Raw genomic sequence first — 222,086 nt, forward strand, 5'->3', positions numbered from 1 at the left:
TTTTAATTCTCACCCTAGGACACCTTTCCATTTTTTGTTCCGATAGAGTGGGAGGGAGAGAGAGAGAAAAAAACATCAATGTGAAAGGGACACATCGAGTGGCTGCCACCCGCACAACCCAACCAGGGCCTGGGACAAACTGCAACCGAGGTACATGCCCTTAGCGGGAACCGAGCCCGGATCTCTCTGGACCGTGGGCCGACGCTCTAACCGCTGAGCCAAACCGGCCAGGGCTCTTCTCGACTAGTTTTTACCCTGGCTGCTGCCAGCATCAGGTTATCAGCTGAACTGGCTAAAAAAAACGAGCACCATCCCTTCCACATCTCCATCCCACCAGGACCCTAGGAACATTGCAGGTTTCCTAAGGTTCCATAACACTGGGTTATCACAGGAAGAGAATTCGATTGGTCCAGGCCACCCCACCCCCACCCCCTTTCCTCTGAGCACAGCTCTCAAGCCAGGTCACAAGTGAGGCCACCCTCCTGCCCAAGTCTGGTCCAGTCTGTGGCTGAGGTGCTGGATCAGCTTTGCTCACAAAGGGGTCTGGCAGATGTAATAGGCTCCTCTCTAGCAGCCCATGATCGGCTGAGCCCTGTGCTGTAAGCTGAAGAAACAGGGCCATTTGGCCTCAGCTCTTGTCCTCACAAAGGCCTCGGTTTACTGGCAGCTGTGGCCTGACACAATCTGATGGAGGCTTCCATATGGAATGCGCAAAAAGACCACGGGGTTGCAAGGAAAGCATATGCTGGCTTTGGTGTCTCATAGTTCATCCTGACACCCCTCCAACTTGTAGCTTCCTAGGGCCAACTCTGTGACAGGTAGGCTGCCTGAGGGTCTCTGGGAATGCCTGCTTGTTTCTCAGATGACCCTGGTCGCTGGTAAAACACCCCAGGTTGGCGGCTGTCACGGGAGGATGGGAAGCTGAGCGGTGCTCCCACACGAGGCAGGTAGGATGGAGCTGAGAGCCTAGAGAAAGCTTGGGGAGCGTGTTCCAGGGGAGCCTCTGCGGGCCCTGGGCGCTGTCTGCCAGCTCACTGGCCCGACTTCTTTATTTTATTTTTTTCCCTTTATTGATTTTAGAGAGAGAGGAAGGAAGAGAGAGAGAGAGAAACATCGATGAGAGAGAACCCCGATTGGCTGCCTCCTGCATGCCCCCACTGGAGATTAGGTCCACAACTTGGGCATGTGCCCTGAATCGAACTGGCTACCTCTTGGTGCCTGGGTCGAAGCTCAGCCACTGAACCGCACCAGCTGGGCACTGGCCTGACTTCTAACAGGAAGGTTCCAGTGTGCTTTCTTCTTCCCAACCCTGGTTAATGACAGCCCAGGATGCCTGCCGGGTGTCACTAACAGGCACCTAAATGTTCCCATTACTGGTTTATCTCATAGAAGAGGAGGAGGAAGCTCAGGGAGACAAGAAGTGCCGGAACGTAGGTTTAATGGCATAAAATTTTTTTCCGTAGAAAATGACTTTGAAAATAGCATGGAATCAGCTTAACTGTAGTGACCCCTCCCTGTCAGGCAGAGAGGGCTGGGGGTGGGGGGGCGGGGGTGGGGTGGGGTTAGCCGGGAGGGCAGCCTGGGAGAGACTGGGCAGATAGCTGCTCCGGTATCACCCTCTGCCCGAGGAGACCAGTGGGCTGCAGGGGGTCCTCCCCACTGCCTCACCTGTTCCAGACACAGCACCCATGCCCACAGTGCAGGCTGGCAGAGGCCAGGGTCGGGCAGGAGGGAAAGCACCTGAGCGGCTTTGTGGTCCACTTGCCCCCAGCCCAGCCAGGCTCAGGAGGAGCGCCCATGCACATCTGCGGCTTGTGCACGTAGACAGTCAGCCACACTCCGTTTCCAGGCTCCCTGACTATAGGCAGAGTTATCTGTTGTCATTTATAAGACTGAATCGGGGGGAAATAAGGGTGGCCAGCTACGTTGCATTGCAGTATCCAGGACAGGCATTAATGACCGGATTCCCCCGACACTCAGAACACTCAGACCTCACCTTCTTGGAGACAGGAGGGAGGCTGGTATAATTGGGTTAGTTAATACTTCATTTAGTCCACATTTGTTGCGGCCTGAAGGTGAGGGAGAGCAAGGTTACAAAGCTCAGTAAGACCTAGCGCCCCCTGGAGTTGTTTATAAACACTGACTATATGACTGGTTCTCAATCCTAAATTCAAGGATTTACAGGACAGTTAAGTGTAGTTAGCAGTTTTATGTCTTCCTTCAGAACTTTAAATGACAACCTTAATTCATTTTATTAGCGAGATAAAGGCAGCCCTTTTCCAATGACAATTTGCCATTGAAAGACATCTCTCGGCAATATGACTTTGGTTTTTAAAGCCAGTCTCTTGAAGCAGGGCCTTGTTACATGTGTGAGCTGTAGCAGGGGAGGCAGAGATGCTGTGTGGCACCAGGGAGCAAGCCTGCCCCTGCTTGAGGACCAGAAGGGTATCTGGAAGAGCCTCTTAGAAAACTTATAGGAGCACCCTATGGGAGTGAGTGGGGAAGGAACTGAGGATAATGAGAGTTGAGGATAATGAGAGCCTGGAGCTGGGAAAAACCCGAGAGAGCAGGATTTTGATATAGCCATTTGGTGCTGGCATGTTGATGAGGCCCCAAACCATTGAACATATTAGCTTTCTAAAAATTACCGCATCATGTTGGAAGCTTGAAATTGGCCACGATGGAGTATATTGACCCCATAGAAACTGGCAAATCCTACCAATCAGGCAGATATGCTGAAGTGTCCCAGGCTGTGCCTGTGACATTCCTGGTGGTCACTCCTTTCCCTGAACCACTCTTCCCTAAATCTTTACAGAACTGGCTCTTGTCCGTCCTTCCAGTCAGTCATGTCATCCGCTCAGAGAGGCCTTCCCGGACCTCCCCCCACCTCAAGTGGGTGTTAGTCACAGTTAGCACATCTCTTCACAGTCATCACCACCATCTGCAACACTTGTTTTCTGGGTGATTGTCTGCTCCCCCCACTAAAATGCAAGCCCCCAGAGAGCAGGAAGTCCCCTAACTGGTGCCTGCTTTATGCCCTGGCTAGAACAGAGCCTGGCACATAGCAGAGATCTGTACTGGGTTAAGAAGTGAGTAGGTTTGGCCCTGGCCGGTTTGGCTCAGCGGTTAGAGCGTCGGCCCTCGGACCAGAGAGACCCGGGTTTGGTTCCTGCTAAGGACACGTACCTCGGTTGCAGTCATCCCCGACCCTGGTTGGGTCGTGCGGGTGGCAACCACTCGATGTGTCCCTTTCACGTCGATGTTTCTCTCTCTCTCTCTCCTTCCCACTCTATCTGAACAAAATATGGAAAAATGTCCTCGGGTGAGGATAAAAAAAAAAAAGAAGTGAGTGGGTTTGGAGTGGAGGCTGAATGTGGGTTGCAGTGGAAAGGCTGGTGCCAAGTACTGGCCTCCCTTGGCTTGGCCAGACTTGGAGTGAGAGAAGGAGGAGGAGGAGGAAATTCCCTGTTGGTTTGGAAGCTGCTGCAGTGGATAGGAATGGGCCAAACCCATCAGAGCCTTGTCTTGGGGATGGGGTAGCCAGATTGAGCAAATAAAAATAAGGGATACCTAATTAAATTTGAATTTCATATAAGTAATGTTTTAGTGTAAGTATGTTCCAGGCAATATTTGAGACATACTAAAAAATTATTCGTTGTTTATCTGAAATAAAATTGAATTGGATGTCCTATATTTTATCTGGCAATCCTACTTGGAGACTCAGCAGTCTGAGTATAACTGTGGTTTAGTTAATAGTATTGTACCAATGTTATTTTCCTGGTTATGATCATTGCACATAGTTATGTGAGTTATTAATCTTAGGGGAAGTTGGGTGAAGGGTAGACAGGAATTTTCTGTACTCTGGTCTCATTAACACTCTCTCCCCTCCCAGCCAAGAGCTGTTGTCAGCAATCTCTGGGCTGTGGAAGGATGGTAGGGGACCCCCAATTCTCTTTTCTTCCCCGTGTATCCAGAGAGACACTGAGCAGCTTGCACGACCACTGAGTGGCTTTCACCTGAGGCCCATCTGGAGCAAGCCATGGGCTGGCCCTGGACCTGTGTGACTGAACATTGCAATTATTTGGGTGCTTTTCCAAGTAACATTGCCCAAGCCCAGTTGCAGACCAGTTAAATCAGAACCTGTGCATGGTCTCATTATCCTGCCCTATGATTATACCTTCTAAATATCACTAAAATCTGTTCATTATCCCCACATCCATCATCACATGTTGGACTGCAGTATAGTCCAAACCAATCTTCCCCATGTAAATTCTACTGCCTTCTAATCTGTTCATGCTACTACCAGGAGGGCATTTTTGAAACAAATCTAAGTGAGTTACTTCCCTTGCTTGAAATCCTTCAATGCCATCCCTTTTTTTCTTAGGAAAAAAGATCAAAATAATAACTTTCCAGTGGAGAAACCTGACAGATACCAGTGAAATCAAATGATCAAGGTTAATCCCCGTAATAAGGCATATAACATCTACGAAACTCTTGCCAGAATTTTATAACCTCCATCTAATCCTGAAGAAAACATCAGAGAAGCTAAAATGGAGAGACATTCTACATAATAAATGACCAGCACTCTTTAAAAGTCTGAATGAAGGTCATGAAGAATAAAACTGAGAAATGGTTGCAGATTGGAGAAGACTAGGAGATATAACAAACTAATGCAATGTGGACCCTGGATTGAATCCTGGAACAGAAAAAGGATATTAGGGAGATAATGAGTGAAATTCAATTAAGTACTATGGTTTAGCTAATATAGTATTGTACCAATGTTATTTTCCTGGTTATGATCATTGCACTTATGTGAGTTATTAATCTCAGGGCCAGTTGGATGAAGGGTAGACAGGAATTCTCTACTATTTTTTGCAACTTTTCTATAGGTTTAAAATTATTTAAAATTAAAAAGTTAAAAAGAAAATCCTAGACATCACCTGGGAAGCCTGATATTGTCCAGGCCCTGCCTGCCTCTTCCACAGTCCCTGACCACTCTCCCTGTCAGTCAACCCCTTCATGGCTCTGGCCTCCTGGAGGAAACCCTTTCTCCACCTAAAGTGCTTCCCGGACCCCACCCCCTGCTCAGCCCTCAAAGTTCAACCAAACCCCACTTTCCAGTTTCTTCCTTCGGTCTGGGTCAAGCCTTGTCATTACAGGTTCTCATATGCTCGGAAGTTTATAATCAGCACAGTAAGGCCATTGTTCTTATCCTCAGACTCACCTGGGGTTGTTAAAAACTGCTGCCTTTGATGGGAGTGGAAATAACCTATGTATACCCACTTTGTAAAACTGTGTAGCAGTATCTATTAAAGATATGTAGTAGATGAACATGTACATCCCCTAGAATTCCCTAGGGGGGTTCTACTCCTAAGTATTAGAATGTAAACAGATGTTTAAGAATATTTATATTCTTATAGGACTTCTCATAATAATCAAACACCTGGACATAACCTGAGTGCCCATTATCAGTAGAATGAATAAATAAATTTTGAGCTCTGGTTGGGTAGCTCAGTTGGTTAGAATGTTGTCTTGATGCACAAAGGTGGTGGGTTCGATTCCCGGTCAGGGCACATGCCCAGGTTGTGGGCCCAATCCCCAGTGGGGGGCATGCAGGAGGCAGCCAGTTGATGTTCTCTCATTGATGTTTCTATCTCTCCCTCTCCCTTCCTCTCTCTCCAAAATCAATAAAGAAAAAAAAATATATATATGAATGATAATAGAAATTGTTGATGTTTAAAATAATAAATAAATTATTCATGGGGATGTAGCATACAGTATGATGACTACAGTTAACAATGCTGTATTGCATATTAGAAAGTAGCTAGGAGAGTAGATTTTGAAAGTTCTCATCACAAGAAAAAAAAAATGTAACCATGTGTGGTGATTAATGCTAACTAGGCTTATTGTGGTGATAATTTTGCAACATATACAAATATTGCAAACATCTGTTGTACACCTGAAATTAATATAATGTTATGTCAATTGTATCTCATTAAAAATTTTTTCTGCCCAGCCCGGTGTGGCTCACTGGATGAGTGTCGACCCAAACACCAGGAGGTCCTGGTTCGATTCTGTCAGGGCACATCCCCAGGTTGCAGGCTCGATCCCCAGCAGGGGGCGTGCAGTAGGCAGCCAATCAATGTTTCCCTCATTATCGATATTTCTCTCTCTCTCTTTCCCTCCCCTTTCTCTCCCTAAAAAAAAATCAATAAAAACATTAAAAAAAAAAATTCTGGCTCTTGCCAAGTGGCTCAGTTGGTGGGAGCATCATCCCATACACCAAAAGGTTGTGGTTTTGCCCTGGCCGGTTTGGCTCAGCGGTTAGAGCGTCGGCCTGCGGTCCGGAGAGACCCGGGTTCGGTTCCCGCCAAGGGCACGCACCTTGGTTGCAGTTTGTCCCCAGCCCTGGTTGGGTCGTGTGGGTGGCAACCACTCGATGTGTCACTTTCACGTCGATGTTTCTCTCTCTCTCTCTCTCCCTCACTCTATCTGAACAAAATATCGAAAAATGTCCTCGGGTGAGGATGAAAAAAAAGAAAAAAGAAAAAGGTTGTGGTTTTGCTTCCCAGTCAGGGTACATACCTAGGTTGTGGGTTTGATTGGTCGGGACAGGTAGGGAAGGCAACTGATCGATATTTCTTTCTCACATTGATGTTTCTCTCTCCTCCTTATTCTCTAAAATCAATAAAAACATATCCTCGGGCAAGGATTAAAAAAATAAAAATTCTACCCACACAGCCCCTCCCCAAACCCCATACTTTGTCATCCCCTGGCCCACAATCTGGGACTGCTATTGAGGAAGAGTCTTTTCTCACTTCTATGCAAGAGATAGCATTCCGCCCGGGTGGGGACATGGCCGACACCCAACCGCAGCCCCTACATGCCCTTCTCTGTGTCCCCAGGGGCTTCTGGGAAACGGAGGTCTTTTCCTTAATTCAGTGATTTTGGGTTCATTCATGTATTAGGTACCTCGTATGCATCAGATTAGGTCCTGGCCCTCAGGCTGCACAAAGTCTGCGTGGGTGAGGAGATGGGAACAGATCAAATGCAGAAACAAACTATAATGACATGCAACATTTACCCTGGGCGCATTTACTGACTAGGAGATGAAATAAGTCAGGGAAAAGGAAGTACCACATGATTTCACTTACATGTGCAATCGAAAAAAGCAAAATAAATGAACCAACAAAACAGAAGCAAACTCACAAATACAGAGAAGAAACAGCTGAGCACCAGATGGGAAGGTGGGGGAGGTCTGTGCGAAAGGTGAAGGGATTAAGCAGTACAGATCGGTAGTTACAAAACAGTCGGGGGATGTAAAGTGCAGCACAGGGAATACAGTCAATAACAGTGTAATAACTATGGTGCCAGGTGGGTACTAGACTAATAGTGGATCACTTCGTAAGATATATAAATATGTAACCGCTACGCTGTATACCCGAAACTAATGTAATATTGAATGTCAAGTGTAATTGGAAAGAAAGATGAAATTAAATATGCTGGGGAGAGAGACAGCTTCTGCGTGGTGAGGAGGAGTGGGGGGAGGAAGAGGGAGAAGAGTTCCTGAGTGGGAAAGGGTAGCCTGGAACTAAGGGTCACACTGCACACGGCTCTTGGGAAATGGGGGTGAGATGGGCAAAGGATGAGCCCAGAGCAGGTGATGGACCAGACTGTGAAGGGTAGGCAGGAAATTTGGGCCACATCTTATAGGCCACAGGGGACCATTACAGCAGGTTTTGTGATCTGAGGTGGCGGCGAGGGCTCTGGGAACACCTTGACGTTGTGTATAAAATTGTATGTGCAGCCCTGGCTGGGTGGCTCAGTTGGTTGGAGCGTCATCCCCTATACCAAAAAAGCTCTCGAGTTGATTCCCAGTCAGGGCACATACCTAGGTTGTGGGTTCGATGCCTGGTCAGGGTGCATACAGGAGGCAACCAGTGGGTATTTTCCTCTCACATCGGTATTTCTCTCTCTCTTCCTCTTTCTAAAAATCACTAAAAACATAGCCTCGGGTGAAGATTAAAAAAATTGTATGTGCATTTTTCTGGGGAAGGTCCTCAGCTACCATCACATTCTCACAGGGGTTGTGTCCTAAAGCAGCTGAAGTTCATTGTTAGCTGGGCTGATTACAGTAATGTTGCTTTCCCCCAGCGGCCTGGGTTCCAGCCAGGCCCGATGCCTCTCCGCAGCACAGTGCTGCCTGAGCTACCTGTTCTCCACCTGCCTGCTATCACGCCCCCCTCAGGGCTTCAGGGACGTCCCAGCAGCCCTCACCACCTGGGCCACCTCTGAATTAGTCATCGTAGTTTGGCTCCCATGTTTGAGTCTTTGGGTTTTCTCTCCATAGCGGGCCACACGTATCGCTAGTCGGTTCTACCCACTCCTAATCTGCTAGTCTTGTTCTACCCCTTTCTTCTCCTGAACAACTTTGAAATGTCACTGATGAGTGATGAGCGATGTCCCAGGTGCTAAATCTGAAGTCACCTTAGGGTACTGTTTCTTTCTCCAGCACCTCCTCCTCCTCCTCTTCTGCTGAAAAGCAGCTCTCTCTTGACCTCCCTGACATTGCACCTGCGTGTCTGGAATCTCCTCCTGCTTCGAAGATCACTGCCTTTCTGCCTCCCTTTCTGGCCTTTTGTGTTTTTCCGTACCTTAAATGTTGTGATTTTAAAGCATAAGTAAAACATGCACATGGGGGAAAAAAGTCAAACAGAGCAAAAGAATATATAGTGAAAGTTACTTCTTCTCCTTCCTCTGATTTTCAATTCCCCAAAATTTCTCCCCCAGGGCGCCTGTTATTACCTCCCTTTGAAATCCTTCTAGAACTGTGAGTCCCATACAGTAACCACTATTTATATGTGACTGTTGAACACTAAAATGTGTTTAGTTTGAATTGAAATATATTGTAAGTGTAAGATATATAAACCAGATTTCAAAGACTTAGGACCAAAAAAAAAAAAAAGAATATAAATTATCTAATTGTTAATATATATAATTATAACTCAAGCTAAAAAAAATAATTTTAAAATATTGATTAAGCCTGGCCGGTATGGCTCAGTGGTTGAGCGTTGACCCATGCACCAAGAGATCGCCAGTTTGATTCCCGGTCAGGACACATGCCCAGGCTGTGGGCCCAATCCCCAGTGGGGGGCATGCAAGAGGCGGCCAATAGATGTTCTCTCTCATCAATGTTTCTGTCTCTCCCTCCCCCTTCCTCTCTCTCTAGAATCAATAAAGAAAAAAAGATTGATTAAATGTTTTAAAAGGATACTTACTATTTTGGGTTAAGTAAAATATATTAAAATTAATTTTATCTTTTTATTTTATTTTTTCTATTGGTTTTAGAGAGAGAGGAAGGGAAAGGGAGAGAGAGATAGAAACATCGATGAGAGAGAACATCGATTGGCTGTCTCCTGCATGCCCCCCACTGGGGACTGGGCCCACAACCTGGGCATGTGCCCTGAACAGGACTCAAACTGGTGACCTCTTGGTGCATGGGTCGATGCACAACCACTGAGCCACACCGGCCAGGCCATCTTTTTTTTTAATTACATGGCTTACATTTGTGGCTAACATTATAATTTATTGGACAGCACTATTTTAAAGCCAGACTTTGTTTATAAGCATATGTATACATGTATTCCTTTAAGAACACAACACACAAATAGCATAGAAAGCAGATTTCTGTAAATTTCTTTTTGTGCTCAACCACCTTTCTCAGAAATTGCATCATATTAGCTTATCTAAGCCTGCCTCCGTCTTTGGAATGTCTGCAGAGCATTTATGTAGCCAGCCCTCTAGTGATGAGCATTTAAGTTGTTTCTAATCTTTTAATTACCGGAATATAGTGAGTCAGTGAGTATCTCTGAACCTACACCTTTGGGCATGTGGGCAAGGATATCTGCAGCATGCCTTCCTAAAAGTGGATTCACTAGGAGTGGGTGTTACTGGAGCACTGCCGATGGCTGATCTCTTTGTGGCCTGCAGTTCCCAGGCCAGGAAATTGTGGATTATTGGTTGAACAGAAATCTCAGATGTGGAGAAGATCTGCGCTGAAAAAGCCTCACAGTTCACTATTTATTTGTTTAATTTACATTTTCTGAACTCCCACGGGTCTATAGTAAGTTCACAGGTGAGCAGATGGGGTCTCTGCCCTTGAGGAACTCACAGTAGAATAAGGAGACAGGCGTGCAAAGAAACGATTCAAGTGAGATGCTACAGTGAGGGTGCGTGTGAAACGCAGTAGAAGCATTTCACAGGTGATGAAACTGAAGTCCACAAGCCGAAGACTTTACTGAGGTCGCTGGTGTAGGTCTCAGTCCCCCTTTAGAACATAAGCTTTTGAGAGTCAGGGTCTAGCTTATGTTTTACATCTGTTGTGAGCTTGAGCTGCCCCCTTCTGTGGTCAATGTATAGTGGTCGTTGTGACCCAACAGTCACTGAAATATACATTTTCATACCTGATATGATTGAAATATCCTAACAACCCTTGAGGTAGGTTGTTGCCACCTAACTTCAGCGTTCCCCACACCCCCACCCCAAGCACTGAGCCCACGTGGGCTCCACTTATCTGGCCCCTAGTCATCAGTACTGCTTGGTGAGGTGTGACCGGGAAGCCAGGTGGTGTGCCCTGGGCAGACAGCATACTGGGTAGTTAAGGGTTCATCCTCTGGAGCTGGAGTCCAGGCTCAGATGCAAAGTTACCACCATTGCCTGTGTGGCCTTCATGAATGTATGACTCTCCCGACCTCAGAGAGCTTGAGTAGTGAAAAGGTAAAGTGCATACAGTGCTTATTCGGTTACCTGGCCCACAGTAAGTGTCGAGAGATGGAGGCTATGTTTGTGGGCTGGACACATTATCACTATTATTATTTTTATCCTCACCCAAGGATTTTTCCCATTTTTAGATAGAGTGGAAGGGAGGGAAGGAAGGAGGGGAGGAGAGAGAGAGCAAGAGAGCGAGAGAGCGAGAGAGAGAGAGGGAGAGAGAGAGAGAGGGAGAGAGAGGGAGAGAAGAGAGAGAAACATCAATTCGAGAGAGACACATCGATTGGTTACGTCCTGCACGACCCCCACTGAGGCAGGGGATTGAACCTGCAAACCAAGTATATATATGCCTTGACTGGAATTGAACCCATGACCCTTTGGTCTGCAGGCCGATGCTCTAACCACTGAGGCCAGGGCGGGACACATTATTTTATATAGAAATCATGGAATCAGGCCCTGGAGCCTGTGAGCACCTCTTTTGTTACATTGTCTTTATTTTCTAAGCTCTTGTCTACCAAACACATTTTAGTCAGACGGTATAGTCTTACCACAGATTTGGAAAAGTTTTAAAGAATAGCTCATGGTATCAATGGATGAATGGATAAACAAATTATGGTATATCCATAAAATGAAATATTATTCAGCCATAAAAAGAAATAAGTACTGACACATGCAAACATCACAGAGCTGGTACCAGAGCCCAAACCCAGATCCTGTTCACAGAACAGATCTTGCAAACATTATGCTAAGTGAAAGAAGCCAGACACAAAAGGTCATGTATTGTATGATCCCAGTTATGTCATAGTAGGTAAGTCCAGAGAGTCGGAGTCAGGTTGGTGGATGCCAAGGACTGGGGGCAGGGGGAATAGATATGGGGTTTCTTTTTGGGGGTGATGACAATGTTTTGGAATTAGACAGAGATGGTGCTTTCACAACATTGTAAATGTACTAAATGCCACTGAATTGTTCACTTTAAAATGCTTAATTTTGCTATGAGAATTTCCCCTCAATAAAGTAAATAGCCTTTGAACTGCCCCCCGCCCCCCATTCTCCCTTTGATGACCCTTAGGGGCTTCAATTAAGACCCCTGTTAAAAACCACCAATCCTTTCACATTATAAAGGGGAAGCCAAGCCCTGACTGGGTGGCTCAGTTGGTTGGAGCATTGTCGCGTACACCAAAATGTTGCAGGTTTCATTTCTGGTCGGGGCACATATTTAGGTTTCGAGTTCTATCCTGGCTCAGGGCACGTGTGAGAGGCAAATGATCGATATTTCTCTCTCACATAGATGTTTCTCTCTTTCTCCCTTCCTCTCTCTCTAAAAATCAGTAAAGAGGAAGCCAAGGCTCTGGGAGGTGGGGGGAGGGTTGGGAGTGAGGACCACATAGCTAGTACCAGCTGGAAAAGAGCCCGAGCCCAGAACAGATCTTTATTGAGAACGGCCCCTGTTCTAAGGAGGAGGATCCAGCCAGCTGTGAATATGACCCAGGAGCCCCTTCTCATGGGGCCACCCTCCAACCACTGAGCCAAACCCGCCAGGGCTGCTCCTGTGTTTTTATTTCACTTTCTGACTCACCCTTGCTGGGTCGATGCGATCTGAGTATATAGAAGGTTAATTTGGAGACTGAAGACCCAGTAATGAATTTTAAAGCTCCTCAACTTCCCAGCTAGTTGGGTGATTTGCCTTACCTCTTGGAGCCTTAGTTTTCTATAAAACGTGGGTTAATACAACAAAGAATGAGCCTAGTAGCTGGCATATGGTGGCACTTAATGATCCAAGTCTAAAACCCCGAAGTTACCTTTCATTTCAAGTCTGTGGTTGAGAAGATTCCCACTTCGTCCCACCTGAGCAGGAAGCTCTCCGTGGGAAACTCTGACTCCAGCAGCTTCCCTCCCAGATTGCTTAGCAACACGCAGTCACCTGCACGGGCACGGGGGCACTGACCCATCACTTGGGCAGGGCCAGCATGGTGGGGCAGGCATGGCACTGAGGCATGCTTCCTGCATCGCTGGTCCGCCGCCAGCCCCAGCCCTGTGCATGTCCCCTCCTGGTGGTCTTATTTCTCAAGATTCTTGCTCCTGCCCTGGCCGGTTTGGCTCAGCGGTTAGAGTGTCGGCCTGCGGTCCAGAGAGACCTGGGTTTGGTTCCTGCTAGAGCATGTACCTCAGTTGCAGTTTGTCCCCGGCCCTGGTTGGCTGTGCGAGTGGCAGCCACTTGATGTGTCCCTTTCACGTCACTGTTTCTCTCTCTCTTTCTCTTCCTCTCTCTCCCTCCCACTCTGTCTGAACAAAAAATGAAAAAGTGTCCTTGAGTGAGGATAAAAAAAAAAAGATTCTTGCTCCTTCTTTGAGGTCTGTTCCGGACCCACCTAAATGGGCTGTGGGGTCCTGTGGCTCTGTCTTCCTCACCTTTCACCAGCTACTCAGATGAGGGCCAGTAACTGTTCTGCCTTCATTACCAGGTGGCTGGACAGGTGCTGAGCAGGTTTGCTGGGCTTTTCAATACAGGGAACACATATTTCTTAAACTACACTGAGGCTAAAACATGTGGTCCTCTCTCCATGACCCTTACCCCTGCCCAATGTTATTCAGGGAAGGGAAGAGGAAAGAAGCAATGGAGGTAGTCATATATATATATGTGCGAGTGGCAGAGTCATATATATATATGACTCTGGTGACATGGTCAAGGCATGTGGACAGTGGAGCCACAAAACCTGGGTTCAAATTCCAACTTTCCACCTACTAGCTGTGTGACCAAAGGAGGGCTATTTGACCTCTCTAGACCTTAGTTTCTTTATCTCTAAAATAGGGGTATTAATAGAACCAGCCTCCTAGGGATGTTGCAAGGGTTCACTGATTAATATTTGTGAAGTGCTTAGAACAAGGCTTGGTACAGAGTAAGTACTCAATATCTTTTTACTATTAGTCCAAGAAGGGAAGGAACAGCATTTCAGGCAGAAGGAACAGCATATGCAAAGACCCTGCAAGTATGAAAGGCTGAAGGCAGACAGACCTGGTCGGGTGCAGAGAACATGGGGAGTATGTTGTGAGATGGAGCTGGAGGCAGGTCAAGCTTGTAAGCAGGGGAAGGAGCTTGGTTATCTAAGAGGAATGGGTATCATTTGAAGGCTTTAACCTGTGACCAGATTAGCTTTTGGAAAAGTTTACTTTAGTTGAAGGGAGGCAGGCGGGACACTTTGTAGGAGATTTTTTGCCCCCCCATTAAAATCATCTTTGAAAAAACACTGAACAGATTTATAATAGAATATTTCTTTACAATAATAATTATTATTACTTTCCTCAGTCTTTAAAAGAATGTGGTGATAAACTCATAACATAAAAGTTATAATTTTATCCATTTACAAATTTTTTTTATCCTCGCCCAAGGACATTTTTGCATTTTTATCTTCAGATAGAGCAGGAGAAAGAGAGGCGGAAAGAGAGAGAAAGAGAGAGAGAAACATTGACGTGAGAGAGACACATCGACTGGCTGCCGCTCACTGGACCCCAGCCGGGGCCAGGGACAAACTGCAACTGAGGTACATGTCCTTATCGGGAACCGGACCCGGGACTCTCCTGTCCGTGGGCTGATGCTCTAACTGCTGAGCCAAATTGGCCAGGGCACAGTTTTATCCATTTTTTAGGGTACAGATCAGTGGTATTAAATATATTCACAATGTTGGGTAGCTGATCTCCAGTGCTTTTTCATCTCGCAGAACTGAGTCTGTCCCATTAAGCACTAACTCCCTACTTCCCCTTCTCCACAGCCTCTGAAAACCAGCACTCTCTGTTTCTGTGAACTTGATGCTCTAGCTACCTCCCAGAAGTGGAATCATACAGCATTTGCCTTTTGGTGACTGGCTTATTTCACTTAGATGATGTCCTGAAGGTTCATCCGTGTCATAGCATATATCAAGACAGCTAGGAGGCCTTTGCAGGAGCCTCAGTAGAGCAGAGGGGGGCTTGGACTAGGTCTTGGCAACAGAGAAGGGGAGAAGTGGATGGAATCAGGGAGATTTGGGGGAGGTAGAGTCCCAGGGTTTGGTGAGGGGTGGGACGGCGCAAGGTTGAGTGAGGCAGAGCTCCTGCCTCTGGTCTTGGCCTTCAGAAGTGACCGTGGACAAACCAGTGGCACTCAGACTTGTGGACTCCTTTGGGGGAGGGGGGAGGGGAGTGACTCAGGGGCTGAGTTGGGAGCAGAGGAAACTAAGAAAAAACCTCTTCTCTGTCCTCAACCCAGAGTCTCATGGAGACCAGAGAGGACACAGGAGCAGGCAGCCACTCTGGCTTCTTTGTTTTCTTGTTTATGTTTTCCTGCAGAGCAAAGACCTGGATCCCCCAGAATGGTGGGTCTTTATGGCATCCCAGATGAAAGGCAGGAGGAGGCATCTAAGAGTTCTGTGGTCTTTCCTTTTTCAGATACCCCCAGGCTGGACACTGCAGGGGTCCACCCTTCTGTCTCTCATTTGTTTCATCCTCCTTGGAGCTGTAAAGGACCCCCTCCCTAGATACCCCTTCCTGCTTCTGTCTCTCAGAAGAAGTGAGTGATTCTCCCCTCTGAGAGAGATATCACAGTGGAAAGAATTTTGACCCCTACCCTCTCCAGCTGTGGCAAGTGGCTTCTGTCCCAGTGAGTATGTGTTGAATGTCTACAGAAAGCCCCTCCCTCAGAGGAGCAAAGGGTTGCTGATGTGGCTGTGATATATTTAAAAAAATTTTTTTTCTTTATTCATTTTTAGAGAGAGAGGAAGGGAGAGGGAGAGAGAGGTTGAACATCAATGAGAGGGAACATCAACCAGCGACCTCTGGGTGCATGGGTCGGCGCTCAACCACTGAGCCACACCGGCTGGCTGTGATATTAATTTGAATGGGTATGGTGGTGGCTCATGAAAGAGGGTGGGTAGTTCCACAACATTTTGGTGCCTAGGGGTGTGGTGGGGGGAGCATTGTTCAGGATAGAGAAGGTGAGGTTTTCTCAAACTGTGTCTTGGAAGATTTCTATCATTTTGGAGGAAAGGTCAGGGAGTGGAGGCAGATAAGGGAATTCCAGGCAGGGGAGCACATGAAGCAGACACAGCCTCCAGCTCGCTACCAGGGACTGCTGAGAGCCCAGCGGGGTCCCCGTGCTCCAGGACTTTGGCTCTAATCTCCCTGTCTGGCTGTGGAAGGGGTGATGGTGGTCAACAGGAGATAATTAGAAACATTTTTCATATGGCACTTACTAGACACCCAGTGCTGTTGTAGGAGCCATCCAAGTATCAATTGGTGTAATGTCACAGCAACCCTATGCAGTAGTCGCCGTCACGATACCAAACGGGAAGATGGCATAGAATTTGAGCCAGGTCGTCTGGCTCCGGACTCTGCTTTCAACCACAGTGCGAGGCTGCGGCTCCCGGCCGGCTCCGAGCGGAAGTGTTAGGACGGGGCTGGAGAGGATTAAGGAGGGAAATGGCCAGGAGTTGGCCTCAGATGGGGTGTGGGCCCAGGGTGAAGACGGAGCCATGGCAGGCGCTTGGGAGCATGGCACCACTCACTCACTGAGCCATGGAACCAGGAGGAAGGAAGGCCTTTCGGGCTTCCGTCTCGCTGTCTGGAAAGGGGGCTGAGGAACCTGCCTCAATAGAGAGGGCTGGTGTTAGGTGTTCGGTGTATTCAAGTTGCTCTGTCAAGGAAGCCTGCCCCTGCCACCTCCCCACTGGTCCTGCCCACTGTCACTCACATGCCCGCTGTCCCCTCTGTCCCCTTTCTGGCTGCATCTCGGGACACCCTGCCCCTCTGCAGATTCCTTTCCTTGTTTCCTCGTGAAGCCAGAGGTGGTGTTGAAGCCCTCTGGGTTCTTGAGAGACAGAGAGAGACAGAGACAGAGACAGAGACAGAGACAGAGAAAGAGACAGAGACAGAGAAGCAGCCCAAGGGATGCAGGTTGGGAGAATCTGGCCATGCAGATGGGCCGCACGAGGCCATTTGATTTTTGTTTAGAGCACCTGTGGCCTCTGTCACAGGCAGGGTGTGAAAGCACCCATGGTGGGGGCTGCTGTGAGTCTGGGGCAGGCAAAGCCATCCCTCTCCAGCCCCGCCCCTGCCAGGCCACCAAAATAGAAGGGTAGAGGAGCAGCCCTGGGAGAGGCTGGCGGGGAAGCCTTTGAAGCAGGAAACAGCCGGGAGGGAGCGAGGGAAGCAAGTTTGTTAATATTCACCCCGCCGCAGCCCGCAGCGGTTGCCCTGGGTTTTCTGTTTCCATGGCAGAGACATCACCAGCCTAGCTCAGGAGCTCCAGGGCCTGCGAAGCAGAACCTGCCCTTGGCTCATAACTCGCTGGGTGTCTTTGGGCAACTCATCTCCCTCTCTGGGCCTCAGTTGTCTCATCTGTAGCCTGAGTGACTGACTAGATCATCTCCCAGGTTCCTTCCTGCTGTAACATTTAGGGTTCACATCCTTGACAACTTGGTCACTGGCCCCCGCCTCTGCACACCCCTGTCCTTCCTTGGGGTGGGGTCCAGGCCTGGCTAAGCCCAGGAAATGTGCTGGGACGGTCTTTCCCCCAGGGGAGGACCTTGCCTCTCCTTCCACCTGGCCAGTGGAGGAGAATCGCTTGGGGTGGGGTTGCAGAGTGGGGAAGTGGGAGCAGGTGCAATTCAAGGGCAGCTGGTAGGGGCAGACCCTGGAGTCCTGGGGCAGGGCCCCTGCTGTGCCGGTTGCCTGACATTCCTGTGCAGCAATTTCGGTTTCTATTTTAAACAGTTTGGGCTGGTCGCTTCCCTGCCTTCCTGCTGGGTGTTTATAGTGAGGAGGATAATCGGTAATATTTGCACACATGTGCTGGCACTGCAGCTCATCAAGGGCACCTTTACCCAGAGGATCCTCCTGCGCTCAGCCTCTCTCTGCCAACCAGCGGAGCCATCCTGAGGGGGATAACTACAAGCCCCTGTGCCTCCCAGGAGCGCCAGGCGGCGAGGCACAGGCGGAGCTGGGAAGCAGGAAGCCTTAAGTGCCCCAGGTGTGCCCAGAGAGAGGCCTTGGCATGACAGAGCAGGGCCAACTTGTGTTGCAGGGACTGAACAGGATGGACCCTTCGCAGGGGCTGCAGGAAAGATGCCCCTAGGAGCTTGTTTCTGGTTCCACTTTCTCCTGCGGAGCCTGGATTTGCAGCTGGGGGCGGGGGATGGGGAAGGTAAAAGGAGGAGGGAGCAGGACCAGGGTTGAACAGAGGAAATCACTGCTTCTTCCTCTTCTGGAGGGTTGGGAAGGAGGTGGGAATTGTCCTGGCTGTGAGGCAGCCTGCCCACCTGGGTAGGGTGGATGGGAGTGTGCACTGACCACTGTCCCTTCCGGACCCAGCCAGGCTGGTGATGTGGCGATGGCAGAGTGGGCAGACCAGGGGAGACTCTTCAGCCACTACATCTTCTTTACCCCTTGAACGGGCACACGCTGCATGTGTGGGCTGTCGCCGTGTGTGCGCACATGTGTGTACATGCCTGTGCCTGAATGCATGTGTGTGCATGTGCATAGGCATACGCACACACATGCACACATATGCTAATATATGTGTACATGCATGCATGTGTCTTGGTTTGGGTTCCCCCAGAAGCTGACCCAGAGACAAAGATTCAGTTGCAGGTAGTTTACTGGAGATGGTCCCAGGAAGCACAACAGGCGAGTGAGGAGGAAGACAGGAGAGGAAGGCAGCCTCTCAAGCAAATTGCTGCTGCAAGCAACTGAAGCTCCGGCTGGGGGGGGGGGCAGTGTACACCACGACTCTTTCTCCCACACAGAGGGAGAGAATCTGGGGCCCAGATGTGAGCCCGTCCTCTCGGGAACGTGGCTGGGGGCCAGGAGCAGCCGACAGACGTGGGGAAGGCTGGGGCACAAGCAAAAGTGGAGGCAGCACCAGGTGTTACAGAAATGTTTATTACAAGGATAAATATACACAATAATGGGACATTAAAACTGCTGATCCCGGGCTTGTGGGACTTCAAGGGATGCAGGGAATGGAGGGCTGGGCGACACCTGGGGTGAGGGAGGACGGTGGGACAAGGTGGGTCAGTGGTGGATCTACAGCCCCAGGTTCTGGATGGGGCCCGGGGAACGACTAGGTCCCCAAATCATGCACAATGAGGTCTTAGCTTGAGCCCTGACAGGCTTGCCTTCCCATGTGCCGCTTTGCTGCCTGCCTGTATGTCTCTAAAATTCTAGATGTTCCCTAGTGGCTGGGGTGTTGAGAGCAACTCTGGGCAGAGGTATCCACAAAGGATCCCCAAGGCCGACCAGGGGCCCACCACTAACCCCCAGCATTCAGAGGTGGGAAAACATCACTAGTTTTTAAGAGAGAGACTCAACCTTCTTCTCTGAGTTGGTGAAGCCCCTAGAAATCATTGCAGTTCGGTTCCAGCCCAATGCTCTAGGCATAATTCAAACAGCTTGGAACTCCTCTAGGGAGCCTCCTGTCACGCCCACCCATGAATACTAAGGATTATGGGAAAGCAAATCCCTTAGATAAATTCTCCCATCCTTCTAGACCTTGCCAAAGGGACACCTCCTCCAGGAAGCCTTCCTGAGCTGTGCTGGCTGCTCAGTAGTCATGCCAGCCCTGCGTCCCTCCCTCAGCTACACTCACTATACTCAGCCAGGGTCTCTCCTCGCTGCTTTCCCATAGGATGTAGAGCCCCGCGCTCAGTGGCTGAGGGGCTGCTGACAGCAGTCTCTCTCCATTTACCGTGGATGGTGCCCTCTCAGGGCTGCCCCCCGGAGCCCAGGAAAGGATGATGAGAGCGGGACCAGGGCAGAGTGTGGAGCCCCATGTAGTCCGGCAATATTCCAGGACCTCTGCCATCACATCTGCCTTTTGTTCCTGCACAGAGAAGCTCAGGAACCTGGCCTTGGGGCAGAGTTTACATGCCTGAGCCCCCTCCTTCTAGAATCTATAGTCTCACAAGCTCTCAGGAGAGATAAGCACCATCCAGAGCCAGAAAGAGCAAGGGGCCCCTGTGTCTCCATGAATTTCCCTCCTGGCTGGCTGGGGTTTGGGCATCATGAGGCCAGATGGTGCGATGGGGAAGCTCAGGCTGTCCCCAGGGTGGAGACTCTTATGAGCTGAAAGGACTGGGTCAGGTCCCCTGCCCCCCAGGCATCCCTTTCCCTCCCTGTGACCCCCTGCTCTTTCCCTGTGGAGAGCTGGCAGAGTTGGGTGGTGGGTGCCTGAGGGCACAGACACTCTAGAAAGTGGGCAGAATGGGCTGAGCTCCAAGCTGGCATCAAGCCAGAGGTGGGCCCCTCCTGGTTGGTGTGGTGGGCAGCCCACCCTCTCCCCGCTTCCCAACACAGCCCAGGCTGGAGGGAGGTGCCCCGGCCCTGCTCTGGGGCGAGGGGCAGTGGGCGGGACGAAATGACGGTTGAGCCCTGCAGCCTGGGAGGCCGCCCCCAACAGCGCCCTCACGGCTTGTCTTCGGGGGCAGGGCTTTCCAGACAGTCTGCAGCTCCAAGCCCCGCAGCCCCTCAGGTGGAGCAGGGGAGTCAGGATGCTGGACCCTGCCGGCCACTAGCCATGGCCATTGCGGGACATGTAAGCTGCCAGAGCCACCACCACGGCCACATAGAGCCCGGCCCCCACGGCAATGGAGAGCGTGGCCAGGAAGAGGGCCCTGCGGGAGGTGGCGCTGGCCAGGCGGAAGTCCCCCTTGGAGATGGCCTTGCTGGTCTAGGGAGAGAGATGTGCTGGTGAAAGGGGGCACCCCCAGGCCCAGCAAACAGCCCCGGCCCGCCAGGCCCCTGAGCCCTCCTGTACATGCCTCTGCCAAGCCCCCCAAGGGAGGAGGGTGGCTGGAGCAAGGCCTGGGCCCCCCCGAGTCTTACCCCCTGGGAGAAGTAGAAGGCAGCGATGCCGAGCGGCCAGAAGCAGCAGAGCATGGAGAAGATAGTGAGGCCCAGGTGGTCCCTGGGGGGCAGCGTGAGGAAGTTGTCTTCACTGTCGCTCTCTGTGGAGGTTGCATCACTCTGCAAAACAGGAGTGGGGTTCGTGACCCAGGATCACCCAGTGGCAGTGATGTGGGGCGACGGGCAGTCTCCTCTGTCGGTGGGAGTGTGGGTTGGGCTTGGCGTTCTCTACCAAAAACCTCAGCAAGGACCCAGTGACTCCATCTTTTGGAATTTATCACAAGGAAAGAACATAAGTATATATGTACCGGCACGTTCAGCACTAGTTAGTGAGTGTGAAAGATCAGAAACAATCACAATGCCCACTGATCAGGAGAATAACCACCACGGAACCTTTTACAGTCACCTTGTAAGGAGATTAAATTATGTGGAGCAATACTGAAATATGTTGCTTAGAGAGAAAAATCAGGTTATAAAACGAGGCACAGCAAGATCTCTCTTGGGGATTGGGATGAGATAAAAACACGAATAAAAACAGACTAGAAGATTGCCCACTAAGATAATAATGTTATCTTCCAGTGGTTTTCTGTATTAACTGTATATTACTTACATAATTAAGATAACAAGAACAATAAATGCTATTTAAAAATTAAACAGTTCAGCCAGGCTAGTGTGTCTCAGTGTGGGCGGCAGCCTCGTCAGCAGGGCCTTTCTTGGTACCGTACAGATTTCTGGGCCCCAGGCCAGGCCAACTTAATCTCAACACCTGGCGGTGGGCCTGGGAATCTGGGTTTTAAACACATGTACTCACCTCCTCCTCCTCCTGGTCATCTTCCTGTCCCTGCAGCTCCTCTTGAACCTCATAGGACACAGTCTGGATGGTGACACCCTCTTCGGCTTGGCCAGGTTCTGTGGGCCAGTCTGTGGGCCCTGCCTGGGGCTCCCTGCTCTCTGTGAAGCTGGTCTCACAGCTGCCTGCTCTGGGCTCCTTGACCTTGTCCCTCCCCAAGAGGCAGCTAGGCCTGTACCAGGCCTCCACAGCCAGCTGCAGGGACCCTGGGTCCAGGAGCTGGTGGGCGCCCGCAGGGCCAGAACCTCCCAGGAGGAAGGAGTAGAGCTTCTCCTGGCAAGACCAGCTGGGTGAGGCCTCGGGGTAGGGGTAGGGGCAGGGGCCGTGGAGGTGGGCAGGGCTCCGAGGCAGCAGAGGGTTCTGTAGTTCACTCAGACTCTCCATGGTTCCGGGGGCAGCTCCAGGAAAGGGAATCTGGGCCAGCTGAGCAGTCGTCAGAGAGCCTGCTGGGAGCGCAAGACAGACAGACCCTGAGGCTGGATGCAGGACTGGAAGTGGTTAAGAGCACAGGCTGACTCGCCTCAGACCCTGCCTTTGCCACTGGCCAGCTGTGGGACCTTGAGTTGGCTCCTTAACTTTTCAGAAACGTCTCCATCTCTTGGTCTGTGAATTGGGGATAACAGTTGTACCTACCACATAGAATTGGATTGTTCAGTTATCCAGTCAACGCATATTTACCGAGCGCCAGCCCCGTGCCAGGGACTGCACATAGACTCTGGGGTGTGACGGTGTGGGGGGCGGGGGGAGAGTACACACTTTTTCTTCTCGGAGCTTACAGCCTGGTGGAGAAGACAGCTGCCCAAAGAAGTATAGCCGCAGGTGAAAGAACAGACGATGGACTCACACAGAGGCTCAGGGAAGGCTTTGAAGCTGGGATCTGAAGGAAGAGGACAAGTTGACAAGGGCAGGGGAGGGGAACACATTTCATGCAGAGGCCAGAGAAAGGATGGCAGGTCTGAGAGCCTGGGAGAAGGCTGGTGTGGTTCAGGGTACAGAAGGAGGTAGGAATGGGGATGGAGCCAGACCATGCAGCCCTGTTGGAATCTAAGAGGAATTCACAGGTCTTGGCAGGTGTGATAGGATGAGGTTGGATCCTGACGCCTTTCCATATCTATGTGTGGGGAGGGGCTTGGAGAGGGGTAGGCTGGCTGTGACATCCATCATCTAGGAGGCTTTGCCATGGCGTCAGATCAGCTAAAGACAACTGGGACTCAATGGAGAGATAAAGAAAAAAGGATGAGCCCTGGCCGGTTTGGCTCAGCAATTAGAGCGTCGGCCTGCGGTCCAGAGAGACCCGGGTTCGGTTCCCGCTAAGGGCACGTACCTCGGTTGCAGTTTGTCCCCGGCCCTGGTTGGGTCATGTGGGTGGCAACCACTCAATGTGTCCCTTTCACGTCAAAGTTTCTCTCTCTCTCCCTCCCTCCCACTCTATCTGCACAAAATACTGAAAAATGGCCCTGGCCGGTTTGGCTCAGCGGTTAGAGCGTCGGCCTGCGGTCCCGAGAGATCCGGGTTCGGTTCCCGTTAAGGGCACGTACCTCGGTTGCAGTTTGTCCCCGGCCCTGGTTGGTCGTGCGGGTGGCAGCCACTCGATGTGTCCCTTCACATCGATGTTTCTCTCTCTCTCTCTTCCTCTCTCTCCCTCCTGCTCTGTCTGAACAAAAAATGGAAAAATATCCTCGGGTGAGGATAAAAAAAAAAAAAAAAATACTGAAAAATGTCCTCAGGTGAGGATATAAAAAAAAAAAAGAAAAGAAAAAAGGATGGATGAACTCTGGTCGATGTGGCTCAGTTGGTTGGGTCATCCTCCTGTACACCAAAAGGTGTCGGGTTTGATTTCCAGTCAGGCACATATTCAGGTGTGGGTTCGATCCCCGGTTGGGGCATGTGTAGGAGGCAACTGATCGATGTTTCTTTCTCACATTGATATTTCTCTCTCACTCTCTCTCTCCCTCCCTTCCTCTCTCTAAGATCAATTTAAAAATGCTTATAAAGAGAGAGAGAGAAGGATGACCTTAGGAGATATTGATAGGACTTGGTGGCAGGTGGGTACTGGGTTGAGGGAGGATTTGTTCTAGGGTTGGATGGGACCAGTTGTCACCTCTTCCTGGGGGAGGATGCTTCTCCCAGGTATGTTCTCAGGCAGATGCACCTTATGCTAACCTCCCCTCTAAGGCAAATTTTTACTTTGGGAAGTTCCTGTGGGATCTAAGGCAGGGCCTCCTGAGTGTTGAAATCTGGACTTGCACATCTTACCTGCAAGTGTAGACACACTCAAAGGCTGGAGTGTAGACACTCTCAGGGCCGCCTCTTCCTCCTTCAGCCAGCCCTGAGCACCTTCTGTGTACCTGGGAAGGGTGCACAATAGGTGCTCAGGGCTGGCTGGAGGAGGGAAAGGCAACCCTTTAGCGTGTCGACACCAGGCCCGCATAGCACTCTGGGATGCGTCAGGTAGAAGTAGAGCGTGGAGAGAGGACGGGCAGGCCAGGTGGCCCAGGGACCTGGCTCTCTGCCTCTCAAGCACATCAGAAAGCTGGAGGGTGACAGATTCACATGGTCATGTCTTGCCCTGGATTTATTTTATTTTACTAAAAATTTTTTTTTCTTTATTGACTTTAGAGAGATAAGGGAGAGGGAAAGAGAGATAGAAACATCAATAAGCGAGAACATCAATTGGCCACCTCCTGCATGCCTCCCATTGGGTGTTTGACCCACATCCTGGGCATGTGCCCTGACTGGGAATCAAACCGACGACCTCTTGGTACATGGGACGATGGTCAGCCACTGAGCCATACGGGCTGGGCAATAATTTTTTTTTAGCCCTGGTCAGTTTGGCTCAGTGGTTGGAGCATCGGCCTGTGGACCAGAGTCCGGGCTCGGTTTCTGCTAGGCCCTAGCGGCGAGGGGCACGTGCCAAAAAAAAAAAAAAGAAAAGAAAATGTTTTGTTTTTTTTAATCCTCACCCGAGGACACCTTTCCATTTTTTGTTCAGATAGAGTGGGAGGGAGAGAGAGAGAGAGAGAAACATAGACATGAGAGGGACACATCGAATGGTTGCCACCTGCACGACCCAACCAGGGCTGGGGACAAACTGCAACCGAGGTACGTGCCCTTAGCGGGAACCGAACCCAGGTCTCTCTGGACCGCAGGCCAATGCTCTAACCGCTGAGCAAAACCAACCAGGGCTGGGCAATAAAAATATATTTTTAAAAAACTTAAAAAGCCCTGGCCTTGCCAACCACGCTCTTTTGGTCAAAGTACACCCGGCTAAGCTTCTGGAACCCAGGTCATACAACCTTTCTTGGATTGTGCCATTAGGCAAAGCTTCTCAGTACTTCATTGTACAAAGATGTATGATCTCGGGTTTTCTACAATAAGGACAAACTGAAAGCTACCTGAACGTCCAAGAATAGGGACAAGCTAAATAAATTATGGCTCAACAATACCAGGTGGTACAAGGCCTTGGAACAGGTTTACGAAGAGGAGCGACATGAGAAATGCTCACTGCAGATTCAGTGAGAAGGCAGTATGTGCACGTAATCTTAGCTCCAGCAAAATGTCAATGGCGATGATCTCTAGGGGTGAGAGCACAGGTGTTTTTCCACTTTCTTTTTTACACCATGGTTTTTCAGTTTTCCACATTCATTTTTTATGATGAGCATGTACTACTTTTAAACCAGAACAAAGTAAGTGCATAGATTTCTTCTGAACCAAATTATCTAAAATCAGTTTACAATTTCCCCAGGCTGGAGGGTTCCTTCTGGGTTTAGATGCTGAGCACAGCATCAAAACCTACCTGGCATACACAGAAAGGTGTATGTGCATGCGTGCACGCACACACAGACACACACAGACACACACCCCTCCAATTCCATAAAGCAACCAAGCTAGCAGCTGCAACACCTGCTCCTAGTGGCAGTCAAGGGTCATAGTTTTCTAACAGGTCATGTTCTCCCCATAACCTGCTGGGGCCACACAGGAGTTCATTGAGCTAATCCCAGGGACCCAGCACTGACCTCTGGCAAGAAGTGGGTGGTAAGTCCCCAGCAGGAGCCTTCTCTGCCCTTGTCCTGGCCTGATCTCGTGGTCGGTGGCTGAGGGCTGCTTCTCCCTGTTCTCTGGAGTGAGACCAATTGCAAAGCAGACCAATTTTCATCTCCACCTCTGCTTCCTGGTATCCCCCGGGCTGTGTGTGCCTACCTTGCGTGCAGTGTTGTATGCCTGCCTACTTGCTGGTGAGCATGTGCACTCTGCTCCAGAAGACAGACATGAGATGTCTGGGCTTCTGAAGCTAAAAAGATTGCTCCAAATTGTGCATTTGGGGCTAGGTGTCTGGGCCCCACAAGAGGAGAGGGAGAGAAGGTGAACCTGAGAGGCCACAGCCCCTGGCTTGTTTTCTTTTGAGCTGAGAATTGAGCTGGGCCCTAAGGTTATCTAGTCGCTGATTTGGGGATAGAGAGCATACTGCCAGCTCTCAGACCAGGGACAGGGAGCCATCCAGGAGTCCACTAGAATCCAATTACAGCCTCCCACTGGAGTCCGATTGCACCTGAGCCCAATCACAACACAGTGGAACATCAGCTTATCTATAAAATGTATGGACGGGGTAGAAGGTGTTGATTTTTAACAGCTCGGCTCAATATGACTCTTGGATTCTATTGGGAGAAGAAGAATAATAACTTAACACTTATTGAGCTTTTTGCCGCGTGCCAGACACTGAACTGTTCTTCATGCTCATTTTAACTCTATAATTCTAGTGGGAGAATACAAATAGGATGGGGGCTTCCTCTTCTAGCTGTGGCGGACAAACTCGTGTTACACCAAACTTGCAATAATAGCTAGAAATGCTAGGGGCAAATATGAGGGCATTGGATAGTCACCAAGGGAACAAAAACTTGAGGGGTCAAGGTGCCGGGATCCCAGAGGAAAGAGAAACACGGAGCGGGGAGCCTGGCCCTGGGTACCACTTTCCCCTTCTCCTCAGAGTCAGAGACCAGGGAGGAAAACTGGACTTCAGGGCCAGTGAAGGGGGGGGGGACCCAGAAAATAGCCTCGGTTTTCAACCTCTTTAGCACTACCCCTCTTTCTGGTGGGAGCAAACCAGAAACGAGACAGAAAGCAGGCTTTGAATCAGCTCCGACCCCAGTTGGATTGAGGTGATCTGCTCACAGCCTGGCTGCTGGCTGGAAGAGTTCTCAGGGCACGGTTCTCACTTCAGTGTGCATCAGCATCACCTGAGGACTGCTTTTTTGGTTTTCCTTATTGACTTTTAGAGAGAAAGGGAGAGGGAGAGAGAGATAGAAACATTGATGAGAGAGAACATGGATCAGCCGCCTCCTGCATGCCCGCCACTGGGGATCAGGACCACAACCTGGGCATGTGCCCTGACTGGAATTGAACCGGTGACCTCTTGGTGCATGGGTTGATGCTCAACCACTGAGCCACACCGGCTGGGCACCTGGGAACTTCTTAAACCCAGACTACTGGCTTCCATCCTCAGCGTGTGATTGCAGGGAACCTGGGCATGCACATCTGTAACAAGTTCTCGGCGATGCTGATGCTGCAGGTCCAGGGACCACGAGTTAAGAACCACTGCTCTGATACTCGCTGAAGAATAGTAAAAAAATGCATAACCAGTAATCTAATAGAAGGGGAACATGAAATAATACAAATACCTAAATATTCAAATGAGACAAGAAAAGATAGAAAAAAGACTATAGAAGAGGTGAGACAAATAGTAAGATGTTAGACTTATGCCCAACTATATCAACAATTACACTGGATGTGAATGAAATAAAATTGTCCATAAAAAGACAAAAATAGTCACTTAGTGTGTGATCCCATTTATATAAAATTTGAGAGAGGCAAAACTGTAGTGACAGAAAGCAGATCAGTGGTTGCTAAGAGCCAGGTGTTGGGGGAGGGGACTAAGGGGCTTGCGGACTTTTTGAATGTAGGGACTGTTCTATACTTGATTGATTGTGGTAGTGGTTACATGGCTGTATTTCACAGAACTCACTGAATTGAATACTTAAAATTAATGATTAAAAAAAATCCTCACCTGAGGATATTTTTTTTATTTATCTTTAGATAGAGTGGGAGGGAGAGAGAGAGAGAGAAACATTGATGTGAGAGAGACATATTGATTGGTTGCCTCCCGCACAACCTGGATTAGGGCCGGGGACCAAACCGCAACAGAGGTACATGCTCTTGACTGGAATTGAACCTGTAAGTCTTTGGTCTGTGGGCCGATGCTTGAACCACTGAGCCAAACCGGCCAGGGCTAAAATTAATGATTTTTATTATTGTATGTCAAAACTGATTTTTGCCTTTTATTTTATGTATTCATTTTACTAGTAATATTTTTAAAAATTCTCACCCAAAGTTTTGTTTTTATCAATTTTTCAGAGAGAGGAAGGGAGGTAGAGAGAAAGAGAGAAATATCGAGATCAGTTGCCTCCCATATGTGCCCCAACCGGGGATTGAATCCACAACCTAGGTGTGTGCCCTGACTGGGAATCGAACCCACAAACTTTTGGTGTATGGGATGACGCTCCAACCAACTGAGCTACACAGTCAGGGCATATTCTAGTTCTTTAAATGTAATTCTTCAATTACAGTTGACACACAAAGCTATGTTAGTTTCAGGGTGTAACATAGTAAATAGATATTTATATACCTTATGAAATGATCACCAGATAAGTCTAGTACCCTGGTGGCACCATACATAGTTACAATATAGTTGACTTCACATCCCTGTGACTATTTCTTTTTTTTCTTTATTGATTTTTTTAAAGAGAGAGAAAAGGAGAGGGAGATAAAAACATCAACTGGCCGCCTACTGCACTCTCCCAACTGGGGATTTGGCCCACAACCTGAGCATGTGCCCTGACTGGGAATTGAATTGGCGACCTCTTGGTACATGTGTCGACACTCAACCACTGAGCCACCCCAGTCAGGCCCTGTTACTATTCCAAAACTAGTTTTTTAAGTAGACAAAGACTAGATTATTTTTTTCTCAATCCTCACCTGAGGACATGCTTAGAGAGAGAGAGAGAAAGAAACATCAGTTGGTTGCCTTCTTTATTCTTTTTTGTTGTTGTTGTTAATCCTCACCCGAGGATATTTTTCCATTGATTTTTAGATAGATAGAGTGGAAGGAAGGGAGGGAGAGAGAGAGAGAGAGCAACATCAACATGAGAGAGACACATTGATTGGTTGTCTTCCTCACAACCCTGACCGGGGCTGGGGATTGAACCTGCAACCCAGGTAGATGCCCTTGACCAGAAATCGAACCTGTGATCCTTCAGTCCACGGGCCAATGCTCTAACTACTGAGGACCAGGACAACAGTTGCCTTCTGTACGTGCCCTGACTGGGTATCAAACCTGTAACCCAGGTATGTGTCCTGACCAGGAAGCAAACCAGCAACCTTTGGGTGCACAGGACAATGCTCAACCTACTATGCCACTCTGGCCTGGCTGGATTTTCAAAATAACAAAATCCAACTACATGCTGCTTATAGCAATGTACCTTAAGTTTAAAAATACAAAAAAGTTCAAAGTAAAAGAGTGAAATAATAATAACACCTCACACTTATCAAGTTCTTACGTTCCAGGCCCAATTCTAAATGCTATGTATTATCTCATTTAATTCTTACAGTAGCCCTAAGAAGTCTGTGCCATCATTATCTCCATTTTACAGAATAAGACTTGGGGACATAAGAAAGTTAAAAGTTGTCTGGCTGGTGTGGTTCAGTGGTTGAGCATCGACCCATGCACCAAGAGGTTGCCAGTTCGATTCCTGGTCAGGACACATGACCAGACTGTGGGCCAAATCCCCAGTGTGGGGCATGCAGGAGGCAGCCAATCGATGTTCTCTATCATCAGTGTTTCTATCTCTCTCTCCCTCTCCCTTCCTCTCTCTCTAAAAATCAATAAAGAAAAAAAAGTGCGCACATGCACACGGCTGGTGAGTGGTGAGCTGGCCGTGCCCCTGCCTGCAGATAGGACTGCAGAGTCACTGTGCTCTGGCGCCGCTAGATGTCAGCTGCCATTTACTGAGTGTTTGCTTTGTTCTGACACCAGGCCAATTGTTTCAAATGCAGCATCTCATTTAATCCATTCTCCTTCACATGTGCGGGAACTGCAGCTCAGAGAGACTTAATAGATCTTCTGAGATCACACAGCTGGAGCATGGCAGAGTCCCGTTCCACCCAGGTCTGTCTGACCGGAGCTCATGCTGGCCTGAACAGCATCGAGTTCTCCAGGTTAGCTGCAGGGTGGGGCCTGGAGCTGCTTTTTTGCACACTATACCTGGTGGGCACTGAAGTGTTTGGGAAGAGGCATCATGAACACTGTTTTAAAAAAAAAGGCCAGCCTTGGCCGATTTGGCTCAGCTGTTAGAGCGTCGGCTCGTGGACCAGAGAGTCCCGGATTCCTTTTTCACTAAGGGCACGTACATCCATTGCAGTTTGTCCCCGGCCCCAGTTGGGGTCATGTGGTCGCAACCACTTGATGTGTCTCTCTCACATCGATGTTTCTCTCTCTTTTTCCCCCCTCTCTCCCTCCTGCTCTATCACAAAAGAAAAAGAAAAAAAAGGCCAAAGGGACAGTGTGATGTAACTAGGAGTTGGGTCATAACCTAGGGATGGGGCCAGCCCTTATCAGAACCCTGTAAAATTGTAACTAGCTACTATTTACTGCATGAAGCTGGCTATTATTATTTCCCATTTTTCAGATGAAGAAACGGACACTCAGAAAAGTGAAGTAACTTGCCCAGGATTAAACAGTGACACACTGGATTTGATTTTAATTGAGCCCAAAGCCTAGGCTCTCACTACTGTGCCTTCCAGAGCCCACCTGTGTGTAGAAGGTCATGATAAATGGTGTGGGTGAGAGAGGGTGAGGATTTGGTCTTGACTGGGTTAAAACCAGAAGCCTCAGAGAAGGGAATGGGACAAAGGAGCTTTAATAAAAGATTAAGAGATTTGGGATGATTTAGCAGCCCAGAGATGGCTGATTAGATAACCTTAAGGTCTGGAGTCACATAAATACAGAGCCATTGTGAAAAGCTGAACTACTCACCTGCTATCTCTCACCTCAGCAAGAGAGACTGCCTGTAAACTGAAAGATAAAAGCAAGAACTTCCTAATAAGGCAGAAGATGAAATACAAATGATTAAAATCCAGGGAAAAGGTGAAACTGTTAACAATAGGCGCCAGACTACCCTCTAGTCAGATACTATGTAAACTGTTGTACAAACTGTGAAGTGTGATTATGGTGCTGTAGATGGCTTGGGGCTGGATTTGATGATTTCTGGCCTAGAAGCAAGAGAACCACCAGATCAGCTTGGGGTAGTGGCTGTAACTCCCTGCATCTGGCAGTAAACAGAGAAAGTTGGGGGCAAAGATGCGGAGAGGGGAGGGGACGGCAGAGTCACAATTGAGGGAAAATAGGAAACAGCTTCTTTTGCTTCTGTTTGTCTCAGGAAGCTAACACAATTAATTATTCTTTCATTCTCCTCTGTCTTCAACAGCTCCTAACCCCCGATCTTTCCTAACAAGCACTTAAACATATTGTTTCCTTTCTTGCTTTGAAAATAAATCAACTGTGATGGTTGTAAAACCTGGCTGTAAATACTTTGACATTTCTCTCACCGAGAGGTGGGGGTCTATGTCCCTCCTCCCTAATCTGAGTGGGTTGTGACTGCTTCAACCACGGAGCACAGCAAAAGTGATGCTGTGGGCTCTGGCCGGTTTGGCTCAGCAGTAGAGTGTCGGTCTGAGGACCCATGAGTCACGGGTTCGATTCCGGCCAAGGGCACGCGCCTCGGTTGCGGTTCTTCCCCGGCCCTGATTGGGGTCATGCTAGAGGCAAACAGTCGATGTTTTTCTCTCTCTCCCTCCCACTCTGTCTGCAGATAAATGGAAAAATATCCTCAGGTGAGGATTAAAAAAAAAAAAGCGAGCCCTGGCCGGTTTAGCTCAGTGGTTAGAGTGCCGGCCTGCGGTCCAGAGAGACCTGGGATCGGTTCCCACTAAGGGCATGTACCTCGGTTGCAATTTGTCCCCGGCCCTGGTTGGGTCATGCGGGTGGCAGCCACTTAAAAACAAAAACAAAAAAAAAACGATGCTGTGGGACTTGAGGCCAGGTGACACAAAGCCACGCGTCTTTCACCTTGCTTGCAGGCACACCCACTCTTGGAACCTGAGCTGCCTGTACATAGTTGGACTAGTCTGAGGCCACCATGCCGGAGGCCATGAGTGTAGATCCTCCTTCCTGTCAGTGGAGCCTGCTGAGCCCAGCCTTCTAGGCATCGTGGAGAAGCCAGCCATGTGTGTGAGTGAAGCCATCTTAGACTTTCCAAACCAGCCCACTGTCCGCTGAACACCACTGGGTGACCTCTGCACGTGCCACGTGGATTAATCACACAGCTCAATTCTGCATGGATTTCTGATCCCCCAAATCCTGAGGTGTAATAAAATATCTTTTGTTTTAGTCACTAAGTTCTGGGGCAGTCAGGCAGCAACAGATAACTGGAACATCCTTCCCCAGTGCCAGTTCCCTCCTTGGGCTCCTGTCCCCTCTCCTTCACTTCAAGCGTGTTTCTCAGAAATGTTGTTTCTACTCACATCAAAACACTTCTGCTCTGGGCTCAAAAGTCACTTCCTCGGGGAGGGCATCCCTACCTCCTTAGTCTAGATTTCGTCCCCCTGGTTGTCTGCTCTTCCTCTCGGAGAGTTTATCTCAGTCTCTACTTGTATGTGTGTGATCTATTGATTAGTGTCTTTCTCCCTTACCAGACTGTGAGCTTCAAGAGGCTGGGGACTGCATCTCTCTTTCTTATCCCTGCAGTGCCTTGCCTGGCATATAGCAGGCACTCATTAAACAGCTGAGCTCATGAGAGAATGCGTGAGCTAGGTGTGCTGAGCTTCCTGCATAAGAAAATAGTTTCTGTGATCTGGGATGGATGGAACACATCTAGCCAGGGCACATTTAGTTCTATGCAACAAACTTTTCTTGAGCAGTTATTAGGAGTGCAAAAATAAACAAGCAATGTGCCTGCTTTGAGGAGGGGTGGGGAATACAGACTAGCAAATACAAAATTTCAATACAAGGTAGTAAGTTGTGTTAGCAGCACACACAGTGATATGGTGCACTGATAAGAGACTCCTATCCTAGGACGGGAGTGGGGTGATGGTGGGAACTATGAAGAGGGTTTCAGAGCAGGTGACAGCTGAAATGAGTCTTGAAGAAAGAAGGTGAGTCATCTAAGTGAGACAATGAGGGGAGAGCATTTCTAGCAGAGGAAACAACACAAAAACATGGGCTACTGGTATGGAGGAGAGGCCAGGGTGGTTTGATTGATGGAATGTGGCAGGAGGGGGATTGTCTTCTACTCCATACAGAGACTTTTATTTTCCTCCCTGTGGACAGTGGGGAGCCAATGATAGTTGTAGCAAGGAAGTGATATGGTGATACCTGTGTTTTAGAGCACTCTGGCTGGCAGCAGTGGGTAGAAAAGATTTGAGGTGAATAAGAAGAGAGGCTAGGAGTCCTGTAAAGAGACTATTGTAAAAATGGAGGCAGGAGAGGATAAGGACCTGAAACTGATCTATGGCAAATGGATGGAGATGAAGAGTCATATTTGAGTAGTTAAGAGGCCAAATAAATAGAACTTTGTGGTTGACAAGAAGTTAGGGAGGAGAAGGAGCCAGGAATGACTCCCAGTTTTCTGGTTTTGTCAGCCAAGTAGAAGGTGATGCCAGAAGCTGAGACAGAAGATCCAAGGAGAGGCTGCTGGTTTAAGAAGGCAGCCTGAGCCCTGGCTGGTTTGGTTCAGCTGTGACAGCACTGACCCAAGGACCGAAGTGCCTCGGGTTTGATTCTTGGTCAAGGGCACATATCTGGGTTGCAGGTTTGATCACAGGCCCCTGTTGGGGTCATGCGGGAGGCAACCAATTGATGTCTCTCTCTCCCCCTTCCACTTGCTCTAAAAATCAATAATAATAATAATAATAATAATAATAAAACCTTGGGTGAGGATTAACAAAAAAATAAATAAAATAAAAAGAAGGCAGCCTGAGACAAATGATCCCCTCTTCTACTTCTTAAGTTTTTATTAAAATGCCAAGGCAGCCCTGGCCAGTTTGGCTCAGCCGTTGAACGTCGACCTGTGGACCAGAGAGTCCCGGGTTCGGTTCCCGCTAGGGCCATGTACCACAAAAAAAATTAAAAAAAAAAAAAAATGCCAGGGCATATATTTTTTTTAAAGAACAAAATCATAATAAAATTGGAAAAGAGAAAAGAATGCTATAAGTGGACCAAAAACATTGAGGAATTTCTGGGAGATATAGAGCAGATGAAATTCCTTGGTGAAGAAGTCTGCAAACCCAAAACCCCAGAGATAAGAACAATTCCCATTCCAGGGAGAAGCCTGTTAGAAAAATAAATGTACCCAACTTCCAAGGAAATCCACACCAGCTGCCCATGCTAGTCAACACCTTCCTTTATTCATAAGTCTGAATGGACAACAAGGAAAATGAATACATGAAAATAAAGTAAAAGGATTAAATAAACAGAACAATCGACCAAATAAGATAAAGATCATCTAAGTTATAGAAAAGATATTTAACTTTAAAAAAATTCATATTGTCACAGAGATATAAGAGAATGTTGCATTCATAAACAAGAACAGGCTGCTATAAAAAAAGAGCTATCAAAGAACATGAAAGTATTTGGGAAATTGAAAATAATTGTCTAAATTTTCAAAAATTTAATGGTGGGACTTGGTAATAGAATGGACACAAAGACATACTTTTGTTTTTAAATCTCACTTGAGGATATGTTTCTATTGATTTTTAGCAAGAGAGAAAGGGGAAAAGGGGGGGGGGAGAGAGAGAGAGACAGTTGGTTGCTTCCCATTACACACCCAAACCAGGAATAGAACATACAAGCTTTTTGGTGCACGGGACAATGCTCCAACCAACTGAGACACCTGGCCAGGGCAAGACTAACTTTTTAATGTAAAAGAAAAAGTTAATACATTTTCCCAAAATAGAGAGCAAAAAGATAAAGCATATGAAATAGAGCTAAGAGATACAGAGAAGAGTCCCAGAGGTCCAACATCCATCTAACAGAAGTTTCAGAAAGACTGAAGGAAAAATAGTAATTAAAAGAACAGAAGCAGAAAGTGTTTCTTGAGCTGAAAGAAAAAAGAATAATTTGATTGAAAAGGCCCACCAAGTACCAAGCTGGAAAAATGAAACACACACACACACACACACACACACACACTCACACTCACACTCACATGCACTCACACAAGCAAAAAAGGATGAGAGGATGGGAAGGCAAAGTGGGTGAATTTGGTCTTGAAGTGTCTTTGGGATCCTAGGGTAGAAACTCCATGTAGCAATTGAATGTATGAAGTTGAAGCCCTGGGTAGTGGTCAGGGCTGGAGAGATATTTGAGAATTACTGAAGGACCTATGGATAGGGAGGAGAAGAGAAGATCAAGGAGGGGAGAGAAGAGGGCTGAGGAGGGGACCCAGGAAACAGAAAAAACAGCTGGAACACTTCTCAGCTCCTATGGAAGTCTTCTAAGGTGCTGTCTTCCAGGGAAAAAAGTCTACCCTGTTTTCTATCCACTGCCGCCCTGGGCTCCCTTGGGCTGGACTGGCCTCTCCCTCAGAGCATAATCCACCTGCCTGGGGGAATGGATTGTGGCTGACAAGGGTGAAAATTGCTGGGAGGATTGAGGTGGTAGCATCACTACTCAAATTAGTCCATTTTCAGGCAGGAATCAAATCTTTATTCTCACTGAAACAACCTGTCTCTCCACTGAAGCAGCTCATTCCCAACCACTTACAGGCAAACAGAGCATCTGATGGCAGAAGATAGCCCACATAATGGGGAGGTAGAGCATCGGGCCTTTACTCCCTGCTTGGCTTGCTTGGGGTGGGGGTGGGGGTGGGAGCAGCTGCAGGGAGAAGGAAGAAGAGAGAATAGGGGAGGAGGCAAGAGAAGAGAGAACCTGGATACGAAGAACAGGGATGAGATCAGTTTTTATTGTCCCTTAGCTTGTAGCAAAAGGGACCTTGCTCCAGATAGGATGCCTACCAAGCCTCTGAGAAGGGAAGGACATTGGAAAATGCCAAATGTTTAAGGAACTGAAATGTTTCTTCTTCCTAAAGTGAAGGCTGCTTCTTTTTCTTTCTCCCTGGGGTGGTGAATTGGCCTTTGAACCCGAAGGTCATTAATAATGTGCAGATATCTCCAGATATTCTCTTATTCTCTTTCTCTGTCATTTTCTGTGTGCCACCATGGGGAAGGGATTGGCATGTTTATTTCAATGTTACAATCTCTCTATTAAACACACACACACAAATACACATGTACACATGTAATTTCTTAATGACATTCATCTCTTCCCCTTCCTCAGACCTCTCTCACCCCCAACCCCAGATAACCAACATTACCCAATAATGTGCCTGGGTTGACTCCCTTCTTCCTTTTGAAACCTTGCAGAGGGGGTCAGAGTAGAAGCCTCAGCAGGGAAGGGGCAGGAGGGGAACACAAGAAGTAGCCAGTGGGTAGTTTTCCCCTGCTGGGAGAGAAGCCAGATGTGTCTGCCTGGTGCCCAGAGATGCCCTAAACCCTGACAGCTCTGGGGGTGGGGTGTCCACCCAGATAGCTGTAGAAGGAGGGGTGGTGCATGGATCTAGCCCTGGCAGCAGGCTGTCACCTTCCACAGACCAGTCTTGCAGAAAATAAAGCCCCTCTCTGTGGTTGCTGCCGCCTCTGCTGCTGTCACTTTGTTATAAAGGTTAGTGACTGTCCATTAACTCTGAGGAGCTGATTCTTGCCAGTGCTGCACCAACAGCTGGGAGCCAGAAAGTGCTGACATGGGGGGAGGGGCGGTGGTGGGTAAGTAGGGGAGGTCACTGGCATGGCTTACTCAGCTCTACCCAAGTGCCAATTAGCTAAGGTTTTTCTGCACATCAGCCAGACCTGCCACAGTTGAGAAAAATTATTGTCAGAGAAGCTCATTTTGTTTTTATATTAAAAATGCTCTCCCTAGGGATGGATCTTTCCTGACTGTCCCCTCCTTCCGTCTTCTTAGGAGGGGGATCCCAGTCAGGCAGAATCCCTGGGAGGAGATGGCCAAGGACAGGGTCCCTGGCCTTTGGCTACTCACAAAGGATGTTGGGGGGAGTGCTTTCTTGGCCTCTTGGCTTAGAGGCAGAGGCCCTCCCAGCTCAGCAACTCTGTACACACTTATGGCTTTCCTAGGAAAATAAGGAAGAATAGGGGATCTTAAGAAAACACTGACACTATAAATGTCTTTTCCTAGTTCTTATTTCTGCATTCATAAAATCCAGTTCTTCATTGAAAGGACATTAACTTATTCTTCAAATAAGGTTTATGAAGCTGGTATCCTGTGTTCAAGAAGAATTTAGGGATTTGTGGGCTCAGAACAGCCCTCAGATTTCCCCACAGAACATCAGAACTCATAATCTTAAAACTCATTTAGTTCAACCCTCTTTTACAGATAAGAAAACTAAAGCTTACAGAGGGGAAGTGACTGCCTAAGACAGTTATTGGCAGATCTGGGACCAGAACACAGGGCTCCTGACTTCCAGTCAAATATTTTTGTTCTGAGATATTTTAACACTTCATTCTCTTATTTTACACACAATTACTGAGTCCTTCCTATCTTCCAGGTGTTATGGGGGAGAGGAGGTGTTGAGGGAGGCAAAGAGATTAAAACAACACAATCCTTGCTTTCAAGGAGTTGTTTCCCTAGATCTGTGATTTTGGGGAAAAATAAAAATAAAAACTGTGAGTCAGACTCTCACCCTATGTCATCTTCAATAGGTGATGGAAGAGAAGGGGAGAGAACCCTTTTAGCTTCTCAAGACTTATAAGTTGGGTTTCACTGACTGAAACCTCAAGGAGGACAAGGAAAGAGGGAGCCATAGCCAGGTTGGGAGAAAAGAGGGAAAGGGTCACAGTGAACATCCAAGTCTGGCTTGTGGATGGGAACAGTGATAACAGCTCACCGAATATGGTAATGTACCATATGGCAATGGATAGTCGACAAGGCTTCAATCAGGCACATTGTTTCATTGGGTCTCGAGGCAGTTCTCTGAGGTGAGCAGAGAAGGTACCTTATCCCCACTTTAGGGATGAGGACACTGAGATTCAGAGAGCTCAGGTAACTGGCCTAAAGTCAGTGAATGCCAGTACCTAGTTAGGAACTCCTAGTCTAGTGCTCTTCCTACCACTGGGAGTGGGGAAGTTGTGCTGAGAAGAGAAGATGGGGATAAAGCAGTGGTCAGCTACAGTGATAGGCCAGTCTTCCTCTACGCAGTTTTATTTTGATTGCTACATGCTAGCACTCAGAGAACTCTGCTCTGAAGAACTGGAAGCACTTTGCAGGCCTGAATGAGCTCATTTGGCTCACTCTTGCCAAAAGAGGAAGGACTCCAAATAGAGGTTCTGTCTAGGGTCACCAGCATTCAGACACATAATAGAAAACAGGACTCTGATTCGCCCACTCTTTGCCCTCATGTACCAAGCAGTGTGATGCAAAACCAGCCTCCTTCCATGAGAGTCAAGAGGGTCTCTTTCCTTCTTTGGAGAAATGGGTTAATAGGTCCTGAGGGGCCTGGCCCGTCCCTTGGACCAAGGGTCATTCCACGGCAAAGAAATCTTGAGGCAGTCACCCTGAGGAGCAGACTTGGGGGAGGAGAGGGAAGCTACTGAAGCTGGCTCAGATTTCCCTAGTGTTGCAGAGCCCTGGTGAGGACTGGGGTACCACGAATCAGGAGACTCTCATAAGCGTTTCTTGTGGGCAGGGTGTCTCATAGCTGCCTGAGGTTGGGGTCAAGGCCTGGTGGTGTGGGGTCAGGGTGCCCAGGCGTCTGTCTGGGCCCCCAGTACCTCAGGCCCCTCTCACCATATAGGGTGAGGGGTAGGGAAGGACTTGGCGCAATCTCTGGCGAAGCCCGCATCCCTGAGAAGGGCCCCATAGCCCTCCCCAGCTCAATCCCGGCTGAGCTTCTGGCTCTGCGCTTCCGATGCGCCCCCAGACGGCCCCTTACCTGTCCTGCCGAGGACGGTCCCGCCTCCTTCGCGGGGCTCGGAGGCCCGGCATGGGCCGGTGAGCGACGGCGCCCCCGCCTCGTGGCTGCGGTGGAACTCCCGGGAGGGCACCTCTGCTCCCGGCCCCGGGTCACTGCCTCCGCCGCCGCTTCAGCACCACGGACAGCTCCCGCCCTCAGCCTGCCGCCGCCGCCCGCCCCGCCCGGCGTGGTCCCGGGAGCCCGGCATCCTGGCCCGGCTCCGCCGCGGCCGTGTAGCCCTCAGCCCGGCCCGAGGCGGCTCCGCGCCGACTTGGGAGAGCAGCCAGGAGGGTCCCTCCTTCCCCGCCTCCCGCCGCTGCCGCCGCCTCCCTCTCGCCTCCGTGCTTCGTGCTCCCTTCCACGCTCCTGAATCAGCCCACCAGGCGCTCCGGACCCAGCTCCGGGGCGGGGCGGGGCGGAGCGGGAAGCCGGGGGAGCCCAGAGGAGGCGGCGGAGCGAGGGGCGCGAGGCTGGACTGGGCTTCTCTGGTTTCTGGAACCGAGTCCCTTCTCCCAGCCCTTCTCTCCAACCTGCCTCCGTGCTCCCCCAGAAGCGATGCGTGGTCTTCTGGCTTCTTGAAGCATTTTTGGAGCTCCTAGGTGCCCCAGCCCTGAGTTTTAATATTAATATGCCCTGAAGAGAAAAAACAAGCAAACAAAAACCATTTATTGAGCGCCTACTATTTATCAGACACTACGCAGGTTTTAATGTTTTAAACCAATATAATCTCGTTTAATTTTTAAACAACTCTATGAAGCAATATATATACACACACACACCCCATTTCACTCATGAAGACCCTGGGCTCATAGAGATTAAACCTCTTCGTGTGGTGAGAGCAGTGCTGTGCTGGGAAATCAATGGACTTTAAAGACTATGGACCTAAGTTTTGATCCTGGTGTCCCACTTATTAACTGTATAATCCTGAGCAAATTATTTAACTTCAAAGCCTCAGGTTTCTTATTAACAAAATGGGGGAGCTGTAACACCTCATAAGAGTCATATGAGGACAAAGCAAGATGACATATGTGACACATTGGCTCCAAATAGTCCCTCAGTGGGTGAGCATTCCCCTCAGTTCTCCCAGAGAGAGATCTGAGGCCTGAGCCAGTGCTTCCAGCGCTGTCTCCCCCACTGCGATGCTCTTTATCACCCCCCTCACTTCAGTTTTCTTTTTGTAGCATGGGGACACCCTCATCTTGACTGTTATGAGTGGATGAGGCTATTTTCAAGCTCCCCACAACATCTTGAGTCTCACTACAGTACCAGGAGGTTGGGAGGGGAGAGTATTCTTATTTGCTGAAGGTAAATAGGGGCCCACAAAGTAAACCTTAGAGCAGCGTGACGCTGGTGCCAGGGCTGGAAGGAGACACTGAGGATGGGGCTGGCAGGGCAAGCCCTCCTTCCTCCCATCCAAGGATGCCATTGCAGCTGAATGGTGGGCTCCCAGACCTGCCACTCTCACATGGCATGGGGCATCTGGAACAATTCCATTTAGCTCCCAACAGCCACAATCTGAGCTAGAAACCCTACCCATCCCCTCCTTTCTTGTCATGGAGCTTGGGTTTCCTCCTCTTCTGGGCTGGGCAGATAGCTCCCTAAGCCTTGTGGTCTGTCTCAGGGCTGGTACTGGTGTTTAACCTGTTGGGTGTTAAATATATTCTTGTTCTTATTGTCCCTGCCCCATTAGAGGGGAGGCCCTGAGGTTAGAAAGTCTCTTGGACCACTCATCTGAGGCCCATTTCAGCATCTGTACAAACACCCCCCCACCCACACACACGACACTGTCTCCTTGAGTTTACGTGCCCTCTTGCACCTTTGGTTCCCTCTGGCCTTGCTCTCACAGGGGCTCATGGTCCCCTACTTGGCCTTGGCCTCCTTCTGCTTCTTTCCTCCCTGTCTTGGCTTTGCTCCATGTCTGGGCTGCATACCGAATTACTAATCAAAAGGATAATAAAAAAGCCAGTGAAGCAAAGCAGCACATAAATTCCAAATACTAATGTTGATAATTATATGCTGTTGCCTGGAGGGAAAACTTGAATAAAGGCCATTGATATCGTGTCAAGGGCCCTGGCCTGGGTACCAAAAGCCTTGAGTTCTAGTCTGGTCTTGGTCATTAATTGGCTGTGTGAATTTAGGCAATCCCCAATCTCCCTGGGCCTTTACTTCTTTAGGACTCTAAGCCTTATCAGCAGCTTTGAAGAAACTGCAGGACAATCAGCACTGTGTGAAATGTGTGTCAGAGAATGGTGGGCTAACACACAATAAGAGTTTCATTTGAGAAAATTACTTCTTGTCTGGCCGGTGTGGCTCAGTGGTTGAGCGTCGATCCATGCACCAAGAGGTGGCTGGTTCAATTCCCGGTCAGGCCACATACTCAGGTCGTGGCCAAATCCCCAGTGGGGGGCATGCAGGAGGCAGCCAAACAATGTTTCTATCTCTCTCTTCCTTTCCCTTCCTCTCTCTCTAAAATCAATAAAGGAAAAAAAATTTTTAAATTTATTTTTTATTTATTTTATTTTATTACTATTATTTTTTTATCCTCACCCGAGGACATTTTTTGATATTTTTTTCAGATAGAGTGTGAGGGAGAGAGGAGAGAAATATCGATGTGAAAGGGACACATCGAGTGGTCACCACTCACACGACCCAACCAGGGCCAGGGACAAACTGCAACCGAGGTACGTGCCCTTAGCGGGAACCGAACCCCGGTCTCTCCAGACCATAGGCCAACGCTCTAACCGCTGAGCCAAACTGGGCAAAAACAAGTTTTAATTATTTTGTATCCCTCACAGTGTATAAGGAATGGCTCAGAAACTGAAGAATCTATAACTATACAAAGTTTTCACTCCATTTTCCTTTTCCTTCCTGTCTCCATCAAGTATTGCCAGCTTTGTAAGGAAGGTGAGACCCCCATTAGACTCTAGAGAATACAAAATATAAGCCATAGTCCGGGGTTTTCAGGAGCTGCCATGAAGGGTGGTGGGGTAGAAAGACATGTTAACCCGCAACCCCAGCACATTGAGATAAGTGCCATTATAGGGTAAGTAAAATTGCACAGAGAAGGAAACAATAAACTCTGCCTGGGAAGTCCATGCAGGCTTCCTGGAGGAGGTGATATTTAAACAGATTTTTCTAAAGGATGAGGTATTCACCAGGAAGACCAGGAGAGGAGGAAATTCTGGGTAGAAAGTCCAGAGTGAAGAGACGAGGCTAGAAGACTGATGAGAAAGCTACAGTAGTGTCCAGAAAAGAGATGGTAAGAACGAGATTGAGTCAGAGGGGTGGAGAACAGGGCTTGACACACTTTTAGGGGAGAATAGAGAGGAGAGATTGGTTGTGGGGAAGGGGCAAGGCATCAAGAGTAATGGTGGGGCCCCCTGCTTCTGGAAAGCTGGTGCTACCTACAAGAGGGCATAGGAAGGGGAACAGATTCTGTATACCCTGTAATGCTGCTGAATGCCTTCGACCCCTCAATTGCTAGGTTTTTACACTGTCTGTTTCAATCTTACCCTACCTTTCGTTCCTCGAAATTTTTCTTAGGCCCAAAAAACCTGTCATCTTATTTTGAATATCTTACTGAGAAATGGAAAGGTCCACACTTGGGCCAGGAGAGTTCAGTGGGGGCACAGCAGCCCTGGGAGGCTCCCTGGAGGAGATAGCAGGTGTCCTAGCTGGGACCAGAGCAAGGTCCATAGAAAAGGGACAGAGTAGGCACTGGGTGAAAACCTTGGAGAAGATGCCTTTATGTCCCATTCTGTTCCCACCTCGCTGATATTCCCCAAGCAGAATCCAACACTACAGACTCTGTTTTTGTTGGAGGCTGTTCCAGTTGCTAATTTTTTTCTACCTAGGACCCTCCCTTCATAAGCTCTATAATGCACAGACTTTTAGCTCTTTCTACAAGGGGTTGATTTGCTTACAGTATTCCCAAGAGTGGGGAGATGTGCTTCACACCTGCATCATTAGGTCACACATTGGAAGAGATGTTCCCCATAACAGGGAAGGTAAGCCCCACTCCCAACCCAGTGAGCTCAGTACCTCCAAGTCAAGCTCATGGTCAAGACCACATGGATTTCTGGTTATAAGCAGGTAGTGGGAACCGATTCTCGACTCTGGAATCGAGAGAGAACCCTGAACATCCTCACTGCTTCTTAGTCAGGTCCTTTGGTTAGAGGCAGACCCTTCCTCACCCAGCAATAGGATCTGTAGTCTGCCTCTTCTTTAGGGGGCTTTGCAAGTACATTTCCACACTGATTCATGCCAGAGAAAGAAGATGAGAAGTGTTCTTAGCACCAGTCCTCTCCAACTCCTTGCTCTCCCACCACACACAGGCCCACTTAAGCCTGGGAAAGAGAATGGGGGAGTTAATGCAGTTCTAAGGGGAAGAACCAGAGCATAAAGTGGAGGAACACAGCAACCCCAGACTGCACAGCTCAGGACTCCATTGACATCAACTTGGCATCCACAGGCTGCCTCAGGGGCATGTGAGCACTTGCTCAATCGCAGAGGAAACTGAACTGTTGGCACTTCCCCACTTTTCCCGGAGCAAGGATGTGGATGTTTGTGTGGGGGTGGGAATTATCAGCAATGGCAAGAAGACTCACCAGGTCCTTCACCTGATGTAATAATGAAGGTGAAAATAAAGGGAAGAATAAGAAAGCTTTATATCTGCCTTACATTCTACGGTTTTGAAGTATCTGCTCGGCTATTATTTCATTTGATTCTTATAAATATGTGTCATTCCCAGGTTACAGGTGAGGAAAATGTGTCCCAGAGAAGTTAAGTAACGTCCAATTTGGAAAAATAATCAGAGATCAATATCCAGTAGAAGGAATGAGAAATGAAATTGATGCACTGTCTTCCCTCTTTCCTATCCATGAAGCTATAGCCAGCCAGGTGGGGGTTGCAGCCAGACTGCTATGATACAGGACCTGCGACTCTCTCTCCCTCTCTCTCTCTCTCTCTCTCTCTCTCTCTCTCTCTCTCTCTCTGTGTGCGTGTGTGTGTGTGTGTGTGTGTGTGTGTGTGTGTGTGCTTGACCCAGGGGTGACTTTCTGAGGAAAGACTTTTCTCCCTCTGTGTATAGGAAAACACTTCCCACTGATAACTACTGATCAAGCACTTTATGTATTTAGGGAACAGAGTAGGTTCTGCAGGTACACAGAGTTAAAAGATATGGCCCTGGTCATCAGAGACAGAATTTTTTTTAGCTGTGAAATAAGGCCAAATACACACACATACAAAAGCTGACATGTCTGAGTTCTCTAACAGTATCCTGCCTTCACATGTGTTGTTCCCACATGTCCCTAAAATCTCAGCTCACGTGTTTCCTCCTTAGTCTGGGCTGGATTCCCCACCTCTAGCTTCCTGTAATATCCTGTATTCTCTACCACAGGAATTAACACACTGTCCTTTTAAATCGTACTTGTCTCTCTCTCTCTCTCTCTCACTTGACTCTGAGCTTCAGGGAGAAGGACAGGGCTGTACTGTTCATCCTTGGTACCTAGCTTATGTCTGGCATAAGTAGACACTTAATAGACATCTGTTGAATAAAGAAAAGCAACCATTCTTCTTCTACTGCCTCCAGCATATAATCTCTAAGGTCCCTGGAAGCTCTCACGTACTGTGACTTGATGCTTACCAGTTGAGGCATTGTTTACATTGGGGCTGGATAGGACTTCCCTTACTAGTGAAGGAAACCACCTCACTGCTGCCTCTCTTTCTCCCCTCAGGGACATAATGATAATCTCAGCAGAAACAACAGTGGCAACCTGTGGTTTACTTCACCTCTTTTACTAAAAAATATACTTTTAATTGATTTTTAGAGGGAGAGAGGAAGGGAGAGAGAGATAGAAATATCGATGTGAAAGAGAAACATCAATTGGCTGCCTCTTGCATGCTCCTGACTGGGGATCAAGCCCGCAACCTGGGCATGTGCCCTGCCCAGGAATCAAACTGGGTCCCCTCAGTCCATGGGAGGATGCTCAATCCACTAAGCTACACCAGCTGGGCTATTTCACCTCCTTTTTTATTAGAGTGACCACGGCTGGCAAGAATTCACTCCTAACAAGATCTCTGCCTAGTTACCTGGTTGCTGGTGAGGGGATCAAAGTTTTGCTATCCCAAAATGTGCCTATTGGGATATTGAGTTTAAACTGGTTATTGAAAAACAAATGACTCAGAAAGAAACTTTGACCCTCCCCCTTTCTGCCTAAAGCAATTCAGATTTTTTTAAAAACCTGCTTGATAAAGGGAACCTTAACATAATCACCTTAGAACATATGAATTGGCATATATGTGATGGACAGGAAGAAACATTGTTTCTGGATGTCTCAACAAGAATTTTTTTGCCATATGTTAGCTCTTTCTACTACCTGTGAATTGCCTACTTTCCCTTTAGAATCCTAGACCCCACCTCCTCCACTTCTCTTTTGTTTACAATAAAATATAAGCCTCAACTGCCCAATGTGTTTCCAATCTCACATTTTATGACATCCCTGACATAAACTTTGAACATTTTCTCCTGTTAATCTGGCTCTGTTAATTTGGTTATTCGCCTAGCTAGAAGAATTTTTATTTTTATTTTTACTTCAGGGGAGAGCATGAACGTAGTCCCCCACTACCACAAATGATGCAGTCGAGTTTCCCGCATTAGGGGAAATAACAGATGTCAGCACATCTGGAGCGCAGTGGATAAGCCTTGCCTTGGGAAAACCCCTGCAAGGTAAGTATACCAGCTAGGAGAATTTAGAAGATGGGAGAAAAGTTATTTGTTTTTTATATTCCTTGCATTGGGCAGGCGAGACTGAGAAAATTTAGTGGCTAGGCAAAACAGAACACTCGGGAAAGGAAACCATACAGAAGTATTTGCTGATTAGAAAGGCAAGGAAACTTGATGAAAACAAACATTCAAAGTACCTGCCAGGCTTTAAATAATGTCAGAGGAGAAGAGCCTGGAGGAAAAAGATAAGAAACACATTCATTTCTTCTGCCCAGACCACGTCAAATATCCTCCCACCCCACCCTACCCCCATACCTTGTGTTTTACTATTAGAAAACAATGGTGACATTTCTCAGGCAAGCTGCATTGTGTCAATCCTACGTGTTGGAAAACAGAGTCCCAAAATTAGAAAATTTGTTTGGCAGCTCCTATGGAGTGTGTCGCTGTCCGTAGTGCTGAATTCCCAGTACTACCTAGAGGCCTCTGAATCTTAGCCAGGTTCATCTGCCCCCACAGAGGACCCAGCCAATGACTGATAGGAAGAAGTTGGGCTGTGGACAAGGAAGACTTGAAAGCCTGTCTGGAAAGACAGGTTTACAATACATCATCTGAAACCCCTGGAACCAGATGTTTTTCAGAATTCAGAATTTTTCAGATTTTAGTAAAGTAATATGGTGCATCTACCATATATTACGTAAAATCCTTAGTGAGGTCCCAGACAGCACCACATAGTCAAGCAATCAATATTTCCTCAGAAAAAATGTATGACTAGTCATCCCAAGTGAGCTCAATAAAGACATTGCATAGCTTCATGACATTTCAGGGTCTTTCTTCAATGAGTTCATTTGCCTTAAACATACAAAAAAGCTTTTGGGCCCTGGCTGGTTTGGCTCAGTGGTTAGAGTGTCCACCTGAGGGTCAAAGAGTTGTGGGCTCAATTCTGGTCAAGTGCACGTATCTTGGTTGTGGTTCTGTCCCCGGCCCTGGTCCGGGTCATGCGGGAGGTAACCAATCAATGTGTCTCTCTCACATTGATGTTTCTCTCTCTCTCTCTGTCTCTGTCTCTCTCTCTCTCCCTCCCCCCACTCTATCTGAAGAGAAATTGAAAAATATCCTCAGGGGAGGATAAAAAAAAAAAGCTTTTGGTCTCAGAGTGCTTTGGATTTCAGAATTTTGATTGAGGGATCACTGTCCCACAGTGGTTCCAGCCCTTGGGTTCCAACTTGGGTCAAAGTGACCTGCAAATATTCCTATGGTTGAATGAACTTTCTATGCTTATAAATTTCCTGACTGGGGGTGCATGATAATGGCTACTACCCCTAATGATTGCCCACTACCTGCCAGTTTCTGTACTAAGTGTTTGGCATGCATTTTTCTCTCTTATTCTTACCACTATCCTGGGAAGCAGGATTGTTCCCATTTCACAGATGAGGAAACTGAGGTTCCTAAAAATTAACTAACCTATCTGAAATCATAAGCTGATAAATGGTGGAACCTGGGATATGAACCCTGATCAGATTCCAGTGCTTGAATTGCTTTACTACTCTTAACTTTGCCTTCATTTTTAAGGGAGTTGGTTTGAGTGTGAGTAAGGGGTTTAAAATTCTGCTAGTTTAGTTTGTGGTGTTTAGTGAACTATACTGTGAAATGACATATCTTTACATTACAGTATATGTTTCAAGTTTTTAAAAATGATGCAAGTGCCCTGGGCGGTTTGGCTCAGTGGTTGGAACATTGGCCTGTGGACCAGAGAGTCCCAGGTTCTGTTCCCGTTAGGGGCACGTACCAAAAAAAAAAAAAAAAAAGATGCAAGTGATATTTGTTCATAAAGTGGAGGAATGAAGAGTGAAAGGCTGCTTCCTGTTTTGTTTTGTTTTTAATTATTGTTTATGTTTTTTAGGCTCCTTCCTGTTTATGGCCTCCCCAGGCTCACTCCTGACAGATTAGTGGCTTATTGTGTATCCTTCCAGAAGTACATATGTACTTTTTAGTATGTATAGATCATATATAGTTTACTCTGGATTTTTTTTTGCGTTAATAATATATCTTGTCATACATTTGAACATACAGAATACTTCATTTTTGTTTTTATTAAACTAGTTTTTAAATAAAATGATAAATGTACTAGGCAAACAGTGGTGGAAGGAATACATTTCCAAATACTAGACTATAAGACATGAATGTATGACTGGTTGTTTTCTAAAAATATATATATTTTAAAGGATTTTTTTAGAGAGAGAGAGAAACATGAATGTGAGAGAGATACATCTATCAGCTGCCTCCTGCACCCCCCTCCGCCCACTGAGGATCAAGTCTGAAATCCAGGCATGTGCCCTGAATGGGAATTGAACCAGGACCTCTCAGTCCATGGGACAATGCTCAATCCACTGAGCCACACAGGACCAGCTGTTCGTTTTTTTAAAGAACTTAGTATAGTGGTTAAGAGCCTAGACCTAAAGCATTTTAGATTCAAATCCCACTCTGTTCCTCATAAACTCTGTAAATTAGGATAAATTAATCTCTTTAAGCCTCAGTTTCTTTATCTGTAAAGTGGACTTAATTGTGGTACCTCCCGCAGGGAGTTGTATAATGCAGTCTATGGGTTTAACAGTTTAGTACAGTGCCTGGGGCAGAACAAATTATGTAGTTCAGCAGTACTCCTACTACTTGAGTAGATGTATGGGGTACCCCCAAATTTGCTTGTAGGATAGCCCTAATTGATAGCACTGAGTTCTTTTATCCTGGAAAGTGATAATAGGTGGATGCAGGGATCTTTTGCTCTCTGCTCCCCTCCCTCCATCACAACTGACTACCATAAAAAAAAGGTTGAGAGGCCACTGCTCTTGGCAGATTGAACCTTGGACCTTGGACACAAAGCTCTCCCCTGGGAAAGAAGGCAGGGTGAATATAGTAAATTCATGAAGTAAAGCATTGAGTATGAAATTGATGGGGAACTCGAGAAGTTAAAAAAGTTTTAGCTTTAGATATACAGTTAATAGGTTTGGTTATGAATGCATGTAGCCACTGCTCCAGGGACTGAAATGTAAGACTGGACCTGCCCTGACTTCAGGAGACCTGCAGGCAATTTGACCTTGGTGCCCTTAGGAGGACTACAAATGAGCAAGATGAGCCATTGTGCTCCAGGGAAAGACCTCCCCCACCCCAAGGATGCAAATAATCACCAGACATCAGCTTTTATCTTTTATCTGATTAACTTTCTCCCCTGAATTCCAAACCTCTTACCTACTTTCTCTTGAATTCTAAACCCTTTACCTACAATTCTCTTCTCCTTATAAAAAGGGCCAGCTTGAGATAAGAGGTGTAGGACAGTCTTTTTAGGGTATATAACCTGCCCTCTTCTCAAATCACCGGCCCTCTGAATAAAGCACCCATAAAGATTCAATCCCTGCCTCTACTTATTGGTTCTGGTAGTGACAGGTGGCAGGGACGCCGACTTTTCTAGTTTCAGAATTAGAATTTCTAACCCTGAATTCTGACACCATTTTGCTGTATAACTTTAGACAGATCACTTCTCACCAAAGAATTTCTAAATCACGTACAGCTCTAGGATTCTAGATTCTGTTCTGATTTCCAGGATTCTGCTTTTGATTTCCAGGACTAAGCAGATGTGGCTGCAGTGAACTCTTATCCTTAGGAGACTGCTGGTTAATCTGGTTTGGGTGTTTGGTCCACTTGGAAAGCAAAGTTCTGCTTAAGCATTGCAGGTTCTAGAATCAGAAAAGCAGGTCCAAATTTTGACACAGTCACTGCTTAATTGGGCACAGTACTTAACCTCTCTAAACCTCATTTTTTTTCATTATGTAACATGGGTTAACAATAGTGCCTATCTTAAAAATAGTACATACCTTTTTTGATCCTTCATTCTACAAATGTTTGTTGCGTGATCACTATGAGCCAGGCACTGGATACAATTATGAGAAATGCCAGATGTGACTTACAGTCTGTGTGGAGCACAATGACTGAATAATCATACTAACTAATATAAAATTGCAACCGTGACAAGTGCGGCTAAGAATGGCAACATGGTGTTTTAAGAACCTGTAACAGAGGGATCTGATGTGATAAGAATTTTGGATAAGGTTTTCTTGGGAAGGTGATGCTTGAATTGAGCACTAAAGAAGGAGGATAGCTAACCAGATAAGAGGGGGAGACAGGATGTGCAAAAGTCCTAGGGTGGCAGATAAGGAAAAAGGCCAGTGATGCTGGAGGGAAGAGAATTAAAGGGAACCAAGGACCAAGTGAGGGTGGAGAGAGATAAGCAGGGTCTAACATTGTTTTTATTTTTAATCCTAAAATCAATGGGAGAACATTGAGGTTTTAAGCAGGGGCCACTATTATCAGATTTGCTTTTATTTATTTATTTTTAAAAAGCTTTTATTGATTTTTAGAGACAGAGGGGAAGGCGGAGGAGAGAGAGAAACACGGATGAGAAAGCAAAACATTGGTTTGTTGTCTTCTGCATGCCCCCTACTGGAGGTCAAGCCTCAACCCGGGCATGTGCCCTGTCTGGGAATTGAATTGCCAACTTTTGGTGCATGGGACGATGCCCAACCAACTGAGCCATACAGGCCAGGGCTCAGATTTGCTTTTATTTTATTTTTATTTAGTTTTAATCCTCACCCAAGATTTTTTTCTCCTATTAATTTCAGATAGAGTAGGAAAAAGGAGGAGGAGGAGAAGGGGGGGGGAGAGAGAGAGACAGAGGGAGAGAGAGAAACACTGATGTGAGAGAGACATATTAATTTGTTGCCTCCCACACTGTTCTGCAGGCCAAAGCTCCAACCGCTGAGCCAAATTTGCCAGGGCTCTAATAATTTTTTTAAAGAAAGTCAAGAGTTCTACTGGCTTCAGAAACCCCTGACACCAGGGCCAGGGACCAAACTACAACTGCAGCATTAGTCTTTGACTGGAATCAAACCCGTGACTCTTTGGTCCGCAGGCCAAAGCTCTAACAACTGAGAAAACTGGCCAGGGCTCAGATTAGCTTTCAGAAGAGACCTCTAGCTAAGAATAGATTTTGGGAAGGTGGTAAATAAGTTTAGGGATACCAGCCACTGTGGTCCAGGTGAAATAAAATGGTAGTTTATGATGGGGTGGGAATAGTGGGACTTAAAGAGAAGTGAACAGATCAGAGAGCTATGTAGGAATAAAATTGACAGAATTTGGTAATGGATTATATATATGTAGGGCAAGGTGGGGGTAGTGAGGGAGAGGAATTTGTTAGAAATGATGCCCAAATTTCTGATTTGAGCAATTGGATGGCTGATGGTGCATTCTCTAAGAGAAGGACTCCCAGAGAACCAGCAGGTGTGGGGTAAAGAATTTGAAGGACTTTGGATTTGTTGGCTGATGGTGCCCCTAAGACATTCAAGTTCAGTTGTCCAGCAAGCAGCTGGATATGTGAGTCTGAACTGGAAATACAGATTTGGGGGAAATTAACAGAGACAGCAATCGATGCTGTGTGTAAGAATGAGATGGCCCAGGGGCGGGGTTGGGGTGGGGTGGGGGGTGGGAAGAGATAAACCACAGAACTTATATGCATGTATGCATAACCAATGGACATGGACAACAAAGCCGGGGATGGGGGGCGATGGGGAGGGGGTGTCAATGGGGTAAAAAAGAAGAAACATCTGTAACAAAAAAAAAAATTAAAAATTAAAAAAAAAAGAATGAGACAGCGGCCCAGGAATCAAGAATATTGTAAAGAGGAGATGGCCTGGGTCTCAACCTTAAGAAAAGCCAACATTTATTTTTTAATTTTAATTTTTAAAATGTTTTTATTGATTTTCGAGAGAGAGGAAGGGAAAGGGAGAGAAAGAAACATCACTGAAAGGGAAACATTGATTGGCTACCTCTTGCACGCCCCCTACTGGGGATCTAGCCTGCAACTCAGGCGTGTGCTCTGATTGGGAATCAAACCAGCAACCTCTTGGTGCATGGAATGATGCTCAACCAACTGAGACACACTGGCTGGGCAAGAAAACCCAACATTTAATTGCTGGGTAAGAAAAATAAACTTGAAAAGGCGACAAGGGGGAGGGACGGGTAGATGAAACCAAGCCTAGAAATAGTGGGTTACAGAAGTGAAGGAAAGAATGATTCATGAAAAGAGTGCTCAACCATGTGCAAAGATGATGGAAGGTAAAATAAAACCTGAAAGATGTTCATTGCATCTAATAGCACAGAAATCACTGGTGACCGTAGCCAGAGCTGTAGTTACAGAGTGATGGGGTGGAAGCCAGGGTTGAGGGGAGAGTAGGAAGTGAAGAAATTATCATAGAGGATATAGAAGTGTCTCACAACTGTGAAGGGGAGGAGAGAGATTGGGCAGTAGCCTGAGATTCTTGAAAAGTGCAAGTCATATAGTGGGTATAAAATGTTTAGGACAGTCCTTCACCCAGATTGAACTGGGACTGAAGGTATTTGCCTTAGAGAAAAAGACAAGACTTCTTTGAATGACCCAGGTACCTGCCTTTAGTGCTTCTATATGACATTAGTGAAACATACATTCTAGAACTACAAATGAACTCAGCACTCTTGAAAGGGAGACCTGGAGAGCAGCTGGGAAGGGAACAGATTAAAACTACTTTATTCAGGAATCACGTGGTCCCCAGGTCAGGCAGAGCAAGCAGACTCAATAACTGTGGTTAGGGGTGGGAGTGGGGAGCTGATTTCGCCATGAAGGTCCAAACCGCCAGAGCATCTCTCCTCCTTCAGTGTAATTCAGTCATAGCTATGACGCTTTCATCAACTACTTTAACCCACTGAGTTCTCTACTCCTGTAGCACTTAGGACCTTACATAATTTATCAATTGTTTATATGAGAATCCAATAAAGCCAACAGATAAAATGATATTTATTGAAAAGAATTTATTTTATAAGTTCAATTTTTTTGTTATTTGTTATGAGTACATGAAAAAAAATTGAGCCTGTTCTAATAATTTCTTTTCTTTTCTTTTTTTTTTTTTTTTTTTGCATTTATCTTCAGATAGAGCGTGAGGGAGAGAGGGGGGAAGAGAGAGAGAGAAACATCGATGTGAGAAAGACACATCAACTGGTCACCACCCACACGACCCCAACCGGGGCCAGGGACAAACTGCAACCGAGGTACATGACCTTAGCGGCAACCCAAGCCCGGACTCTCTGTTCTGCAGGCCAAAGCTCCAACCACTGAGTCAAATTTGCCAGGGTTCTAATAATTTTTTTAAAGAAAGTCAAGAGTTCTACTGGCTTCAGAAACCTACTTGTTTCTTTATTTTGTTTGGACTGTAAAAGATACCACAAATCCTAATTTATTCAGATTAGTAGTTGCAGATAATAGTTTTACCTTGCAACACCAGGATGCTCTTTAGTTAATTAAAGATGGCAAAAGGACATTTATTCTAAGGGGCATAAAAATGAGCTAGTCGAGAAAACAAGCTAGCCTTCAGTGTGTTAATATGTGTGTGAAAACATATATATATATTTTTTTGTTGTTGTTTTGTTTTGTTTTATAAATACTGTATTAACTGCTTCATTATATTTTTTTACTTATTCCTCAAAACAACCCCATGAGGTTATTATTATTGTTCCCTTTCGTTGTTCAAGAAAATTGAGGCTCAGATAGATTAGACAGACTTCTATTTCTAAAAACATGAAGTTTTAAATACACTAAACTACCCTTCTACCAAAATTGTGGATAAAATAATTTTAATGCACCTGGCTGGTGTGGCTCAGTAATTGAGCATTGACTCATGCACTGGGAAGTCACTGGTTCGATTCCCGGCCAGGGCACATGCCCAGGTTGTGGGCCCAATCCCCAGTGGGGAGCATGCAGGAGGTGGCCAATTGATGTTCTCTCTCATCGATGTTTCTATCTTTCTCTCCCTCTCTCTTCTTCTCTCTCTAAAATCAATAAAGAAAAAACAAATTAAAAAATATTTTCAATGCATCATGATTTGACAAGAAAGTAAGGAATATACCGAGTGAAAGAAGGAATTCAAATAACTGGACAGATTCTGAAGCGGCTATCACTCTGCTGATGTCTCTCAACCTTGGTACATTTAAGCTTGAGATTATACGGACTTCCTGGGCTCAGGAGACAGGTCCTAAGTGTTCCAAGGTTTTTGCAAAGTTTGAAGAAAGGGTAAAAAACTAATTCAGTTTAGATTTCAATCATTTAAGCATGTAGAATTTCCTTTTTTTAAATTATTATTATTATTTTTATCCTCACCGAGGACATTTCTGCATTTATCTTCAGATAGAGCGGGAGGGACAGAGGAAGGATGAGAGAGAGAGAAACATCGATGCAAGAGAGACACATCGAGTGGTTGCCACCCACGTGATCCCAACCGGGGCCGGGGACAAACTGCAACGGAGGTACATGCCCTTAGCGGGAACCAAACCCGGGCTCTCTGGACCGCAGAGCGACGCTCTAACTGCTGAGCCAAACCGGCCAGGGCTAGGATTTCCTTAAGATAATCACCAAAATGTATCTTCCAAGCTATTACCAGAAACAAATGGAGTGAAAAATAAATTCAATGAATGCAACCATAGTAAAAAAAAAAAAGAGAAAAAACACAGAAAAGATGAGGCAAATAAAATGTATAAAATACAACATAGAAAGTAATCCAAATATTATCGATTGCAATGACAATAAATATACATGGACTAAATCCTACAGCAAAAGATTCTCAAACTAGATTCAAAAACAAACCCCAGCTATATGCTATTTAAAGGAGACACATCAAAAACATAAAAATACTGCCCTGGCCAGTTTGGCTCAGCGGTTAGAGCGTCGGCCTGCGGTCCGGAGAGACCCGGGTTCGGTTCCCGCTAAGGGCACGTACTTCGGTTGCAGTTTGTCCCCGGCCCTGGTTGGTCGTGCGGGTGGCAGCCACTCGATGTGTCCCTTCACATCGATGTTTCTCACTCTCTCTCCCTTCCTCTCTCTCCCTCCCACTCTATCTGTACAAAAAATGGAAAGGTATCCTCGGGTGAGGATAAAAAAAAACCCAAAAAACAAACAAACAAACAAAAAAACCATAAAAATACAAAAAAACACGTGAAAAATAATATAGTAGGCAACTGCTAACTAAAAAAATCCTGTTGCAGTTATATTAATAACAGTACAAATAAAATTTAATGCAAAAAAAAATAACATAGAATAACAGTGTCACTGCATAATCATTAAAACTTTGACTCACTAGTCAAACAATAACAGCAAAAATTCCAAACTTATGTGTTCCCAATAACAAAACCTCAAAAGGAAACTGAGGAAAACAAAATTAAATAATTTGCCAAAGGTTCTATAGTTAGTTATAAGGGACACAGTCAGGATTCGGATCCAGGTCTTTAGACGCCAGTTCCAGGGCTGTCTCGGAGTCTGATGGCTATACCCTATCTGCCCTGCGCTCTTCACCAGACTGAGCAACAGGAAGAGCAGAAACCCCAGATTTAGGGGCCTGGCTTCTTGTCCTGGTTCTGCTGCTAACTAGCTGTGTGACTCTGGACAATCGCATCCTCTCTCTGGACCTTGGTTTCTTACATATAAAGTGAGGGAAGTAGAGTAGGTAATTTAAAAGATATTTTTCAATTCTATGATTTTCTTGATTCCATAGTCTTTTCCCAGTTAAGTTATATATTCTGTTTGCTTCCATCTTATAAGAAATGTCACTGGAACTTGGTGGTGGTGGTGGTGGTGATGGGGTGTCACACAATTTCCTGCCAAGTTGGAGCTGAAACCCACAGCCCCGCAACCTGGTACATTGTGGTGTTCATCAGTCAGAGCTGGGTGAGTGCGATTAGTTTTCCCAGGGAGGCACTGAGAGTCCCGGCCACAGGATTCCAGGAACCAGGGCCATGCCCCTGCACGAGCCACCAAGAGGGACTCAGTCCATAGACTCTGGACAGTCCAGAACTATTCACAGTGAAGCCTCCCCAGGCATTTCACGCTGTTGAAAATGGCACTTAGAGAGATGCTATCAGGAGGCATATTTAATGGGTTTTGGAAATTGGCTAATTTTGTTGCAACTGTCTGGATGTTGTCCAATGCATGCTAAGCATCTAGGGCCAGCGTGGGCTTGTGAGTAGGGCCAGGGTGTCCAAGCCTTCAGAGAGACGTGGCACAGGGTGGGCAGGGCAGAGTTGCTGCGTGTTTCTAGTTGCCAGAAAGACTCCAGCTAACCTCAGGCCACCAAGCTGGGTGTTGGGTCAATGCCCTCTCCTGCTCCACAAGGAGTCACCCCTGCCCCTGCTTGCACTGCTCCCCCTTTCACATTGGTCCTCCCTCACTTCTCTCCCTGGGCCCCCCTTCCCACTCCTGCCCATAGCCCCTGCTTACCACCCCCACCCCAGCCAGCCCTGAGCAGAGTTCTTCTTGCAGTCACTCTTCTCCCATGCCTTGGATCAATAAGCCATCAATATCCTACACTGGAAAGGAACACATAGCTCCTTGCACGCCTGATTCACCAAGAACTCTCACAGCCCCTCCCTATGCCCCTGGCACGACTCTCCATCCCCTGGGCCCTGCTCTTTGTCTTCCAGAGATGTTGCCATCCATCAGCTCTCTGCCTCACTGGTCACAGTTACTTTCTATAGCTGCCTTCAGCTTGGTTGTTTGCTTGTCCTTTCCCCTCTTCCTATTCCCATTCCTCTACTTGTTGCTGGATTTGGGTTTTCTGTAGGTTGCTGATCAGGACTGTCTTGCAGAATGGGGCAGAAAAGAAGCCCAAAGCAAAGCTCAGTTTGCCTCACCAGGTGGGATTCTCTCCCCACTCCAACATTTAGGATTTTGGAGGAAAGAGGGCTACAGTTACCTTCAGAGGCACGTTATGTAACCTAAAGGGCCCAAGAGCTCATCTTGAGAGGAGTTTGACTTTTCTGGTTGTCCAAGAGCTGCCTTTAGTACCAGATAAGACTCATGATGATCTCGCCATCTCAAGTTTATAGTTACACAGAATCATCCAAGAAAAGTGTTCATATAGATTCTGCAAAACTATTCTTTTTCTTCTTTACTGGATTAATAATTTTGATTTTTGGAATTGCTGTGGCAGCTTTCTCCCTGGGTCATAAAATGTTCCCCCTTGCAATGACAATGATTGCTAGGGCCACTTTTTAAAATCCTTGTTAGTGTGGTAAGTGTTGATGCAGCTGAGAGTCGGAGGCATTCACCACTGGAAGAATAATGGAGCAACATCTTGAAAGATGGAAGAATAATGGAGGCATAGAATTGAGCACATTGCAATTTAAGTTTTAGCAATGGAAAAACCAACCTTCAGCACCTGCCTATAATCTTATCTGAAACCTGGATATCTCTAAGCTCCTGGATGTTTTTATTCATTTTTATTTCTTTCTTTGTTTTAGAGAGGAAGGGAGAGGAAGAGAAAGAGAAATATCAATCACACCCCCCTAACTGGGACTCTCCCAGTGCATGAGACAGACACCCAACCAACTGAGCCACACCGGCCAGGACCTTTGGACCTTTTAAAAGTCTCTTGAGCATTTTACTTTTAAAATAAATGCTCATTAAATATATTGTATATATAAATATATTATATACATATATTATTAAATATATATATATATATATATATATAAAGGGCCCAAGATTAGGAATCAGAAACTTTGGTTTGGAAACGGATTCTGAGAGAACTCTGGGCAGATTCATTAACCTCTCTAAGCTCCAGTTCTCTCACGTAGAAAATGGAGCTGTGATGGCTGAGTGAGAAAAGAATAGCTACCATTTATGGAGTACATTCTTTTTTCTTATTGTTGACACTGTTGCAGATGTCCCCATTTTCCCCCATGGAGTATGTTCTGTACGTCGGGCTCCACGCTGGGCACTTTCGAATATTGATTGCATTCAAGCATGTTTCTGAAAGTGCTTTGTAAATTAGAAAGTGCCGAGCGAATGCCGGTTATTACAGAGAAGCCCAGAGAGCGACTGTGGCACCCACGTGGCTCTCCTTTGTGTCCGTAATCAAATGGGTGCTTTTGAACAGTTCTGCTAATAAAAATTTTACACATACATTATCTTATTGATCTTCACATGACTGCTCTGAAGTGGGTAAGCAAATGTGATTAGCTCCATTCCGTGGATCAGGAGATCAAACCCAGCAAACAGTCTGGGGAGCTCTGTCTGCTCTCCTCTGCATCCTCCCGCCCTCCCTACCCCCCACCCCTCTGCAGTGGGCTGGGGAGTACACCTATTTCATCTTCTTGATAGTAGACGGCAGGGTGGGGGTGGGCAGTGAGTGTGTGAGTGTGCGTGTGCCACGGGCAACATCTTGAAAGACGGAACGAAATGCCAGAACATATTTGGGACAGTCAGGTGGGGCTCTGAGAGCAGCAGGGCGCCCCCAACAGGCCGGGGTAGCACAAGCAGCACTGTCTCCGAGGGAAGGGGACATGGTGGGAAAAGTTCCCAGGCCAGGGTGTTGGCAAACTCGCTGCTGGTTGGAAGCCAGCAAGAAATGGAGCCACCTAAGAGAAGACATGGTATGTCATGGGGGAGCTTCTGAGTGTGGGGCTCTGAGCCCAAGAGTCTAACAAGGACTTGTTTTTGCTCTCTGCTATCCTTTGGTTAAACAGACCACCCCCGACCATACCGGGCAGCCCACATCTGCAGGCCACAGGGCAGACTGTGGCCCCGGAGCCTGTCTGTGAACCTGAAGCCCCTTCCAGGCAGCCAGTGTAATGCCAGGCCTCAGCTAGCTCTTTCCCTCCAGCCCCAGAGGCCACTGCTAGTCCCTACACAGGCTGTGTCAGGGCACCAGCCTGCCCACTCGGACGGGGCTCCCTCAGAAGTCTGAGGACTAATCAGGACTTCCGGTCACGATGGCAGTGTAGGTAAATGTGGCATCGCGTCCTCCCACAACCACATCAAAGTTACAACTAAACTACAGAACAACCATGATTCAGAACTGCCTGAAATCAAGCTGAATGGAAGTCCTACAACTACGGAATTAAAGCAGCAGCCACATCGAGACTGGTAGGAGGGGCGGAGGCGGACAGGCTGGTCCCACACCCACGTGTGGTGGATGAAAATCAGGTGGACACCTGGGCTCGGAAGGTCCTCCCTGAGGACTGAGGATGTCCCCGTCCCACACCAGGCACCCTGCTCAGGGTTCCAGTGCCAGGAAGAGAATCCCCATAACTTCTGGATGGAAAAACCAGCGGGAACTGAGGCTCAGGGAAGCTGAAGCGGCTGGAGCCCCAGGCAGCTCCTTAAAGGGCCCGCGCACTGACTTATTGGACTCTCTCCCTCTAAACTGGGAGGGGAGGGAGCTCGATGGGCAGCAGAGACATACAGGGAAGAACTGAGCTGTTTGGCACTGGAGTGAGGGCTGGAAAGGTGGCTTTCTCCAGGACAAACGTGCTGTCAGAGGCCCTTTGTTCCTTTGGTGAGCCCTTCCCTGGGGTGGCAGACAGTCACCATATCTGGGACTCCAGCAACCTGGCTCACACTGGTAGCCCCGCCCTGGTGACTCCCTGAGGCCCGCCCCACCCAACTTTCAGGCCCACCCAAGCTGTTGCTACTTGCTTAACCATAGGATTGGCCTGTCTTGGATCCTGCTTCAGGTTTTCCTAAATTCTTTCAAACAAGCAGCATCTGGTCTCAGCTAGCCCCATACCGCTTGTTAAGTAATACACAGAAACAAACACAGGGAGGCAGCCAAAATGAGGAGACAAACAGGTCCCAAATGAAAGAACAGAACAAAACCCCAAGAAAAGAACTAAGCGAAATGGAGATAAGCAACCTAACAGATGCTGAGTTCAAAATACTGCTTATTAGGATGCTCAATGAACTCAGTGAGAACCTCAGTGAACTTAGTGAGGGCCTCAATAGCATAACAAAGGGCCAGTCAGAAATGATGGATGCACAGTCAGAACTGAAGGAGGCATTAACTGAAATAAGGAATAATTTACACAGATTCAATAGTAGAGTACATAAACCCAAGAAGCAAACCATCGATTTGGAATATAAGGAAACAAAAGACACCCAATCAGAACAGCAAGAAGAAAAAAGAATCCAAAAAAAATGAGGATAGTGTAAGGAGCCTCTGGGACAACTTCAAGCTTGCCAACATTCGCATCTTGGGGGTGCCAGAAGGAGAAGAGCAAGAACAAGAAATCGAAAACCTGTTTGAAACAATAATGGCAGAAAACTTTCCTAACTTGGTGAAGAAAACAGACATACAAGTCCAGGAATCACAGAGAGTCCCAAACAGGATGAACCCCAAGAGGTCCACCAAGACACATCATCATCAAAATGGAAAAGGTTCAAGACAAAGAGAATCTTAAAAGCAGCAAGAGAAAAGCAGTTAGTTACCTACAAGGGAGTTCCCATAAGGCTGTCAGCTGATTTCTCAAAAGAAACTTTGCAGGTCAGAAAGGAGTGACAAGAAATACTCAGAGTGATGAAAAGCAAGAACCTACAACCAAGATTACTCTGTCCTGCAAGGCTGTCATTTAGAATCGATGGCCATATAAAGAGTTTCCCAGACAAGAAGAAGTTAAAGGAGTTCATCACCACCAAACCATTATTATATGAAATGATGAAGGGTCTTTTTGAATAAAATATATGAACAAACAAAATGGCAATGAATACATAGCTATTGACAATGGAATCTACAAGCAAAATGAACAGGCAGAACAGAAACATTCTCATAGATACAGAGAACATTTTGTTGGTTGCCAGATGGGAGGGGGGTTGGGGGAATGGGTGAAAAAGGTGAAGGGATTAAGAAGTACAAATTCATTGCTAGACTGACAAACCTCAAAGGGAAAGGGGTTGGGGGATGGGAAGAAACAAACCAAAGAACTTATATCCATAACCAATGGACACAGACAATAGTGTGGGAAAAGGCAGCAGGGTGGTGGGAATGGGGAGGAGGGGGTCAGTGGGGAAAAACTGAGGACCATCTGTAATACAGTCAACAATAAAGATTAAAAAAAAACAAACTAATCAGGGTTGTTGCTGACTCCTTCAGAGAGACTCCATTTCTTCCAGCAGCAATAACTCACTGCCCTGGTGGATTCCCTTAAAAATCGTAGCCAGCTAGCCCTGGCCAGTTTGGCTCAGCGGTTAGAGCGTCGGCCTGCGGTCCGGAGAGACCCGGGTTCGGTTCTCGCTAAGGGCGCGTACCTCGGTTGCAGTTTGTCCCCGGCCCTGGTCGGTCGTGCGGGTGGCAGCCACTCGATGTGTCCCTTTCACGTCGATGTTTCTCTCTCTCTGTTCCTCTCTCTCCCTCCCACTCTACCTGAACAAAAAATGAAAAAGTGTCCTCTGGTGAGGAAAAAAAAATCGTGGCCAGCTAAAGCCACCAGGATGTAGTCCCTTCTGTCAGCTAGGCTCTTTCTTACTCTCATTCCCACATCACTCTGAGCTTCCTCTTTTCACCTCTCATGGCCCCCTACCTCCAAACTGTCCCCTGAGCTCTCCTTCCTCCTTGCCTCCATGGTCTAATGCACTGTGACTTGGTTTCCCTTTGGGCCATCTCAGCTGGAAGCTGCTCTTCACTCTCAGCCTCTGGCTCAACAAACCATTAAGCCCTACCCTCTCTCATGGCCAGCCGGCGGCAGTGGGTTCCTGCTGCCTGCTTCGCACTCCTCTCTTCCTTGGTACTGTCATGGGTCTGCCTCATTCATGGAAGACATTGCTCTCCCTCTTCTGGGGACCCGTTTACTAACTGCAAGCCTAAATGTCATCATCATCTGGAATGACACCGTATCTACATGGGCCTCTCCCTCAACAGCTTGGTCTCTTGCAGCCCTCACCCCACAGCCACCCCCTGTACCTACTTATCTTGGAACTGCCCCACCTCTGGAATGTTAAATCAAGACATCCTGTGGCCACAGTCCCACGTCCTTTGTGTTCTCCACAGCCTTTCTTTTTCTTTCCTTTAAAGATATTTTTTTATTGCCCGGCCGGTGTGGCTCAGTGGTTGAGCGTCGACCCATGCACCAAGAGGTTGCCTGTTTGATTCCCGGTCGGGGCACATGCCCAGGTTGTGGGCCAGATCCCCAGTGCATGCAGGAGGCGGCCAATTGATGTTCTCTCTCATCGGTGTTTCTCTCTCTCTCTCTCTCTCCCACTTTCATTGCCCTCTTGTCTTTTCATGACACCCTACTGGCAAAGACCCAGCCCAAAGTTAATCCAGACTTGATCCCTTCTTCCTTGTTCTCTGGCCACAGTGGGAGAAGCGGGGGGTCCAGATGTCCTCCTAAGAACTTGGGCTAATTTCTTTAAGTGTTTTGGACCCTTTACTTTTCCACCTCCTTGAAACCTCATTCGGTTGATTTTCCATACACGTCTCCCGTATCGTGCATGTCTTCCTCTCTGCCGGCTCCTCCTCAGCACTCAAACATACTTCAGATTCACGCCTTAAAAACCAAAGCAAATTAAAATTCCTCTCCCTTACCCTCACATTCTATCTCTATCTGTATTCCTTATCTATTCTTGTATAACCAATTTACCCCAACATTTTGAAACTTAAAACAGCCAACACAAACAATAAACATTATTTCACATAGCTTCTGAGCACCAGGGGTCTGGGATTGGCTGAGAGGTGGCTCACCTCTCTCACGGGAGGCAGTCGAGATGGGCAGCAATTATCTGCAGGTTTGACGAGGCTGGAGGACCTGCTCTGACTGTGGCTCACGCACAGCGTTGTTTGTAGGTGGCCTCCGCTCCTTGTCATGTCAGCCTCATGACGCGGCAGCTAGCTTCTCCCAGAGTGAGTGATCTGAGAGAAAGTGGCTAAAATGGAAGCTGCAGTGTTTTTTTCCCTAGAATCTTGGGAACGACATTCCATCACTTCTGCTGCATTCAATTGGTCCCACAGACCAACCCTGATACAATGTGGGAGGGGTCGGCAAGGGTGAGAATACCTGGAGGTGAGGGTCACCGGGGGCCATCTTGGAAGCTGGCTACCATACCTCACATCACAGCCAGACTTATTTGAAGAGCTGTGTACACTGGGTGTCTCTACATTTTGCTGCCACCTCTTCACTTAGGCTGTCCTCACCAAGTCCCCAGGGACTTCCTTATTTTGAAATCCAATGGCTACTTCTCAGTCCTTGTCTTAGGTGACCTCTCTGCAGCATTTCACCTCCATGAGCCCTCCTCCCTCTTTCTCCAGCACTTTCTTTTTTGGCTCCTGTGATACTGTTACCAGAAAGGGGACCAGGCCCTGGTGGGTCTGCCTAGGGCTGGCCAGCAGTGTGTGGGCTCGTGACTTCGTGAAGAAAAGATTTCACAAGTCCAGCTGAGTTTTTTAAATTGATTTCAGAGACAGAAAGGGAGACGGAGGGAGAGAGAGAAACAACGATGATGAAGGAACTATTGATAGGCTGCCTCCTGTATGCCCCCTACTGGGGATTGCGCCAGAAACCCAGGGTTGTGCATGTGCCCTGACTGGGAATTGAACCAGGGACCTCCTAGTGCACAGGCTGATGCCCAACCCCTGAGCCACACTGGCTGCGCAAGTCTAGAGGAGTTTTAGAGGATGTTTATCAAAGCTGGGGACAGTGAAACAAGGGCCTAGGATAACAGGAGAGGGACCAGGTGGGGAAGTGGGCCTAGGCTGGGCTGCTTCGGCTCACTAAAAAATCAGAGAAAAGGGGCCTTGGGGACAGTGTCAGGGGGTTTGCCCAGGACGAGTTGCCACTGCCCATTGCTCCCTGGTTGTGAGCCTCATGGGGGTCCCTTAGAGTTTAGGAGATGCAGTTTTGTGGGGAACAAGAGGAGGCGGGGGAAGGAAAAGGGTGGTTGTGCTCTTGCACTGGGATCTTCATTTTGGGGGTTTTACAGGCTGGGAGTTTAGGGGAGGTCTTAGGGGAGGATCTCAATAGAATATTCATCAGTTTTAAGCTGATGTGCCAAAATGAGATTTATTCCCTTAACTTCATCTGTCCTTGGATGTGTCCGGCAAATGGCACTAATTGGATTTCTGCTATTTATCTCCCTCAGTAGGGCCATTTAAGCTATTTATCCTCTGGTTCGGGAGGAAAAGTATAAACCATTTACTCTTAAGTATCCTTGGTTTAGCCCTGGCTGGTATGGCTCAGTTGGTTGGAGTGTCGTCCCAGTCAGAGGTTCAATTCCCAGTCAGGGCACATGCCCAGGTTTCAGGCTTGATTCTCAGTTGGGGCATGTGTGGGAGGCGACTGATCGATGTCTCTCTGGCTCACTCTCTCCCTCTCCTTTCTTCTCTCTCTAAAATTAATAAAAACATATTCTTGGTTGAGGATTTTAAAAAAAGTGTCCTTGGTTTAGGGAAGACAGGATTTATTAGATGGCTCAAATTGCTGTTTATCTGTCTCAGTTTCCCTATTTCACTTGCCAAGGAATTTTCCTAGCTTCTCACTGTCCTGCCTCAGTACCGCGGGCTCCTGGGTTCTTGTTTTTGTTATTTATTTATTTATTTACCTTTTGGTCCTTCTCAATTGTATTCCCAACCTTCTTTTCACCCATCTATCCTTTCCTTATGGTTGCTGCAACTCAGGGTATGCTTTGGCCTCTGCTAACCCTATCACCTGACATTCTTTGCACCCCCCCCCCCGACTCTACCTGCAACCCCACAGAATGTCCCATGGCTCCTGCCTTCTTCCTACTCCTCAGGGCTACTCTTTGTAGAGTCTTGGATTCCTCAACTAAAGGACTAGGGGAGAGGAAGTAAAGATAAAGCTATAAATTAATGGGTGTAGTAACTGAGATTCATCAGCCTCAGGTGAAGAAGCCTTAGGGGTGGTTTGATTATTGTTTTCAAGTCTACAGAGGCCCTTCTTTGAGAATTATGACCACTGCCCTGTCTCCTCCAAAGACCAAATAGGAAAAGGTTGTTTTAGTAATGACAGATTCGGGTTAGAGACAGAAAAGCATTAAGTGCCAGGAATTCGCTTGAGCAATGTAGAATCTGATCAGCCGATGTTTAAAAGTAGGTTAGTATTTTGCACATCTGAGATGATTCCTGGGTAGACTGAGCTAAGGTTGGGCAGGAGGATTGGATCCACTCCTTCCGTGGTGGCATGAAGGGCAAGTCCAAGCTGGAACTGAGCTTAGAAGCCAATCTCTCGTTCATTTCCAGCAGTGGAGTGTGATTGTGGTAACCTCTGGGCTGCAGGATGGGTTCATTCTGGCCCAGGGTCCAGGCGCTCCCGTGATTGCTGTCTGGTTTGCATGAGGCCTAAAAGGGGCCAGAGGCTGGAGTTACATGTAGAGAGAAGTGCAGTGAGGACTGACTTGTTTTGGTAATTAGAAAAGCAGTCCCGGACTTCCGGTCAAGATGGCGGGTAGGTAAACGCAGTATCGCGTTCTCCCACAACCACATCCAAGTTACAACAAAACTACAGAACAACCATCATCCAAAACTGCCTGAAATCAAGCTGAATGGAAGTCCTACAACTACGGAATTTAAAAAAAAAAAGCAGCTACATCCAGACCGGTAGGAGGGGCGGCGGCGTGAGGGGGGGGCGGCAGCGGCGAGGTGGCGCGACGGGCTGGTCCCACACCCAAGTGTGGCGGATAAAAATCAGGAGGCTCCCGCGGCTGGGAAGGTCCTTCCTGAGGACTGAGGGGTCCCCGTCCCACACCAGGTGCCCCGCTCAGGTTTCCAGTGCCAGGAAGAGAAGTCCCCATAACTTCTCGCTGGAAAAACCAGCAGGAACTGAGGCTCAGGGAAGCTGACCTGGCTGGAGCCACAGGCAGCTCCCTAAAGGGCCCACGCACGGACTGGTCGGACTCTCTCCCTCTAAGCTCGGAGGGGAGGCAGCTCGAGGGGCACCAGAGAAATACAGGGAAGAACTGAGCTGTTTGGCACTGGAGCGAGGGCTGGAGAGGGGGCTTTCTCGGGGACAAACGTGCTGTAAGAGGCCTTTGTTCCTTTGGTGAGCCCTTCCCTGGGGCGGCAGACAGTCGCCATATCTGGGACTCCAGCAACCTGGCTCACACTGGTAGCCCCGCCCTGCTGACTCCCTGAGGCCCCGCCCCGCCCCGCCCCACACAACTTTCAAGCCCACCCAAGCTGTTGCTACTTGCTTAACCATAGGATTGGCCTGTCTTGGATCCTGCTTCAGGTTTTTCCTAAATTCTTTCAAACGAGCAGCATCGGATCTCAGCGAGCCCCATACCTCTCATTAAGTAATACACAGAAACAAACACAGGGAGGCAGCCAAAATGAGGATACAAAGAAACAGGTCCCAAATGAAAGAACAGAACAAAACCCCAAGAAAAGAACTAAGCGAAATGGAGATAAGCAACCTAACAGATGCTGAGTTAAAAATACTGCTTATAAGGATGCTCAATGAACTCAGTGAGGGCCTCAAGAGCATAAAAAAGTACCAGTCAGAAATGATCGCTGCACAGTTAGAAACGAAGGAGGCTTTAACTGAAATAAAGAATAATTTACATAGCTTCAATAATAGAGTACGTAAATCCAAGGAGCAAACCATCGATTTGGAATATAAGGAAGCAAAAAACACCCAACCAGAACAGCAAAAAGAAAAAAGAATCCAAAAAAATGAGGATAGTGTAAGGAGCCTCTGGGACAACTTCAAGCGTGCCAACATTCGCATCTTGGGGGTGCCGGAAGGAGAAGAGAGAGAACAAGAAATCGAAAACCTGTTTGAAACAATAATGGCAGAAAACTTTCCTAACTTGGTGAAGGAAACAGACATACAAGTCCAGGAAGCACAGAGAGTCCCAAACAAGATGAACCCCAAGAGGCCCACACCAAGACACATCATCATCAAAATGCAAAAGGTTCAAGACAAAGAGAGAATCCTAAAAGCAGCAAGAGAAAGGCAGCTAGTTACCTACAAGGGAGTTCCCATAAGGCTGTCAGCTGATTTCTCAAAAGAAACTTTGCAGGCCAGAAGGGAGTGGCAAGAAATATTCAGAGTGATGAAAACCAAGAACCTACAACCAAAATTACTCTATCCTGCAAAGCTGTCATTTAGAATCGATGGACATATAAAAACTTTCCCAGACAAGAAAAAGTTAAAGGAGTTCATCACTACCAAACCGTTATTATATGAAATGATGAAGGGTCTTTTTAAAGAAAAAGATAAAATGTATGAACAAACAAAATAGCAATGAATACATATCTATCAACAATGGAATCTACAAACAAAATGAACAGGAAGAACAGGAACATTCTCATAGATACAGAGAACATTTTGTTGGTTGCCAGTTGGGAAAGGGGTTGGGGGAATGGATGAAAAAGGTGAAGGGATTAAGAAGCACAAATTCATTGCTAGACTGACAAACCTCAAAGGGAAAGGGGTTGGGGGGGTGGGAAGAAATAAACCAAAGAACTTATATGCATAACCAATGGACACGGACAATAGTTTGGGAAAAGGTGGGAGGGGGGCGGGAATGGGGAGGAGGGGGTCAATGGGGGAAAAATGTGGAACATCTGTAATACATTTTACATCCAACAATAAAGATGTGAAAAAAAAAGAAAAGCAGTCCCCTGGCTGGTTTGGCTCAGCGGTTAGAGTATTGGCCCGCAGACCAGAGAGTCCTGGGTTTGGTTCCCACTAAGGGCATGTACCTCGATTGCAGTTTGTCCCCGGCCCCGGTTGGGGTCATGTGGGTGGCAAACACATCGATGTTTCTCTCTCTCTCTCCCTTCCTCTCTCTCTCCCACTCTACCTGAAGATAAATGCAAAAGTGTCCTCGGGTGAGGATTAAAAAAGAAAAAAAAGCCCTGGCCGGTTTGGCTCAGCGGTTAGAGCGTCGGCCTGCGGTGCAGAGAGACCCGGGTTCGGTTCCCGCTAAGGGCACGTGCCTCGGTTGCAGTTTGTCCCCGGCCCTGGTTGGTCGTGCGGGTGGCAACCACTCGATGTGTCCCTTCACATCGATGTTTCTCTCTCTCTCTCTCTCTTCCTCTCTCTCCCTCCCGCTCTGTCTGAACAAAAAATGCAAAAATGTCCTCGGGTGAGGATTAAAAAAAGTAAAATAAAATAAAAAAAGAAAAAAAGCACAGCCCTGGCAGGTTTGGCTCAGCAGTTAGAGCATCGGCCTGTAGACCAATGAGTCATGGGTTTGATTCTGGTCAAGGGCACATACCTCGGTTGTAGTTCGTCCCTGGCCCTGGTCTAATCATGCAGGAGGCAACCAGTTGATGTGGCTCTATCACATCAATGTTTCTCTCTGTCTCTCTCTCTCCTTCCCTCCCACTGTATCTAATGATAAATAGAAAAATATCCTCTGGTTAGGAATTAAAAAAAAAAAAAAAGAAGCACAATTAGTGAGAATAACCTTGGCTAAGGAGCTGATTGGTGCATCACCTCCTGCAGGAAGCCCTCTCTGATACCTTCAGGCTGGTTTAGGGCTTTTCCTCTGAGCTCCCAAACACTCTGTGCTACCTTGGTCCTTAAATTAACTCTTTGGCACTGAGATGGTTTGAGGGTTTGCCTCTCTTCTCATCAAACTATTAATTCCTTGATGGCAAGAACCTTTGTTGATAGCTGTGTCTGGGACGTGGTATAGGGCAGACCATGGGAAGCACTGGGTAAATCAGTCTTGACTAATTGATCTAGGGGACAGGGCCTTGGGGGACTTTGTACTACATGGTCCCCAGAGAAGACCTCAGCATAGCCCAGGGGAAAGCCCTGACTTTTTGGAACCACATTCTGATAGGATGACTGATCCAAGGAATGCTGGGTTCTGGTCCCTGCTCACCCACTTATTAGCAGTATGACTTGGTTTGCACATGACAACCCCTTCCTCATGCCTCAGTTTCCTCATCTATCAAATGGGGGTGATGCCCCCGCAGAGTCACAGAGCTGCATTGAAAATCAAATGAGATAATGGTTGTGCAGGTGGTGAAAACATCTAGAAAAAGATCTTTAAGACTTAAACAGAGGTAAGAGTTATTAATAGCCTCATTATTATTCTTACCCAGAACGCCCATGGAAAAGCAGCATGTGGCAGCCCCAGCCCCCGAACCCCACCCATCCATACTATTTCTGTCCCTGGAAAGCAGGTTCTTGGGGTGGTAGTCCCCGCTTTGCCACTGCGGGGAAGGAGGTGAATGTCAGGTAGAGCTGCCACCCTCTCCAGCCTACCCCTCCTGATGGTGCTCACCAAGATGGTGGCACACCAGCCATCCAGAGGGTTGCAGGCAGCATCTTGTCTCTGTGACTGCACTTGATGCCATGGTGGTATTGGAGAGGTGCTCAGGTGCCCCCACCCCGCCCCCAATTGGGCCCAGGCACAAGGGGAAGCAGCTTCCATTCCTCGCCTGCACTTCTGAGGAAGAGTGAACAGCTCACGGAGGCTCATCTCTCTCTTCCTGCTTTTCTTCCCATGGCACCTCCACTGCCTGCAGCCCACCCTGCCTGGGGAGTGGGGAGCTGTGGCCAGAAGTGGGAATGAATCCAGGTGTTTCTCCCCCATACCACTCACGTCCCTGCCATGCGGGTGTGATGCATGTGCGCATCAGCTGGCCCGGGACTGGGGAGCAGCAAAGAAGCAGGGGGCCCGAGAATAGAGAGGAAAAAACCCAGATGGGTGGGGTCTGATGGTGACCTTATCCTCCATAAAGTTCTGAAAGCAACATCCAGGTTCTGCCAGCCAGCAGAATCCTCCAGACTGTAAGCCCAGCAGAGTGCCTGGCCTCCCCCTCTCTGGGCCCCATCTTTCTGTTTAGGGGCCCTGACACTAACCTGTGAACATCAGCATGAGGGCAGAACAGGTCTGTAGAAGTAAGGTCTTCACTGGCTGTGGGAATAACCAAAGCCTCAGGGTCAGCGAAAGAGTGGGGACAGAGGAGAGACAGTCAGGAGAAGACATCTGCTGCCCAGGGAAGGCTGGCGCCCGAAGTGAGGTGTCAGCCTGAGGCCCAGCAGCCTTGTCCAGGGCTCTGTCCATGGGAGGAGGACCAGCAGCGGTTATTACCACTCTCATGGGAATGGGCCATTATCAGAGAAATGCAGCCTGGCTGCTCTGAGGTCTCCTAACTAAACCCAGCTCCCCCCACCCCACCCCCACCCCAACTCGGCCAGTCAGGTCTGCTCACTGCTGACTTAAAACGCTGCCCTCAATTCTATCTTTAGCTCTGGCTGCTGGAAGCCTGAGTGACAGGCAGGGTGGGGGCTTGTGCCGGGGTGGGGAAACTGTGCAGCTACCAGGCTTGCTGAGAAGGTGGCATGATTGCAAGGAGCAGGGCCCGTGTCGTATTCTCCGCTGCAGCTGTGGCCAGTGCAGTGGCAGCTCCACTGATTCTGGTTGAATGGATGGGTGGATGGAGCACAGGCCCCCAGAAAGGATGCTGAGAGCAAGGCCAAGTGGTCCACAGACCAAGTCACGGACCCTGACGGAACTCTGCATCATCCTGGGCAAGCGGCTTCCTTCCTGGCCTCGCTTTCTTCATTTGTGAAAGGGAACTAGATAAGTAGTTTTCAGCAACCGCCATGGACCACTATCCCCACCACCACCTCTCATTTCCCACCCCATCTCCATAAACAAGGTGCTGCTGCTGGGCTTGATTTGGACAGAAGGGAAATGATAGACCAACAGGGCTTTCCTACCCCTTCCTCTGGGGTTAAGTCATTTTTATCAACTCTGGATAGTGAGCTTCCTGGAATTCTTTTTTTTTTATCCTCACCCAAGGACATTTTTTTCATTTTTTGTTCGGATAGAGTGGGAGAGCAAGGAAGAGAGAGAGAGAGAGAGACATTGATGCAAAAGGGACACATCGAGTGGTTGCCACCACACGACCCAACCAGGGCCGGGGACAAACTGCAACCGAGGTACATGCCCTTAGTGGGAACCGAACCCGGGTCTCTCTGGACCGCAGGCCGACGCTCTAACTGCTGAGCCAAACCGGCCAAGGCTCTTCTTGGAATTCTTTAGACAAAGGGCAGGCTTAGTTCCCTAAGTACTTCCAGAACTGAGAAACCAGAATGAAAATGCCTCTTGCAGCAGGTGGTAAGACTAACCCCTCAACTGCCTCTCATCAGGACAGATATGAAAATCTCTAATCTAAGCAATAAAACAGCAGCAAGCTTCTATGCAGCAAATTCTCTTTTCTAATAAGAGAAAGTGAAATGCCCAAGAAGGGATAAGGTGTGTGTGTGTGTGTGGGGGCAGATTGGCGGGGGACGGGGGGGCCTTGCAGAGCAGTAGGAGGGTGGATTGGAAGGGGCTACCTGAGGATGATCCAACCCACAGCTGGACCTAGACGGGAAATGAGCTGACATGGAGCTGGCACTAGAGGCAGTGATTGCTCAGAGGAAAGTGCCAGGGAAGGGAATGAGTCACCTTCCTCCCCTGTCTGTCCTGAGGTGAGAGGGTACAGCAGGCTTTTTTTTTTTAAGAGAGAGAAACATCGATGTGAAAAGGACACATTGAGTGGCTGCCACCCACACGACCCAACCAGGGCCGGGGACAAACCGCAACCGAGGTACGTGCCCTTAGTGGGAACCGAACCCGGGTCTCTCTGGACTGCAGGCCGATGCTCTAACCGCTGAGCCAAACCAGCCAGGGCAACAGCATGCTTTTGTCTGAGGGTCCAAGGGGGATCCAGCAGCCTAGTGTCCCGGGACCTGGATGGCTGGGGGTGCTGACCTAGTGGAGTCCAGGGAACAAGGTTTTTAGCAAGGCAGGAAGACCCCTGTGGAAGGGAAGCCTGGCCCATGGAACTTTTCATTCTTCCACTTGGCCTGCTCTACAAAAGAATGGGCTGAAACTGGGACCGCAGGCAAGTTACTTTAATCCTGCAGCCTCACTTTTCCGCCTTTGTTATGTGGAGATAACCTTTGACCTACATCAAGGAGATGTTCTGATCAAATCAGATTACGGATGTGAAAGTTTTTCTTTTTAAACGTTAAAACTGCCTTATAGTTATCATTCATTCCTTGTTTGTTACAGGTATTATTCATTCCTTTATTTATTTTTATTATTTTTTACAGGTATTATTCAGTGGCCAGATGGCTGGGGTTTAGCTGGCAGGTCCCTGTTTCCTCTAGGCACTTCCTCCTGCTCTCGGAAACTTGCTTCTCTCTCTCCTTTGAAGATTCTCCCCTTCGTTCTCAAAGGCATCCTCTCCCCACCCCCTTTCTTTCCCCAGCCTTTACCCTAGTGTGCCTTCTGGCACTGAGCTTCCAATAGGGCAGAGTTTCTGCGTGGACCCCCTGTTCCAACCTCCCAGCTCCAGCTCATCTCACTGGGTGGGAGTCATTCTCGCCCAGCTTGGACACCAGCTGTGTGTTCAGGTGCATCCCCCATTAAACCTGACTTCCTCACCGAGGACTTGCCTAGGCCCATTCTCTTCTCACTGACCCGACACGCCAGGCACCAGTCTGACATGGCCCCTCGCAGACAATCAGCTTTCTACATCCTCCTGCCTCCAAACCAGCCCCTCATCCACCACCCGAATTTCCTCCCTCTTTCTGCTAAGTCAACCAAATACACTTTGAATAACCGGTCAAACATCTCCTCCCCCCAGGAAAACTTCCCCAAATAACCTCATGAAATCTTGACCTCCCTTCACTCGAACACTTTCTAGAATAGGACTGGCACCTCCATACTGTGTGACACTGAGGTGTGTGTCTTGGTAAGTTCTGCAAGGGTCCTCCTTCCCAGAGGCACCACACCCACTGGTTCCCCATGCTGCCATTGGCACAGGCTGCTGCCCACATAGCAGACTCATTCCATAGGAAGGTGACCAGGTCAGGTTTGGTGTCGGGAAGATGGCAGGACAGGGTCAGGTGCAGAGGCCACAGTGACCTTTATCACAGCAAGACTTCCCAGAGACTTTTCACTAGGCCGGGGCCCAGGGCGCCCTCCTCTAATGCCCCCTGCAGCACTCACCAGCTGCCGGCTGTGGCAGGGATCGCCGTCCCCAGCATGGCAGGCTGGTTGGTGTCGGCTGCCGGCACATTGCTAAGGGGTGAAGACTCAGGGGCTACCTATGTGCACACCTTGGGCTCCGCACATAGTCCTGGCCTGTTTTGTGGTCCCAAATTCAGAGATGGCAGCAACAGTGCTTTTGTTGCTGCTAGGTCTGGCAATTTGACCCACAGTAACCTTTAGGTGCTTTCCAACCCTGCACTTAACTGTTTGTATTGTTGAGGTTGGAAAATGAAAAGCCCTCTCTGCCAGCAATTAATTCACTAAAATAAACAAGAAGTCTGCTTTTCCTGACAAAGATGGTCCCTGAATGCCAATCTTAGGGCTGCCAGATTGCCATTTCAAGTGGGTACACCCACTGCGGTTACAATTTGCACGTGATTTATCACGGGGGTTAGGAGAAAAGGAGACAACGCAGTCAAGAGGGATTGAATAAGTGTTGCCTAGTTCTTGCCTAATCTCTAACTTCTTTCGCAACAAATCCCATGCCCTTGACTCTCTCTATCCCCACCCCCACCCCCGCCCTGTTTTATAACCGTAGATGATTCTTGTTTTCCCATTCTGTTCTATTTGGCTTATTTCCAGCCCGTTCCTGACATGAGTGCAGCCTGGCCCGCGGCTTCCAGACCACATCCCTGCCAGCTGCTGCCTCCCATGCATCGGTCATCAGGACCTTCGGCTTGCTACATTTTGCCAGTGGGCCTGATCCCTTCATCAGAGAGCTGCTTGGGTGGTGATTGATTCAATATGCTCTTGAAAGAGTATCCAGCCCTGGCCGGTTTGGCTCAGCAGTTAGAGCGTCGGCCTGCGGTCCAGAGAGACCCGGGTTCGGTTCCCGCTAAGGGCACGTACCTCGGTTGCAGTTTTTCCCCGGCCCTGGTTGGGTTGTGCGGGTGGCAGCCACTTGACGTGTCCCTTTCACGTCAATATTTCTCTCTCTTTCTCTCTTTCCCTCCCACTCTGTCTGAATAAAAAATGAAAAAAAAAAAGAAAGAGTATCCAGACTGCACAGATATAGCGTCAGTCCTTCACCCTCCCGGGAACTCGGGCGAAGAGGGACTCGGGTGCATTGGAAAGGTAGGGGGCAGGCTTGGATCTGAGATACAGAGTTGCTGAGAAGCTGGAAAGAATTTGCTCAGGTAGGCAGAGTGGGGGGTCTGGGGGTGGAGGCTCTGAGTGGTACCAGCCAGGGACCATTAAAGATTACATTGGGGGAGTTAAAAGCAGCGATTAAGTCTAAGAACATTGTCTCCTTCATCTCAGCCCCTGTGGAGAATCAATCCCAGTAATCACCATTTCTATTCCCACTGCTGCTCTCCAGCCTTCCTCATACCTACCGTTCCAACTTCCTGCTGCCTACCTCTGAGAACTTTGCTCTCCGGCTTTGCAATTTGGATGGTTAGCTCTGCCAAGGTTCTATCTACTCTGACCCCAGGGATTCCCTGGCTGGACAGTGGGCATCATTTGTTGTGCATGGTTTCAAAGTGCCTCGTTTCAAAAACAGACCCAGCCCTGACATCAAGGAGTTCATAGTTTCTCCTGGAGTCTAGGTAAACAAGATAACGATGGAAACATGCAGAGGAACTAGGGAATACTTTCCTATGGGCAATGACAGGAAATTAGATTCTCTTTGTTCTTTCTGCTTTCCTCTTAATCTTGCTGCCTCCCTCTGGTCCCCCCACAATCCTCCCTGGAATAGTTTGGACACAATACCCATGAAGCTTCTTTATTTAGGGTCTCTCCAGAGAGACACAAAGTGGCCCTAACTCTCTCTGGAGGAGGGGATAGAGCAATCTTGATAGTTAAAATCCAATTAACAGTTTACAGACCAGTCTAAGAGTTTGCTATGGAGTTGGTTCTGTGTTTGGTCTTCATAGGAGTAGTGAGTGAGTGGTATAAAAATAAACAAAGAAAATCTTGCCTCTAAAAAAGCATGTTCTCCATTCATTTCTAGTAATATCTGATTTACAAAACTTCATACCGAATCCTTTGGAATATAGTACTTTAGGATATTTATGCTTCTCAGACTCTTTCATGGCACTACTGCTAAAATCATTAGTGTCGTTAGAGGTCTCATGAGTTTTTTAATCATATGAAATGTATACTCTACTTAGTACTGGTTTTACTATAAAGTGATGTTCCTTTCTTCCAATCTCACGTTCCTCAAAGTCTAGTTATAACTGACACAGTAAGAAAATGGGACAGTTACCCTGTTTTTGGTACCCCCACACATTATCTTGTACCCATACCCAAGGGACACAGTACTTTTTTTTTTTTTTAATCCTCACTCAAGGACATTTTTCTATTTTTTGTTCAGATAGAGTGGGGAGGGAGGGAGAGAGAGAGAGAGAGAGAGAGAGAGAGAGAGACAGAGAGACAGAGAGACATCGATGTGAAAGGGACACATTGAGTGGTTGCCCCCCGCACGACCCAACCAGGGCTGAGGACAAACTGCAACCGGGACACAGTACTTTTGAGGAACAATCAGGGTAACAGATACTCAGTACTTATTTATCAATTCCCCCTTCTTCCCAGGACAACTCCTAGGTCTGACCCTGCCAGGCAGCTCTTGTCTCTCAATTTTCCCTGCCTTGGTCCTCCACTCCTTCCTGTCCGATGGCCTGGGAACTGGCGCCAGGCAAACTGTTCAGCCATTACCTCGCTTACCCAACCTAGACTCCCACCCTGTTTCAGGAACTGTTTGCCCCGAACTCATAGATCAACTCCTGTCCCATTCTCCTGTCCTAGTCCAGGAACTGTTTGCTCCGGGACAATAGACTCACATTCCAGGGGCCCCCATGCGTAGCCCCTCAGGACCTAACCCCAACAACAAGTTCCCGCTGCCATAGGCGCAGATATAAAAATCACAAACCCCAGCATCGGGCGCGGCTTCTCGGACTCGACCCCCGGAGTCTGTGAACCCGCCCGGAGTGTACCCAATAAAGCCTGATTTCTGCTTATTTGGCTGTTCGGCTCCTCGGCTTCTTCCCACCTCCCACTGGCGGCGCTTGGCTACCTTACACTTCCAGCCAGGAGCCTCTTAGTCCTGGAACTTCTGGCCCGGACTACCTTCTTTTTGTGCCTCTATTAGAGGAGGCTTTATTCAGTTCTGGTCCTTGCTTTTATGTTTAGTATTGTTTTTAGCTTTGGAGAGGTAACTATGAAGGCCCGAGGCAAATAGTGCCCAAAAAAGTAATTAATCATTCCATTAGTTCATTCATTCAAAAATATTTATTGGACACCCCCTCCTTAGACTAAGAGTGGTTAGACACTAGGAATATAGTGATGAGCAAAATAGAAATGTGTTTTATCCCCAGGGTGGGTACAAGCTCTAGGGAGAGACAGACCTTAATCAAGTAATCCCATCAGCATGCAATTCTGAATCGTGCCGCCAAGGGAGAGAATAGGAGGCTATGAGAATCTAGAGCAAAGCACTGGATCTGATCTGGGCGGGGTGGTCAGGGATGGCTTCCTTGAGGAAGAGACATTTCTGCAGGAATGTGGAGGCCGAGTAGGCATGAACTGAATGAGGGGGAGCATTTCGAGCAGAGGAAACAGTATGTTGTAAGAGTCCTGTGACTCGGGGCAGGAGGCACAACCAACTTGAGGAACTAAAAGGAGACCAATGTGGCTGAAGCACAGAAAGAGAAAAAAAGTGGGTCAGATGGGCTGGGTAGGTGGGGGCCAGAATTCTAAAATACACTAGATCATTTTAGCTGGGTATGCATATGTGTGTGTGTGTGTGTAGGTATTGGATGCATAGTTAGGACATAATCAAATATGCTTACTCACTTTCATAGAAAATTAAATAGGAGGAACTTTAAGTAAAACAAATTAACCAAGATCAGCAGTTCAGAAGGAGGTAAACTCACTACGATAAATAATTCCCCCCAAATCTCAGAAGACAAAGGTCAGGGACATGTTTGTGGAATGAAAGTGTCAAAAGGCCAAAAGCAATGGATGAGCAGAGATCCAGGAGTGTCAGACATCTCCATTCCCGGCCATGCTGCTAGCAGAAGCCCCTGCCCTGGTCTGCCTCTTCCGTGACAAATCGCCCACAGTGTTCTGCCTTCGGGCCATGGTATTCTGTACATGTGACTGTCACGGCATCGTCCCTCCATATTGCGGTGATGGTTTGCTGCTTGCCTCTCCTACTAGACTCTGAGTTCCTTGAAGGCAGGGACATTGCCTCACTCATTTTTTCATCCCCAGGGTCCAGCATAGTGCCTGGCACCTAATAGGGGCTCAGTCAGTGTTGCCTGAAGGAATGCACACAGTCCTGCCTGCACAAATTCAACCAGACTGCATGCATGGCAGTCAGGATGATAGAAGTGAGCAGTTGCCTAAGCCTTTTATACCCTCAGGACTAACCCAACATTTCAGGAGAGCCTGCTGCATTAGGCTTCTGTCTTGTGGCCAAATCTTAAACTTGTTCTTACAGGGATCAAACCTAGGACCTTGCTTTTCTTTTCTTTTTTATTCATCCTTACCCGGGGATATTTTCCACTGAATTTTATTTTTTATTTTTTATTTTTTTTGTTATTTTTATTTTTTAAATCCTCACCCGAGGACATTTTTCCATTTTTTGCACAGATAGAGTGGGAAGGAGAGAGAGGAAGAGAGAGAGAGGGAAACATCGATGTGAAAGGGACACATCGAGTGGCCGCCACCCGCACGACCAACCAGGGCCGGGGACAAACTGCAACCGAGGTACATGCCCTTAGCGGGAACTGAACCCGGGCCTCTCCGGACCGCAGGCAGATGCTCTAACCGCTGAGCCAAACCGGCCAGGGCTCCACTGAATTTTAGATAGAGTGGGAGACAGGGGGGAGGGAGGGAGGGAGAGAGAGAAACACTGATGTGAGAGAGACACACTGAATGGTTGCCTCCCATGTGACCCAGATCAGGGCTGGGGATCAAACCTGCAAACTAGATATGTGCCCTTGACCAGGAATTGAACTTAAGACCATTCGGTCTGTAGGCCTTCTCTCTAACTGCTGAGCCAAACCAGTCAGGGCATGACCTTACTTTTCTTGTGGGTTTTTCTGTGGGTGTGTTAAGTTCATCAAGTCACTAGGAACTAAGCAGAACAATCCAAAGGATGAATTGTCTGTCAGTCTTCTGCACTAGCCTACGATATTAATATTCTGATTGTGAGTAGCCTTTGTTTCTCCAAGCTGCAGGAGCACACCCATCATTTCCTTTGTTCATATAACACTTCTATGAGGTATTTAACTGAAAGAGGTTAAATGATTCAGTCAGGCCTAGAGGATTTTCTCCTACATTCATTCTAATGCCTTTATTCTCTACCCAGCATTTTCCCTGTTACCCACATTGTAAGAAGATGGTTCTCAGTGGCCACAGTCTGGAAGATGCTCTGGATAGTTCCTTGGGCTTTATTCCTGCTGAGAAAGATCTGGTGGGAAGCCGGAAGGTGGGGGGTCCTGCCATGGGCTGCAGAGATTCAGCATATCAGGGAGTTGGGTAAACCAAATTTGCTTTCTCTCACACTCTCAGAGGGAACCTGATACAATATGCAGCTACAGAGTCATGACCCAGCCAGGAGCAGCCGGGAGCAGTCCCGAGCAGTCTGGAGGTGGGAGGCGGAAGGCTTATTGAACTGAACTGGAGACAGACAGCAGCCAGGAGGGAGGGGGAGCCATTGCCTCCTGAGCCCAGGGCCAGGGAGCCTGCAGGCTGGAGACAAGCTAGTGTTGTCAATGAGTCCTAGACACAGATGACAGCTGGCTTCTACACGTTCTGAGCTCAAGTCCTGCTCTAGAGCTACCCACCCAGGATAGAGTACTCTGTGCCCTTCTTCAGAAGAATGAATCAAAATCAACTGTTAGCTTCCCACCCCTTTGGAGACAAAGGTTTCCTATAGGGTTAAGTGGTCAGATTCAAAACCTCAAGAATCATGACATTTTTCCATATTAAAAGAATTCACTAAACAATTGCTGAGTGCTGAGTTCTGGGCATTTACTTAAAGATGAAAGGGCAGTCTCTATTCTCAATATGTTTACAGTCTAGAAGGAAGGTGAGCTGGCACACAAAATTGTACGCAAAAACAAATGTGGTTAAGTGTCATAAAGAGAGGATTAGATCTCCCTTAATGAAGGCACACCTCAGGGGGGCCATCAGGGTGGCTATCAGTCTTGAATGGCACCTGGAATTAAATCTGGAAGACAAATCCATGGCAAATGCCTGTGATTCTGGGCCATTGAGCAGTTTCCATGGCTGCGACCTTCTTTTCTTATCTAGGAGGATAAAATAAGCAGGTACTTATTAGAGTCAGGCACTACACTGAGCACTTTGCATACACTATCTCAGGTCACCATTAAACCGCCCTGAGGTGGGTATTCTTATCCTATTTTACAGCTGAGAAAATTGAGGCCTTAAGAAGTTAAATAAAGAGAGTAGATCTTAAAAGGACTTACACGAAAAAACCAAAAGATGTTAAATAACTTACCCAAAGTTAATCAGCTAGGAACAGTTGGAGGTGGGATACAAAGCCAGCTTATATTGAAAAATTACAATGTTACAGAAATCTATAAACAACTACTATGCTCCAACAGTGAAAACCACCCCACAGATCCTGGGTGGCATCTCTCTCTGGTGCCAGGCTCCGATACGGTCAAGTTCCCTGGGAGGGGCAAAGACCAACAACTGCAGGCAGGAGAAGGCAAGATTAGGAGAGAAAGTCAAGACCATAGACTTCAGAATTCTGGAGAATCAGGTGTAAGTCCCTGGGCCAAACACATCTGAGATGGTGTCTAAGTGAATGTCTTGGCCTTTGTCTCAGTCCTAAGTCCCTCTGGACTCCAGGGGTTTTCCTTATTCTGACAGGTATGATTAGTCTGTGTCTGTTGCCTGTGGTGTCCAAACTTCCCTTCCGTGTCTTGTGAACTAAAAAGGGACTATTAGCAAACCCGACAGACCTGACAATTCCAGTCACCAGAAAAACCACGTGGGATGGTCTGATCATAAACTCCTAATGGGAAACACCATGGCAGGTAGTCATATCCCAGGCCTATATCTTCCTTAGCGAAGGTCAGGTTTTACCTTCACTGAGCTCTGTCCACTGTTCTTATGCATCTAAGATAACATACCTTTGAAATGTCTGAGTCATTTTCTTTTCTAAACCCCTCAAAGCATAAGCATGAGACCACAGAACCCCTCATTGTTATCTTGTTCCCCACATACCATCTCCGTGTGCTATAAATGTTAAATGTTGACTATCCTGTACCCACCAATGTAAAAGAAGCATGTGTTTTTCCATTTCTACAGATTTCCAATTCTACAGATTTCCCTGCTTTGCTTTCTCCTGCTTTCTTAACCTACCACCAATGGATTTCATGTAACCTTCCTTATTTTCTCCATTGACTCTAATGTATAAAATAAATATACAAAATAAGCTGTAAATATACAAAGTAAGCTGTAATGTATACAATAAGCCATAAAACTGCCATTTTTGGAGCATTTTCTCCACCCTTTGACATCTTGCTTCTGGGCGTCTTCAAAATTTGGCTTAAAAAACTCAAAACTTTCTATAGGCTGAACTTTTTTTTTTTTTTAATGTTTTTACCTTTATTAATTTTAGAGAGAGAGGAAGGGAGAGGGGGAGAGAGAGAAACATCGATGAGAGAGAACATCGATTGGCCGCCTCCTGCATGCCCCCCATTGGGGATTTGGCCACAACCTGGGCATGTGCCCTGATTGGGAATCGAATCAGTGACCTCTTGGTGTATGGGTCGACGCTCAACCACTGAGCCACACCAGCCAGGCTAGACTGGACATTCTTTTCTTGACAATCTCAATGAGTCATCAGCTGTTAGTTCTGACTGATACTTCAGATATATCTAGCCCGATCCCTTCAATGTGTGCATTACACATTAACAGCAGTTAATAGAATAGCCACTAGATTGTTTTCTCTTTGTTTTAGTAGGTCACCTTACCACTAAATACTGATGGAAGTTATTTCCCTTGATTGCAAAAACCAGAAAAGAATCTTAAAACTGTTGTGCATTTCAATATTTACTCTACCTGCAGTACCCCTTTTTGTGTGTGGTAGAGGCATGTGGGTGGGTAGCGGATTTGAGAGCAAAGTAATGTATTTCTCTAATGCTGAAAACAGAAACTACTGTTGCCTGCCTGCCCTTCTGCTTCTTTGTCTAGAACCCCAAGCATCTCTGCCATGTTCAAGGCCAGGAGCCATCCGTTTTGTCTGCCAGGCTCCTTATCAGCCTGACCCCCTGGCAGTCAGAGCTAAGCTGATTCTTTCACCTGCTGGCTGCTCATCTGAGACACACGAAATGTGGAAAACAATCTGCTGTGCAGAGAGGAGCCAAGACTTCTCCTCTCTGAGCCCAAGCAGATGAGGAGTAGCAGCAACATGCTAGGTCTGCCCCAGGATCTCAAGCCCCAGCTCTCCATTTGAGACAGCAAACATCTGTGCTCTGTGACTACCATAGGGCAATGAGCAGAGAATAGATGGAGGAGGCCGGCAGAAAGTGGAAGAAGTTACTGCTCTTCTGCTGCAGTCCTAAGGAGCTACCGGGGCTCACCACATTGCTCACTCTCTTCCAGGACCCTGGAGCCAACTGTGCGGCCTCTCTCCTGGGCTCCACCCTCTACCCTTCCTTCCACTTTTTAGGAAAACCAAACCCCTGGTTTCAAGAGCATGGTAGGTTCCCACAGCACTGGGCCTTTTAACTGTTTCCATGGCAACCAACACCCAGACCATTTAGTTGCTAGTCAACTGACAGCTGTAAATGAATAGAATTCAGTTTAGAATTTGAGGGATAGGCCAGGGGATTTTCTTCATAGAAAAAGACACAACCACCCAAACACTCAACTCGTCTAAAGATTCTTTTAGGCAGCATCTGTGGAGATTTCAAACTCAGATCACACAACACTGTCCATCCCATTCCCAACACACACACACACACACACCCCTAGAGTATACCAGGACTTTAAATCTCCCAAACCCTATTTTCTGTCCTGTGCCCTTCCCAAAGGGTCCTTGGGAAAACACTTAGGGAGACCATCACCGTGGTGATGTTTCTCACACATAACCCTCTTCCCCTGTACCATAACCATCCTCCTATCAACCCAGTCATTTCAGTAATCAGTGCTTTTGAGATTATCTGATGTGAATGGCTCTTTCCAGATCATCTCCTCTTAGCCCGAACCTCACCTGTGTCAAGCCACCCTTCCTACATCTGTGGGTGTTCTCAGAGAACAGACTGTCTTATCAACCTTTGCAAAGCATCATTAAGATGAATTTGTTTCTTTTAAGAAGTCAACTAAGATTCCCAAACCGAAAATGATTAGAAATTACTCCATGCTTTCTGCTTTTTATTAGCCTGATTTGACTAAATGCCAGGCCTCCCACCCAGCACTCTGCCAAACTGGGGATACTAGGTGCTGTGTTCCTTTACTCTGTAAGCAGGGCTGCCTCTCATATTTTGTTTTGTGTTTGTTAAATGACTGGAATCTGGAATTCATGCAAGAGGGATGTGTCTAAGCCTCTGCTGCTTGCTCAGTGGACTAGAGAAGTATGAGACTGTCGTTGGAAAGAACAGGACTTTTTTACACAGCCTAAGCTTCAGTGCTTCTCAATGTTTTAATGATTCAGGGGGCACCTGTGAACCATTTGTGCTGAAGACGACCTTTCAGACTAATCCCCCCACAGAAGCCCTAACTAGCTCACTGCTGCAGGATCCACATGGCCTCACATTGGCCGGTAAACAGTTATAAGCTGTCTTATTACCCTTCTGCTCCGACTGAAAGGTACAAGCTAGCAGCACTGCTCCTCTTGTCGTTTCCCATATGAAGGTAGGAGCGCAGTGCAGGGCGGGCAGCTGTGAGCCTCAGAGGAGCTCAACCACAGGAGCAGTCATCTGGGAATAGGGAGAGAGCAGACACACGAGGACGAGCTTTTCCAGGCACCTTGAGAGGTTCTGTGCAGAGGATAGCCTCATTTTTCCGAGGCGACATGCCACACATCAGGTTGAATTTGGTTTTCCTGATGTTTCTAGATGAAAAACAATGGCTGTCTCCTAGAATAACTGCTAACATTTACTGAGTCTGTGCTATGTGCCAGGGGTCACTGTAAATGTTTTACATGCATCATCTCATTTAACCCTCATAGCCCTACAGTTATTACCCCTATTTAACAGAGACTGAAGCATCAAGCGGTTAAGGGATTTGAAGTTAACACTGGTAGTTCTATTAATTGGTGAAGCCAGGATCCATCCAACTACTGGCAGTCTGAAGTCAGAAACCACAGAATCCCTTTGGAATTCTTACAAGTGTGATATACCCAGGGTCCGTCATGAGGAGACAAAGTGGCTGTCCCTCCAGACACAATATGATGGGAGACACAAAAGATCTTAGCTAAAGAGTACAGTGGTTGAATGGCTCTGGGAATTAATGAGTAAATCTTGGCAGTTGATAACTTTATTTCCAATCTATGGCTGTCCCCTGGTGGTTTTCCTGGGAAACTCACAAGCCAAAGAAATCCAAAGCTCTAGTGAAGTTAGAATGAAAAGAACTGGACCAAATGACTTATTTGCTGTGTAAACACCCTTACCGAAACCAGACAAGCCTTTCAAGGTTCACATCACCCAATTTGCTTGTGAATAATGCTGGAATCCCTGAGACAGCTAAAAGTTAATAGTGCATTGATTAAAACAAGCAGCAAAATATATGCCCCATGATTATACTTATACTTCAAAATCAGAAAATTCCAAGATTTAATTAATTTGGCCATTACTTGCAAATTCACATTTCATTTTTAAGTTTCTAGTCTTTCCTATGGCAGAAGGTTCCCAAAAGACTATTAAGCTTTATGCCAACTTGTAACCTTACTCCCCTGCCCCCCACCTCAATTCAGTTCCCACCTCAACAACATCCCTTTCTGATGTTATTTTTCAAATAGGTGATATTTGCTTCAGGCACACTTGGTGGTAAAAGATTATGCAAAATAAAAAGCAAAACAAGGTCATTTCCTATAAAACAGATAGGCAAGGTCTAACTGGGCAAGAAGGGGAGAAATGGCAGTTTCTGAGAGTCGTGTCTTTACTGCGCTCTGGTGGGACTGGGAATCCGCCTTCCACGGGTCTGGGGGAAATACTCTGAACAAGCAGGTAGCCTAAGCACAAATGCAGAAGACCACCAAATTTTTATTTATTCAAAGGGACATTTTCAGGTATACAAAGAAGTCACAAATTAAAGTTAAAAAACAAAAATACAACCAAACATCTGCTCATCAAGTGCTGCATTTAATGAAAACCACTTAAGACAGAGAAGGAGAAATGAGATAACCACGGAGAACTAGCCACCCAGGGTTGAACTTCTGCCACAGACACCTCCCCGGCACTGAAACGCTGGATACCACTGGAGAGCAAGTCATTGCTGTTGAGGCAGTGGAGCTGGAGGTGCTGTCAAGAGTCAGCAGGCTTGCTGGCCAGATGCAGTGAACTCAACGAGGCACTTGGAGATGTAATATCCCAGCTAGAGGAATGAGGTTTGGAATCTGTCCCCACTACAAGGGTCAATAACCCTCCGGCAAGTTATCCAATATCCCTAAGCAGCCTGGCTGGACCCTCCTTATCCAACAGCAAAAAACACTGAAGACAAATCAATTTCTACAGTCCTTCTCTCTCCTTTCCTTCAACCCTTTACAAAAGATATCACAAGGGAAGCAGTTCTGAGCCCTCCAGAAACAGGGTCTTAGATACAGTTGGAGGTTGAAAAGCATGAAACAGCAGTCTAGAAATTCCTTTCATCTTATGGCACTGGTTTAGTTTAGACTTGACTTCTCCTCCCCTCCCTCCACTTGTGCTCTCTCATCCCCTGACGGACACACTGGCATCAAATAGCACTATTCAATCTGTACTGGGAGTTCCCAGCAGAAGAGACCTTGGTCGTTGTCATCCCGAAGTTCCCACTTCACCACCAGCTGTATCTGGAGAAAGGGAAAAAGAATTGGGAGAAATGAAACTAGGATCTGTCCTCAATCCAGAATTGGTTCAACTATGAACCCTTAAAGTACATTGTTAACAAACTGCCTCATTCTTCATGCTTTTCTTCTTAAATCATGCCACCAGAAAGGCTACCTGGGATGTGGACACAGCCTATGTCTTTAACTTAGAATACTAACCTAGTTAACTTACCAAATATGATTCCTAAAGCATTTTTTCCCATAAATAAAGGCTTATATGAAAAATAATTTTACACTTAGACAATTTCTCTTGTACTTGGCAATGTAATCCAGCTTTTCCCAACTGTAACCATGAAGAGTAGAGATTGTTAGGTATAAGGAAACTTACTTGTTAATTGGAAATGAAAATATCAAAGCACAAAGGATGTCCAAAGAAGTTCACCATCATACGAATAATTTCAGGAACAATCCTTGTAGCATATAGTTTCAGTTAACTTCCTTAAACCATTATTTAAATTGATTTGAGACAGAGAGGAAGTGGAGTGGAAGAGGATGAGGGAGAGTGGGGGGAGGGGGAGAGAGAGAGAGAGAGAGAGAGAGAGAGAGAGAGAGAGAGAGAACGAAACATCAATCAGTTGCCTCCCACATGCACTCTGACTGGGGATCAATGCCTCCACCTTTTCGTGTATGGGAACACTCCAACCGAGCCACACCAGTCCGGGCTTAAACTATTTTTTAAATTATATACCTCATTAGAGATTTATGCCTTGACTTGTTAAACTCCTACTTTGAACTCTCCCTTCCAATTCTTAATAAATCACTGACACTTTGCCAGTCCTTTCTTACGTGGACATTAGCTTGTTATCACCTCTCTTTTGTACTCACCTGTTTCTTTACAACACAACATCTGAATGACAGTGATACTCAGGTTCTCTAACCTTGTTTTGTAAGTTTTTCAAGACAAGTACACATTAACTACTGTTTAATTAACATGGTGCTTAAATTAACATGGTTTAAGCTGTTTTTCAAATGAAATCAATTCACTTAATAACTACCATATATAAAGTGCCTATAATGTATCAGGTCCTAACTAGACACTGTGTAAGAACTGAGGCTCTGAAATGCCCGTGATTAAATTAATCTACAAATCTGTCCCTGATCTTTAGGGTCTCTGACATCCCTTAAACACAGACTGCCTACATTAGAGACTTTTTAGAATGTTCTTTAATTACTTGCCATTTCTAGAAAATAAATGTCCAGATTGTTCCTGGGTTCTATTTGATTGGAAAAAAGTAATCCCTTTACTTCCTCCATTCTTATTAAGATTCATATATATATATATATATATATATATATATATATATATATATATATGTTATCCTCTCCTGAGGACATTTTTCCATTTTTTGTTCAGACAGAGTGGGAGGGAGAGGAAGAGAGAGAGACAGAGAAACATCGATGTGAAAGGGACACATCGAGTGGCTGCCTCCCGCATGACCCAACCAGGGCCGGGGACAAACTGCAACCGAGGTACATGCCCTTAGCGGAAACCGAACCCGGGCCTCTCTGGACTGCAGGCCGACGCTCTAACTGCTGAGCCAAACTGGCCAGGGCAAGATTCATATTTTTAATACAGGCCCATTCCAGCAGGCTCTATGTTATAAATGTTTGATAGAAAATAAAGTAGGTATAGCAAGGTGAGTCAGAGGTAAAGGTAGGGGTTGGAAGGGGGTGGAGGGGAGAAGGAAGAGTGAATAAAGCTACCTCTCTGCTATAGCGCTAACAAGCTCCTACTCTCCTGTTAATGGATTAACTGAGAGCCAGGATTTTCTGATGATAATGCTATGACAACTTGAAATCTTGAATTATTTGATATCTTTTAACACTGTACAGGTTTTTTTTATTTTTATTTTTATCCTCACCTGAGGACATTTTTCCATTTTTTGTTCAGGTAGAGTGAGAGGGAGAGAGGGAGAGAGAGAGAGAAACATCGATGTGAAAGGGACACATGGAGTGGTTGCCACCCGCACAACCAACCAGGGCTGGGGACAAACTGCAACTGAGGTATGTGCCCTTAGCGGGAACCGAACCCGGGTCTCTCTGGACCATAGGCCGACGCTCTAACCGCTGAGCCAAACCGGCCAGGGCTTAACACTGTACAGGTTTTGAAGTCCTAAGACCCAGCTCTAAGTCTAGGCTGTAATCTTTCTTAGCAGAGTGGACTCTGTTCATATTGTATAATATTGGAGGCTCAAATTTCTTCATCTGTAAGAAAGGGCTAATACCACCTCTACAAAGGTGGTCATGAGAATTCAGTGAAATACTGTATATAAAAATGGCTAATCATTAGGCTATAGAGTCTATAGTCTAGACAAAGAACAAAGGGACACTGAAAAATACCTCTGGTACCTCATGATTCCTAACACTGTAACAATCTCCTTCCCTCAATGGAAAGCAAATAAGGACTCCTACTCTAATCTTTTCTTCCTTCCCTCCTCCTCAGATATCTAGTCAAAATATCTCCAGTGTCCTCAACAACAGTGTCACTTACCGAGGGGTAGGACTTCTGTACTGGTAGTTTAGCCACGTAGTTGTAGGTCTTGTCTTTTTCTATGGGGCACTTGACTCCACTCTTGCAGCCATCAGGCTCAGGGATGGCAAAGGCAACCGGGACGCCCATCACGATGCCATGCACCACGGCTTTGCTCCCTTTCGAGTCAGAAACTAAGAGGGAAAAAAAGAGAATCAGAGAGTGAAGGAAACCATCTATTTCCAAACTCTAAGTAAAAAAAGTCAGATATATTCTCAAGCAATAGCATTGTTATGATAGCACATCGTAAAGCATCCGGACCTCTTACTTCCTAGGGTCCTCTCCTCTTTGTAGTTATGCTCTGCACCTCTGTGAATGCTGCAAAGCATTCACTCCAAAACTTGAAAAATTACTGAATTATGTAAAAATAGCTAAATAAATGACTAAATAAATAAATAAAGGGAATCAGTAGGGGCTGTTTTCTTTGCTCTTAACCCCACCTTACTCTTCACTGCCTTTCATAGTTTCTCTGGAAAATCAGAGCTACTTGGATAAATAACCCCATTCAAAAAGTAAGTGATTTTTGGCAGTTAGCAGCTTCTGTCAAAATGTATTGTGTAAAGTGTTGGCGAGGGTGTGGAGAAAAGGGGACTCTAGTGCACTGCTGGTGGGAATGCAGACTGGTGCAGCCACTATGGAAAACAATATGGTGCTACCTCAAAAAATTAAAAATTGAACTTCCATTTGACCCAGTGATCCCACTTCTAGGAATATACCCTAAGAAGCCTGAAACACCAATCAGAAAGAATATATGTACCCCCATGTTTATAGCAGCACTATTTACAATAGCTAAGATCTGGAAACAGCCCAAGTGTCCATCAGTAGACGAATGGATAAAAAAGCTGTGGTACATATACACAATGGAGTACTATGCGGCTGTTAAGAAAGAAAGATCTCTTATCCTTTGAGACTACATGGAGGGACCTGGAAAGTATCATCCTAACTGAAACGAGCCAAACAGAGAAAGATAAGTTTCATATGATCTCACTTATTTGTGGAATATAATGAACATAACAGTCTGAGGAATGGGGTAGTCCCAGAGACATGGGAGTGGGGTACAGACTGACAATCCCCAGAAGAGGGGGTGGTGGGGGAGAGATAAACCACAGAACTTATATGCACGTGTGCATGAACAGTGGACATGGACAACAAACTGGGGACAGGGCAGGGAGGGAGGGGGAGAGAAAATCAGTGGGGGAAAAAGGAGAAACATCTGTAACAGAAATTAATTAATAAAAAAAAAATGTTTTGTGTATCTTAAAGAGTTTTAGGAGAATGGTCTCTGAATTCTCAAGTACTCCTGCACAAAGGATTCCATTAGCAGTTAAGAATAAAATAGAAGGCATTGTGTAAAGAAGGAGTAAGGAATCTACACAGACATACCATGGACTGTAACAGTAGAGAAAGGGGTAACCCTTTAGGAAACTGGGCAAGGTTAGAAAGAGGTGCATTTCTTGCTAAGCTCTATCCTCCATATAACAAGATGGGCAAGAGGAATAAATATAATAAAATTAGGGCAACGAGTTATGAGCTGTTAGGTTATTCTGCAGATCTGAAGTACTGGTTCTGCTTCTTTTCTTTGTGTGTACGTGCCTGCACACGCGCACCCATGTCTGCACTGTTCCCAGAGGTACTGCAGTAAAGGGTCAATGCAGGGAGTGGATGGAGCAAGCTCCTATTCTATCTCCCTGCTCCAAAAAATTTATTTAATGTATTGTCCTCGGGTAGAGGACATTTCAGATAGTAAACGGATAAGAACGGATACTACACTTGATCTTAGCCAAAAAAACGAGAAGAGATGGGCTCTGTTTCTTTCTGTCTGGCTTGGTGATTAGTTTTTGTTGTTGTTGATCCTCACCTGAGGATATTTTTCCATTGATTTTTAGACATAGTGGAAGGGAGGGAGGGGAGAGAAATATTGATGTGAGAGAGACACATCGACTGGTTGCCTTTTGCATTACCCCTAACCTGCAACCCAGGTATGTGCCCTTGATCGAGAATCGAACCCGTGACCCTTCCATCCGATGGCTGATGCTCTAACCGTTGAACCAAACCAGCCAGGGCGCTGATTACTTTTTTTATTTTTTAATCCTCACCCGAGGACATTTTTATATTTTTTGTACAGATAGAGTGGGAGGGAGAAAGAGGAAAAGAGAGAGAGAGAAACATCGACGTGTAAGGGACACATCGAGTGGCTGCCACCCACACGACCAACCAGGGCCAGGGACAAACTGCAACCGAGGTACGCGCCCTGAGTGGGAACTGAACCCGGGTCTCTCCGGACCGCAGGCCGACGCTCCAACCAGAGCCAAACCGGCCAGGGCTGATTACTTTTTTTTGACTGGACTAATAGAGAGCCCGGCATAGAAAACAACTCTAGTACTTAGACCTGTCTTTAGGCTTAAGAATAGGAGATGATAGAAACTTTGAGATTTCTTTTTTGGGTAGGGGTGGGGGGATGCAATGAAAAAAGAAACTTTATTCAGTGCAAAACAGTTCAACTGTAATACAGCAAGGCTGCAAAGCAGCCCTGGGGTCAGGCCTCTCTCCAGCTAGGCAGCTCTGCTCTGCTCCTCCATAGTCTGCTCTGCTCTGCTTTTTTAGCTCAGCCCGGGAGCTGCATTCTCCAGTCTTCGGTGGACAGGGAAAATGTGCCCTGAGATTTCTTATTAGACTGTCTAGTCTAGTCCATTGGATAGAAAATGAGAGAAGGATTCAAGGTAGATGCCCTTTCTAGAAATAAAGATTTGCATTTGTCTAGATTCCTGGGAATCTGAAGATGATAAATGTGGTAACAGAAAGCAACAGGTTCCAATAATATTTCTTCAAGTTGAAGAAAGTTCTCAGATTTCTTGATTGCTTCTGAGGTCCTCAGTGAGTTCCCTAAACCTTACAAGGCTGAGTATTAATTGCTCTTGTATTTTGAGGCAGAACACAGACTTAATAGCTAGAAATGTATATTGCTTAAAATAACATTTTGGAGGAGTTCCAAAGTCTACAGATTTGGGGTCTGTACTAATATTCTGCAGTCTGTACCTAAACAGAGCTAACATTCTCATAATAACCTACTGCGATATCGTCAAAAATAGGACATAGAGAGGCCAAGCTATCTTCTCTCACCTGCAAACACATGGAAATCTCTCTCTTTGCCTAAAGATAGTACAGACTCTAGGAAATAGGCATATGAGAACCCTGTAAGGAAAGGGTGTCTAAGGGTATAGTGAATCCCAACTTTACTCAGGTAGAAAGGGAGGTCATAGAATTTTTGACGGTAATTCCCCTCTCCCACATCCTGATACTCGTGCCAATACTTGAGACTGATGTTATGCCTCTTGAAGGTAAGAGCCACTTTTACTCACTGCTGGTGAAGGTGACATTGACACTGTAACACTGTCCTTTCTGCAGATGGCAGGGCTGAACAATGCATGGGGTCACTTTCACACTCTTTAAAGCTCCAAATGAAGTACCTGCAAAAGAAGAAAAATGAGTTGAAATAGGAGAAAAAATAAATAAAACCTCCTAGTTTGATCCTACCTAATGGGAAGATGCTGTTTTCCCAATTAGTGTAAGCTCTTTCTCCTCTACCATCACTGATCTCCAAGAAACTGTTGATATTTGATGGGTAAAGGGGAATTAAGGAAATTATTAAGTATACATAGCCACTTCCCTACTATATAACCTGGGAGGGTTATACCAGTGAAAAATCATCCCCCCATTCCATCCCCGCACAGGATTTTATTTTTTATCCTCACGGGAGGACATTTTCCCATTTTTTTGTTCTGATAGAGTGGAAGGGAAAGAGAGAAAGAGAGAGAGAAACATCGACATGAAAGGGACACATCGGGTGGCTGCCATCTGCACGACCCAACCAGGGCCGGGGACAAACTGCAACTGAGGTACGCGCCCTTAGCGGGAACTGAACCCGGGTCTCTTGGGACTACAGGCCGACGCTCTGACCACTGAGCCAAACTGGCCAGGGCCCCGCACATGATTTGAAAGCATGTACGTATACAAGTGATGGCTCAAGTCACAGAACTACTGTTTCCTTTTGGAATCTTGAGACTAGCTACTTTCAAACTGCCCTCCCCCACCATCTTTCAATTCTGTACTGGTCTCCAAATTAGTGGTCTCCAAGCTTTGTATACCCCCACCAATGAGAACAACTTTAAGCACTCATCTGCAATATACAGATGGGTACACTCCACTTTGGAAATGTGTTCTTCAAAATAAGTATCTTTGAAGCAAGGTGTGTGTCCTTTATTTTAAAAGAATTTTTTTCAGTCTTAAAAAGGAAAAAATGCTGCTTGTTCACAATAAATGTTTGATCAGAAAAGGTTAAGTACAAATCTTTAAAAATCCTGTTATATGACCCAGGCCCCTGACACTGGACAGCTGAATGGGAGAGACTTCAAGAGAACTGCTGGTCAACACTGCCTGCAACGGGGTAAGCATAAGCTCTGCAATTCAGCCGTCACTGTTGAGAGGAAGACTCTGGGACCTGAAGCCTGGGTCTGAAATCTTACTAATCTCTGTAGTGGCTCCATTACTTACTGTGTAACCTCAAGGCAAGATGCTTAACTTCTTTGGGGATAATAATAGTGACTACCTCATAGAGTAGGTGAGCTAACACAAATGTAACTCTTGAGATAAGTGTTTGGAACATAGTAATGCTATACTGTAGCTCCCTTTAGCCATGGTTTCTTTTTCTGCGATTTCAGTTACTCACAATCCACTGTGGTCTAAAAAGAGTAAATGGAGAATTCCAGAAATAAACAATTCTTAAGTTTTAAATTACGAAATGTGTGTTGAAATCTCACACCATCCCACTCCATCCTGCCCAGGCCACGATTCATCCCTCTGTCCAGCAAGGCGCTTAGCAGCTGACTGTCCTGGTATTACAGTGCTTGTGTTCAAGTCACCCTTACATTACTTAATAATGGCTCCAAAGAACAAGAGTAGCGATGCCGGCAATTCAGAAATGCCAAAGAGAAGCCGTAATGTGCATCATGTGAAAAGGTATGTATGTACAGTATATACAGGGTGGGGCAAATGGAGGTTCACAGTTGTGAATACACAAAAGTTTATTCATGTGTTATTATTTATTAATTATTGTATTATTTTCCATATGAACATCTGTAAACCTATGTTTGCCCCACCCTGTATAGGATTCGGTACTATCCAGTTTCAGGAATCCATTGGGGGTCTTAAAACGCATTCCCCATGGATAAAGGGAGGCTACTGTATAAAGGTTTACTATTATTGTCATCATATCAGAATTCAGTCTATAAATTTAATCTAGAATAGTTGCTCCTGGGTGGGTGAGCATGTTCCCTTAAAAAAATTTTTTTTTTTTTGCCTTGGCCAGTTTGGGCCAGTGGTTAGAGTGTTGACCTGCAGACCAAAGAGTTCTGGGTTTGATTCTGGCCAAGGGCACATACTGCGGTTGCGGTTTGTCTCCGGCTCCAGTTGGATCCTGTGGGTGGCAACCAGTCAATGTGTCTCTCTCACATTGATGTTTCTCTCTCCCATTCTGCCTGAAGATAAATGTAAAAATATCCTCGGGTGAGGATTTAAAACATAAATAAATAAATAAATTTTTTCCTTTATTGATTTTACAGAGAGAGGAAATGAGAGGGAAAGAGAGACAGAAACATCAATGAGAGAACACTGACTGGCCGCCTCCTGCATGCCCCCCACTGGGGATCGGGACCATAACCTGGGCACGTGTCCTGACCAGGAATTGAACCGGCGACCTCCCAGTACATGGGTGGACACTCAACCACTGAGCCACACCCGCCGGACTAGCATGTTCCCTTTTGACACACAAGGTGGACCTCTCATCTCAAATATACTTTGTGGGTAGAAATTATGGATCCAGCTGACAGAATGGACTCTGTCTCAAAGTAGAACACATGAAGACAGAAAGCAAACTGATGGTTGAGAGCACATTATCTGCTTAGTGGTTACCAGGTTAGTGTCACCTGTAGGATAAAAAGCTCAGGTGGATGCCCTCTGCTTTCTCAGCCTGTATCTGCTCTTGGGTGGAAGTTTCATCCTACTGACCAACACTGCTGCAGCTAGGTCTGTAAATACCTTGCACTCCCTTATCCCCAGCTTGCTTCTCCAACATGGCAAAGTTCTCAAACTCAACATTCAACAATTCTCTTCTCTAAGCACTGTGCTATTCTGTCATATCTTCCATGGACGGGGGAACAAAACAAAACAAAAAACTCCAAAACTTTAATGAACATCGTATTGAAAATCAGTGCTTATACTAAGCCTTATACTAAGGCTTTCCACATCTAGCTTCTGCCATCTTCTTTCAAGACTGGGCCACATGATCTAGAAGGACCTGAGTAAAGGGTCCTTGTAGCTCCTTCACCCAGTTCTTAAGCTGACAAGAGGCTCTTGGACTTCCAATGTCAATAGAACAAACTCCTCAACACTAACCTGCGAAAATTGCAAAACTAGCTTGCTTGGCCCTATTTCTCATTGAGGAAATGCCACTCCAGGAAAAGGGGGGCGTACAGCGGAACTCAAAAAACTTTTGATGTGGGCACTGAATTTTTTACATTGCATTTCCCAATTCAAAAGTAATTGAAAATCTGTAACTAAAACCCTCCTTCCCTTAAGAAGATCTTGCCATAGGTGTACACCTACTTTTTTTCTTTTTTAAGAGATTAGTTTCAAGTTGAAGATTTTTAAAATTTTATTTAATTAATCAATTAATTAATTAATTTTTATCCTCACCCGAGGACACCTTTTGATATTTTGTTCAGATAGAGTGGGAGGGAGGGAGAGAGAGAGAGAGAAACATCGACGTGAAAGGGACACATCGAGTGGTCGCCACCCACAGGACCCAACCAGGGCCGGGGACAAACTGCAACTGAGGTACGTGCCCTTAGCGGAAACCGAACCTGGGTCTCTCCAGACCACAGGCCCACGCTCTAACCGCTGAGCCAAACCGGCCAGGGTGTATACCTACTTTTTTCAAATGAGTAGAACAGTGTTTGGATTTAGTTTTCTTAGTGGTTTTTTTTTTTTTTTTTAGTGTTACCACTGAAACCCAAAGTGGCTCAAAAACACACACTAGTTTCCTACTGCTTACAAGTTGTGAGAACCTCAGCAAGGTACTCTATGTGCCTGTTTCCTCATCTGTAAAACAGATTATGAGAGTTTAATGAGTTAATACAGTGTCATCATCCAAATGTTGGCCACTGCCCTGGCCGGTTTGGCTCAGCGGTTAGAGCGTCGGTCTGTGGTCCCAAAAGACCTGGGTTCGGTTCCCGCTAAGGGCATGTACTTGGGTTGCAGTTTGTCCCCGGCTCTGCTTGGGTCGTGCGGGTAGCAGCCACTCGATGTGTCCCTTTCACATCGATGTTTCTCTCTCTCTCTCCCTCCCACTCTATCTGAATAAAAAATGGAAAAATGTCCTCGGATGAGGATAAAAAATAAAAAAAAAATTAAAAAAACAAATGTTGGCCACTAAAATTAATGGAGGGAAAGGCAATAACCTGAGGTGATAATAGCTTCTTTCATTTAGTGGAACAGCATCTATTAAGTATTAATAGGCAAGCAGTGTTTATTCCTTTTTTTTTTTATCCTCACCCGAGGACATTTTTTCCATTTTTTGTTCAGGTAGAGTGGGAGGGAGAGAGAGGAACAGAGAGAGAGAAACATCGATGTGAAAGGAACACATCGAGTGGCTGCCACCCACACAACTGACCAGGGCGGGGGACAAACTGCAACCGAGGTACGCGCCCTTAGCGGGAACAGAACCCGTCTCTCAGGACCGCAGGCCGACGCTCTAACCGCTGAGCCAAACCGGCCAGGGCAAGTCTTTATTCCTTAATCAAGCTGTCGTCTAGCCCCCAATTTGGCTTTTGCTTCAACATGAATTTTGATGACATAGTAGAAAGAGTATTTTCTCATTTACTTTTTCAACAAATATTTATTGAGCAGTTACTATTACTTGGGAACTGGATATAAAGGAGCAAACTTACGCTAGCTCCCATTCTGCTGTGTGATTTTGGGTAAGTTACCTAACACCTCTGGAATTCAATGACTGACTATATATATGATCTCCAAGTTTCCTTCCAGCACACAGCTTTTATAAAGTCAGTTGCATGCCTCCTTTATTTATCATTATACCTCTTCATCTCAGAAAAGTTCGGCTGGTACAACTCATTCTATAGACTTGACTGAACGAACTCACGATTTCTACACCCATCCCCTTGTATTTCCCAACAGATTCCAACCACAGCGGCAAGAAGAGTTACGTGTCACAAGCTGCGACCAGAGACACAAGTTTTATAGACAGAAGGAATCACAAAATTCCATAGACCAAAGGAAACGCTAACGGAATCATGAAAAGGAGAACTGGCTTTTGATTTGTCAGCAAAAAGTAAGTGGAAAAGAAAAGCAGAGTGGGTAGGGAGAGGTCATCCAGGACACAAAGGAAAAGGAAATCTAAAAGTTCTGCGCCCCACACCCCCACACCCCCGCCGCCTTGCCTGCGGACCCTCGGCTGTCTGCCCTACAAAATTTAGGAAACTCCAGCAAAAGGTCCATCCATCTCCAGGAATGTCCAGGAACCACAAACACGCGCTCCAGGGGCAGAGACAAAGTTGTGAGTAGTCGAGTTTCCTCGAGGTCGGCCTCTTCTCCCCTACCCGAACCCACTCCACGAGGGGTCCAAGGCTGAGCTTGGCCGCCTACGGGACCCGCCCAACCCAGGTGGAGTCTCAGCGCGAGGTTCTGGCGGAGGCTGCTGCCGGGAGTGCGGGGACCGCAGGCTGGTCCTGGACTCACCGCAGTCCTTGAAATGCACCTCCTGTGCGAGGGCGGAGGCGCTGAGCGCCAGGAGCATGAGCGCGGCGGGTAACATTGCTGCTAAGGAACTTCCAGGCGCGAGGAAGGAAGAAGCGGCCGCCGTAGTCACAAGATAAAACTGCCGGGGCGGACTCGGGGAGGAGCTCGGTCAGGAGACCGGGAACTAGCAAATAAGGCCGTGGCCCACCCGCGTCCTGCCCCCGGCTCCAGGCAGCCAAGCTCGGGTCGGTCTCCGCCCACCCTGACCGCTGCTCGGCCCCGCGGGATAGGATACATCTCCGCCCCGCCTCTCTCTCCAGTTCTAGGCTTTGTTGGTGTGTTCTCGCTTCCACAGGGGAGCATTCCTAGCCAATAAAATCCCCCCGCCTCTCGCGCCACCCAATAGGCGTACTCGGAGGCGGGACCTCTGTGGGTCCCGCCTCTCGAGGCCCAAGCGGAGAAGGGGATTGGGGCGACGGGAGGGGTGGGTTTGTGGAGGAAGATGGCGGCCACCCGGAGCTTATTCCTAACGGCAGCGGCGGTGAGAGCGGTCACCCCCTGGTGGGGGAGCAGGTACCAAGCTTAGAAGGGCACTTGGGAAGTGTGTAAGGTTTGGCGCCTTCCAGGACTAAACGGAAACCAAGGTCCACGGGGAAGTGAGAGTGTGGCATGAGGCTGTCCAGTTGGAGGTCGTCAGGTTGGGCATAAGGCGGTGCAAGTGGGAGTCGTTAGGTCTGGCGTGAGACTGTCCAGGTAAGGGTCGCCAGGTGCCCTTCTGTTCGCGGCTCAGCGTCCTGCCTTGCGCGTGGCAGGTTTCTTGCGGCTTCTGCTCGACCTCAGTTGCATCGGGAAGCGTCGTCCTCTAGCCCCGAGGCTTGCGAAGGGCAGGTTCACCTCACCGACAGCTGCGTCCAGGTAAGAGGGGCGGCGGTGGACGGACTAGGGCCCTCCCCTTGGCCCACCCTTCTACCTCCCCTTGCCCGCCGTTCCTGATCCCCTCTTCCTGCGTTTCAGAGGCTTCTGGAAATCACCCAGGGGTCAGAATTCCTCAGGCTGGAGGTGGAGGGAGGCGGATGCTCCGGATTCCAATACAGATTTTCACTGGATACAGTTATCAACCCGGACGACAGGCAAGGAGGAAGGGGCGGATCTTCAGGGAATGTGCGGGAGGGATGAAAGTGTGTCCAGTTTAAGGTGCACTTTTATTCCAAATTGAAAAGATTTGCTAAATAAGGATGCCTAACATCACTCTTCTCACACAGTGGGGATACAGTGAAGATTTGTTGTCTTGATTCAAAATAACTAAGTTATAGGAGGAAGATTGGCCTTCCTGGGTCTATAGGGTAGATGATAGAGTTAGGATGGATTAGATTCCAAGCCTAAATCTCTAAATATTTCCCAGTATTCATTCCATGAATCCTTTTTTGCCTCAAAACCAGCACCCTTTGGAGGTAATAAGGAATGCTTCCTCTGTTCCAGAAAACTGAGGATGTGCACCTCTCACATCAGGGCTCAGAGGGTGTCATGTTTTTGGTGTTTATGATATTCGTTAATGCTTTTCTCGTGTTTTTTTTTTTTTTTCAGGATATTTGAACAGGGTGGGGCAAGAGTGGTGGTTGACTCTGATAGCTTGGCCTTCGTGAAAGGGGCCCAGGTGGACTTCAGCCAAGAACTGATCCGAAGCTCATTTCAAGTGTTGAACAATCCTCAAGCAGAGAAAGGCTGCTCCTGTGGGTCATCCTTCTCTGTCAAACTTTGATTGGATGATAGGTGTCCCAGAGATTACTATCGTTGGTACCAGTCTGAGGAACATGGGATGAGTAGAATTTTAGTGGTTTCTTTCCAGTCATGACCCTCCCTCAGTTTCATTTCCCACAATCCAGGAGTGTTGTGTTTTTTGCCACTGTTATTTTCAGAATGTGAAGGTTTTACTCTTGACTTAATTTTTTCTGTACCATTCTAAGGCCAAGGCTCTGGATCCTGTTACCTAAGGTTTAATAACTGATTGAAACCCAGTGTAATCTGTAAAGCCTCCAAGGTTCCAAAATTTGAGTTACTTCTCTGGCCTTCAGAGCTGCATATACATATATGTATAGCTATATATAAAAGCTTCATTTTAAAAGCAAATTCTTATTTACTTGTGTTTTGTATTAGAGTCACAGAGTAGATTGCTTGAATACTTGTTACTAGGCCAGAGAGGATGAGAAAGGCAAATGAAATGTTCTCATCTTCATCTCACCCTTCCTGAATGTGCTAGTTGACTTATCCTTATTTTCTATGCAGCTCATGCTCCACTTCTCATTTGTTAGGGCAGATACATTTTCTTCTCACACTCAGGATTTAGATTTACAAAACCAAAAGCCCATCACTCAGAAGACAGACCTGACTCCCATGGATACCTTAATCACTTGAAAAATAGCCTTCAGCCAGCTGCTGTGGCTCAGTGGATTGAGCGTCATCCCATGAACTGAGAGGTCCTGGTTTGATTCCCGGTCAGGGCACATGCCCAGGTTGCTGGCTTGATCCCCAGTAGGGGGTGTGTAGGAGGTGGCCAATCGATGTTTCTCTCTCACATTGATGTTTCTGTCTCTTTCCCTTTCTCTCTCTCTCTCTAAAAAAATCAATGAAAACATATTTAAAAAAATAAAAAGAAAGAGAAGAAAAATAGCTTCCATATTCCCACAGACATTTCAAGTTTCTGTGATCATTTAGTGACAATCTTTTAAGGATATTTTACCTTATGGTGTAAAATGTCATAGCAGGAGCTGGTCCCTTTGTTGGAATAGATATTAGATACTTAGGGATTTTCTTTTAGGTTGGATTACCAGATAAAATGCAGGAAGCCCAGTTAAATTCGAATTTCAGATGAACAATAAATAATTTTTAGTATAAGTGTGTCCCAAATAGTGCATGAGACATACTTATACTAAAAATTATTTGTTGTTTATCTGAAATTCAAATTTAACTCTGCATCCTGTATATTTATGTTAAACCTGACAGCTTCACTTTAGGATCACTGAAGAAAAAGCATTTTAAGCCACAAATTCCAATGAATTTCAAAGTACTTGTTTGGGCCCTGGGTAGAAGCCTCAGTTGGTTGGAGCGTCGTCCCATACACCAAAATGTTGCAGGTTCAGTTCCTGGTCAGGGCACATACCTGGGTTTCGGATTCGATCCCTGGTTGAGGCACATATGGGAGGCAACTGATCCGTTTCTCACATCAGTGTTTATCTTTCCCCCACTTCCTCTCTCAAAGTCAATAAAACATATCCTCCGGTGAGGATTAAAAAAAAATTTAAAGTATTTGTTTGGGTATGGAATTTAAATGGGCCACAGAGCTAGAAATTGCGGTGTGTGTGTAACTGCTGGGGGAGCCAGAACTGCATGGACAGACAACTAAAAAAAGACAGAAATACCACCAATATGATGAATGATTTATAAGTGCTAATAGTGGGGAAACCACACCCAGGTCGATTCTGGGAGAATTATTGGTTACACCCTTGTTCCAGCAAAAACTTGCATTTGTGGACTGGATTGGAACATTTCTGGCCTGGATTAGAGTTAAGGTCATTCAATAAGAGAATACCATTAAAAAAATGGAAATACAGAGTTCAGAGAGAAGTATCTGAGATAGAAATTTAGATGCTTACTTTTTTTTTTAATCCTCACCTAAGGTTATTTTTCTATTTAGATAGAGTGGGAGGGAAAAAGAGAGAAACATTGATGTGAGAGAGATACACTATTGGTTGCCTCTTGCAAGATCCCAACCAGGCCCAAGGATGAACCACAACCAAGGTACATGCCCTTGACTGGAATCGAACCCAAGACTCAATGGTCCACTGGCCGATTCTCTAACTGCTGAGCCAAACTGGCCAGGGCTAGATACTTACATTTTTTTTTTTTAAACCATTTACCCTTAAAAAAAATTTTTTTTTAAATTGATTTTAGAGAGAGAAGAAAGGAAGAGAGAGAGAAACATCAATGAGAGAGAACATCAACTGGCTGCCCCTTGCATGCCCCCCACTGGGGATTTGGCCCACAACCCTGGACACATGCCCTGACCAGGTCTTGAGCTGGTGACCTCTTGGTAGATGAGTTGACTGACACTCAACGACTGAGCCACACCAGTGGAGCTAGATGCTTACATTTTTTTCTCTCATTTTTAAAAATTGTCACCTGAGGATATTTTTACATGTATCTTCAGACAGAGTGAGAGAGAGAGAAAGAGAGAAACATCAATGTGAGAGAGACACATCAACTCATTGCCTCCCACATGACCCCAACCAGGGCCGGGGATAAACCGCAACCGAGGTATGTGCCCTTGTCTAGAATCGAACTTGGGATTCTGGTCTGCTGGCTGACGCTCTAACTACTGAGCCAAACTGGCCAGGGCTAGATGCTTACATTTTTAACATGGGAAAATCTAGGACTTAGAGAAAACAAACCTATCATGTGTAGACAATGTATACAAAGAGGAAAGAAGGGGACACTGAGAAACCTGAGTACATTTCTTAGCAGATTTTCATGGGATGAGGCAGAAACCAGTATGTCATGGAAGCGTCCCTGTGTAACTTTACTAAGACATTGAAAATTGCTGCCAGTACCTGGGCCTTAATAAGATTTTCAGCTTAGTCTAAGTCCTTTTATCCTCCTTAAAAAGAGATTTTGCTACATTTTAAGTGTTAAAAATATTCTGGAAGAATATTTGTGGGTTATTTATTGATTTGGTGGTTTTAAAACTCATAGTGAGCATAAGCATAAATAGTTTTAGTAGCTAAATAAACCACTGAATTGTAGTGGTCTATTAGGCAGGAACAGAGTCCCTTAGAATGCCTATATTGTAGGTACCTACTGTTAATCGAAAAAATGGAATTTTGTGCTTAGAAAGGATGGATTTAGGAGAAACCACCTTATTTCACACAAAGCTTTATGGGGGAACCTGAAGTAACAAGAAGTCTCCCTTGGAGGTGGTACAGAATTTTAAGAACACAGGGGAAATGGTAGCAGGAAGGTGATAATGGGCAGTTCAGAATAAACAGTAAGTAATGTAAAATAGGGTTAGGATCTTTTGCAGGCACTTTCTGACCAGATGCCTTCTTCCCAGCAGGCCACAGAAGTCAGCAGATAGTTTCCCAAATTTTGCATTTAGGAAAACTTAATACTCTCAATATCAGATGGAAGTTTTTTTTTTTTTTTTGGCCTCCCTTTACTTTCAAGGGGAGGTTATCAAGGCCCTGTTGCAGAATTGATTTAATTTAACTGTATATGCAAGCTAGTGAGTGCCTGGGGTAGCATGCCCTACCTTTGCTTTAGCAAAACGTAATAGTGTAGGGACCAAAGGCAGGGGAGCCCTGGATGTGCTTTATGTTGTGAATAGCTTTATGTTATTGGCTCCAAAGAGGGGCTTCTTGATCAACATCCAGAACTTACCTTGTGGTATGACACTTTAGTTATGTGTTTGATAGTGACTAGTGGTATGAATACGAGGTGTCCCACATACCCTTCCTTTCTTTCATGATTAGGAGGGAATAGGTTCGGAAGTAAGAGATTAGAAAGGACTACTAAGTGTCCAAGAAGAGACTCTTTTTTTTTTTTTTTCCTTCTTCTCAGAATGAGTTCAATTCTTTTGGCCTTTTGTTATAAAGCATTCTAGTGGAGGGTTGACATTTGGCAGGAACATCCTTTTTAGAGAGACGAACAGCACTGCTGGTCACGATGTAGCTCCTCTCCTTAAATTCTGGCTCCAAGCTGATATCACACAGCTTGCAGTGGGCAGGGCCTAACACCGTCCACTGCAACATTATGGTTTTGTGTGTTTGTCTCAAGCAGGAAACTTTTCCAGGTATCTAGGATTGGCATTTATGATTGCTTTTTAAAATCCCTGTCTACCATTTCTACACAGAAATGCCACAGGACTGCTTAAGGGAACTTTGCTTTAAGAAGATTTGAGCCCTGGCCGGTTTGGCTCAGCAGTTAAGAGTGTTGGCCTATGGACCAGAGAGTCCTGGGTTCGGTTCCTGCTAGGGGCATGTACCAAAAAAAGTTTTGAAGTAATTATAATCTGGCTTTAATTGTAAAATATAGTCAGGTAAATATATAAAGAGAAGGAACATTTAAATAGTCTATGGCCAGCAGCTGTATTTAAAAATATTTTATTTTTTGGAATAAGTAATACATATGGTACAAAATTCCAAGAGACACAAAAGAGGATACAATGAAAAGTGTCCCAGTCCTGCACCCATCCACCCTGTCATCCTCCCCACAAATTACCACTGTTTCTAAGAATTTAGTCCACAGGTATATAAACCCATAGACATAATATGAAATAATATTTGCACAAGAATATTTATTATAGCATTGTTTTTAATGGCAAAAGAAGGAAACAATGGAAATGTCCATCAGTAGGGGACTGATTAAATAAATTATGATTTATTCATTCAATGGAATAGTATACATTTATAAAATAGAATGAGACCATTCTTATGTGCAAGTATGTATTAACTAAAAAAAGTAAGTGTAGAACAGTATGCACAGTATGCTGTTTGTGTTTTTAGTACATGGAAATGTGTATATGCATGAAATATCTCTGGAAGGGCAAGCAGGAAGGCAAAGTTTGGAGGAGAGGCAACAGGAACAGCATTTAAGAAAGCACAGAAGACCGGCTGGTGTGGCTCAGTGGCTGAGCGTCAACCCATGCACCAAGAGGTCGCCGGTTCAATTCTGGTCAGGGCACGTGCCCAGGTTGTGGGCCCCACCCCCAGTTGGGGGCATGCAGGAGGTGGCCACTCGGTGTTCTCTCTCATCAATGTTTCTATCTCTCCCTCTCCTTTCCTCTCTCTCTCAAAAAAATCAACAAAGGAAAAAAAACCAAAGAAAGCGCAGTGCCAGCAGGGTATACTGAGGAATGGTAAGACGTTCTCTGAAGTGTGGGACGTAAGACAGAGTTAGCAGATATCTAATTCTTTCCCCTTAGACAAATAGCAGCATGTGTTACACTTTGTTACACAACCCTCCTTTTCCTCTTAATCTATTTTGGATATCTTATTAAGGCAGTTAGAGCCACCTTTTTCTGTTTAGGGCTCCATAGCAATTAATGGTTTCTAATCTTTTGCTATTACAAATAATGCTATAATAAATAACCTCTTACATATGTCATTTCACATTTGATGAGAATATAGCTGAAGATTAAATTCCTAGAAGCGGAGTTACCGATTCAAAGAGTAAGTGCTTTGATAATTTTGAGAGACATTTCCATATCCTCTTTAGATGTTGTATCAATTTATACTTCTGTCAGCTATGCATGTGAGTGCCTCTTTCCCCAGGTGCCTGCCAAGTGACAGTGTCTCAGTGTGCTTTTCTTAACTTGCTTTTCTTTTATTATGAATGAAGGTCAGAATATTTCCATTTCTAAGTTGGGAATAAAAATAGTAAATAGGATTGTTGGATGATTAAATGAAATTTGTGTATAGCACTCAACATTGCCTAGCACATAGCAAGCATTCAATAAGTTATGATGTGATGGCTGACAATCAGAGCAGCAGGTAGGACAGGACAGATTAAATTAAGAAAATAGTATTCATTTCCATGTCTCCAGGCACAGGGAGCCTTGCTCATTTACATTGCTGTTCATCAGAGGAATACAAAGTCTTTCCTTGTCTCAGAAGAGTCAAGAACCTTTTCCCATTGCAACCCAGTTGTAGGTTATTGGCAAAGCTGGTGAGGGGTAGGCACAGCCTCCTTCCTCTCTAACACTTAGACTTAGCCAACATTGTAAAGAAATTTGGTTTAGTGTGAAACAAAAACAGAAGAGCCCAGGTGTCCGTCTATTTATTCTACTGTGGTTCTAAATTCCCAGCTAGCCAAGGTTGGAGTGGGTCTCTACTTTAAACTCAGGAATGTCAACCAGCCATTTTATGCAGGGGAAGAGGGCGGAGGCTTCTGAGGAGAGGAAAAAACAGGACATCTGGCTTCCCTCAAAACAAGATTACACTGTATTTCACACGCTAGAAAATAGACCTCTTTATTTTCAGCACATCAAACTGGTGTCCACAAAAGGAGAGCCCAGGAGAAATGCGTTCCCTGGAAGAAGCGGTGTGTATTTAGTACAGGGCTCCCGAGACGGGCACCATGTCGTGGCAGCCCTTGTGCACAGGAGCGCCGCTGGGCACACTTTGAATATTTATTTACTCAAAGCTACTGAATATTTTCTTTAAACTTGTGTAAAGCCCTGGCTCCCCACCCCTTTTCGTTTTCTCAATTCCCCATATTTTTAATATTGTCTTCTTGCTTAGTCTCCTTGCTCCCCTTCATTTGTGTCTCTTACACTCAGCAAGCTAGGATCAGTCTTGCTTCTCTGACATGAGGGGACCTTCTGTCCCTCCCCGGGGCCACAGAAGTGGCTACAGGATGATGTGGCAAAATCTGGTCCAGACCAGACTGGCTAAGTGGCAGTGATGGTTCTTGGGAGGAGGCACTGGAGTCACTCCCCAAACTTCCTTCAATCCTTTTTTGCTCCATAGATTCTCAAGTACCATCCCAGATCAAATGTAGCCTCTGACCCAGTTTTGGAATCAGGATGATATGTGGATCGCAGCTGGGAAAGGGTGTCTGCAGCGTGAGGCCGAAGGACCTTGCATGTTTGCACAACTTGAGGGGGAGAATGAGGGCCATCCTTTAAGCATCTCGCAGCAAGGCCAGGACAGATGGCGGACTGGGCCTCATGGCCAGTGGCTGAAGCATCAAAGCATTTGGTGGTGTTTGAGCCAAGCAAGGGCATGGTGGCACGGAGGTAATGACAAGCTCACAGCCAGAGCCTAAGCCGGGAGAGATGAAAAGCAGGTAAGGCTGGCTGGGAGTGGGGCTGCAGGGCCTCCTGCCCGATGTCTTCATGGTGTCTTCCCAGCGAGGAAAGCGCCCTCGAGGTCCCCGCCTGAAGCTCATTTCCAGGTAGCTGTCCATACTGACCCCTCGCTGCTACTCTTTGGCAGTGCAGCGGGGGGGCCCTGCCTCGGCCACATAACCTGGGGAGCAGTGGCAGCGGAAGGAGCCCTCCGTGTTCTCGCAGTGACCATGGGCACAGAGCGCAGCAGGCCCGTTCAAGTCTTCACATTCATTCACATCTAAGAGGAAGGAAAGCAGGAGAGAGCTGGCGGGAGCCCAAGGGCCTCTGGCCTGTTGCTTCTGGCCCTCTCTGGTCACTAAGCCCTGGCTCTGTCCTGCAGTGGGGTCCCAGGAATGGCAGCCAGAGGCTGAAGTCACTTCCCCAACCTAAGCAACTCCAGGACACAAAACAGGTGGTAGGTAGTGAGCCCAAACTGTGCCCATACCCTGTTCCTGCCTTTCTTCCGTCTAGGCACCCCCAAGGAAAGGGCTTTCTAAACACAGCATTCGCCCTTCTGGGGTGCTTTCTCTCCACCTGCCCTGGGCCGGGGCGGCTCGCTAGGGGCCGCAGTGGATTCTCCAGCGATTCTAAGTTTAGTTGTGTGTCCCTAAAGCGAACAAGGGGCCAGTTTGACTTTCCGGCACGGAGCCATGAGGGCCAGTCTGCATCCCGGGCGTTGACGCTCTGATTCCACTTACCCACACAGGCCATGTGGGCCATGTCCAGCTGGAAGCCCTCGAAGCAGTCGCAGGTGTAGCCCTCGCGCACGCGCACACAGCGGCCGTTCTCACAGCCGTTCAGGATGCCGCACTCCTCTGCCTGGAGCCCCTCGAAGCCAGCCTGGGGTTCTGGTGGCACGTCAGGGAGAAGGAAGCTGAGGCCTGGACCCAACCCCCACCCTCACCCTCCACTACAAAGGGTTGCCCCTGCCGAATCCCTGGGGTGGGGGTCACAAAACTCTCATGAAAGATGCTAAAACAAAAGGCAATAATAAGAGTCATTTTAGGTGGGGTAGACATTTAAATGAGGCCTCCAAGAAGGTAGGGATTCACAGCTTTCACAACACCAGGGTTCCTGGGCAGTGGTCTATATAGTTCTGGTCTTGTTGTGGTTGGTGGGAGGGTATTTTGTTAAAAACTTTACTTTTGTTTTTCCTGCTGGGAGGGGACGGCAACAAAAGTGGATTACCCTCACTCAACAGGAAGCAAAACTACCAGGTGTGCCTAACCCTCTCCTCTCTCTGAGCAGCTTCCCACCCCTGGAAAGACCCCGCCCGAATCTCAGCGCAGTCGTGAGCAGCTGGGTCAAGTGGCGGTGTCTGTGGCCGGTACACTGCAGAGGTGCCAGGCCTGACCTCATTGGAATCCCAATCCTGAGGGCTGGGGTCACTGCCACTTACAAACCAAGTCGCCACAGCAGGCCTTTACAGTGATTAGAAATCCTGAATTAATACTTCAGGCCACAGGTTTGAACTTGTGGGGAGGTGGCACCCGGGGGGAGAGGGAGGGAAAGGGACTGCATGGAGTGCACCTGCTTTCTCCGCCCGCCCCGCCCCCTCAACCTCCTCCCACAGGAGCTTTGGAGGGCGGGATGGCAGTGGTGTCCTGTCCCCGTGTCCCCTGTGCTAGTTTACCCAAGGGAGCTGTAAGCGTCCGACTTGTGATTTGGAGTTGTCCCTGAGTGACCCGAGACGGGCTTGGTGCACCTTTCCCTTCCCTGTCCTCACCCTGCTGGCAGCGATTCGCAGGGGAGGGGATGGAAGTGAAACAACTTTGCTGCCCACCTCTTCCCAGTGTTTGCAGCAACACAGACCTGGCTGGCTGGCCACATAGTGGGGCTGGAGTTCTGAGGGCTGCAGGGGAGACTCAAGGCCTGGTGTGTGGTCCCCTGGGTGGCTGGCTGTGTTGGGGAAGGGCGGCTCAGGAGTGGCGTCCTCAGGGCCCAGGTAGTTGTAGAAGGGGGCCCCATCTGGGCCATAAAGGCTGTAATGCAGGTCCTCGGGCCCGGGGCCGTACTCATAGCCTGGTCGGAAGTGGACCCCGGCCTCTCGCTCTGCTTCAATCCGGGCCACGTTGCACAGCTGGGCATAGACCTCTGTCGGGGGAGGGAGAGAGGAAGCTGGACCCAGCTCCTGGTAGCGACAGTCTGGTGTGCTAGCCCTGGCTCCCTGCCCCGGGGTGGGAGCATGCCAGGACTGGTGCCCTCCGAGAGTTCCTGGCCGCGCTCTTCTCCCCACCTCACCCCACCGCCTGCCCTACTTTATCACCAAACAACAGGCACTGAAGACAGGGCCTCTACTCTGGTTCCCCTACTCCTTTCTAAATCCCTCCTTCCAAGGTAAGGGCCCAGCCGGGCTCTGCAGGTATCTCCCCTCCCTCTGTACAGGCACAGGCCCCCCCTCACCAGAGCTCCTGGGGGGGCACAGAGCACACTGCTGGCTCCAGGCCTCGCCATCCTGGCAGCAGCATTCCGTGTAGGTGGTACGACGCCCGTGTAGGGGTTGGCTGCACACATAATTGGTGACCGTTTTCCAGCAGATGTCCATGTGGATGTCGTGGTCAGGCAGGTCCTCTGGCAGCAGACACAGAGGCATGTGAGTGCCCAGCCCAGGTCCACGCCCTCGCTGCCCCCCGCCAGGCCCACTGACCCATGCTGCTGGTGCTGTTCAGGCAGCGCTGCTGGCTGAAGTCCAGGGTGAGGGGTGGGCTGCAGAAGCAGTGGAAAGAGCCCTCCGTGTTCACACACTCGCCATTCTCACAGGCCTTGTCCTGGCACTCGTCGTGATCTGTGGTGGCAGGAAGACAGGGACGTGTGGGGCAGTGCCAAGGCAGCTTGCCCACCAACCACCTTCATGAAAAGGGGTTTCTTGTAACTGGTAATGAAGAGGTAGCACCCTTCTTCCCCCTCCCCTCCCCAGGGATACTTTCCCACAGGTCCCCACATCAACCCCTGACATCCCCACAGCTCCCCTCACCTCAGCCCTGCCTGCCACAGCTGGCAGCTCCCTGACAGGGGGACTCCCAGAAAGAAAGGGGCCATCGGCAGGGCTGGGCGAGCATTCAGCTGGGGGCCCGGGGCGGGGGAGTGTGTCCTCACCCTCACACTTCCTGCGGGCGGCGTCGTAGTGGTAGCCAGGATTGCACAGGCAGATGTAGCCAGGAACCGTGTTGAGGCACCGGCCGTTCTGGCAGAGGCCAGGCCCGAACATCACACATTCATCAGCATCTGTGGAGGGCAGAGCCGAGGTGAGGGGGGCCAGCAGCAGCGCGAAGCAGAACCTGAGGCTCGGGGCTCCAAAGCCACACTTGCTGGGTTTGAATCCTGGCCCTGCTACTTGCTGGCTGGGTGACTTCGGGCGACTTGCTTAAGTTCTTGCCTCAGTTTCCTACCTAAAACAGTGTAGATAGGACTGACTAACCTTTTACACTTGTTATGAGGCTTAAAAGATTAATGCATGTAAGGTGCTTAAAATAGTGCTTGGCACATAGCAAGCACGGAAAGAAACCTACTTCATTTTCTGTTGTTTCCTTCTCCAGCTCTAGGATTAGGCACTCACACCTGAACTACCCATTGGAGTAGGGGTTCCCCAAAGGTGCTGGCTTTGTGAGTGGGCCCGGGGGCAAGCCGCTGCCTCGCCCGCACAGCACTGCCGCTCTCCCTGCGCCTGGGGCTGCGTTAGTCCTCGAGTCCAGTTTGCCCCTGCGGGGTCAGCCCCGGGAAGCTGGGGTTGTATGGACATTCCCGGAGGAGCTCCGGTCAGGACTTCCAGCCTACACTCTGCAGGTCATCGCCCTAGGACAGGAATGATGACACTGACCTGGGACCCTGGGCCTGCACGCCGTGCGGAGCTTCCTTGGGATCTCCTGGAGGACCAGGCTGGGCTAACTCAGGTGAGTGGAGTTTGAGGAGCAGGATGTATAGGGAGGTTACCTGTGTACGTGGTCTGTCCAAACATCCAGGCTCCTTCCACAGGGATGTAGCCTTTACCACTAGGGCAGATCTCGCTGAATTCCACTGTAGGAGGCATCCAAACTCAGAGAGAGGCGGGCTCTGCCCCCCTTCTCTGTTACCCTGCAGAGCTGACCCAGAGAGGATTTAGGACCGTTGGGAGCCTTACCTGAGTCCTCGGTTGGGCAGAGGTCACAGGTGTCTCCCCAGCTGGCGCCCTGGGTGCAGCAGCACTCAGCCTGCGTGGTATTCCGGCCCAGCAGGCTGGAGCAGGGTGGCTGGCCCTCGTGCCCAGAGTAGCATGCCATGCGGACAGGGCCTGAGAGGCGGTCCCCTGGCGGGGCCTTGGAGATGCTCTGACCTATGGGTGATAGATGCCCCTTATGACTGTCTGCTCATAGCCCTCTGGGACGCCCTAGCCTTTACAAATTTAACATTCACATACCCCTTTACAGTGTACAAAATGCTTTTACCCATGTTATCTCACTTGATGCTCTCAACCAGTCTATGCAGTGGGCATTCTTACCATCAGCTCCTTTTTACAGACAAGCAGCTGAGACTCGGGGAAGCTAGGTGACTCGCCATAAACCCCAGCTATTAAATGGCATAGCAGGGGGTTGACCCCAGTTCCTAGAGTGTCAAAGCCCTTGCTCTCTCCAGTATACCACTCTGCTTTCCACCACTACAGTGGGGTGCCCTCAGTCATAGGGCAGCCCTCTGCCCATTCCTCTGCTTCACACTGTACCCCATTCCCTCCCATCCTTTTCCCCAATCAGAGAAGGCCAGCTGAGTCCCAGTCCTAGTCCAGCCTGGGGTGAGAGGCAGAAGCAGCGCTGGGGTGGGTGGAGAGAGGAGAGCCCAGCTTAGCTCTGCTTCCAGTCCTCCCTCACCCAGAGCTTTTCCTGGGGTTGGACTGAGGGTCCCTCTAAGGTTCAACCTGAGATCCCTAGGGCCTGGAGCAGACACCCCCTCTTGTCTTGACATTTGCTGCACTCTCAGACTCCTTGCCCCTCCGCACTCCATTCCGAAGCTGCGCCCCTGCCCATACCGCCCCAGTCTGGGCCCAGCGCCCCCTCAGGAGCTGGAGAGAGGTGGTGCTCCCAGCGGGGTGGCGTATGGAGCGTGCTCACCTCCAGCCATCCGCGGGCGGCAGTGCCCCTCCTGCGCATCGTACTCCTCCAGGTCGCTGGCACAGAGGCACAGGAAGGAGCCCTCCACATTCTCACAGAGTGCCGCCCCACACACTGCCAGCATGAGCTCACACTCGTTCACGTCTATCAGGTATGAGGACAGGCTCATGGGCGGAGAAGAGGCAGCCATGCCCTCTGCCCCTGCCTCCAGCCTTGGGTCATCCCCTCAAAGGAAAGAGGCTGGGTCTTGGGGGAAGAGCAGAAGTGGGTAGGAGCTAGCAGGAAGGAGGAACAAATGAATAGAGGGCATGGGAAGAGAGAGAGAAGAAGGGTGGCAGACAAGGGTCACTGAATGGACAAAAGAAGGTTCCTCCCTCTGCACATTCTCTGAAGAACGTGCCTCTCGAGACCCTGAGGTCTCTGGAGAAGGGTGGCGCCTGCATGTGCCTGCTCCCCCTGCTGGTAGAATGTGGCCACACTTCCCTGATCAACCCGGCCAAGGTGCCAGCTCTAGGGTATAGCTGGCATCTCCCTTCCTTGCCCACTCTATGAGGACCCATTATGGAGCCGTGTGACCATGAACATTTTGGGAGGAGGGCCCTAGGGCCTCTATCCAGCACAGCCAAGATCTGGGGAAATGGAATAAGGGGCCCATGAGCCTCCCCTTCCGGGGCCCAGAGCCCAGCTAGCCCGCAGGCTTCTCACCAACGCAGTCCCAGCCGGAGGACGAGGTCTGGAAGCCTTGGTCACAGAGGCAGCGGAAGGAGCCCTCCGTGTTGTCGCAGAAGCCATGGTTCCCACACACGGTGTCGTTGGCACACTCGTCTATGTCTGTGGGACATTGGAGATTAGAGGGTGGGTGTGCTCTCACTCTATTCGCTGGGAATACTTATTTACTTGGTCTGTTAACACCAAGATCTGTGAAAAGTAACTTCTAAACACAGGACAGGAAAACTCTAACATTCCTCTTCAGTTTTTGTGCAAGCCTGCTATATGGAAAATATGCAAACTTTCAAACAGCTGCCAAAAGAATGTCCTCAGGACAAAGTAGTTTCTAGCTGGATACATGAGAAATAGGTGTCTCAGCCCTCCCGCCTCTGACAGCCCCCTACTCACCAATGCAGTCTCCAGTGGGGGCCATGTGGAAGCCAGGCTGGCAGCCCAGGACACAGCGGTAGGAGCCAGGGCTATTCTCACACCTCCAGGCCCCACACACTGGGTTTCTGTAGTCCTCACACTCGTCGATATCTGTCCCCAGAGCCGTGAGAGGAGACAGAAGTGTCCAGGTCACTGCTCTGGCCCCACCTCTCCAGCATTACAAGGTCATGCCCCGCAACCTCTGGGGTCCTTGATCTGTTCCAAATTACTGTGATCATGAAGTTCAGGGTCATTTCCCCTGACCCAGCAGGGACGAACATCTAAAAGAGAGCTCGATGCTATTTAGGAAAGTGCCCAGTGAGCTCTTAGCCTCCTTTCCCCCTCCCCCTGCTCCCTATAGCAGAGCACTTTATACTTCTCTGTATATAAAACCTTCACCAAAGTGTATTACAGAGAGTTGTCTTCATATCTGTCCCCCTTGTTCAATTTCAAGATTGCTCGTAACTGTCTATTTGTCCTAGCGAAAGGCATTGAACCTAGCAGGTGTTTAATGAATGTCTATTGAACCAGTTTGGCTTTAAAAACTAGATCGTGTGCTCTGCTAGCACAAGGATATGCTTGTTTTCATTGTGTCATCCTTGCACAGGCCCTGAGTCAGCAGAGGCTCAATAGATGCATTATCCACTGGGCGATTAATGTGTGGAAAGGGCTCTGCTTCCCGGAAGCTGCAGTTCCTGGTCCCAGGGAGCTGAGGACCTGGCAGGGGTGGAGGTGGGCAGACGTGGGCAGGGCCCTGTTCGTTCCCCCTTGAAATCCTTACCCACACACTCCCCGCTCTCGGGGGCGGGCTGGAAGCCAGTCTCGCACACACAGTCGAAGGAGCCCTCGGTGTTGACACAGTGCCCTCCCAGACACTGGTCTGTGACTGCACACTCGTCCACATCTAAAACAGGGACACGTGTCAGCAGACCCAGCCAGGGGTCCCTAGGGCCCTGGGCGGCTTCCTGTTGGCCCTAAGTAGCCCATAGGAGGGCCAGGGTGCGGCTCATGGTAGGAAAGGGCTAAAGATCAGAGAAGAATTCAGAGCTGGAAGGCAGAGGCCAGGCTGGGGGAGGAGCCCTGGAACTGAGCTGTCAAGGGGAGAAGGTGACACTCAAAGAGTTTGGAGGGCGCGTGCCTGCTGTTGACATCGTAAGAGCCCTGGTGAAAGCCCCTCCCTGACACTTGGCCCCCTCTCCTTCCAGTCAGCTTCCCATCCTCCCATCCCTGCGTGGGGCCAGGAGCATTCTGCCTCAGTACTCTAGCTATAGCCTCTGGCGCCCCCTGCTGCTGACAAGTGGTCAAGTTGGCTTCTCACCCTGGCAGCTGGTGCCTCCCTCTGCGCTAACAAAGCCGGGTGCACAGAGACAGAAGAAGGACCCATAGCTGTTGAGGCACTCGCCACGGGGTGCGCAGTACTCCTCTCCCACGCACTCGTCTACATCTGCAGGGAGAAGACAGGCAGTGGTATCTCCTGGGGATGTTCCCACCTCCCCAGGCGCTCCCTGCCCCAGCCCCTGTGGGGTGACCTGAGCCGCTCACCCTCGCAGGCAGTGCCGTTGGCCAGCTGGAAGCCCAGAGAACAGAGGCACCGGTAGGAGCCAGCTGTGTTCGTGCACTCGCCTCCCAGGCAGTTGCTCTGGAGGTCTTCACACTCGTCCACATCTGCAGGGTCACACGGGAGGAAGGAAGCCGGGAGCAGCACCTCCCAAGGACAGGAACCAGTGAGGAGGTTTCCAGAGGGCCTGTCACCTGCCTGAGGAGTCTGGCCCCGCTGAGGAATCATCCCCTTATAAAGCAGCACAGCTTGGAGAAGCTGGTAAGGGAGCCTTCGGGGAGCAGATGACTGAAGCTCCCTCCACTTCTGCCCCCACCCAGCAGGCTCCCCTGCCTCTTGGTTGGGCCTCTCCAGCTGCCCAGACAATGCCCACCGTGGGGACACTTGGCCGCTCTCAGCAGCCCTGGCCTAGGATGGCCAAACCCCACTGCCCTGATGGCCGAGACGGCTTAGATTTTACCGAGAAGCAACAAGGAAACCAATGAGAGCTAAACCAAGGAAACAGATACCCAGAACCTGAGAAGATAACAGAAACTAGATTCTTCAAGTTGGCCTACTGATTTCCCGGTACAGGCCAGCGCTTTCCAAAATATGGTTCCAACACCCACCCTTATGAGGAATCCTTGAGAGCTTGTTAGAAAACAGATCCCAAGCCCCACCCCCAGGTTAATTTAGCACATCTGGGCCGAGGCCCAGGGAGCCACATGCCCCCAGCGGTGCTGCTGCACACTGAAGCTTGTGATCCAGGGGCTCGTGGCCCAGACCCAGACCTGCAGGGACCCACAGCTAGCCTGCCATCCGAGGTGGAGGGAGGGTCCCTGGTCTGGGAACCGCTGCTGTGTCCTGGCTACTCCTTTCTCTAAGGGTGATGGGTTGGTCTCCCTCATCTGCCGCAGGGGCTCTTACCTTCACAGGTGTGGCCCTGGGGGCTGGGCCGGTAGCCCTGGTCACAGTCCCTGCAGGAGAAGGAGCCGGCAGTGTTGGTGCAGACTCCTGAGGGGCAGGCTCCCGGAAAGGTGCACTCATCTAGGTCTGGGGCAGACAGCGGCGGTCACCGGGGGGCTGGGGAGGGCTCCCTCGACCTGGTCAGACAGGAACCTCCCACACCTTGGCCTCACGCTCTGAGCTTGTAGGACTCTCCAGGCTCTGGGGAAGGGCAGCCCTGGCTGTGGACCTCTAGGGCAACCCCAGCACCCTCTCCCCAGAATGCTCCGGGGCAACTCTACTGTAAGCCTCCCTCTTGTCTCTGGCTCCTCTTTCCTCCTGTCCTCACCTCTAAATTTGGGACTTATGATAAAAGAAGCTCTCAAAGGGGCCAAGTCCATGTGTACGGTCCTCTAGCCTAGCCTGGAGACCCTCAGCATTAGCCCAAAGCTAGGGGACAAATGGAATATTCTTTGGGAGGTAAGAGGGCCTATATTATATTCTTGGTCTCTCTCTGCCAGCCCCCTCCCCAGGGTTACCTTCACAGGCAGTGCCGTCTTCATTCACCCAGTACCCACTCTCGCAGGCTGAGCAGGCAAAGGAGCCCTCGGTGTTGAGGCAGAGGCCAGTGGGGCACGAGGCCCGGCTGGCACACTCGTTGACATCTGAAACAGGCCATTGAGTTCTGTGTGGGACTCTGCAGGACAGACATGCCAGGACAGCAGAGACTGACGGGGGGCGGGGGGGAGGATGGGCCTAGGCAGCCGTGTTGGGCAGCATGCGGGATGCGGGACCAGGGTGGATTAGGGGTGTGTGTGCGGAGAAAAGGACCTGCAGACGGTTTGCTGTGGAGGAAGCTGCTTCCGCATCTCTGTACCTTGGCAGCTCTTCTCATCTGAGGTGACCTCGTAGCCCTGCTCACAAGAACATCTAAAGGAGCCCTCCAGGTTGTTGCACCTTCCATGGGCACAGACGCCGGGGGTCAGACACTCATTCACATCTGTGGGAGAGAAGTCCAGGAGAGCGAGCTGGCCTCCTCCCCACACAGCCCCCGTTGTCAAGCTTAGAGCATCTCCATTATGAGACCAAGGAATCGCCGGCCATTCGGAGGACCCACAGGCCACCCTGGGAAGGCCATGAGGTCATTCCTGCTCCCAGCCCCACTCACTCAGGCAGGACAGAAAGCCCTTCCCCAGGGAGCTCACTCCATCTCTACCTAGTAACTCCGAGAACCCTGTATAGGTCCCTTATCCCTGGGGCCTGGAGTGAAGTGTCTAAGGCCCTTGACTCACCTTACAGTGGTCCTGAACCTCTCTGGCTTCCCACCTGCCAACCAACCTGATGTGAGCTCATGTTCACAGCCTCACAACCAGCTTCAGTAGGTGAGTGGGCATGCAAAGAAAAGGCCAAGCTATGCTTGGGTGGCTGAAGGGCAGTGTCAAGGGCCTGGGAAGTGTCTGCCCCTCCAGAGCCTCAAAGCATCTATTCACAACTCAGTCCCTCCTGGCATTCGGAACCCCAGGCCCTTCTTCCTGCGGGGGCTGTGGGGAAAGAACATTCCTCCTACAGCTGACGTGCAGCCCCTCCGGAGGGAGAGGAGCACCCACTGCTCAGTTAGACCTTGCTGTTAAGATGCTGCTGTAGGGATGCAGAGGGGCGGAAGACCCCTCCCCCATGAAACCACAGCAGGGCCTGGCTGCTGGCTCATAACACGAGACTCAGCCTCTTCCTAAGACACCTGGCCCGTCCCTCTACCCAGGATCCAGCCACAGAGGCTTCTGGGACCTTGGGCTACAGTTCCTGCTCGGGATATGACCAAGGAGCCAAAGGAGCCCCCGCCCCAGCTGATTCAGAGAGCAGAGCATCGGTAACGGAAGCACACTCATCTCATGCCCAATGCCGTCTGGGAACCCAGCTGGCTCATGAGGGACAATGGCCTCCAAACCACTTCCCTCTGCCCGCCTCTTTCTCTCCCTGTGTGTGGGCTCAGCCAGAGGTCCCAAGGCCCATCGGTCCTCCCAGGACCTTGGCAAGCAGCCCTCACCTACGCAGCTCCCGCTCTGGCCCCTGTAGCCCTCCTCGCAGGCCAGGCAAGTGTAGGAGCCGGGGGAGTTGACACATCTCCCATCAGGGCAGGTGCCAGGGTGACGGCATTCGTCGATATCTGCAAAACAACAGCCCCTCCCTTGGTCACCCCTGGGCTTCACAGCACACGGGTAGGTCTGTGAGCAGGCAGTCCTTACCCTGCCCTTGACTGGGGAGAGGGAGGAATGTCAGTTTGGCACAGATGGACGGAAAGTAGGAAAAAGTGAGTGGTGTCCTCTGTTCCCAAGCCCACCTCCCACCCACTGTCCTGGACCGAGAGAGAGGGAAGGGAGATTCCCTGGGCGGGTGCGAGGCGCTGTGGTTACTACTGGCGGTGGGAGGGTGAGAGCCCTGCCTCTTGAGCCGGACTGTTGGAAATGGCCTTCCTGTTTCCTTTGGTGAACTCTCGTTTTTCACATGTGGTGGCAATTACTGGGATCGTATGTGCCTGGCACAGTAGGCCCCAGAAGAGATCACCAGCGAGGTGATGAAGGCAAAATAGGCTTCCTGTACCAGAAAATGAGCACTGAACAGGACACCCCGTCTTGGATGTGACCAAGACCAGCCCCGAGGCTGATGCAGAGCTAAGGATGGATACTGGCAGGGTTTCTCTGCTGGAGAGAAGGCTTTTCTTCCACCCAAGGACCATGTAGGGCTCCCAGCACCCACCCTGGTGAGATCCAGGGAAGTCAGCCAGAAAGGATGAGCTTGAGCACCAACCAGACAAGCAGGGGCAGGGGACTCAGGAGGGAGAAGAGCCACAGTCCTGGGAGAGTGACAACAAGGGAGGATGGAGATCTTGCTCCCAGGAATTGCACACAGGGTTCTTCCCAATGTGACCTGGCATCTTGGGAAGCACATATCCACGGCTCCAGGGGAGCTGGCTGAGTTAGGAAGCTCGCAGCCCAGGGAGAGAACTCTGGGTAGGAGAACACTACACTCCTCCAGCCCAGAGTCAAGGCTCCCGGCCATGACACACAGGTTAACTGAGCTCCAGAGGAAACACAGGGTTAATTCTTCATTAATGGGTCACTGTCATTGTCTTGGAGGAAGTCTACCTGCTTATGAAGATTCAGAGGCTCTACCGCTCAGCCCCATGGAGGGAATGCAGGAGGCAAGGCTAAGGGTCAGAACACAGGCTTTCTGCCAAGGGACTAAAGCCAGAAGATGTTGTTATAGAACAGGACGTGGGCTCTGCAGTGGAGGGTGAAAATGAGTCTGCCCCAAGGTTGTTTGGCCCGCAGGAGACAGGACACGCCAAAGCCTTCTGTTCTAAGGACCTGGAGCCCTCTCAAGACCAAAATTTCACCCTGAGGGTCCAGGAGAAGAGGAAGACATTCAAAGGGCAGGTGGTTAGTCAGGTGGGTGTCTGCAAGGAGATACTTGGAGCTCCTGGGTAATCTTGGGGACACTGAGATAAGGCTCATCTCTGGAAAGAGAGCAGATAAGAGCCCCTAGTTGGGTGTGGTGACACCAAGCTAAACTATTTTAAAGGTTTCTGTAAAGACAGAGATGGAGAGAACGAGACGGAGGAAATGAAGGATCTAAGACCACCACTTCGGCCACCCAGAGACAGCAGCCAGCACCATGGCCTGCTGGCCTCGGCCATGGTACTGGAAGGAGGCTGGGCAAAGCCATTGGGAACGATGCCTGCTTCAGGAAGGCAAGACTTCGGGGATGAAGAGAAGGACGACAAGGAGGCAAGGATCTTTCTCTAAGACCACACTGAGAAAAAAGGAAGTCTTTGGACCTCGCCTGCAGGGATCAGGCAGTGTGGGAAGGAGAATAGATTTGCCAGGAGCAAAATCCGCTGAGGTCTGTCCTGTCCCAAATTATCTGGGCACATCTGCGGAGGTGGTGCACGGAGTGTCTTATGCTGGGCATTAGAAGACTCGTGGTTCTAATGCTGTTCTCTAGATAACCCAGCTCTTTCTGGCCATGCTGGGCTTGTGCCTGCCTCCTGGTCCCTTACGGCTGGATGGGGCCAGGGGACTAGGTGTGTGTGATTTATGGACCAAAGCATTTAATTGTGTGCAGCAATGCAGAATGCTCTACCTTTCTTCCATGGAGACTGGCCACATTCCTTAGCCTGGTTCTAGAGCTAGGACACATGGGGCAGGACACCCAGCTGACCCATGGTGGACATGTGGCATTGGTCAGATATAAAGTTTGCTGTGTTCTGGGAGCATTTGAGAGCTTGCTCCCAGCACATGTCATCAGTTTGGCTCAAATAAACTCATAACAACTAAAAATAAAAGTTTGCTGTGTTTGAGTCACTAAGATTGGGCTGTTTGTTAGTGCAATGTAACCTAGTCTATCCTGGGAGGCCCCTGCTGCCGGCCTTCCTCAGAGCCCCAGCCAACGATTGTCATACAATGATCACACGTGAGAGGCCTGTCAGCAAGTGGGGTGTGGGGGGGGGGGGCGGGCAGAAGGGCAAAGCAGCCCTCAGTCTCCACTTGAGCTAGGGGAGGCCTCTTCTAAACGGGAGCCATTCACCAACCAATCAAACGGAACCAGATAAAGATTCTGCATGAAGTGGCTGCCACACCTAACCAGACCCTGTTCAAGGCACTGGCTCTGTGTCTCCAGATTTAGTGAGGCTGTTCCGTTAACCCTTTGGTGCCTGGAGTGGAGCCGGATTTCTCTGCCTCGTCTAGGGTTTGAATTTTAATCTAAGATTGTGGTATGTCTGGGCAGGTTTCACCCTGGTCATGCAGGTGGGAGCTGTCATTCTTACTTATTGTTCTATTCCTAGCCCATGGCTGGGACACAGTTGGCACTTATTGTTTGTGGATCAAACAGTAAGACCAAGTGACTAAAACTTCACACTCTTGGTGTGAGGTTGCTGAAGAGACCTCAGAACACCCATGGGAACCATCACTGCAGGGACCAGCTTGCCAACCTGCTGTCTACACTGGGAGGATTCTGGAGCTTCTCCACCAGCGCTTCAGCCCTTGCAAGGGGAAAGGGAAGGGAGCCCATCTCTGTTCCTTGTGAGAGCACAGGGTGGGGAGGGTGCTCAGCCAGGGGCCAGAAGTTCAGGTGACCTTGGCTGTGGGTGGGGGACGGCAAAGCCCTGGCAGTCTGCAGGGGAATCTAACCCCTTTCCGTGGGAACCCAGAGTGCTGGTACGACAGATATGCCATTGAAACTTTGGATGGGCCGCTGTCCAGACCACTCAGGGCTTTCAGCAGAGACTTTGAGTTTAAGTAGAGAGTGGTTTCTTAGTTGGAAAAAGAAGAAAGAGGGAGAGAAAGTTGACTGAGCTCCCGGGTTGGTGGACCAGGCCTGTGGTTACTGATGGAAACCTGGAAGAGTGTGCAGGCTACATCAGTCTTTCTTTCAACAGCTGCAGTGTCTGCCCTGGACCAGGAACTCAGCCTGACCTCCCAGCTGAGGTGTGTGTCTGGAACGTTTCCTCCGGAAGGGGAGGGGACAATCCAGAGGCGTGGCCTGGGGCGTGGGGGTGGTCTAGAAGTGAAAAAGAACGGGGCTCTCAGATGCCAGCTCTTGCCCGTGTTCACCGGGGGCCTGCATGTGCACGCTGTATGGCTTATTCGGGCCTCACAGGAGCCTCTGAGATGGCGAGACGGTTTCCATCTTCAGACATTGAGACAAGAGCCAGACCGAGGCCTGTCTCCACCAGAGACAGTGCCCTTAACATGGACTGGTTAGGATCAATCTGATCTTTTTTAATGTCCTGGTGTTTGCTTGGTTCATTTCCTTTAGTTTTGCTTTTCTTTTTAATAAAGTCCAAGGTTAAGTTCATAATATGATGCTTAAATGAGGTAAACTATCAGGTGTCTAGCATGCTACCTGGCACATGGTAGGCGTCCGTCAAATGCTAACTCCCTTCACTCTCCATTCTCCTGGAGATGCCAGGCTGTCTGTCTCTCACCATGCTAACGAAAACAAGGGGTTCTAGCTTTGATCATGCAAGCTTGAGTTTCACAGGGGGAGCACCCAGGAGGCATTGGGAGGGGAAGGTGACATGCGGGGGGTGCAGACAGAGTTTTCTGTCCTACAACCCCAGCTACCTCTTGCCTTTGCTAGGGCCTTCTAGGACTCTGGACTTCGCCTCTGTGGTCATGGCTTAGAATGTGCCCTTCACAAGGCACACAAGCTCATCCTTCGTCTCCACGACCCTCTGAATCCAGGCATGTCCTGGCCAGGAAAAGCCTGGAGGCTGGGGGGAGGCTGGGCCGAACCTTGGATCTGGGGCAGGAATGCTCTCCAGAGAGAGCCTGGATGTAACCTCATTTATCCCTGTCTCAACCAGTCTTGGGAACACATAACCCAGGCTCTTGCAAGCATTTGACATCCCAGCCTGGCAGGGAGGTGGTAGTGGCAGAGCTGCCAGGAGGTGGCACAATAGTGGCAGGTTCAAGCCAGTTGGAAATGTCACAGCCATCTTTTGGCTTAGAAAAGGGAGAAGGATAGCGGTTCATTCATTCATTCATTCATTCACTGAACTAAAATTTGTTGGGGGTGTCCAGCACATAGACAACTATCATGGGTCATCTAAGATATGCTCCAGTCCTAAGGAGCTCACAGCCTAAAAGCTTCGGCAAGGAGGCCAAGGTTGAAGTCTCAGGCACCTCCCAGATAGATCAATTCCTCCTCTCCGCACAAGGAGAGTACCATGACTCAAAGTGAGGGGCACAGGTGCACAGAGGGATGTTCCTGGGGCTCATGTACATAAAACTGCTTGTGTTCCCTGCTTCAGGGGTAGACAGAATGCCAAAATATCTCTGAGAGGATGGAAGGGCTCAAAAGTTCCCAGACAGGTCTCTGTCCATAGGAGTGGGCTTGGCATCAAGGGACTCAGTCAGGGACAAGCTGGAAGGGGAGTTGGGGGCAAACAGTGCATGCGGAGGGACCAGGACATGGTGGGGCAGTACCCAGTGTCTTACCTTGGCAGTGTCCCTTCCTGACCATGATGTAGCCCTGATCACACTCGCAGTGGTAGGAGCCCTCTGTGTTGGTGCATCGTCCCCCGTGGCACACCTCTGGCTGCTCACACTCGTCTATGTCTGCAAACACAGGAAAAAACACACAGAAAATACCTGAGTTGAAGCCAGCCCTGCAGGGGGCCCTGGGCACTCCCTTCAGAGGCAAGGACAAGGACAGCCATGCTGAGACCCAGGAGGGGAAGGCATCCTTGCTGTGGCCATGATTGGCAGGGGGCTTCTATGCCAGGTCTGAGACTGACCTAGCTCAGGCCTCTGCAAACCCCAAATTCCTTTCTCCCAGAGAGGCTGCTTTTGGGGCCTATGGGGACCCTCACAGCTGTCTCATCACCACAGTGCAAGGGCTGGTCTTGAGGTCAGGTGGCAGTCCATAGGACATGATCTGAGGAAGCCAACAAAGTCCCCCTCCTGACCCCAATACATCCCCTGGTCCTAGAGTCCTTACAGGCCTTCTTAAAGGTTAGAGATTAAGCAGTAAGTGAGAGATAACATGTCAGGTAGCTGAGAAACTATAAGTGAGGTTTATTCCATTGTCCCAAAGCATACTGGTGTCCCATGATGGCTCAGTAGCCCAACCCTGGTCATGCTACTCCCTTGCTTAACCCCTACCAGGGTCCCCCACTGCACAGCCTGGCCCCAGTCTTGCTATATTCGCTGATCCCCACTGGTCTAACCTCTAAGCCTTTGTTCACACAAATGCCTCTGCTTGGTTTGATGGCCAGCAGAGTTTACTCCCATTTCAAAGACTGGTTCAACTGATCAACTCTATGTCTCTCTGACCACATCCCCTTCCCTGTCCCACAGTCATATTAACGGAGGACTCACCTTTGCCCCCACCGCTAGCACTGGTTCAAACACTTCACAGAGTCCTTGTGCAGATTAAATGAGATAACCCAGGTAAAGAGTTTAGCTCAGGGCCTCCCTGGAACAAGGTAGGCACTGAAGAAGCATTAGCTGTTATTATTATTATTACTACCATAGCCTCAAACCTACCCCATAAAATCCAAGCTCCTCAGCCTGGCAGGTAAGAGCTTTCCTGCGCTGCCCCTGCCTAAACCTCTCACGTTGGTTCCTGCCTCCCACACACCTCCCAGCCTCTGCCACACAGGACTTGCTTCTGAGCTTCTGCACACGCTGATTCCTGGGCTGGAGGGGCTTCCACCCACTGGCTGGGCTGTCTCCTGCTCATCTCTCAGGTGAGTCTGACTTCTCCCCTCCAACCCATATGCCCCTTCCCAGGGTTCCTTAGGATCCAGCCCCATTAGGAGAAAACTTTTTGTTTTCTCCCCAACTGCCAAGGATATGCCTTATTATCCTAGTGACCCCCAGTGCTCAGCACAGAACTTCAAAAAGTGCATATTGCATGAATGGAATAACCATCATTTGCTTCTGGACCGTGTTTTCCTCTGAGCAGTACTTCATAACGCATCAGTGCGCAGCGGAGTCACTGGCAGAAGGTGTCAAGTGCATACTCCCCGCCCCACATCTGGAGATTCTGACCCAGCCGTCCTGGGTGGGCCCAGGAACCTGCCTTTTAGTAGCTCTCCAGGCAATTCCGAAATAACTGGTCCTCACTTTAGAAGCTCTAATCCCGGTGGAAGAGAAGAGGGAGCTCAGGGGCAGAGCCAAGCATGGGAACTTCATGAAGGACCCACAGACTGGGGCCAGGAGGACTGTCTGATGGATGAGGCTGGGAGAACCGAAGAGTGGAGGAAAGTGGAAATGGAAAAAGCCTGGCTCTTCACACACACACAAAGGTGGACTCCAGATGAGTTAAACATGCCATGGAAGGCGACACCATCACTTCAATGGAAACACATGCAGGAGAACAGCTTTGTGACCTAAGCTTATGCCCCAGAAGCATAAAAATAAGGCAGAAAGGTGAATCTGAATACATCAGAATAAAGGATTTCTGTGAAAAGAAGGGCATGTGACTAAGGATCATGGACAGAGGAGGAAACGGGAGAGTTGCAGTATTTAAACCCAGTCAAGTATCTGGAATATCTAAGAAACTCCAAAAGAGCCACAAGAAAAACCAGTAACCCGACTGGAAAACCGAGCGAAAGACAGGAACAAGCAATTTCCAGGCAAGGAAACCCAAAGGCTATCCTACGAAGAGAAACTCATTAGTAAGCTCACTTATTGTAAATATTTAATGGTCAAATAATTTATAATAATCAGCTGCATTATTTGAATTCTAGACAGTGTAAATGAATGAAATAATTCATAAAGTAAATCATTAAAATAATGAGATGTTTTATGAGACTCGTAAAATTTAGCAAATGGATGTTACCGTGAATAAGGTCTCATCACGTGGCGTCAGACCCCACTGGGAGAAGTACCGACAGCTGACCTTGGGTTCCCTCCCTCCTTCCACAACTGCTGGGTCTGGCAGAGACATCCCAGACACCCCGGTGGGCATGCAGCAGAACCCCTTGTTTGGGCCAGTCCTGGCAACACCATTCCTCCCTACAGCAGCCTCTGCTGCCCTGGGCCAGCGCCCCGGGCTAGGCCTTCAGGGAGCAGTGCCTCTGGCCCACGACACCTGCCAGGGCCGGGAGGCCCAGAGAAGCCCCGTGTCCCCAGCCCCTCCCGTCACCAACTCCAGCTTGTTGGGAGCACTGCTGCCTGAGTCACAGCCCTGAAGCCAGGGACCGGATGGCCACCCTCTGCTTACAGATCTCTACGGGCTGCCACTGCCTGCGGAGCAGCGTCCAAGCACCTCAGCCTGGCGCTCAGGACACTTCACAACTGGCCTCCGGCCCTGCCCCTTCCTCCACGTGCCCCACGCTTTAGTCGCTCTGGATTTCTCAGTATTCCCAGAGCATGACAGGCCTGCTCACTACTCCGCTCTCTGCAGAAATGGTTCCCTTTCCCTGGAACAGCCTCTGCCCCCTCCCATCCTTCACTTCGTGTGTAAGCAAACCATGCTTTGGGCCGACATGACTTTGATTCTGTTCCCAGCTCTGCCACGACTAGATGTGAGTCCCCGGGTGTTTCAACTCGCCTCTCTGAGCCTCAGTTTACTAAATTTTAAAACGGGTATAAGGATTTCTATTGCATGGGGTTGGGATGATGAACGTCATAAATAACGTGTTTAGGACAGTGCCATCATGTAATAAGTGCTTATTAAATGGTAGTTACAATTACTCCGCCCAGCTCAAACAGCCCCATGGGGAAACCTTCCCACATCCTCTCACACAGAACCAGTGGTTTCTTCGTTCCCTGGGGCCACCAGTCACAGCTCACTCGCCACCCCACCCCAGAGCCTACACAGCTCCTGCATGCGGGTGCTCAATGCTTGCGTGCTGAATGAATGACCGATGCACACAAGTCTCCCACTCTTCAATTAAGGTAGTGGTTTGTCTCCTCTACTCTCCTTCCGCCCACAGTCAGCGGAGGGGACCTGGGTGGCTTTGGTCTCTGCAGACCAGGTCCTTGGGGACGCTGGCAATGGGAGGACACACATCTCTAGGAGGGGTCCTTGAGTGACTGCTGGGCTGCCCCCCCCCCGGGAGCACAGGGCGAACCCTAAGAAAGCAGTGCCGGCCCTGGCCGGTTTGGCTCAGCGGTTAGAGCACTGGCCTGCGGTCCAGAGAGACCCGGGTTCGGTTCCCACTAAGGGCATGTACCTCGGTTGCAGTTTGTCCCCGGCCCTGGTTGGGTTGTGTGGGTGGCAACTACTCGATGTGTCCCTTTCACATCGATGTTTCTCTCTCTCTCTCTCCCTCCCACTCTATCTGAACAAAATATCAAAAAATGTCCTCGGGTGAGGATTAAAAAAAAAGAGAGAAAGCAGTGCCGCTCTCCAGGTGAAGAATCCAGTTGGGTTCTGGATCTTAAGTCCCTGCTCGGAAAGTGCTGCATCACGTTCTCCGTGACCTCTTCTGTAACAATGTGTGTCACAGTACACTTGCTGCCGTTAAAGGGCTTGTGTTGGCGGCACCGTCCGGCAGGGCTTCCCTGGGAAGCTCGACGCCTTGCAGGCGCCACCTGCAGAGGACCGCGCTCCTCTCTCACAGGCACGTTCTCTCCCGTCTGCCAGGAGTCCCCGTTGGCGTCCTCGCCAGGTTGCCCTCCTGACCCCAGATGAAAGCAGCTCCCTGTCACTCAGGATTTGGGCACCTGGCTTTTAGTTCTCCTCTCCAGCCACGTCCCCGGACCCTCACACTCTTGGCTTTGGCCACCGCTCCTTGAAGCCCTGGTGAATGTTGCTGCTTTTCGGAGGCGTACCTCTCGGACTCGGTGTCAGGACGAGCAGGCTTCCCCCCAGTCCGGCCACGGCCCTGCCCTTGCACTCGCCACACTGCAGAGCTGTGACCGAGCGCTGACAGTGCCCGCTTCTCCTCCACGTCAACACCCTCTGTGGGCTCCCGTGCCTGCCCCAAGGGCAAGGCCTTACCTTGGCATTCCTGCGTGGTCCCTGAGGTGGCCGGTATGTAGCCAGGGTAGCAGAGGCAGGAGTAGGAGCCCATGCGGTTGACACAGCGCCCTTTTCCCATGCAGGGGTCCCTCAGACACTCATTGTCATCTGAGCAGAGGGAGGTGGGGAGGGAGGTCAGGGAGGCCTTTCTTTGGGCACCTGTCAGCAACGTGCCCATGCTAAGGGCTGGATAGAGGTTGGTGATGCGGGGCAAGGAGGGGATGAGGGAGCAGAGGAGGCCAGAGAGATGAAATATCTCTAAGGCTGGGCACCATGAAGTCAGCCCATTGGGCCCACCCAGGCACCGGGGGCCTGGGACAGGTGACCCCCACACCTCCTCCCTGCCCTACAGCGGATGTGTCTCCTTTGTATAATAATACTGGCGGGGCGGGGGATCAGGACCACACTTGATGATTTGTCTTGGCCCCCAAACCTCTACCCCAGGTAGAGACCTTTACAACAAGGACCTTGGTCCACTTTGCAGGCAGCAAGATGGCCAATTTGAGGGGTGGGCCGAACTCACTGCTGAGGGCTTCAGGCATTGGTCTGGGGACCCTGGGGTGGTTTCCCACTCTCCTGAAGTCCTGGAGACTCATCATATGCTGCTCTCAGAGATTGGTCTCCCCAAGGTTAAGGTCAGCTTTGTCCACGGGGACTGTGCTCCTCCTCAACCCACGAACCACCACAGCACTGCTTGGACCTTCTGCTGCCTGGACCCTTGACTCTGTCCCCTAGCGGCCCTGCTCCCATCTACCCCAGAACTGAATGAGCCCAGGCTTCCGAGTGAGTACCCGTGCAGTAGGCCTGGCTGGGGTGCAGCCGGTAGCCGGGGCTGCAGATGCATCTGTATCCATCTGGGAGGTTCACACAGGTTCCGGGGCCACAGATGTTGGTGGCTCCAGCGGCACATCTGTCAATATCTGTGGGAGACAGAGCAAAGCAGAGGTTACAGGGGGCAGGGGATGGGCAAAGGCAGTAGAACAGGGAGGGAAGAGAGCGAGGGGCAGGGCACAAGGGCCTAAAGGACCCACAGAACCTCATCTCACCCTTAATGGAGTAAAAAGTAGGGAGACAGCTGATGAGTTCAGAAACAGTTTGGAGACTCACCAGGACTCGGGGCTAAGGCTACATAGAGGGCAGGAAATCTAATTTTTTGAACTGTGTCCTTAATACCAGAAAAGCACTTAGCACTTAGAACATGCCGACTGGACAAATCACTGACTGACTGAATGATGTTTGTGGCCTGCGTCCACCTGGACATCTCAGGGGAAGCCCACACACCCTGGGCTCCCTGATGTGGCCTGTGATGGCGCACAGTGGGGCTTCACAGCACTGGCTGCATTAAACATGAACACTGGCCTGTTTGCAAGGCTGCCCTGTCACTGGCATTGCTTCAAGTGTCAGCCTGGGGACTCATGGGGACCCACAGCCAGGTTCTTAATGTCCACCCAGAGGCCTGAGGTTGGGGATGGCAGGGAAGATGGGCGATCAGGCTATTGGTGGTTGGGGGTGATTCTGTCCCCCTTAGAGCTGCTGCTGAGCCTGGCCTGGACCCCTCGTGCCCCTCCGCCCTGCCTCCAGGCCCATTTTCCTGGTCAGAGACTCAGACCCCTGAGCTGAGCCCCATACCCCAGCTCATCTTGCCTGCCGGGTGGAGGGGAGTTGAGAGCAGTGTGCTCAGCCCAGAGGGGAGAGGTCCTGGGAAGGGGCAGCAGGATGCCCAGGTTCAAGTCCAGAAAGACAAACCCTGGTCCCCAACCCACATTCTCTGGACTGTCCCACCAGGCTGTTCTACCAGGCTCCAGGGTCTCTCCCTCCCTCTGCCAGAGGAAGTCCAGAAAGAGCCCTCTCCACCGAGGTGGCCTCGGTCTCAGGGGACAGATCAGCAAGCCCGGCAAGGGCTTGTGGGAGCACACATGCGTGCCCATGAGCTCACACGTGCACGGGGAGGGGTAAGTGACACCTGCCTGGCTTCTCTTGAACAAAGTCCCCAAACAATGAGCTTTGAGGAGGGCACATTCCAGAGCAAGGTGGATTTGCCAGGAATCTCCCCACACCGCACCCCTCTCCAGTGTAGCCCGCTGGGGTAGAGGGGAGAACACCAGCTCCCAGGCAGTTAAACAACCTTGAGAAGCAGACCTTCCCGAAAGTCGGCCCTCCCCGGGGGCAGGAGGCTGCCCTCTGCCAGGCACTCAGATGACTCAGAGTCAACAGCCTGGAAGAGCCCGGCTTCCGGAGGCTCCTCATGCTCCTTTCCTCAAGAGGCCCTGGCTTCTCCCGGAAGGTCTCTGAGTAAGAGCCTCCCCCAAGGGTCCCCTTCTCCTTCCCCTTCTGGGCTGGCCCTGTGCTCCAGTCAGGACTCTGTTCTGCAGGGCACCCTGAACTCCAGTGGGATGAGGCCAGGGGCGCTGAGCGTGGGCGGGACTTCGCTGCGGGCTGTTCGTTCACATGACTGAGAGGCCCTGGAGTTGGCTCTGGGCAGTCACACCTCACAGGGCTGGCTGCAGGTACCTGGGGGGACCAGGGTTAGCAGCACGTCGGTGGGGGTGGTCACTTGCTCTTCTTCCCGGGTCTCTGGAATCCCCTGTCCAGGCAGTGGTGGCCTTGGTCTTCCTGTAGCATCTCCTGTAGGGGGAAAGGGAAGGAGGAGCTGGTGTTTATGGCCCCTTGGCCACCCGCCTTCCCACCCAGGACAGGGCTTTCTCCAGAGATGCTGGCAGGGGCCCTACCCTCCTCCTGCTGTTCCAACTACGAGAGCCAGGGCTGGAGTCTAGGGCACGTCACCCCTCTGCCTCCCAGCCCCCTGAGACTTGACCTGGCCCCAAACAGAGTCAGAGAATCTGAAGCTCATCTGGTCTTAGAGCTCATCCAGGCTCTCACTCCATTTCACAGGCGAGGAGACCAAAGCTTGCAGAAACGGCCACTTGTTTAAGGCCACCTAGTTTCCTAGTCACAGAGCCAAAGCGGGGTCCTCTGGGTCCCACCCCAGCATACTTCTCCTGTTTGCAGAGCCTTTACAGTTTACAGCGCTCTGCCATGGGCATCGGCATCTCGTCGGCCTTGGCAGGCATAGAAGCCCAGCTTTCTGACTTCGGAACGGAGCCCTGTCCCCAACCCCAGCTCCTTAGGTGTGTGGAGCTCCCGGAAAAGCATTTACATGTCACGCTGTCATCCATGACCTCGTCTAATCTGAGCGCCGTGTATCAGCTCACTTGTACTGACCCCCACTACTAAATGAAGGTCTCTCCTTCCCTCGCCTCTCTGTTGGCTGAGAGTTAATAGGAGGGACTCACCTGGGACCCAGGCCGGCACTTGGGTAACACTGGCTGTGACCTGCACAGAAATAAGAGGATGTTTCTCTTGGTCCTCTGTCACTCCCATGATGTACTTCCTTCTACCAGGCTTCCCATCCAACTCACTCACTCACATTTCCATTTGTTCCTGGTATGGATGAGTTCTTACTACATGCTGGGAATTTTACTAGGCGCTTGATGTCCACATCTTAATCAATCTCAACTATCCTGATAGATTGTAATGATGAAATGAACCGATGTATGTAATTTGCCAGCTCAGGGCCATATCAGCAAGTATCATATCAATGTTGTGACCTCAGATACTACGACAGGAGCTCCGGAGGCTAGCTAGCCTACCTAGTGTCACAGGGCCAGTGTGGCGAAGCTGGATCCCAGGCCACACCTGCCGCCCCTCAGCAGAGCCCGCACACAGAGGCAGTTAAGCCATGGGGAACCAGGAGGAGAGATGGCAGAAGATGACAGAGGCCCAGAAGCATGGCTCGGGACTGTGAGGAGATGGATGTGGAACGTTGGTCTGGGAAGACAACATGTAATTCTCCGGAAAGAGAAGAAACTCATGAGAAAAAGTGTGGACAGTCAGGTGCGCAGGTCGGAGGGGCAGGGGACAGGGGATGGATGGGCAGACTGGAGAGGGACGAAGCAGATCCACTCTCTGGAATGCTTTTCTAGGAGCAAATGCGGTTCTTTACAGGGGACTCCCCCGCACAGGGAAGGGGGCGGGACCCCCATTTCTCAGTGAAGTGGTTTGGAGCTATCCACAGCCGTGCCTCTACTTCCCCATGAACCGCTCACAGAGGAGACCTTGAGGTGTAAGTAAATCAAGCTCAGGAAGTGCCAAGTCTGATACTAATCTAGAACCGGTTCTAGACTTCATCTGCTTGGGTGACAGCCCAGACTAACAGGACATGTTCCTACTTCCTTTCTGAAGAGGGCCCAGCTCATCCCAAATAAGAGCGCACAGACGCTACCTCCCAAACAGCAGCTGGTGTTATTACCTCCTGTAGGATAAACCTGGGTCTTCGGATCAACCCTCCCACTTCAGCATCCCTCCAAATACAATCCCACACCAGCTCTGTCCTTCTCCCTATCCTCCCTCACAGGATACTGCCCCGTGGCCTCAGTGGCTACCAGGTCCCCCTCTCCGCCAAGCTTGCCCAACTCCTTGGTGGGGGGACTCACTCACCTGGCCAGCCTGAGAGTCACCTGGGAAGGAAAGGTGAGAAAATGAGCGTGGAAGGATCGTCTGGCTGCCTTCTCCCCCCACCACGGCCGGGCTGGTTCAGTCTGTGACTCCTGACCTTGCCCCCAGCAGGTCAGCAGTGGAGAGAGCTTAGACTCCTCTTGCCTGCCTCTGCCCGTCCTGCCCCACTGGGACTGGCCACAGGTCCCAGAATCCCAGGTCTGGAGGGCTCAAAAGGTGTGTGACTTGGTGAGAGGGAACCTCCTGCCTCTAAAGTCTCCTGTGACAGGAGCCCCACCCCACCTGGGCCAGTCACCCCTTCAGTCCTAGCTGTGACCCTCCTCCTCACACTGCCATCTCCTCCCTCCCAAGCCTGCCAGTCACACCAGGTCACTCTGCCCCTTGCCCTGGGCTGCAGACCAGGGGAATCGGTCCAGGAAAGAGAGGGGTTACTCCCGTGTCCAGTTCCCATGATGATGAGGGCTCTGTCCTGACTTCCCTATCTGTCTGTCCCAGATTTCCTAGAGCAACTTTGATCATCAGAGTTCTCCTGGTCCTAACATGTCCTTGGCCTCTCACCCTCTGTGCTGCCAGTAACTTGGGCATGCCTCCTGATGGGTTCCCAGGGCCCCTGCCAGGAGGGCCTCGAGCCCCGGGTCCTCCAGCCCCATGCCTCCTGGGCCTTTGGCGGCTGAGCTGGAGTTCGTGCTCTGACTCTGAGGCCAGGGTTGGGGACCTAGAGCACCCACACTCCCCAGGACCCAGCAGCCAGCACCAGCCCCGGAAGCTGCATGGCCAGGGGCAGGGGACGGAAAGGCCTGAACAGCTGGGGTGGGGCTGCTGTCGACCTCTCCCACCTCCCCCAGCATCTCCCTGGGATGTGTGCACCTCTTGGCCCCATATGGGAGAGCAAGGGGGTGGCCTTTCCATCACGCCAGGCCAGGAGAGCAGCTTCCCAGGGCTGGGTGCTGCTGCTCCAAACTGCCTTTCCTAAGGCTCCAGGGATGGAGCCCATGCATCCAGGATAAACTCCCGGGGGCTCTCCCAGGTGTTGTAATCCCGCGGGGAAGGGGACCCCCTCAGGCATCTCCCCCAACCCAGATACCCTTGTCAGGGGTGGTCCCCGCCTCCAGCCAGGCACTGGTGGCCGCCCGGAGTGGCTGCCTCTCTGCTGGCCCGGGCAGGGTCTCACTGCTCTTCTGCCCTCGCTCCCTCGAGGGCCTGGCCAGTTCCTCCGCCTCCGCTTTCCTCATGGTCAGGCGGATGTCTGAGCTCGAGTAGGTATAGCCGTGGCCAGCAGGGCAGATCTCCCTGAAGGCCTCTGCAAGGTCAATGGTCAGAGACAGGCTGAGAGATGCTGTTCCTGCAGGAACCCAGGGCCCTCCCCGCCCTCCCTCTGGGGGACAAGGCTACCGTGGCAGCAAGGAGGGAGGGACCCCAGGTTGGGTTAGGAAGTTGAGCAGGAAGGAAGATGAGGGTCTTCTGGCTTTAGGTTAAGTCCGAGTGGGGGGAAATGGCCACTGGCTTGGAGGAAGCCCCTTGGTGTCCAGAGCTGAGAGGAGACAGAGGGTTACCTGTGCCAGGCAGGGGGCATTTCTCACACTTGCTGCCCCATGCTTTGCCCACTCGGCTGCAGCAGCATATCTGCTTGGTGATCCTCTGGGTCAGAGGCAGGGCACAGGTGCTGGGCCCCAGCGACCGGTAACACAGCCCCTGCTGCATGGAGACAGCCTTGTCCGCTGCAACAGACACAGGTGGGGTGGGCAGGTGGCCAGGGGGCGGGGAAAGCCCCGGCGGGAGGGCAGGGGATGGGAGCGCTGGTCACGTGCCCCCAGATCGGCCTGGCCTGCGTTGCAGCCTGGGAGTTTGGGGCCCTGAAAACGCTTGCGGAACGTCAGGGAGAATAGCCGAGGTGGAATGCTTCAGCACCTCCTCGTGTTACCGGTGTGAGGGGACGCTGACTCCCACCCACACGGAGAACCTGCGAGCAGGAAATGGGGATGAACCTGCTCATCTCCAGGTGCTGAGTTACAAGGTTTACCAAAGCCCCACATGGGCCTGAGGAGATGAGACGAGGTGGGAACCGAAGGCCTGATGGGGAGCTTTCAGGACAGGGCCCGTGCTCCTTGGAACCCAGGCACCCTGCTCAGCGTCTGATGCAGGCAGGTGCTCAGTACTCCCTGGAAGTGTGCTGACCGGATGGCTGGCTGGCTAGGTCCATGACTCAAAATCTGGTGGACCACAGTGAGTGTGAGCTCGGCTGGGTTTCGATAACAACAATGCCACCACCATTGTCCCCTTGCTTGTACTTTGATAGAAATGTTACAGACTGTTCTCTTATAAATTATCTCAACAGAAGATGAGGAGGCCATGCCTCATGGAAGAGACTGAAATCTTTAGAGGGCTGGACGAGGGAAGGAGGGGTGGGGTCAAGAGGGCAACACTCAAAGCTGAGCAACTGATGACTCTGGGGAGTCCTGGTCAGGACTCTGCCGCCCAAGTTCAACGCCTTGCTCCTCTGTGAGCTCCATGAGCTCCTGGCCTTATCGCCTTCATGTGGGAAACACAGGTGATGATGATAATCCCATGGGTGGTGGATGCCTGTATTCTTGCCAGTCCCTCATATTCTGGTGACAGCATCCTGGTTTTCCTGTGGGATCCACCTCTTCCCCCCATTTTGGTCCCCAACCTCCTGGTTGAAGGAGTGTAGGCCATATCCCTGGTCACAGTGATTGAATCAGGGGCGGGCACTTCATAAGTACAACCAATAATAATAATAATGACTAGATGTGGGAGCAAGAAATCAATACTGAGGAAACACAAGAGACATCCCAAAGACACTGGGGGTACCTGGATCCAGCCAAGCCTGAGGCACACCTACCTCTGGACCTCCTAGTTGTGTGGACCAATGAATTATTTTTGCTTATAGTGGCTTGAGTTGTGTTTCTGTCACTTGCAACCCTAGACTCCTGACTAATAAACCTTCTTCACAGTGATATATGAGAAAGGGCCTTGTCAAAGGTTATGTGCTATACACAGGTCAGTTATCAGTCTATCCGTGAGCCTGGGTCTCCAAGGTTCAACCTCTGCCTCCAGCAGCCACTTCCCTTGGAATACTGTAGGGAAGGGCTTGGTCCCTTGGAGCCCCAGGGCAAGGTGACACAGCTGGGAATATCAGGAGGCTGCCCAGCCCACAGGGCCCTGTAGGTATTCTACAATACCTGAGGGAAAGATCAGAAATGAAGGGAAGAGAAATTTAGTGCCTCCCCCCTCCCACCTCCAGGGAGATGAATCATCAGAGGAGGCTGGAGGGGGTACTACTAAGGAGAAAGGGGAAAAATAAACACCCAAGGGCCATCTTTGCTTCCCTGTATTAAGGGTGTCTTTCTGGCACTAATATGTTACCTCAGACATTAAATACACCTGCATAACAAAAGAATCTAAGTGTGGCTGGCACGGGGAGAAAGAAGGGCCATATGTTCCTCAAGGCCTTGATTACCTGTGTCTGTCACCATGAGGTCTCCCTGAGAACGGCCTGACATGTCCCCCCCACCTGGGCCCCCTCACTCTCTGGGTGTCCCCTCTCAAGGTTTTTACTATCTCTTCTCCCTGGAGACACACGCTGGGTTGAGTCCCCCCTTCACACGAGTGCTCCCTCTGGGTGGCGCTGGAGTCGCGTTCATTCTGTGGTCTCCTCAGGCCAAGTACCTGGCGGTTTGCAGACTGAAGGCTTAGCCAGCCACAGGGAGCTCTGCTGAGCAGGGTGGCCAACCTGATCTGGCCTGTCACTTGGCAGAGGCCGGTCAGGACTGGTTTTACTCAGCTCTGGTCAGGCCTCCCTGCCCCAGGAAAGTCCCGTCTGGGCCGTGGCGTCAGCTTTGCCATCTGAGGGGACTGTCAGCCTGGGCCTCTCCCCGCTGGAAACCACAGAGGTCACTGGAAACAGCTGCCTGGGTATACACTCACGCACACACAGACACGATGCTGATGCGACTCATGACACGTATGTGTTCACAGACGCAGACACATTCAGAACCACGAGGGACCACAGGATTGTGGAAAGGCCCTGGGGCTGGGCAGCAGGGGCATTCATGCTGCAGACAGGCCCTGCAGAAAGATTTGCAGGTACGTGACCAGGCTGCTAAGCTCAGGCAGCGGAAGAGGCCGCCACTGCTCAGCCAGATGTTAGAGCACAGGCAACACACATCCCCCCAAGTAAATGAGGCCACAGATGGGACAGAAATGATTAGAGAAAAAATAGTAGAAAATCTCAAACTGCAAAGTCCCCAAAGAAATGCCTGAAGCCCCAAGTGAAGTAGCAGCTGTCTGTTCTGACAGGAAGGGACAGATCCATTTTTGTACACTGGGCCCAATTCCAGGTTGAGTAGCTGACACTGGGCCCTGGCATGGGGCTGGGGGGGAATTTCTGCTCTAGACCTGGCCCATGGACCCTAAGGGTCCCACCTTGCCTCCCAGTGTCCCCCACCCCTGCTCCCCACCAACACTCACACACACAGCGGCTCCTCGACGGATCCAGCATGAGGCCCGGCCTGCAGGTGCACAGGTAGCTGCCCCTGGTGTTCACGCAGTCTGAGTCCTTGCACAAGCCCAGGGTCAAGCACTCGTTGATATCTGCAGGGATGGAGGAGATGGCCACGCACCCACCCCACTAAGTCCTGATGGAAGGGAAGGGCTGAGGCAGAGATCTTCAAATATTTTCTCCAAATAAAAACACAATAATAAGAGAGTGACCATTTATTGATCCCTCTCTCTGTGCTTCAATTTCCCCATCTGTAAAATGGGGATAATAAGAGTAACTACTAGATAGTCTTGAATAGGAGGATAAAACAAGATACAAATGGCAAATGACTTGGTCCTGTAATGGTAATAATGGTCACAACATTAGGAGCTAATGTTTACTGAGTATCTATTATGTGCCAGGTGCTTTACATGTGATACCTCATTTAATTTTCACAATTTTATCAAATAGGTCCACATATCCTCATATTACAGGTGGGGAAACTGAGGCTCCAGGAGTAACTTGCCAAAAGGCACTCAGCTAGTAAGTGGCGTGCTGGGACGCGAACAGGAGAAGCAGGTAAGGGAACAGCTGGGGTTGGAGGGTAGAGAAGGGGCTCCCCAGTCCTTTCTATTCAGCTTTCCTCGAGAGACCTAGGAGCATCTCTGCAGGACCCAAGTCTGGGGAACGTGCACACAGGGAGCTGCGGGATGGATGTCCCCGACCAGGAGGAGGAGGCAGGCACTATGTAGTTGTTTAGGTGTCTGTCTTCGCCAGGGCAGCAGCACGTCTTAGCCATCCCTGCGCATTAGCACCATGTGTGCAACTCAGAGCACCAGCCCCAAATGACCCCGTGGAAGTTGGAGAGAAGGATGGAGAGAGAGGGGAGGTGGCCACGCAGCTGCAGAGTTGGGTAGGTCCCTTTGCAGACATGGAGGCCACTGCCACAGACATGGGAAAGGGAAGGTTTCAGGGACAGGGCCTACTGGGAAGGGCCCCTTGGCATCCTGTATCCCGGGGGCTCAGTGGATGGAGGGCAGAGATCATTTGAGATTCTGGAAATAACTTTAACCTCCCGGGCTGGGAAACTGCCAGGAGGAGAGGCCACTGGAGACAGTTTGGTATGAACAGCTTACTGCACCCTCCAAGGGCAAAACTACAGACATCTCTCCACACCCACTGTCCACCAGGCCCCCAGCACACTGCCCCAGATGAAGGCAGAAGCTAGGCTGGGCTGGGTCTACCCTTTTGCCTGGTCCAAGCACCTTTTCTTATCCACAGGCAGAAATCCCCTCTGGGGCCCAGCAACCCACAGGCAGCCCCAGCACCCCACAGGCAGCCCAGCCACCCCAGGGCCTCCTCAGACTCCGCTCCCCTGAAGAAGCCTCCAGGCGGCATCTGGGTCAATCCCTTGTCTTTAACCCAGCTTCACCCAAAGCAGCCAGCCAGACAGTGGTACGTCCAGTTCTCAAAGCTTCCCAAAGAGGAAGCTGCCTTAGTTCCTCACTGACCTCTGTCAGCCCCAGAAGCCTCTCACGGACTGAAAGACCCCGCCCCTTTCAAACCTATTTCCAGGCCCTCAGCCCCCAGGGGCCCCTCACTCAGAGCCTGAGCTGCCGAGTGGCAGCAGCTGCCTCCCTCAGTGAAGCCTGCTGGAGCCCTCCGTCATCCTGGTCCCACTGCCCACCCCCACTGGAACTCCCTGTAATGACAAAGCCATCGCTGAGTCCCACCTCCCACCCTCCTGTCCCAAGGTGCCCCTGGGCCTTGCCCTCTGGGACTTTCTAGTGCAGAGCACCCTGGGCCTCAGCTGGCCTTACAGAGCCTGTCAACCAGGCCAGCAAAGCCAGGGTCTGCGCTTTATGGTCTCTCATCCCTCCACCCGTTCCCCACCCTGCTCCCTCCCCTGGCTGTGGGTTGAGGCAGGGGGAAGCAACTGAAGGTGCTTTGTTGGGGAAAGTCCACAAAAGTCTCCTCTAACTCAAGCTGACTTGATCTCCCTCCCTGGAGTCAAAAGTCCTCCCGTTCCAGGGAGCTCAGCCCAGGAGGTGAGTGGGGTGGCACCCTCAGACATGGCATCACAAATTTCTAGAGAGGCACCTGGCCTGGGTCTGGGAGGGGGTGGGTGGAGACAGGGAGAGAGGATGGGCTCCGCTACAGGTCCTTTCTCAGCTCACTCTATCATTGTCCCCTGGCTTCCTGTGGCCTTTGGAAGTGGCAGCCCCCAGCACTCCCCCAAGGGGGTTTAGGGGTCTCCAGTGGAGACCACGCAGGCAGGGTCCACCGATGATGCAGGGTGGGTGGGGGTGTCACTGCATCATCAGGTCTCTGTCATTTCCTTCTCCAAACCTAGCTTTGGCCTGGTCATCCTTACCTTGGCAGTGAGTGAGATTTAGTCTCTTGTACCCCTGAGGACACTCCAGCTGGCCATTTTCAATCACTGGGAAGGCTGAGGAGAGAAGATACAGGCAGGTCTCAGTGAGGGCCCTGGGCTCCTCTGCTGGGAAGTGGGGTGCAGGCTGGATGTCCAGCCCACTCTGCAGCTGTGGGGCTTCCTCTCCTCAAGCCATCACCTCGGGCAGTTGTGCCTCCTGACTGATACCCCTTCCCTGGCTCCCACCTTGCTCTTAATAAAAATGATACGAAAACTACATATCTTGTATATAATTATATGATATGTAGTATATAATTATATACAGTATATATGTATCAATGTAATACAATATCATATATGATTGAACATGTTTTATTACGTTTTTTGGTTTTTTTTTATCCTCCCCGAGGACATTTTTCCATTTTTTGTTCAGATAGAGCGGGAGGGAGAGAGAGGAAGAGAGAGAGAGAGAAACATTGATGTGAAGGGACACATCGAGTGGCTGCCACCCGCACGACCAACCAGGGCCGGGGACAAACTGCAACCGAAGTACGTGCCCTTAGCGGTAACCGAACCCGGGTCTCTCTGGACCAGAGGCCGACGCTCCAACCGCTGAGCCAAACCGGCCAGGGCTTATTACGTATTTTTACTTTTAAACAAAGTAATTAGAGATTTGCAAGAAGTTGCAAAAAATAGTACCTGAGTATCCATCACCCAGTTTCTCCTAATGGTTATTATGTAACTACAGTTGTTTTATTGGTTTTTAGAAATCTGAATACAACAATTCACAACTTTAGTCTATTTTGATACTTGGTTTTAATGCTGCCGCAGATGACAAAGTTTCCTAGGTCAGGCGGGAAGAAACTCATCAGTGACTGCGCTTATAAAACCATGACATTTATTTTCACTCACATTTACCAACCACGTGATGCTACTGAAATCTGGCCAGTAAATTTCCATCTCCCTGTAGGGAGGTCAGTCCGTTGTTCTCACAGATTCTAAGTTAGAAAGTTCCGAGTTTCCCAAGTGTGCATATGGAGATGGTTTCCGGCATCCCACAATGAGGAAGTGATGCTCCGTGTTTCAGCGCTGATACATCTCCTGCCTTGATTTCACAACACCCCCCTTTCCTTCGGAGAGAAATGCAAAACTGTTCACGTTAAACAAAAGGCGGGGAAAGTCTCCACTGCCCTGGAGGGACAGACGGTAGGTGACCCTCGTCGAAGAGTTCCACAGGCAGCACACCACTGACAGCACCCTGTCGGCACAGAAAAGGCAGCGATACCGGACGCCTGTCTTTCTGTTTTTGTTTTGTTTTTTTAACAAAGAATCGCTCATCTTTAAGTTTGACAATCCCTCTGCCAAGAAAGACATAGCCAGCAATTCTCAAAGGGCTCTAGGGATTTTCACCGACACTATTTCAACACAAAGTTCCATGAAGATACAGGTCTTGCTTTGTAAAGTTAACCACATGATGACTTCCAGTAGCTGTTTGTCTCCTGGCTTTGCCCGTTTTGCGGCAACAGCTGGCCCATGAAGTCTGCGGTGGAGAAATTTTACATCCAGTGCCCTCCATCACCGCTGCCTTACCAGTCATAGCACCCGTGATAAGCTTCCGGAGTTGTTTAGTAAAACTTATTTTTATTCAAGAAGTCATTTACTGTCAAGAATATATGTTCTCTGGTTCATTCTTTCTTTAATGGCTTACAAAAAGATAGTTCTTTCCCTGCTGGGTGGCTCAGTTGGTTGGAGCATTGTCCCATACACAAAAGGCTGTGGATTTGATTCCTGGTCAGGGCACATACCTAGATTGTGGGTTCGATCCTCAGTTGGGGCACGTACAGGAGGCAACAGATCAATGTTCCTCTCTTCCATAGGTGTTTCCCTTTAAAAAACCAGTAGACATATACTGATGAGGATTTAAAAGATAGTTCTTCATATATTTTATTGTTGAAATAGATTCTTGCAACTACTAAGAGACCTGTACAGCAAAGTTTGAGTGTCTCGAAGTTTTGAAATATTTTTTTAATCAAGACAGCTTTGACTCTGTCATTAGCTGCTATCTCTGGGCACATTATATACTCAAGGCAAGGTTTGTTAGTAACGATAGCAAGTGTAGTTCATGTGGCCTTCTTTAATTTTTTATAATCCTCACCTGAGGATACTTTTCCATTGATTTTTAGGTAGAGTGGGAGGGAGGGAAGGAGAGAGGAAGGGAGAGAGAGAGATAAAAAAACATCTATGTGAGAGAGACACATCAATTGTTTGCCTCCTTCATGACCCTGACCAGGTATGTGCCCTTGACTAGGAATCAAACCCACAACCCCTTGGTCCATGAACCAATGCTCTAACCGCTGAGCCAAACCAGCCATGACCACATGGCCTTCTTGATCATTTGGATCCTGGGCTCCATTTTGGGTCACATCTGAGAGGTGAGCATTGTTTTTCCCTTGGAATAGGGCTGATGACATGTTAGAGAAGTGTCAGCTTTGCATCTTTCAGTGATTACTTGTGATTATGTTATTAGTATTATTTTGAATCCTGTTTCTTTCTTTTTTTGCTTGTTTTTTTCTTTATTGATTTAGAGAGAGAAGAAGGGAGAGGGAGGGAGAGATAGAAACATCAATGAGAAAGAACATCGACTGGCCACCTCCTTTATGCCCCCACTGGGGATTTGGCCCACAACCTCAGCATGTGTCCTGACTGGGAATCAAACCGGTAAACCTCTTGGTGCATGGGTTGACACTCAACCACTGAGCCACACTGGCCAGGTTTGAATCCTGTTTCTTTGCAGGGATTTTTAAGAGTTGCTTCTCCACTTGGTGTGGGTTGCTAGTTAAAGCTAGACAACAAAATTGAAAAATTCCATAAACCAAGGACTGCTGTATGTTGTGTGTTGTGATATGCCAAACAAACATGAGAAGCACCATCTTTTCTGGGAGCCCCACCGTTCTCTGACACTTCATGTGCCAAGCATGACAGGTGACAGTCTGATATACAGATCAAGCAAGGACATACATTAGTAGAGCCTATTTTTTTCTTTTTTTCAATCCTCACCCGAGGATATTTTCCCATTGCTCTTAAGATAGTGTAGAAGGGAGAGAGGGGGAGAGAGAGAGAAACATCGATGTGAGAGACACATCAATTGGTTGCCTCCCACATGACCCCCACAGGAGCTGGGGATCAAACCCGCAACCCAGGTACATGCCCTTGACTGGGAATCGAACCTGTGACCCTTCGGTCTGAGAGCTGATGCTCCAACCATTAAGCCAAACTGGCCAGGGCAGTAGAGCCTAATTTTTTAAGATTAAGAAGATGTAAATATAAGTTGTAATATTTGTTCCTGCCGTGCAAGGTCTTGCTCAGGATTTGCATCTTGTTCCATGGTGGGAACTAGGCTCCAGCCTAAAAGCACTTGAGCTGCGTGATTCATAGTGAGTGGGGAGGGCACCCACCCCAGACACACCTCTCAAGTGCTCCCAGCACATGCAGGCCTTCCCTTGTCATAGCCCTTAACATGCAAGGCTGTTTGCTTGCCTATCTCCCCCGATAAAGCACAAGCTCCGTGAGGGCAAGGACCTTGTCTTCTTCATTGTTGCTATGTCTCTAGAGCCAAACACAGCACATGGAACCATATAGACACTCAATCAAAATGGAGTGAATAATAATAAAATAATAATAAAATAATAGTAGCTAAAATAGTACCCACTATGGGTAGGTCCTATTATGAAGGCTTTACATATATTACTTAATCCTCATAACAGCCCTTGGAGGTGCTTACTAATATTATCCCCATTTTACAGATGAGCAAACTGAGGCACAGAGGGGTTAGGAAACATATCCAAGGTCACCCAGCAGGTGGTTGGAACTGGGATTATGATCCCAGGCATCTTCCTTCAGAGGATAAATTCTGAACCATTCCTGTCTACTGCCTCCAAATAAATAAATTGTTGCATTCATGGCAAGTCTTAGGAGGTGTCTAGGCCTAGAATCCTTTCTGGGAACCCTCCCTCTCCTCTGTCCCCCCCTTTTTTTAAACAAGGGATCAGGAGAGTGAATGGGAAATAGAGAAAAAGACAGGGAGGTCAGAAGAACTAATTAGGTTCTGGGTAAATGCTCCACAATGTACGTAACTAAATGCCATGCAGAATCAATCAAAGAAATGGTGAAGAAACTGTACTACCCCTCACGGCTTCTTGGCTCAAGGGTTGGCGAGTAGAGAGAGAAGGATTTGTGAGATCTGTAGAGAGAAAGTGCCTGCTAACCTGTGATTTCCACAAAGACACTTGGAAGCTGCAGGTGACCTTGCAGTTGGGACTCTTAGACCCAAGGAAGCCAAAGCAGCTCCTGAGGGGTCAGCTAGGATCAACCTGAATGTCACAAAATGCCCACGAATCATGTAGGGTAGACATGTGTAAGGAAACCGGGGCTATGTGGGCCTGGAGCTTGGGTCTTCCGGCCTCTGACCCGGGCCCTGTCCATTCCCTGCTGCACCTCGGCCTGCGCACTTACTGGGAAGGAAGCAGAGGGCCCGCGGCTGCAGCATGCCCAGCCCTGCGAATCCTCTCCCTTGGCTGCTGGAACTCCCAGGAAGGCCTCAGCAAGAGCAAACTGATTGCTAGAGACAGTTTTGGCCCTGACCCCATGACAGAGCTCAGGAAGGAGGAGGTGGAGACGTAAGTCTGGCCACGGGGCTGTTTATAAGCCATGCCGATCTCAGCCTGTGATGACAGATGGTTGCAGCAGGGAGATGTGGAGGGTGCCCCGCCACACACCCCTCTGCCCAGAGAACACACACACACACGCCAGGTGAGGCAGATGAGGCTGAGTTCGATGTGCAGGGGCACATGACCAGAACCCCCAATCTACAAACCGCAGGCAGGTAAGCTGGAGAAAAACTTCTACTTCCCAGAGTAGGTGCTGGGCCAGCCAGAACCACATCCAGTTTCTGCATCCAGTTTGAAGAGCTCTGTGACCTGGGGCACATTGCTTAACCTCTTTCAGTCTTAATCTGTCCATCAGTAGAAGTGGGGACAGAAACTCAGCTCATGCGTTGTGAGGATTAACTTTATGAAACTCAATGGCAGACTGAGCTAGCAGGGCACCTGCCACAGCCTGTAGGTGTTCCCCGAGGGTCCCTCCTTCCCTCCCTCCCTCCCTCCCTTCCTTCCTTCCTTCCTTCCTTCCTTCCTTCCTTCCTTCCTTCCACACAACCTAAGGATAGCAAGCTAGCCTGCTGCCCATTACAGGCTGGAGAGACTTGCACAAGCTATTCAACCACTCTGAGCCTTGCTTTTCTTATCAGTAAAATGGGGATGAGAATTGCTTTCTCAGGGGCGGGGGTATTGTGAACACTGAATGAGCATGTAAAACTCTGAGTATGATGCTTGTCACATGTTGGTAATTATCAAAATGTTCATTATTCCAGATTTCCCTCCTTGGCAAAGTCCTAATGGATCCTCCCAATAATTGTAGAAGTTCCGTCCAAAGATGGGCTCTGGCTGCTTCCTCAGGGCAGCACTAGAGCCACTGTTAGTTACCACAAACAGTGAGGTGGAGCGAGGGCTGCTCAGACCCCTGGCTCAGACAGCTGCCATCTAGCAGCCCGACCCCCACCCCCTCCTGGAGCTCGCCAGGCCAGCGATGCCACGCATCAGGGACACGCCTGTTTGTGTAGGGAGGGCGCTAACATGAGCCCAGGCATAGTTCCCAGGATGCTCCGAGTCCCTTAAAGGAAGTTCTCAGAAAAGAAACACTGCTTTTTCTCAGTCCAACAACTGAAATTCTGAAATCCCTATTTTTTAAGGGCAGGAGACAGAGCGTCTCACCCAGAGTCCCAGAGAAGAGGAGCCCACCCCAGTACAGCTGTTCCACAAACTGTCCTCTGGTTCAGCAAATGCCAAGGGCACAAGGAGTGGCACAGGAGGCAGAATGGAAAGTGGTCAGAAACAAAGGTCTGGGGTGGCATAGACCTGGGGTTTCAGGCCCAATCTCCTCATCTGTCAAATGAATACAGTAACACCCAGGCTCCTAGAGACATTGTTAGGGTACAAGGAAGTGAGGACGTGTCTGCACTTATGAGATGCTTTGAATAAAAATGACGGTGACCACAATGACTTTGCTGCTGTGACCAGCCCTGTGTTTCTCTGCTCCAACCTGACTCCGTGTGGCCAGGAGCTCACTACCTCCGGGCATGCTCCATTACATTGCTGGGCAGTTGCAGTTTTTTTAAAAGTTTAGACTCAATGTGGTTTCTTCTTTATTTTCTTCTTTTTAATTTTTTTTCTTTATTGATTTTAGAGAGAAAAGAAGTGAGAGGGAGAGAGAGAGAGAAACATCAATGAGAGAGAACATCGATTGGCCGCCTTCTGCATGCCCCCCACTGGGGATCGGGCCCACAACCCGGGCATGTGCCCTGACCGGGGATTGAACCGGCGACCTCTTGGTGCATGGGTCGATGCTCAACCAGTGAGCCACACCGGCTGGGCCTTGGTGTCTTCTTTATACCCTTAGTTATAGGAGCTCTGTTAGCTAGTCTTCAGGTGGTTCTCCAGAGTGACTGTTCTATCATTTAGTTGTAATTTTGATGTGGTTGTTGGAGGCGAGCACAGCACTTACCGACTCCACCATCTTGACCATAATCCCATTTGCAGTTTTAATAAGCTGTTGCTTGCGCTCAGTTTTGAGTTGAGCTCTGCTTTACCAGAAACATCCACACATCGGCTTTGCGCTCCTGAACCACATGGAACAAGTCTCCTCACTTGCCCCTGCGACAATCATGTGGGTACATCTCAGTTCACCCTTAGGCCTGGGCTGCCGCTTGCTGCTGGCCTATCTATCCAACCCCAATCCTCTTGAGGGTGTTGTCCTTCAGAACACACGACTCATGAAATGCAGTTCTGGGGTGCATCCTCCTGTCTGTGAGATTATGGTTTGGGGTCCTGATTTTTGTTGTCTTCAGACAGGTCCAGGCCTCCCCAGAATAATTAGAGAGATCTTGGGCAGCTGAGAATCAAGTATGCTGTGGTGTTTGAACCCTAGCTCCACTTGTCCTGATTATGTGACCTTGGACAATTTCCTCAGCCTTCTATGAACTCCATTTTCCTCATCTGTCAAATGGGGATACAGTACCTTAGCTTGCAGGTGGTTGTAACAATTCAATGAGATCATGCCAGAGCCTAGCGTAGTATAGAAGTTCAGGAATGAGTGGCTATTGTTTCCAGAGGCAAAGCTGCAGAATTCTTTGAAGGGGTAGAGCAAGAGTCAGTTCTCCCTGGAGATGCAGGAAGGGGCTCGGGTTCCGAGGTGAACCCGTCCCATGCCAGGCAGATGGAAAGATGATCTCGTGGCAAACAGCTGGAGCCCACCAATGCAAACCTCCAGCTGTGTGCCAGGCCTGCTGTCCCAGCAAAAGGGGCCTTGGGGTTGACACAGCCAGTGCCAAGACAGATGGGGCAGAGGCCAACTTTCCAGTCAACCCAGATGTCTGTCTTTCTCAGATGAAAACTCAAAAATGTGGCTTCAATCAAAGTGGCTTGTGAAAGCTGGGTGCTCTGCAGACCCTGGAGGGGGGACTTCGGGAGTTCCGAGTGGGGACCTTTGATAACTCCCATGGGGTCAGGGGGGTTGGCTGCATCCGTCACTCAGTGAAGGGAGAGAGGATCATAGCCCGGCCTAGATCGACGGGGCCATCTCCTGAGAAAGAGGGCACTAGGGAATTTTTCCGGAAGAAAAGGGATTTGTCTGTGCCATGTAAACAAGAGTTGAAGGCAGTCCCTTTTCCAAGTCAGGAATAGCAGCATCCCTCCCGCAGGACCCTTCTTCCACAGTCCGGCACAGAGCCTCTGAAGCCAAGCTGCTGGCTGTATTACTCCCCTCACCCCCGGTTCTGCTAGATCACCTCACTGGGGATGACAAAGTCCTTCCCTGAGACGCGAAGCCTTATTTTATCAGGAAACAGAGGCTCAGAGGGGCCAAGCCACCAGGGCTGAGAATGTTCTAGAACCCAGAAGTTTTGCCCACCATTCCCAACCCCACTCCGGCAGCTGGCCTTTCTTCCTCTCACTCTTGCACAGCAGATTGCTTGTCATGGCCCCTTAAAGAAACATCATCAGCCCTGGCTGGTTTGGCTCAGCAGTTGGAGCGTTGGCCTGCGGACCAGAGAGTCCCAGGTTCGGTTCCCTCTAGGGGCACGTAAAATAAATAAATAAATAAAAAAGAAACATCATCAGCCTGGCCCCAGGCTTGGGCATGAGCAGGTGCGTGGCACCCTGTCAACACAAACAAGGCTCCCAGCTCTTGCCCTTTCTCTATACAACGCCCAGCTGCATTTCCATGTGTTTTAAATGTTTACGTTGCCCTGATCTTTGTTATTATGCTCTTTGGTGTGCTAGAATGCTTGCCATTCCAGGGTCTGCACCCTGGTGACCAGCTTGCTGAATGTGCTGAACACAGCAGGGTCGGGGGATGTGATACCTGGGCCAGGGAGGGGGTGAGGGCTCAGCCTTGGGTGTGCCGTGCTCCAGTAAATGTTGCTCATTCTCTTAAGCAATTCCTCATCTCTTTGACTGGCTTACTCTGATAAATCTTCAGATCTCATCCTGAATGTCACCTCCTCTAAGAAGCTCTCCCTGATTCACCAGTTCAAGCCAGGATTTCCTACCCACAGCGTATAGATGTGCAGGTTATGCACTGCACAAAGCATCCCATAAAGGTCACTGGTACCCTAGAATCGTATATTTCTAAAAACTGTTGAACAAATGCAAGGGGGACCTTTCTCTAATTTTCACAATGGTGCTACAGGACCTATTAGAGTCCCTGGTTCTGCTGTCTGTTCCCACCGCACTGGGCACTGTCCAGTCACTGCACTAGCGTTCTGTGCACTGTCTGCATCCCCCTCCCCCACTAGACTGTAGGCTGAGACAGGAGGCACTGTTTCTAATTCTCCACTGTCTGTCCAGGGCATGCACACTAGCAGCACTTTAAACTTGCTTAATCAATGTAGCTATTGACTGAGTGCAATGTGGGATATGGAAGTCTCAGGGTTAGCTGGACGGGGAGGAAGGGAAAAAGAAAAGTGGCAAAAACACCTCTGGCCTGCAGGGGGAGATGCTGAGCGGTCTGATGTACTCTTCCGGGTGGGGCAGTGGGTTCATTCCCTCTTCCCTTTTTAGAGAGATACTTTCTAATAATAATATTAACAGCTACCATTTATGGACCTAACACGAAGCACATGCATCATCTCATTTACTCTCCACAGCAGCCCTACGAGGCTGGCACTGTTACTGTCTGCATTCTGTAGATCAGAGACAGAGCAGAGAGAGGTCAGCAGGCGGAGCTGGGACTGGTACCAGGTATGTGCTGGACACTCAAGCCTGGGAGCTTAATACAACCTTTTGCTGCTTCACCAAAACTTCTATTACACCGTGAAACCGTCCACACTTATTTTTAGTTAGGAAAATATGGTCACTGCTCCAAAGCCTGGTCTGAAGTTAAGAACAGCCCTGCCCCTCCCACCTTCAGGCTCCAGTCCAGGCCCCCCACAAAGCCAACTCACTGAGTCGACTGCTGACAGGCTAAAGAAATACACGGCAGGACTGGGCACAGGAGTGAGGCTGGAGGGGAAGACAGGCTGAGCAGGAAGAAGCCATTCCCAAGGCACAGGCACCTTGTCACAGCCTCGCGCCTGCAAGGTCAATGCCTGTGAGAGCAGCGCTTTGCTCACTGCTGGACTCTCAGTGCTTGGCATGCACGAGGCACCCCGTGAGTATTTGCTGAGTGAGTGAATGAATGAATAAATGAATAAATACACGTTAGGTTTTCCCACTATCCAAAAGTGGGCAGGGAACTGGATTTTCCATACCCAAGGCTGAAGGCATTCTGGGACAGACACCCAATCCTAATTCAAAGACTGGAGGCAGAAAACGGGAGGTGAGGAGAAGGCCTGGGGGCCCCTTTAGGGAGAGAATGGGGGAAACACTAAATCACAAAATCAAGACCCCTGGCCCCCTGGGACCTGGGAAGGGGGGTATATGGAAGGGGGTACGGGGTAGAAGAGGGCCCAGCATGGAATGGGATCCCTAATATCTGAGTAAGAACACTGGTAAGAGGGAGGAACCTCTCCCAGGCAATCAGATGGAGCAGGCAGGCCAGGCTGCACTGGGCAGAGGGTTTGAGCTGTCTGAGCCACCAGGAGCCTCGGCCACCAGCCAGCAGCACCCTCAAAGCAGATCTGGAAAGGGTGCCCAGTTTATCAGCATGGACTCCGCCTGGATGCTGAGATGGGTAGGGAGTAAAGCAGAGGCCAGGCCCTGGGAGAGACCCTGGCACCCAGCACTCACCTGGTCTGGGTGGGCATGGGGCACACAAGGTCACCCCCCAGAAGGCCCCCACACTGCCACAGCAGTCCTCTTGGGTAGTCAGCTCCAGCAGGGGGTTAGCACACTGAAAAAAAGGCCATGGATATGTGTCACCACTTCTTCCCTCCCCTGCTGTGCAGAGATGTCCCAGGAAAGCCAGAGACAAGACTTCCCTTCTCCCCACACCTTGCCAGATGATACCCCCACCCAAGGCGGGGGATAGGAAAGAGTTAGCTGATGTCCCAGAAGGAAGCAGAGAAACCTGTGGTCTACTCAGCCAGACCCTAAACTTGAGGGGTAGGGACACACCCCAGGCAAGATAAGATCTTCTCTGTAGGTCTGTAAGCGGCCTCCTTCCATATTCCAAAGGATGGGCTTTCTTCCATCAAACTCCAGGGTCACCCACGCTGCCAACTTTCCTCGTGGGTATGGCCCAGGCTCAGGGACACCCCAGGCTGAGAGGCCAGGGAGGTTCTGGGGACTCAGAATCCTTATCTCTTGGCTACCCCCTACCTCCTCCAGTTCCCTAACCTCAAGAGGGATTTTTGGAAACACCAAACTGCAACTTCAAGAAAAACAACCCTGGGTCTGGTTTAGCTCCTATTCTTAGGTGCCTGGACTCAGAAAAGCTCACCCGATTTTCCGGCACTGACTGTGCTTGCTTCCAGAGAGGGTTGGAGTGTCTCATCACTGAGCCTCCAAGGCTTTTGGGGTTTAACCTGCATTTGCTAAATCCACATCTCTGTGACCCCAATCTCAGCTGAATACCAAACTCCTCGCCAGATGTAATAGCCCCACTGTCCATGCACCAGGGAGTCCTAGACTCAGCTCCTGGAAAGCCTGGGATTTACTGGGGCCCAGGACACTGGGGCCCCTCCAGAGGGGGAGTCTCTTGGGCCTGCTCTGCATGCACTGACAGGTACCTATTGGAGCCCAGGTAGGATGCTGAGCCTCTCCGCACTCAGGCAATTTTATGCCCTGAGTTTTCTCATCTGGGAAATGGGAGACTCTGCAGAACAAGGAGGAGAGAGAGAAAGAGAAGAGGCAGAGTGGGGGGCAATCACTATTCTGGAAGCTTCCAGGGCTGAGGCAGGAGCTGCTTTCTCACCTGGCTGTTCACAGCACTCAGGTAACACCGGCCCAGCAGCCCCCGAGGCCTGGGTGCCCCCGGGGGCAGTGGCTGAGGGGCCTCTCTAGCCTGAGTGGCGATGCTGTTGCTGTCCCAGTGGCTGTGACCAGGGCTGGCAGGGAGCTGCAGGGAGGGTCTCGTCTCCACGCTGTTCTCCTCGGGGGCTTCCTCGGCTTCGCCCCGCACCCGAGCCACCTGGTGGACCTGCACCGAGGCCTCGGGCGGGTGGTGAATGTGCACCTTCACCAAGGAGGGGTTCACCGAGGCTGGGCACAGGGGCTGGGGTCAGAGTCGGGGAAACAGAGCCCCACCCTCTGAAGAGTGCCTGCCGGCCCTGGGTCAGGCCAGCCACTGTCTGTGTTGCCCCCAAATTCTCCTTCATTTCTCCACTCTCTACTCAAACCCGGCACAATTCCCCAGTGAGGACAGGACGAATGACAAATTCCTTCACTCCTGCCTTTCAATGAAGGACCTTCGTTATCAACTTCTAAGCTACCTTCCCTATTCCGCCTTCCCCATGATCCTGTACAATCCCTAGGCCCCAGAGCAACTGAGCCTGCGCGGCCCCGCCTCCATGCCTTAGCTCACGCCAATCACCCTCACGCCACTCCCACTCTTCTCTGTGGAACCAACAGCTTCATTGTTTAAGGCCTAACCAAAGTCCTCTTCCTCCAGGCCGCCTTCCCTGAACACCCTGGGCTTAGGGTGCTCTCCATCACCTTCCCTCCCTCCCATATTTTTTGTGCCTTAATTTGGCACCTAATAATGAAAGGCAGGGGAAATAAGGTGTTTTATAATGTTATTCTCTTTCTCGTTCATCCTCCCTCTATTGTCCAGGTCCATGGGTTCCTTGAAGGCAGAACACTGTCCTTTCTTATATTCTTTTGTCTCATGAATAGCACCAGGTATGGGGTAAGGGCAAATACATTGCTAAATTCCAGTGGAAGGGCAAAGAGAGGTTTAGGGAATAAAACTGAGCCCCAAGGGCAGAGGAGAAGGAGGGAGTTTTGACTTTGAAGAAAGGCCTGGAGACAGCTTGTTGTCCCCTCCACCATAATGCTGGCACCCACCTGCCCGGGTGACCCAGTGCACCCCAGCCCCACCTCTCCAGCCCTGTACTCACCCAGCTGGTTGGAGAGTGGCAGTGTGAAGGTAGACTGCCTCAAGGGGCCCTCCAGAGAGGCCCTGTGGTGGGAGCCCCTCTGTGCAAGCTCCCTGTCCAGCCTTGGGGTGGGCAAGTGACAGAACTTCCCGGTGGAGTTGGTGGGGCACCAGCACTCATCCCTGCCGATGCAGCGGCCTCCATTCAGGCAGGGGATCTGGCAGAAATCTACAACATTGACCTCAAGGTGACCGGCAGTGGAAGAATATAGCACCCACCATGTCACCAGTGGGTGGCAACAGAGAAGCGGGGGGGGGGGGGGCGGAGTAGTGTCCCAAATCTGCTTGGCTTGGGGAGCCCAACATCGCCTGAAATGCAGGGACTTTCCGGGAGGCCCGGGAGTGAAGAAGGGTAGATAAGAACTAGCCCTTGCCTTTTCAAAGGGCCCTTTCATGCCTTTCCTGAACCCCACAATAACCTGGGAGACAGGGCCAGCCGGGAACTGATGTCTGAGGGTGGAAGGGACTCACAGATGCGGAAGCCAGACTTGGGGTCATGCCCATGACCACCCTGGCTGTACAGGGTGGTGGTGTCGCCACGCTCACAGCTGTTGGCACAGTGCCCACGGGCACAGGTCTGCTTGCAGATGGTAGGAGTGAAGACAATCTTGATCTTCTTGATTTTCTCCGTGAGGTTCAGCCCTGCAGAGAGAGGGCTTGGGTCCAGGGGGCAGGGCTGAGAGGCACAGCTGTGACCTCCAGACGCTGGTTAGAAAGGCCCACGGGAGCAGGGGTGAATGCATCCCAAGGGCATTTGCCAAGTACCCACTGGATACAAGGTCCCATAAGTGGGGCAGGGCAACACCTCTGAGAAGCTCTCAGAGCAGCATTTATTGAGGGTCATCAATGTGCAGCCAATAAGCCCATGCTTTATGCACATTAACTCTCAACCCTCTTGAGTGAGTACTATTTTAGGTCAAACCATTAAAGATGCCATTTTTGTAGGTTGGAATAGTCAAATACTGGCAACATTCCAGTACTCGACCTCATATTCCCATTTCACAGGAAAGGAGACAGGCTCGGAGAAGGTCGGGTTGCAAGTGGTGCCGCTGGGCTTTGAACCGAAAGGCAGAGAACAGAATGTAGTTCAGACCTGCTGCAGTGGAGTTTTCTAAGAGACATGGAGGAAGATAAAGCCCGAAAGCCCATTGGAGACAGGTAGGGGGGTGGGTGCTGGTTGCCAGAGCAAGGATTGATGCTTTATTTGGTTGATAGTGGGAAGTCACTGAAAAATTCCAGTAACAGATAAAAGAGGAAACATGGGGGGACAAATGCCCTCCCAGCTGAGGTGGAGGAGAGGCAGGGTGACCAGTGGGAAAGTCACCCAGCACTGTGAGCTGAGGTTGCTTAAGCGTCGGAGCAGCAGAAATCCAAAGGAGGGGTGTTCATTTGGTATGGGGAGCCCAGAGAGGGGAGCTGGAAGGCAGAGGGGTTGAGGAGGGAAAGTATGAAAAGTCTCTGTGGCCACCCATTCAAGAAGGTTGACTGGAATGGGAGAAGAGAGAGAGGAAGAGAGAGAAAAGTAGAGAAATAACTGTGTGTGTGTGTGTGTGTGTGTGTGTGTGTGTGTGTGTGTGAGAGAGAGAGAGAGAGAGAGAGAGAGAGAGAGAGAGCTGTGAGTGAGTGTATATCTGCCAGGAAAGGGCCGAGGGAGGGACAGGTTGAAGCGGAGGACGGAGGAGCGAGGGGAGGACCAGTGAGAGCTTGGCTTTCCAGAGCAATCAAGAAAGGAGGTGTATGTGCCTTAGACAAGAGGGACACTGCCTTTTTCAAGATGACAAGAAAGGAAGTCATCAACCATAAAAAGGAACAAAGTACTGACAGATGCTACCACATGGATAAGCCTCGGAAACATACTAACTGAAAGAGCCAGACAAAAAGGCCACATATTGTATAACTCCATTTATATGAAATGTCCGGGATGTGCAAATCTCTAGACACAGAAACTAGATCTGTGGAGCCAGGGGCTGGGGGGAGGGGCAAATCGGGAGTGACTGTTTAATGGCTCTGAAGTGTTTTGTTTGTTTGTCTGGAGTGATGACAGTGTTCTGGAATTAGATAATAGTGGCAGTTGTCCCAAAACTGTGAATATACTGAAAACCACTGACGTGTACACTTTAAAATGTAATGTTATGTGAATTTCACCTCAATTTTTAAAATGGAAAAAAAAGAAGAAATAGGCTTGGGCACGGGATGAGGTAAGGGGGCAGCGTGCTCATGGGGGAGGGGCAGAAGGGCAGGAAGGAAGGAGTCCGTGGGAGGAGGCAGGCGTGTGCCTGTCAAAGGGATGGGACCTGGGAAAGTGGGAAGAGTTGGAGTAGCTGTTCTGAGGAATGGGAGCGAGCATCCAGGCACACAGGGAAGAATTGTTGGGTGACCACCAAGCATGTGTGGAGGTGAGAATCCACAAGGAAGCAGAATCCACAGGAGAGAACCCACCAGTTCTCTCCTCTGAGAAGCAGAGGCCCAGCCATAGGTGCTAAGGAAGCAACTGGTTGGGTTGGTGCAGGAGGTTGAGTTTTGCAGGAAGAATGAGTTGGGAGGACTGGGGCCAGGGAGGTCAGGTTCAAAGCTGGACATGAAGACAAGGAAGGCAGGATGGGTGACAGATGGGCCAGAAATAGAGCAATCAAAATCTAAATGTCTCAAAGGGGCAAAGTCCTATTCAGTTGGTTTGGGACCCTTGGATCCTGACACAAAGAAGGCACTGGAAAATTGTTTGTTGGTTGGCTGAAAGCATGAGGGACAGGTGACAACTCAGTCCTTCAGCGAGTGGAGGAGCGAAGGAAATCAGATTTAGATGCCTTGCACCTCTAGGTCCCCGAGACAGCGCATCCTTACCCCAGGGGGATGACAGGTGGTCCAGATATGCTGCCTGCTGGGCACCATCCCTCCGCTCAAGGCCTGGCCCCACGGGCAGGGCATTGGAAGTCAGCTGGCCATTAGCTGCGGTGGCCGGGTAAAGTCGGACTGTCCGGGACAGCCCCACACGCTGCTGGGAGGGGCGGGTCTGGCTGAGCTCACTCAGGGTCCTGTGGAGACAACCATGGCACAGGGGTTTGCATCGAAGAGCAGTGTCTCTGTGCAATCCCTGTTCAGGAGGCCCACCCCACCTGCACCAGAAGAGTGCTCTCTATTTGGCTGCCTTCTTGCCAACCCCAAGAAAATGAAGGTGCCCTGAAGCAGGGGACTGAGCTAAGGCCAACCAGCTAGTTCAGTAGGAGTACCTACCCTATGTGGAATAGCCAGGCTTTGGCTGAGTATTCTGGGCAAATCACTTAGCCTCTCTGGGCCTCACCACCCTTGACTGCTCTAACATTCTGAGTCTTTGAGATGCTTATGGACCAGCCCCTGCCCCCAAACCGAGTCCTGTACTTACCCTCTACTACTTCTTTAATTTTATTTTCTAATCCTCCCTTGAGGATATGTTTATTGATTTTTAGAGGGAGAAGGAAAGAGAGAGAGAGAGAGAAACATGGATGTGAGAGAGAAACATCAATTGGTTGCTTCCTGGTATGCCCATATGCGCCCTGGCAGGGTATCGAACCCGAAACCTAGGTATGTGCCCTGACTGGAAGTTGAACCCACAACCTTTTGGGGTATAGGATGACACTCTAACCGACTGCGCCACCCAGCCGAGGCCCTCTACTACTTCTTAATGCAACCCTTCAAACACTACCTGTGGCATAGGTGCCCAATATATGTACGTCCATAGATTGGTTCAGAGGCAGAGCCTAGAATACCCCTTTCATTAATTTTACTGCAAAAATATGACTACAATATTCAAGGAGAAAAAAATGAATTCATCACCTCTTACCTCAACAGAGCAAAAATTTTGCATATTTCCTTTCAACCTTTGCTCAAGTATATGTTCTTTTTTTAAAAAAATATTACAGATGTCCCCCCTTTTTTCCCCATTGACCTCCTCCTTCCCCTCCCACCCCACTGCTGCTTTTCCCAACCTAATGTCTATGTCCATTGGTTGTGCATATATGCATATAAGTTCTTTGGTTTATCTCTTCCCTCCCCTCCAACCCCCCACCCCCCATCCCTCTGAAGTTTCTTAGTCTGTTCCCTCTTTCCTGACTCTGGCTCTCTTTTGGTCGACAGCTTATTTTGTTTATTACGTTCCATAAATAAGTGAGATCATGTGGTATTTGTCTTTCTCAGACTGGCTTATTTCGCTTAGCACAATATTCTCCAGGTCCCTCCATGTCGTCTCAAAGGGTAAGAGATATTGCTTTCTTATATCTGCATAGTGTTCCATTGTGTACATGTACAACAGCTTTTTTATGCACTAATCTACTGATGGACACTTGGGCTGTTTCCAGATCTTAGCTATTGTAAATAGTGCTGCTATAAACACAGGGGTGCATATATTCTTCCTGGTTGGTGTTCCAGGCTTCTTAGTATATATCCCAAGAAGTGGGATCACTGGGTCGAATGGCAGTTCCAATTTTAATTTTTTGAGGAAACACCATATTGTTTTCCATAGTCTGATTCCACCAGTCTGCATTCCCACCAGCAATGAGCTAGACTACTCTTTTTTCCACATCCTCGCCAGCACTTGTTGTTTGAGGATTTGTTGATGGCAGCCATTCTGGCAGGTGTGAGGTGATATCTCATAGTCATTTTAATTTTGATCTCTCTGATGATTAGAGATGTTGCACATTTTTTCATATGTCTCCTGGCCATTTATATATCCTATTTGGGAAAGTGTCTATTCAGGTCCTCTACCCATTTTTAATTGGATTGTTTGTCTTCCATTTGTTGAGTTGTATGAGCACTCTATATATTTTGGATATTAACCCCTTATCTGATGTATCATTGGCAAACATGTTCTCCCAGAGAGTGGGTTCCCTTTTTATTTTGATGCTGGTTTCTTTTGCTGTGCCGAAGACTTTTAGTTTGATGTAGTCCCATTTATTAAATTTTTTTGTTTGTTTCTCTTGCCCTAGGCAATGTGTCAGAAAATTCTGCTATGTATGATGTCTGAGATTATTCTGCCTACATTTTTTTCTAGGATTTTTATGGTTTAATGGGTTACATTTAAGTCTTTTGTCCATTTTGAGTTTATTCTTGTGTATGTTGTAAGTTGGTGGTCTAGTTTCATTTTCTTGCATGTAGCTGTCCAATTTTCCCAACACCACTTATTGAAGAGACTATCTTTTCTCCATCGTATGCTCTTGTCTCCTTTGTCAAATATTAATTGTGCATACTGTTTTGGGTCGATATCCAGGTTCTCTGTTCTGTTCCATTGATCTAAATGCCTGTTCTTGTGCCAGTACCAGGCTGTTTTGATTATGATGTCTTTGTAGTATAACTTGATATCTGGTATTGTGATCCCTCCCACTTTGTTCTTCTTTTTGAAGATTGCTGTGGCTATTTGGGGTCTTTTATGGTTCCATATAAACTTTTGACGTATTTGTTCTCTATCTGTGAAATATGCTGTTGGTACTTTAATAGGGATGGCATTGAATCTGTGGATTGTTTTGGTAGTATGGACATTCTAATGATATTGATTTTTTTTCTATTTCTTTTTTCAATGTCCTGTAGTTTTCTGAGAACAGGTCTTTTACCTCCTTGGTTAAGTTTATTCCTAGGTATTTTATTTTTTTGTTGTTGCAGTGGTAAATGAAATTGATTTTTAGTTTCCCTTTCTGAGTATTCTTTATTGGTGTATAAGAATGCTGTCGATTTTCGGATGTTAATTTTGTATCCTGCTATTTTACCAAATTCATTTGTTAAATCTAGTAGATTTTTTATGGAGTCTTTAGGGTTTTTTATGTACAATATAATGTCTTCTGCAAACAGTGACAGTTTCACTTCCTCCTTTCCAATTTGGATCTTATTTATTTATTTATTTATTATTTATTTTTGTCTAATTTCTGTGGCTAAGCTTCCAGTATTATGTTAAATAAGAGTGGCAAAAATGGGCATCCCTCTCTTATACCTGTTCTTAAGGGAAATGCTTTTAGTTTTTGTCCATTGAGTATGACATTGGCTGTAGGTTTTTCATATATGGCCTTTATTATATTGAGATATGATCCCTCTATTCCCACATTGCTGAGCGTTTTTATCAGAAATGGGTGCTAGATTTTGTCAAATGCTTTTTCTGCATATATTGCAATGATCGTATAGTTTTCCTCTTTCATTTTGTTTATGTGGTATATCACATTTATTGATTTGCAAATATTGTACCAGTCTTGCACCTCTGGGATGAATCCCACTTGGTCATGGTGAATAATTTTTTAAATGTATTGCTGGATGCAATTTGCTAATATTTCATTAAGGATTTTGGCATCTATTTCATCAGGGATATTGGCCTGTAGTTTTTTTTCTTTGTAGTGTCTTTATCTGGTTTTGGAATTAGGATTATGCTGGCCTCATGAAAAGAGTTTGGAAGTCTTCCTTCTTCTTGAATTTTCTGGAATAGTTTGAGAAGAATGAGTGTTAGTCCTTCTTTGAATGTTTGGTAAAACTCCCCTTTGAAGCTGTCCAGGCCTGGGCTTTTGTTTGCTGGGAGTTTATTGATTACAGCTTCAATTGTTAGTTGTTATTAGTTGTTATTGATCTGTTCAAGTTCTCTATCTCTTCCTAGTTCTGTTTTGGAAGACTGTGTGATTGTAGAAATTTGGCCATTTTGCCTAGATTGTCCAATTTGTCGGCATATAATTGTTCACAGTATTTTGAAACAATCCTTTGTATTTCTGTGTTGTCGGTTGTTACTGCTCCTCTTTTGTTTCTGATTTTGTTTATTTGGGTCCTCTCTCTGTTTCTTGGTGAGTCTGGGTAATGGTTCATCAATAATGTTTATCTTTTCAAAGAACCAACTCTTTGTTTCATTGATCTTTTGAAATTTTTTTAAGTCTCTATGTTGTTTATTTCTTCTCTGACCTTTATTATTTCTTTCCTTCTACTTGTTCTGGGTTTTTCTTTTTGTTTATTTTCTAGTTCTTTAAGTTGTAGGGTTAGATAGTCTATTAGAAATTTTTCTTGTTTCTTAAGGTAGGCCTGTAGTGCTATGAACTTCCCTCTCAGGACTGCTTTTGCTGTATCCCATAGATTTTGTGTTGTTATGTGTTCATTTTCATTGATTTCCAGAAAGTTTTTTATTTCTTCCTTAATCTCCTTGGTAACTGATTCATTATTTAATAACATGCTGTTTAGCTTTCATGTTTTTGAGTGTTTTTATTGTAATACATTTCTAGTTTCATGACATTGTGATCTGAGAAGATGGTTAGTATGATTTCAATCTTCTTGAACTTGTAGAGACTTAGTTTGTGTCCTAACATGTGATCTATCTTTGAGAATGTGACATGTTCACTTGAGAAGATTGTGAATTCTGCAGTTTTGGGGTGTAATTCTCTGTAAATATCTATTAAATCCATTTGATCTAGTGCATCATTTAGAGTCTCTGTTTCCTTGTTAATTCTTTGTCTAGATTATCTATCCAGTGATGTCAGTGGGGTGTTGAAGTCACCTGGGATTGTATTGTTGTTGATTTCTCCTTTGAAGTCCTACAGAAGTTTTAAAATATATTTTGGTGCTCCTATGCTGGGTGCATATATGTTTACCAAGGTTATATCCTCCTGTTGGATAGATCCTTTCAATATTATGTAGTGGCCTTCTTTGTCTTTTCTTATGGCCTTCATTTTAAAATCTATTTTCTCAGATATGAGTATTGCCACCCCAGCTTTTCTTCATTTCCATTTACTTGGAAAAATTTTTTCCATCCCTTCACTTTCAACTTGTACGAGTTTTCTGTTGTGAGATGGATCTCTTGTAAACAATATATATATGAGTCATGGTTTCTTATCCATTCAGCTACTCTGTGTCTTTTGATTGAAGCACTTAATCCATTTACATTTAAGTTATTGTTGATATATACTTATTTATTGCCATTTTTATTTATTATGGTTATGTTTCTCTCTCTATTTATTCTGCTTATTACAGCAGTCCTTTTAACATTTCTTGCAGTGCTGGTTTGGTGCTAATATATTCCCTTAGTCTTTTTTTTTTTTTTTTAATCTGGGAAGCTCTTTATTTCACCTTCTATTTTGAATGATAGCCTTGCTGGATAGAGTAGTCTTGGATTCAGATCCTTGTTTTTCATTACCTTAAATACTTTATGCCAGTCTCTTCTGGCCTGTAGTGTTTCTGTTGAGAATTCAGCTGATAGCCTTATGGGGGCTCCTTTGTAGGTAACCTGTTGCTTTTCTCTGGTTGCCTTTAAGATTCTCTCTTTGTCTTTACTTTTTGGCATTTTGATTATAATGTGTCTTGGTGTAGGCCCCTTTGGATTCTTCTTACTTGGGGCTCTCTGTGCTTTCTGAACTTGTATGCCTTTTTCCTTCACCAAGTCAGGGAAGTTTTGTGCCACTATTTCTTCAAATATATTCTCTAACCCTTGCTCATTTTTTTCTTCTTCTGGAACGCCTATTACACGAATGTTATAAGTTTCATATTGTCCCACAGCTCTCAAACTTTCCTGGTTTTTTTTAAATTGTTTTTTATTTTTGGTTCTCTGATTGGGTGATTTTTTTCTACCCTGTATTCTAATTCACTGATCTGATCCTCGGCTTCCTCTAGTCTGCTAGTTATTCCTTCCAATGTGTTCTTCATGTCTGCTATGTCATTCTTCATTTCTGCTTGGTTGTTTTCTATTTCCAGTTGGTTGATTTTCATTGTTTCTATATCTTTACTTATGTTGTTGAGCTTCCTCATAATCATTACTCTGAACTCTACCTTTGATAACTTGCTTAACTTCATTTCATTTATCCCTTCTTCTTTAGGATTCTCTTGTTCTTTCATTTGGGATTTGTCTCTTTGTTTCACCATTTTGGCCATCTCAGCAGGGTTTGGAGCCTGCCAAATTTTCCCTGTGAGTGTCAGTGTTCCACGTATTGTGGCTCCCTCTGCTGGGTTTGGATGGGTATGGAAGGGACCACACTAAATACCAATGTCTAGTTTTACTTTCCTGGGTAGAGTAGCAGGCCAAGCACAGATGCAATTATCCCAGAGTTTTTGCCTTCAGACTGACAATTAGTCTCAGTTATTTAATGAGCCTCGATTTGAAATCCTAAACTGAGTGAAAAATTCCTCAGGTGGGCAGGGTAAGAGGATTTCCAGCAGGTGAGGCAATTGTTTTCCCCTGGGTTAAAGTTGCTTTAAGAAGAAAATGGTTTCTACAGTGTGGGTTATTGGCTCAGCACAGGGATCCAGGCCTCAGCCATCACAGCTCAGTCCCCAGAGCCATGACATCCAACACTGAGAGTCAGGCCCAAGGCTCAAAGCCTTCAGAATCTTGTCTCTGCCAACTGGCTGACAGGTAGCCTCTGGCTGTTAATGAACTTCAGGTTGCACTTCTCTGGGTGAGTGGTGTTAAATTCCCAAGGGAGGGGCAGTTGCTTCTCCTCTGGGCTAAAGCTGCTCTGACAGGGCTACTTGACATAGATGGTTACTGAAGGATGGAGGGGGGGCGATGACTCAACATAGAGCTTCTGATGGCCTCCTTCCCAGCTCTCTCCCCAGTGCCACAAGTTCCTGGCTCTCCTCATACAGTTCCAGTCCAGTCCACCCTTCCTCTGCTGGAGCCCAAGGTGAATGGCTGTAACTATAACTCAAGTGCCAGTGTTCCCTGTGCCTCTATCTGCTGGACGAAACCTCTATTCTGGTGATTTTCTCAGCCAGGTGTTATGTGGGTGCCTTTCCCTGTTCTGCCATTCTGTGCTGGGGAACTGGCTTAGGGTTTTAACTCCTGACTTCTCAGAGGGAACTGCTCATAACTAAGACAGCCCTCAGCTGCTGCTCGTGAGCACCTAGCCAGCCCTCTTGCACCTCTGTAGCTCCTACCAGTCTCAATTTGGGGTCCTCTTTATGTCCCTGGTTATAAAGGTTCTCTCCACCTTCTCTTCAGTTGGTCTTTCCAGATGACTTGTCTTTATTTTAGTTGTAATTCCAGTTTGGTCCTGGGAGACGGTTTGTGTAGTTTCCATTCACTCTGCCGCCATTTTGTATCTCCCTCAACTATATGTTCTTAAACTTTTGTCATCACTTGTAGATACAGTTCAGATTCTGATTTTTCACTTAACATGTTGTCACCTGTTTCTCTCAATGGAACTCAGTGCTAATGGCCCCCAGATTCCTGAGTTCAAATCCCTTAAAGCCCAGCTGAAGATCACTGGGGGAGTCACTGGCTTACCTGGACAGTACATCCCCATAATGATGCCACTCAGTTGAATGAGTTGTGCCTACGCCCTGCCCAATACACTCAGGTTTTCAAACAGTGATGGGAAAACAAATGGGTAAGGAGCTCCATGCCCTCCACCCCACTCACCTTCACCCTCACCTGGCAGCTCCATCCAATCTCATTTAGAAATGAGCTTCCATATACTATTTTGTTTGAAGAATAATGAGCACAGTTAGCTAAAGCCCAGAATTGAGGAGAGAGGAAGGAAGGGAGATCATTTTCAGTACCTATCAGGTAGTGAGCCTTGTGCTATGTATTTTTACATAATATATCATTTACTTGTCCAAACAACCCTATGACCAAAACTCTCTACATGGCAAAAACCACCTAAACAAAGTAACAAAACAAATGACAAAATAGAAAAAATATATGCAACTTATATACAGAAAAAAGACCAGTTTCCATAATATATAAAGAGCTCTTACAAAAACAAAAACAAGCAAACAAAAAAAAACCAATAGCCCTAAAGGAAAAATCATCAAAGGAATATGTCCACACTTCACAGAAAGAAAAAATACAATTTTTTCTTAAACATGTGATAATATGCTTAACCTTTCTCATTCTAATAGATGTGTAAATGCAAACTACTCTGAGATAGCATTCTATAATCATCAGATTAGTAAAAATCCAAAAGTTTAATAATAGATATATTTGATGAAATTATGCCAAAACAGGCACTCCCAGATGTTGTTGGTAGGGATGTTAACTGATATGGTCCTTAGAGATAGTAATTTGACAATGTCTACCCATACCACAGTGCGTCTGTGTTTTGCCCCTCCAGTTCCACCTCTGAGACTATGCTGCAGATAAACCTGCTGTGGTGGGTGCTGCTGCCACCCAGCCCAGATCCCCTTTGCAGAGGGTGTACCCTCCATTGGCTTCTTTTTTTTTTTTTGGTATGTGCCCCTAGCAGGAACAGAACCCGGGACTCTCTGGTCTGCAGGCCGATGTTCCAACCGCTGAGCCAAACTGGCCAGGGCTCCACTGGCTTCTTCTGAGTCCTGCTCTTTGGCTGATGGCAGCCACTTGACAGGCCCCTCCCACTACCGTAACCAGAAGTTCAAAAGCCCCACCCCCTTGCCTCCAGGTAGAACAACTCTGCAAGCTCCACCCTCAATCAGGCCTTGGCTTGATTTCCCCAGGACCAATTCTTGCTGGGCTCTTCCCACCTTCCCATTCTGCTTCCCTCAATCCCTTAGCTCTCCCCTAATACATCACCCAAATCTACTTCCCAGCTGTATTTCTAGGGGACTCTGACCTAAGACACCTGTAAATGTCAAAAATAATGGATGGAGGAGATTATTTATAACAGCACTGTTTTTGCAATAACAAAGAATAGAAACAACTTGAGTGTCCTGCAGTGGGGGATCGGTCAAACAGACTAGGTTACATCCACAGGGTGGAGTCATACACCCTCAAAACAGAAAGAAGCAGCTCCTTTGCACCCCTAGGGAAAGGTCTCCACCAAACATTGACAAGTGAAAAACAGCCTACATCTGGCCCTCCCACTGTTTTTGTATAGACTGTGAAACAACAAGTTTTTTTACATTTTTATATGGTTGAAAGAAATCAAAAGAAGAAGATTTCATGAGAAAGCGATATGAAAATCATATTTAAGTTTCCATAAATAAAGTTAATTGGAACATAGCCACACTCGCTAAGACTGCTTGTCCTCAGTGATGGCAGAGCCGAGTCGTGGCAGAAACCATATGTTGTTCAAAGCCTAAAATATTTACTGTCTGGCCTTTTATGGAAAAAGTTTGCTCACTCCCAGTGTAGGACATGTAAACTTTTGTGTAAAAATAGAGAAAATAAGGACACCTGTTACAATTATGTGCATATTCATAAAGCAACCTTGGAAGGGTGCCCTGGGAAGTAACAATAGCAGGAAGTAGGTGGGTGGGGAGTGCCCAGCGCTGCAGTGATGAGTGCTCCCTGGGTGCCAGAGTCGGCGCCAGCATTGCACACCGCATGCCCCATCTCACCTGGGCCTCTCCATGCCCCTAAGAGTTACGCGTTATCCCCATTTTATAGTCAAGTAAACAGGGTAGGGAGGTTCTATGCCTTGCAGAAGGCTGCAGAACTCCCAGGCACAAAAGTGAGGTTACAAACCAGGTAAGTTCATCCTAAAGCCACCCCAGCATTTGTCATTTCTTCTTAAACATGTCTTTATTGATATTTTAGAGAGTGGAAGGGAGAGAGAGATAGAAACATTGATGTGAGAAAGAAACATCGATTGGCTGCCTCCTGCAAACCCCCTACTGGGGATTGAGCCTGAAACCTGGCCATGTGCCCTGACCGGGAATCAAACTGGGACCTCTCAGTCCATGGGACGACGCTCAATCCACTAAGCCACACTGGCCGGGCCCTTTGTCATTTCTTTAGTCACTGTTTTACAGATGAGGACATTGAGGCTTTGAGGGGTTAAGAAGAATAAGTCTGGTCCATATGGTAGAGGGCCTGAAATATGGGGGAGGGGGTCTAGGCTGTGCTGAATGGGTAAAGGGGAGTCACTGGAGACTTTGGAGCAGCCATCCTCTTTCACTCATTCAAGAAGCACCTGCTCAGTGCCTGCCACATGCCAGGCACTGAGTCCAAGCATGGTAAAGACCTTCTTACCATCTCTGCTCCAATGGAGGCTTGGCAAAGGGACCAGTACTCCAGCAAAGGTGTGGGGGTACAGTGGGAGCCACATATTAGCTTTGAGGTATTCGTGGTCTTTAAGAAGGTCTATGATATGATAAAATAGGCCTTTTAAAGTAAATATTACTCTGGTGAAAGATTACCTGGTGATGGATGGACTAGATTAGGGAGGATTGGAAGCTCTGTCTAGGCTCGAAGGACCAAGGGTGGGACCCAGAAGGAGGCATGGATTCAAAGGATATTTAAGACAGAGAGAGTTCCCAGCTGTGGCTTAGACAAATGGGCAGAGGGGGGTTCCAGGAGCCAAGATCCCATCGTGAGAGATCCAAGAAATGGTTCAGTTTTGGACGTGATGAGTGTTGAGTGCCTCAAAATGGATCAGCAGATGGAAACACCCAGGAGGAGGCACTCGGGAGAGAGCCGGGGGCTGCAGTTGGTGGAGGGGAGTCAAGTGCAGAGGTGGAGGTTATAGAGAAAAGGGATGATATCACTCAGGGAAAGTGTGCAGAACAAACCACACTTCAGAGTTCCTTCTACTGTTGGACTGAGGCGTTAACTCTGCTAACAAGTCCCAGTTTCAAGGGAGACATGTGTCTATGCACGGACTGGTCTCAGTTTTGAGTTACACCCCCATCAATTCGTCTCCCACCTTTGGCGCTTGCTACCACTTGTCTGCTAGCACTCGCTGAAACAGATGAATGAGCCGTAAATGAAGATTAAGGGGAAACGTGGCAACAGCCACCGCACTTCACTTGACAGCTTATTCTGTTCGTGTGCCCGTAGCCGGGCTTTTTTATGTTGCACATACAGACGATCGTCATAGTTTCTGCTAATAAAACTGTTCCCAGCTCTAATCATGGAATTAATTACATTGATAGTTTATGGTCTTTCTTATGACTTCCAGGTGCTCTGACACCTAAACACTGAGAAATATAGGAGGAGAGAGAGTCAAGAAGGGCTTGGGGTGCTGGGGGGCACCCACCCTGCAGAGGCAGACAGAGGAAGGAGGGAATGCAGAGCGTGAGGACTGGGCCGGTGAGACCCAGGCTGGGGTTATCACTCCCCAGCCTCTGGGTTTCAGAGGTACCAGCTTGGTGGGTTCCCTGTGGGGAGGGGAGGACTTGAACCCTGCCCCGCTTGTCCCAGACAATAATAATGAGCACTGACTGTGCTGTGTATTATATGTTATAGTGGCCTTATGTTATCTAATCTTCACAACCACCACAGGGGCTAGGGACTATTTTTAACCCCATATTTCATAAAAGAAAACAGAGGTTGAGGACCTTGTCCAAAGTCATTCACCTAGATTTGTGCTTCCAGTGGAACTCTCTGTGGCGATGAAATGCTCGTAGTCCGTCATCTAGTACACTAACTACTAGCCGCGTGCGCTTCTGAGCCCGTGGAAGTGCCGCTGGTGTGCCTGAGCGGCTGTTTTATGTGAAATGACATTTAAATAGCCCTGTGTGGCTGGGGGCTGCTGCACCGGACCGTGCAATATAGGAAACGAAGGAGATGGGCCCTGGACGGTTTGGCTCAGTGTTAGAGCGTTGGCCTGCGGTCCAGAGAGACCCGGGTTCGGTTCCCGCTAAGGGCATGTACCTCGGTTGCAGTTTGTCCCCGGCCCTGGTTGGGTCGTGCGGGTGGCAGCCACTCAATGTGTCCCTTTCACGTTGATGTTTCTCTCTCTCTCTCTCTCTCTCTCTCTCTCCCTCCCACTCTATCTGAACAAAGAATGAAAAAAAATGTCCTCGGGTGAAGATAGGAAAAAAAAAGAAAAAGAAAAGGAAAACAGAGGAGATGGGCTCTGAACCCTGAAAGTCTGCCTTGGCCTGCAACTCAGGTTAGAAGGCTCCCTTGACCCCTCACGGCATTCTTTGTCCCTGGAAAGCTTCGCTCACACCCCAGGTGCGTGGGTTCCTTGCCTGCCCTGCCCTGGGGGAAGCAGCACCCTCCTAACCTTGCTGTCCTGCCCCCAAACTGCACTATCTGCCATCTGATGTCAGCAGGGCTGTGGCAGAAAAAGACTGGGTTTCCTGAGGGCAGACCCAGAACCATGTCACAGGGGAGCAGGTTTCAGCCCAGTGTGAGGAAAGACTTCGAAAGAGCCAGAGTTGACCAGCAACACAGTGGCTCCTGGAGAGGCAGGGGCTCCCCGTCCCTGGAATCGTGGATCTGTGTCCCTGTGTGCCAGAGAGGAAGCCACAGACAGTCCTGCTCGGGCAGGGCTCCAGACTGATGACTTCTCAGAGACCTGTGGGGTGGAAGCTCAGTGGGCAGTGCCAGGGAACCCAGCCCCACCTACTGCCTGACTCACTGATGTGGCATCCCTGCTGTCCCCCTGAAAGGGCCCAGAGCTGACCACCCCAAGTGTCTCAAGACCTCTCCTGGTGCTGATCCTGCTGTGTCCACTCCTCCAACCCCCTCGGCCTCACTGGTCAGCCTGAGGCCCCACCCGCCCCGCCCGGCCCCTTGTGAGTCACTTCGCCCTGCTCTGAGATCTAGCTCTTTCTTCGGCCACACCCAGGTCTGGGGGGTCTGAGCTCCGGCACACAGATCCTAGGGGATGCTCCCAGCAGGTGGGGAGGGGGCTAACCCTGGGGGAGGGTCTCCTGCCCAGACCACGTCCTGCTCTGCTCAGGAGGGAACAGAGCACCCCTGTTTCCTTGCAGGTAAATAAGAGGCAGAGGTGGGCAGGAACTGTGCATGTCTGGGGGAATGTGGTGGGGGGGGCACTGAGGCCTGGCCTGGGGCCTGATCCCTGCCTCAGAGCAGCCCTGAAGCAGGGGCTGCCTCAGTCTCCCAAGGCCCAGAGGCCCCTGTGAGCCTCATCACTGGATGAGTCACAGAGAAGCACGTGAGAAGGAAGTGGTGGGAGAGGTACAGCCATTGGACGGGAATGGAAACACAAGTCAGGCCTATGGGTACCTGACAAATGTTCCAGGGGATCAGAGGAGGAGGAGGAGGAGGAAGGAGAGGCCTTTAGGCTGAGGGGATAGAGCTATGACTATGTCCCAAAGCCAGGGAGAGCTTGGTATATGAGCATCTCACCACTTCCAAACTGGCATGAGATGCCCACCTCCTCCTGAACCCTTGAGTTCCCAGCTCATGGCTTTTGGGATCCCTCTACCCTCCATGATATGCTCCCCCACCACACACACACAAACACACACACACAAACACACACACAGAGCCTAACAGGACTGCATTAATGGACAGCAAACACAGGCCTATGACTTCAGTGAGTTTACCCCACTCCTGGACTTGCCTGGACAAGCCCATTGTAGACAAAGGCAGCAGGGGGCCTGGGTCAAGGATACACTCCGCAGGGCTGGCCGAAGTCCTGGCAGCCTGCAGCCAGCATGCTCTTCCAGGAGCTGAAACTCTGCCCCAGGACCGTGAACAAAAGGAGATTTCTACGAGAATGGCGGCCCCACCTGAGAAGTCTTCACTCAGTAGTGTAGCAGCCCAAAGTTACCCACTGATTATATACCAGACATCAGCTACAGGCATTTCATTTCTCATTTCTGTTAAGCCCTTTACATATGATCCACACTTGATGAATGCAGCAACTCTCTACTATAGAAACTATCAACCTACCCCTCGCCCCACATTTTGCAGAAGAGAAAACGAAAGCCCACAGATTACCCTGCCCGGGATCACCACCAGCAGGGAAGTGCTGTGTGGGTCTCAGGGCCGGAGCTCCATCTGCCTTTGGCAAATGACATTCCCCACCCTGATGCTCATCCTTGGCCGTGACAGGAAACCTCGCCAGGGCCAGAAAACCTTCAAGCAGTCTGGGCAAACTCAGAGTTTCTATTTACCTGCGGCTTTTCTGATGGGAACAAAAGGCTCAGGTAACCCCAGAGTCTAGGGACAAATAAGAGTAGATGGTACATTCACAGAATATCTAAAAGGTGTCAGACGTATTTATATATATTAGTAAATCCTTCTGACAGTTCTATAAGGTAGCAACAACACCCCCCCCCCTGCCCCATCTTACAGATGAGAAAACTGAGGCTCATGAGGTTAAATCACTTGCTCTAGGCAGCAGAGCTGTCAAGCGGTAGGGCTGAGATTCAAACCCAGAATTGTCTTAACTATAAGACATAAAAGATTTCACAGTTCCTCCCTCACACACCACTGTCTGCTGTAGGGGCTCTAACCTTGACCCAAGAATCCCAAAGAAAGAAAGAAATGTGGAGTCGCTTGTCTCCCAAGAGTGTGGCTTGGCTGAGGTCTCAAGAAGACACTCCTACTTCCTCTCAGCATCAGATTCCCTGGAGAGGCCTTTGATGCGCTCCCTCACCCTCCACTGGGTGCACCTGTGGGTGGACTGTTGGTCAGCAGTCAGGGGCTGAGGCTGGGAGGAAAATGCAGTGTAGGTGACCAGCTGGAAGCTCCAGAGGTTTAGATGTGCAGTCCTCGTTTTGCAAGACATGGGGATTTTTCTTTTCAAAAAGCAATGGACTTCCTTGAATGTTAGACCTTTCACAAATATTTTTTTTAGGAGAAAAAAGAAGAAGAAAAAAAAAACCTCCCAAAATGCCTGTCACAGCTACTCACTTCCACAATGAATCATGGACACAAAACCACAGCTATGTGGCTAACAAAGGAACTATGTGTTTTCACATTTTGTCATTGGAAATCATTTAGCAGTCTTCACTATGTCATCTGCAGACAGACAGACAGACAGACAGATGCGCGCATACACCCTTCTGGGTCCTAAGCAGCCAACCTTACAACCACGGTCATCAGATGACTTTGCATTCAACCCATTTTCCTTTTCTAATCCTTTTCTGGGAAATTATCCCAACCCATTTTCCTTTTCTAATCCTTTTCTGGGAAATTATCCTGCAAGACTGAAATCCTCCTCCTTAGCCCCACACCAGAGGGGGTATGTGTGTGCGTGCACACGTGTGCACACAGGTGAGCTGGTGATTAAGGGCGGATAAGGAGGGATGCCCCTGACTCGGCTAGTTCTGCAAGTGGAAACAAGCATACGTTTCCAAGTCCCCTTCTTATTGCTGTGATCATAATACAATCCTCCCTCGTATCCATGGGAGATTGGCTGCAGGACCCTCCTCACGCATACCAAAATCCATGATGCGCTAGTCCCTTGTGTAATATTGTGTAGTATTTGCATGTAACCTACACATATTCTCCTATTTATTTATTTTTATCCTCACCCAAAGACACGTTTGCATGTATCTTCAGATAGAGCAGGAGAAACATCTATGTGAGAAAGAGACACATCGAGTAACTGCCCCCCCACACAACCCTAACCAGGGCCGGAGACAAACAGCAACTGAGGTACGTGCCCTTTTGCGGGAACCGAACCCGGGACTCTCCGGTCCGCAGGCCGAGCTCTAACCGCTGAGCCAAACCGGCCAGGGCTCTCCCCTATACTTTAAATAGTCTCTAGATTACTTATCATACCTAATACAATGTAAATGGTTGTTATACTGTGCAGGGGTTCTCAACCTTCCTAAAGCTGCGACCCTTTAATACAGTTCCTCATGTTGTGGTGACCCCCAACCATAACATTATTTTCGTTGCTACTTCATAACTGTAATGTTGCTACTGTTATGCCTTAGGCAATCCCTGTGAAAGGGTCACCCAAAGGGGTCACGACCCAGAGGTTGAGAACCGCTGGTTTAGGGAATGAGGACAAGAAAAAAAGTCTGTACGTGTTCAGTGTAGGCTCATAGGCCTAACTATACAGCATACGTCAGCAACAATGCAACTTTTTGTTTTTCTGAATTTTTTTTTTTTTTATCCTCACCCGAGGACATTTTTCCATTTTTGTTCAGGTAGAGTGGGAGGAAGAGAGAGGAACTGAGAGAGAGAGAGAAACATCTATGTGAAAGGAACACATCGAGTGGCTGCCACCCGCACAACCAACCAGGGCCGGGGACAAACTGCAACCGAGGTACGTGCCCTTAGCGGGAACCGAACCCGGGTCTCTCCTGACCGCAGGCCGACGCTCTAACCGCTGAGCCAAACCGGCCAGGGCGTGTTTTTCTGAATATTTTCTAGCCGTGGTTGGTTGACTCTGTGGGTGTGGAGCTGACGGTACGGAGGGCTGACGGTACCACTTCGGTACCACCTGGGAAGCACCCAGCACCTTTCCTGACAGTGGCAAGTGGTTAAGTGGTGGCAGATTTAAACATCGCGTAACTGGAAAAACTACTGGACCCATTCATCCGAAACTTCCTCTACGTTGTAGACAAGAGGTGAAACCTGACATATATTTGAAAAACTCGAGCTCGAAAGGAAAATTCACAGGACCTGAAAAAACTCCAGTGATTTTCGAGGCGTGCTCTCAGCACAGCTTTCCACCCACGGTCCACGTGTCTCTCTCTCACGCAGGCACACACACACCCAACCCGGAGGGTGGCATTTACGGAGCGGCCGCAGTCTGCGCAAAGCCACTGGATGGGACAGACGTTCCCTGGGGCAGCTGAGAAACAGTATTAACTGTCTTTCCATTCCGTCCTTGCTTCATCTCTCCCTAACTCTTTCCCTTCAAACAAAAATCCTAAAGGATTAGGTCAGTTAAATGCTATGAGTACAGCCACAAGCTTGAAATGTTTGTTGTTACTATTTTTTAAGCAGGAGGCTGGAAACTGCATACATTAACGTTTTAATGACCCAGCAAGCTCCCTTCGCTCCCACACAAGGCCGTGGGGAATGCTGCCCCAGGCTCTGGCCAGGTTTCTGTAGCGTTCTGGAAAAGACACTGGATGCCATGCAGACCCAGTCCTCTGCAGCTGCTGCACCAGGCTTGCTGGTCTGCACTTGCCTCGGCTCACCTGCCCTAGGGGCTGGTTGCCCAGTGGCTGCAAGCACGGGTCCGAGTGTTGAGCAGAACTGGACTGTAATAGGAGTATCCTCCTCACAGGGTCCTTGTGGGGACTGGTCAATGTGCTGGAGATCTGCGTGCCCCAGCCCACGTGGGACCCAGCAGGAAGCAGAGATATTGATCCTCCTGGCTCTTTCCTGACAGGCCGCTGCGGGTGGACGGTGGCCGTGTTCCTCTACCAGCCGGAGCTGCTCTGGGTTCCAGTAACCCCTGGTTCCTGTCCCCTTTAGACCTGGCGGGTTAAGTAAGGGCTTCTCTACACAGCTACCCCCAGGGTGTCCCCCATCCTTTATTGTTACCCCTAACCCTGTCTGTGTCCTTGCAGTTAAACCCTTTATCAAAGTGTCCCCATTGAGTGTGCCATCTGTTTCCTGCTGGAACTCTGACTGACACAGATAAGAAAGTATCAGCTGGCTACCAAGTATTGAGTACTAAGCTATGTGGCTTAGCACTTTATCCAATTTCTTTTATTTTATTCTGACTGCAACCCTGTATTTTTATTCCATTCTGGCCAGCATTAGCATTATCAAAGTATACTGAGACTCAGGGAGCTAACGGAGCTCGTATGGTATCAAACAGCCAGCGAGCAACAGAAGCAGATGAAACTGAGGTCAGACTCATGACTCACACTCTCGACCACTGTGCCACACTGTCCCCAGGATTAAACTTGGCCTGTAAAGTGCTTCGCACAGTTGGCCAGCTGACTCGATAATGCTCATAAACGGTGGATTAAAATCACAACCCTAAAAACACTCACAGTCCTAAATTATGCTGTGACATAACCCTAACCACAACCCGCAGGTTATAGCCTCATTCTAATACCACACTAAAGTTACCCTAACCACCCCCTCTGTTGTGAAACAGAATGTCACCACAACCATAACCACAGTCCCACCTAGTCTGGACCCAAACATTCACCACTGTGACCACAATTCTAGACGCCCCATTAGGCTGAGGCTAGGGCAGGGCTGTGGTGAGCACCCAGAGTCTCCCTGTCCTTTGGTCCTGGGTACCTGCCCCCATCCCAGCAGCAGGTGGAGCCCTGCACCCCACTCCATTTATACACCGTACTTGGACTCAACATAATTGCCCAAAAGACATTTGTGCAACATCCGTTTCCGGCATGTGGCTGAGCTGGTGATTTTGGTGTGGGGAGGAAAGGAGAGGAGAGAGGAGGGCAGAGCATCTATTACCGTGCCTGAGACACAGAGCAGGGTGCAGTGAAGCATGTGGATGGTGGTGATGAAGAAGGGGAACTGGAAGAGGAAGAGGCTCGTAGCTTTCTCCATCACTTTGCTGCAGCTGCGGGCAGATAAGAGGCCAACAGCTCATATCTCAGAGATTGTAGGGGCTGGGGCCAGGGCCGGGCTGGGAGGAAGTCCCTCTCTGGCACCTAACCTAGGGAAGGATCCTGATCATCCTCAGCTCTGGGAGAGCCCTGGAAAAGGGAGTCATACCGTCTTTATCTGAGATTTTGGGGCTATCTTGGGCTGTCGAGGCCAGGTATTCTCCTTCCAGCTTAAACAGTAGAGGGAGGAAGGAAAGAGAGGTGTGCAGGAAGCAGACACCATCTCCCCTGAATCTGCCCACTTGTTGCCCACTATGTGGGGAGCAAGAAGGCCTCAGCCCCCTTCGTCCCTGAGCACTCACAGGCCTGAGCTTGGCATCCTCACCAACCCAGAGGTGAATGCACTGGGCGGAGCATGGCAGCAGGAAGAGGTTCGAGGCGCTGTTGCACAGAGAGAGGCACATTGGTCCCCAGCCTCTGTCAGGACCCCTCGGCCTAGAGTCAAAGCACAGCCAGACTGCAAGCCCAGCTGCACGTGCCCGGAGCCCGTGCCCTGCCGCACCTTGAGCTCCGTGGGTCGCAGGCTTTTGGGTGGGTGGGACAGGAGCACGTGCACACTCTGCAAGGCCCCAGCGGTCCACCTCCCTTTTAGAGAAACCGAGAAGGGGCCTCGGCAGCTCCGCCCCACCAGAGAGGACTGCCTCGGAGGAAAACGCTTTCTGGTGAAAATGGGGGACACTTCCCTTTGGGAAGGCGCCAGGTCCAGGGTCACCAGGTACAGCTGCCCGGGCTGTGCCCTGCACAGTTCCTGGAGTGTCTGTCAGAGACTGTGAAGTGACAGTCATCCCCTGGTTTTGTGTCCAGTGACTGAAAGGTCCAGCATGGGACAGCCGACCTCCCTCCACTCCCGGGTGGGGACGGCGTGCTTCGAACCCACTCCCAGTAGTCTCTGCTGGGCAGAGATGGGTACAGATGGCAGGGACTAAGTGCCAAGGCATCCTGCGCAGACCCTAATGTGGCCTGTCTCTGCATCCAGAACAGTCTGCAAGCAGCAGGGAGAGGGCCGCGGGCAGCGAAGGAGGATCTCAGCGGAGACACAAGTCTCCTTGACTCTTTCAAAGAGCAGCAGCTAAGCTTCTGTGACTTCAGACCTGGGACAATAAAACCCTTTCCGTTTGTTCTGGCTGGAGGCCCAGGAGTGAGCATCTCCCTCTGACGACTCCCTTCTGAGCCCTCCCCCTCCAAACCCACAGCCCCAGGGAAGGAGTTCATGGGGCTCTTCTAAGGCCCGAGAGATAGAAGGAACCGGGAGGCCCTTCACAGCCGCCACAGCCCGCACCAGACTCCCGGCCTCCTGAGGGTCTGCTAACCCTGTCCTGGCTGCCCTGTGGTCACCCTCAGGGGAGAAGTGTGGCCCTCGGCCTGCCCTCGCTCCAGAACCCCACGGCCAAGGGGCACAGGGTGGGCAGGTACCCACCTGTCGGGAGCGTCGGGAGAGCCCCTTCCTGATCAGTGATGTGCTCGGGCGTGGGCTGAGGGCAAGCTCAGAAGGGTATGGACCCAAGATTAACGGCTTTGCTCCAGGCAGCAACAGGGGACACACTGCGACAGGGATGTTCACTCAGTGGCTACTTATTGAGTGCTTCCTATATGTCAGGCACTGTTCTGGGAGCTTGGGATATATCTGCACAAAACAAACATCCCTGCCCTGGAGGAGCTCACACTGTAGTTGGGGAAAAACAGACAATAAACATAATAAGTCAATTATGTCATGTTAGAAAGTGGAAAATAATAAGTACCATGGAAATAAAACGGGAGCCAAATGAGAGGACTCTCAAGTTGGAGGTTTACAATATTAAATAATGGGAAAATGGGAGACATCTCCCTCTGGGCAAGGAGCCATGTCCCGGGTCACCACACGCAGCCTTTGGGTACACGTCCCAGACTATGACGTGAAGCACCCCTCCTGGAGCTGTGTGCAGTGTCTAAGCCTAACCTAAGGTTAAGACCTTACAAAGATGGCCAGGAAGGGCCCCGGGAGGAGGTCCTCCTGAGAGTAGCCCACTCACGTATAGCGGTATAGCAGATACCTCAGCCCACGGTCAGGACTGCGAAGAATGACAATATCCAGCCCTTCAAGTCACCTCACAGTTCACGAAGAAACCTTTCATCCACATTGTCTCGGATCATCCTCACGACTTTCCAGTGAGAAAAGAAGTATCCTTCCCATTTCACAGACAGAGGCTTGAGGCTTAGGGAAGTACCCACGTCACCAGGTTAGTCAGTAGCCCCGCGGGAAGCAACATTGGGTCTCCTAGTTCTAAGTCCTTTCCAATTACTGTAGTCAAGGCCCTAAGGGTTGAGAAATTCCAGAAAAAAACCCCAGGAGGTAAGTTTGAGGCTCAGAGTCATAAAAACAAATCAGGGGGAAAAAAAAATAAGACTAAGAAAAGAAAAAGACAAGAAAAGGAAAGAAGGCAGTCAACTCCCAGAGCCCAGGTCCAGAAGCTTGACTCAGCCAGGATCATAGGGCTGAGTCAACGCTGCAGGGAGGCACCACCCGGGGGCCTGGGGAATGTGACACAGCACAAAAGAGGTGGCCGCTCCACCCCACCACCGCATTGCCAGGGAGGACCTGCGGCCAGACTGCCAGGGACGGCCAAGGTCTGCCCTGGTGAGAGGCATCACACGTCCTTGTCACGACCTTGGGAATGGGTAAAGGGGGAACACGCACATTTCCCATGGGGGATGTTAAACAGCCAACCTGGAGGCCACCATCTGAGGTCATTAGTCTTGACCTCAGAGAAGACTCTCTGATTTACAAGTGGGGAAACTGGCCCAGGGAGGGCAAGGGACTTCTCCAAGTTCTCCTAGCATGAGTTGGTCTCTCGTCATGTCTCAGGGGTATATTAGAGAATGGTCTTGGGTCCAAGGGACTTGAATGAGGAGGAGGGAGGACAAACGGGGTCGGTCACATTGCCCCAAGGAGCAAGCAGAAGCACAGGCCAGAGGAAAGGAGAAGGAAGGACGTGGCTGGAGCGGGAGCCAGACTCAGGGGCACAGGAAGCCTTCAGACTGGCCCAGAGTCAGGGTCTCCTGGGTTCCCAGAACAGACCCAAACCTAGCTCCCAACCATTGTCCTGCCTCAGTTTCCCCATCTGTAAGCCCAGACAGTGGGGCGGGGGAAAACCCATCCTGGCAAATGGGGTGTCTCACACTGATCTGTCACAAGCATGGAGAGTAGGCAGGTAGGGTAGGAGACTTCACATCTGTTGGCCTGACTGTGTGCCCGACACCCTGCCCGTTATTCTACCCGCGTTATTTCACTGAACTCTCTCAACCGCCCTGTGACATGAGATGACATGAGTTTTCCCCTTCAGAGTCCAAGGAGCTGACTTCAGTGAGGTGAAGTGACTTGCATAACTAGTTTGGGCAGGCACCAGGTTTCGCTTCTGCCTGACTCCAAAGCCCAGCGCTGCCCTGCCTCCTCGCACCTTCCCTTGCCCCTTCTGTGCCCAGCTGCCCTCTCCCCAGGGGCCTAGTCTCTGTTTCTGGGCCCTCAACCTTCTGAGAATATCCCTTGCCATTCTGTTGGGAAGGGGTGCCTGGGGCTCCCCTGTAGAGGCCCAGGTGCTGCAATCCACTGAAAGGTTGCTTTGCTCCCCCAGACTAGCAGAGACCGCCCCACGGGGCAGAGTCCTCTTCCCCTGCCCTCACCCTACAGGAGGCCTGGGCAAGGCCTAGGGGCAACGGGAGGCAGCACTCCCTGGGTAACCAATGGGCTTAGTCTCAGCAACAGCAGGTTAAAGGTCACACATCAGGAAGTGCCAAGAGGACCGGCGTGGGGGCTGAACAATGCCAGGGTCCTGATCTGAGGCAGCAAGTTCCTCGACCACCCCCACACAGGCACACACATGTGCTTAGTGGCCCCACCACTCACCACCGAGGCTGGGCAGGAGCTGCACTAATGACCCTGCCCTTCCTCCCTGTCCCCACAGACCAAAGCCCAGACAGGCGTGGCCCCGGTCTGGGTCCCAGGCTCCGCTGTGGGAGTGGAGACAAGTGACCTCACTTCTCTGAGCCTCATCAGTAGAAGGGGGTCGTTGGAACCCAGGGCAGGAGTTGTGAGAAGTAAGGAGAGAGGGCTGGTAGACAGCCAGACACGTTTGCTCAGTGCAGCTCTGGCCCAGTCTTAATGGAGGTGCTGGAGATACATCAGCAAAGACAACAGATAAAATCCTTGTCCTGCCCTGGCCGGTTTGACTCAGCGGTTAGAGCGTCGGCCTGCGGTCCTGAGAGACCCGGGTTTGGTTCCTGCTAAGGGCACGTACCTCGGTGGCAGTTTGTCCCTGGCCCTGGTTGGGTTGTGTGGGTGGCGGCCACTCGATGTGTCCCTTTCACATCAATGTTTCTCTCTCTCTCTTCTTCTCTCTTCCTCCCACTCTATCTGAACAAAAAATGGAAAAATGTCCTCGGGTGAGAATAAAAAAAAACAAAAAAATAAAATCCTTGTCCTTCTGGACCTGCCATTTCACTGGAGTAAGAAAAACAACAAATCAAATAAGTAAATATATAAGATGTTAGTCCTATGGAGAAAAATATTAGGGGATAGGGTTTGGTGCGTGCAGGTTTAAACTGGGTGAACATGGAAGGCCCCACCGGGAAGGAAAGCCCGGAAGGGGAGGAAGCAAGCTGGGGGGGGAGGGGGCTAGTGGGGGGGGTTGCTTGATGTGTATTGAATTGTGTCTACCAAAAGATGTCTTGAAGTCCTAACTCCCAATGTGATTAGTTAGGTTTAGAGGCGGTCATACTGGATTCGGGTATATCCTAAATCCAAATACTGGATTTGCCCTTATAAGGAGGACACCACACACACAAACACACACACGAGACCATGTGATGACAGAAGCAGAGACTAGGGTGATATAGCTGTAAACTAAGGGATACCAAGAACCGCTGGAAGCCAACATGCTAGGGGAGAGGCATGGAACAGATTCTCCCTCTGAGCCTCCAGAACAAACAAACCTTCCAACCTCTTGATTTTGGACTTCTGGTCTCCTGAACAGTGAGCGAATAAGTGTGTGGTGTTGTAAGCCACTCCGTTTGTGGTCATTGGTTATGACAGACCTAGGACACTCGGTGTTCCAGGGACGGGCATACACATGCAAAGGCCCTAAGGCAGGGGTTCTCCACCTTCCTCCTGTTGTGGTGACCCCCAACCATAAAACTATTTTCATTGCTACTTCATAACTATAATTTTCCTACTCTTATGTCCTAGGCGACCCCTGTGAAAGGGTCGTTCGACCCCCAAAGGGGTCGCGCCCCACAGGTGGAGAACGGCTGCCAGGTGAAGGCATCCCTGGTATGTTTCAGGAAATACCAGTTTGCTGGCAGAAGCAGTGAGTGAGGAAGCACCTGGTGAGAATGGATGTCAGAGATGTCAGAAAGGTTTTGGGGGCCAGATCAGGTAGGGCTACCCTTGTGACAAGCCCTTGACAATGGAGCTGTCGCACTTCAGACGGAGGGTCCCAGCTGGAATGGGCTGCAGTGAGTGGGTGGGTGGCCCCCATGATCTTTGTCCCCTGGTGTTACGCCTTTGAATATATTACATTAAATGGCAAAAGGAAATGAAGATTGACAGATGGAATTTAGGTTGCTAATCAGCTAACCTTAAAACAGGGAAATTGTTGGGTGGACCCAAGGTAATCACACAGGCCCTTAAAGTGGAGAAAACAAAAGAGTCAGTGAGAGAGATTCAGCCAAAGAAGAAAGCAGAGGGGATTCCAAACATGAAGAGTTCACCTGCCATTACTAGCTTTGAAGATGGAACGATGGCCACAAGTCTAGGAATGTGGGCAGCTTCTAGATGCTGCCTCAAAGAAATGGGGACCTCAGTCCTACGACTGCAAGGAACTGAATTCTGCTAACATCCCGAGTGAACAGGAAGCAGATTCTCCCCTAGAGCCTCTAGAAACTCAGCCCTGTGATGCCTTAACTTTGGTCTAGTCAGACCCGTATCAGATGCTTGACCTACAGAACTGTAGGATAATAATTTGCATTGTTTTAAGCTGCTAAACTTGTGACAATCTGTGATCACAGCCATAGAGCCCGTTGTTGCCCGAGAACTGATTAAGTATGCTTAGATGTCCCCAGGGGCCAGCCTCTAAGTGTTCAGATCAGGCTAAGCAGCAAACCCAGTGGAAATCCCTCTCATTCTGAGAAATGTTGTGACACCTCCCCTTGACCCTGTCTGCCATAAAATTGATGAGACTGGTCCTGGTGGAACAACCAAGCTGGACAAAGCCACCACTGATGCTGCCGCTGCTTCTGCTAGTCACACCTCCCCTGAGACTTTCCCCCAGAGCAGGTCTACACACACATACACACATGCACACACGCATGCACACACACGCATGACCATAGGCATGCACCCTGGTTTTCTGTTTGCTCTTTGCCACAGTCAGTCCACTCAAGTTCCCAAGGCAAAGAAAACCACCTTGCTGATGGCTAATAGGAATTGAGCACTAACTCAAATCAGGCACCATACTAAGTGCTCTTCACATATTACCTCATTTAATCCTCTCTGCAATCCTATCAGATAGAGATACTGACTCAGAGAGGTTAGGATGCTTGCCTAATGCCACACTGCTGGTGAGAATAAGTCCAAGATTGGAACCCAGGATTGTCCAAATGCCCAGGCTAGGACCCTCACTACTCAAGGTGTGGTCCATCGACCAGCAGCATCACCTGAGACCTGACACTCACTCCAGACCTGCTGAATCAGAAGCTGCATGTTAACAAGTTCCCAGGCAATTCACTCCCCGTTGCAGAGTTGAGACGCACTGTGTAAAGTGCTGTTTTCTAAGGTCTGCTGGTTTCAGGGTGTTGTAACCACCTCCTTTCCCAATCTCTTGAGGCCCTTCCCCAGCTCCCTGGCTCTTGCTCCCCAGGTGAGGAGGACCTCTGTCCAGCCTTGTGGAACAAGCCTGGACCTGGGACTCAGAAGGAGCAGTCAGCCCAGGCCACAGCTGGACCACATCTATCCATGTCTGGCTCTGTGTGGGGCATGCTGCCTGCGGCCTCAGACTCTCCTGGTCCCTCCCTCTCATCTTCTGGGACACAAGTCTTTTGGCCTCTGTCTAATCCTCTCCTAAACGGGGCCTCTGGCTATCACCAATCCCCACTTGGACATTTTTTACCCCTCTCGCACTTCTAAAATGCCCCTGAGTCATGTCACTGCCTCTAGCTGGACACCAAGGGCCTGTCCAAGTTGCCATCAGGAGAGAGGCTTTCGGCTGCTTGGGAAACCTGGCTACACTCACAGGAAATGTCTGACACCACAAGGCAAGCAGGATTTGGCCTCCCAAAGCAAAACACAGCTGGGCCGACAGCGGGCCACTCGGACTTTCCAGATTTCACGGCACTGAAGTCCCAGGGCAGAGGAAGACTGAGCTGGCCTGGAGGCTGCAGCTCATTAAAAACATCACAGTAGCCCCTGGCCAGGGACCCTGTGAAGCTCAAAGAGGGTGGCCCTGCTGTGGGCCACAGACCTCACCCCGGGCCTTTGCCCTCCAGCATCTCTTTGCACAGACGAAGAAACCTTCGCTGGGAGATCAAAGGCTCCCATCGTGTGTCCTCCTTTTCTGCCAGCTCCCTTCTCTCCCCAGCATCAAGCCTCATTCATTTATTCATTCAACTTCTGTTGATTGTGCACCTGCAGTGTTAGGGACCAGGGCCACGTTCGTGAATGAGCAGGACACAGTCCTGCTCTCGGGAGGTCCTGGTCCAGAGAGCAAATAGACAGACCACCCCAAGGCAGAGTGAAAGTGCTCCACAGGAAGGCAGGGAGCCCACCTCTCCCTGCACTCGGAGCAGCACAGCCAGGCCCTTGGTTCCAGGCACAGGGTGAGGGTTCAATGCCAACTCTTCAGTTTGGTCCAAGTGAGAAAGTACTAAATCCGGTAAGCTAGGACTATGGGAGGAGCTGTGGGGAAATCCAGGGTATGAGACAGAATCCCTGCCTTCCAGGGCACAGGCCACACAGTCTGATTGCAGACACAGGGCACAGACCCACAGAGATGCATGCCAAGCGTGTGTTGCAGGAAGTCAGAGAGCTGGGTAGAAATGCCTGGGGAGGGGAGGTTTGGAAGAAGTGGGAATGGGCCTTGAAGACTGTGAGGAGCAGGACAGGCTGGCAAGGTGGGGCAGAGGGTGGCGGACAGCTCTGACTCAGGGTGTGAGGGCAGAATAACCTGCCAAGCAACCACTCTCCAGTGCTCTCGTGTGCACCCCCAACCCCGCACGCAGAAGATCAGTGTATCATAAAACGAATGAATCATGCGAGCCAAAGAGAGTTTGTAGTGGGAAAACCAGCTGGAAGAACTGCTCCCACCCTGCTCCTGGCTGGCCCTGCAGCTGGTGCCACTGGGTTCCTCCAGGTACCTTCCTACCACCTGGGACCCACAGCTGGGACTAATTAGAACAAGGCTCGGGCCCTGCCCACCTGCCCCTGCATTGTCCACATAGACATTAGCTCTGCCCCTCTCTCTGCCCCAGCATTCCCAGGTCTTGGCCTAAGGGTTTCACTCTTCTGGTTTTGACCTTGGAGTGCTCTAGGCTTCTCCCGGAGTTCATCCTTCAGCTCTTTCTGCTCCTAGTTGTCTTTGGAAATGACCAGTTGGGTGGTTGGGCCCTGGAACCCCACCTTACCGAGACCCTGGTCATTCCGGTCCCCTCTTCAGAGTTGCTGGACAATCTCAGCACCTGTCCTTTCCCTCCTGAGCTTTCTAGCTGGGGACCCAACCTGACAGCCAGCCTCTCTCCCTGGTTCTCCTGGCCTCTGCAAGGCAGGTCCCTGTTTCCCCCTAGTTCAGCAAGACAAGGTTGCAACATTTCACAAAGAACTTCCTAAGTAGAAAGCGAATGGAAAAACTAACCTGAAAAACCAAAAGGAAAACACAGCTCTCTAGAAATGGACCAGTTTACAAAGTTCAGATTTCCTGTCCTGAGCTAGAAAAAGTCTGGCTGGTTTAGCTGGCAAGCAGGCCAGGGAATCCTGCCCGTGAACACTCCCTTTGCCCACTTTGTCTGCTCTTCCCTCCTCCTCTTCCCCTCCAAGGAGAGAGGTTAACATTGGGTGGTGAGGGAACGGAAGGGTGTTTTTTCTGGCAGAGGAGCCCTTCCTGCATCAGAGACCACAGGTAGAGAAGGAGGAGGAGGAGGAGAGACATTTATAAAGAATTTACGATGTGCCAGGCACTGTGTGTACTGGCTAACCCAATCCTTACAACAATTCCATGATATGGTTATTGTCATCATGGTCCCCACCTCACTAAGGAGGATCAGAGACATAACTTGTCCAAGGTCACCCACCTAGGAAGTGGCAAGGCCAGGGGTGGAAGCAAGAGAACCTGGTCCCAGGGCCACGCCCCCTCAGCGGCCTCCTACCTCCCAGCCCCCCTGCCCACTCCAGCCTGGCACAGCCGACGCCAGCCCACACCTGCTCTCCTGCTCTCCACACGGCTGGAGGAGGCAGGGAACGGGACGGACAGTGGGGAGGAGGGAAGGAAGGACGACTCCAGCTTTCTCCAAGGTCTTCAGCAAATGGTCCCAAGGAAGAAGCCCCAGGCCAAGGTCCCCCGAGGAGGGGACTTACCTGGCCGGTGGCAGCTGTGGTGTCACTGGCCGTGTTCTGGCTGCTGTGCTTTCTCTGGCTGCGCTGCTCCTGCGCAGGTTGGGCGGACCCTCGGCTGAGCGTCGGGGGGCTGGCCTGGAGTTCTGGGGGTCAAATTCCTCCTCAGGGATAACCTCCTCGCAGCGGGCTCCCCGGAAGCCGGAGCGGCACACGCAGAGCTGGGGCCGGCTGCAGGAGCCCCTGTTCTGGCACGGCGGCTGGCACACAGCTAGAGAGACAGGAAAAGGGGTGAGGGCAGGGGCCAGGGGACCCGACACCCACCTGTCAGAAGGGCCCCTTGAAGGCTCCCTGGCCCCATTTCTCTTTGCCCTCCACCCACAGGCCATAGGGTGAGGTTTGCCTGTCACCTTTGGACAACCAAGGACTGACTGACCAGAGGTGTGAAGCCACTCACACCACCACCTCCAGCAGAATCTCCTGACACTGTGTTACACACCTGGAGCCCACGTTTTGTCGTCTGTCTCTCTACCACGAGGGCAGCTGCTCAGATGTTTTGTTTTGTTCCTTCTATAGCTCAAGAACTTGGTTGGAATAGAGACTGTCACAGAGTAGATTCTCAATAAATACTGAATGAATGAATGAATAATGAATGCATGAAGAAATGCATCTCTTTTATGGGAAAGTGCTCAACACCGGCCTGAAAGTCGAGGGTTTGAGTTGTGGGGGGAGGTTTCTCTCGTCCACAAGTCATGTGATCTTGACCTCACTGAGCCTCAGTTTCCTCATGAATCACATGACGGTGGGTTAGGAGGCTGGGGGATACTGAAGTATACTAAGCATCTTCAGCATGACAGCCCCTCCTCTTCTTCATCTTTTTTTTATCCTCACCCGAGGACATTTTTTTCTATTTTTGTTCAGATAGAGCAGGAGGAAGAGAGAAAGAGAGAGAAACATCAACGTGAAAGGGACACATCGAGTGGCTGCCACCCGCACGACCCAACCAGGGCCGGGGACAAACCACAACCGAGGTACGTGCCCTTAGTGGGAACCGAACCCGGGTCTCTCTGGACCACAGGCCGACGCTCTAACCGCTGAGCCAAACTGGCCAGGGCTCTTCTTCATCTTTTAAGAACATCTGCTCTGAAGCTTCAATCCTCCTTAGCAAGTGGTGGAACTCCTGACCAGGAGCTGGAAGGATTCTAACTCCTGGGCCCTCGGTCCACCCTGAGGGTAAAGTAGAACTGACCTCAACCCCTTTCTCCAAGCCAGCACTGTGCAGCAGCCACTGGCCATGGAGGCCATGACTTCTCTCTTCACTGCCCTTCATCACCTTGCAAAATCAGAGTCACCTCCAGTGACCAGCGGCCAAGGGAGATTCACACACGGGCACACACACTGGAGTGCAGGACCTCCCCTGGGGAACAGGTGGGAACCCAGAAGAGCACAATCGGGCGCGTGCTGGACCCTCTAAACCCAGTGTCTCCTCCACCTGTCACTCATTCATTCAACAAATATTTGCTGAGCCACTGTGTGCTAGGCCCTAGGGACAAAGTCTTTGCCCATTTGGAGCTTGCAGTCGAGTCAGGGAGACCCATAAGAAACAAGAAAACAATAGCATAATGTTGTTTCAGGCAGTGCCTCGGGTGATGCAGTGGTCAGTGCTCAAACAGGCGCTTTAGATGGGTGGTCAGAGCAGGCCTCTCTGAAGAGTGAGATGTGACTGGTGCAAAGGAGGTGGCCGGCAAAGATATGGACAGACCCTTTCAGGCGGAGGGATGGGCAAGTGCAAAGCTCTGGAGGCTGGAGGGAACACGAAGTGTTCTAGGAGTGGTTAGAGGTCCAAGGAGGCGGGGGTCTGGTGACAGAGTGGGAGAATATTCAGTGAAGGAAGCAGAGGCCCCACCTAACTACCTGCCAGGCCCCTGTCACCACCCTTGGAGACCAGCCCCACAGCCAAACCAGGGCCAGCAAACACTGGGGGAAAAGGTACGCCCAGGCCAGGTCTCTGCCCCGGTTTATTTTAGGGAGGGAGTGGAAAGCGAAGGCCTGAGTGATTTTCCACGTGGACCACAAATGCTGCATCACCCCTGGTCCCTCAAAGCCACACCTCTGTGCTGACAGATCCTCAAAGCCTGGCATGGGTGAGAGGAAGGCCATGCAGCAGTCTCCCAGTCTAGGTGTCCCTTCCTCCTCTGAGTGGGTGGGTGGTCCTTGCCTTAAAGGTGGCCCTTTGAAGCCCATCTCTCTTCTACGAGCCCCCCTCGCCAGGCTTTGAGGACAGCCCTTTCTTGAGTTTAACAACATCCACTCTCTAAAACCTAAGGCCCTAAATTCCTGACTCACCGGCAACTTGCTTACTTCTGGTTCTGTCTTACGTGCTCAGACATTCTGCAGACAATTAGGAAGCACCCTCTTGGGCACACTGGGTGCTGGAGGTGCAGAGACAACAGGACTGGCCCTGCGTGCAGGAAGCTCTGCCCAGCGGCGGGTTCTCACGGCCGCGCGGGGAGTCAGGGAGTCAGGTCCTCGGTGCAGACCAGGCTTGGCAAGCTTCGGTTGGTACAATGAACAGCTCATGGAAAATGGGTAGGTAGGAGGGGAAACTATAAAAACAGCATTTAATATGTATATAACATTGTGGTAAATAAAAATTCTAAAGGGTTTCCAAACCAGCCCAATTTGTTGGCGGAAAAAACCTCCTTGGGAAGATAACCTTTCTGGATCAGATCTTCTAAAAAAGATTTTCCAACAAGTTCCAGGTTTTCGGAGGTGTTGAGCCAGCCCTCACGGACCTCATTTGCATCTGCTCTTGAGTTGTTTTCGTAAGTCTCAGCAAGACTGACTTCCTCACTAAGTAAACACTCTAGTTTTGTTCTGAGCTGAGCCCCTGCATTATGGGATTGGACCATAAACTCCTCTCTCTCCATTCCCCCAAGTCACCCCAAAATGGCCCCAAATGGTGGCTCCAACTGCCTGTCTATGAAAGGGTACATTCTTAGGACAGTTTTTACTGGCCTACCATAAAATAAGGGAAATAAAAACAATTTCCTGACTTTTTGGTAATGCTTTCTTCCCTCCATTTAAAAAAATGTCTTTTATTTTGAAATTATATCTTTCCTGCCTTTTTTTTTTTTTTTTTTTGGTGTTAACGTGTTTTTTTTTAATTAAAGGTGATGGCAAACAGTAGTTTGTTTTTCTAACATCCTCATTTAGCAAAATGGAAAACTGGCTCCTGTACTTTGGTGCCGAAGATGTTTTTGGACATTTTACTGGTGCATGAAATCCAAAAGTTTGGGACACTTTGGGAAGGAGGGGGCAATCGTAGTCACGTGTCCTTTTGTTTAAAGGAGACTGAAGCAAAACATTCCTCTGTCAAATGAGCACCGATTTCAAAACTGAAGGATCTGAAAGGAAACCAGCCAACTCAGAACAGCCAATGGCAGGGGCTGTTGCATAAAGCAAAGAAGGAACCCGAGGGCCCAGCAGAGACGGTGCCCTGCAGCACCGGGGATTTTAAGAGAGAACACTCCCAAATATGGTGGGCTTGGAAGTCTTTATGTTTTACTTTACATTTATTTTATTTAATTTTTTTTCTTTATTGATTTTAGAGAGAGAGGAAGGGAGAGGGAGAGAGAGATGGAAACATCGATGAGAGAGGACATCAATTGGCCGCCTCCTGCATGTTTTCCACTGGGGATCGGGTCCACAACCTGGGCATGTGCCCTGACCGGGAATCGATCCAGCGACCTCTTGGTGCATGGGTCAGTGCTCAACCACTGAGCCACACCAGGCATTTTATGTTTTACTTTTAGCATCTAATCCCTTCCATTTTTCCTCAGGAGCACAGATGTGCCTTACACTGGAGAAATCACCCCAGGATGGAGGATGTGGCTTGAGTGAATCTTCATTGATTGATTATTGGTGAACGGTTATCAAGTATGATGCCACGATGTCCACGTCCAGCCATTGAGGACACACCCTAAGCCCTCCCTGCTGGAAGCTGGCATCCTCAGACAACCGATGCCCACTCGCCAATGCCAGTCTTTGGCCATTCATAACTCGGGCTCCCCCACACTCCCCTGGCCCTCTCTCTTTCCCACTGAGGCCTGGGCATGTGGAAAGTTTCAGCGTTGGGAGTTCAGCTCTGTGGAGTTAGCAGGATGCCAAAAGAGAGGGGAACAAAAAGAAAACTCTTAAAATTGCTTTGAAAGTAAGAAATAGAAGGCATTGTTCCTCCAACCCCCCACCTTCTGGCTATGCCCCTTCTACCTTTACTCTGCTCCAAAACAGCCAAGCAGAGGTTTGATCAGATTTTCCACACAAAACCCCCACCTTTGGGAGGAGACCAAACTTGGAATGGGCAGGGCTGGGAAGATTCTGGAAACAGCTCCCACCATTTAGGCTGCTTCTACCATTTGCCGAGAGCTGCTGCGATCAGCTACTTGGTAGCAGCAAGGACATGGGGTTGGGAGTCAGTAGGATTTAGTTTGACTCCAGCTCAGCCACATCTCCGCTGCGTGACCTTGGACACGTCCCATCTTGTTGAGATTCTCCAACCGCTGCCTTCATTGTCTCACCCATAACATAGGTCTGATCATTCTGGCCTCCAAGACTTGTGAATCTCCACAGAGATCGAGGATGTAGAAGTGCTTTGAACTCTTTAAAGCTGTGCTGTCCAACATTGTCTAATGCTGCAGCCATGAGGTGTATGTGGCTATTTAAGATGAAACCGGTTAACATGAGATGAAACTTAAAATCCAGTTTCTCAGTTGCACTGGCCACACTTCAAGGGCTCACGGCCACATGCGGCTCCTGGCTACCGTGCTGAACAGAAAGATACAGAACATGTCCATCATCACAGAAGGTTCTGTTGGACAGCACTGCAAAGCTTTAGAAATTTCCACCACAACCCCAACGGCAGCGGCAAGAGGCCTTCTGAACGTCTGCTGTGACCCTGTCCCCAGAGATGGACCAAGCCCTGTGGTCCAGAAGGCAGGCTGCTTTCCAGATGGTAAATTCAGCAGTTCCCTCTCTACCCCACCCCCACCCCCACCCCCAGGGTGGGCTTTTGTCATCAGGTCTCTCTCCTGGGCCCCAGAGATACAGCCTCCCTCCATCTATAGCCCCTTAATGAGGCACTGACTTCGGGGTGGGACCCTTAGGCCTGTGCCCCCCTCCAAGGCCTCCAACGCCATGCCCTCTAGTCTGGAAGATGAACCTCAGTTCTGGATCAGACTCTGGGCCCAGTACCCCCACACCTGAGGCTCAGCTGCTCCTCCATTAAACCTCTATCTTCCCTAAAATTTGCGTCAGTGAGACACTAAGATCCTACCAACGGAGCCACCTGATTCCTCCCTCACAGAAAGAGGACAGACATCAGAGACCCCCGAGGCCCAGGAAATCCTTGTCTGGCTCCCACACCTTAGAATCCACCTGGGGACTCGTCCTCTCCACTCCCGAGCTCTGCCCAGGGTCTGAGTCCCCAGACCTGACCTCAGCCCCAAGCTCCAAGGCAGGGGGAGAAGTCAGGTCCTCAAGGACTCACCCTGCTCCCACCACAGCTGTGCTGGGGCCGCAGCTCAGGGCGGCTGGAACAGCACTGGGGCTTAGGGGCCAGCCAAGCGCCCGGCTCCAAAATAGCAGTTGTGTTCACATAAAAGCCTCTAATGAGAGAAAGATGCCTTTCTTGGCCCCTCGCGCGCTCTCTGCAGACGCTGTCTGGCAGGCTGAGTGGGCCTCTACCGTTTGGCAGAGGGAGGGGAGGAAAGGGAGGTGTGAGTCAGACCTTGGCCCCCAGCCCCTCTGCATGGACCGCCCTGCTAATTGCATTAACAAATGCCTCCATGCTGGGCCAGTTGGAGGCCAGGGCCAGGGAGCAGCCCCAATTCCCACGGGCTCGAGCAGGCACGAGGAGGGTGACCACGGGCAGGGCTGTGGCCCAGGGCTGAGGCATGGGTTCGCCTCCAGCTCCTGCTCCAAAGCAGAAGAGTCACTGTCTGCCCTGCCAAAGCCCTGAGACCTTATCTGGAAGGAGGCAGGGCTTTGGAGGCCTTAGTGCCAGAGGGGACCTGGAGATAAGAGAAGGGTAGGATGGGACATGAGACTCCGTGGCTGACGTGAAGCCACCCAAGCCCTTCCACAGCAGCACCGGCTCCATGCCCGGGCCCAGGGAGGTCGGAGGGCAGGGCACCATTCCCACCTGCTGCACAGCCAAGGCCCGGGCAGAAGTGTGTGGGAGAGAGCGGCCTTGCTGTCGAAGACCTGCATTTGAACTCCAACCACGGGGCCCTGGGCAAGTCTCTCCACCTCTGTGAGCCTCAGTGTACTCATCTAGAAAATGGTCATGCACCCGATATTTCCTATTTGCCTCAGATGGTAAGCAAGACAGGCACTGTCCTCTTTTTTGATGGACCTCTCAACTTAGACTGTCACAAAGCAAGTGAACAAGCAAGCAGAAGGACAGGAATCGGGATGTGAGCTACGGTGGAAACAGTGGAGGGGATGAGGTCTAGAACGGCCGGGCTGGTGGGGGGCAGCTCTAGACTGAGTGGTTAGGGGGAGCTCCTCTGAGGAGGGGAACTTGAAATGGAGACGAGAAGGGTGACAAGGAGCCAGCCTCATAAAGAGAGGAGGAAAAGCGAACCAAGGGAGCAGCACGTGCAACAGCCCTGAGGTAGCACTCAGATCCAGGCTGGACCCGGTGAGCGCGGGGTGAGTGCCGAGAGACAAGGCTGATACGCCACAGCAGGAAGGTTTGGACAGGGGTGTGTTATGATCTAATTTATGGAGAAAGAGCCAGAGGGTGAGGGGGCAGGGGGCGAGCAGTCAGCTCGTGGCTGCCGTCGCCCAGGAGTGGGTGCTGGAGCCTGGACTGGAGGCAGCGGGGGAAGCAGGGAGAGACAGGCAGGTTCCCCAGGGATTTAGGCAGGAACACAAACAGGGCTCATGACAGATTAGATGCAACGCTTGAGGGAGAGGAAGGTGTCTCCGAGGGCCCCCAGGTGTCTGGCTTGAGCATTCAGGTAGATGGGGATGCCTTTTAGAGGGTGGGTTAGACCTGCCAGGGGAGTTGGCTCAGAGGGAGGGAAACCACAAGTTCATTTTGGACAAGTTGGGGTGGGGATGTCTGGGAGGCATCAAGAGCAGATGTCGAGTAGGCAGTGGGACGAAGGAGTCTGGAGGTCGGAGGAGAGGTCTGGCTGAAGATATATATAAATCTGGGCGTCGTCAGTCCAGAGACGATGTTTACATCCATGGGAATGCATTAGATCATTCCAGGAGCAGCGCAGCGAGAAAGCCAAGCAGAGGACCCAGGATTCAGTTCTGGGAAGCCACGTTCAGTTGTTGGGTAGAGGGGAAGCAGCAGCAGAGACGCAGGAGGGGCCGGGACAGAGTGTGACTTGATGTCCTCTCACAGGATGAAGGGGTTTGAAGTGTTTAGCGTGGTCCCTGGCACCGAGAGCGCTTTGCACTATTATTGTTGTATGTTAATTGTTTGGCATGGTGCCTACTGGTGCTCAGTAATGGGGAGCAGATAATGCTTGGCTTGGCTCCCATGGCCCCCTCTTTGTGTGGGGATTTGGAAGATCTGGGGAAAGTCCTGGAGCAGCCCAACATTAACATGCTGGGTAGAAAAGGAGAAACCAGCCAAGGAGGTGAGAAGAGGCAGCTGGGGTGGCAGAAGGAAACTACCAGGTCACCCTGTGATCAGTCACCCACTTAGGCCCTTAACAAATGTGTGCGGAGTCGGTAGAGAGGGCCAGCGCTGCGCTGTTGACAGAACACAGCACTCAGTTCCAGGAGGCTTCTGGGTAAAAACATCTTCTAGAGTAGACCTGCAGGAGATGCACATGTTCACCAGGGGTAGGGGGAGAGATGGACGGTCTCTCGCTGGAACTGCACCTTTCATGTTAGCTGGGCCTCACTGAGGTCCTGTGATTATTCCCTTAGCCTCCTCCCACCTTCCTCTCCACCATTCTGGCTCCTGGTGGTTCCAACCAGTCAGTGAAGAACCTGCAAATCACCCCCCTGCCCTGACCCTTTTCCTGAACGTTTGCTCAGCAGTTACCATTACGAGGTCCTGGGTTAACTTCTTTACATGTATCTCTTTTCTCCCTTCTTACAGCTACTATAAATATGATTCTCCTTCCCATTTGACATATGGGGAAGGGTGGCCAAGCAGTTGCCTGAGATCAGCATGCTAGTAAGTGATGGAGCAAGGGTTTGAACCCAGGGAGTCCGGATCCAAAGTTGGGGCTCTTAACCTTTAGGATGAGGTCATTACAGGGCTGGGATGGGTGACCAAGGAAGCTCCCTCAGGAAAGTCAAGAGGAAGCTCAGGTCAGGAGGGTAGGGGTCCTTGTAGCACTGAGATGTGACCAGAATGAAAGCCACGCAGAGGTTCTGGACCAAGAAGACAGGAGCAAATGCCCAGGCCACCCCCGGGCCCCCTGAGGGTCTCCTGAGCACTGTGGGGAGTTCTCTGGAAGGGCTGATAGACCTGGGGCCACGAAGGGCTCATCCCAGCACAGACCAGGGCAAGGCCCTGTATTATTCAGTACACATTCATTGATCTTACTTTGTGTCCAGTGAACACTTGCTCCTGAGCGGCATGCTGGGGGCCAGGAGACAAGTCCCTGTTCTCAACACCAAGGCTAAACACAGAGCACACAGAACATGCCAGGCCTTGAACTGAACATTTATCGTGAGTTATCTCATTCGTTCCTTACAACTTGGTGAGCCAGACACTAATAATAGTCACATTTTACAGGAGAGGAAACCGAGGCACAGAGAGCTTGAGCATCTCGCCCGTAGTCACGCAGTTAAGTGGTGAAGCCGGCATTTAAACCCTGGCAGGCAGCACAGTCTCCTGGATCTAGATTAAAACAACAGCTAAACTTCCAAGCTCTGCTGATTCCCAGCTGCAAGACTGGGACAAATAGTTAACCTCGTGTGTAAATGGGAATACAGATCAAATCTAGTTTATAGGATTGTTGTGAGGATTAAAAATTAATAATATAAAGTCCTGACCCACAGTAAGAGCTACAGAGTATTATCATCATTACTCTTCTCCAAAACAACTCTATACAAATGATTATACCCACTGAATGGATGAGGCTTTTTGGCAAAAGAGGGCCAGTCACTTGCCGGAGGACGCAGAGCTGGGATTCAAGCCCACCACTGCTTGGATCTGGCACCAGAATTCAAAGCACATACTCTTAACCTTAAATGTTACTGCTGGGGGGTTGGAGGGAAAAATCCACCTAGCCCCCTTCTCATCAGCAGGGACTCCCTCTGCCCTCCCCAGAACAGCCCTGGTCCCTGTACAGCTAGGCTGAGATAAAATGAGAATTTAAAGAATTCCGAATTCTTCAAATCCTCTTCCCATTGTGTGTATGTGTGTGTGTGTGTGTGTGTGTGTGTGTGTGTGTGTGTGTTGGGGTGGTGAGGAGGGTGAGTCAGCCTGGACAGTCTTCCAAAAGTCCTTATTATACACAGGACCCCTTCACCCCACACTCTACAGTCCTTCCCCTCAGCTGAGTGGGCCGGGCAGGCCCCAGTCCTCCGCCTCCACAAATACATAAACACAGAAATCGCATGACAGAGCTGACAAAGCCACAGAAGGTCAAGCAGATACCAAGATGAGAGAAGGAGAGAGGACCCAGCTCAAGTCTCGGCCAAGGTGGAGGGAGGAGCTGTGGCTCCAGAAATGTCCACCTGCAGATACAGTGGCTCCCGGAGGTCCAGTGACTGGGCAGGGGTGAAGGCTGGGGCCGGCCAGGGAGATGGCTGGTATGTGACAGCAACCTAGGATTCTGTGAGCGGAGGCAAGAGGGTTCCAGGGGGTGCCCCACGGGGCTTGGGCCATCACTCCCTGTGCGCGGGCAGTGGGTTGGACCCCAGGTATCTGGGAGACACCAGGGGAAAGACTGAGTCTCCACATGGTTCTGCAGCTAGACTCCATCCTTGGCAGTGGGAGGATGTCACACACCCGTCCTTGTCAGCCCTCCTCTCCTGCTGGCCGAAGAGTCACCCCACATGTGTGCAAGTTCTAGGACAGAGTCATGAGCATTCCCAGCACCGGCAGTCTCGGCGACAGCCAGAGGGGCAGCTGTGGGGAGCAGAGAGGGAGCCCACAAACCAGTGGGGGAGGCAGGAGAGCCAGATGACTGGTTGTGGAGCCAAGAGCCCTACATTCTACAGAGCGCAGGACTCAGCCACCCAGAGCCAACGCCCCATTGCCCACGTGGTTCTTGTTAGGCTCATTAGCAGAGAAACAACAACAAGCAAACAGGACAGGGCCCAGCTAATCAGAACACAGACCTTCAGTGGGCAGGCCCACTTCGAGTGGGAAAGGCTGACGCCCCGGGCAGTTCCCCCAGGAGCGTGCCAGCCTGTGCGCCCGGGTCAGGGGGCAGCCAGGGGAGCAGCGGGGTGAGAGGGCCTGGGAGGGCAGTCACGGGGCCGAGCACCTCCCCGGCCCGCGTGGAGTGGGTATTGGCAGCGAGCTGCAGCAGCCCCCTGCTGGGGCATGAGGGTGTACACACTCCTTGGTTCTGACAATCTGCAGACTCACCCAACTTCGAGTTTCCAATGTCGAAACTCCAGTTTGGCAGAGATTGATGCTGGAAAATCACGTGCAAGTTAGGAAACTGAGAACTTCGGGGCTGGAGGGCCAGAGCGAGGCCCATGCCCAGACCTCTCGGGCAGCTGGTGAGAAGCCCACCCCCGCTGAAGCCACCCTGCTCCAACTTCAACTCAAAACTCAGCAACACTCTCTGCTACGCTGGCTAGAACTTTCCAGCCCTCCTCCCCATCTCCAACCCCAAGTCTCCTCCAAGGCCTCCGGACTCTCCCAAGGCCCTGCTGCTCAAAGTGTGGTCCCTGGACCGGCAGCAGCAGCAGCAGCCCCTGGGAACTTGTTAGAAGCACAGACTCCCCGGCCCCGCCTCAGATGTTCTGAATCAGAATCTGCACTCGAATAAGATCCCAGAGGATTCAGGGGACCACTCAAATTTGAGTAGGACTCCTCCAAAGCAGATCTTTCTATGATTGATCCCAAACTCTGCTCAGTGTCTTCAGCTCTGGCTAGAATCACCTAGGGTGCTTTAAAAAATACCAGAGCTTCTGCTGAGCATAAAACTACCTGACTGCCCACATCTCTGGCTTCTCTGTCCAGGGGAGTCACTGATTTTGAGTCTCAGATCCTTCCGTGATGAGGTGTGTGACCTTGAGCTAGTCACGACTTCTCTGAGGCTTTTTTCCCCTCTTAATATATTTTCATTGATTTTTTAGAGAAAGAGGAAGGGGGAGAGAGAGAGAAACATTGATGGGAGAGAGAAACATCGATTAGCTGCCTCCTGACTGGGACCCGAACCAGGACCTCTCAGTCCACGGGATGACGCTCCAGGGCCGGGGACAAACTGCAACCGAAGTATGTGCCCTTAGCGGGAACCGCACCCAGGTCTCTCCGGACCGCAGGCCGACGCTCTAACCGCTGAGCCAAACTGGCCAGGGCAAATACTCAGTTTTTTTTTTGTTTTGTTTTTGTTTTTGTTTTGTTTTTTTATCCTCACCCGAGGATATCTTTCCATCTTTCGTACAGATAGAGTGGGAGGGAAAGAGAGAGAGAAACATCGATGTGAAGGGACACATCGAGTGGCCGCCACCTGCACGACCAACCAGGGCCGGGGACAAACTGCAACCGAAGTACGTGCCCTCAGCGGGAACCGAACCCGGGTCTCTCCGGACTGCAGGCCGACGCTCTAACCGCTGAGCCAAACTGGCCAGGGCGGGATGACGCTCAATCCACTGAGCCACACCGGCTGGGCAAGGCTCACTGTCTTCGCCTTCAAAATGATGAGGCATCCCCCTCACTCTTCCCCTAGCCACAAAGGACCTGCCCTCTGAGAGCCCACACTAATCCAGGGGCCCTGAGGAGGAGAATTTCCAGGCAGACATTCTGCTTTGCTGTGTTTTTGACTTTGGGATGTTGATTTCTTTATCTGGAGATACTTAGAGAGGCCCCAAATTCTACCTGAGCCTACTCATTTGACTGGGAGAGGTCAAGGCCATAGGTCTGAGACAGAACCAAGAGCTTGTCGAGCTAGCACCCCCATCCCCACAGGAGTGGAGGCGGCCCATCTCGTCCCCGTCTCATCCCATCTCGTCCCCGTCTCATCCCCGTCTCGTCCCATCTCGTCCCCATCTCGTCCCCGTCTCGTCCCATCTCGTCCCCGTCTCGTCCCATCTCGTCCCATCTCATCCCCATCTCGTCCCCGTCTCGTCCCATCTCGTCCCATCTCATCCCCATCTCGTCCCCATCTCGTTCCATCTCGTCCCCGTCTCGTCCCCGTCTCGTCCCCATCTCGTCCCATCTCGTCCCCGTCTCGTCCCATCTCGTCCCCGTCTCGTCCCATCTCGTCCCCGTCTCGTCCCATCTCATCCTCATCTCGTCCCCGTCTCATCCCATCTCGTCCCCGTCTCGTCCCCGTCTCGTCCCCGTCTCGTCCCCGTCTCGTCCCATCTCGTCCCCGTCTCTTCCCATCTCGTCCCCGTCTCGTCCCATCTCGTCCCCGTCTCGTCCCATCTCGTCCTCATCTCGTCCCCGTCTCATCCCATCTCGTCCCCGTCTCGTCCCCGTCTCGTCCCCATCTCGTCCCATCTCGTCCCATCTCGTCCCATCTCGTCCCCATCTCGTCCCATCTCGTCCCCGTCTCGTCCCAACTCGTCCCCGTCTCGTCCCATCTCGTCCCATCTCATCCCCGTCTCGTCCCCGTCTCGTCCCATCTCGTCCCCGTCTCGTCCCATCTCGTCCCCGTCTCGTCCCCGTCTCGTCCCATCTCGTACCCGTCTCGTCCCATCTCGTCCCCGTCTCGTCCCATCTCGTCCCCGTCTCGTCCCATCTCGTCCCCGTCTCGTCCCATCTCGTTCCATCTCGTCCCTGTCTCGTCCCCGTCTCGTCCCATCTCGTCCCCGTCTCGTCCCATCTCGTCCCCGTCTCGTCCCATCTCGTCCCCATCTCGTCCCCGTCTCATCCCATCTCGTCCCCGTCTCGTCCCCGTCTCGTCCCCGTCTCGTCCCCGTCTCGTCCCATCTCGTCCCCGTCTCGTCCCCATCTCGTCCCCGTCTCATCCCATCTCGTCCCCGTCTCGTCCCCGTCTCGTCCCATCTCGTCCCCGTCTCGTCCCATCTCGTCCCCGTCTTGTCCTCGTCTCATCCCATCTCGTCCCCATCTCGTCCCATCTCGTCCCCATCTCGTCCCATCTCGTCCCCGTCTCGTCCCATCTCGTCCCATCTCGTCCCCTCTCGTCCCCGTCTCGTCCCCATCTCGTCCCCGTCTCGTCCCATCTCGTCCCATCTCGTCCCCGTCTCGTCCCCGTCTCGTCCCCGTCTCGTCCCAGTCATTGGTCCCGTCTCGTCCCAGTCGCGTCCCCAGTCTCGGGGGTCCCATCTCGTCCCCGTCTTGTCCTCGTCTCCTCCCATCTCGTCCCCGTCTCGTCCCATCTCTCTTCGTCCCCGTATCGTCCCATCTCGTCCCCGTCTCGTCCATCTCGTCCCCGTCTCGTCCCAGTCTCAGTCCATCTCGTCACTGTCTCAGTCCATCTCGTCCCGTCTCGTCCCAGTCTCGTCCCGTCTCGTCCCATCCTCGTCCCAGGCATCGGCCCCAGGCTCAGTCCTTCGTCTCTCCGCATCTCGTCCGAATCTACGTCCACCAGCTCGCGTCCCTGGCTCGTCCCATCTCGTCCCAGTCTCAGTCCCCATCCTCGTCCCCGTCTCATCCATCTCGTCCCCGTCTCGTCCCAGTCTCGTCCCATTCGTCATCCCCATCTCGTTCCCGTCTCGTCCCATCTCGTACCCCGTCTCGGCTCCGTCCCCGTCTCGTACCATTCTCGTCCCCGTCTCGTCCCCTCTCGTCCCCGTCTCGTCCCCGTCTCATCCCATCTCGTCCCCGTCTCGTCCCATCTCGTCCCCGTCTCGTCCCATCTCGTCCCCGTCTCGTCCCCGTCTCGTCCCGTCTCGTCCCCGTCTCGTCCCCGTCTCGTCCCGTCTCGTCCCCGTCTCGTCCCCGTCTCGTCCTCGTCTCATCCCATCTCGTCCCCGTCTCATCCCATCTCGTCCCCGTCTCGTCACCATCTCGTCCCCGTCTCGTCCCCATCTCGTCCCTGTCTCATCCCATCTCGTCCCTGTCTCATTCCATCTTAGGAGGCATCAGAACCAGAGATGAGGGCCTCCATCAGGGCTCGGAACACACTGCACAGGGCCTGGGGGCTTGTCCTTGGGCAGAAATGGGTGCTGGTGAGTTGAGGCGTGGCAGCCAGGCTTAGGTTCTGGCTAAGGGTAGTGGCAGCTCCAGGAGGGACAGCTGTGGAGTTCCTGGGGACAGACTGAGGAGCTGCCAAGAGCTCAAGAGAGGCCCTGGATGTGAGAGAGAAACATCCAAGGGGTTTCCTGAAACCTCCATATCTGTTATTACCTGGGGATTCTAGACTCCAGGGGCCCGGCCGCAGTTGGTGTTGGGAGGGAACCAAGCCCCGTGGAGAAGAGCGTGGGGCTCTGGAGTCAGACTGCCTGGACCCAGCCCTCGCTCCAGCACTGGGCAGAGGATCCGGGGGCATGTTCCCACCTAACCTGAGCCTCGGTTTCCTTGTCTTTAAGTGGGGCTGATCATTAAATACTCATGTTATAGGAGTACTAAGAGGCTTAACTAAGATAATGTATGTGAAGAGCTTAGCACAGTGTTGGGAACATAGTGACTACTCAGCTATTAGCTATTAGTGTAGTAGTAGCAGCAGCAGCAGTAGTGGTAGCAGTAGTAGTAGTAATGGTAGTAGCAGTGATGAGGTAGTAGTAATGGTGGTAGCAGCGATGAGGTAGTAGTAATTAGGTAGTAGTAGTAATGGTGGTAGCAGTGATGAGGTAGTAGTAATGGTGGTAGCAGCGATGAGGTAGTAGTAATTAGGTAGTAGTAGTAATGGTAGTAGCAGTGATGAGGTAGTAGTAACAACAGTAGTAATGGTAGTAGTAGTGGCAGCAGTAGTAGTCATGGTAGTAATAGTAATGGTAGTGGCAGTGGTGGGGTAGTAGTAATGGTAGTAGTGGTGGTAGTAGTAATAGTAATGGTGGTAGTAGTAATGGTAGTAATAGTAATGGTAGTGGCAATGATGAGGTAGCAGTAATAGTAATGGTAGTAGTGGTGGTAGTAGTAATGGCAGTAATAGTGATGATAGTGGCAGTGACAGGGTAGTGGTAGTGGTAGTGCTAGTAGTAATGGTAGTAATAGCGATGGTAGTGGCAGTGATGGGACAATAGTAGTAGTAGTAATGGCAGTGGTGGTGTTAGTAGTAGCAGTGGTGGTAGTAATGGTAGTAGTAGTCGTGGTAGTAGCAATACTAATGGTAGCAGCAGTGATGGGGTAGTAGTGGTGGTAGTAGTGGTGGTGGTGGTAGTAATGGTAGTGGTGGTGGTGGTAGTTGTAATGGTAGTAATAGCAATGGTAGTGGCGGTGATGGTGTAGTAGTAGTAATGGCAGTAGCAGTGATGGTAGTAGCCGTGATGAGGTAGTAGTAGTGATGAGGTAGTAGTAGTAACTACAGTAGTGGCGGTGGTGGTAGTAATGTTAGTAGCAGTGATGGGGTAGTAGTAGTGGTAGTATCAGTAATGGTAGTAGCCGTGATGGTAGTAGCAGTGATGGGGTAGTAGTAGTGGTAGTATCAGTAATGGTAGTAGCAGTGATGGTAGTAGCCGTGATGAGGTAGTAGTAGTAACTGCAGTAGTGGTGGTGGTAGTAGTAATGGTAGTGGCAGTGATGGGGTAGTAGTGGTGGTAGTAGTGGTGGTGGTGGTAGTAATGGTAGTGGTGGTGGTGGTAGTTGTAATGGTAGCGGCAGTGATGGGGTAGTAGTGGTGGTAGTAGTGGTGGTGGTGGTAGTAATGGTAGTGGTGGTGGTGGTAGTTGTAATGGTAGTAATAGCAATGGTAGTGGCGGTGATGGTGTAGTAGTAGTAATGGCAGTAGCAGTGATGGTAGTAGCTGTGATGAGGTAGTAGTAGTGATGAGGTAGTAGTAGTAACTACAGTAGTGGTGGTGGCAGTAGTAATGGGAGTGGCAGTGATAGGGTAGTCGTAGTAATGTTAGTAGCAGTGATGGGGTAGTAGTAGTGGTAGTATCAGTAATGGTAGTAGCCGTGATGGTAGTAGCAGTGATGGGGTAGTAGCAGTGATGAGGTAGTAGTGGTGACGAGGTAGTAGTAGTAGTAACGGCAGTAGTAGTAATGGTAGTAATGGTGGTGGTGGTAGTAATGGTAGTAGCAGTGATGAGGTAGTAGTGGTGACGAGGTAGTAGTGGTTGTAACGACAGTAGTAGTAATGGTAGTAATGGTGGTGGTGGTAGTAATGGTAGTGGCAGTGATGGGGTAGTAGTGGTAATAATGGCAGGAGTAGTACACTCATCCCCGGTTCACAGATATATAAAGTGAGGCCCAGAAAGTAAGGTAGGATATGTGGCAGGAAGGTATAGTGATTAAGAAAGGGGACCCTGGAGTCAGGTTGCATGAGTTCAAATACTGCCATTTCCGGGTCATGTAACCTTCAGAAAGTGCTCTGTCTGTGCCTTAGTTTCCTCATCTGCCAAATGGATAGTGGTACTGCCTGCCCCACGGAATGTAAGCGCACCTTGCTCAAAGTGCGTACTGCGTGGGTATTGGCTCTCGTCCTTGTTACTGCCTCCGACACCAGCAGAGGCCTGGGCACAGAGCCCCTGGCTCCTCCTGCCTCGCTCCTTGGTTTCCACATAACTAAGATGATTATTCTCTTTTCTCTCATCTTGGCCAGCCTGCCGGGCTTCAGAGCAGTCCAAAGGAAGGCTGCTCCAGACACGGGATCAGAGCCTCATCTGACCATCCTGGCAGGACGCCTGACAGAGGCCAGGACCAAGGGTGGGTTCCCATAGCACACACAGTGAATGGTGCCCTGGAGACATGCGTGGCAGAGGCTCTGGGGCCAGCCACATTCTACAGACCCCGGGGGGTGTGGACGCCTACGGGACGCTGCAGGCACAGCGAGTGAGCCACCCACACAGTGGGACCGCAGGAAGGGAACGCAGGAAGCTTTAAAAACATGGGGCTTTTATTTCAGAAGTTGTTTTCAGTTGGGGGCGTTTTATAATCTCCTCCTTCCAGGGCACATTGCCTGTACTCCGGAGAGGAGCTGCATCCTCAGGAAGCAGACTGGGGAAGACACTTCTGCTCCAGGTCCCCATGTCCAGCCCCCTTCGAAGGAGAGAGGAGGAGAGGGTGGATGGGGAGGAGGCACTCACGTTTGATACAGTGGTTGGTGCTGTTTGCCGTTGTCCATCCCGGGCAGCACTTCCCCCCGCAGACGTTCCTCCTGTGGAGCCACCAAAATGGAGTCAGGTATAAGGATGCTCAGAGAAGGACTATTCACCTCTCCCCTCTGAGGGTCCTGCCCTCTACAGAACACTGTCAGGCTGTGCCGACTGTCCCCCTTATCTAGGGAGGCCACCTGGCCTGGGGCAGCACTTTGGGATCCTGCAGATCTAATATTGAGTCCTGACTGCCATTCTCTGCATGTCATTGGGAAGCCTCACTCTCTTCATCTGTACAATACAGAGCCCACTGGGACGATGATGACAGTGATCATGAAGATGATCAAAAAGCAAGTTCAGAGGAGTTCAGTCACTTGCCAAGGCTAAACAGTAAGTGAGAGCCAGAGCTGGATTCAAACCTGAGCTGGTCCAACTCTAAGTCCTGCTCCAACTCTACATTGCCTCTCACCAAAAAATAAGCACCACCGTCCTTGTCCAACAAATGCTGACAGTCCAGGGGGAGGTGGAAGACACACATCAAACTGTCTTTAGGACACACACAGGCATCACCTGCTAACAAATGCACACTGGGAGGAGCCTTAGCCCTCGGGCAGGCTTGTGCCCAGTGAGACTGAGCACTGGGCTCTAGAATTTCTAGTGAAGCAGGGCTCTGAGCTGGCAAGGTGGTAGGAAGACAGAGCTGAGGACTTGGGTTAAGCTGTCTCTCTATAACGAGAGCTCTGTTTGAACTTGGGCAGGCTGATGGAACTGGATGGGACCCAGTCCTTCTCCCAGCTACTCTTTGGTGCTGGAGCTGAGGGCACCCACAGGAAACAGTGACCTGTACTACCTGCAGGGGCACTCACCCAACTCATCCAAACTTTGCTTTCAGGTATCTGGTGAGGTCCCTTGCAGTACCAGCAGGTGTCATAGGCCTTGACACTCGAGCTACAGACCCAAATACGTGGACTTGGGTGACTTCCCTAGAAGGGCTCTTTCTGGAGAAGACCTCTGGGGGCCGGACTCCTTGGCTCAGGCTGGGCCTGGTTCTGGCTTCGTGGATCCCATTAGCATCAGGGATTGTCTACCGAGCACCCACTGAAACTCGGTGAGTGTGGTGGCAGAGGTACAGACGGAGAGTCAGGGGACCATCCCTGTGACCTCTGTGGCCAGCATGGCAAACATCTGGTCCCACTTAGGAATTTGTTTAACATTTGAGTGGACCCCAAAGCTTGTGCGGTTTTGGAACCTTACAAAACATTCGAAATAAATTCCTGCCGCTTGAAAAAGCTGAGGCTCATTCCTGGCCCTTTGGCCCAACCTCCCAGGGAGCTCCCAGAATGTTCCCCCAGCCAAGGGCTGTGCCATTTGGGCCGCCTCAGAGCCTCCTGGTTCCGTGATGGCCTCCTCCCCATCAGAGTCCAAGCTCCGGGTTCTGGGGAAGGGGCTGGTTCTCATACCCAGGGTTTCTGAATGTGTACCCTGGTGGAAGGGGAAAGCTACCCACCGATTTGTAAGTCACTAGCTTTATGGTGGCGTAAAGACCTCTTAGAGGCCTGGGAAGTCTTTGAAAGGAATTAGACTGTGTTCCCTGGGAGTTTTCGAACAACTAGGGCCTGGGGGAGCCCAGATAGCATGAACTGAGGGGCCTGCTTGGCTGGGTGGTCATGGCATGGAGCCCTGCCCAAGGAGGCCGCCTGAGTCAACTGTCATCTCAGATGACCTCAGCATGGCTTTTCAGCTGCCTGTAGGAGGGCAGCCATTGGGCCTCCCTTGCCTGCCCATGGTGGAGCCCTTAGGGCCAGCAGGGCCACAGTGAGGACTGGCCAGAATCAAAGGCTGCCAGACGGTGGGGATGGAGGGAGCAGCTTGGGACTGAAAGGGTATTCAGGAGGGACGCAGATTCTCAATGAGGGCCTCTGTGGGGCCTTTTTAGGCCAGTATTAGAGTCTTGGGTAGAGGCCCAGGGAGGTGGCCAGCTGGGAGATGATCATTCAGTGGGCTCTGCCCAACTGGTGAGAGCAAATGAGACTGACTAGCTGGGGTATATGACTCAGTGGTTCTAACTCCATGGAAGGTCCCACTTATGGATCATCTGAGCCCAACCTTCCAGGTGAGACCACTCAGCAAACACAGCCCAATATGCGGCATTACTGGCTAACAGCTTGGGACAATTGCTGTCCCACCTGGGACAAATCTGATCATACAAATCCTTTGTTTAAAACCTCCAGTCACTCTCCATTGGCCTCTACAAAGCTAACCCAGGCCCCCACCTGCCTCTGCAGTCTAATTGTCTCCATTACCCCTCCCTTGTTTCCATGACCATCCACAACCAAGGCTGTGATTCTCCAAGGGTACAAAGTTTGTCATCTGCCAATTGCACTCTCTATGGTCACATTTTGATGCCTTTGTTTAAGCTGTTCCCTGGCTAGAATGCCTTCCTTCTCTTCTTTGGCAATTAAAATCCTTTGCACTCCAAGACTTCCAAATCAAATGTTACCTCCTTTGCGTAAAACCTCCTTGACACCTACCCAGCCTTCCCCCTTCTCCACGTCCTGTGATCTTTTAGTACTGATTGTCTCAGGATGCTGGTTGTCTGGGTCTCTATTTGGCTACCTGAGGGTCCTTTCTTACTCCTCTTTGTGCCTCTAAAGTCTACCACAGTGCCTGACATGTGCAATACATCCCATACTTCTTTGTTTCACTTAATCAAGTGTTTCCCAAAAAGTGGATGAGCGACACTGAGAGCAGGGAAGCGGGTTTTAGGTTTCCACAATCACAGCCATCGACAATTCTGCGTCGCATGGTGAGAAACTGATTCCCATGTCAATGATTTTCTAGCCCGATTAGACCAGTGATTAAATCTGTCTGAGGTTGAGTCTGCAAGCCAGGTCCTTCCCCCAACACTAGCCAGTCCCTGTTCTCAATAGGGGGAACACACCACAGGACGGAGCTGCTTCAGATAATGGTGTCTGGCTAGAATATGAGAACATTTTGTTTTCACTTCCGTTTTTCTGCAGTTATCTTCTCTTCATGACAAGTGGTACTATTTTCAACTTATGATAGTGATGCAAAGTTTCCTTGAAAATGAATTTACTTACGTAGGAAAATGAGTCAAGCACTGTTTGTAATAGCAAAAATAGTGTAACTCATCTAAATGTCCCAAAGCAGGAGGATGGAGACATAAACTGTGGTATATTTAGACAGTGGAATAATACACAACAGTTCAAATGAATAAACTTGGGCTAATTGTATGAACATGGTTAAATCTCAAAAATCTAATGAGTAGGGGGGAAGCAACTTGTAGAAGGATAATACAGCATGGCATCACCTATGTTTAAAATATGCAAAACAAATTGCCATTTTATGGGTGCATGCATCTGTAGTAATAGTATGAAAACATACATTGGAATAATAAGTAAATTTAGGATACAGATGAAAGCAAATTTATAGAGAAAATTATTATTTTTTTTGGTACATGCCCTTAGCGGGAACCAAACCCAGAACTCTGGTTCTCAGGCCAACGCTCCAACTGCTGAGACAAACCGACCAGGGCTATAGAGAAAATTTTAACAACAACAACAAAAAAAATCAGCAGCAAAATGTGCCAAAATATTAAGGTTTGATAAAGCTGAATTGTGAGTTATATTGTATCCAATACCTTTTTGTGTGTTTGTACCAAACTTCATAATATAAAATATTTTAAAATAAATAAAACACAAAATTCTGTTATTTTAACAGTATATAAATTTAAAGAAAAATAATAGAGCAAGAGATAAAAGAGGAAAATATTATGAAAGTGGTATGCCTTGAGGCTAGTTCAAGAAACCCTGAATATTGAGAAACAATGACTTCAAAAGTCCCCTGTAGACTGTAATTTCATTAGTACAGGAATTGTGTTTGCTCTGGTTTGTTGTGTGCGATAAATCTTCACTATGGCAAAGCTGTGTTGGCCACCGTTGTATCACCACCATCTGGCACAGTGCCTGGCATGTAGGAAGGCTTCCAAATACTTGTTGAATGAATGAGTGAATGAATGAATGAATGAATGATCCCCAGCAGTAGTAATGCTATTCCAAGCTTCACCAGCAGGTGGCACTTGGTCCCTGGCCCTAAGGAACCCACGAGGCAATTGCCAAAGAGGTCAGCCTGGCCAGGAGTCACTAGCCAGAATGGACCTGGGTAGAGAAAGCCCATTAACAAGACTGCCCTCAACCCCTCCCCAGATCACTTGGAGCACCAGAGGAACTCACCCTTTATCAAAGCAGCAGAAAATAATCTGGGGAAGGAGCCAAACCCACCATGTGATATTCTATGTGCACCTGCATACAGCAGGTGCCTGTGGATGGCACCCAGCCCAAGTTCTTACACACCTGTACACATCTGTGAGCCTTATTGTGGTGACAATCTGCTTTGCTCATCACTATCTCATTTCATGATTTCTAATAGTGTACCCTCCTACCCCTACCCTGTGCTATCTCGCTCTCCCCCTACCCTCACCTAAATGCTTACATAAATGCCTCCATGATCTGGCCTAACCTATGCTTCCAGCCCCACCCCCACGGCTCCACTACACACAGGTGTAGTCCTGCCTCTAGGCCAGTGCCAACAGTGAGAAGCCCTTGTCCTTGGGCAGTGGTGCACCTCTAGGCCCCACTCCTGCCACCTCCCCTCTGCTTCCCCACATGTTACCCACTGAGTGCCAGGGGCTCCAGCTCACAGGGCCTCCTTGTCCTCTGAGCTCCCCAGCCATAATTGTCCCACTCCTTTATATTCAACATGAAGCTTCTGGTACTAAAAAGCACATTCACTGGTACCTATCTGTTCATTTCTCCCACTCTGTTATAAGTAATTGAGTCGCTCTCCTGGCAGGAACAATGCCTTTGTCTCTGGGACCCATCCCCTATTCCATGCTCCCCACGCTTGCTCTTAGGAAGCATGTATTCACTTGCACAGGTCGGGGTAGGGGGGATGAAACATGGTAGGTGCTCCATTAACAACTGTTGGCTGATTCTGTGTGTAAACCACTTGGCAGTGCATGGGTCTACTCTCTGCCTATTTTAAGCTGGGCCTCCTGTGGGCAGCAGGGAGTTCATTCATTCATTCAACTGATAGTTCAGGAGCACTGCATATTATGTGGCACTTCCAGGCAATGGTAACACAGCCATGAACAAAACTAAGCCTCTGTTTTCATAGAACTTACATTCGCATAGACTGAGAGACCAGACCATAAACACAGAAACAGATGCATAATATGTCACATGAGAATACTCGCTATGAAGAAACATAGCGCAGGGTGAAGGGAGAGAGTGGGTGGGGCAGGAGTAGAGCAGAGATCTGAAAGCAGCCAGTGAGTCCTGCTCAAGCGTGGAGGAAGAGTGCTGCTGCCAAGGAAAACAGCCAGTGCAAAGGCCCTGAAAACGGTAGAGCTGGGGGTACAAGCCCTTCCTGCTGTGCACCAGGACTAAACCCAACTGCTAAATTGGACCCAGGCCAAGAGGGCTACCAGGTTTCTTCCCAGCCTCCCAATGGTGCCCCCACCCAGCCCTGCACTGGCCAAGGCTTTCCTGCCTTCCGTTCTGGAGACACCTGACACACTCAGGCAATGCCAAGCGCCTGGCAGCCAGGATGATCCCTGACTGAAGAGCCTCCCCATGCTGCGAGGGCGCCCCCCGGCGGGCAGTGGGTGGTGCCTGGGGAGAGGGGAAAAAGTAAATCGCAAGGTTGCGAAGAATCTTAGCTCTGTAAAGTGGCTGAGTCGCGCTGACACTTAGCTGCACAGGTGGACACACGAACCCCCTCCCCCACGTAACCACTGTGCTGCAGCCACACCAGAGGCTTCCTGCCCAAAGTGCCCCCAAGCCAACGCCCATTTCCAAGTCTAACCATTCGTGTACCCAGGCCAACCTGCGCCCAAACCAAACTTTTGTACCCATGCGCCGATTTCGCTGCCAATCCCCTTCCCAGAGATGCATCTGTCTTCTCACTCTGGAGCCCCCGATATCCTCCACCCATCCGCGCTCTGCGCCTGCTCAACCTCCCCTGGGGCTGAAGGCCTGGAATGCCCACCCTGCTGCTCCCTCCCAGCTCCCTCTCGAACCCGAACCCGGCAGCACAGGTTAGCTGAGGGCGGGCGGGCGTATGTACAGGCGCATTAGGAAAGGACTTTATGTCGGGTCTCGGCAAGCTGGTACGAAAGGCTGAGGATGGTGTTTCTCTTTCCCCTCAACTTTTTGAACGTGGGTCAGATCTTCAAGCCCCGGGTCCGTGCTGTTTCCCCGCAGTGCCGAGGCCAGAGGGACGAAGAGCAGAGCCCCGGCACCCTCTCTTCTCGCCTGCACATCGCCCCAGGAATGCGTGCCCAACCCCAGCCTTCGTTCCCCAGCCCCCATGCTTTCCCCTCCAGTGCTCACCCTGTGAGCCGCCCTCGCGGCAGGGTTGGGGGCGCAGTCCGCGGTCTCTGCAGGGTCCCAAAGCGCGGGAGAGCTGGGGCGGCCCGTGCCCGGGGTGCGGGCTGCTGCTGGCCCCAGGGACTGCTTCTCCAGGTCTGCGCAGGTGGCCGGACTCGCCGCGGCTGTTGCGCTCGGGACGGCCTCCTGGCCTCGGTCTCGGCGGGCCTCCTGGGGCTCCCCAAGCCGGGTTGGGCCCGCTCCGCGGGCGGCGATCCCGGGACGGGCGCGTGCTGCTCCAAGAACAGACTATACACCTTGGCTGCAGCCGCTGCGGGATGGCTGCCCCCGGGACGCCACAGCCTACTTGCGTCCCTGCCAGCCTGCTCGTATCGTCCCACTGGGTCCCTCTGAGCATGACCCATGCACACGAAGAGAGCCAGGGTGAGCGGCAGGAATCTCCTCCAGGAGTTCCACAGGGGGCACCCGGGGTAGGAGGCTGCGGTAGGTGGCCTCATGACGCTGGGGGCCACTGGAGAACGTTGCGCGCGGGACCAGTCCGGAGGCTGGTAGTCCGTTACCCGTGCCGCCTGCAGGCTGCGCTTGGGTCCCCTCTTGGCGGCCCGCTTCTCCTCGTCTAGGGGCCCCGAGACAGACTTCAGGCCAGGCTCTCCCCGGGGTAAGGGCTGGCGGCGGGGCAGCCCGGGGCTGCGCGCCCTGCGCCTGGTGTCTGCGCTGGGTCTCCAGCTGGGTGCGCACCGCTGCTGCACCTTCTCGCCTTCCCCGCGTCACTGTAGCCTTCCGAGGGGGAACTGGAAGGTTTTTATTTTTGGAAACCTCTCCCTGTTTTTTCGTCTCTTTTATCCACATCATGCCCCCTCCTCGGAGGGACAGCTCAGCCCCCTCATTACGGGAGAGGGAGAGAGGAATTCCAGCAACACCCACTTTGGCACCGGGAAGCGAGCGGGCGGCGAGGGGGGTTAACCCATGAGTAGCTGGGGTTGGAGCAGGGCTGACCCAAGGGGCCGGTACGGGAAATGCCTCCTGCTGGAACAGCGGCACCGGAGCCACCTTTCTCCTGTCCTGAGCAAGATCAAACTGCTGACCTGTCCCGAATTTGTCTCCTGCCCCTGATCTCAGAGACAAACTGAGATGGATGACCAAGGCTGCAGCCTCGGAGGTCTGAAGGAGTCCGGGAGAGGGACCAAGAACGGCGTGACAGAGACAGGACCCTAGGGACCGACGTCGGTTCCCTTCGCTTCTCGCCCCGGCTGCTGGGGGCGTCCGCACCGGTGCAGGCTAGCGCTGGGACAACGCGGGGGAGCTTTGGAAGGTCGCGTTGTAGAGAGAGCGCTGGAAGGTCGCCTGGGGCCGGGGCGCCCTCTAGTGGAGTTGGCCGCGTCCGTGGCCGTTCTGCAACTTGCAGAGCGACCAGCCGCTGCCAGCCGCCTTGGCTGTTCTTGTCCCCTTCCTGTTGAGTCAGGGTCGAGCCTGATGACCAATCCCAGAAAATGTTTTCTCCTTATCACGGAGGGTAGATTTGGAATAAAGTGATTCAAGAAGACAGCGTGTGTCCAAGAGGGGAATGAAATCCTGGCTTCCGACTTGGGCTCAGAAGTCCATCACTCCCTCAGGAATTTCACCCAAGGGGGATTTAATTTGCCTCTGATTGATTTGGTGCTCACATCTTGTGTTGGCAATGAGGGGACAAGAGTGTAAGAATGCCAGTTGCCACCCATCTGAGTACCTCCAGCAATCAGCTCATCATTCATACCCATGGCCCCCTGTCTTAAAAGCCTGGCAACCCAGGCTGTCCCTGGTGCATTTCTTTAGCCTAATGTTTCCTAGAGTAGTCAGGGGGGCACCAGTTTGCAACTTCCCACACTACACAAGGTACAGGCATCGTTACTGCCTAATGTTGGAACACACCCTCAACTCCCGACCTTGACCTACAAAGCCCTGCGTGACTGGCCCTATCACATTTGTCTCACCTCTGGTAGGGGCACTCACCACTGCACTGCAGCTGCATCGGCTTCCTCTTTGCTCCTCAAACAAGCCAAGTTCATGCCCACTTCCCTGTCCTTGGAGCACACGTGTTTACAGGACCAGCCCCTCATCACTTCTCCTCTCTGCTCAAGCATCACCTCCTGGAGTGGCCATCCCTGACCTCCCCAATCTAAAGCAGCCCTCCCACTCCCAATCATCACCTTCTGACACATCATGACTGTAATGACTAGTTGAAATCATCATATTTATTCCTTTACTTGTATAATGAGTTTATTGGATGGGCTGAACCTGAAGACATCGGATCATAAGGATAATCAGGAAACAGCTGTATTTTTCTCCCCTCATTGCCTTCAACCATATTATGGTGAAATTCCTTTCACCATCCTTAATCTCAGACTCTTTGGCTTACCCTTCCCTATCAGCCTCAAGAATCGTTTTATTTCTATAATTAAGACCAATTTTCAGGCATTAAAAGTCTGGTCCTGTCCAAATCAAACCCTTATCCAATTTAATCCATCATGAATCCAATTCAATACTCCCCCATGGGACTGTCCCCTGGCTTGAGATCATGTAGTGGAGAGAGTGGAGTGTGGTCTGTTTATCTGACCGTTCTTTTCTGCAGTGGCTTTTCTGTGTCAGGGTCAGGGGTGAGGTGTTAGAGGAAAGCTGGTAAAGTCTTATGTGACAGGTTCTCTTGGCTGGTAGGTACCACATGCTGACTCTTGCATGGGCACATTTATGGATTCTTGGGAGGCTCCCTGCAAGACCGCCACCCTGCACTGATGTAGCAAAACACTTTCTGGCCAACCTCTTGCAGACCCCATATCCTCTTCCCGTCACAGACTTTTCCATCCATGCCAGCAAACCAATGGTGAGTTGGCTGTTTCTCATCCTGCCATAGAATCCACTCCATCCAGGCTTCACAGTCAGAATTCTCCAGACAGGAAGTGCCCACAAGTCTCTTCACTTATGTTCATCCCCAGTTCCTCAAGACATATGTTGGGTTCTCCCAAGAACTTTCTTGCTGTGTTTTAGTACTTTGGGGTACTTGCAGCTTCCAGTAACTCAGCCAGCATCAGTGGAGGGAGAGTTATGGGGAGTCATACTAGTTTCCCCTTCTTGAAGGCCCCCAATCTCTCTGACGGGTTCTCTTGGAGCCTCCTTTATATGGTTTGCACTGGGGAGTACCGTCCCGGGAAATCTCAGTCCTGCCTACTAATCCAACAGTTCTCTACCTCTCCACCTCAACACTTTCTTCAGTCCCTTTCATTCATAGACTGGTATTGAGGGATGTGGCTTGATAGCTGTTGAACTTGTTCTGCTGTTAGTAAAGTGTGTAGTACTTCTCTTCGGAATGTGAGGATCTTTAGTTGTTATTGTTCTACCCTTGTGGCTTCAGCAAAAATTCAAGACCACAGGAAAGATCCTGTTCAACAACTGGGGGAAAAAAATCATTATTGCCTGATTTACCAAGCCACAATAATAACTCTAAAGGAATTGATATCTTGTCTGCCGGGATCACCACTGTTTCCCCAGAACCTAGAACAGTGCCTGACTCTAATAGACAGCCAAGAAATACGGGTTCAATGGATGGCTAACTGAATGAATGACAGAATAATCCCATGAAGTCAGGAGGACTGTATCATTTAGACCCATTTTAAGACAGAAAAACTGAGTTCCTGAAGTTAGTTACTGGTCCAAGTGCATGTGCTTACGGTCCCAAGGGATGGCCATAGGATCTCCTTGAATTCTGTGCCTTGTGTTTGGGGATAAATGTCATCTCGATTCCCAGAATGCTCAGTTCTCTCCCTGAGACGTTGCTTCTTCACAGCTATGGGAAAGCCTGGGCTCCACACTTTCTCTCCTTCCCTGTTATCCACCCAGCTCCTTAGTTCTCCACTCCCTTTCTCCCCCACCACCGCCAGTTCCTGCAGGAGCTCCCCTCTTCATCCCTCAGCGCTCACCTCAGATCCCCATGAGCCTCCCAAGGCCAGAAACCTTGGCGTCATCTTCGTCCCTGAGCTATTTTTTCCTCCCGTGTGTCCAAGTCGTTATTACTGCTCCGTCTCCTCCGTCTGCACTTCTGGAAGTCTGCGCCCATTCAGCCTCTCACCGCCTCGTCCCAGCCAAAACCCTCAGGCAGACACGCTTCCCACACCGCTAGGCGCCCCTCCTACTCCTCGGTGAGTACAAATGGTCCTTGGAAATTCCCACCCTGTTCTTCTGGGAGCCCACAACCTGGCTAATTTACCCTAAAGACTGGCATCTCCTACTCCTCCCATCCCAGCACCACCCTCTTGTCCTGTCTCCCACTTACTGCCCATCACTCCTTTTCCCTGTAAATATTGGGGTCTGTTGATACCGCTCTCAGAATCTCCAATCCCATAAACACTTGAGGTCTTTCTTTCTTTTTTTAAGCTGCCAAAATGTAGAGTCTACTAACTATGCTTCAAGCACTGCATTAAGCATGCTACATAAATTGACCCCTTTATGCATCATGGTTTTCACCTCTACAAAGGAAGAAACTGAGGCTAGGACTAGCTAAGAAGCAGATGCAGGATTCATCTGAGCCCAGGCTTTTAAGACTGTACCATCTTGCCTTCCCCTTAAGCTTGTGACTCAGTAGCTCTCCTCACACTGAAGTGGTATCTTTCCCAACCATCTCTGGCACTGTCACCCCTAAATACCTCAACTCCACATTATGCAAAGCCCTCTTGCCTTCCTGCTGGCCCACAACTCAAGTCCCTGGGGACATGGAGTTATAAGAACTTTCTGTTCCACCCTGGCCAGTGTGGCTTGGTTGGTAGAGTATCGTGAGGTGCACCAAAAGTTCGCTTGATCCCCAGTAGGATGCGTGCAGGAGACAGCCTGTCAATGTCTCTCAGATTGATGCTTCTCTCTCCCTCTCTTTCCTCTCTCTCTAAAATCAATTAAAAAAAATTTTTTTTTAAAAAGAACATTCTTTTCCCCTGTACCCTCCTGCCCAGCAAAAGAAGAGGGGCTAACTATCTCCCACGTGCCCCCTGACTCACCATGTGCCACCCCCTTCCCCCTGACCCCAGCTTCCTCCTAATCGGCACAGAATGCTGCTAAGCCTACTCACCCATCTGTTGGGTCTGGAAGGGAAATCACCTCTGGAAAGCCTTGCAGAGAGAGTCCCAAGGGCTTGATAAGAAGATTCCAGTGGGGAAAGGTTTGCCAGGACATGTACACCACGAGAGGGGATGGTAGTCTGCTGGGCCTCCAGGGCAACCTAATTGCTTTCCCATGTCCCGCTGGAATGATGCTGGCAGCCAGAAGGCTACCAGAACCTGAACTAATTTGGTAAATAAGGACCAAAAGTAAGGACCACATTTCTGTTCCCTTTGCTGAGACCCAGACTCCCAACAGAATTCCAGGGATTTTTCTCCCTTGAAAGTGACTGGACCTCCAGCCCTGAATTCCTCTCCCCAGGAGAGCTTGTTCTCCTGCTCAGAACAAATAACACATTTCCTGGTTAATCAGTGGGCAGAACAGCTGAAGGAAGGTTGATTGGGCCCCAGCTTTCCAGATGGGAGCAGCTCAGGGGCTGGGATGTCCTTGTTCAGACACTGGGCAGCTGGGACCCCCAAACTGTGTAGCTTTACCTGCAGTTTGGAAGATACAGGCTGTGTAAAGAGGCCCCAGCTCCCTTCTACATGAGGTTTTCAAGGCCCACAGAGGCTGCCAAGACCTCTCCACCTCAGACACCGTGGCCTGGCATCCCCCCCAGAACTCTCAGCCACCCTGCCCTGGATCGCTTGTGCTGTCTCCTCCCATGAGCACGAATGTTTCTGTCTCCTGCAAACTGAGCTCAGTTCTCAGCTACACTTGGCTTCTATTTTCTCGTCTGAAGATAGAGATAATTATACTCTTCTTGCTACCCCCCCCTTCAGGACAAAGTAGATAACCAGCCCCATTACCCTGTGATGGGAGGGGATCCTTGCTGCTACTTCATTTACCAGTGGCTATTTCTTGAGTGCTTAAAATGTACCAGGCACTGTGCTTAGTGTTTGGCAGACATTTTCTCATTGAGTCCTCACAATAGTCTTATGAAGAAAGTACTATTATTTCATCACGTAGCAGATGAGGAAAGGAAGGCTCATTGCAACGTGGGCTACACTAGGATTCCCTCCCGGTTTGTCTGGTTTCAGACACCAACCCAATGCCAGCTTTTAGAAAAGCGTTTCTCTCGAAATGCAGCTCCGGCTGCCATTCTCTGAAACAGAAGCATTCACAGCTGTTCATGGTGTGCTCGGGGTGCTGATGGCCACATAGAGCTGCTGTCATGAGTTAGCCCGCCAAACACATCCCACCCTCCTCACACCTATTTACAGCTAGAGATCCACTTTGGCTCAAGGGCAGACAAAAGTCAGCATGGGAAGCTCTAGTGGGTTCGATTCCCACTCACCAAGGAGAAGGAAAGGAGCTGTCACCCTACATCACAGCGTTCTCAATCGCCAAGCGAGGCTCCTCTCGACCCTCAGCTTTTCCCTTTGGACTAGAGGAGTGACATAGACGGAACGTCATGGGCCTTTGTAGTGGGCACTGAATCCCCATTTCGCAAACCCAGAAGGCTGAGTCTCCTGCTCAAGGCCGCACAGCTAGGAGCCGAGCCAGTATTGGACGAAAACGCCTGACCGGCTCCAAGGTCCGTGCTGTTGGCGCTGCAGCGCCCTGTCCTCGCTCCAGGCTGTCCGGCAGTGATGAGAAATGGGCAGCTCTTCAAACAGCTGATTCCACTTGTTTCCCTTCATTTCCAGTCCCTGACACAAGGGTAGGCCGATCCGAAATTTCTGTGCATTTAGCTAAAGCTCAGACAACAGTTCCTACTTAGCTGCACAAATTCCTTCAGCCTCTGGCTGAAGAGGGATCTCCTAGAACTGGGCGCTGAAGCATAACTTCTCCCCAAGCAGAGTCTTTTTAAAAAATCCTTACCCGAGGATATTTTTTCACTGATATTTTAAACTGTAGGGGTGGGGAACATCAATGTGAGAGAGAAAGAAACATTGATGCGAGAGAGACATTCATTGGTTGCTTTCCGCACAACCCTAACTGGGACCGGGGATCGAACCCGCAATCCAGGTATTTGCCCTTGACTAGGAATCGAACCCGAGGCCAACGCTGTAATCACTGACCAAACTGGCCAGAGCCCCAAGCAGTCTTGAAGACCTGAGCAGGAAAATAATGTGAGCAAGCAATCCGGAAGGCCTCCTTCTTTTCACTCCCCCAGGAAGACCACAGGGGCGCCAAGTGCTCTGCTGGGGTGGGGGGCTGTGTGGATGGGATGGGAGAAGGCCCTGTGGGCCGAAGGACTGCAGCTCTATCCTGGATTCTGGAACAGCAGGCAGGAATTGAAGGACAAGGTGAGCAGGAAGCAACTTCCCTTGGCTGTCATTGGGCCTCCCAGCCTGTCCTCATCTTGGTTTCCAGCTGGGACACAGTGACATCAGAGCCCAAGGAATAGAGGTTGTGGGGACAGAAAGAGGGGCTGCTCTAGGGTTTTTTCTAAATTAAGCTCTTCCAGAGAGACCTGTAAGCAACCTCCTGCTCTTTATTGTCACGGCAAACAAAGTGGATGACACCTTCTGCCCTCATCTCCTGACCTCTATTTCCCCATGGATCATATGTTGAGAATGAGGACACTTAATGAGGTTTGCCCTGCTGCTTCCTACGACTCTCTAGGACCCTAAGCCCTTAGAGATAGGCCCAGGCCCTAAAACTCCCCACAACACGGCACAGACATCGGGAGGAGGGGGGTACGTGCAGCCTGGTCCCAGCCGGTCTGCCATGACTCATTCCTTGTTTCCGTCCACTCTGGTCTGAGTGCCTTGGCCCAGGGGCCTCCCGGAGGTTGTAACACAGGCTGGCCCCTCGCCCATCGGGGCTCAGCAGACAAAAATTAAAGATCTCACTCCTCAGGAACTCACACAGACAGCAGAGGCATGCTCTGTGCTCTGCCTCACCAGACCAGACCTCAGGCCGGAGGAGGATGGAGGCCAAGGGAGGAAGGAAAGGCGTCTCCGCTCCCCCCTACTCAGTATCCCCCACATCTAGTCATGAAGCCCTGCCCCCTACCCACTCCTTCTCAGGTCCTTGCCTGAATGGTACTGCTTCCAGCACCTTCTCAGTCCACACCTCTCCTCCCCGCCTCTGCCCCAAGACAGCAGCGAAGGAAATACAGACTTGAAAGCAACTATCATGCACTTTCTGGGCAGCATCTAGGACAAGATCTGGTTGTAGCCCCCATGTGCCCCCATGTGCCCCCAGGGTCCCCCTCCTTGATCATGCCCCTTCCCCTCCCAGGACCTCAATTTCCTCATTCATAGAAAAAGAGCATTTTACTAGATGAAATCAAATTCGCTGTCAACACGAAGCTCCTGATTTGAGGAGCAGACAGGCAAGGGATCCAAGAACCACAGGAGAGATCTCCCTGAGAGATCTGCCAGCCCATTCCTTTAACTTATGGTGGAGGAAACTGAGGCCCAAAGGGCTTGTCCAAGGTCACATGACTGGTTATTGGCAGCATCAGCACTTGAACCAGGGTCTCCTGACTTCCTGGCCTCTCAACTCTTTCTCTTTCAAGTCTCCGAAGAAGCTGAGAGCTCTCTGACCGTCTTGGCCAGGGAAGCCAGGAGTGGCTGTGCATGTCAGCAGCGGGACCTCAGAGCCTGGGAACGGCTCTGTCGGGTCAGTGCCAAAGCTGCTGGTGGAGGGGGATGGGGTTGGGGGCCAGGGAGGGTGTATCAGAGATAAGCTGTCAGCATCTCCCCTCTTCCAGTTGGCAAGAAGAAACAGAGAAGTGTCCATGATGATTGAGGGGAAACAGTCCCCATTTCTGATTGAGCCATTATTCCATGAAGTACTACTGGTGTCTATTTCTCTCTCTTTCTCTTACACACACACACACACACACACAGTCACAAACACAAACACACACATAGATACACACACACACACACACTGACCACACCTGTTTAGCTGATGAAATCTGCCTCCCACAGCCTCGGTCTCAAGACGTGTACTGATATGCTCAGATGCACTATTTGGTGGGACCTAGATTTCCTTTTGTTGCCTAAGATGCCCGTGAGCACCTGCCTGCCTTCTAATGTTTAGCCTGTTTGGCTGGGCACATGATACCCTCCATTCCACAAATATTTTTTTTCCATTTTTTATTTTATGTTATTTCTAATTTTGTATTACTTTATTTTTATTACAGATGTTTCTTCTTTTCCCCCCATTGACACCCTCCTCTGGATCCTGCCCCCAGCATTGTTTGTCTATGTCCATGCATGTAAGTAAGTTCTGTGGTTTATCTCTTCCCTCCCCCCACCTCCCACCTCTTCTGAGGCTTGTCAGTCTGTATCCTACTTCTATGTCTCTGGTGTATTTTGTTCCTCAGCTTGTTTTGTTCATTATATTCCACAAATAAGTGAGATCATGTGGTATTTTTCTTTCTCTGATTGTCTTGTTTCACTTAGGATAATACTCTCCAGGTCTCTCCATGTTATCTCAAAAGATAAGAGATCTTTCTTTCTTACAGCTGCATAGTACTCCATTGTATATATGTACCACAGCTTTTTTCCCCACTCATCTATTGATGGACACTTGGGCTGTGTCCAGATCTTAGCAATTGTAAATAGTGCCACTATGAACATAGGGGTACATATATTCTTTCTGATTAGTGTTTCAGACTTCTTAGGGTATATTCCTAGAAGTGGGATCACTGGGTCAAATGGCAGTTCAATTTTTAATTTTTTAAGGTAACACCATATTGTTTTCCATAGTGGCTGCACCAGTCCGCATTCCCACCAGCGGTGTACTAAAGTACCCTTTTCTCCACACCCTTGCCAGCACTTGTTTGATAATTTGTTGATGGCAACCATTCTGACAGGTATAAGGTAATACCTCACAGTTGTTTTAATTTGTATCTCTCTGATGATTAGTGACATTGAGCATTTTTTTATATGTCTCTTGGCCATTTGTATGTCCTGTTTGGAGAGGTGTCTCTGTTCATTTTTTAATTGGGTTCTTTGCCTTCCTTTTGTTAAGTTATATGAGTACTCTATATATTTTGGAAATTAACCCCTTATCTGATGTAATGTTGGCAATTATGCTATCCCATATAGTATTCCCTTTCCATTTTGATACTTGTTTCTTTTGCTATGCAGAAGCTTTTTAGTTTGATGTAGTCCCATGTGTTCATTTTTTCCTTTGTTTCTCTTGCCTTAGGTGTTACATCAGTGAAAATTCTGCTGCGTATGGTGTCTGAAATTTTGTTGCCTACATTTTCTTCCTGGATTTTGATGAATTCACAACTCACATTTAAATCTGTTATCCATTTCAGTTTATTCTTGTGTATGGTGTAAGTTGGTGGTCTAGCTTTAATTTTGTATGCAGCTGTCCAATTTTCCCAATACCATTTATTGAAGGGGCTATCTTGACTCCACTGTATGCTCTTGTCACCTTTGTCAAATATTAATTGAGCACAATGACTTGGGTCAATTTCTGGGTTCTCTGTTCTGTTCCATTGATCTATATGCCTGTTCTTGTGCCAGTACCAGGCTGTTTTTTTATTACAGTGGCTTTGTAGTATAACCTGATATCTGGTATTGTGATCCCTCCTACTTTGTCCTTCTTTTTCAAGATTACTGTGGCTATTCGGGGTCTTTTTTGGTTCCATATAAAATAAACTTTTGGAGTATTTGTTTTAGATCTGTGAAATATGTTGTTGGTATTTTAATGGGAATTGCACTGAATCTATAGATTGCTTTGGGTAGTATGGACATTTTAATGATGTTAATTATTCCAATCCATGAACAAGGTATATGCTTCCACTTTTTTATATCTTCCTCTATGTCTTTTTTCAATGACCTATAGTTTTCCGCGAAGAGGTCCTTTAGTTTTTTTATTAAGTTTATTTCTAGGTATCGTAATTCTTTTTTGCCACAGTGGTAAATGGGATTTTTTTTTAGTTTCTCTTCCTGTAAGTTTATTGTAGTGTATAAGAATGCCATCAATTTCTTGACGTAATTTTGTATCCTGCTACTCTGCCAAATTCATTTATTAAATCTAGTAGATTTTTTATGGAGTCTTTAGGCTTTTCTATGTACAATATCATATCATCTGCAAATAATGACAGTTTCACTTTCTCCTTTCCAATTTGGATCCCTTTTATTCTTTCTTCATGTCTAATTGCTGTGGCTAAGACTTTCAAGACTATGTTAAAGAAGAGTGGTGAAAGTGGGCATCCCTGTCTTGTTCCTATTCTTAAGGAAAATGTTTTTAGTTTTTGCCCATTGAGTATGATGTTGGCTGTAGGTTTTTCATATATGGCCTTTATTATGTTGAGATATGATCTCTCTATTCCCACATTGCTGAGCGTTTTTATCAGAAATGGGTGCTGGATTTTGCCGAACGCTTTTTTCAGCATCTATTGATGAGATCATATGGTTTTTATCTTTCATTTTGTTTATGTGGTGTATTACATTTATTGATTTGTGAATACTGTACCATCTTTGCATCTCTGGGATGAATCCCACTTGGTCATGATGAATAATTTTTTGATGTATTGTTGGATTCGATTTGCTAATATTTTATTAAGGATTTTGGCATCTATGTTCATCAGGGATATTGGCCTGTTGTTTTCTTTCTTTGTAGTGTCTTTATCTAGTTTTGGAATTAGGATTATGCTGGCCTCATAAAAAGAGTTTGGAAGTCTTCCATCTCTTGGATTTTTTGGAATCGTTTGAGGAGAATGGGTGTTAGATCTTCTTTCAATGTTCGGTAAAACTCCCCCATGAAGCCGTCTGGGCCTGGGCTTTTGTTTGCAAGGAGTTTATTGATTACATCTTCAATTTTCTTAGTTGTTATTGGTCTGTTCAAGTTTTTTATCTCTTCCCAGTTCAGTTTTGGGAGATTGTGTGTTTCTATAAATGTGTCCATTTTGCCTAAATTGTCCAATTCGTTGGCATATAATTGTTTGTAGTGTGTTTTAATGATCCTTTGTATTTCTGTGGTGTCAGTTGTTACTTCTCCTCCTTCGTTTCTGATTTTGTTTATTTGGATCCTCTCTTTTTGTTTCTTGGTGAGTCTGGCTAAGGGTCCATCAATCTTAAAGAACTAACTCTTTGCTTCATTGATCTTTTTAATTTTTTTTTTTTAGTTTCTATGTCGTTTATTTCTGCTGTGATCTTTACTATTTCTTTCCTTCTACTTGCTCTGGATTTTTCTTTAATTTTTTTTCTTTATTAATTTTTTTTAGAGAGAGAAGAAAGAAGAGGGAGAAAGAGATGGAAACATTGATGAGAGAGAACATTGATCGGCTGCCTCCTGCATGTCCCCTACTGGGGATCAGCCCACAACTTGGGCAGGTGCCCTAACTGGAAATTGAACCTGTGACCTCTTGGTGCATGGGATGATGCTCACCCAGTGAGCCACACTGGCCGGGCACTCTGGGTTTTTCTTTTTGTTTACTGTCTAGTTCTTTTAGTTGTAGGGTTAGAAAGTCAATTAGGAATCTTTCTTGTTTCTTTAGGTAGGCCTATAGTGCTATGAACTTCCCTCTCAGGACTGCTTTCGCTGCATCCCATAGATTTTGTGTTGTTTGTGTGTTTGTTTTCATTGATTTCCAGGAAGTTTTTAATTTCTTCCTTGATTTCCTTGGTAACCCATTTTTTGTTTAATAACTTTTTAGCCTCCATGTGCACAAACACTTTTTGAACACCTAATGTGTGCCACGCACTGAGGATGGGTAGGATATCCTCAGTGCCTGTGTGTGTGACAGTAAGTACTTCAGTGGGGGAATTAACACAGTCTTTCAGGCTCACTGAAGAACTGCCGACCATGCAGAGTGAGGTTTGGCTTGGGAGCATTTCTCAGAGAGTCCTCACTTTCACTTGAACATGGAAGGCTAAGGGAGAGTTCTCCGTGTAGGGGTGGGGGACGTGCCAAGGAGAGGCACTGCATATGCAAAGAAATTGGTGTAAGACAAAGTTGGGGCTATTGGGGGAATGACAAGTAGCTCATGGAGCTGGAGTTTAGGTAGTAACAGGGGCTATGTAAGAGGATAAGGCTAGAAGTGAAGTTTGGAGTCAACTTATGGGGAGCTTAACTCTAGTGAGCTCCTTTTTTTTTTTTTTTTTTTTTTTATCCTCACCCGAGGACATTTTTTGATATTTTGTTCAGATAGAGTGGGAGGGAGAGAGAGAGAGAGAGAGGGAGAATCATCGACGTGAAAGGGACACATTGAGTAGTTGCCACCCGCACAACCCAACCAGGGCCAGGGACAAACTGCAACTGAGGTACGTCCCCTTAGCGGAACCTAACCTGGGTCACTAGGGACCACAGGCCGATGCTCTAACCGCTGAGCCAAACCGGCCAGGGCTCTAGTCAGCTCCTTTTCTCAAAAAGATGGACCTGTTCCTTATATCCAAGCCACCAGCTGGCCTTGGAGGAGACAGATTATGTATCTGGAATTCTGACACTGATGTCCTCAGGTCAACAGCAAGGAGATATTTGTGTGGGGAGGAAGCGCCATTAGTCCATCCAAAGCCACTCCAAATAAACATCAATTGACATAAAGCCAGTGAGCTTGCATTGCTTAAAAGCAATCCCCAGCCCTGCTTCCAACCAGCCTGTTCCTCCCTACGTGGGTCCTCTCTCTTTTAGAATTTATGGAGCTGCCAATGTGGTAGGTCTGGCCTGGTCTCTGGGCTCTTGCTGCCATGACACATCAATCAGACTGTCCCTTCTTTCCCAACCCTTTCCCAGGTATCTCCACTGTCTGAATTTCCCAGTTGCTCTGGGCCAGGTTACCCTGGAGACTCAGATCCCCAGTCAGGCTTCTGTCCCCAGCCTCACTCATACTTGGCCTCAGGTCCCCCTCCAATCCCACAAGCACATGTTGAGGTTACATCATACCTAAGTGTCATAATATACATATCCAAGCCCACCCACTCTGCTGCCTCCCTCACAGTTTGGGTCATAACTAGATAAACCATATGTGTTTGGCATCAAACAGATAGCTGGGAGTACCTAGTGCATTTAGCCATCATTTATTGAGCACCTCTTTGTCAGGCATCAGTGTTGCCAAGAAGAATAAGGATTAGAACCTATCCTCAAGGAACTTCCAGTTGTAGGAAAGGCAGCAACACCTATCATGACTGAGATGAGCTCAGGGTACAATGTGAACACAAGGACAGAGCACTCCAGGATGGGAATATGGGACACTTGATCTGGAAAGAACCTAGAGAAGATTGGGGGTCTATCTGAGTGGGGTCTGAAAGGTAGGGCAAGTCTCAGCCTGGAGAAGGTGGAAAAGATGTTGAGAAGGAGGCACAGCAATGACTGCTAGAGCCAAGTGTGAAAAAGTTAAACCACACCAGGGTCTACCCCATTTCCTTTTTTAAGTGGCATCTGATCAGACAAATTTTACCAGGTATTTGAATGATAGTCAGATGAAATTAAAGTGATATCCAATGTGGATAGGCTGGGAAAATGTGTAGCCCCCAGTAATGTAGTTAGATATATGTATAGATGTTTAAACAACCATTCCCCACATTGAAGAATGGATGGGTACCATTGAGGTCTATAGTAGCACACGAGACAGGCTTGGGATCCATACAAGAATATGGAGCATTTTTATCAAATTTTTCACATGACAGGGAACTGGAGAAATAAATGATAAAACTAGATGATAGAAGCAAAATATAAACTGATCTATGTAAGTTGAGATTTAATAAAGATAAGTGGAAAAAGTCTTGCATATTGGTCCAAAAAAAGCAATAATGAAAGGAAGAGGGATACTTGCTATGATCGCAGTTCATGTGAAATGACCTTATGTGGGTAGGGGTGGGGGATAGTGAAGAGACTCTGAAGAGGAGATACTAGATAACCACTGGTTTGAAATAAAATAACAATGTAAACTTCTAAAAGGTATAGTGCCATCTTGGACAAAATCCAGGACTCAGAACAGGGGGGATAATAGTGTACCCCAAGCTGTTAAGACACAGTGGCAGTTTGTGCTTGATTCTGCTGCCATGTTTAAATGGCTTATTACAGTCTTAAAGCATGTCTACAAGTAGGCGACCTGATGGAGATAAATACAAGAGAGGGGGTCAGTCGACCATCCGTGTTTTCATTAGTCATGACAGGTAACAACCCCCAAACAGTGAATTTGTTTGCTCACATCAAGCAGAGCTCTGATCCACATGGTCATGCGGCGCCGAGATCCTCCCACTGTGGAGCTCCAAGATAGATGTTCTTCTGCCTTCTCATTCACCAATAGAAGAATAGAGAGGGGAAATGTGGAGTACATATGTTTTCTAAGGGCAGTGTCTGAAAGAACCAACCATCACTCTGTCCGCATCCCATTGACCAGAACTCAGTCACATGGCCATACCGTGCTACAAGGGAGGCTGCAAAATAGAATCTTATGCCCAGGAAGGCTGTGGGTGGGGGCTTTAGCATTCTGGACTTGGAAGAGACTGCCTAAGGAGTGAGAAGAGTTCAGGGTTTAGTATATCCACCCAAAGACTTGCATACACATAATGTAGACTTAGTAGCATTATTCATAAAATCAAAGGTTAGTTATTGGCTAAATGTCCATCAACTGGTGAATGGATCAATAAAATCTGATATATCCATACAATGAAATATAATTAGTAATAAAAAGGAGTGAACTACCATTACATACTACTACATGAATGAACCCCAAGAACATTATACATAGTGAAAGAAGCCAGTCACAACACCACATCTTCATTTATATGAAATATAAAAAGGGCAAAGCTATAGAGATAGCAAATAGATTCAAGGGACAGGGGTAGGAGTGTGTGTGTGTGGGGGGGGGGGTAACAGTAAAGGGTCACAGGAGATCTTATTGAGGTGATAAAAATGTTCTAAAACTGATTTATGATGATCATTGCACAACTTGGTAAATTTATTTAAAAATAAATGAACCGGACATTTGAAAATGGTGAGTAGTATGATATGCAAAAAATATCTCAATAACTTTTTTTTTTAGGTGGTAAGGGTTTAGTACTTTGAGGTTGGGAAAAGAAGAGTAATCCTGCAAAGGAAATGAGAACGGAATATCCAAGTGGAAGTAGGGATTGGCACACAATGCAAGGAAAAATTAGATTTAAGGAAGGAAAGTATGGCCAACTCTAGTCAAAGTTACTGAGATGTCACATAGAATGGAAAGTTAATGGTATTGTCTCTGCCACAGTAGAATTCACAGTTTTGTTCCAGAGCCCGGGTCAGAAACAAGATACAACCTAGGATAACAGATGTCCACTTACAGTAAATGCAACATTTGGTGTTGTCCAACAGCATGACAGATCCCATTTCTGAGTAATAAGCCCTCTAATAGTGGAAGTGTTCAAAGAGAGACTAGATGGGCATTGTAGAAAGAATTTCCACATGGGAAGAAGACCTCTAAGTAGTGTCTGAATCTATGAAAGGCCCGGGATTTTCCTATGATTTCGTGGCCTCTCTTTGCCCAAGGTCTCTCCACTCTTGGCCTTGGGCTCCTCATCTCAGACATCCTAGTACCCCAGAGACCTCACTCCTGTTGGGCAGGAGTCCTTCAGCCACTGAGGGCTCACTTGAGCCATGAACCAGCTCAGAGGTCAGTAGTCACACAACAGCAGTTTTCACCAAAGTCAGTACAAAGAATTGAGTAACCGTGGGGAACCAGAGGAAAATAGGCTGAAGGGCTAGAGAGATGGCATGAGAGAGCCAGTGCTCATTTTTAAATATGTGCCTAAAAGCCAATCCTATGGCTGCCTTTGTGTCTCTGCCTCACATTCGTCCCACGTCCCCCAGAGATAAGACATGGGAAGGAGAAGGGACAAGATAAAGTTCATGGTCGCCATGTGGAGGGTTCCTGAGATAAGAAGAGAAGAAGATGAATCCACAATACAAGCAACACCCATATATCTACCATCCCTTTTAAAGATATACTATTATTTCATCTTTGAAAAAGAAGATGAAACACAAAGGTATCTGCACATCGCCTGAGAGGCAAAGGGTGCTGGGGACCCATCATGTGAGTGGGTGCAAGAAGATCTTTAATGCGGCTTTCTTAATAGAACTCTGTTTGTTTGATGCCCTTAGTCACCCACCAGGAATGGCAGTCATGGTGCAGAAATAAAATCATCGTCAAGAAGTTGGAAGAATCTCGTTGTCAAGGACTTGGAAGGCTGCGTGGAGCTTCTGCATGGCCCGAGTTGCCGATGGTCATGACTGGAGTTGCTGGCAGCACTCCAGCATGAGCTCAGGTTCCATGGCAAAGGAGAAGGGCTCCTTAACAGCCTCCACTGCAGACCTGAACAGTTCTAGGGCTGCCTGGTCACAAGACAAACACTCCAAAGGTGATTCCTTGCCTCAGCCAACATCTGTTAGGCTTCTTCTGTGTGCCAGGCCCCCTCACAGAGCTTGAAGTCATTCATTCTGAGCTATGAGGGCAATCCAAAGTTCCAAGGAATATGGCAACCCAGGGATAACAGAGTTAAGTGTTTCTGAACCTGCCTCATGAGGTCAAACCCAACAGTCTTTCTTCCTTATCTCTGGACAAGAACCACAGCTGGAGGTGTGAGGAGGAAGAAGGAAGAAACAGCAACGGTGTGTGCTTCTGGTGTAAATGATAATACTGATATCTGGATTGCTGCACGTCCAGCTATAACGGGCATCTCATGTCACAAGTAACAAGAACAACCGTTTCTAATAACTTATCTTGTGGCACAAAAAATCAGAGCCAAGGGACCTGAGCTCCCTTCCCAGCACGCGGGAGGACTAAAGAGTGTATGATGATGTCCGGCTGGTGTGGCTCAGTGGTTGAGCATTGACCAGTGCACAAAGAGGTCGCTGGTTCGATTCCCAGTCAGGACACATGCCCAGGTTGTGGGCCTGATCCCCAATGGGGGGCATGCAGAAGGTGGCCAATCAATGTTCTCTGTCATTGATGTTTCCACCTCTCTCTCCCTCTCACTTCCTCTCTCTCTAAAGTCAATAAAGGATATTTAATAAATGGTGTTGGGAAAATTGGACAGCTACATGCAAAAAAATGAAACTAGACCATCAACTTACACCATACACAAAAATAAACTCGAAATGGATAAAAGACTTAAATGTGACCCGTGAATCCATAAAAATTCTAGAAGAAAATGTAGGCAACAAAATTTCGGACATCATATGGAGCAGAATTTTCACTGATACATCACCTAAGGCAACAGAAATAAAGGAGAAAATGAACACATGGGACTACATCAAACTCAAAAGCTTCTGCACAGCAAAAGAAACAATCATCAAAATGGAAAGGCAACCCACTGTATGGGAGAACATCATTGCCAATGATGTATCAGATAAGGGGTTAATTTCCAGTATATACAGAGTGCTCATACAACTCCACAAAAGGAAGACAAAGAACCCAATTAAAAAATGGGCAGAGGAGCTGAATAGACACCTCTCCAAACAGGACATACAAATGGCCAAGAGACATATGAAGAAATGCTCAACATCACTAATCATCAGAGAGATGCAAATTAAAACAACTATGAGGTATCACCTCACACCTGTCAGAATGGCCGCCATCAACAAATCATCAAACAACAAGTGTTGGCGAGGGTGTGGAGAAAAGGGGACTCTAATACACTGCTGGTGGGAATGCAGACTGGTGCAGCCGCTATGGAAAACAATATGGTGCTACCTCAAAAAATTAAAAATTGAACTTCCATTCGACCCAGTGATCCCACTGCTGGGAATATACCCTAAGAAGCCTGAAACACCAATCAGGAAGAATATATGTACCCCCATGTTCATAGCAGCACTATTTACAATAGCTAAGATCTGGAAACAGCCCAAGTGTCCACCAGTAGACGAATGGATCAAAAAGCTGTGGTACATATACACAATGGAATACTATGCAGCGGTAAGAAAGAAAGATCTCTTATCCTTTGAGACGACATGGAGGGACCTGGAAAGTATTATCCTAAGTGAAAGAAGCCAAGCAGAAAAAG

General features: G+C 49.2%; 4 protein-coding genes, 1 long non-coding RNA gene, 1 other non-coding gene and 1 pseudogene across 6 annotated transcripts; 2 read left to right on the plus strand and 5 right to left on the minus strand.

The window, feature by feature from the left end:
• Positions 1–19,910: 19,910 nt before the first annotated feature.
• Positions 19,911–36,736, minus strand: SYNDIG1L (synapse differentiation inducing 1 like). The gene is made up of 4 exons (XM_036275256.1): positions 36,690–36,736; positions 21,452–21,933; positions 20,620–20,760; positions 19,911–20,464 (listed from the first exon to the last, which is right to left on the minus strand). Exons 2-4 carry the CDS (start codon positions 21,872–21,874, stop codon positions 20,306–20,308), a joined length of 723 nt encoding a protein of 240 aa, XP_036131149.1. The 5' UTR covers positions 21,875–21,933; positions 36,690–36,736; the 3' UTR covers positions 19,911–20,305.
• Positions 36,737–45,213: 8,477 nt separating this feature from the next.
• LOC118620852 lies at positions 45,214–45,354 on the minus strand (annotated as a pseudogene).
• A 38,118-nt stretch (positions 45,355–83,472) lies between these two features.
• NPC2 (NPC intracellular cholesterol transporter 2) lies at positions 83,473–95,818 on the minus strand. The gene is made up of 4 exons (XM_036278157.1): positions 95,555–95,818; positions 90,103–90,210; positions 86,705–86,877; positions 83,473–84,177 (listed from the first exon to the last, which is right to left on the minus strand). The coding sequence occupies exons 1-4, from the start codon at positions 95,628–95,630 to the stop codon at positions 84,094–84,096; spliced, it is 441 nt and encodes a 146-aa protein (XP_036134050.1). The 5' UTR covers positions 95,631–95,818; the 3' UTR covers positions 83,473–84,093.
• Positions 88,352–88,543, minus strand: LOC118620897. The gene has a single exon (XR_004957580.1). It is a non-coding gene; the product is annotated as a U2 spliceosomal RNA (small nuclear RNA).
• Positions 95,819–95,996: 178 nt separating the features above from the next.
• Positions 95,997–97,659, plus strand: ISCA2 (iron-sulfur cluster assembly 2). Its single transcript, XM_036278156.1, has 4 exons — positions 95,997–96,127; positions 96,367–96,469; positions 96,569–96,684; positions 97,139–97,659. The coding sequence occupies exons 1-4, from the start codon at positions 96,057–96,059 to the stop codon at positions 97,311–97,313; spliced, it is 465 nt and encodes a 154-aa protein (XP_036134049.1). The 5' UTR covers positions 95,997–96,056; the 3' UTR covers positions 97,314–97,659.
• A 6,153-nt stretch (positions 97,660–103,812) lies between these two features.
• Positions 103,813–204,818, minus strand: LTBP2 (latent transforming growth factor beta binding protein 2). Its single transcript, XM_036251259.1, has 39 exons — positions 204,788–204,818; positions 203,408–203,677; positions 203,065–203,198; positions 202,241–202,344; positions 196,643–196,713; positions 179,349–179,595; positions 151,490–151,680; positions 149,120–149,290; positions 148,611–148,817; positions 147,467–147,753; positions 146,341–146,443; positions 136,001–136,075; positions 133,617–133,739; positions 130,682–130,846; positions 130,213–130,428; positions 129,111–129,130; positions 127,907–127,946; positions 127,125–127,238; positions 125,405–125,533; positions 124,593–124,721; positions 120,134–120,253; positions 115,177–115,296; positions 114,010–114,132; positions 113,672–113,797; positions 113,115–113,240; positions 112,193–112,315; positions 111,969–112,094; positions 111,432–111,554; positions 110,630–110,761; positions 110,219–110,344; positions 109,514–109,657; positions 108,553–108,744; positions 108,366–108,449; positions 107,532–107,660; positions 107,083–107,220; positions 106,839–107,006; positions 106,248–106,529; positions 105,134–105,283; positions 103,813–104,673 (listed from the first exon to the last, which is right to left on the minus strand). The coding sequence occupies exons 1-39, from the start codon at positions 204,816–204,818 to the stop codon at positions 104,528–104,530; spliced, it is 5,505 nt and encodes a 1,834-aa protein (XP_036107152.1). The 3' UTR covers positions 103,813–104,527.
• LOC118625505 lies at positions 185,432–188,660 on the plus strand. The gene is made up of 3 exons (XR_004958693.1): positions 185,432–185,702; positions 187,453–187,530; positions 188,098–188,660. It is a non-coding gene; the product is annotated as an uncharacterized LOC118625505 (long non-coding RNA).
• Positions 204,819–222,086: the final 17,268 nt, after the last annotated feature.

The sequence above is a fragment of the Molossus molossus genome, unplaced genomic scaffold (assembly GCF_014108415.1).
Source record: "Molossus molossus isolate mMolMol1 unplaced genomic scaffold, mMolMol1.p scaffold_m16_p_1, whole genome shotgun sequence".
Classification (NCBI taxonomy): domain Eukaryota; kingdom Metazoa; phylum Chordata; class Mammalia; order Chiroptera; family Molossidae; genus Molossus; species Molossus molossus.

Bases quoted from the DNA above. Each gene is read 5' to 3' on its own strand.
- ISCA2 (XM_036278156.1), top strand. From the start codon at position 96,057: ATGGCGGCCACCCGGAGCTTATTCCTAACGGCAGCGGCGGTGAGAGCG. The intron at 96,128-96,366 runs GTACCAAGCTTA...TGCGCGTGGCAG, and splicing joins ACCCCCTGGTGGGGGAGCAG to GTTTCTTGCGGCTTCTGCTC. The intron at 96,685-97,138 runs GCAAGGAGGAAG...TTTTTTTTTCAG, and splicing joins GTTATCAACCCGGACGACAG to GATATTTGAACAGGGTGGGG.
- SYNDIG1L (XM_036275256.1), bottom strand. From the start codon at position 21,874: ATGGAGAGTCTGAGTGAACTACAGAACCCTCTGCTGCCTCGGAGCCCT. The intron at 20,761-21,451 runs GTGAGTACATGT...CCTGTTTTGCAG, and splicing joins ATGACCAGGAGGAGGAGGAG to AGTGATGCAACCTCCACAGA. The intron at 20,465-20,619 runs GTAAGACTCGGG...CTCTCTCCCTAG, and splicing joins CCTTCTACTTCTCCCAGGGG to ACCAGCAAGGCCATCTCCAA.
- LTBP2 (XM_036251259.1), bottom strand. From the start codon at position 204,818: ATGGGTATGAATGATGAGCTGATTGCTGGAG. The intron at 203,199-203,407 runs GTAGGCTGTGGC...CCACCTGCGCAG, and splicing joins GCAGGCTGGCAGGGACGCAA to ACCTGGAGAAGCAGTCCCTG. The intron at 107,221-107,531 runs GTGAGGACACAC...CTGCCACCACAG, and splicing joins CGCCCGCAGGAAGTGTGAGG to ATCACGACGAGTGCCAGGAC.
- NPC2 (XM_036278157.1), bottom strand. From the start codon at position 95,630: ATGTTACCCGCCGCGCTCATGCTCCTGGCGCTCAGCGCCTCCGCCCTC. The intron at 90,211-95,554 runs GTGAGTCCAGGA...CTTCTTTTGCAG, and splicing joins GGTGCATTTCAAGGACTGCG to GTACTTCATTTGGAGCTTTA. The intron at 86,878-90,102 runs GTGAGTAAAAGT...TTTCCCTCTTAG, and splicing joins CAATGTCACCTTCACCAGCA to TTTCTGACTCGAAAGGGAGC.